The sequence below is a fragment of the Rhinoderma darwinii genome, chromosome 10 (assembly GCF_050947455.1).
Source record: "Rhinoderma darwinii isolate aRhiDar2 chromosome 10, aRhiDar2.hap1, whole genome shotgun sequence".
Lineage (NCBI taxonomy): Eukaryota > Metazoa > Chordata > Amphibia > Anura > Rhinodermatidae > Rhinoderma > Rhinoderma darwinii.
Genome location: NC_134696.1, coordinates 84,366,337 through 84,627,205, shown reverse-complemented (window position 1 = coordinate 84,627,205; position 260,869 = coordinate 84,366,337). Strand labels below are relative to the sequence as shown.

General features: G+C 44.2%; 3 protein-coding genes across 3 annotated transcripts; 1 reads left to right on the top strand and 2 right to left on the bottom strand.

Moving 5' to 3' along the window:
* The first annotated feature begins 49,195 nt into the window (after positions 1–49,195).
* Positions 49,196–98,023, top strand: TMPRSS4 (transmembrane serine protease 4). The gene is made up of 14 exons (XM_075838936.1): positions 49,196–49,355; positions 49,467–49,628; positions 76,598–76,646; positions 77,226–77,666; positions 78,487–78,639; positions 79,783–79,906; positions 84,647–84,745; positions 85,546–85,583; positions 93,971–94,133; positions 94,318–94,484; positions 95,578–95,676; positions 96,304–96,440; positions 96,602–96,757; positions 97,100–98,023. The coding sequence occupies exons 2-14, from the start codon at positions 49,626–49,628 to the stop codon at positions 97,109–97,111; spliced, it is 1,641 nt and encodes a 546-aa protein (XP_075695051.1). The 5' UTR covers positions 49,196–49,355; positions 49,467–49,625; the 3' UTR covers positions 97,112–98,023.
* Positions 98,024–106,706: 8,683 nt separating this feature from the next.
* SCN4B (sodium voltage-gated channel beta subunit 4) lies at positions 106,707–183,802 on the bottom strand. Its single transcript, XM_075838935.1, has 6 exons — positions 183,653–183,802; positions 183,204–183,338; positions 124,905–125,086; positions 119,727–119,970; positions 117,547–117,676; positions 106,707–107,560 (listed from the first exon to the last, which is right to left on the bottom strand). Exons 2-6 carry the CDS (start codon positions 183,274–183,276, stop codon positions 107,476–107,478), a joined length of 714 nt encoding a protein of 237 aa, XP_075695050.1. The 5' UTR covers positions 183,277–183,338; positions 183,653–183,802; the 3' UTR covers positions 106,707–107,475.
* A 20,577-nt stretch (positions 183,803–204,379) lies between these two features.
* On the bottom strand, positions 204,380–235,355 carry SCN2B (sodium voltage-gated channel beta subunit 2). Its single transcript, XM_075840147.1, has 5 exons — positions 235,146–235,355; positions 230,051–230,214; positions 211,349–211,559; positions 210,555–210,751; positions 204,380–206,309 (listed from the first exon to the last, which is right to left on the bottom strand). Exons 1-5 carry the CDS (start codon positions 235,210–235,212, stop codon positions 206,286–206,288), a joined length of 663 nt encoding a protein of 220 aa, XP_075696262.1. The 5' UTR covers positions 235,213–235,355; the 3' UTR covers positions 204,380–206,285.
* Positions 235,356–260,869: the final 25,514 nt, after the last annotated feature.

Sequence of the window (260,869 nt, the reverse complement as noted above, 5' to 3'; positions counted from 1 at the left end):
ACCCGCCGCCATCTTCTTTTTTCGTGCGCCGCCATCTTGTGTCCTGGCTGCACTGCGCCTGCCAGGACGTCCCGCCCCTGTTCCCCCCGCCGCCAATTCTGGCTGCGTAGAGAACAGCACGGGGAAAGATGGCGCCGACCCCGGCTGCACACAGGCCCCAGAAGCAAGTCCCAGCTCCTGTGAACATGCCGCATGGTAAGCGACCATGTCGGACCAGTCGCCTGAGTCCGCCATATTCACCCCACTGTCACGATAGTCGGCCGCTGCCTCCGCGCCCGCATCAGCAGCTCGAGGCGGGTTGTACCGTGCCCGTGCCGGTTTAACAGCCGCCCTCTTACCGCCATGGGGAAGGACGCCAGCGCGACGAGTGGACGGGGGGGAGGGGGGCACTATGTCGACCGACGAAGCACCCGTCGACATAGGCCTAGGGGACCTGCTGGGACCACCGCATGACTGTGCAGCAGTCACAGCACCCCTCATAGCAACAGGGCTAGGGCTTAGTCTAACCGGAGGGCGTGTAACGCGCTGCGGCCTACCTCGGGTAGCCGCTCCCGACTGTTCCATGCCCCGCTCAGCTCCTCGCCTCTCTCCTTCCTCCAACAGGGATTCCAGCCAGGCAGGCCCCTCTGCCGCTACCCGCTGTGCCACCTTCCGCAACAGTTCTTCTGCCATCTTCTTAACGACCACGCTCTGAATCTCCACAGCAGCAGCAAAGGTGTTTCTTCCACTGCAGCTTGAAGGTAAGAGGGCTTCCTGCTCCAAACCTCTGCCTTATATCTTCTTAACCACGCCCCTCTTACCCCTTGTTGACCAATCCTGATCCTGGGCATTATTTTAAACCGTTCCATCCTTTCTTAACCCCTTGCAGTCCCTGACACTCTCCCTAGGCGCTTCAGTGTCTACAAAACCTCCAAACAGCATCAAGTTCGGCATTGGTGGGGAAGTCAAGCTCAAGGTTCTCAGCCGCAATATGGAGTCTTCTGTATGTCATAAACATTTGTAATTATGACATCTGCACATTCATCATCATTACTGCAGGTGTTTATTACCACTGCCGCCTCATTCATTGTGAAATCACCCACAAAGTTCTGAAGTATTAACTCTTTGACGCACCATAGCGACACTGTACATCATAGTGATGGGGAAGAAGTATGGCGCCGGCTCGCAGTAATACAGCTGACACCTCGTACATCAGCGATAACTCTGATCCTGGCCGTTTAACCACTAAGTTGCCGCGGTCAATAGCAATCGCAGTATCTAGATAAGTGGGCGGAACGCTCTGTAAAAACTTACACCGCCCCATTAACTGGGAAATATAAAAGTTATGGTTCCTGGAATGCGGGGAGGGAAAAATATTAACAACGAAAAATGGCATGGTCTTTAAGGTTAAAGGGATATTCCCATCAGTGGGAATTAATGGCATATTCTCAGAAAATGCCATAAATGCCTGAGCTGGGCAGATTTCTCCTATAATTTACTCCAGTTTCTTGCATAAATTATAATAAATATTTTGGGCCGCTGATGGCCCCTTCCACTTTTGTATAGCTCCACTATTTCCTAAAGAGGTAGGTGTGAGTGACGTAAATGCTTCAAAAGTCACACTTTTTTTTATTTTGCGCAAATTGCGACTTGATACATTTGCTCGCTTATCTAAGCAAGAAAACGTACATAAAACATTTAGTAAATTTCCCCAAATATCTTTTTATTTAAAAAAAATTTGGTTTTACTAGGTTATACCTGCTGTATAAAGACGGCAGAGGTAACTGGGCATTAAGGCCGGGTTCCCACAAGTCGGATAAGCTGCATAAAGACTGCACAGCGTATCCGACCTGGAAGATGCAGCACATTCCATCCAAAAAACCACACCACATTGTGTCTACGTTGCTGTCCGCAGAAAAAAAAAAATAATATTCATACTCACTGCGGCCGTTGTCAAGCGACTCTGCCGCAAAAGTCGCAACACTTGGCTTTTCTGTTGCGGGTTTTGCATCCCCATTAAATTCAATGGGGAAAACCCGCAGCAGAAAAGCAACGAAAACGCAGCATAAATTGACATGCTGTGTAGTTAAATTCCGCACCGCAGGTAAATTTATTAATGTTTTCGCTGAGCTTTTTTCTGCAGCGTGGACCAAACAGTGGACCCACTAGGCCGTACCGCCGCAGCGGGGAGGCAGCTGGCCAAACAACAGGACACCCCAGAAATACAATGTCCCGCACAAGGGTACCTGAATAGTCCAGATGGTGGCCGCAGCTCTGGCACAGATGAGATGGGCACAGCAGATGGCGCCAAACGTGGCGGATGACACAGGAGCCGCAAGTTGCGCCAGACGTGGTGGATTCCTCCGGACGTGGCAGATAACATAGGACGTGGCGGATTCCTCCGGACGTGGCACATTCCTCTGGACGTGGCAGATGACACAGGACGTGGCGGATTCCTCCGGACGTGGCAGATAACACAGGACGTGGCGGATTCCTCCGGACATGGCAGATGACACAGGACGTGTCGGATTCCTCAAGACGTGGCAGAAGACACAGGACGTGGCACGACTTGATACAAGGGCAAAGCACGGGAAACAGGAACGGGAACAAGGTACGGGTAACAACAGGAACGGGAAACACTAAGGGACCATTTGCAAGACAGACTGGGAAAACTAACAACGCTCAGGCATCGAACTAGGGGGCTGGACCCCTCTTATAGCCCAGGGTACTCACGGGTCAAAGGTCGTTCAAGATGTCCGGTGCGCGCGCTGCCCCTTTAAGAGCTGCGGGCTCCGGCGAAGGTGAGTGGATGCAATCGCTGGCGTCTCATGAGGAGGAGGCTGGGGCCAGCGCTTGCCGACTCGTGGCTGCGGCTGTCAGCGGGAGGCTGGAGCTGACAGCCCGCAGCCACGGACATTACAGTGGGCATGAGGTTTTTAAAATCTCATCGACTTTGCTGCTACTGTAAATGCAGCAGATATGCCGCACAGAAGTCCATTGCGAAAATGGAAGGTGAGGTGGTGATGGAGGTGATGTTTTCATGTTGGGATCGCACACACATGTAAAATCCCAGATGAGGGAAACGCATTGTGAAACAATCTACCAATAATACATATATATCACAGCCATACAGATACACAGCTTAGTCTACATATTGTCAATGTTATCACAGAACCAGTCATGCAGCTACAACATACGTATTTGTGGTGATTTCTTAAAAAAAACTGACTTCACAACTGTAAGCCCAACGTAATGAAGGCGCAGACGTAATGCAGAGGCGTAGCTAGGTTCTCCTGCACCCAGGGCAAAGATTCAGATTGGCGCCCGACCCCAACTTATTTCCTGACATTGCCTCCCCCCTCGCCGTGTTTGCTTTCTCTACCAATCAATGAGGTGTAATTTTTTTTCACCATTTTTTTAATGTAACTCGAGCATAAAACCATCTCTACATTTTACAAGCGACATAGTTATATAAGGTAGTTAACATAAAAATAAATTAAAAGAAAATAAATTAAAGAGGCCACACACAGCCCCCTGTAGATAGTGCCACACACAGCCCCCCCTGGTAGTTAACGCCACACAGCCCCCCTTGTATATAAAGTAACACAGACCCCCTTGTAGATAGCGCCACACACAGCCTCCCTTGTAGATAGTGCCACACAAATCTCCCCTTGTAGATAGCGCCACACACAGCCACCCTTGTAAATAGCGCCACACAGCCCCCCTTTTAGATAGTGCCACACACAGCCCGCTTCCCCATTTGTAGATAGCGGCACACTCCACCCCTTGTAAATAGTGGCACACTCCCCCCTTGTAGATAGTGCCACACACAGCCCACTGCCTCTTTGTAAATAGCGCCACACTCCCCCCCCTTGTAAATAGTGGCACACTCCCCCCTTGTAAATAGCGCCACACTCCCCCCTTGTACTTAGCATCACACTGTAAACAGAGCGGCGAGGAGCCGAGGAGGTCATGCAGCACAGGCAGCAGCGGAGTTCCTTCTGACTAGGGTCGTGACAGCCAGGGCCGGCCTTAGGTTGGATGGCGCCCTGTGCGGGACTCTTTATTGCCGCCCCCTACACAAACCAAAAATGAACCACATATTTAGACTCGCACTGTTAGGGATCTGCCAGGTACTTCATCTAGGTATACTCCTGGGATTAATCAATCCACACCTGAGGCCAGACCTGTTCGACTGACACCATCTCCCACCAACCAGGGTGGCAGGCTCAGGAGTGGGAGAGCCTATCGCGGCCTGGTCTGTCGGAGTTAGCTCCGCCCCCTGTCCTTTATTACCTGCCCTGTTCTCTCCCTCAGTGCTTGTAATTCTTTTGGATTCCTGGCCCCACTGCTGCTTGCTCCAGCCTGCTTCTGCCTTGCTGCAGTTCTGCTTGACCTGCTTTGCTTTGCCCCTGGCTTGCTTCTGTCTCCTTGCCCGCTTGGGTGTACTCTCTTCGTCCTGGTCCTGACTGTCCGTTCGCCGCTCCGTTTCCTCGTGGCGTTCCGTGGCTACTGCCCCTTCCCTTGCATGTTCCCTGTTTGTTTTCCTGTGCACTTAGACAGCGTAGGGACCGCCGCCCAGTTGTACCTCGTCGCCTAGGGCGAGTCGTTGCAAGTAGGCAGGGACAGGGCGGTGGGTAGATTAGGGCTCACTTTCCCTTCACCTCCTTCCGGCCATTACATAATTACAAGCCCTTACCTAGTCTACCATTTCTCCTACGCTGACGCTATCATGGACCCCCTTGAGACCCTGGCCCAGCAGATGCAGGGTCTCTCCCTACAGGTCCAGGCCCTGGCCCAAAGGGTCAATCAGGGTGACGTTGCTTTAGTAGTACCCCTCACCTCACCTCTAGAACCCGACCTCAAGTTACCTGACCGGTTCTCAGGGGACCGTAAGACGTTTCTCTCCTTCCGGGAGAGTTGCAGACTGTATTTCCGCCTAAAGCCCCACTCCTCAGGTTCCGAGAACCAGCGGGTGGGTATCATCATATCCCGACTCCAGGAAGGGCCCCAAGAGTGGGCCTTCTCCTTGGCTCCTGACGCCCCTGAACTTTCCTCTGTTGATCGTTTTTTCTCTGCCCTCGGACTCATTTACGACGAGACTGACAGGACTGCCGTAGCCGAGAGTCAGCTGGTGACCTTACGTCAGGGTAGGAGACCGGTTGAGGAATACTGTTCTGATTTTAGGAAGTGGTGCGTAGCTTCTCAGTGGAACGATCCGGCCCTAAGGTGCCAGTTTAGGTTAGGATTATCTGACGCCCTGAAGGATCTGCTGGTTAGCTACCCCTCGTCTGACTCCCTTGACCAGGTTATGGCCCTAGCAGTACGACTTGACCGACGTCTCAGGGAACGTCAGTTAGAACGCTTCAGTTTGCTCCCCTCTGACTTTTCTGCGATCCCCCCCGAGGTCCCGTCTCCTCGCCCCTCCACGGAGGACTCGGAGGTACCTATGCAACTCGGGGCCTCCATGTCCCCTCGACAACGTAGGGAGTTTCGCAGAATGAATGGTCTCTGCTTCTACTGTGGGGACGACAAGCATCTACTGAACACCTGTCCCAGGCGCAAGAATAAGAAGCCGGAAAACTTCCGCGCCTAAGTGATCATCGGGGAGGTCACTTGGGCGCACAGGTATTTCCCGTTAATGTGAAACGCAATAAAATTTTGCTTCCCTTTCAGGTCTCGTTTGCTGGCCGGGCTGCCACGGGCAGTGCTTTCGTGGATTCAGGGTCATCTGCTAATATCATGTCTGCGGAATTTGCTATGTCTCTAAAGATGCCTTGTATTGATTTACCTTATCCTATCCCTGTAGTAGGAATCGACTCAACTCCCCTTGCTAATGGTTATTTTACTCAGCATACTCCTGTTTTTGAACTCCTTGTTGGCTCCATGCATTTGGAGCAGTGCTCTGTACTGGTGATGCAGGGATTATCGTCTGATCTGGTATTAGGTCTTCCCTGGTTACAGTTGCATAATCCCACGTTTGATTGGAATACTGGGGATCTCACCAAATGGGGTAATGAATGTCTTATGTCATGTCTTTCTGTTAACTCTATTTCTCCCCGGGAGGAGGTAAACACGCTTCCTGAGTTTGTTCAGGACTTCGCCGATGTGTTTTCTAAGGAGGCCTCCGAGGTGTTGCCCCCCCATAGAGATTACGATTGCGCTATCGATTTGGTGCCTGGTGCCAAGCTTCCTAAGGGGAGGATATTTAATCTTTCATGTCCTGAACGTAAAGCTATGAGGGAATATATCCAAGAATGCCTGGCCAAGGGTTTCATTCGCCCCTCGACTTCTCCTGTAGGTGCTGGCTTCTTCTTCGTGGGGAAGAAGGATGGTGGTCTTAGGCCGTGCATTGATTATCGTAACCTGAATAAGGTCACCGTAAGGAACCAGTACCCACTTCCTTTGATTCCGGATCTTTTTAATCAGGTTCAGGGAGCCCAATGGTTTTCTAAGTTCGATCTACGGGGGGCATATAACCTTATCCGCATCAAAGAGGGGGATGAGTGGAAAACTGCGTTCAACACACCCGAGGGTCATTTCGAATACCTGGTCATGCCCTTTGGGTTGTGTAATGCCCCTGCTGTCTTCCAGAATTTTATTAATGAAATCCTGAGAGAGTACCTGGGTAATTTTCTTGTTGTGTACCTTGATGACATACTGGTGTTTTCCAAGGACTGGTCCTCCCACGTGGAGCATGTCAGGAAGGTGCTCCAGGTCCTTCGGGAGAATAATCTGTTTGCTAAGACTGAAAAATGTGTCTTTGGGGTACAGGAGATACCATTTTTAGGGCAAATCCTCACTCCTCATGAATTCCGCATGGACCCTGCCAAGGTTCAGGCTGTGGCGGAATGGGTCCAACCTGCCTCCCTTAAGGCGTTACAGTGTTTTTTAGGGTTCGCCAACTATTACAGGAGATTTATTGCCAACTTCTCGGTCGTCGCTAAGCCTCTTACGGACCTTACCCGCAAGGGTGCTGATGTCCTCCATTGGCCCCCTGAGGCCGTCCAGGCCTTTGAGACCCTCAAGAAGTGCTTTATCTCGGCCCCCGTGCTTATTCAGCCCAACCAAGAGGAGCCATTTATTGTGGAGGTTGACGCTTCCGAGGTGGGAGTGGGGGCCGTCTTGTCCCAGGGTACCAGCTCCCTCACCCATCTCCGCCCCTGTGCTTACTTCTCTAGGAAGTTTTCGCCCACGGAGAGTAACTATGATATTGGCAACCGCGAACTTCTAGCCATTAAATGGGCTTTTGAGGAGTGGCGGCACTTCCTGGAGGGGGCCAGACACCAGGTAACGGTCCCTATGGATCACAAGAATCTGGTTTTCCTAGAATCGGCCCGGAGGCTTAATCCTAGACAAGCTCGGTGGGCACTATTCTTTACCAGATTTAATTTCTTGGTTACCTATAGGGCTGGGTCCAAGAATATTAAGGCTGATGCTCTGTCACGTAGTTTCATGGCCAATCCTCCTTCTGAGAAGGATCCTGCTTGTATTTTACCCCCTGGTATAATCGTCTCTGCCACGGATTCTGATTTAGCTTCTGATATCGCGGCTGATCAGGGTGCTGCTCCCGGGAACGTCCCTGGGGACAAACTGTTTGTTCCCCTGCAATACCGGCTGAGGGTACTCAGGGAAAACCATGACTCCGCTCTATCTGGCCATCCTGGCATCTTGGGCACCAAACACCTCATTACCAGAAACTATTGGTGGCCTGGGTTGCCTAAAGACGTTAGGGCTTACGTCGCCGCTTGTGAGGTTTGCGCTAGGTCCAAAACCCCTAGGTCCCGACCTGCGGGCCTACTACGTTCCTTGCCCATTCCCCAGAGACCTTGGACCCATATCTCCATGGATTTTATCACCGATTTGCCTCCATCTCAGGGCAAGTCGGTGGTGTGGGTGGTAGTCGACCGCTTCAGCAAGATGTGCCACTTTGTGCCCCTTAAGAAGCTACCTAACGCCAAGACGTTAGCTTCTTTGTTTGTGAAACACATCCTGCGTCTCCATGGGTCCCCAGTCAATATCGTTTCTGACAGAGGGGTACAATTTGTTTCCTTATTTTGGAGAGCTTTTTGTAAAAAGTTGGAGATTGATCTGTCCTTCTCCTCCGCCTTCCATCCCGAAACTAATGGCCAAACGGAAAGGACCAACCAATCCCTGGAACAATATTTAAGGTGTTTCATCTCTGACTGTCAATTCGATTGGGTCTCATTCCTTCCCCTTGCTGAATTTTCCTTGAATAACCGGGTCAGTAACTCGTCAGGGGTCTCCCCGTTTTTCTGTAATTTCGGGTTTAACCCAAGATTCTCCTCCGTCTCCCCTGGTTGTTCCAATAATCCTGAGGTAGAGGATGTTCATCGGGAACTGTGCACCGTCTGGGCCCAGGTTCAGAAGAACCTAGAGGCGTCCCAGAGCGCACAAAAGATTCAGGCGGATAGTAGACGTTCTGCTAACCCCCGGTTTGTCGTCGGGGATTTGGTCTGGTTGTCGTCCAGGAACTTGCGCCTTAAGGTCCCGTCCAGGAAGTTTGCTCCCCGATTTATTGGACCTTATAAGATCATTGAAGTCCTCAACCCTGTATCCTTCCGTCTGGAGCTCCCCCCATCATTTCGCATACATGACGTCTTCCATGCCTCCCTCCTTAAACGCTGCTCCCCGTCCTGGTCCCCCTCGAGGATACCTCCTGTTCCCGTTCTCACCCCTGAGGGGGTGGAATTCGAGGTGGCCAAGATTATGGACAGTAGGATGGTCCAGGGCTCCCTCCAGTACCTGGTCCATTGGAGAGGATACGGGCCGGAGGAGAGGACTTGGGTACCTGCCCGTGATGTTCACGCTGGGGTATTGATCAGGAGGTTCCACCTTCTCTTCCCCACTAAACCGGGTCCCCTTAGTAAGGGTCCGGTGGCCCCTCATAAAAGGGGGAGTACTGTTAGGGATCTGCCAGGTACTTCATCTAGGTATACTCCTGGGATTAATCAATCCACACCTGAGGCCAGACCTGTTCGACTGACACCATCTCCCACCAACCAGGGTGGCAGGCTCAGGAGTGGGAGAGCCTATCGCGGCCTGGTCTGTCGGAGTTAGCTCCGCCCCCTGTCCTTTATTACCTGCCCTGTTCTCTCCCTCAGTGCTTGTAATTCTTTTGGATTCCTGGCCCCACTGCTGCTTGCTCCAGCCTGCTTCTGCCGTGCTTCTGCCTTGCTGCAGTTCTGCTTGACCTGCTTTGCTTTGCCCCTGGCTTGCTTCTGTCTCCTTGCCCGCTTGGGTGTACTCTCTTCGTCCTGGTCCTGACTGTCCGTTCGCCGCTCCGTTTCCTCGTGGCGTTCCGTGGCTACTGCCCCTTCCCTTGCATGTTCCCTGTTTGTTTTCCTGTGCACTTAGACAGCGTAGGGACCGCCGCCCAGTTGTACCTCGTCGCCTAGGGCGAGTCGTTGCAAGTAGGCAGGGACAGGGCGGTGGGTAGATTAGGGCTCACTTTCCCTTCACCTCCTTCCGGCCATTACACGCACATACAGGAACATATATACTGTACATACATAGAGGCACATATTTAGACATACAGGCAAATATACATACACACATTCAGAAGAGGCTGCACTGCCGCCCTAAAAGAAGTAAGGGGAGGCCTCCATGACATGTATAGGAGGGAGTAGGTGATGAGGGGGTTAAACTTATGTGTTAGGGTAGGGGAGTGTATTAGAATAGAGGGAGGAGGTTAGGAGGGGTTTTGAGGGGAGGAGTGGGGTGTAGGCAGTTCTTCCTGCTTTTTCCTAATTGCACAGGAAGCAGCGGGAAGAGGAGCAGCTAAATCAAGTCCTGCCCACCCGCCCCCTTTTTTGTTCTGTTTATGGTGGTTGCATCGCGGTGTGAGTATGGTATGGTTGTTTTATGTTATGCGTATGTGGCTGTGTTGTTTTTCTGTTGTCACGGTAGCTGGCGGGGGGAGTCCTTGAGGTTGGTCAGTAAAAACTGATGGGGGGGGTCGCATCAGAGGTATGCGTCCCCCAAAATATATGTGGAAGGCTTCTTAGGGTGTTACCCCTTTGAAGTGCTTTACGGGCGAAGCCATCTGCAGAGGTGAGCGGTGCCTCCGAGCCGGGTTACGGCTGGAGGTAAAAACAAGTGGTGGTGGCAGATGGCTATTCTAATTTGGAGTAACTTCAAGGACTTCCCCTGTTTATGTTATTGGTCTTATATATTGACCCGGTTAGGGTCTGTTTTTGTGGATTTGGAAGAATTCCATTTTTTGGGAATTCTATGTATATATAATGTTTGTTATGGAATGTTTACTTTTTTGTAAATAAATTATAAATGGCTGCTGTGACCATTAACCCCTTCCCCCTGCTTGCATTCTGGGCCCTAACGTCCAAGCCATTTTTTACATTTTTCCATTGTCACATTCAAAGAGCTATAACTTTTTTATTTTTGCGTCGGCATGGCTGTATAAGGTCTTGCTTTTTGCGGGACGACTTGCAGTTTTTATTGGTACCATTTGAGAGTAGATGCGACTTTTTGATCACTTTTTATCACTTTTTTTAAAGTCAGGATTAACAGAAAACAGCAATTTTTCCATTGTTTTATTTTTTATTTTTTACGGCGTTCACAGTTCGGGTTAAATAATGTAACAGCTTTATAGTCGGGGTCGTTACGGACGCGGCGATACCAAATATGTGTAACTTTTTTGCTTTATTGTAGTTTTTTTTAATAGTAAAGCATTTTGTAAGGGGAAAAAGTGGGTTTTCCATTTTTTTTTTTCACTTTTTTTTTTTATTAGCTTTATTAAACTTTTTTTACTTTTATACTAGTCCCACTAGGGGACTTCACTATCCTCCGATCGCTATTATAATACACTGCAATACTTTTGTATTGCAGTGTATTACTGCCTGTCCGTTTAAAACGGACAGGCATCTGCTAGGTCATGCCTGCGGCATGATCTAGCAGGCATTCGCTCCAGGCAGACCTGGGGGCCTTTATTAGACCCCCGGCTGCCATAGAAGACACAGACACTCGCCGATTTTATCGCCGGGTGTCGGTGGGATGAGAGGGAGCGCCCTCCCTCTCTCCAAAACCACTCAGATGCGGTGCACGCTATTGTGCACCGCATCTGAAGGGTTAAACGGGTGAGATCGATACGAATATCGATCTCACCCGACAGAGCAGGGACGCTCCCAGCCCTCAGCTGCCTCTGGCAGCTGAGAGCAGGGAGATTTGACGGCTCCCTGCTCTGTTTACTTTATTCTACAGCAGCGGCGTGGAATAGCGGCGCTGTAGAATAAAGCCCATTAATGACCGCCGTGAAAAGGCTAATCGGCGGTCATTAAGGGGTTAAAATCCACACTCTGTTTCATGTGTTGTTCTTTCTTATGGAGGATTGGGGGGTTTAAGATAAGGTCTATATCACATGACTCTACTTAGCCAAGTCATGGAATATATACATACAGGTAAATATATAGACGTACAGACACATATACACACACACCGGCAGATAAATACACAGACGGGAACATATATAAATACATGTATTAGCAAATATCTACAAGCACAAAGACACATTCACAAACAGACCCATATATACCCAGTACAGATAATGTAGTAGATTTCACGTGCAGCCCTATGTAACACCACAGATAACACACAGTAATAACTCTCTGACTACAGATAATGTAGTAGATGTTAAGTGCAGCCCTATGTAACATCACAGATAATATACAGTGATAACTCTCTGAGTACATATAATGTAGTAGACGTTACCTGCAGTCCTATGTAACACCACAGATAACAGTGATAACTCTCTGAGTACAGATAATGTCGTAGATGACAACTATACGCACAGACACATATAAACACACACACAGAGGAATATATATAAGGGCAGCAGAGTATATAAGGGGCAGCAGGATATATAGGGGTCAGCAGGGTATATAGGGGTTAGCAGGGAATATAAGGGGCATCAGTGTATATAGGGCAGCAGGGAATATAGGGGGCAGCAAGGTATATAAGGGGCATCAGGGTATATAAAGGGCAGCAGGTTATATAGGGGCAGCAGGGTATATGAGGGGCAGCAAGGTATATAAGGGCCAGCAGGGTATATAAAGGGCAGCATGTTATATAAGAGGCAGCAGGGTATATAGGGAACAGAAGGGTATATAGTGGCAGTAGGGTATATAGGAGCAGCAGGGCATATGAGGCAGCAGTGTATATATGAGGCAGCACAGATATCTGCATTTTATCTGTTCTACTATAATATTGAACACACACACACACACACACACTGTAACATATACACATACAAACACAGAGACACATACTGTATACCCACTACACACACATATACACACATAGACACTCACCATGTCTCCTTGCTGACAGGATCACATGTTTCTTGCAGGACGGGCTGTGGGCGGAGATTCCTCCTCTGTTATTTACTCTGTGTGTGTAACAGCAGAGTAGAGGCAGAGCCCAGTGGCGCCCCCTATGGCTCCCCCCTGGGAGGGTGCAGCAGCGCCCTGTGCGCTTGCACACCTCTAAGGCCGGCCCTGGTGAGGTCAGGTGATAGGTCAGGTGACTGGACCGGTCCACTCCCTGGCCGTCGCAGACCCCAGTCAGAACGCCGCTGCATGATCTCCCAAAAAAAGTCTGAAAACAGGCAGAGGCGTTTTTTTCCCACAAGTGGTAAAACCGGCTCGCGGGATAAAGAAGCGACATGCCCTATCTTCGGGCGTTTACAGCTCTAACCTCCCATGGACATTAATAGGAGGCAGAGAAAGCGTTTTTTCTGCCTGCAAAAAACTCTCTGTAAACAGGGCCTAACAGGGGAATGTTTGCAGAATAGTGCAGTGATTTATAAAATGTTTTTATATTATGGTTATGTTATTGATTGCATTTGAATATTTTGTGTATTTAATAAATGGCTGCTGTCGCCTTTACAGAAATTTCAGGTTGTGGTCCCTCATTTGGGTTACTGGTGGGAGGTCATAGAGGGCAAAACATCAAACATACCTTAGTCATGCCGGAAGTGGTTAAATAAGATTTGCTTTCATCTCTGTTGTTTTGAGCTCTGTCATTTTCACCAGAAGCACTTTGTGACGTAGTCTGTGTAAAAATGCGCCCCCTACAAGTGCTGATCTTAGGAGCTTATTAATATAAAGAGTGGCATATGGAGCCAGTGCATGCATGCTATAGATCTGTATGTATGGGCAAAGTCTCTCCAACAGCCATATTTATATATTAGTTATAACCTACATACTAATATTAGTTATATATCCAAATACCCAACCCCCAACAAAATATACAGATAAGGCTTTGTTCACATCTGCATCGGGACTCACCCATGAACACAATCCAAACTGAAACAAATGGAAACCGTAGGTTTCCGTTTGCATCACCATTGATTTCAATGGTGACGAAATAGTTTCCATTTGTCACCGTTATTTAAGGGTTCCGTCGTTTTGACGGAATGAATAGCGCAGTTGACTACAGTATTGATTCCGTCAAAACGACGGAACCCTTAAACAACGGTGAGAAACGGAAACCATTTGCACCGGATCCGTCACGATTGAAATCAGTGGTGATGCAAACTGAAACCTTTGGTTTCCATTTGTTTCAGTTTGGATTCCGTTCATGGGTTCCCCTGACAGACAGCTCAGACGGGACCCATGACCGGAGTCCCGACGCAGATGTGAACGAAGTCTAAGGTGTTTAGATTGTGAGCCCCACTGGGGACAATGAGTAGAGACAATTTCTGCGCAGAGCTGCAAAATATGTTGGCGCTATACAAGAACAGAAATAAATTAATAATATTAATTATGGGGCTCTTTAGCTTTTATTGAACACGCCAATAATAAGAATATCTTGAGAGTGAGAACAGGTGGCAGGAAGAACACAAGACTCTAGGGTGCCATCATCTCGGATAATTTTTAAATGATATAATAAATGCCCTACAAGGGTAGCGAAGCCTAGTGTATGATTCATATATGAATATTTGGACATTGCTGGTGGTGAAAGGTGTGGCATTACCTCATTGCATACCAACCTCCAGAATAAAAATGAATCCCTCATAACATGTTTTTGTTGGTTGGGGACATCAATCATTTTTTGCTTGTGTAACCCGCGGTCATTGGGCATAAATAATCAGGGAACAATAGCCTCAGCTGAAGATGTCATTTGTGAAGAACTTACCTTCAATACAACTTTACCTCTGTGACTGCATCCAGATGATTTTTTTTTCATTTAATTTTATTTTGGGGCCTGTTAGTCAGATATCTTATAGCAGAGCAAATTTTGTAGCAACAAAGGTACCATAAAAAAGCACACAAAGCCATTTTATGGGGTGACGCTGGGGATCGGCTGCAGGAGGTATTTATGAATTACAGAACTTCTGGGATATTCTTGGATAATAATCAATAAATATTTAAAACAACTTAATTTACTTGTTAACGAAATGCCAAGGCCCCTCTAAGGCCTGGTTCACATCACGATATATTCCTTTCGTCGGAGGTATAAATCAGGAGGATTCCCGATGTATACCTCCGACGAAGTGTAGGGACATATCCCATTGTATAGGCATACAGTGGGATACGTTGCCGAAACTCTTCGCGCACCTCGCTACTTGAAGCACTGCGCCCAGGGACATTTCTGACGTCACTGTCCATATTTGGGATGATTGGTGGGAGTTGGTGATGGGTTGATGAGAGGATACCACAAGCACATGCTCATCGGGCCTCATAGCTTAGGTGGGGCGTGAAGGCGTCCGAAACCTGGATTATATGTGGAATGTTAGCGATTACCTCAAGGCTGCTGGAGAATGCTGTGAGAGAGCGTGCACGTAAACTGCAACCCCAAATCCGCCACCACTCTTTTCGACAACGTCTAAGGCTACTCTGAGGTGTTCGCTAGAGCCGACCGCAAGGTGGGATGGACTTTGCTGCTCAGAACCCAGGTTGTCTTGGCAGAGTGCAGTCAAGGACGAGAGGTGCAATGCAGGCTAACTTGAGCTGGAAACCAGACAGCTAGGGTGTAACTGAAAGTTCAAAACAGAAGTCAAGCGGATAACAGGAATAGCAAAAAGTCAAAACCGGCTGGGAGCGGATAATAAAATTAGGTAATCAGAGACTAAACGGGAGACAAGCCAAGGCCAGTATACACGAGGTCCAGAATCAGAAGTGCAGGTGATGTCAGAAGCTTGATCAGAAACCAAAGGAGGAAATTCACGAGCAAAGGACAGGTGGAAAAGACAGGCCTAAATACAACCCCACAGCTGATTGGCAGACGGACAGGGAAAAGGGATAGGCTCAAGGCAAAGGAAGAACCACCTATAAACTAGAGAATTCGTCATAGTGACCTTAATGGAGCAGGTGTTTTCCTAACAATATGTTATAGTGATAGCCAAACTCTGGTTAGAGTGTAGAGAATCGGTGTCTGATGCTCCATGAGCTGTTCCTTCATGTATGTCTAATGCTTGTTATAAAGTGTTTATTAATAAAATCCGCTTTGGCCTTTTGGTGCTGTGTTTAGATCTTGCGTGTGTATGGAGATACAGACTGGTATATGGTATGGTCAGGGTTAAAGTACTTGACATTAGTGGGGTTTTGCTGTTGTGATCTAGTGGATACGGTACATGTGTCAGCGCTTTTGCTTTACTTAGTTTTGATATCTGGTTTAAACCAAAATACCTTCCAGATAAATTGCATGTCATGGTTAACGCTCTGGCGTGCTATCAGTTTTCTCTTTTCAGGAAACTACACCCATCAGCCGAGCCGAAGTGATGGGAGACTCTTGCCCTGTCTTTTGTAGAAGGTGGTGGAAACCAATTTAGGAGCCTGGTACAGAAGTCAGCGGAGATGTCCACATGGACGGACAAGTTGTGGAGTGAGTGGTTGTCTGGTCGCTGTCAGGAAATTCCCTGACTCAATTTAGGGCCTTAAGGCCCTTTTACACCGGCCAACTATAGGGCAAGCAAGCGTTCACAGAACGCTCGTTCGCGATAATTGCCCAGTGTAAACAGTGGAAGGATCAGCTGATAAACGAGCAATGAGCTCGTTCATCAGCGGATTGTATAGTTTTAAATGCAGAAAATATTATCGTTGTCGTTATTGTTGTACACGGAGACGTGCTGCCGACATGATAGAAATGTATGGGGACGAGCAATCGTAGTAATGAGCGCTTGTCCCCATACATAGCTCCTTGTAAAAGGAGCAAACAAGCGCGATCAACGATTTGTCTCGTTGATCGGCACTCGTTTATAAGGCCCACGTTGGGCCGTGTAATACCACCTATAGTCTTTTTGCTAAAAGGGATTGGAGAGCATTTGCCCTTGAGACACACCAGGGGTTACTTGAGTAGCTTTGATGTAAAAATTATGAGGTTGAAGACATGGAAAAATGCAACTATTAATGCAATTATCATGATACATTGGGGATGGGAGAAGATGGGGTCAAATGCTTATGGATGGGAATACTAGAGCATTTTGTTACTGGCGCTGTCCCTTGTTTTGGATGGTTGCTTGTTCAGATCTTTTTCGATTTCTTCAGATGAATAAAATTCAAATAATCAAAAGAAAATTGAAAATAATGTTTTTCAAAACACTAAAATAAACTGATGGACTTTTATACCATGGTTTTCAAATTTCTTTTGATCATTTGAATTTAATTGATCTAAAAAAAATAAAAAAAAAATCTAAACAGATGTGAACAAGCAACCATCTAAAATGAGGGACAGCGCCAGTAACGAAATCCAGTTTTTTCTTCTCTCCTCCGCATTTCTATACATCAATGGTACCCCGGTGGCCCCTAAAAGGATTCCAGGCTGCAGGTCCCACTCCACAGATATACAGATCCTAGCACAACACCATCAGGTTAGCATAACCAAACCACCTCTGCAACTTTTCCATGATACCCATCGGATGATGCACTATGTGGATCTGACCTTGAAATGGGTTTAAGGCCTAAAGTGGCTCCAAGAATTATCAATATTAGTAAAGCACATAAAACAATTAGAAATGTACATAACTACAGTAACTAAAACATGCAATTGGTAAGAGCAAACAAATTCCAGACAAAACCACATAAATCCTAGACAAAACAATGACCTATGTCGTACATTCAGAAATAATTTATTGCATTGTATGGGAGGGTAGGGTCTGGAAAAAACGGTTGTCTGACTCTCCCTTTTGTCTAATTTTTATTTACTTCTGGTGCCGATCCAAGCACTTTCTCAACACCTGTGAAAAGCACTCTCTTGCCCAGCAGCGTCTCTCCTCCTTATCGTGTTCCACTTCCCCGCAGTCCTGGGTAATTTTACTGATCATTTCATTGCCACACAGACTGAATGGACACGACCAAAACAGCAGGCAATAGTTAATACCTAAGTTGGTTGATTTAAATATTTAAATTGTATTATTATTTAATTATTTAAAATTAGATTGTTTTTGTTTTTTACTAGGAGCATAAAGATGGCAGACCAGGGGACTTTACCAGGCTCCCAGGCTGCCATTACAACTTTTGGCACCCTAGCGATATGTGACATGTCGCCAAGCGGTGAAGGATTGTTTTACAGGGGCCGAATGGCTCCGCCTTTTCTTTGCACGGCAAAACCGCACGTGTTTTACTGCAAATTACCATACTTTTGTTATGCATTTTTTTGCAGCACGGCTTCTATAAGTATAACAAGTGGAAACAACTTGTTCCACTTATAGAAGCCATGCAACCATAAACCGCTTTGCAAAACTGCAGCAATTCGCGGTAAAACGCTTACGGTATTGCAGCGCTTTGATTGGCCACACGGCAAAAAGATAATGCCATTCGGCATGTGTGAAAGCAACCTTATGTCATCTATGATCTCTTGCCTATACCACAAGTGAATCTTATCAGAGGAAATAGTTTTCTTCGGTTTTACTCTTTTCCTATGCTAGAATCCACTTTTTTAGATCTACGCAGACCAAAAATATATATTTACACAAGTGTTTTTTCTTTTTTTTTTTTTTTGATCGGGGGGTTTCCACAGTTATTGCAGACTTGATGCAAAAAAATACATTGCAGTTACACAAAACTGGTTAAGGCTATGTTCACACGGGGTAGTTTGCCGAGTTTTTTGACGCGGAAACCGCGTCGCAAAACTCGGCAAAAACGGCCCGAGAACGCCTCCCATTGATTTCAATGGGAGGCGTCGGCGTCTTTTTCCCGCGAGCAGTAAAACTGCCTCGCGGGAAAAAGAAGCGACATGCCCTATCTTCGGGCGCTTCCGCCTCTGACCTCCCATTGACTTCAATGGGAGGCAGGAGAAAGCGTATTTCTCGCTGTTTTATGCCTGCGGCGCTCAATGGCCGCGGGCGAAAAACGGCACGATAATTGCCGCGAAAATCGGCGTGCAGGGAGAGGAATATCTGCCTCAAAGTTCCAAACGGAATTTTGAGGCAGATATTCCTCCCCCAAAATACTCCGTGTGAACATAGCCTAAAAAGTGTTTTTGATGCAGTTTTTTTGTAACCGCAACATTTTCTTTTTTGCTGCTCCTTTCGCAAATCGTGGTAAATAAACTCCACAAAACATGTAAATACACCGAAAATATGGCCGTGTCAATATTAGCAAATAAAGGTGTCGTGATTCATTGATTGGTTGATATGAAGAAGACTTTCATTCTAGTTTCATCCAGTTTTCTTCTCATAAGCATTTCACATAATCTCCTAAACTCTTTTGTATTGCCTCACCCTGTCTGGTATAAAAAGTGCCAGGGCATTGCCCTGACATGCCCAAGACTGATGTTGCCACTGTGTGACATACTAATATGTAATCATTTATGAGTTTGGATCATTTAGCTATTGCAGCAAAAAAAACACCTGCATTAATTACAATGTACTTGCACTTTATGTTGCTTTTATTTTTAATTGTTTTTGTAAGTTTTTTCTTTTCCTAAGGGCTAATGTATGCGGCCACATAACAGCTCCATATAGAGCCACAATATGGCACCCATGGAAAACTGTGGGGCTATACTGTACAATGATTTCGTACATAGAACCCTTTGGTGATCTAATTACAGTTCAGTTGACCTATGGGGGGTCGGTTATTGCAGCTGTAACAGTTGTAACGTATGGGGACTGAATCGCCAAGTATAATGGGGACAGTGTTTATGACCTGTTCATGCTCTAGTGACCACCTAGGGCCAATATATATCATGCTCTTATTTCATTAAGTACTGTGAATTGGATGAACCGACCAAGGTCTCACAATTTGTGGAAACAGACATGTTCCAGTGCTTAAAAATGTTGACTATCCGACAACGAAGATGGCGTGTACACCACGTGTACCCAAACAGCATTATATGACCACATATTGCCGTACTTGGGAGAAATTGCGTAAAAATTATGGGGTATTATTTCTCCAGCATTCCATGTAAAAATGAAGTAATTTTAGCTTAAAGTAAAACTTATTGGGAAAAAACTAAAATTTCTACAAAACACATGTCGGGTCAAAATGCTCACTATAACCCTAGATAAATTCCTTGAGGGTTGTAGTTTGCTAAATGGAGTCACTTCTGGGGCTTTTCACTGTACTGGTAGCTCAAGGGATCTTAAAGAGGACCTGTCATGGGTTCTTTTCTCTTTTCTTTTTTTTAAACATCCTACTTATCCTTATTTCCGGCATCCTCCTGATTCCAGCGCTGTACGTTTTTCTGCCCCCCCCCCCCCTGTTGTCCCGCTACAGCACTTACTGACTTATGCGCCTAATATGCTAATTGTATGTAAAGGAACAGAGAGGAGGAGACCTCATTTCTGCTCAGCAGGCGTTTCCTTGTGTATCGCTTTGACTCTGTCCAATCAGAACGAACCAAGCAGAGCAGGGGCTGTAGCGGGACATGGGGGGGGGCAATAAAAAAGTTTTTTACACCGTTTTAATCGGGAGGAGGCAGGGTATAAGGGGAAGAATGAGGTTTAAAAAAACAAAAAGCATTACAGGTCCTCTTTAACAAAAAGAAGTCCTGAGGCTTTCAAAACCCCACCCACAGGTAGCAGAAAAATTCAGTGCGGAATTGGGGGCATGCTGCAAATTTTTAAATCTGCAGCATGTCAATCCTTTGTAATGCATAAAGTAATCCACGACCTAATCCGCAAATCCACGACCTAATCCGCAACCAAACTCGCATGTAATACATTCAGATATTTCTATGGATCTGTGGCGGGTCTGCCGCAGATTTACAGCTAAAGCCACCGTCTGAACTGACCCCTACAAAGCAACCTCTTTTTACGTCCCCCACGTTCCTGCACAGAGAATATACTTGTACTCTACTGCAGTGTCTAGAAGAGTTATGCTGCCCTCTACAGCAATAAAGCTAGTAATATCTCATTGACATTACTAATTTTACTAAAGTAAAATCTAGAAATGACTGTCTGGATCCAGGACAGTTGGATATGCGAGAGCCTTGCCTGCTCTTCAGAAATTCCAGTGAGGCAGAATCCTTTATCGGGATATTGTAACAGTCCTGGACACGAGGAAGTATATGATACGCTAGAAAATTATATTAGAAGAATATTGTATAAACTGCTCACTTTAGATTTAGTGTTTCCCTAATGATCTTGTATGACAACAGTCATACAAGCCTGGACTGCCTGACACATACATAGTGTGCCCTCTAATGGTCAAATTTATGCCGTATACACCGTTCAGCCACAAAATTAAAACCACCTTCCTAATATTGTGTAGGTCGCCCTCATGCCGCTAAAGCGGCTCTGACCCATAGAGGTATGGACTGCACCAGACCTCTGAAGGTTCCTGTGGTATCTGGCACCAAGACCTTAGCATCAGATCCTTTATGTCCTGTAAGTTGTGAGGTGCGGCCTCCATGGATCGGAATTATTTCCCACCAGATCCCACAAATTCTCGATTGGATTGAGATCTGGGGAATTTGGAGGCTAAGTCAACACCTTGAACTATTTTTTATGTTCCTCCTACCATTCCTGAACAATTTATTCAGTGTGGCAAGTCACATTATCCTACTGAAAGAGGGCACTGCCATTAGGGTATACTGTTATCATGAAGGGGTGTACCTGGTCTGCAACAATGTTTAGATAGGTGGTACATGTCAAAGTAACATCCACACAGGGGCAGACAAACCATTGGTGCAACCTGTGCAGCTGAATGGGCCCAGTAGGTAGTTTGGCCCATTGCCACCTTAAAAGCAGCTTTGTACTGTCTATTGGATTGCATGTATGGACTAAGCTATTGACAATGGCTCAGAATTATTGAGAAAATTGTTAGAGAGACATGACCAGGGATAATAGCTTTCGGTTCTGCTTACCCATTTTCTAACCACTGTACCAATTCCACCCCAGCTCCTCTTTAACCCGTTAGTGACCGCCCATAGGTGTTTTTACGGCGGCCACTAATGGGCATTATTCTGCCGCAGTAGCCTTTTTATGGTGCTGCATCAGAATAAATAAACAGCGCCAGGAGCAGTTAAATCTCCCTGCTCTAAGCTACCCGAGGTAGCGGAGGGCTGGGTGCATACCTGCTAGAACGGGCGAGATCGATTTCAGTATCGATCTCACCCGTGTAACCCGTCAGATGTGGCGCTTAATAGCAAGCGCCGCATCTGAGTGGTTTTGGAGAGAAGAAGGGAGCTCCCTCTCTCAACCCACCGGCATCCTGCGATAGATCGTAGGGTACCGGTGGTTTCTATGGCAGCCGGGGTCCTAACAAAGGCCCCCAGGTCTAGTTAGTGCCTGCCAGGGGCATGGCCAAGCAGATGCCTGTTCGATTTACACAGACAGGCAGTAATACACTGCAATACAGAAGTATTGTAGTGTATTATAAAAATGATGAGGATGATCGCATAGTGAAGTCCCCTAGTGGGACTAGTAAAAAAGTAAAGAAAAAGGGAAAAAAAATGAAAAACCCACTTTTTCCCCTTACAAAATGCTTTATTATTATTTTAAAAAAAAAGTTACACATATTTGATATCGCCACGTCCGTAATAACCCCAAGTATAAAGTTCTCACATTATTTAACCCGCTCAGCGAACGGCGTAAAAAATTTAATAAAAACAATGCAAGAGTTGTTGTTTTCTGTGAATCCAGCCTTAAAAAATTTTTGGATAATGAGGGATCAAAAAGTCGCATGTACTCCAAAATGGTACCAATAAAAGCTACAAGTCGTCCCACAAAAAAAAAAAAAAACCCTCATAGAACTGCACCGGCAGAAATATAAAAATGACAACATGTAGAAAAGAAGACAGCACGGCACTCACCATTTGCAAAAGGTTTCTCTTTATTCCAAGATTGAGGCAGGCAACACGGGATTCAAAAGTCAACAGAGCCAACTGTTTCACATCCTTGATAAAGCGTCTGAAGGACGTGAAACAGTCGGCTCTGTTGACTTTTGAATCCCGTGTTGCCTGCCTCAATCTTGGAATAAAGAGAAACCTTTTGCAAATGATGAGTGCCGTGCTGTCTTCTTTTCCACATGTTGTCATTTGCTGAAACTAACTTCAACAAGCACTGAGCACCACCAGACAAAGGCTGTCGAACTACAGGTCCCAGCCAGCTGAAGCACAGAGTCTGTGACATTGCAAGCTAAGGCAGTGCCAACCATTTTTCATTTCTACATGTTGCACAGAAATATAAAAATGTTATGGCTCTTCATATATGGAGACACAAAAACAAATAATTTAGAAAAATAAGTGTTTTTACTGTGTAAAAGTAGTAAAACATACAAAATCAACATAAATTTGGTATTGTTGCAATTGTAACAACTGCCCGTTGAATAAAGTTATTTTGTTATTTATACCACACTGGTAAACGGCGTAAATTTAGGATGCAAAAAAGTGTGGGGAAATAGCTGGTTTTTTTCTATTCCCTCCCAAAAAAAAAAGTTTATAAAAGTTAATCAATAAATTATATATACCCTAAAATGGTGCTAATAAAAAATACAACTTGTCCCGCAAAAAACAAGAACTTATACAGCTATGTCGACGCAAAAAGAAAAAAAGTTATGGCTCTTCAAATATGGAGACACAAAAACAAATAATTTTGAAAACAAAGTATTTTTACTGTGTAAAACATACAAAATCTATATCAATTTGCTTGTATTTATATATGTAAATACATTTGCAATATTATTAAATTTTCTAAATTAGCCCCGTTTCCAGATGCTGCGGTGGGGTACTTGACGTGTGACATCACTCTCTCGCCGCTGTGTTGATCTTCAACTGTTTTCTGCATATACGACACGTCACTTGTGACGTGCCGTGTATGGGCTGTTCTGTTGTACAGCCTGTAACGCACATGCGCGGTCACTGCTGTTCTCGTGGTCCCTGCTGTTCTCGCGATAATAGCAGGGACCACGCATGCACGTTACGAGCTGTACAACACAACAGCACGTTACAAGTGACGTATCGTATACCCGGAAAATAATTGAAGATCAACACAGCGGCCCGAGAGTGATGTCACCCGTCAAGTATCCCACGGCACCATCTGGAAACGGGGCCAATTTGGAAAATCTAAGTATATTACAAATGTATTTACATTAATAAATTACGAGCATTAACACAGTCATTTTATCTTGAAAAACCCCTTTAAGCAATTAATTAGATGCACCCCAAAATGGTGCGAATAAAAAATACAACTTGTCCCGCTAAAAACAAGACCTTATACAGCTATGTCGACGCAAAAATAAAAAAGTTATAGCTCTTTAAATGCGACGATGGAAAAATGAAAAAATAGCTTGGTCATTAAGTTTTAAAGAGGCTGGTCACTAAAGGGTTAATCTTCCGCTTTTATGTCTCTGCTCCCATCAATAATGACACAGAGACTAAGGCGGGATTCACACGACAGGGTTTCCCGGCCGGGTGCCGGCCGTTCATAAATCGGCCGGCACCCGGCTGCATTAGGAATAATAGACCCCTAATGGGGCCATTCACACGACCGATTTTTTGACGGCCGGGAAAACCGGCCGTCAAAAAATGGGACATGCCCTATTTTCGGCCGGGTGCCCGGCCGCCCGGCTCCCGTAGAAGTCTATGGGGCCGGGTAATACACGGCCATCACCGGAATGTGTCCCGAGTGATGGCCGGGTCTACCGTCGCTCGCGCACTCTCTCTCCTCCTCCTCACAGTGCAGAGTGCATGTGAGGAGGAGGAGGAGGGTCTTTTTTTGCTCCCTGTAGGAGTCGGAATCCCCAATCCCCGGCCGGGGATTGGGGATTCCGCTACAGGGGAAGTGCGTGACTACACTGTCCATATATGGACACAGCGATGTCACTCACTTCTGCAGCGGAATCCCCGACTCTATGGCCGGGGATTCCGCTACAGGAGAAGTGCGTGACTACACTTTCCATATATGGACACAGCGAAGTCACTCACTTCTGCAGCGGAATCCCCGACTCTATGGGCTTGGTGGCATCACCTACAGGGGACTTGGTGGCATCACCTACAGGGGACTTGGTGGCATCACCTACAGGGGACTTGGTGGCATTACCTACAGGGGGCTGGGTGGCATTACCTACAGGGGGCTGGGTGGCATTTCCTACAGGGGACAGGGTGGTATTCCTACAGGGGGCTGGGTGGCATCACCTACAGGGGGCAGGGTGGCATCGCCTACAGGGGGCAGGGTGGAATCGCCTGCAGGGGGCTGTGTGGCATCACCTACAGGGGGCTGTGTGGCATCACCTACAGGGGGCTGTGTGGCATCACCTACAGGGGGCTGTGTGGCATCACCTACAGGGGGCTGTGTGGCATCACCAACAGGGGACTGGGTGGCATTACCTACCAGGGGGGCTGTGGCATTATCTACAAAGGGCTGTGTGTGGCAACAAATTTAAATGAAATTCATCCGTGTTTGAAACTGACAGGGAAAAAAACGGATGCAAATCGGGTCCAAATCGACCGGTAAAAACGGCAACACGGCCCGAAACGGAATCGGAACGGATGCAAACCGGCCGGGAAAATCGGCCAAAAACGGCCGATTTGCATCCGGTTTTTTCCCTGACCGTTTTTTAATCGGATTAATTTTTTGCACTTTACTTATTTTTTTATTATTATGGTCTGTCCCTCAAAGGTCAAAAAATACCTTTTTGGAACTTTTAATATTTTTTTTTCTTTCTTTTACACCATGTTTTTCCACTGTAACTGGAGCTGCACAGCAGCCCCAGTTACAGGGGAAATCAGCCCTCTCATATTGGTCTAGTTAGACCCAGCAGCAGTCTGTCACTAACGGCACCCGGCGATCATGTGACCAGTCACATGATCACCGGGAGGAATAGAGACAGCGCCGCTGCTGCTGTCTCTATTCCTATACACAGCGTTCATTGAGCGCTGTGTAAAAAGACATCGGAGAAGACAGAAGCAGGGAAAGCTGCTTCTATCCTCACCTCAGGGTCCCCGGCAGTCACTGACAGCCGGAGACCCGACATTCAGCTGCCCGATCGGGCAGCAAGTTAAAACCCGAGCCGTAAAAAGTCTATGGCTCGGGTTTTAAGGGCCCTGACGGCTGGCCGTAAAATCACAGCCAGCGGTCGGGAACCGTAACAAGCAGGGGAAGGGAGCCAGCGCAGCGCTCCCTTCCACCTGCTGTACACCCCGGCCCTGCCACACAGTATCACCAGCGTAGCCATTCGTCTGAATGGCATCAACTCTTCCAACTCACATGCACTCTGCGCTGTGAGGAGGAGAGAGTGCGCGAGTGACGGTAGACCCGACCATCACTCGGGACACATTCCGGTGATGGCCGTGTATTACCCGGCCCCATAGACTTCTATGGAAGCTGGGCGGCCGGGCACCCGGCCGAAAATAGGGCATGTCCCATTTTTTGACGCCCGGTTTTCCCGGCCCGTCAAAAAATCGGTCGTGTGAATAGCCCCATTAGGGGTCTATTATTCCTAATGCAGCCGGGTGCCGACTGATTTATGAACGGCCGGCACCCGGCCGGGAAACCCTGTCGTGTATATCCCGCCTTACAGTTGGAATGAATTGGCCACAGCAGCCATTTTATTAACAAATAACAGGTCAATAATAAATACCAATAAATACAAAATAAATAACAAAAAACTTAACTTTTTCACGCAAACGCACAATGACAATATTTCACATGAAAACCATGCACCCCTAAGGAAAAATGGGGAGGTCCTTGAAGCGAAGAAAAGGATCTTCCCCTCTGATCCGTCTTAGAGCTACTCTGCCAATATCTCTATTTTACCCCCAGCCGTCCTACCACAGGCTCAGCGTCAGATGGCTAAAATTCACATCTTTTGCTCCTCAGGACCCCACCCAGCAGGAGCCCAAATAAGCCAGATCCCCCATAATGTATCAATTTGGGAGGGACCATACCCAATATGAATCCCTCCCCCACCAATTTTAACCAACTCCAAAGACCCTCAAAACCCGCCACAACAAGCATACCTTGACCACCTCAAGTATGTAAGTTCAATTCCTTCCTGGATCTGCAATGCCCACAAATCAATCCTCACAGCATTCAAATGCACACCATCAGCCAACCAGAAATTGCTTAGAACATCCTCAAAATCGTAATGCCGGACGAACACACCACCATTCCTCACCACAAACGACGACACAGCCGACTTCACCTTCACACGAGCTGTATTAATCCCTACTCCTGACCAGACAGCCTTCCACGACCTACGATCCACAATTTCCGAACATACCACAATCACAAAAGAAAAAAGGGACCATCCTAAGCAAATCATAGTGGATGTCCCTGATCAACTCGCGGAAAGGCGTGACCCCTAAATCATGCCCCCCAACGTGTAACACAAGGACATCGGGTACCCTATCCAGCACCACATAGTGGTGAAAATCCGGAAGAACCCTCCCCCAAGCCATGCCCCGGAATCCGAGCCAGTGCAAGATAGCTGCTGATCTTGGAAAACCGAGTTGCCGCCCGTCCAGGTGAACATCTGCTCGCACCGCTCCCCAATGGACATAGAAGTGTCATAGAAGGCACGGGGAAGGATCTAAAAGAAATAAAACTGAAAATGATTAGCAAAAAACATTATTCCTTAGCCAAAAAACAAAATTACAAACCTTAACAGCACTGATATTCTGTATTTATACCAGGAGATGAGGGCGAACATATGATCTTAAACAAAACGATTCCTACCTCCCAATACGGCGCACAGCATCCAGCCATAGCCCCCACCCAGTCGCCTCCGTGGCGGATCCTATCCAGAAAGAATGTGGAGCAAAAGCCCTACCGTCGAGACCGACATTTTCGAAAAACCATCGTAAAGTGATGACGAGACAAAAACGCACCGCCAACATGCTGTAGTAAGGGACCAGGTCCGAGTTTGTTATCCATACAGTAAACCCAGAGAGAGCTAACAGGACACATGAGCACGCCATGAACCGCCCCTAACACCACCCGTTTCCCCCTACCCCTCTGATCCGTCTTCGAGCGCCGAATTCAGAACTCCACCCTCTCTTTCATCAACACTACATGCTCCCCCAACAGACCATCCGGCATTGATCCACTGGGGGACATTAACTCCCCTACTCGAAGCGCACCGAAAAAAGCCTATCAGGCACCACTCGCTCCCTCCTAAACCCCCTCAGGGCCTTGCCGACCAGAAACTCTATCGTGAAGTCTTGCTGGCCTTCCAACTTGCAACCGAAAGCCAGGGCCGCCACGAAGCAATTAACCTTCGCGACCGACCAACTCGTGGCTGACACACCCATTCACACCAGCAAAGCAACAATTCTATTGCAGTTCGTATCCACCCCATCCAAATCCCTCAACCAATCCTCCCATTCATGCTACGCCAACTCGTATGCGATCCACGTCCCCGGAGCCAAAGAATAATGGATCAGCCGATTGGCACTCAGCAGACCAGATCCCACAAGTAAGGCAGACAGACGAGAGCTGTCGCCTCCGCTTCCAGGGGCCAACAGCTGGAACCGATCCCACTGTAAGCGAGAATGAGAATCAGCAATTGAGTTGTTGAGCCCTAGGACTTGAACAGCGGTACCGCAAGCATTAAGCGACAGGCATAGCAGGACTAAATGCCGCAACAAACAGACAATGGGAGGAGATGACGACGATACATTAATTGCCATTGCCACCCCAATGTTGTCACAATGGAAACATACCTTCTTATTCCTAAAACGTTCCCCCCATATTGTCACCGCCACTTCAATAGGAAACAATTCTAACAAGGCAACGTTACGCACCAAACCCTCCGCAACCCAGGCCTGAGACCACTGACCTGCACACCACTGACCCCCACAATAGGCCCCAAAACCCACACTCCCAGACGCATCCATGAATAAATCCTAGTCAAAGTTTTCCACGACTGGCGACATGATAAGCATTGCCCTTGCCAAGCTTCTACAAAAAAAACATCCCATTGGCATAATACGACAAGCAAAATTAAGTTTCCCCAGAAGAGATTACAGATCGTGCAATGCAAACTTCCGCAAATGGTGCATCTTGCCTACCAATATTTTAAAATCTTCCAATTTCTCCGGGGGGCAGCATTCCATGGTGATTCCCAGGATTACCAAAATAGACCCAGGGCCCTCGGATTTCTCAGGTGGCAGCGGGACCCCGAAATGCCTAGCCACCAATTTCACCATAGATAAAAGGTTACCACAGACACGGACCCCGCTGGACCAACGCAAAGAAAGTCGTCCAAGTAATGAATGAGCGAAGCAACTCGACACCTCACAAATCACCTATTCCAGGAACTAACTGAAAGTTTCAAAGTAGGCACATGAAATTGAGCATCCCATCGGAAGGTACCAATAATGACCTCACAGCCGAATACTCTTGGGATGTACTGGAAGTAAACCAAACGCAGATTCCACATAATTTTTCGCAATAAGCGCATCCTTCCCATAACACCGCACCCAATCGACCACCACATCAAACGAGGTGTACACCACGGTATAGACTGTTGGATCAATCCCATCATTTACCGATGCCCCACTCGGATGTGACAGGTGATGAATGAGCCGAAATCTATTGGGCTCTTTTTTGGGAACTACCCCAAGGGGGGAAACTACCAAATCGGAAATGGGGGGGAGTGGTCCCGCTATTCTACCAAGTCCCACTTCCTTCTCCATCTTTTCAGTCACCACCAATGGGAAATCACGGGAGGACTTTAAGTTACGCAGCGAAAAAGGAACATCATGCAGTGGGGACGGAATACGAAAACCGCTACGGAAACCCGACTCTAATAACAGCACCCTCACGCTATCTCGGAACCTACTTAGATAGGGAAGCATCTCTTCCAGTCTCACCGGCGTCACCCCCATGGTCGCTTGAGTTGCCCCCTTTTCCCTTACCCTTTTAAAAAAATCGAAACGAGCCATGTGATGTACCTCCGCAGACAGAGCAGGAGTGCTTGAACTTGCATCCCACCCCAAACTTATACTGTCCTTCATTGAACTGCCAACACAGGCCTGATTTCCCACCCTCAGGTCCTCTCGACTGTCCTCCCGCTCCATGCTGTCCATACTGGCCGGAACCCCGTGACCCCCTGGAAAGGACTCCCTGCCAAAACGCACTGGGGCCATAACCTTTAACCATAACCCAATGTCTTTCTTATCCCACCGTATACTTGGGCGGTCCGCCTTACTTTGTATGAATTTCTCATCGTAGCTGAGCCAAGTCATACCGCCGTAAACCCTGTAAGCCTCCCCTATGGCGTCCATATAGCAAAAAAGGCCCTAACAATTGTCTGGCGCCTTCTCTCCGATAACGCTCACCAAGATGGAGAACTCCAGTAGTCAGGTAGGTAAAGTTTGAGGTATTAGTCTGTACCTACTCTCTACTCCTCCATCTCCTTTTTACTTTCCACCTGTTTCGCTTTATCCAGGTTAAATTTTCAAAGGGAAGAAGTGAAAAGATCTCGACGTATTCGTCCTACCAAATCTTTTCTTTTACCGTAGGTTTCAAATGAGCCCCCTATGGGGCCTTCGCAACACACATACACTTCCCCCTGTCACGGCCATGGTCACGAACCACCGCCGTTCCTTACCTGGTGACGCCCGCGACCACAGTCCGTTGTCTTCCTGCCGGCGTCTCCCTCCTAGGAGACACCAGCACTCGCGCGCACACGGTCCTGGCCTTAAAGGGCCAGCGCGCACATTTAAAGTTCCATAATCAACCCCTGCCCATCCTGGACTATAAGAAGGGCTCTGCCCTTCCACTCTCTGCCTAAACGTTGTTGTAGTTTTCCTATGTCTGTATTGCAAACGGTCCTTAGTGTTTTCCTGCTCCCAGTGTTCCCTTGTCCTGCCTCCTATATCCTGTATCCCATGCTGTGCCTTGTTCCTGGCCTGTATAGTACCTGAGCCGTGCCTTGTCTTGCCTGCTGAAATTCTCCACGTCAGCTGTCGCCTGTCCTTCTGGATACCATCAGCCAAGTCTGGTGCAACCCACCACCTCCAGCCCCATCTGTGCCACAGCTCTTGTCGCCATCCGGACTATCCCAGGTACCCATGTGCTACACTCCTACCATAGACTTTGTGCATAGACTGTGAGTTGGTCAGCTGCCTCTCCGCTATGGCAGAGCAACCTAGTGGGTCCACATACCCCTGGTTCGTGACACCCCCTTTGCCCTATCATCCAAACGGACCCAATTGACTTCCGAGTCTTTGTCTGTACAAACAGCGCCACCCCGGAATCCCGAATTCCAAACACACTCGCTAATGACCTATCCCACCCAGAGGGGAACAACGGTCCTGCAGCTCCTGCCCAAGCAGCAATCGGCGATGGTCCCCCCGCTAAGCCAGCGTGCTCGCACTACGACAGTAACTCCCGCACACTGCCAAACACTTTCACTATCATCACGACCTACACTACCGACTCCAAATGTTCTAACTACACCACCCTGAGACTCCCCGTCCCAACCCGGGGTCCTAAATATGGCAGGAATTGACTAAGGAAAGATAAGCACCTACCGAGCTGCGCAGGAGCTATGATCCCACCAGCTGGAAGAACAGGATCATCCAGTCATCCATCCCGAAGTTCCTCATGGTCCTTACAGTCAACCAGAGCTTGCTTCACGAAACCAGAAGTTGAACCCGAAGGGCAGCTCCTGCTACACTCTGCTCGAGCTGGAACCACAACCGATGCTGGAGCTTTTAACGACCATCGTCTCTCCACCGCTGAGCCAGTGGGGGGGGGTCCACCGCCTCAAAGGGACTGGTCCCCATGCACCCACTGGATCCGGCTGGGAAGTGGGATTCCTGCCAGACTGGAGCCTGTGGCCTGAAGGAGAGGGCTCAGAACCCCCGGCCTCCCGGGTGAGTCTCCCTACCCTGCACCGGACCCTGGGAGTGGCGTCCGGGCTCAATCTGGATGGTGGCCGCATCCTCTTGGACCACCGCGGATGCACTGGGAATCTCAGTTCTACGATCCCCCTGCTGTCTCCCCCTCCCTCGTCTTTCCCCATGCACACTCTCGGCCGACCATGTGCATTCACTTGGCCCCGCCGGGCTGCCTACCAGACCGGCGAGCTGGGCTCTAAGCCAACCCGAACCCCACTCGCTGGCCAGTGAACGGAGCTGCTCCAGCAGCTGTGTAATGTCCGCCATCCTGTGGGGGTGAAATAGAGATGCGTGAGAAGGCCGGGTGCAGGAGCCAGCAGTTGTACAACTGCTCCGTGTGCTCCTTCCGGTCAGACTGATGCTCAAACAAGAACGCCGTCTGTCTACACCTCAGGTTCCTCAACTCCTCCAGTTCCTATTTCCCCTGTCATGCGGCCTCCCCCTATGCCTGTGTCATGGGTACAGCCGTTGAAGGCGGGTTGTTCTTTAGTGAGCTAATGGAGAGTAAGGGGTCCACATACTGTCCTTGCACAGGGGCCCCTATGCTGTCCACATGAATGTCAGGACCCGAGGTTTCCCAGGATAACATTGCCCAGAGCAACACACTGCCTTTGCTGGCTTGTCTTCTTCTCATAGTGCACCCTGGTGCAATCTCTTCCCTAGGTAAGCGACACGCACAACCGACAGTCCACATGATGTATGAGAAAACGTGATTCATCAGACCAGGCTACCTTCTTCTATTGCTCCATGGTCCAATTCTAATGCTCATGTGCCCATTGTGGGCACTTTCGGCAGTGGACAGGGAACAACATGGACACTCTGACTGGTCTGCGGCCGCGCAGCCCCGAACGCAAGAAGCTGAGATGCTCTGCATGCACTGACACCTTTCTGGCATAGTCAGCAGTAACTATTTCAGCAATTTCTGCTCCAGTAACTCTTCTGGTGGGACTGAATTACATATGCATTTAATAAGCCTCTAAAATAGTAAATATCATCTAGGCAAAGATTACAATGAAAATACAACAAAGATATCCTAAAATGTATGATCATTTTAAGGCTAAGACTGAAGGGTCCTATTACACGGCTCGACGTGGGCGGTGTAAACGAGCGCTGATCACCGAGACAGCTCGTTGTTCAGCACTCGTTTGCTCCTTTCACAAGGGGCTATGTATTGGGACAAGCACTCGTTACTCCGATCACTCGTCCCCATACATTTTCATCATGTCGGCAGCGCATCTCCCTGTTTACAAAGGAAGATGTGCTGCCGACAAAAATAATTTTTAAATCTGAATCAAAATTTCAGCCGAGCATTTGCTTGTTCATTGGCTGATCGTTGCCCTGTCTACACAGGGCAATGATCGGGAACGAGCGTTCATATGAACGCTTGCTTGCCCGATCATTGTCTGTGTAATAGGTCCTTAAGGAGTAAGTAATCTGATGCTAATCATTTGTGCTAATAAACAGTGAATAATAATTAAAGCATATAACTGAAGTAAGTTTTAAGGGTGTTTTATGGGATTTTACAGGATAGGCAATCATTGTGTGATTGGTGGTGATCCCACCCACAGGGTCCCCATGATCAACAGAATGAAGCGGTAGAAGCTAGAACATGTGACCCCTTCACTTCAGTCCCTTTGGATATTACATCAATGTAAGATGGAAAATCCCTTTAAATATTTCAACAGCAAAACATTAAGTTAAAGTAGTTATTATTTACAGGAAGGAAATATATACTAAGGATATTTAACAAAAGTACTCAGCCACTTAACCAGTACAATTCTAAAGATGATATATGGATCCTTATCAAGGAGGCTTGTATGTTATTTTAATGCTTATTGTGGATTTAGGGTTATTACATCAGTTTTCTCTATCCTTCCATGGTAAGCCTTGTATGGTATGCAGAGAGCGCATTGCATGGTACGCTACTGTAATGCTTCAGCTATGCAGAATGCAGGAATTACGCGCACAGTAAATTGGCAGATCTGGCGTATAGGGATTGCTATTAGCATATAAATGATCATAATTGTTGTGGGTCTACCGTATCACTATTGACATTCGTCACCTCCCTAAATGTCATACACATCTGACCTATTTCCACACTGAGAATAATGAAGACACGTGAGGGGCCCGAAGTCTGTCAAAGAATCTCAGGTGATACATCACTCACCAAACTTGTCCTACGAGACCTACAGTTCAATCACTCATGATACATGTGACCTGCATTTCACACATCCTGACCTATAATCTATATATTCCACACACACACACACACGCATAGGAAAACACATAGACATTTACACACCGAAACACATATGATCCAAATGATCTTTCCACGCTAAGTGAATACTGTAATTTACAGGTTATATGAAGACAACAGAAATGTTGTATGGTGCAGAAATGACATGTCGCCATTATTATATATGACTAATGCAGGATTGTCACTATGAGAATATGAATAAATTATCAGCACGGGTTTCACTATTGCCACATTGTGTAAATAATTTAGCATGATGCTGAGTATCACTATTGCCACATTGTATAAACTATATCATCATGGCGCTGAGTATTATAATTCTCAGCCTATATACACTATGCACAAGTATATATATTCACTTTCCATCCAGGACCCGCTTTATGCAACAACATTGAATTACATTCGATTTGTCATTTTTCTATACTGTACTAAAGAAAGAGCCGACTTCATGTCAACGCTACAACAAATATCCAAAAAGTGATCCAAATTCATTACAGCTATTAAACACTAATAATCAAATGCATAACTAGTTATATCTTTCAACTCAGCATATAAAAGAACAATAAAAGTCCTAAATCTGACCATACATATCGGATAGCGTTCGATTGACAGATATTACTCCCAACTGCCATAAACATGCACACTCGGTAAAGCTTGCATGTCTATTTCAAAGGAGAGAGGAATAAGCCGCTATCAAATGCGTCAGCGGGTTATCTCCCGGGAGAAAAAAGGATTGAGCATGTTAAATCCAACATGCCTGATCAATCTTTTCATCGAAATCTGCCATTGAGAGGCCTCCATACACAAAAGTGGTCATAACCTTTAAGTGTAATTCAAAGGAGTTTCAGTAACTTGGACATTTTCTTGTATCCATTCCCTTTTGTCTCATAGTTGACCTGAGCGTTCTTTTGTGCTCACAGTGATGATCTTACCAGGAAACTGACTCATCAGCGAATGGGTCTTCCAAATACAGGTGCAGCTATACTACAAGCTTGAAAAACATTGGGAGGAATTTACTAAGGGCCCTATTATACAGCTCAATATGGCCCCGCGAATACGAGCGCCAATCAACAAGACAGCTCATTGATCAGCACTCGCTTGCTCCTTTCACAAGGATCAATGATCGTTATGTATGGGGACGAGCAATCGTTACTACGATCATTCATCCCTATACATTTCCACCATGTCGGAGGCACATCTTACTATTCACATAGGGCAATGATCGGGAATAAGGGTTCATATGAACGCTAGCTGGTACAAGTCCTGTAGAGGGACTAATGAAACGTGTAAAAAAAAAAAAAAAAGAACTAAAATTTTTAGTTGTAAAAAAATATTAAAAGTTAAAAAAAATAACTTTTCCCCTTTTTCCTCTAAAGTAATGTAAAAAATAAAAAAAGTAAAAAAACATTGGTATCGCTGCATCCGTAAAAGTCTGAACTATTAAAATATAGCATTATTTAAGGCTATGTAAACCTTTGCTGGGCATTTATTTTTATTTTTTTTAATAATCAGGTCAGTCAGTGTGTTTGGTGTAACTTTATTGTTTTTATTAAATATTAATTTTACTTTTTGAGATACAGCTGCTTTGTATTCGCTAAAGCTTGCTTTCATCAGGTCCGCGGGACCGACAGGTTCAGTGACAGGGGGTCCTGCATGTCTCTCACACACAGGACATGCTATTATCCATCACATCTAAGTTCATAACTTAGATGTGATCGATTACAGGTGGATCCTGTGTGCCAGGGACCCGCTGACACTGAACCCGTCGGGTTCGTTGGGCTGATGGATTGTGGTAATAGTGAACGATACAGCTGTTCTATAAAGAGAAAATAGAGCAGCTATATCTCAAAAAGTAAAATTTTTTTTAATAAAGACTAATTATAAAGTTATACCAAACACACTGCAAAGGTGCCCATAGTCTTTATGTATCAGCCAACTCCTATATTACTGCAAAAACTGATTTGACAAATGCCTCTCCCAAGACCCACAAGAGAACTCGCACCTTGAAAAACACGACAGAAAAATAGAGACTCACGTGCAAGTAAGGGTATGTTCACATGGCTTATTTTCAGGCGTTTTGAAAAAACGGCACTTAAATAAACGCCCCATAAAAAGAACTGCTCGTCACTTTTTGAGCCGTTTTTGGAGTCCTTTTTCATTGGGTCAATAGAAAAACAGCTCCAAAAACGGCTCAAAAAAACGCATCAAAAAACGTTTCATGTTCTAAAAACGGCTGAAAATCGGAGACTGTTTTCCCTTGGGAAAAAAAACCAGCCGTTTTAGTTTAGCGTGTGAACATACCCTAAAAACCCAAAATGTTCTATTGTGTTCTCTGCCGTCCAGGGGAGAATTGGTAATATAACCTACAGGGAAGATTCCAGATGGGTCAGTCAGTCAGTGGGCCGCTCCCATACCTTCAGCTGACGTCTCCCATGCACGCAGTACACTCTGTGCTACTTGGAATTGCCGATTGGATGAGAGCCTGTCAGTCTCCCTAGCTGTCAGGAATTCATCCAATCAGCAGGTCCTCTTGCAGATATGGGAGAACCAATGAAGTGATAGTGGGCAGAGCCATGATCAGGGGGCAGCCCTGCAAGTTAATGCAGGCAAGTTACAGGAGATAGTAAAAGAGCATAGGCTGCAACTTACTACTGAAACTAAGGCCTAGTTCACACAGTTTTTTGGCGCTATTTTTTACGCAGATTTTTTTTACGCAAATACCATGTCTGAAGCCGCACCAAAAACCGGCTAAAATCGCCTCCCATTGAATTAGGCCTTAGGATATGTTCACACGGCCAATTTTCGTCCGTTTTTCGAGCCGTAAACGCCCGAAAAACGTCCAAAAAAACGGAAGCAGAACGCCTCCAAACATCTGCCCATTGATTTAAATGGTAAAAACGGCATTCTGTTCCGATCGGCCGTTTTTTACGCGGTCGTTTTGAAAAATGGCCACGAACTTCTTGAGAGATTTTTGGAGCCGTTTTTCATAGACTCTATAGAAAACAGCTCCAAAAACGGCCGTAAAAAATTCAGCGAACATCGAGAGTTTCCCTTGAAAACAGCTCCGTATTTTCAGACGTTTTTAGTCTACTGTGTGAACAAACCCTTAGAGTAATGTTGGGGAGCAATGACTGATTACATTTAATGTGCTGGGGCAGGTGGGAAGAGAAATTAAACAATTTTTCCTCTTAGGGTACGTTCACACGATAACTGCATTTACGTCTGAAATTGCGGAGCTGTTTTCAGGAGAAAACAGCTCCTGAATTTCAGACGTATTTGCATGTACTCGCATTTTGCGGGACGTCTTTTACGGACGTAATTTGGAGCTGTTCTTCATTGGAGTCAATGAAAAACGGCTCCAATTACGTTCCAAGAAGTGTCCTGCACTTCTTTTGACGAGGCTGTAATTTTACGCGCCGTATTTTGACACCAAAATTTAGAGAACATTTGCAAAAATTATGATTTTTCTAATTTTAAATGTATCTGCTTGTAAGACGGACAGTAATACCACACATAATAGTTACTTTTTCACATCCCCCATATGTCTACTTTATATTTGCATCGTTTTTTGAACATTATTTTATTTTTCTAGGACGTTACAAGGCTTAGAACTTTAGCAGCAATTTCTCACATTTTCAAGAAAATTTCAAAAGGCGATTTTTACAGGGACCAGTTCAGTTCTAAAGCGGCTTTGAGGGCCTTATGTACTAGATAAACCCCATAAATCACCCCATAATAAAAACTGCACCCCTCAAAGTATTCAAAACACCATTCAGAAAGTTTCTTAACCCTTTCGGCGTTTCACAGGAATTAAAGCAATGTAGAGGGGAAATTGACAAATTGTATTTTTATTGCTGCAATTCATTTGTAATACATTTTTTTCTGTAACACAGAAGGTTTTACCAGAGAAACGCAACACAATATTTATTGCCCAGATTCTTCAGTTTTTAGAAATATCCCACATGTGGCCCTAGTGTGATAATGGACTGAAATACCGGCCTCAGAAGCAAAGGAGCACCCAGTGGATTTTGTGGCCTCCTTTTTTTAGAATATATTTTAGGCACCATGTCAGGTTTGAAGAGGTCTTGTAGTGCCAAAACAGTGTAAATCCCCCAAAAGTGACACTGTTTTGGAAACTGCACCCCTCAAGGAATTTATCTAGGGGTATAGTTAGCATCTTGACCCCACAGGTCTTCTGCTATATTTATTGGAGTTTAACTGTGAAAGTGAAAATCTACTTTTTTTCTGAAAAAATATAAAAAAAAATAATATTTGCAAGGAATAAAGAGTAAAAAGCACCCCAAAACTTGTAAAGCTACTTCTCCCGATTACAGCAATACCCCATATGTGGTACTAAACTGCTGTTTGGACGGCAGAGCTCAGAAGGGAGGGAGCGCCATTTGGATTTTGAAGCGAAGATTTTGCTGGATTGGTTTTCGGTGCCATGTCGCGTTTGCAACGCCCTGGAGGGAGCAAAACGGTGGAAACCCCCCAAAAGTGACCCCATTTTGTAGACTAGACCCCTCAAGGAATTTTTCTAAGGGTATAGTTAGCATTTTGAATTTTGTGGAATTAGGCCGTGAAAATGAAAAAACAAAGAAATGTTTCATTTTTACAATGAATAAAGGAGAAAAATCACCCCAAAATTTGTAAAGCAATTTATCCTGATTACAGCAATACCCCATATGTGGTAATAAACTGCTGTTTGGACCCACGGCAAGACTCAGAAGGGAAGGAACAATATTTAGCTTATGGAGCTCAAATTTAGCTGGAATGGTTTTCGGGTGTCATGTCGCATTTGCAAAGCCCCTGAGGCACCAAAACCGTGGAAACCTCCCAAAAGTCCCTTTAGGGGACTGGAACGAGCGATCATTAGGTCGCTGGTACAATACACTGCAATACTAATGTATTGCAGTATAATATCATTTTTACAGGCTCCTGTAACAGCGCGATCGCTGTTCCTGTCCATTAGTCCCGGGTGTCAGCTGTAATACACAGTGGACACCTGCAGAATATGGAGCGGGCGCAGCGCATGAGTCCGCTCCATATATAACCCCCCCCCCCGCACCACGACATGCTATTAAGTCGTGGTGCGCGAAGGCGTTAATGCGCAGCGGATGGTGCAAAGTGAAAATTAAAATTTTCCACTGATATGCCATTTTAATGCACAGTTTTGTTGTGCCCAGTTTGTGCCACTGAAGACAAATACCTCATACAATGTTGAGCGGGTTCTCCCGGATATAAAATATCATATATGTGGACGTAAGCTGGTGTTTGGGCACGCTGTGGGGCACAGAAGGGAGGGAGTGCCATTAGGCTTTTGGAGCGCAGAGTTTTCTTGGTAACTGTTCTGTTTGGGGTTTTGCTGGTATTTCAGTTTATGATGTGGGGGTATGTGTAAATTGGGCAGAGTACATCAGGGCATAATAAGAGGGTATAATAAATCGGTAAATAAATAATAATCCGCAGATATGTGGCCAATGTCGCACTGATAAATGGCGCCCAATCTTATCAGCTTTTGGACACTGCACAATTTCTGTCGCTATATTCTGAGAGCCAGAACTTTTTTTATTTTTTCTTCACCGGAGCCGTGCGAGGACTTATTTGTTGCGGGACAATCTGTAGTTTTCATTGGTACCATTTTAGGGTACATGTGATTTTTTTAGCACTTTTTATTAGATTTTTTTGGCAAGCAAAGTGACAAAAAAACAAATTCTGACAAAGTTTTTTGTCTTTTTTTTTTTACACTTTTCACTGTGCGCTATAAATGACATTTTACTTTATTCTGCGAGTCAATACGATTACGGCGATACCAGATGTATATAGTTTTTTTATGTCTTGTGGCATTTGCGCAATAAAATTATTTATTTTTTGTGTCACCATATTCTGAGAGCCATAACTTTTTTATTTTTCAGTCAAAAAAGCTGTGTAAGGGCTTGTTTTTTGTGGGACGGGTTGTAGTTTTTATTGGTACTATTTTAGGGTACATGCGACTTTTTGATCACTTTTTATTCTATATTTTTGGAGGGTTGATGACCAAAAAAATAGTGATTCTGACATTGTTTTTTAATTATTATTTTTTGCGCTGTTTACCTTGCGGGAAAAATTATATTATAGTTTTATAGTTTGGGTGGTTGTGAACGCAGTCATACCAAATATGTGTACTTTTTTTAACATTTTCATTTTTTTCCTATAATAAAAGACTTATTATAGCAAAAAAAAGCATTTTTTGTTTTTGTAACTTTTATAACTTGTTTTTACACTTTTATAAAACATTTTTATTACTTTATTTTTTACTTTTTACTTGTTTTACTTGAAGACTGGCAGCACTGATCGCTGCTATAATACATTACACTACCTAGGTAGTGTAACGTATTATAAACTGTCAGTGTGACGCTGAGTCACACTGACAGGAAGCTTATGAGGACCGGCCTCCGGCTGGTTCTCATAGGCTGCTGTGCATGGCAGACCCGGGGGCTGTTATATGGCCCCCGGTTCTGCCTTATAACCGACTGCAGCACCTGCAATCGGTCCCCGGGAAAGTTTGTTATAGCAACAAACTTTCCAGTTTGTTGTAGTAACAAACTTTCCAGTTCGTTGCTACAACAAACTTTCCCTGCGATCACATGACCGGGACCTGAACCAATTAGGTCCCGGTCATGTCTCCGGGACCAGAGGCAGGGGTTAACAGGGCGACCCGGGTGTCAGCGCTACTCTGAGACACCCGGTTCGCGCTTTTAACACCCACCGTGAATTCATGTCGGCGCTGCACAGAGCCCAGCAAATGCCGACGTGAATTTACTGTGGGCGGTCGGGAAGCGGTTAATCAGGAAGACGGATAGAATAATTTTTCGCCAAGCCCGCCTCAACCGAATGATTTGCAGTCTCTCTGGTGCCAGGGTTCGGTATGTGGTGGAACGGATTTATAATTTACTGCAAGGGGCTGGTGATGATCCAGCTGTCGTGGTCCATGTGGGAACCAAAGACAGAATAAATAGTAGGTGGAGGAGACTTGAGAATAATTTTAAAGAACTAGGCTACAAGCTGAAGGGAAGGACCTCCAAGCCATGTGTATCACAGGAAAGACAGCGGGAGCTCAGGGAGTTAAATGCATGGCTTAAGTTACATAGTTACATAGTTAGTACGGCTGAAAAAAGACACATGTCCATCAAGTTCAACCAAGGGAAGGGAAAAGGGAAGGACAAATTTCTACACATAGGAGCTAATATTTTTTTGTTCTAGGAAATTATCTAACCCTTTTTTAAAGCCATCTACTGTCCCTGCTGTGACCAGCTCCTGCGGTGACTATTCTATAGATTCACAGTTCTCACTGTAAAGTAGGCTTGTCGCCCCTGAAGCTTGAACCTTTTTTTCTCCAGACGGATGGAATGCCCCCTTGTTTTTTTAGGGAGTTTTACAAGGAACAGGATTTCACCATATTTTTTGTATGTGCCATTAATATATTTATATAAATTAATCCTGTCCCCCCCTTAGTCGTCTTTTTTCAAGGCTAAATAGGTTTAATTCTTTCAATCTTTCCTCATAACTTAAATTCTCCATGCCCCTAATTAGCTTCGTTGCTCTTCTTTGTATTTTTTCCAACTCCAGGGCATCCTTTCTATGAACTGGAGCCCAGAACTGAACTGCATATTCTAGATGAGGCCTCACTAATGCTTTGTAAAGTGGTAATATTACATCCCTGTCCCGCGAGTCCATGCCTCTTTTAATACACGACAATATCCTGCTGGCCTTTGAAGCAGCTGATTGACACTGCATGCTGTTATTGAGTTTATGATTTACAAGTACACCCAGATCCTTCTCAACAAGTGAATTCGCCAGTGTAGCTCCCCCTAGGACATATGATGCATGCAGGTTGTTGGTACCCAGATGCATAACTTTACATTTATCTACATTAAATTTCATCTGCCAAGTGGACGCCCAAACACTTAGTTTGTTTAAATCTGCCTGCAATTCATGAACATCTTCCATAGACTGAACTATATTACATAGCTTGGTGTCATCTGCAAAAAAATAAATAGTGCTATTAATCCCATCCTCTATATCATTAATAAATAAGTTGAATAATAGTGGTCCCAGCACTGAACCCTGGGGTACACCACTTATAACTGGGGACCATTCAGAGAAGGAATCATTGACCACAACCCTCTGGATACGGTCCTTGAGCCAATTCTCAATCCAATTACAAACTATATTTTCTAAACCTATAGTCCTTAATTTACCCATTAGGCGTCTATGGGGGACAGTGTCAAATGCCTTTGCAAAGTCCAAAAACACTAAATCCACAGCGGCCCCTCTGTCTAGACTTCTGCTCACCTCTTCAAAAAAACAGATCAGGTTAGTTTGACAACTTCTGTCCTTAGTAAAACCGTGCTGGCTGTCACTTATAATGCTATTTATTGTCACATAATCCTGTATATAGTCCCTCAATAGCCCCTCAAACATTTTCCCCACGATGGATGTTAAGTTTACTGGTCTATAATTACCCGGGGAAGACCTAGAGCCCTTTTTGAAAATAGGCACCACATTTGCGCTGCGCCAGTCCCTTGGCACTATACCAGTCACTAGAGATTCTCTGAATATTATGAAAAGGGGGACAGAAATAACTGAACTAAGCTCTTTAAGAATTCTAGGGTGTAACCCATCTGGTCCCTGGGCCTTGTGCACATTTATTTTATTTAATTTAGCTTGGACCATCTCTACATTCATCCAATTCAGTATATCAACTGATATATTAACAGCACTGGCACCGGCTACATCAGCTGCTCTTTCTTCTGTTGTATATACAGTGCTAAAGAACCCATTTAGTAACTCTGCCTTCTCTTGATCCCCTGTGATCAACTCCCCATTACCATTATCTAGGGGTCCTACATGTTCAGACCTTGGCTTTTTAGCATTTATATACTTGAAGAATTTTTTGGGATTTGTTTTACTATCCTTGGCCACCTGCCTTTCATTTTGTATTTTTGCTAATTTTATTACATTTTTACAGATTTTATTAAGCTCTTTATATTTTACAAAGGCTACAGCTGTACCCTCAGATTTGTATTTTTTAAATGCCCTTTTTTTGTCATGTATTGCCCCTTTCACAGAAGGTGTAAGCCATGTGGGGTTTAATTTGAGTCGTTTATACTTGTTACCTATAGGAATAAATTTTGCACTATAATAACTCAAAGTAGATTTGAAAATCTCCCATTTATCATTTGTTCCATTATTTGACATTAGTTCTTCCCAGTCTATATCCTGAATTGCAGCCCTCATCCTGGGGAAATTGGCTTTCTTAAAATTAAATGTTTTTGCCCTCCCAGCCTGCGTTTGTTTTTTACAGTATAGGTAAAATGTAACTATATTATGATCACTGTTACCGAGGTTTTCCTGCAACAGGTTGAGGAAATGTCTCCCCTTTGCAGTTGAAGCTGAACCATGACACCAATTAATATCCCGGAAATTAAAATCTCCCATTATCACTACAGTACCCGCCTGTGCAGCCCGCTCCATCTGTTTATATAGCTGAACATCCATCTCCTCAGTTATATTGGGGGGTCTATAGATTACACCAAAAGTAATTTTTTCAGTGTTTACCTCCCTTTCTAGTTCCACCCACAAGGTTTCAACCTCCTCACAGTATTCACCCACTATTCTCTCTTTCACACTCGCCTTCATATCGCTTCTCACATACAGACATACACCACCGCCTTTCCTATTTGTCCTGTCTTTCCGAAAAAGTGTAAAACCCTGTAGATTTACAGCCCAGTCATGTGAAGAGTCCAGCCATGTTTCAGCAACACCAACTATATCTATATTTTCTTCCAGTATCAAGGCCTCCAGCTCCCCCATTTTGCTTGCTAGACTTCTGGCATTTGTGAACATACACTTTAACTTGCCTGTCAGTTTTTCACTTTTATTATCAGAACCTACCCCTTTTTTTTCTACATTGACCTCCCATACCTCTGTGCCGCTTTTGCACCCATCCCTCTGTGTCCCACTTGTACCCATACCTCTGTGTCCCTCTTGCCTCCATAGCTCTATGTCCCTCTGGCACCAATACCTCTGTGTCCGTCTTGCACCAATACCTCTGTGCCCCTCTTGCACCCATAACTCTGTGCCCCTCTTACACCCATACTTCTATGTCCCCCTTGCACCCATACCTCTGTGCCCCTCTTGCACTCATACCTCTGTGCCCCCCTTACACCCATACCTCTATGTTCCTCTTGCACCCATACATCTGTGCCCCTCTTGCACTCATACCTCTGTGCCCCTCTTGCACCAATACCTCTGTGCCCCTCTTGCACCCATACCTCTGTCCCTCTCTTGCACCCATTCCTCTGTGTCCCTCTTGCACCCATACCTCTGTGCCGCTTTTGCACCCATCCCTCTGTGTCCCACTTGTACCCATACCTCTGTATCCCTCTTGCCTCCATACCTCTATGTCCCTCTGGCACCAATACTTCTGTGTCCCTCTTGCACCCATACCTCTGTTCCCCTCTTGCACCCATTCCTCTGTGTCCCACTTATACCCATTCCTCTGTGCCCCTCTTGCACCCATACCTCTGTGTCCCTCTTGCACCAATACCTCTGTGCCCCTCTTGCACCCATAACTCTGTGTCCCTCTTGCCTCCATACCTCTGTGTCTTTCTTGCACTCATACCTCTATGTCTCTCTTGCACCCATACCTCTGTGCCCGTCTTGTACCCATACCTCTGCGTACCTCTTGCCTCCATACCTCTGTGTCCCTCTTGCACACATACCTTTGTGCCCCTCTTGCACCCATACTTTTGTGCCCCTTTTGCACCCATACATCTGTGCACCTCTTGCACCCATACCTCTGTGTCCCTCTTGCACCCATACATCTGTGCCCCTCTTGCACCCATCCCTCTGTGTCCCACTTGTACCCATACCTCTGTGTCCCTCTTGCCTCCATACCTCTATGTCCCTCTGGCACCAATACCTCTGTGTCCCTCTTGCACCCATACCTCTGTGTCCCTCTTGCACCAATACCTCTGTGCCACTCTTGCACCCATACCTCTGTGTCTCTCTTTCACCCATACCTCTGTGCCCCTCTTGCACCCATACCTCTGTGTCCCTCTTGCACCAATACCTCTGTGCCCCTCTTGCACCCATACCTCTGTGCCCCTTTTGCACCCATACATTTGTGTCCCTCTTGCACCCATACCTCTGTGCTGCTCTTGCACCCATACCTCTGTGTCTCCCATGCACCCATACCTCTGTGCCCCTCTTGCACCCATACCTCTGTGCCCCCTTGCACCCATACCTCTGTGCCCCTCTTGCACCCATACATTTGTGTTCCTCTTGCACCCATACCTCTGTGCCCCTCTTGTACCCATACTTCTGTATCTCTCTTACACCTATACCTCTGTGTCTCTCTTGCACCCATACCTTGGTACCCCTTTTGCACCCATACCTCTGTGCCCCTCTTGTACCCATACCTCTGTCTCTCTTGCACACATACCTCTGTGCCCCTCTTGCACCCATACCTCTGTGCCCCTCTTGCACCCATACCTCTGTGTCCCTCTTGCACCCACACCTCTGTCTCTCTTGCACCCATACCTCTGTGCCCCTCTTGCACCCATACCTCTGTGCCCCTCTTGTACCCATACCTCTGTCTCTTGCACACATACCTCTGTGCCCCTCTTGCACCCATACCTCTGTGCCCCTCTTGCACCCATACCTCTGTGTCCCTCTTGCACCCACACCTCTTTGTCTCTCTTGCACCCATACCTCTGTGCCCCTCTTGCACCCATACATCGGTGCCCCTCTTGCACCCATACGTCTGTATCTCTCTTGCACCTCTTTGTCCCTCTGATCTTATACAAAGGCAAATAGAGCGATCTTTTTATTTTTCTCACAGATTCTAACGGAATCCATCAGAAAAACTTTGTATAAAATTATGGCAAGCTTCATCACATGTTATATCACAGAGGTATTCTCCACCTACAAGTTTATGATTTGAAATATAAATCTGCTTTCCCTTAGTCCCGTAGAATAATGTTTGAGAATTCTCCACCCTGCGGCCTGATAGGAGTTATATAACTTTTAGTGACAGAATACACCATTAAAAGGAACCCTAAACTCCACCCCATATAGTATGTATCTTATTAGCAGACTGTCTAAGGCCCCATATACACGACAGTATTTTTCATCAGTATTTACAGATAGTAATTACTGATAGTAATTACTGACTAGTAATTACTAGGGGGGGGGGCTGTATGGTGTTCCCTACAGGGGGGATTGTATGGCGTTCCCTACAGGGGGGGCGCTGTATAGCGTTCCCTACAGGGGGGCTCTGTATGGCGTTCTCTACAGGGGGGGGCTCTGTATGGTGTTCTCTACAGGGGGGGCTGTATGGCGTTACCTACAGGGGGGGGCTGTATGGCGTTCCCTACAGGGGGGGCTGTATGGCGTTCTCAGTAGATAACGCCATACAGCCCCCCTGTAGAGAACGCCATACAGCCCCCCTGTAGGGAACGCCATACAGCCCCCCCTGTAGGGAACGCCATACAGTCCCCCCCCTGTAGGGAACGCTATACAGACCCCCCCTGTAGGGAACGCCATACAGACCCCCCTGTAGAGAACGCCATACAGACCCCCCCCTGTAGATAACGCCATACAGACCCCCCCTGTAGATAACGCCATACAGCCCCCCTGTAGATAACGCCATACAGCCCCCCTGTAGATAACGCCATACAGTCCCCCCTGTAGATAACGCCATACAGCCCACTTTGTAGATAGCGCCATACAGCCCCCTGTAGATAGCGCCATACAGCCCCCTGTAGGTAACGCCATACAGCCCCCCCTGTAGATAACACCATACATCCCCCTCTGTAGATAGCGCCATACATCCCCCTCTGTAGATAGCGCCATACATCCCCCTGTAGATAGCGCCATACATCCCCCTGTAGATAACGGCATACATCCCCCTGTAGAGAACGCCATACAGCCCCCTTTGTAGATAGCGCCATACAGCCCCCTTTGTAGATAACGCCATAAAGACCCCCCTGTAGATAACGCCATACAGCCCCCTCTGTAGATATCTACAAAGGGGGCTGTATGGCGCTATCTACAAAGGGGGCTGTATGGCGTTATCTACAAAGGGGGCTGTATGGCGTTACCTACAGGGGGGTCTGTATGGCGTTATCTACAAAGGGGGCTGTATGGCGCTATCTACAGAGGAGGCTGTATGGCGTTCTCTACAGGGGGATGTATGGCGCTATCTACAGGGGGCTGTATGGCGTTACCTACAGAGGGGGCTGTATGGTGTTATCTACAGGAGGGGCTGTATGGCGTTATCTACAGGGGGGCTGTATGGCGTTATCTACAGGGGGCTGTATGGCGCTATCTACAGAGGGGGCTGTATGGCGTTCTCTGCAGGGGGATGTATGGCGCTATCTACAGAGGGGGATGTATGGCGTTATCTACAGGGGTGGCTGTATGGCATTATCTACAGAGGGGGCTGTATGGCGTTCTCTACAGGGGGATGTATGGCGCTATCTACAGAGGGGGATGTATGGCGTTATCTACAGGGGGGGCTGTATGGCATTATCTACAGAGGGGGCTGTATGGCGTTATCTACAGGGGGGGCTGTAAAAAAAGGCACTATCTACAAGGGGGGGTTGTGTGACACCCAGGGGAGGGGGGGCCCAGTCAAAAGTTTGCTATGGGGCCCAGTCTTTTCTAGTTACGCCCCTGACAGGGGCTGTGTGTGGTGTTATCTACAGGGAGCTGTGTTTATGTGAAGGTTTACTTTACAGTGTTTGACACAATTATATTCAGGGGCACAGTGTTTGGTACTATTTTTTTTATTCAGGGGTGCAGTGTTCGGAGCTATTACATTTAGGGGCACAGCATGTGGCACCATGATCATTTTATCTTCGTTTATAGGTGTGGAAATGTTGGAAAAGTGAGGAGCCAAAGACATCTGAGTGGCAAATTCTGCAGAAATGGGCCATGGCCGGGAGAATTCGTCATGAAGTCTGGACCGGATGGAGAAGAGAAGAGGAAAAAAAACTACTAGAATCTGAGAAGTCGTCACCTGTGAGTATCTGGATTTATAGAGAATCTGTCACCTCCCCTGACATGTTTATTATAGGAAATCTTTGTATTTCACAAAAAGTATTGTTGTCCAAGACTAATAGACAAATGGGTGTTACCATTCCCCTTGTCAGGAGGATGTGTCCCTGCAAAGTGTGATACTGTCAGTACGTAGGGACACAGCCCTTTGACAAGGGGAATCGTAACACCCATTTGTTAATGCACCATGCTCGTCGTGGCTGTCAAACTGCCTGTTAATGGCCGCGCAGCCCTTTACCTGCAAAATTGTGAGGCCATAAAGGGTGTATTCATTAATGGCCGCACAATTTTTCAGGTAAAGGGCTGTTTTACCCGCAACAAATCTGCCGCATATAAATATACCCAAGGTCATTCCTTTCTAAGTTTTCTCCCTTTATAGTCCACTCCTGGATTTGATCAAACTGTACTGTGTGAACAAGGACTAAATATGTAATTTTAGAACATTTTAAAGTATTTTATAGCCAGTAGAAAACATGGCTTGTCTAGAAATTTAAACTATTACTCGACTAAGATTTCTTGATTTTCCTCTCAAAATTACAAATTTAATTTGCGCGTATAGTCTGCTAAAATTAGATGCTTTAACCTATATGCCTGTTTCCATGTGCTGGTACACACATAATGTAAATGTCTTTAGACGCAGCAATATAACATTGCTTTAGGCCTTATTCACACAGTGCAGTTTTAATGCAGTTACTTGTTGCAGTTTGGAACCACAAGCAGGCGCAGATCATAAAGGGAGGGGAAGCATATAGGAAAGATTCTACTTCTCTTTTTTTTTTTATTCACTCCTTGTTGTGGTTTCAAGAACAGCACTGTGTGAATAAGGCCTTACTACAGGAGGTGAGACCCAAATAATTTGGCCTAGCACTCCACCCATTATGTATAGGTGCTTTTAATCATCGCCAGGTTTCTACCATTATTTGCAATACATAAGCCTAAAGCCAAGAGGTAGGTAGGTAGGTCTCCTGTTATTTAAATACCGTGCTAGTTAAGGGTGTGTTCACACGCTGAGTCAGAAACGGCTGTTTCAGAGAAAACAGCCTCTGATTTTCTGGTGTTTTCGAAGCTGAAAACGTTTTTTGAGGCGTTTTTCTAGACGTTTTTGGAGCTGCTTTTCCATTGACACAATGAAAAACAGCTCCAAAAACGGCTCAAGTAGTGACATGCTCCTTCTTTCTACGTGCCATTTTCTAAAACCGCAATGTAAAAAAAAAAGCGCCATCTGAACGCAGTTTTTCCCATTTAATTAAATGGGCAGATGTTTGTAGGCATTTAGCTACCGTTTTGTCAGGCATATATCGAGGCGTTTACGCCCCAAAATACACCTGAAAACTCAGCGTGTGAACATAACCTTATAGAAGCCACCCCAATGTGATCGTAGTAGAAATCCCCTTTACTGCTACATTCCCAAACATGACATTTGGCCTGGCCTATGTATACAGGAGTTTGATAGATCAAAGTGATTATAGCCATCAGTTTTTCTATGATTCGTTTTACCTGTGTGTCTGTGTGTATATATATTAAACATTTTTTTTTAATTCTGTCGATAAACACAGCAGAAATGTATTTCTTCCAGGTATGAGCAAGCCATTTGTCACTACAAGCAATAGTGAGCAAGAACATGGGTGAACATGAAAGTGATCTTATTCCTGATGTATTTACTTCCTTATTTCTAACAATGGAGGAAGATGTTTGCCGCCATTGTTGGTGCTTCCAGTAAGGAGCAGTGTCAGTCTCACATGTTCAGGTGAGTCAGGGCGGAAGGAGCTGTGTAGTCAAGGTGTGCGGGGCAGGGCTAAACCTGGGATTCCAGTTTGACAACTTTCAATGCTCTTCTGCTCTTCACTTTATAAAATAGATATGCCGATAAGGAAGGGAAACAAGGAAATTGACATGCTGAGGTAGATAAACGCAAGACGGGCTTTGAAGAAAACACAAGATACATTGTCCTATAAGTGTTGGAATCGGAGATCTGAGCAGTGGAACGGCTGATATTCTAGGACTTCTGAGTATCACCATGGTAAGAGTATGTGGTAGTTTCCCTAACCTAAGGATACGACTCGTGGAATTCTTCCAAGCAGACGCCAGTCTGGGGTTCATGTGTTCTGGGTTTTCGAGGCATACTGGAGGGTGTACATCAATATTGCTACTTATACGAAATGGTGCGTTGCCTAAAAGAGTCCCTGTCGTTGTTGAGGATTGCTATATAAGTGTATGGACACTATGGGGCTCATTTGTTACGGCACTAGATATGGAGCTGAAAATGGCACGGGAATGCCTTGTATTTATAAAGCATATGGTCGCAATCGTTCGCATGGTTTCGATTTGGGTCTGTGGTCTAATTTGTTGCAAAATTATAATGTGCATGCAATATGTCCTGCTCCAAGAATGTGTGGACCAACCGAATGGGGGCAATTTATTAAAACTAGCGTTTCATACGGAGTAAGAAGCGCACGCCTCTTAATAAATAAGGAGCATCTGTGGCCATCCGTACGCCAGAAAATCAAATCTATTCCAGCTATGAGCCTACTTTTTTGAAAGGTTGCGGAGGCGCTGTGCAAATATAGAAAAGGTGCAAAATGGCAAAAATCTATGGAGATCAAAAAACGTCAAAGCCAGCCTTGCTGTAATTTAGCAAAAATGCCACTGTGCCAAAATGTAAAACAAAACAGAGAAAAACGGCATCTAAAAAAACTCAATGTTTGTGGTGCGATCTGTGTCCCCATTGACTTCCAGCTAACGTCTGGCCTCAGAGTTTTTTGCAACAAAAAACGCCAGGAAAAATGCGGCAAAAAATTAGGAACTTTTCCTAAAACCGCTGCACGTGAAGCCGCCCTTAAAGGGGTTTTCACATAAACATCATTTATCACCTATACACAGGATTGGTTAAATATCTGATCATTGGGGGTCCGACAGCTGGGACCTCCAGCAAACACAAAAGTTCAAGTCTCCTGAGTAAATAGAGTGGTGGTGCACATTCACTGTCTAGAACTGACCGGTATAGCCAGCGGTCAGACCCCCAGCGATTTAGATATTTATAACCATCCAAATTTTAGCCTTTCTTATAAAAACTGTTGGCAGAGAGGTGTAGCGGTATTTGTGTGCAGTGCTTTTTGGCGTTTAATTTTAAAAAAAACTATAGTTACTTTTTTTCCTTAAATTTTTTTTAGAATGGTCCATGGGTGACTCTAAGGGTATGTGCACACACACTAATTACGTCCGTAATTGACGGACGTATTTCGGCCGCAAGTACCGGACCGAACACAGTGCAGGGAGCCGGGCTCCTAGCATCATAGTTATGTACGATGCTAGGAGTCCCTGCCTCGCTGCAGGACAACTGTCCCGTACTGAAAACATGATTACACTACGGGACAGTTGTCCTGCAGAGAGGCAGGGACTCCTAGCGTCGTACATAAGTATGATGCTAGGAGCCCGGCTCCCTGCACTGTGTTCGGTCCGGTACTTGCGGCCGAAATACGTCCGTCAATTACGGACGTAATTAGTGTGTGTGCACATACCCTAAAAGTGGCATAAATTAATATAAACAATACAAGTGCCAGCATTTAGGGCACACCTTCACCTTTTAAGATTACGTGTGACATATTGTCGTGTTGTATGCTTTAAATTATTGATGTTTTGCTGCTTTTGTGACACGGATGATGATAAATGTTTCCTCGCCTGTCACCAGGCTGTCCGTATTGCTGTGAGCTATTTTGGTGCTGATTTACAGAAAGCTACTACCAGACAAGACTTATCTCATTCTTTGCTGTTGTCATTTCAGCTGGTCAGTGGAAGTTATATACAATACAGCCAGGGTCGTAGCTAAAAGCTCATGGTCCCAGTGCAAAAGTTTTTCTTAGGGCTCCCCCTAACTTCATGGCCAACGGGTCTCTTAAGTGACCCATCGATGCAGCACTGGCAGCCAGGAGTGTTGCCAAGGTCTTAAAACATACGCCCGCCCCCCCTAAAAAAATTAAAAAAATTGTATTACATATAGCTTCACTACTGGATAGGATTAGATACAGTCAAGCAATAGTATCCCACATGACAGGTTTCTATACAACCAGATGGCTTCCTGTATCTAAGCCCATCATGTGCGATACTCTCTGCTGGGCCCTGTATCTAAGCCCATCATGTGCGATGCTGGCTGCTGAGGCACCTTTATCTCAGCCTGTCATAAGTGATACTATTGCTGGACCCTGTATCTAAGTCTATCATGCGTGATACCTTTATTGGGCGGTCCTTGTTTTGTGTATCTGTGATTTGCGGTCGTATATTTGGCTTGCAGGCTTACGGTGGATTCACATATCACAAACTTTTTGTGGAATCTGCACCGAAATTTTGCAACAATGTAACTGCATGGAGTTTAACAAACCCCATTCACTCACCGCGCAAAAAAAAAACGGCGCCGATTCTGATGTTCAAACCTGCAGCATGCCCTATCATTTTCGTCATTTTCAGGTATGTGTGAGCCCAGCCTATGTTCCTTGGGGATACACAGCGACTTTGTCATGTGCAAATGGTGGAGGCGCTGTAATTGTGATGCACCTTTAATTCTTCCCTATTCGGGCCATTTTTATTTATTTTTTTACCCCCTGTGACTTTTTTTCCCCCTAGAGATCAATTGAAGTATGGATGGCAAATTTTCTGCGGTTCACACGTGATTGAGAGTCACATCTTAAGCTTTTTTTACTGCGATTGTTGGAACTGTTTGTCTTACAACTGTGTCTACAGAAAAAATGCGTTGTGTACACACCGCAAAACTGTGATTGGCTGCCGCAGTCATGTGACGTGAACAACACTTGACCCAACATTGTAGACAAACTGGTGGCACAGGAGCAACAAGTCATGACAGGTTTTTTTTAAATGCTGAGTAAATGGGGAATATACTTGTCCTAATGCAGCCACAGTAAGGGTATGTTCACACGTAGTGTTTTCAGCTATTTTTCGGGCTGTAAACGTCCCGAAAAACCTTTCGAAAAAGCAGAGCGCCTACAAACATCTGCCCATTGATTTCAATGGGAAATACGGCGTTCTGTTCCGACGAGGTGTTTTTTTTACGCCTCGTTTTTAAAAAAACGGCGCGTAAAAAGACGCCCTGAAAAAGAAGTGCATGGCACTTCTTGAGCCGTTTTTGGAGCCGTATTTCACTGACCTTATAGAAAAACAGCCCCAAAAACGGCCGTAAAAAGGAGCTGGTTTCCCTTAAACTGTATTTTCAGACGTTGTTTAGTAAGTGTGTGAACATAGCCTGACTGTTCGGCCTGCAACAATTAAGAAAGATCTAACGCAAGTGTGAACTGAGCCTAAATGGTTCTAAACTCTTACTACTATATCTTGGGTATATCCGTATGCTACTTGGAAATAGCTATAGGGGGTGCCGAGGCAGCAATTCAATCTGGGCCCTGATACCTGAGGGGGCTAAAAGACCTCTCTGCCACCTATGTAGACACCAGTATTAAAAATGGCACATGGTAGGTAGGGGCCCTGTTACAGATTTTTGAATTGGGGCCCCAGAGATTCAAGTTACTCCTCTGCTACTTGGAAATAGTGTTATATGGGGTTGGAAGCGAGGCAGCTGCTGCCATATTGTCCTATTGAGTTAGAAAAGTAACATAGACCCGTATATGACAAAGGAAAAATTGAGAATTGGATTTGCTTTAAAGGGACAAATTATTTTCTGACCAATTCATTATTAATGTACTTTTATGTTTGTATCCAATGTTTTCTTATCTAATTGCCTCTAAAATAAACTCCTGTAATTTTGCGGATACTGCAGGTCTATATCACAAACTTGGTTCACGTGGGTGTTTCAGAGCACAATGATTACGGCTATTGTGGGAAAACACATTGAATACAATACTTTGTGGGTTTCTGGTTTCAGATCATTTGGCTACCAACTTGTTTAGCCAAGAAAAACAGAGACACCCTAGTAACATTTCCATGTCAATGAAAGGTAAACTGACTAGTCATTCCAGGATATGACCTATATGGAGATTATAGTATTGGGGGAATGTTTTAAAGGGTTTTTCTGGTTTTAAAAATGAATGTTATTTTTTTGTATGATTAATATTTTTTACAATTTTCCAATATACTTGCTGTATTAATTTTTTATGACTTTCAAGAACTCTGCTTGCTGTTCAGTATGAACAATCAGTGTTCACTTCTAGAAGATACAATTCTATCCATGGACATGTTGTGTACAAACAGGTGCACGGCTCGTTACAGGGTCATGTGATGGACACACAGCTGCACGGCTCGTTACAGGGTCATGTTGTCTGCACACAGGTGCTTGGATCGTCAGAAGACAGCTCTGTTAGGCTGGGTTCACACGACCATGTTACGTCCGTAATGTATGGAACGTATTTCGGCCGGAAGACCCGGACCGAACAAAGTGCAGGGAGTCGGGCTCCTAGCATCATAGTTATGTACGATGCTAGGAGTCCCTGCCTCTGCGTGGAACTACTGTCCCGTACTGTAATCATGATTACTGTACGGGACAGTTGTCCTGCAGCGAGGCAGGGACTCCTAGCATTGTACATCACTATGATGCTAGGAGCCCGGCTCCCTGCAGTGTGTTCGGTCCGGGTCTTCCGGCCGAAATACGTTCCGTACATTACGGACGTAACATGGTCGTGTGAACCCAGCCTTACACATACTGTAACGAGCCATGCACCGGTGCGTCCATCACATGACCATGTAACGAGCTGTGCACCTATGTGTCTATCACATGACTATGCACAGAATTTTATCCACTGGAAGTAAACAATGAATGTTCCAACTGAATAACAACAAGCAGAGATCTTGAAAACCATAAGAAATCAATGCACAAAGTATATTGGAAAATTGTATAACTTCTAATTATACAAAAAATAACATTAATTTGCTGAAGGTGGACAACCCCTTTAATGGAAGGCTGTAACTAAGGTATACGACTCCTTACAGACATACCTCCAATCATAGTGATTACTTTTGCCATGAAGCCAAGCTTTTTCAGATGGTGGGAACTAAAATTTCCCTGAGTACATGGATTCTCAAACAGGGGTGTAGATATATGGGGTGCAGAGGCGGCAGTCGCACTCAAGCCCTCTCACCTAAGGCGGCCCAAAGGCCCCTCTTCTACAAGAATATGCCAGTATAATAAATGACACGTGGTCGGTGGGGGCCCTGTTACAGATTTTGCATTCGGGCCCATGAAATTCAAGTTCTGTTTTTTAATCCTGTTCGTGTTCTCTCAACTTGTCGCATGATTATCCGTGTGTTTGTAGTTTAAAAATGAGTTTGACCAAATAACTGTCTGCCATTTAATGACCAAAATAAAAATGTTGCCACGTTCATCAGATCGAGGGGAATGCCTTGCTTGAGGTCACCATATACTGTTGGGCTTTTTGATCTGCACAATTGGGAATCTGGAAATCTATCAGAAGATAGGTTCTGAAGATTAAGGTTGGGTTCCCACAGGGAAGATTTATTGCAGATTTGCATGAGGTTTTTTTTAAGCCAAAACCAGGAACGAAACATAAACAGAAGAAATATAAAAAGTAAGGCTTAATAGGTCTGCCCCCCTAGATCCAATTCTGGTTTTGGCAAAAAAAAAAAACACACGCATGCAAAATCTGCAGAAAATCTGCACTGTGGGAACCCAGCTTAAGGGCAGATTCAGATGAACGTTGCGTTTTTGCGCGCGCAAACAACGCTGCATTTTGTGCGCGCAAAAACCATTTGACAGCTGCGTGTGTCATCCGTGTATGATGCGCGGCTGCGTGATTTTCGCGCAGCCGCCATCATAGAGATGAGGCTAGTCGACGCCCGTCACTGTCCAAGGTGCTGAAAGAGCTAACTGATCAGCAGTAACTCTTTCAGCACCCTCGACAGTGAATGGCGATCACAATATCGAGAAACCTGTTAAAAAAAAAGAAAAAGTTCGTACTTACCGAGAACTTCCCGGCCGTTGCCTTGGTGACGCGCCTCTCTTGACATTGGGCCCCACCTCCCTGGATGACGCGGCAGTCCATGTGACCGCTGCAGCCTGTGCTTGGCCTGTGATTGGCTGGATCGGTCACTTGGACTGAATTGTCATCCCGGGAGGTCAGACTGGAGGAAGAAGCCGGGAGTTATCGGTAAGTCAGAACTTCGTTTTTTTTTTACAGGTTCATGTTTATTGGGATCGGTAGTCACTGTCCATGGTGCTGAAACAGTTTAACTCTTTCAGCACCCTGGACAGTGACTATCTCCTGACGTCGCGTATGGGAAATTTTTTTGCCGGGTTCGGCCAAAATGAGTTCGGCCGAACCCGGCGAAGTTCGGTTCGATTGTCCGGGTTCGCTCATCTCAAAGACACTCCATTTGGATGTTTGGAAACAGAAAAGCACGTGGTGCTTTTCTGGTTACATTCATCCTTTTGACAGCTGGTGCGCTGTTTCAGTCGGTTCGCACGGAGTGTCTGTGGGAGTTTTTGCCCATTTATCCAGAAGATCATTTGTGAGGTCAGACACTGATATTGGAGGAGACGGCTGGGCTCACAATTTCCGTTTTAGTTTATCCCAAAGGTGTTGGATGGGGTTGAGTTCAGGGCTCTGTGCCAGTTCTTTCACACCAAACTCCCCCAACCATGTCTTTATGGACCTTTCTTTGTATACTGGGGCACAGTCATCCTGGAACAGGAAAGGTCCGAACCCCAAACTGTTCGAATAAAGTCGGAAGCTACAATTGTTCAAAATGTCTTGGTGTGCTGAAGTGTTAACGTTACCGTTCACGGAAACTAAGGAGCCCAGGCCAACCCCTGAAAAACATCCTCCTCCACCAAACTTTACAGTTGGCACAATGCAGTCAGGCAGGTAACGTTCTCCTGGCATTCACCAAACCCCGACCCGTCCATCAGACTGCCAGATAGAGAAGCGTGATTCATCACTCCAGGGAACACATTTCCACTGAGTCCAGTGGCGGTGGCTGTACACCACTCCATCCGACACTTGGCATTGGGCATGGGGATGTAAGGCTGGCATGCGGCTGCTCGGACCCAGTGCCATGAAACTCCCGGCATACAGTTTTTGTGCTGATAATACCAGTGGAGGTTTGGAGTTCTGCAGTTATTGAGTTATTAGGGCATTGCACATTGCGCCTCAACACTCGGTGACCTCACTCTGTAACTTTATGTGGTCTCCACTTTGTGGCTGTGATTGATAAACGTTTCCACTTTACAATAATATCACTCACAGTTGATCGTGGAATATCTAGCAGGGAAGAATTTTCACAAGCTGACTTGTTGCAGCGGTGGCGTCCTATTACAGGACCAGGCTGAAATTCAGTCACCTCTTTAGAAGGACCCATTCTATCACAAATGTTTATAAAGGCGACTGCATGGCTAGTGCTGGATTTTATACACCTCTGGCAATGGGACTGAATGAAACACCTGAATTCAATGATTAAGAGGTGTGTCCCATTACTTTTCTCCATATAGTGTATGTGCGGTCAGCCAAACAGTGTGCATATTTATGGGGAGGTTGGGGGGATAGCTGTGCACCAAATGGGGTTTAACTGACACCTATCTTATGTGTAGATAAAGTACAGTACTGTAAAGTATGTTACATTTTTTTTTCCGTGGAATCAAATAGTGTGGTCACCAACTCAATTCAGTACCTGAATAAAACGGTATGTAAACCTGCCGATAGAATACACTGTTGGCATACAACTGCCCATGTCGGGACGTTACTGTATGTCTGTATGTATTTTTATTTTTCATTTTTGTATACCGGCTTTTATATTGGATGTAGGGCAGAAACGTGATGTGAGCAGTTTTATCTGTATGAACAACATGGGTAACCTTTACAGATACTTCTTCTTAGATAAACTACGTATTTATTTTATGGTTTTATTTTCAGGCTTCTAACATTTTTACCCGCAGTAAACAGAGGGAAATGTGTTAATTACTTATTCACCCTCAGGAGACTTCCATAATTATTATAATTATTCTTAAATCCTAATGATGTCATCACATTCCAACTGCAAGGATTTATTGCCGTTCTTAAGCAATTAGCATTAATTAATTTGATTTGCATATTTATGACATTCTATTCTCATTTCTCACAAGTTTTGCTTTCTCTAAATTACTCTTGGATCTAGGATTTTTTTTAAAACATTCCCGACACGTAATAATCCCCTCCTTTCCAAAATTGAGGCTCACAGTAATATATCTGTACCCATGGCCGGCCTTAGATATGTTCGACCAGTGCGGTCGCACAGGGCGCCAGCCGCCACACTGCGAGAGGGGCGCCAACGTGTGTGTGTGTGTGTATCTCCGCGCCGTTGCAACTACCAGCGGGGATACACACACTAACTACAGTTGCCTTTCCACCCAGGCGCTTCTTCACTTAGTGGCCGTCGCTACCGGTGTAGCAGCCATAGCGGCTGCTAGCGGTGACACCGGGTATGATGGCAGTTGCGCCGCTAGCAGCTGATGCGTCTGCTATAGCGGTAGCGACGGTACTATAGCAGAGCAGGGAGGTATCTCCCTGCTCTGCTATCTACTAGCGCCACTGTAGCTCCCTGAAGGAGCGGAATCCCCATGTGGCTGGGGATTCCGCTCCTGGAGCGCTGCTTGATGTTTCTGTCCATATATGGACAGTGACATCAGGGGAAACTCCTGAAGCAGAATCCCTGGTCACAGCGTTGACCGGGGATTCCGCTCCAGGAGAAGCCAATGATGTCATGGACACAGACGACAGGAGCTTCTCCTGGAGTGGAATAGACGGTCATAGCGTCTGCAACGCTGTGACCGGGGATTCCGCTTCAGGAGTTTTCCCGGATGTCACTGTCCATATATGGACAGAGGCATCAAGCAGCGCTCCAGGAGCGGAATCCCCAACCACACAGGGATTCTGCTCCTTCTGGGAGCTACAGTGGCGCTATCTATGCTGGAAGGGGGGGTTGCTATCTACAGGGGGGCTGTGGGCTGTGTGGCACTACCTACAAAAAAGGACAACTGTGCAGGAGCACACACAATACCCAGTTTTCCCGGGTATCAAAAAAAAGTATGGAAATAAACTAAGATATAACTTTTATTTAATTTAGCTAAAAGGATTAATCCTTTACTCAGACTAAATAAAAGTTATATCTTAGTTTATTTCCACACATTTATTTGATAGCTCAGAAAGCTGGGTATTTTGTGTGCTCCTGCACAGTTGTCCTTTTTTGAATGTCTATTGCCCACCAGCTATCAGGGTCATTTTGTAGTCCTTGCACCACCTACAAGGGGGCCGTGGGCTGTGTGGCACTACCTACCAGGGGGCTGTGGGCTGTGTGGCACTACCAGCCCACAGCCCCCTGGTTGTGTGGCACTACCAATCACAAATGGACAGAGACGTCAGGGGCCTCTCCTGGAGTGGAATCCCCGGTCACAGCGTTGTTATTCCTGTGGATGGTGATTCCGCTTCAGGAGTTGTCCCTGATGTCATATATGGACAGAGACATCAAGCGGATCACTCCAGGAGCGGAATCCTCCGCCACAGAGGGATTCCGCTCCTTCAGGGAGCTACAGTTGCGGTATCTACAGGAAGGGAGGCGCTATGTACAAGGGGGCTGTGTGGCGCTACCTACAAGGGGGCTGTGTGGCGCTACCTACGAGGGGGCTGTGTGGCGCTGCCTACGAGGGGGCTGTGTGGTGCTGCCTACGAGGGGGCTGTGTGGCGCTGCCTACGAGGGGGCTGTGTGGCGCTGCCTACGAGGTGGCTGTGTGGCGCTGCCTACGAGGTGGCTGTGTGGCGCTACCTACGAGGTGGCTGTGTGGCGCTACCTACGATGGGGCTGTGTGGCGCTACCTACGAGGGGGCTGTGTGGCGCTACCTACAGGGGGAATCTGTGAGTGGTGTGCTGATGGGCATTTTAGTGAGAGTGGGGGGCTTCTGGTCATTTTACTGTGAGTGGGGGCTGATGTTCTTCAAGTGGTTTCGACCTCTGTGCTCCAATTGAAATTGTCTTTTGCATTAGCTTCAACGGCTTAAAAAAAACGCAAAAAAAAAAAAAAGGGCAAACAACGCTGTCAATTCAAAAATCTGCTTTTTTTTTTTCCTTACAAAAAAATGCTGTGTGTTTGGGGGCACGATCTACAAGGGGGAGGTGTGGGGGGGATGTATGGCGCTTTCTACAGGGAGGATGTATGGCACAATCAACAGGGGGGCATTATCTGCAAGGGGGGGTGTATGGCAACAAGGGGAGGGGGGCTTAATACTGTGTGGGGGCCACTAAGCGGACATTATACTGTGTAGGGGTAGTACAGGGGGCAATATACTGTGTGTGGCACTTAGGGGGCATAATACTGTGTGGGCACAATTAGAGGACAAAATACAGTGTCATTGAAGGGGTTATATTATATTATTAAATATTAATATTGTATGGGGGCACTAAAGGGGCATTATACTGTGTGGGGCACTATATAGGGCATTATACTGTGGGGGGTATTATATTTTTTTTTATGATGGGGTGGGGCGCCGAAAAGGTAATTTCGCAAAGTTAGCCATCTATCCTAAGGACGGCCCTGTATATGCTAAGACTAAGGCTCCTATAGCTACACCGCTGGATAGAATTGGATGCATTGTCTCAGCAGACCGTATCATATATGATAGGCTTAGATACATGGCCCCAGCAGACCGTATCATACATGATAGGCTTAGATACATGGCCCCAGCAGACAGTATCCCACATGATAGACTTAGATACAGGGCCCCAGCAGTAGGTATCCTTGTGCTAAGATATGTTCACCCCTCCCTAAAAAAGTGTGTGTATATGTGTAATATATAACAGCATGTATGATATAGATTTCCTATAACTTACATACATTTAAAGTGAGATTAGGTGATACGTATTTTATAACGTAACTACAGGGATGAGTGCTATAGCTTTCTTGCTGGTTAATATATGTTCACTCCTTAGTGAAGGCCTATAATCAAGTGGGATGGCGGCCCATGGTCTGGTTCTTGGATAAAAAGAACGAAACAAGAATACCTTCTATTTCCTAGATATAATAGGGGAAATTTATGAAGCCCTCTACACCTGTGTTATGGCATCAAAAAGTCACAATTTGTGCAAAAACATTTTTTGGGCACAAACCTGTAGCGGCTTTTCTATTTTTACACCTCTTTCAAAATGTTTAAAAATGGGTGAGCCATAGGAAAAGGGGCGGGGTCACGTAAGCCATTTATTTACTACAATTTACGCCAAAAAACTGACGAAAATAATGGCGCAAATCTATGCCACCTGCTAGCAGGCGTAAATATTATATTTTCTCTTAAATTAGACATATCTTGCTCCAACTTTCTTAGATTAGGTCTTAATAAATTGCCCCCCCCCCCACCCCACATATCTTTTTGGGGTTTAGTAGAATAAAGGTAAAACATTTAACTAATAAAACCTAAATGCATTCCCTCAGATCTATACGAGATTACAGGATAAATGTTACATATATAGGCCTGTTCACACCTGTATTTTCTGTCCACCACACAAGAGGTACCCCTCCTTGTTTGCTTCTCCAGGAATTGACATTGATGGACTTTCCTTATGATAGGCCATCAAAGAAGAGGCTGGACGCAGCCGCAGGGTTAAGGGAAGCCGACATGACCGTCCTGGTAGGGAAAGGGTTAATGAGGTGAGGGAAAGTTGAAGGAGCTGAAGGAGGGACGGGGAGGAGTTAAGGGGGACGGGGGGGCCGTTACTGCGCTTCCCGCTGTTTCTCGGCATTGAGCCGGAAGCAGCGGGAGGAGTAACATACAATAAGCAAGCTCCCCGTTGCCCGTGCTTTTAATGATGGCAGAAGCCCTGATGTTAGAGCGGCTGCGTGCCGCTGCTGTGCACCACGGTCCCGGATGGCTAGAGGAGACCGTGGCTGCCATAACGAGGATCCCGGACGCCGTTTCGCCACGTCGGGCACGGCGTTCGGGGTCTGTTGAAAAGGACAGGCTCCCCTCCCCCGGCCCCCTTACGAGCATGGCTATGGCGGCGGGGGGGGAGTCGGCAACAACCGCTCCTGCGCTGAGCAGGCAGAGAGCGGTGCCAGGGGTGACGGCGACGCAGGCTGGGTCGACCCGTCCCTCTCGGCGGTCCCGACCTCCAGAGCGCCTCAGTCCGGAGGTAGTCCCGCGGACACGGCGTCGCAGAGGGAGCCCGATCCCGGACGCTGCAGGCCAGGCAGCTGGGAGGACCGCCCCTTCCCAGGCCCTGCGTCCTGGCAGGAATCCCAGGCCGCGACGGGGTCCGGCGGTAAGCAGGGAGTCGCAGGCTGGGCTCCCTGTCACCCCTCCCCCATCAGATGGAAGATTTGGAGGACAAGGTACGGCCGCCCCGCATGGTGATGTTCCGGCCAGGGGGCAGGCTTCGTCAGGATCGTCTAGACGGACGCCTAGAGCTGCAGCGACGTCGAGGCAACAGGTCCGGTCGGAAGTCTGGGTCCCGGCGGTCGGGCGGCAGGTTGCCGGCCCATCGGTCAGCGCGTCCTCATCCCCGTTCCGAAGATGTCGTTGGGAGGGACAGTCGTCGGCGAGAGAAGAACTGGAGCAAGGTGAACTGGACGTGTATCGTCGAGGTCAGGATGGTCCGGCTGACGGGAACACAGCGCCTGTGCAGCCCGGTGAGTGTATAACTCCATCATTGTCTTATCCAGCGATTTTTATGTCGGGTGTCGGCGGGGGGGCTGCTAGCATTGCATCGGGGGCCGGTAGTGGCGCGGGCGGACGCGACGGAGCGGGTTTGGCAGATTTAGTGGGTTGCTTACGGGAGCTGGTGGGGCGCCTGGATAGGGCCGCGGCGCCGGTAGTAACGGAAGTGTCTCCTGCGATAGTTTGGGAAGGCCCCAGGGACGTGGGATCGTTACAGGCGCGTCCTGCGGCGGCGGTTAGAGAGGCGGTCGCGGTGTCGGTACAGACCGAGGCACAGAAGGACGGCGATCGAGTGCGTATGGACGATCGTGCTCGGGGGGAGGTGTATGTTTGTTTTGAGGGTCCGTTGGGGGCGCATTTAAAGCAGGAGGTGCGTGATCGGATCTGGAAAGACGAATACGTTGAAATTTTTTCTCTCTTGCCACTGGCTAAATTTAATTTGGATAAGAGCAAGCGGGATGAGAGTAAAAAGGACGAGGAGGAACGGCGGCGGTATAGGCTGATCCCGCAGACGTTCGTTAATTGGTCGCAGGCGTTCGCCATATTGGCTAGTGTGATAGGGGAAAAGGCGCCGGAAAATTGTTCGGCGCTGTTTTGTTATTTTGATGCCATTGGGGAGGCTCATAGGGCGTATGGGGGTCAGGCGTGGCTGCGATATGATGAGCAATTCCGTCAGCGGAAGGCGGTTCGGCCGGCGATTCGGTGGGACCAGAAGGATATTGCTCTCTGGTTACGGGTTACGGCTCCGGTTAGGCAGCCCTTTCCCGGGAGCGGTGGCCAGGGAGGCCAGTCTAGTCAGAGTGGACAAAGCGGCGGGGGAAAGGCGGGGTTTTGCTGGCAATTTAATGAAGGTCAGTGCAAGTTCGGGGCCACGTGCAAGTTCAAGCACGTGTGCTCCGAGTGTAATGGTGCATCACACGGGGCGGCAAAATGTCTGCGGAAAAAGAGGTCAGGGAACCAGCACGGGGCTGGTCAAGGGGGTGTCGCCGGTGAGGGTGGAAAGGATGGCCCCTTATCTAAATGAGTATCCGGATAGGGCGGCAGCTAAGTTGCTTTATGAAGGGTTTCGTGTTGGGTTTGTTATTCCTCCACCTCCTTATGAGGTTCCGGTTACGCGGAGGAATTTAAAATCGGCTTACTTGCATGCGGAAGTCGTGTCGGAAAAGTTGTTAAAAGAAGTTTCGTTGGGTCGCATGTCGGGGCCATTTGTTGAGTCGCCGGTAAAAGATTTAGTTGTGTCCCCTTTGGGTATTGTCCCAAAACGCGAGCCCGGAAAGTTTCGTTTGATTCAACATTTATCGTATCCCAAAGGTTCGTCGGTAAATGACGGGATTGATCACGAGTTGTGTTCCGTAGTTTATACCTCATTCGATAAGGCGGTGGGGTTAGTGCGGGCTGCGGGTCCTGGGGCGCTGCTAGCAAAAACTGACATCGAGGCGGCGTTCAGGTTGTTGCCGGTTCATCCAGAAAGCCAACGGCTGTTGGGTTGTTTTTGGAATGGGGCTTTTTACGTGGATCGGTGCCTTCCGATCGGGTGTTCCCTTTCTTGTGCATACTTCGAGGCGTTTAGTAGCTTCGTGGAGTGGGTAACGAGGGGAGCATCCGGGGTCGACTCGTTGATCCATTACTTAGATGATTTTTTGTGCGTTGGCCCGGGGGGTTCGCCGGTTTGCGGTAATTTGCTTCATGCTCTACAGAAGGTGGCGAGGGATTTTGGGATTCCTTTGGCGCCGGAAAAAACGGAGGGCCCGGTAGCGACGATTTGTTTTTTGGGAATCGAAATAGACTCGGTGGCAATGGAGTGTCGTCTCCCGGCGGATAAGTTGGGTGCTTTGAGGCTGGAGGTTCGACGGGCTTGTAGAAGGAAGAAAATGTCGCTGAGGGAGCTTCAGTCGCTGCTGGGGAAGTTGAATTTCGCCTGCCGGATTATGCCGATGGGAAGGGTGTTTGGTAGAAGGTTGGCGGCGGCAACGGCGGGAGTGCGTGCGCCGCATCATTTTGTGCGGCTCAAGGAGGAGCACCGAGCTGATCTTCAGGTTTGGGATGACTTCTTGGGCCAGTACAATGGTCGCTCGCTATGGATGGCCCCAGCGCAGGATACGAGTGATTTGAATATTTTCACGGATGCGGCTGGGGCGGGTGGCTTTGGAGCTTACGGGGGAGGTCCGTGGTGCGCAGGTCAATGGCCGGCTAGCTGGGTGTCCAGTGGACTCACGCGGAATCTGGCCCTGCTCGAGCTGTTTCCCATCGTGGTGGCGGCTACCATTTGGGGGGACAGGCTCAGGGATAAGAAGGTCCGTTTTTACTGCGACAACATGGGGGTGGTGCTTGCCATTAATAACATCACGGCGTCCTCTCCTCCGGTAGTTCAATTGTTGCGACATTTAGTGTTGGTGTGTTTGTCGTTGAACGCGTGGGTGGTGGCGGTGCATGTCCCGGGTGTACGGAATTGTATTGCTGATGCTCTTTCTCGCTCGCAGTGGGACCGGTTTCGGCAATTGGCCCCGGGAGCGGAACGTCTCGGTTTGGCTTGTCCAGAGCATCTTTGGGATCTGGTATCGGTCCCGTAGAGCAGCTGTTACAAAGGTCTTTGGCGCGCACGACGTGGAGTGCTTATGCTGCTTGTTGGAGGCAGTGGGAGGAGTGGGTAAGAGAGTTGGGTGACGTCAATACGGATAGAGACAGGTTGGTGGCACTTTTGTATTGGTTAGGGGATGCCTGGGAGGCGGGGTTTTCAGTAGCGAAGGTGAACCGGTTCATATCTGCGGTGGCGTTTGGGCTTAAGTTGCGGGATGTATCGAAGGAATTTCTGGTATCGCAGGCTTTGAAGGGGTTGCGCAGAGGTAGGGTGGAGGCGGATAGTAGAAGGCCGGTGTCGTTTGCTTTGCTTGGCTCGTTGGGCGGTTCATTAGCATCGGTATGTCGTTCTTCAGATGAAATGGATCTGTTTCGGTTGGCTTTTTCGTTAGCGTTCTTCGGAGCATTTAGAATAGGTGAGTTGGTGTCGCCAAGTACTAAACAGGCAGGGGGGCTGAGATCTGGGGAGGTGAGCCTTTTTGCAGATCGGCTGGAGGTATGGTTGCGTAGATCTAAAACTGACCAAGTAGGGAAGGGAAAACTGATAGTTTTGTTCGCTCTCCCGGGGTCGGTCATGTGCCCAGTGGAGTGCATGCGGGGTTTTACGAGAAACCGGGGGTCTCCAGATTTGCCTTTGTTACGTCATATGGACGGGTCGTTTTTGTCCAGGTTTCAGTTTGGAGCTGTATTTAAAAAGTGTTTGACGGCGGTTGGGGTTGCGGCAGGCTCATATTCATCTCATTCCTTCCGGATTGGCGCAGCAACGGAAGCGGGGCGCTGGGGGTTGGATGATGAGGGGGTGAGGCGTATTGGTCGTTGGGAGTCTAAAAGGTTTAAGTCCTATGTCCGCCCCCATATGTTGTAATTTTGTTGTTTATGCTTGAAAATGTTATATGGTGGTGCCTAACTGTGTTTTCCGTTTCAGATTCGCCTCCTTGTCTGGTGTGGTTGATGGGTCATTCGTACGTGCACTGTGGGGCTTTGAGGGCGGACGTCCGCCCGGATGGTCGCCAGTTGCGCATTCCGCGACAGGATGCGGTTGTGCATTGGCTGGGTTTTAGAGGTATGTCGTGGAACAGGGTGTTGGCGGAATTCCAGACATATGTGCGGCTTGATAGGGTTCCGGAGGTTTTAGTGTTGCACGTGGGTGGGAATGACTTAGGAGTCCGCCCTTTTCGTGAGTTGGTGCGGGATATCAAGCATGATATGTTGTGTTTGTGGGTATCTTATCCCAAGTTGGTGGTAGTGTGGTCGGACATAGTCCCAAGAAAGCATTGGCGGTTAGCTAGATCGGTGGAGAGAGTCAATAAGGCTCGCATAAAAGTTAACCGGGCGGTGTCCCGTTTTGTGGCAAAGAACGGGGGCATTTGCGTGAGGCATAGGGATTTGGAGTCAGGAGTGGGGAATTTCTGGAGAAGTGACGGGGTTCATCTGACCGAGGTTGGCATTGATCTTTGGAGCTTGGCGATAGCAGAACGCATAGAAAGGGCGGTGGTGGTGTGGAGGAACTCACAGGCTTAAGGTGGTCAAGGCCTGTTTCGCGGTGGCGGGGGGAGTCCTTGAGGCCAGTCAGTACAAAATGGTGGGGGGGTCGCATCGGGGGTATGCGTCCCCCAAAAAAGGTACATGGTTGAAGGCTTCATCGGGTGTTATCCCTTTGAAGTGGACTTCTAGTGGTCGGTATATCACTTGAGGGCTTCATCGGGTGTTATCCCCTTGAAGTGGACTTCTAGTGGTTGGAGCCATCTGCAGAGGTGAACGGTGCTTCCGAGCTGGTTTACGGCTGGAGGTAATTGGTGGTTTGCAGATGGCTAATTCGGTGTGTTCTTGAAAGGAACATCTGAAGGGGCTTCAAGGACTTCCTCTGCTCGGGTTAATGTTAACGTTTAATTGTTATTTATGATTCTGACCCATGTTGGGTCATGTGAATTATTAGGAGGAATTCTCTGGTGGATTCCTAACTAGTTATCCGAATGTTTCGGATTTAAATTGTTTTTATAAAACTGTGAAATTAATAAACGGCTGCTGTGGCCATTTCACATCCAACCTCGGTGTCATGTGTCGTTACTAAATGGGGGTGGGGGATAGTATGGTCTAAGGTTAACACACGACTCTACCTAGGCAGGTCATGTATAATCAGTTATTGTTCAAACTTCAGACCCTTACTTACATTACCAGACCCCAGACTTCTAAGCAGGACTAGGGGGCAGCACCACACAGCCCCTGCACTACAGTACTTGACATAGTGACATCCATATGTGGGTGTGGGGCATATTATGGGAGCAGGTCTGCTGCACTATTAGCCCAAACGACATGAAAAAACAACCATGCAATTGTAAAATCTAATATTTAAGTACAATAAAACCATAGCAATATACAGGTATCAACCGTGTGCATCTATATTTGCAGTGCGGAATATATGGCAATTGATCAGAAACACGTACCTGATATATTTTCTTGATGCAGATGCCCTCAATGTTTTTGGAAATGTGCTATTAGCAGGTACAACCTCATTGCAGGCACTTCTGTGTTGTCTTCTCCTCTTGGATCATTTCTAGATCACCTTACAATAAAAGAAGTCGAATCTGCTGAGAAATATGACTGTGCTATCCTGGGGGTTTTGGGATTTGTTTCCATGGTCTCTTAGTAACCTGAGTCTTGTGTCCCTGGTCCCCACTCAAGATGCTCCTGGCCTCTGGGACCTGCAGCGCTCATCAATGCTCTGTGGATTTTCTGTATAACGGGGGCTAGAACCTTCTACATTGAAGACATGATGATATATAATACTGTATAAGAGACATATTTATTCATATGGCCTGTATTTTTTGGGTTATAGTCATGTGCAAAGTTTCGGCATCCCTTGTGATCTGTTTCATTCTGTACATCAGCCTTCCATCTTTACAAATGTTTTCTATAGGAGGTTTTCCTACCTCTAGAGTCTGATAACCCAATTTTTTTAAATTAAAACCCGACAGCAGAAAAGAATAGAATGGAGGAAGGAGTACTTTTCCTTTTTTTTTTGTTTAGTATTTTTTGTTAAATTCTAAATGCAGAATAAAAACTGTAATGAGTTGGTGCCAGGGTTCTCAACCATCCAGAAATTCCTGGACAATCCATAAAAATCTACTTTATTTTTATTTTTTTCCAATGTTCGTAAAAAAAAAAAGTTGATGTGTTTTTGATATTTTTAAGGCCCCCTTCACGATGTTTATGAATATTAAACTTTTTATATTATGTGTCGGAAAAGCTCTTGACGTATACGGTAAACGTGTCCATAAGGCTGGATTCACATGAGCATGTTCGGTTCGTAAAGGACGGAACGTATTTTGGCCGCAAGTCCCGGACCGAACACACTGCAGGGAGCCGGGCTCCTAGCATCATAGTTATGTACGGCGCTAGGAGTCCCTGCCTCTCCGTGGAACTACTGTCCCATACTGAAAACATGATTACAGTACAGGACAGTTGTCCCGCAGCGAGGCTGGGACTCCTAGCGTCGTACATAACTATGATGCTAGGAGCCCGGCTCCCTGCAGTGTGTTCGGTCAGGGACTTGCGGCCGAAATACGTTCCATCCTTTACGGACCGAACATGCTCGTGTGCATCAAGCCTAAGGCTTCATTAGCCGAACTGAGGCCGAAAGAGTGTCCTTTTTGCCTCCGTTGGGCTATTAAACATCGGTACACCCTTTTTTTTTAAAGGATAGAATGGCATAGTACACTGCACTAGTTCACTCTGAGAGATACCGCCAAAAAAGTATACTTCGCAGTATATGATGATTTTAACATGGGAGCCTATGAGTGCTGTATGCCACTGCATAGCATCAATCACAGATATATGATGAATGCATATGGCGGTAAATTCTAATGACATAACTGTCCATATATAGACAGTGCTGTAAGGAGCTTCCTGCATAGCTGCTCTGCCCGGTGGCACCAGGACCGTAGTCCCCAGGCAGAGCAATTCTTGGTGCTTCCTCAGCCCAGGGACTCTTGCCCTGTTGAAGCTCTGGCATCACTGTTTATATATGGAGAGTGACGTCAGGAGCTTCCACAGCGCCCGAGTCTTTGGCCAGAGCGTTTCGTGATGCTCTTCCCGGAGACACCAGTCCTGCGGAAGCTCCTGACGTCAATGTCCAGAGTCCCTTGGCGTCATATACCACAGTTTGTCATAGAGTGGGATACGTTGCAGCCTTCCATTGGAGGTATACGTCGGGAGACAGCTCGACATAGACTTCGATGGAAAGTCAAATTGCGATGTGAAGAGGTCCTAAACTGGAGGAGTTCGTACAGATTATTTTGATTGTAATTCTCATCATTTTTCAGTTCTCAGTAAATGCTGCTATGTTAATATTAGTATTTGAGGTATATACATATTTAGTTTTCCAATTTGTCTATGAGTTTTGTATAAGTAGTCCAGAAAAAAAATCAGTTTGGCAACTCGGGTTGATACTAAGTATTGAAAGGCAAAGGAACGCTGTTTCCTCCATGACTTTGTTTGACTTGTACATATGTTTTAAGGCCAAATATTACACTTCTGGCAGGAAATTCTGAGGCATATGTGCTTCTTGCGAAACCAGATACGCTCTGAGCTATTTTCCTTTGTTACAGTGTCATCACAAATTATTTTTTTATATGTTAAAGATGTTAGTGCTTTATTAAAAACGTTTATATTCATTTGTGTGTTTGTGTTTTACTTTTTCTTATTTTTACACTTTTTCTTCCCTATGGGGGCTGCCATTTTTTGTTCCATTTCTGTGTGTGTCGATTAACGACACATACAGACATGGAATACGGCAGCCACAGTCCCATAGGGACTGCGAACGGCTCCCGTCCCATTGACTGCAGTGTACGGCGTCTGTGTGGGAACTGCGCATGCGCCGCTCCCACACAGTCCTATTCGAAATTGGCGCCGTCCGGCGCCATTTTCCTGTGGACCGGAAGTCGCGGCCGGACAGTAATATTACTACTTCCGGTCGCGGCTTCCGGATTTATGCACTTGCACAAGCGACAGCAAACGGAGCGGACGGGCCGGAGGGAGCCGCGGCGGCAGGAGCAGGTAAGCGATTTCAATGTATGTTCGTGTTTTTGTGTGTTTACTACTGTATGTAAACCTACTACACTGTGGGTTAGCTCAAAAAATGGCGACACACAGTGTAGGAGGTTCAAACCCCTCGTTTATCCCGGCACTAGCCAGGATAAAGGAGGGGGGGATGCCGAGAGCTCACTAGAGCGAGGGCTTTTAACCCAATGTTGCAATGCTGCAATTTTGGGAACAGCTCCATCTAGTGACCAAAAATGGGTAGTATTATAAATTAGAAATAATTTATAATATTTCCTGGCTCGTGCAAAAAAAAAAAAAAAATTTGAACAATGTTTAATCACCCACACACTAAATGTTTAATTTTTAAAAAAAAAACATGTTTTTCTGGCAACACATTCCCTTTAACGCTTCACTATTGTATTGGAAAATTCCTTATAAAACCCTTTGAGAAGAATACTGGATGATTTTATAAGGAGGCCATAGTCAGAAAATAGCTGTCCGCTAAAAAATCATGTGGACGAAAACTGAAATTGGCAGAATTCGCTAAAAAATATTTAAAGGGGTTGTCTCATGAAGAGGACATATGGACGTCGTACAGGGGGTTCCCATTTTTTGAGCTTTGAACAGAGAGTCGCTTCATTTCCCCTGCAGCGGCACTGTCTGGCCACATGCGTCTGCTGACAGATAATTGCCAGGGTTAGAGAAGCCATATTGCTGCTCCCGCTTCCATTTGAAAATGGGTTATCTTCATAAGACAACAACTTTAATGTCCATAGATATAAAGATTATTATTAATCGGAACAATTTTTCAATCATGCCTATGAATAACCAGTACTTGCATGTATGCATGTGTATGGTAAAATTTTTGGACATATACTATGAATAAGGACTTTGTCTGAAACCCGTAAGTAAACTGTATCTTCTGTCATGTGGTGTAGCTGTGGATTTTAACATGAACAAATAAAAGTCAATACAATAGCCGTCCACGGAACTCTTGGTCGTGATATCCTGATCTGCAATGGTGAGCGGTCTCTCTCTCTCCCATTTTTGTTGTCTTTTTGTTTCTGTTTGATTTGATCAGGATATCACCGTCTCTCTCTTTGTATTGACTAAACTTCAAATACGTGTGTGTGTGTGTGTGTGTGTGTGTGTGTGTGTGTGTATATATAACTATATAACAAAAAAAAATTAAAAATATTGTTTTTTTAATTTATTATTATTATTTTCTAAAGATTAGTCATTTTGAATTGTCCTGCACTATTTGATTTTTGGTGTGTTTTTTAGTTTGTTTTTTTTTTGTTTTAACTGATAATTTGGCAACAAAAACTAATAGGCGTTATCACTGCTTAAGGGGGTTGTCTACTTTTGATAATGCCGGTTTGTTAACAGGGTCCCCTGACAATAAGCTGCTTACAGTATGTCCCATTGCTGGAACACTCAGAGATGAGCTATAATCTGTTAGGGTATTGACCTGCAGCGACACCACAGGGGAAATAAAGCATTACACAGTTCCCATTGAAATCCATGTCCTGTCCATATAATGCATGAATGTGCCAGGTCCTCCAGAACAAAAGATTTTTTTTGTAGCTGCTCTCTTCTTTGGCTGATAGATGAGAGCCCTGAATGTGGACCCTCTCTGTTAACCCATTATTAAGGAATTCTTAGTTTTCTAAACCAGACAGTCCCTTTAATTCAGGTCAACAATAGTAAAGGACCAAAAAATCCTACCTTTTTCCCTGTCATGAAGGTGGCCATTTACAGATGTTTGTTAGCATATCCCACCAGAATTGACAGAATCTGTCTACAAATCGATTTCTATGGCCACCCTAAAGGGGTTATCCCACCACATCATCTAATCACCTATCCACAGGATAGGTGATAAGTGTTGGATTTGCTGGGGACCCCACCGATCAAGGGAACGGGTCCCCTGTACAAACAGAGTGGCGACAGCACATGTGCACTGCAGCTACATTCATTCTCTATGGGACTGCTGAAGATAGTCAAGCGCTGTACTCGGCTATCTCCAGCAGTCCCATAGAGAGTGGATGGCGTAGCTATAGGCTCATGGGCCCATGTGCAAGAATTCAGCTTGGGCCCCCTACCCCTCCCCAACACCATCATCATCAGACCCCTGCGTGTGCCTATGCCCAGACGCCTTGCCCAACAGCCCCCATAGTATAATGCCCCCACACAGTATAATGCTCCCATAGCTACCCCCACACAAAATAATGCCCCATAACGTATAATGCCCCCCATAACAGCCCCATACCGTATAATGCTCCCCATATCAGCCCCCACAGTATAATGCCATCCATATCAGCTCCCCATACAGTACAATGCCCCCCATATGAGCTCGCCATACAGTATAATGCCCCCCATATGAGCTCGCCATACAGTATAATGCCCCCCATATGAGCTCCCCATACAGTATAATGCCCCTCCATATCCGCTCCCCATACAGTATAATGCCTCCCATATCTGCTCCCCATACAGTATGCCTCCCATATCCGCTCCCCATACAGTAAAATGCCCCCATATGAGCTCCCCATACAGTATAATGCCCCCATATGAGCTCCCCATACAGTAAAATGCCCCCCATATGAGCTCCCCATACAGTTAAATGCTCCCCATACAGTATCATGTCCCCCATATGAGCTACCCATACAGTATAATGCCCCCCATATCAGCCCCCATGCAGTATAATGCCCCTCCACAATATCAGCCCCCCCATACAGTATAATGCCCCCATATGTGCATAATAGAAAAATTGCATAATTACTTACCTATCCCCGTTCCCACGTCGAGTGGAGGATCTTTCACCTCCTCCGGTGTGTGCTATGAGTGACTCGGCGCAGACAGGTGCAATGATGTTGCTACATCCCGCCAGCCGGCGTCGAGCCGCTCAGGGCACAGTGAATGCTGGATCAAGGAGACCTCAGCTCCTTGCTCCAGCATTGAATGGAATCGGGAACTCGGTGAGTGACTCGCGACCCCCCGTAGGTCTTCACATGAATTCCCACGGGGACGCGACCCACAGTGTGTAATGTATTGTGCAGTTTGCGGTGGAGAGAGGAGGGGGGCTGTCATTTAACGGGCCCGCCCTCTCCACCGCAAACAGCACAATACAACACAATACATTACAAGGCAACACAACACAATACATTACAATACAATACAGACTCTGCAGCTCCCCTGCCATGTGACCGTAACAGGAAGTACCGGCTTCACTGCACAGAAAATTAATTTAACAAGCATGCTGTATGGCAACGGGGGCCCGTGGGCCCCCCAGGCTTAGGTACCCGTTCGCAACTGCAACCGCTGCGACCCATATAGCTACGCCACTGATGGGGCCTCAGCTCACGTGTACAACCGCCACTCTGTTCGTTCAGGGGACTCAGGACCTCCAGCGACCTAACACTTATGACCTATCCTGTGGATAGGCTATAAGTTGATGTGGGATAACCCTTTTAAGCAATGGGTTATATGAGTGCATGGCAGCCTCTGTAATCTAATTATGTATTTCTTATGTTTTTGGGCAGCTTCAGTATCGGTTAAATACAAACAGTCTTAAGAGTCCTTATCAAGCACTTGTAAATCTTATTAATACAATTGGGGATATTTATCAAGACTATTGCAAAGTAAAAGTGGAGGAGCTGAGATTCTGTTGCTTGTTTTTCGAAATCTCTATGGGCATCTCTTTCACTTTTCCCTTGAACCACTTTTGGGGACCCTCGCCCATTGTCTTTACTTGGTGTCCTTTTTATAGCAGCAGACCTGATCACTAGTCACTTTCAACTATTTCCCCACTAATGATTTTCATAATTGACTACTATTCATCATATTCTGGCACAAGATGCGTTATATTGAAAAGTGTTTGTATTCCAATTGCACAATGGAACAAAAGTTTTTACAGCTAGTTATAAACTAAACATTGCACCACGGACATGGTTTCAGGCAAGATTAGTCAACCACAAAATCTCCTCATACCTGGCGGGTGTTCCAACTGGTGAATCACTTATGATTGTTTTGTAAATCTGCTTACCAGAAGAGACGTTAGAACATGTCAAAACCGTATTTACATCACCGGTTGTTGACTATTGTCTTCCCGTATTGGTCACATGTTCGCCTTTCAGATCACATAATGTAGTGTTATAAGTATTTTGATAGAAATTATTTTAAAATAACGGATATGAGCCCTAAAGGCTGCCAATGAACAGCGTCTCTAGAAAAAAAGATATTGTGGAAATGTGCCTATGAATATAAGGGTATGTGCACACGAGAAGTGGCCTTTACGTCTGAAAAGACAGACTGTTTTCAGGAGAAAACAGCTGCCTCGTTTCAGACGTAAAAGCTCCTCCTCGCATTTTGCGAGGCATCTTTGACGCCCGTAAATCTTGAGCTGCTCTTCATTGACTTCAATGAAGAACGCCTCAAATTACATTGCAAAGAAGTGTCCTGCACTTCTTTGCCGAGGCAGTAATTTTACGCGTCGTCGTTTGACAGCTGTCAAACGACGACGCGTAAATTACATGTCGTCGGCACAGTACGTCGGCAAACCCATTCAAATGAATGCGCAGATGTTTGCCGACGTATTGCAGCCCTATTTTCAGTCGTAAAACGAGGCTTTTTTTTTCTTCCATCGTTTTGCCACAATTCGAGAGAATCTGTCACTAGGTTTATGCTGCCCTATTTGAGGGCAGCATAAAGTGGTGTCCGAGACCCTGATTTCAATAATGTGTCACTTCTTTTTCATAAAATCGTTTTTTGTTTTGAGTGAGCCGAGCCCGGAGTTCTCTTAATGATTCTCTCATGCTGAAGAGCCCTCGGTATTCATGAGCTGTATCTAGGCCTGCCCATCCACCGATGACTGGCAGCTTCCTCCATATGCACAGTATGGGGAGAAAGTTGTCAATCAGCGGCCGGGGACCGGGCAGGCCGCAGCTCATGAATAATAACTGCGTAAGAAAAAAAGAATTTTCGTAAAACTACTTTACGCTAAAAAGGCAGTAATACAGCGTTTGATCGGGTTCTGTGGCACTACTTTATGCTGCCCTCAGATAGGGCAGCATAAACCTGGTGACAGATTCCCTTTAAAGACTATGGTTTCTATTAAATAATCAGATTTCTATGGAAATGCGGTACAGCAATAAAAAGGTGTGGCTGCTGGTTTCATTGGGGTTGCCATTTGCCATTGAGGTCAATAGGAAGAAACCGCCAAAATAAACGGATAAAATGCCACTTGCGGGGCATGTTTCGGTTTTGCCCGATTCACACAGAGTTTTTTGCAGGTTGAAAATTCTGCCTGGAAAAATCCGCTCCAGTTTTTTTAAGTGGTTTTGCGCCACAGGCGTTTTGTGCTGCGTTCTTGAACATCTTCAACAGGCAAGGGAAAAAAAACGCAAACAGTTTTTGCCATGAAACGTGTCAAACAAAGCAGCGGCTGTTCGCAGTGTTTTTTCCGTCTCCTATTGATTTCAATGGGGTTTTTGAGGCGGAAAATGGCTCCAGATAGGGCATGTCGCTCCTTTCTCCCACAGGCGGTTTTTTCCGATCGCAGGAAAAAAACACCACCTCCCACTGAAATCAATAGGAGGCAATTTCGGCCGTTTTTTCCGCGGTTTCCGCAGCAAAAAAAAAGTGTTAAACGTAAAAAAGCGATTTCACACTTTTTTGCAGGGAGATAAAAACTGTTTTAAAATTCCTTCAGGACATTTCAAGCAAATTTTGAAATGCCAGTGCTGTTTTTGATGCATTTTTTTTTTTTGGGCAAAAAATGCTCAAAACGAGAGTTGCAGACTTTTTCTGCCTCCCATTTGTTTTCAATGGGAGGTCAAAGGCGGAAAGCACTCAAAAAAAGAGCATGCCGCTTTTTTTTTTTACCGCAAGTGGTCTAAAGCTGCTTGGGAGAAGAAACTGCTTTGCCTCTCATTGAAATCAGCAGGGACCAGTTTGGGACTTTTTTTGGGCGCTGATCCCGACACGGTTGCTGTGTCAAAATCCGAGCCAAAAAACTCTTTGTTAAACTGACCCCAAGAACAAATGTGTAAATGGGATTTTAGAATCTGACTGTTGCAGTAATTTACATAAATAAAACGCTCAGTATACAAGTAAACTCCAAACAGGATTATAGCAAACGTGTCTATCAATAGGACCTTTGGCCCAGGCTTTTGAAGGCAGCACAAAGGAGAACACAATATACTGGTGTAACTTTACAAGAGGGATACAACTTAAACTAAAATAGCACACGTATATATGTGTGTGTATGAATGTATGTATATGTGTGTGTATATATATATATATATATAGTGTGATATTTATATATATATATATATATATATATTATTTTATTTTTTTACTATGGCTTTTGTGACTTTTTTGTGTTTTGTATTCACCTTTTCTTATATTTGTGATGTGATCACATATTTGTGTTGTTAATTGCCATGTTAAGCTATATTGCCCCTGACCCTGACATGTACAGTGCAGATCTTGACTCTCAAGACCAACGAATGCCCATTGTTTCAGCAGGCACCATGCGAGTCCTCCTTTTTGAAAATGATCAATAACACAGCAGCTCCCCCTCCCCCCCAAAAAAACAGCTGAGAGCTGTAAGAAATCGTATGAGACCCCCTTAATCGGCTGGTTTTATCCAGACCCACAGTAATAGAGATTTTCTGATGCTATATATATATATGGTGCAGTATGACCCTTAATCTTTTTGTTTTTACAGAGTAGAGGAGAGGAGGAAGTTGATATTGCGTCGCCTCTCAACAGAACAGGTAAGATCAACCCGTTGTGAATATCAATAGTAGAAGCCACAGAGTTTTCTTAGGGTGTGCGCTTGTTTATAGCTCTAATTATCTTCTAGTCAAACACAATAGGACTATTCAAGTCGAAAAACATAAACTAGAACTCATTGATGTATAACATTACTTATGAAAGAGCCTCATTGGAGAGCATGTACTAGTCCAGTCATACAAGTGCCCCTTTATTAAGCCTATTATCTCAGAAGGACACATTCGTACAAACGTCCTCAATTCTGTACATAAGTTCTTTTGCATATATCATATTGTTTTTTTTTTTATGGGACATCCAGTAGATGCAGCAACTTGGACTTTTAACTCTTCACCCCTTCCCTCTCTTTCACTGCTCATATAAAAGTGTACATGAATAATACATCATAAAAGATTGTGAATAAAAAATATTTAACTACCGGTTAGCTAAAGCGGTTGACGTTAGTCATTAAAGCCAACATGAATCTGGGTATCTTTACACATACGTATTAGATCGCATTAGTTGGCACACAAGACGTTTTTAGAGTTTACTATAACTTTGGTTTGGTCATTGTGCTATTACAGGTGCCAATGAAGGAGAAAGTAATTCAGTGCAGCCAACTGTATCATCACCGCCAGCTACCTCTACTGCTAGGACAGCGAACTCTCAACCATCAGGACCTAATAGTGCTCCCCCAGGACCAACTCGTGCCCCGGCAGTTGCCACTCGTGTTGCCGCAGGACCTACCCGTGTTGCTCCAGAGCCTACTCGTGTTCCCCCAGGAGCCACCCGCGCTCCAGTTCCTGCCAACAGACCACCAGGACCTGCACGACCTCCTGCCTCTAGGCCTGTAGGACCCACTAGAACACCAGGCCCTGTTCGAGGTACCCCAAGGCCTAATGCAAGACCTGGAGTTAATCCGCTAGTCTACAAGATCAGAAGAGTTTCAGCACTTAGAAGATACTGTGTCCCAGTCACAACTGCAATACTCATAATAGCTTCGCTTGCAGTCATAGGCATACTGAGTAAGTACAGAAGGAGATATTTTATTCATAGTGTATATAAAGAAAAGCAAAAGGATCTGGTTTGGTGCCAAATGGAATTATATTCTTTAAAAGAAGTAGGACTTTTGAAACCAAGCTATCCTTCCTTAGGTCATAGAGCTTTATACAAAATAGTACACATATACGGTGATGACATCGATAGATCAGACATCAAAATAATAAACATTATTGCCTTCCTGATATTCTGTATCTATTGTTTCTGCATTTGTGTAGATGGCTCCCTGATCGAAGGAAGGACTGCATGTATCTGAAGGCTCATATGTTGTGTGACTTATTCTGTTGTTATTATTAATGAATAATTCACACACTGCTCCAAATCTCCTGTTTCACTCCACACAGCCATATAGTTATATTCTAAATATTCTGTCTGCATGCAGCCACCACTAGGGGGAGCTCACTGAAGACAGATTTATACAGCTTCCAATGATCAAACCATTCTCCAAAAACTCCTAATCTTAGTGCACTTAGATTTAAAACCATCTGATTATGAATTGTTGTTTTTCTTTATAATCACTTTACTCTATACAGAGATCTATAAACCTTTATTGTATTTAAAGGGGTTGTACAAGATTAGAAAAACATGGCAGCTTTCTTCTAAAAACTGTGCACGGCTGTCCTCAGGCTGTCTTTGGTATTACAGCTTGGCCCTATTCACGTCAATGGAGCTGAACTGCAATACCAGACGCAAACCGTAGACAGGTGTGGCACTGTTTCTCGGAGAAAGCAGCAATGTTTTTGTAAACCTGTACAACTCCTTTAAGCGGGTTCCTTTTTTTTACAGTTAAGGTGGTCCTAGATAACTACTACTTCTTCTGCACCAAATCAGTCAAATTCATTCCACTGGACAAATGGTGTGATGGGACACAGGACTGTAGTAACAATGAAGATGAATTGCGTTGTGTACAGCGAGTAGATTTCAGCAACAGGTCCCTTGGTGAGTATTATTCAACGGATGGCATGCATTCAGGAGCGGATTATGCATTTCTGTGGCCCCAAGCAAAGTTATGTCTGGGGGTCCAAGCCAAAGACACCTGTAAACAGTGCCCCACACAGTCCCACTGGTAGACAGTGCCACGTACAGTGCCCCCAGTGGACAGTGGCACACACAGTGCCCCTGGTAGATAGTGCCCCATTCACTATTAGTGCTACCCAAATCAATACTAAATCACACGATAAACGGAGCTGCACAGCAGGCCTCCTCAGTCACGTTAGGCCTTTGAGACGCTGAGATGGGACCATTGCATAGGCTGGCACAATGCAGTGATGTCATCGTGTCAGCCTGCGCAGAGATCCTGTCACATTATCTTATATACTGCAGGCCTAACAAGGTCTGTAGCCTAGTGAATGGTATTCAATTGTATCTGCGTCCTGAGGATGCAGATACAATTAAATTTGGCAGTTGCCCAGTGATCCAGGGCTAATGCCCAAGGTGCCAGGTTGCTAGCAATGTCACTACAACTGTATCTGTCTCCTGAGGAAGTAGATACAGTTAAAAGTTGATTCACTGTTAGGGAGCCTGACTGGGGCCCCATGCAACTGGGTGGCTTGCATGGTAGTAAAGACAGTCACTGCAATCATTACACAGACAGCCCAATCATTTTGATACAATTTTTTTTTAAAGGACATTGCCAGCAGTTTAAGGCCTCAAAACTGCTGACAGGTAACCTTTAATGCTTCATGTGGCCTGCGGGGGTGCTGTAGGCGAATTGAAAACTTGATCCTGGTTATCACAGCAATTTATTGTCATGGGACACATGTTCTAACTGAAAAGGATTGTCCAAACCAAAAAGAAACACAAAGGAATTACAAACTCCAAGAATGCAGTTGCCCACAAACAGCACCCTTACACAGCCCCATTATTGTCCCACCCTGAAGCCATGAGCCTCCACCACCCAAGCTTCCACCTATCTCTACAACTTAAAGGAACAGAAACCCACCATGTATTTTCAGCCCCACTTGTGATGAACAGTTAGGCCTAACTTTTTTCTTTTAGAAAGCAAAGCTACATGATTATATACTAAAGCTCTCCCCAAACCAAGAGCAGACTGTTGATTTGTTATTTGTTCTTGTGTAAAAGTCAGGTTTACAGATTCGAGCTCCATTGTACAGGTCTACGCCTCTGGAAGGTGGAATTACGTTTGTTTCGATGGTTTTGATGCTGCAAGAGCAAAAGCTGTGTGTGCCCAACTAGGATATTCAAGGTAAATTATATATAAAATAGAGCTATCGTCTATAAAGAAATAGTTTTTATTTACTCCTAAAGTCAAACAATCACCAATAAATATAAATTCAGCCTCCTCTGTCAATTTGATAGAATAATCTATTTAACAATTTTTTAGATTTACCGGCATCCTATTTAGCAGTCATTATGGCTCCCATAAGAGATCTCACCCGCCTTTCAACGGGTCCTTGAATTTTAAATCTATTATTTCACAGGCAAAGACAGAAAAAAACTCTTGGTTATGCTAGATCTCTGCAGTGTTTGACACTGTAGACCACCAACTACTATTAAATATGCTCCACTCAATGGGCATTAGGGCTCATTCAGACGACGGCCGTTACACAAACTCATGTACTTCAATGGGGCCGTTCACACAACCGTTGTTTCAACGGAGCGTGTGAAGGGTCCGTGAAAAAATAGGACATGTCCTATTTTACTGCGTTTCACGCATCCCTCCATAGACTGTAGTCTATGGGGGATCCGTGGCAACGTGTCCCGCACGGGTGCACCTCGGATGTGAAAGACTTCCATTTTTCACATCCGAGGTTGCCAATGCTCGCCTGAATATAGCCTTAAGGACACTGCTCTCTTTTGTTATTTTTTTTTACCTCTCTGACTATTTGTTCAGTATGTCATTAATTGGCTCTAATTCTCCCCCTTGGTGTTGGGGTTCCTCAGGGATCGGTCCTAGGTCCTCTCTTCTTATCTCTATACACATCCCCCTACTGGAAAACCATCAGCAGATTTGGCTTCCGGTACCATCTCTACATTGATGACACCCAATTACATACCCCTTCTGTGGCATCAGCCCCGCTGTAACATAAAACATAAGTGATTGTCTGTCCGCTGTCTCTAATATAATGTCACTCATCTTAAACTGATACTTTCAAAAACTGAGCTCCTTGTGTTTCCACCATCAACTAACCTCCCTAAACCTGATGTCTCCATCTGCGTGTGTGGCAGCAGTGCCGGCCTTAGGATAGATGGCGCCCCATGCGAAATGATCTTTCGGCGCCCCACCCCATCATTAAAAAAAATGCTCCATAAAAAAAGTATAATGCCCCTTTAGTGCCCCCATACAGTATAATATATTACAACCCCTTCAAGGACACAGTATTTTGACCTCTAATTGTGCCCACCATATTATGCCCCCTGTAGTATCCCTACACAGTATAATGTCCACATAGTGGCCCCCACACAGTATAGCGCCTCCTGTAGAATTTGCCATACAGTCTGTAGACCGTGCCATAATCCCCCACCTCCTCCTTGTAGATTGTGCTATACAGCCCCCCCCCCACCTCCCCATGTAGACAGTGCCCCGAAACAAAAACAAAAATTGTACTCACCCAGGCCCTGTTCCCATGACGAACTGAGCTGCTCCACAACGGGATCCTTGCGTCATGATCCTGTAGCCTAGTACAGAGTGTCCCAACCTTTTCGGACTCAAGGCAGCACTGGAAAAATAAAATTACCTCAGGGCACCCCTACCAAAAATTGTTTCGAGACAGACCGAAAATGGCTAAAAACAAGCACTACACTCTTAGGGTTTGTTCACACAGCGTTTTTTGTAAGGAATTGACAGCGGGTTTTTTTTGCGTTTTTTTCTTAAGCCGTTGAAGCGAATGCAAAAGACGCAGGGAAAAAAAGTTCCAAACGAGCGCATCAGTTATTTTCTGGCTTCCATTAATTTCAATTGGAGGTCAGAGGTGGAAACCACTTGAAGACCATCAGCCCCCCCACTCACAGTAAAATGACCATCAGCCCCACCACTCACAGTAAAATGACCATCAGCCCCACCACTCACAGTAAAATGACCATCAGCCCCACCACTCACAGTAAAATGACCATCAGCCCCTCCACTCACAGTAAAATGACCATCAGCCCCCCACTCACAGTAAAATGACCATCAGTCCCCCACTCACAGTAAAATGAGCATCATCTCACCACTCAGAGATTCCCCCTGTAGATAGTGCCACACAGCTCCCCTGTAGATAGTGCCACACAGCCCCCTTGTGGGTAGTGCCACGCAGCCCCCTTGTGGGTAGTGCCACGCAGCCCCCTTGTGGGTAGTGCCACGCAGCCCCCTTGTGGGTAGCGCCACGCAGCCCCCTTGTGGGTAGCGCCACGCAGCCCCCTTGTGGGTAGCGCCACGCAGCCCCCTTGTGGACCGCGCCACACAGCCCACAGCCCCCTTGTAGGTAGTGCCACTGTAGATCCCTGAAGGAGCGGAATCCCCGTGTGGCCGGGGATTCCGCTCCTGGAGCGCTCCGCTTGATGTATCTGTCCATATATGGACAGTGACATTAGGGGCAACTCCTGAAGCGGAATCCCCGTCCACAGCATAGACACAGCGTGTGGCCGGGGATTCTGCTCCTTCGGGGAGCTACAGTGGCGCTAGTAGATAGGGAGATACCGTTGTAGCAGCCGCAGCTAGCGGCACCACTGCCCTAATGCCCGGTGTCGCCGGCATAGGGCTGCTACAGCGTTAGCGACGCTACTGAGTGAAGAAGCGCCCGGGCGGAAAGGCGACTGCTGAGTCGCCGGGCCAGGGGCGCTTCTGAAACAAGCAGGGGAAGGGAGCCAGCCCAGTGCCCCCTTCCACCTGCTGGATTGATGCGCCCTGTGCAAAGGCACAGTTCGCACACCCCTAAGGCCGGCCCTGTGTGGCACTACCATAATTCCTAGGCAGCACACCCGCTGTCTCAGGGATATGTTGGATCTTTCCTTAACCCTTTATATTCAATCATTTGCACGCTCCTGTCACCTGCACTTCAAAAACCTTTCCCAAATTAGTATTTTCTTTATTGTGGAAACATTAAAAAAAATTGTCGCTCTGATTCACTCTCGTCTTGATTACTGTAACTCATTACTAATCGGTCTTCCCCTCACTAAACTGTCCCCTCTCCAATCTACCCTGAATGCAGCAGCCAGGCTCATCTATCTGACCATCCACAAAAACCAATGCCTCTGCCCTGTGCCAGTCACTGCACTGGACCGCTATGCCATTGCCTCTACCCTGTGCCAGTCACTGCACTGGACCGCTACACCAATGCCTCTACCCTGTGCCAGTCACTGCACTGGATCGCTACACCAATGCCTCTACCCTGTGCTAGCCACTGCACCCGACCACTACGCCAATGCCTCTACCCTGTGCTGGTCACTGCACTGGACCGCAACACCAATGCCTCCACCCTGTGCCAGTCACTGCACTGGATGCCTGTTCTGTTTAGAATACAATTTAAACTTATTACTGTCATTTACAAAGCTCTCTACAGTGCTGCACCTCCTTACATCTCCTCCCTCGTTTTTGTCTAGCACCCTACTCGCGCTCTACCTTCTGCCAACGATCTAAGGTCCTGTTCACAACGTTTTTTCCGCAGCTTTTGCAACGGAAACCGCGGCAAATAACAGCCGAAATTGCCTCCCATTGACTTCGGTGTGGGAAAAGGAAGCAACATGCCCTATCTTTAGGCGTTTTCCACCTTAAAAACCCTATTGAAATCAAGGGGAGACGGGAAAAAATGCTGTGAACGGCCGCAGCGTTATTTGACGCGTTTTTTTGATGCGTTTTATGGCAAAAACTGCTTGCGCCAAAATTCGCCGCAAAAAAAGCTTGTGGTACAAAACCACTTAAAAAAACCGGAGCTGATTTTTCCAGGCAGAATTTTCTGCCTGCAGAAAACTCCATGTGAACAGGGCCTGAGACTAACATACTGAGAAACAATCCAAACCTCCCACTCCAATCTCCAAAACTTTTCTCGTGCTGCACCAGTTCTCTGGAATGCGCTACCCCAGACAAACCAATTAATTCCCAACATCCACAGTTTAAGCGTGCCCTAGTAATACATATTTTTTTCGTGATGCCCTTTTGCATTCACTAATTTGACCCCTTTTACTGATGCCCAACTATCTTTTTAATACCCTTTTCTAAAAAAAAAATCTCTGACTCTGACCTCTGCATTGAGCAGTATCCCCCCACACTCATTGACCCTATTGCACTTCAGATCTGTACATACAGATACTGGCTGGTGACCGGCTCATGCAGCTTTATTTGTGCTATCCAATTTTATAAAATTTGGCTGGACCGTTGTACCAAACAAGCACTTTTACGTCTTGTATCACTCCGTACATTATTATTATTATTTATTACCTGGCTTCTGTAATTATTGTGGAAGGTCAGACTACAGTAATAACCTAATTTGTGTAAAGTAAGAGTTGGTTTTGTATTATTTGAACAAGTAATTTTGACATTCTTCCTGCTCCTTTACTGGAGTGTCAACATTGCAACCTAAGTAGAGCAGTCTTGTTTCTGGTCACTTTATAGCACGCCTTGCAGAGACTTGCAGCTCCACAGAATCTGGATCAATGCCCTGAAAAATAAAGAAGAGTATTTGACTTGTTTTGGGTACTCTCAAACCAGACATGAATATTTTGGTACTCCGTCGACATTGAAGTACATAATGAAGATAAATGCTGCTCTCTAGTGGAAAAAAGTAGAATAGCAGCTTCTCACTTTATGGCATGGAATGTAGCAGAGAAAACTAAGAGGGTAATAATGTTGTAGAATATGAATAATCAGTATTTCTTCGTTATTTAACCGCTATTAATTATTTTTCTCGTAACACTCATGCCCTTTTGTCGTGCTGTATGCTTCACATAAACTGACGCGTTTTGTTTAGATAATACCGAAAATAAAAACCATTCTGTCCTTGTATTTCAGTAACCCTACATTCTCCTTTGCAAGTACAAGCGATCAAAACGGGGCATTCAGTACTATCCAGGTAGTTGACAGTGGCATTCAGGTGAATCCTATTACTGGGTGAGTAGAATTCCTAAAACTATAATATACACGTCTTTCTTACTACTGTTCACCAGCATAATAGCACCAATTCTACTACCTAATAGCATGATGTAGAGTAATGGAGTTACAGCTTTTACTTGGTACCGAAAATAAAATGGAAAGTGTATGATGTGTGGGGGCCTGGCTGGTTTATGGCCGCTGCAGGTGTATCACAGGCGATGGGTTGCAAACTCAAACTTTGCTATGTCTGGTTTCTCAGCACAACCGGCCACAGCATGGAAAATACAAAGTTTATCTCAATATGAGAGGCACAGTCTTCTACACGAGGCAGGCAGATGATGGCTGGCTGGCTTTGCTTGCTGTCACGGACAAGGCCATGGTCACCTCTCCATGATAGAGGGGTTGGTCTGGCAATACTAGACCTAGTAGGTCACAACTGGTTTACTGGTTGCTGTCCACGTGGGAGGTCTCCTGACTGTACCCCCTGCAGCTCACCCCTGCTTGTGACCCGCAACAGGACATCAGACACAGGCCGAACGATAAGTGTCGTAATTTTTCCAGCATCTCCACACACTTCTCCTACACCGCGCTCACAGCAGCTCTCTTTCCCACTCACCGCCCAGGTTCTCTCCAATCTTTTACCTAATGTCATGGACGTATTCCATTTTTTGCAGCAAAATTGTGTCAAATCACTGCAGTTTTAAGGTTTTGTGTAGAAAAAAAAAAACAATGTAACCCCAATGTGTGAATAGTTCCTCATTGAGAAGACGGTACTTTATTTATTCTTCTTATAACGGTTTGTGTCTGTTTTTCAACAGTTGTTCATCCGGGAACATTGTATCTCTGAGCTGTATAAGTAAGTTTGTCCAGATCTATTGACATGTCATATGCTTTATACAGTATGGGAAATGTATGGGGCATCTACTTACCATTTCAAGCCATAACCATGGGGCCCTGAACAGTTAAAGTATTAAGGGTGGCCCAGAGACTTGATTAGTATTGTTGCCTTGCAGCAGAGTTGAGCAACATTTGTATGGACTTTGTTTGCTTTAAACGGTTTAATGGGTACTCTGATTTTCTTCTGCACTCTCCAAGCAAACTAATAGGTTATCTGGTTTTGGTCGGTTCTAGGAAGCAGTCAAGTGCAAGTTAAAGGGGTTTTCCAGTCCCTTAAAATTGATGGCCTATACTCAAGATAGGCCATCAATAGCTGATCGCTTGGGGTCCGACTGCCAGGACCCACGCTGATCAGCTGTTTTGAAGAGGCCGCAGCACTCTTGCGAGAACTGCTTCCTCTTCGTTCCGGTCACTGCTCGTATTGTGAATCACCAACACAGCAGTAGCTGCTCTACACTGTATTACAGCCTTCTCATAGTTACATAGTTACATAGTTACATAGTTAGTACGGCTGAAAAAAGACACATGTCCATCAAGTTCAACCAAGGGACGGGAAAAGGGAAGGAAAAATTTCTACACATAGGAGCTAATATTTTTTTGTTCTAGGAAATTATCTAACCCTTTTTTAAAGCCATCTACTGTCCCTGCTGAGACGGCTCCTGCGGTGACTATTCCATAGATTCACAGTTCTCACGGTAAAGAAGCCTTGTCGCCTCTGCAGCTTGAACCTTTTTTTCTCCAGACGGAGGGAGTGCCCCCTTGTTTTTTGAGCGGGTTTTACATGGAACAGGATTTCACCATATTTTTTGTATGTGCCATTAATATATTTATATAAGTTAATCATGTCCCCCCTTAGTCGTCTTTTTTCAAGGCTAAATAGGTTTAATTCTTTCAATCTTTCCTCATAACTTAAATTCTCCATGCCCCTTATTAGCTTCGTTGCTCTTCTTTGTATTTTTTCCAACTCCAGGGCATCCTTTCTATGAACTGGAGCCCAGAACTGAACTGCATATTCTAGATGAGGCCTCACTAATGCTTTGTAAAGTGGCAATATTACATCCCTGTCCCGTGAGTCCATGCCTCTTTTAATACACGACAATATCCTGCTGGCCTTTGAAGCAGCTGATTGACATTGCATGCTGTTATTGAGTTTATGATTTACAAGTACACCCAGATCCTTCTCAACAAGTGAATCCGCCAGTGTAGCGCCCCCTAGGACATATGATGCATGCAGGTTGTTGGTACCCAGATGCATAACTTTACATTTATCTACATTAAACTTCATTTGCCAAGTGGACGCCCAAACACTTAGTTTGTTTAAATCTGCCTGCAATTCACAAACATCTTCCATAGTCTGAACTATATTACATAGCTTGGTGTCATCTGCAAAACTAGAAATAGTGCTATTAATCCCTTCCTCTATATCATTAATAAATAAGTTGAATAATAGTGGTCCCAGCACTGAACCCTGGGGTACACCACTTATAACCGGTGACCATTCAGAGAAGGAATCATTGACCACAACTCTCTGGATACGGTCCTTGAGCCAATTCTCAATCCAATTACAAACTATATTTTCTAAACCTATAGTCCTTAATTTACCCATTAGGCGTCTATGGGGGACAGTGTCAAATGCCTTTGCAAAGTCCAAAAACACTAAATCCACAGCGGCCCCTCTGTCTAGACTTCTGCTCACCTCTTCATAAAAACAGATTAGGTTAGTTTGACAACTTCTGTCCTTAGTAAAACCGTGCTGGCGGTCACTTATAATGCTATTTATTGTCACATAATCCTGTATATAGTCCCTCAATAGCCCCTCAAACATTTTCCCCACGATGGATGTTAACCCCTTAACGCTCCATGACCTACTATTAGGTCATGCTAACTGTAGCGTTCGCGCTCAGTGACCTAATAGTAGGTCATGGAGTAAACACGGCGCCGTTCGCGCGGGGCGCGTTCATGAGCTGTGATAGCTGCTGTTTCCGACAGCAGACTATCACTGCTCAATGTGCCGGGACCGATCGCGGAGCTCCCCCGCCGATTAACCCCTCAGAAGCCGCGTTCAATAGCGATCGCGGCTTCTTAGGGGTTAATCCGCCATCGCCGGCCTGCTACACGATAGCGGCCGGCGATGGTGACTATGGCAACCGGACACCAAACAATGGCGTCCGGCTATGCCATAGACGGAAGCCTAGTGGGTCCTGACAACGTCAGGACCCACTATGCTTGCTGTCAGTGAGTAGCTGACAGTTCTAATACACTGCACTACGCATGTAGTGCAGTGTATTAGAATAGCGATCAGGGCCTCCTGCCCTCAAGTCCCCTAGTGGGACAAAGTAATAAAGTAAAAAAAAAGTTAAAAAAAGATGTGTAAAAATAAGAAAATAAAAGTTTTAAAAGTAATAAAAGTAAAAGTCCCACTTTTTCCCTTATCACTCCTTTATTATTAATAAAAATATATAAACAAACAAATAAACTATACATAATTGGTATCGCCGCGTCCGTAACGGCCTGAACTACAAAATTATTTTGTTATTTATCCCGCACGGTGAATGCCGTAAAAAAAAATATTAATAAACCGTACCACAATCACAATTGTTTGGTCACTTCACCTCCCAAAAAATGGAATAAAAAGAGATCAAAAAGTCGCATGTACCGAAAAATGGTATTGATTGAAACTACAGTTCGTTACGCAAAAAATAAGTCCTCGCACGGCTTTATTGATTGAAAAATAAAAACGTTATGGCTCTTAGAATAAGGTAACACAAAAAGTGAATGATTGTTTACAAAACGTATTTTATTGTGCAAACGCCATAAGACATAAAAAAAAACTATAAACATCTGGTATCGACGTGATCGTATCGCAGAATAAAGTGAATATGTCATTTATAGCGCATGGTGCACGCTGTAAAAAAAAAAGTATACAAAAACAATAGTAGAATTGCTGTTTATTAGTCACCACGCCACCTAAAAATTGAATAAAAACTGATCAAAAAGCCGCATGCACCCCAAGAAAACTACAATGGATTCCTCAAGGGGTCTAGTTTCCAAATTGGGGTCACTTTTGGGGGGTTTCCAATGTTTTGGCACCACAAGACCTCTTCAAACCGGACATGGTGCCTAATAAAAAAGAGGGCTCAAAATCCGCTAGGTGCTCCTTTGCTTCGGAGGCCGGTGCTTCAGTCCATTACCGCCCGAGGGCCACATGTGGGATATTTATCAAAACTGCAGAATCTGGGCAATAAGTATTAATTTGTGTTTCTCTGATAAATCCTTTTGTGTTATAAAAAAAATGGTATAAAAAGAGTAAATTTCACCTCTACTTTGCTCTAAATTTCTGTGAAACACCTAAAGGGTTCATAAACTTTCTAAATGCTGTTGTGAATACTTTGAGGGGTCTAGTTTCTAAAATGGGGTGTTTGATAGGGGTTTCTAATATATGGGCCCCTCAAAGCAACTTCAGAAATGAACTGGAACCTAAAAAAATAAATAAATGAGGCAATACTTCGCTTCTTACATTATACTGATAATGAGCCGTGCCCACCCCGAGATTACCCCAGTTTTGACCGTTTGTATAAACGGAGACCCCTATTAGACCGTTTCAGTGCCCGGTTTTCCCAAGCATACACCCCCGAGAATTGTTTTTCTATTGATGAGTCCCTGGTACATTTTAAAGGGAGGGTTCAATTCCGCCAGTACCTGCCAAGTAAGAGGGCAAGGTATGGCGTGAAGATGTATAAGCTGTGCGAGAGTGCATCAGGGTATACCTATAAATTTAGGATATATGAAGGAAAGGCCACCCCCAAACCAGACTGCATCCTGGACTACAATAGGTACATGGGAGGGATGGACTTGTCAAATCAAGTCCTGAAGCCCTACAGCGCCATGCGGTGTGGTATAAGAAGCTGGCCGGGCACATCATACAGATGGCTTTGTACAATGCGTACGTGCTACGTCGATGTGCAGGCCAGAGGGGAACTTTCCTGGAATTTCAAGATCTAATCTTTAGGGACCAGGAAGGGGTGGCACCCAGTACTTCTGGAAGCGAGGCCACACGCATCGTACCAGGGCAACACTTTCCAGGAGAAGTTCCCCAAACCGGTGGAAAGGGAAAGAGTCAAAAGAGGTGCAGAGTCTGCTATAAGAGGGGGATAAGGAAGAACACAATATACCAATGTGACACGTGTCCCGAAAAACCAGGGCTCTGTATAAAAGATTGTTTTAAAATGTATCATACATCCCTTGATTTTTAATTTACCCTGATGCACTCCGCACAGCTTACCCCCCTCATCTTTCCCTTCTGAGCCCTGCCGTATGCCCAGGCAGCTGATAACAGCCACATGTAGGGTATTGCCGTACCCAGGAGAACCCACATTACAATTTAAGGGGTGTATATCTCCGGTGGCGCATGCTGGGCACAATATATTGGACACTGAAATGGCATATATATATATTAAATTGCAAATCTCACTCTGCACCATCTGCTGCGCATTATCTTTTACACAGTACCTGTGGGGTCAAAATGCTCACTACACCTCTAGATGAATGTCTTAAGGGGTGTAGTTTTTAAAATGGGGTCACTTCTCGGGGGTTTCAACTGTACTGGTACCTCAGGGGCTTCTGCATACATGACTTAGCACCAGAAAAGCTCCAGTAGGCCAAATGGTGGTCCTTTTCTTCTGAGCCCTCCCATGGGCCCAAACAGCAGTTTATCACCACAAATGGGGTATTGCCGCACTAAGGACAAATTGGGCAACAAAATGGGGTATGTTGTTCCTTGTGAAAATAAGAAATTTTGATCAAAAATGACATCTTATTGGAAAAAATATCATTTTTTTCATTTCACAGCCCAATTCAAATAGGTGCTGTGAAAAAACTGTGCGGTCAAAATGATAACAAAAACCATAAATGAATTCCTTGAGGGGTGTAGTTTCCAAAATGGGGTCACTTCTGGTGGGTTTCCATTGTTTTGATACCTCTGGGCCTCTGCAAATGCGACATGGCACCCGAAAACCAATCCAGCAAAATCTGGACTCCAACAAACACATAGCGCTCCTTTCCTTCTGAGCCCTCCCATGGGCCCAAACGGCAGTTTATCACCACAAATGGGGTATTGCCGCACTCAGGACAAATTGGGCAACAAAATGGGGTATGTTGTTCCCTGTGAAAATAAGAAATTTTGATCAAAAATGACATCTTATTGGAAAAAATATCATTTTTTTCATTTCACAGCCCAATTCAAATAGGTGCTGTGAAAAAACTGTGCGGTCAAAATGATAACAAAAAACATAAATGAATTCCTTGAGGGGTGTAATTTCCAAAATGGGGTCACTTCTGGTGGGTTTCCATTGTTTTGATACCTCAACACCTCTTCAAACCTGGCATGCTGCCTAAAATATATTCTAATAAAAAAGAGGCCTCAAAATGCACTAGGTGCTTCTTTGCTTCTAGGGCTTGTGTTTTAGTCCACGAGCGCAGTAGACACACATGTGGGACATTTCTAAAAACTGCAGAATCTGGACAATACATATTTTGTAGTATTTCTCTGGTAAAACCTTCTCTGTTACTAAAAAAAAATTGAATAAAATTGAAATTCAGCAGAAAAAATGAAATTTGCAAATTTCATTTCCACTTTGCTTTAATTCCTGTGAAATGCCTGAAGAGTTAAAAAACTTTCTATATGCTGTTTTGAATACTTTGAGGGGTCTAGTTTTTAAAATGGGGTGTTTTATGGGGGTTTCTAATACATAGGCCCCTCAAATCCACTTCAGAACTGAACTGGCACCTTCAAAAAAAGGCTTTTGAAATTTTCTAAAGAATATGCGAAATTGCTGTTTATGTTCTAAGCCTTGTAACGTCCAAGAAAAATAAAATAATGTTCAAAAAACGATGCCAATCTAAAGTAGACATATGGGAAATGTGAACTAGTAACTATTTTGGGTGGTATAACCGTCTGTTTTTCAAGCAGATGCATTTAAATTCTGAAAAATGCGATTTTTTGTAAATTTTCTCTAAATTTTGCAATTTTTCACAAATAAAGACCAAATTTTACCACGAACATGAAGCCCAAAGTGTCACGAGAAAACAATCTCAGAATCGCTTGGATAGGTTTAAGCATTCCGACGTTATTACCACATAAAGTGAAATATGTCAGATTTGAAAAATGGGCTCTGAGCCTTAAGGCCCAAACTAGGCTGCGTCCTTAAGGGGTTAAGCTTACTGGTCTATAATTACCCGGGGAAGACCTAGAGCCCTTTTTGAAAATAGGCACCACATTTGCCCTGCGCCAGTCCCTTGGCACTATACCAGTCACTAGAGATTCTCTGAATATTATGAAAAGGGGGACAGAAATAACTGAACTAAGCTCTTTAAGAATTCTAGGGTGTAACCCATCTGGTCCCGGGGCCTTGTGCACATTTATTTTATTTAATTTAGCTTGGACCATCTCTACATTCATCCAATTCAGTATATCAACTGATATATTAACAGCACTGGCACCGGCTACATCAGCTGCTCTTTCTTCAGTTGTATATACAGAGCTAAAGAACCCATTTAGTAACTCTGCCTTCTCTTGATCCCCTGTGATCAACTCCCCATTACCATTATCTAGGGGTCCTACATGTTCAGACCTTGGCTTTTTTGCATTTATATGCTTGAAGAATTTTTTAGGATTTGTTTTACTATCCTTGGCCACCTGCCTTTCATTTTGTATTTTTGCTAATTTTATTACATTTTTACAGATTTTATTAAGCTCTTTATATTTTACAAAGGCTACAGCTGTACCCTCAGATTTGTATTTTTTAAATGCCCTTTTTTTGTCATGTATTGCCCCTTTCACAGAAGGTGTAAGCCATGTGGGGTTTAATTTGAGTCGTTTATACTTGTTACCTATAGGAATACATTTTGCACTATAATAACTCAAAGTAGATTTGAAAATCTCCCATTTATAATTTGTTCCATTATTTGACATTAGTTCTTCCCAGTCTATATCCTGAATTGCCGCCCTCATCCTGGGGAAATTGGCTTTCTTAAAATTAAATGTTTTTGCCCTCCCAGCCTGCGTTTGTTTTTTATAGTATAGGTAAAATGTAACTATATTGTGATCACTGTTACCGAGGTTTTCACGAACATTGACATTCCCAACAAGATCTGCATTATTAGAAATGACCAGATCCAACAGAGCTTCACCTCTAGTCGGGTCTTCCACAAACTGGCCCATAAAATTTTCCTGCAACAGGTTGAGGAAATGTCTCCCCTTTGCAGTTGAAGCCGAACCATGAAACCAATTAATATCCCGGAAATTAAAATCTCCCATTATCACTACAGTACCCGCCTGTGCAGCCTGCTCCATCTGTTTATTTACTTAAGTCGTACGAGCGATGCGGTCTCTTTAAAACAGCTGAGCGGTGGAAGTCCCAGCAGTAGGACCATTTTTAGGGACTGAAAAACTCGATGTTGCTTTCATCTGTTCTATAAGGTATTTTCACATCCCAGTAAAAGATTCCCGACAATTATGTTAAACGTAGGCTTGGACAAATGCCTAACCGTAGCATCTGTTACCCATAGATCGTTATGGCATCCATTTTTAGCATATACGTCCTGAAAGGCTCATGGCCTATACCTTTTAATGAATGCCTGTAACATCTGCCATACAGTGACATATATCACCCATTGTTTCCCATGTTGAAAAAAGTATACTTCGGGATATACGTCTTTTTACGGGATCCTGTTGTATGGAATAGTGCAGTTTACTGCACTATTCCATCCCTCAAACGGTAGACCCGATGTATACCAGTCTGAAGGAGGACTAAGGAATACACTTTTCGCCTCCGGTGGGTTAACGGATCCCTATTGTTACGTCAGGAGCCGTCCTGTTGTACACCCTAAACAAGACCCAGGAAATCCAATGCAAACAAGCCAATCATAAAATTGCTAACATTTCCTTGAATCCAGTTTTGGCAGAGACAGAAGAACGAGTCATGGGATCTACGTAGTTATCTGTATCCTCCCATGCGGATATAGACATTCCAATATTTTTTGAAAGAGTATCAGTCACCTCTCCTGACATGTCTGGGTTAGCAAATACTTGTATTCCCCATTAAATAACAATTCTACAATATATTTTCTTGGAACTCTGCACTGTGCTGTTGCTCTATTATTCCTCCTGGAAATATGTGAATACATTAACAACTATGTGTTACCATTCCCGTTGTCAATGGTATTAGGAGAGCTGACTGGTCTTCTTTACATTATACATCTGTACAGTCTCACTGCTTTTCTATTATTAATGTATTGTATATTTACTTTGTAACTCTCATATTACTTTGTTTTTGTTTGTTTTTTTAGCCTGTGGTGTTAATCATAAAAAACAGCGAATTATTGGAGGAGTTGAAACCTCTATAGAGAATTCACCCTGGCAGGTCAGCTTGCAGTATATGGGACAACATTCGTGTGGAGGAAGCATTCTTACCCCCCGTATTATCTTAAGTGCGGCACATTGTTTCCAAAAGTAAGTCATGGCCTTATGTATAACTTTAGCTTTGATATCACTGGCGCGCTTGTTCCTTGGTGGACACCGTGGGCTGTTGGATGCCATGGCTTCGCTGGTTTTCTAATATTAATACAGGTCCTCAGTCGCAGTAAGTAACTTTATTCTATTGCATAAAGATAATTTAGTCTTGTCTCCCATCTAGGAATGAGCAGCAGGTGGATAGATGGCGTGTTCAGGCTGGCCGTGCCAGTCTTTCCTACATCTTTGCATCACAAGTGGATAAGATCTTCGTTCACACCCTTTACAACTTAAATCAAAAGCCCTATGACATTGCTATACTAAAACTGCAGAGTGACCTGACCTTATCAGGTAATAAGACTACGCTAAAAAATACTGTTATTTTCTGAAGTGAGATGATTCATACATGAAATTTAATCATGCCACTAAAAATGGTGTAAGAAACCAGCGCAATATTTATTGACCCATGGCACCATGTTGACAATTACTGGCAGATCTGACAGATTTTTATTTTAAAGGTTGTAGGATCAAATCTGGCTATAGTTGGCCAAACTCGCTGATTCGGCTGACAATTCTATGTGTATGGGGTCTACCGTTTTGTTTTGTTTTCCCCCCCATCCTTTGTTTCCTCTGGAGATAAGCTAATGCCACAGTGGTCTGGCAGCAATATAGTTCCCTCTTTTCATTGAAATAAAGATGCAGGCTTGGCCGAGTGTGCATTTTTATGATGGGGTCGGGAAAAAATTGTGACCTATGTGTTGTACCTGATCCTACAAGTAGAAGTTGAGAAATTTTTTATGTGAATCCACTGCCCAAAACTAAGGGTAAATTAGTAATAAGGGCTCTTACCACATCGATCATAGATTGGGGTTCTGTGTACTGTGCCTGGCATCCATTTGGACATTTGGGAGGAGTATCAGGAGGAGAGCACGGTCAGCAGCACGCATCCAAATATTATTGCTGACAACACTCTGATTACTGCTGACTGGCTGAGAACTGCTGACTGACAGCAGCTAACAATGCTCCACCCAAATGTATTTTAGCTGGATGCCAAGCGCAGTATACAACCCCAAACTCTGGTGTTGCAAGCTGTATAGAGCTCTTAGAACTCACTAGTTTAGTCCTTCATGGGCATCTTTTAGAAATGCCCTTGTCTAAGGACAAAGACACTTTAAAACTCGCCTAATCTGGCTTAAAACTGGTACTCAGGACAGACTTTGGTCCCTTGTTCCTGTATGCTCTGTATAGTTTTGATCACTATCTATTGTTAAGCTATAACTCCCAACATGCTTTCTGACAGCCTGGAGTCATCAGCGAATACTGGGAGTTATAATTTCACATCGGTAGGAGTTCTACAGGCGCAGGACCTATTTCTAACACTCGTTCTAGTTAGTATCACTCCTCATTTTCACTTACTAAACTCATTTCACTTTTGACATCTCAGCATCAATACAGCCGATCTGTCTTCCGGGGTTTGATGTCAGCTTGCCAGATAATGCACCGTTGTTAGTGACTGGCTGGGGTCACACTGTGGAAGGAGGTGGTAAGTTCGCATTGGATGTCGCTGCAAAGTTTAGCATTTTTCTTAAAAATATTATTATTATTTTTTCCATACATTGGCCATTCTGACAAATCTTGTTTTGTCCAACGTTCTCCATCAAAATAGTGTACCATCGCACACCCACCAGAGTTAGGCTGGGTTCACACAACGTATTTTCAGACGTAATGGAGGCGTTTTACGCCTGAAAAAAACGCCTCCAATACGTCGGCAAACATCTGCCCATTACTTTCAATGGGTCTTACAATGTTCTGTGCCGACGACCTGTCAGCTCGTAAAATTACAGCCTCGTCAAAAGAAGTGCAGGACACTTCTTGGGACGTTTTTGGAGCCGTTTTCCATAGACTCCAATAAAAACAGCTCCAAAAACGGCCGTAAAAAATGCTGCGAAAAACGCGAGTTGCTCAAAAAACGTCTGAAAATCAGGGGCTGTTTTCCCTTGAAAACAGCTCCGTATTTTGAGACGTTTTTGACTCTGCGTGTGCACATACCCTTATTCTACCCACCCCTTTACTGAAAACATGTCCTAATGTTCGGATATTTCTTTTACTTTTCTTGCTTTTTCCGCTTATATATCTATGCCTCGTTTCTCTAAATTTTGCCTTTCTACAGCAGCCTTGGCCTCCACACTGCAGGAAGTCTCTATCAACTTAATATCCAGCAATGTATGCAACCAAGAGTATTCTAACCAAGTCCGAGATACCATGATGTGTGCTGGCAGACTCTCCGGCGGGGTTGACACTTGCCAGGTATCTCTAGCAGATGCTCAATACAGTCCAAGAAAATGTTTTGCATGTAATTTATGTATTCAATTATAAACCTGTTACTAGTATTTTATATTAGACTATGATTTACTTCTCATACAAAAGGCTGAATGTCATTATTTTCTTATCTCTGTTGTCCCTTTTAGGGTGACAGTGGTGGTCCTTTGGTGTATTTGGGTGAAGAGTCGCACTGGGAACAAGTTGGTGTTGTAAGCTGGGGAGATGGCTGTGGACGGCCTGGCAAAGTTGGGGTGTACACAAGAGTCTCGTCGTTTCTGTCCTGGATATATGGAATAATGAAGGTAATGCCGTGCTGCCATTTTACATACCTTGAGTTTATAGGGAATTCGACTATAAGTCAATGGGATCAAACAGGATTCGTTGGGATCCATTACAAAACGAATACATCAAAGCTTTCATGGGTCCGTTATGAATGGGTCATGGCACTAATGTGAACAAAGCCTTATAAAAACTTCAAATATTTGAGGTCAAGCTATTTTGTGGGGCAGTTCATACAATAGGCTTCCTATCTAGTGATCATAATGTATAGGAAACCAGCCAAGGTCGTTTATCAAATATTTTTATAATTATTTGCTCTAATTATATAGATATCTAATGAATGCCACATCTTTGTTTCTTTTCAGTCAGAATTGTAGTCCTCGTAGCAGATCTACCGAACCTGTCCTATTTATTATTTTTACCTCCTTCGGACCTCGCGAAGATTATTGGTCGAGCACACGATATGACTACTCATCCCTACTCCAGCTCATCCCTATACTCTGCTGGTCCAGAGCATGCTGATTCTTCATTTAAAGGGACAAAAAGATGATCATTTTAAACAAAAAACACTGAACTGCTCATGGTCATTCTCCTTGTTGTTTTGCAGCAAACCTTTATTAGAACTCCATTAAATTTATATAAAAATTTCCACACTCTCACTCATAGCAGATTGGGCAGGTGGTGGCACTTCAGCCAAATCTTCAGGGATTCATTTTAATACTATCACAGACAATGTGACTGCTGAAATCATTGAGAGAAGTGCTGTTATATGCTGCATAATGACCCCACAGTATGGCTGCCAGGGCAATAGCCGCACCACCAGTGATGGTATATGTATCATACGGGTATGCCCTCTGGTCTCTAAGGGGACTGTGAAGCCTGGGCCTCAACTTAGATTGGCCCATTGCCTTTTCCTGAACCCACATGGGAACCTATTTTTGTATTTTTCTAAGGTTCTCCCTCTCCTTTTTGTATACCCATGTGTGAGATCCATGGGAGTGCATTAGAACTTAATACATTAAATCATATTACCCCACAGTGGGGTCACTGGAGGTTTATTATTTACAGCTGCTCTGGAGCACCCTACAAAGTACTCTCATTTTATGATGTGGGAAATGGACTGTATTCTGCCGGTGTTCTTTACTCACTGGAGAAACGGCAGAAATCACAATCACGCTTTCTACAAATCGAATGATTGTGAGTGTACATTGTTTATACTTCTTTTGTTCCTTTGATTTATGTATATAATGTATTTAGGAACTAGGTAAACTGTGTGTGTGTGTGTATGTGTGTATATATATATATATGTGTGTGTGTGTGTGTGTGTGTGTGTGTGTATATATATATATATATATATATGTGTGTGTGTGTGTGTATATATATATATATATATATATATATGTGTGTGTGTGTGTATCTCTTTTTAGTGCCAATTAAATGTTGTAATTAACTATTGTGTTTATTTAATAAAAGGTATGACGCCCAAACCATGCCCATAATTCAGAACTGCATTCCCTGAAGCAGAACACATCCGTTTTACTTTAATAGACTGGACATTAAATGTCAATGCTCTGCATATTTTGATATCACATTTTATATTAGCTTTGCTTTAATTTTAATGCATTTTTCGTGAAGGGCTTGTCCGGCTTCATTCATTTTTCTAATATACTTTCTATATTCATTCCTCACGATTTTTAATATCTCTACTTGTTGTTCAATAGGGAACATTCATTGTACACCTTCAAGAAAGAACTTTGGATTTTGTTTTGTTTTTTTGTTATCTCCTATAAACCTTTTAACCACACACAGCTCATTTATGAATTTAGAAATGTATGATTAAATTGACGACTGGGAGATGTCTCTACACAGTCTTGACAAGAGGAACCGTAACATCCTGTTGACCAGTTATTCATAAATTTCCAGAAGGAATAACAGAGAAACAGCATAATCCTACAAAAAGATTCTCCAGCATTTTGCGGGCTGCACTATATAGGTGGGGCACTCCCTTATTTCTGGGACAGGTTAGAAACAGGTTAACTGGCCGAAGGTTTGGCCCATGGGACAGGTTAGAAAGGGCTTTACTGTCCAGGGGTTGGGCCAACAGGTAATTTGGTGTAATGGGTTAAAGAGAACCTGTCATGGGTTTTTTTTTATTTTTGTTTTTAAACCACATACCTCCCATTATTTCTCGTGTCCTCTCTATTCCAGCGCTGTAATTTATTTATTATTTTTTTGGCCCTCCCGTTGTCCTGCTATGGCCCCGGCTCCGCTTGGTACCTAATATGCTAATTTTGAGTAAAGGGACAGAGAGGCGGAGACCATCTCTCCTCAGTTGGTGTTGTCTCCTGCATCCCTGTAAGGTCTTCTGCATCACTGTGAGGCTGTCCACTCTGATTGGCCCGTGTCCCAGTGATGCAGAGGCAACCCCTACAGGGGAGAGATGAGGTGTCCTCCTTGCTGTACCTTCACTTAAAATTAGCATGTTGGGTGCCAAGCGGAGCGGGGGCCGTAGTGGGACAATTGGAGGGCCAAAAAATTCAGTGCTGAAATCAATTAGACGCTAGGAATAAGAGGAGGTATGTTTTTTTAAAATAAATTAAAAAAACATGGCAGGTCATTTTTAAGGTGCTCCCCACACATAGGATATGTCCTGCAGGGGCGTTGTTTTTTTTTTCTTTGTTTTTTTTCTTGCACCCCTGAAAGAAGATTTTGCCTGTCCAGCCCTTCCGCCCCAGTTGTTGGCTGATTTTTGGTGGGGAATGTTGTCCTGCTATTTCCTGTTTCAGGCATGATGGTTTCAAAAATAAAAGTTAATTTCATCTTAAGCCCGGTAGAGCTATCAGGTCTTAGACCCCATGAACACAACCGTAAAAACTCTCCATAATTGCGGACCGTGATACGGTCCGCAATTACGGACCCATTTAGTTCTATTGGCTGCTGACACCTTTCCGTATCGCTACGGATGGGTGTTCGTGGCGTAGAAATATTCAGAAAATTATGGAACATGTCCGTTCTTTTGCATTTTACGGACCGTACTTTGTATGGGAGCACAGCCCGAAAATTCGGGTGGCTGCCCGTGCCCGCAATAGCGGGGCGTGAGTACGGGCACGGCCGTGTGCATGGGGCCTTACTGATTAAGTCGCAGCTGGCGGTTGTCATCATATTGTGGCTGTTGGACCATCGGAGGTCACATGCAACCGGCTGTAGGCTTAAGACTCTAAGTTATCTGGATTCTTCTCAATAAATACTGTGGCTGACCCCCACCCATTAAATATTACATTGGTGTATGAGTCTTTAATATGTTGGGAAGTGGGTCAGTTGTTATTTCGAAGGGGTTTGAGCAAATGCTGTGCCCTGCAGTCTTCTTTCTTGGGAAATCCAAGTATTTACTAAAAACAGACATGTCAGGAGAGGTGACCGGTCCTCTTTAAGTTGTAAATTAAAAGTCCCTGCACTCTGATTTTAGTATAGAGATCATCAGAAAATGCTATTTTGTTTTGATAATGGGGGGCATCCCCAATATTTTCAAAGTTAAGTCCTTTTCACCTTAGGTTAGCAGTGTTTTTAAAGGGGGGTTTCAAATTTGTTGATGCCCATAACAGAGACAGCAAAATTATATTCACTTTGCCAATCGCATGACTTTACATAGAGTGGTTTAGGGGTTAGTGATAGTATTCTTGGTAGTATCCTTTGTGTTTTAGGGGTTAATACCTAATATTTTTAATGGTCTAGGGGTGGTGAAGTAATATCAGAAGTGCTCTATGGTGGTTATGGGATAATAGCTAATATCCCTGGTGGTTTAGTGGTTAACAGTAACACCGACAGGGCAGGAAAAGAGTAGGACTATGCTCACAAGTTGAGGATTTAATAAGGACTTTTGGAGAAGATTCTGTGCCGAAATCCACATCCAATTCGCTCACAATCTTCAATGCAATTGAGTGGGGGTTTTGTAACACCATTCCCATGCTCTAGAAGTATATGAACCGCGGAAAAAAAAAAAAGTGGCATGCTCATTCTTTTTGCCGATTTAGCCCCTTTTAATGACAATAGGGCTAATCCATGCGCGGGTCCACTAGCAAATCCATGTCAGCCTTGGAATTTTTTTAAGAATCCACATTAAAAATAAACGTCGGCTTTGCCTATGGCATATTCTGTACGTGTGGACATAGCCGTAAAGTGTACCTATAATTACATTTTATTCATTCTACTACGTAATATATCTTTCTAGGGGTCAAAGCTTTTCTGAGACGAAGATCCAAATCCCCAGCTTCCCTTCATACAGCCACACAAAATATTGACTGTTTTCAGCCACCAGTAGGGGGAGCACACATAGGGATTATGTTTGACTTTCTGTATTACAAGTACTGCACAGCGGAGGAGCAGGGAGGTGGTGAGTATACTGTGGCAAGTTTTTCTAATGGGGGCACTGTGGATATTATGCTGTGGCTGTAATATATATATATATATATATATATATATATATGGCAATGTCCTTGGTATTAACACGGGGCCATATTTCTTGTATTCATGGGGGGCATTGTAACTGGCAATAGCATTATTGGTAGCGCTGTGATGAACTCAAACGGGGCACTGTAGCTGTAACTCAGTATTATGGAGGCACTGGCTGTCATTGATATGAGGCAAGTGTGGGCATCACTTTATATGGTGCACTGCAGCTGTTGGTTATGTGGGCACTATGGCATAGCACTGTGTGAGTTCTCTTACTGTCAATCTAATGAGGTCATTCACGAACTATTAGGGCATGCCCCCACGTGGCGGTTTTCCTCCGCAACTGTCCGCATCAATGACGCACCTAATCCGGGTTGCGGATTACGGCTGCGGATCTGCCCAAAATGTGCCGTAAATTGATGCGGACTAGCTGCTGCGGACTGCGGTAAAAGTACTTCCCTTCTCCCTATCAGTGCAGGATAGAGAGAAGGGCCAGCACTTTCCCTTGCGAAAGTAAAAGAATTTCATACTTACCGGCCGTTGTCTTGGTGACGCGTCCCTCTTTCGGCATACAGCCCGACCTCCCTGGATGACGCGGCAGTCCATGTGACCGCTGCAGCCTGTTATTGGCCTGTGATTGGCTGCAGCCTGTGATTGGCTGTAGCCGTCACTTAGACTGAAACGTCATCCTGGGAGGCCGGACTGGAGACAGAAGCAGGGAGTTCTCGGTAAGTATGAACTTCTATTTTTTTGACAGGTTGCTGTATATTGGGATCGGTAGTCACTGTCCAGGGGGCAGAAACAGTTACTGCCGATCGCTTAACTCTTTCAGCACCCTGGACAGTGACTATTTACTGACGTCTCCTAGCAACGCTCCCGTCATTACGGGAGCCCCATTGACTTCCTCAGTCTGGCTGTAGACCTAGAAATACATAGGTCCAGCCAGAATGAAGAAATGTCATGTCAAAAAAGCAAGACGCATCCGCAGCACACATAACATGTGCATGACAGCTGCGGACTTCATTGCGGAACTTAGAATCTCCATTGAAGTCAATGGAGAAATTCCGCCATGAGTCCGCAACCAGTCCGCCACTGCTCCGCAACAGACAGAGCATGCTGCGGACACCAAATTCCGCTCCGCAGCCTATACTCCGCAGCGGAATTTTACGCATCGTCTAAACGAACACTTCTAAAAAGAAGTGGAAGTCAATGCAGAAACGGCTCCGCTGCGGATTAACGCTGCGGAGTTTCCGCAGCGGAATTCAAGTGAAATTCCGCCACGTGTGAACCCAGCCTTATGGGGGCACTGTTGCTGGGACTCTTATGGCAGCATTGTGGCTGGCACTGTTACGGGCACTATGATTGTCATTCTTATGGTTGCATTGGTTTGCTATTGTTTTCTTGATTTTGGGAACGTGTATAAGGGTAATATGAGTGAAGGGCGTATTTTGGCATGTTGGTCCTTAAGTGCCACAAGAGAAATGCCTGGTAGACAACTACCCAATGCGTCATATGACTGTTTCACTCAACCCAGATTGTGCAGTTTTAGTAATTGCTCCAATTTTGAGTGTGAAGAAAAACAAACTCCCCCTAGGCCAAAATCACATTCACTTAGACAGATCCAGGTTAAACATCATCATGTACTGAGAAATTATAACCTGTTCTAGCAAAAAAAAAAAATCCCGTACTATACTCTGCAAGTATATCTATTTCACCTATATGTATCTCCTCCGTGCCTGATGAAGGTCTCGCGGCCGAAACGTTGTACTAAGCCACCGGCATCACAGAGAAAATCAAAATCAAAAGAATATTTCACCTTTCCAAGAGTGTGCTGAATAGTTTTTTACACATCTCAACTGGGTTGGGACCCTATCTCGAGCACCTAAGAGAGCTAGTACTATCTGAACACCTATATACTCAGCAAGCAAATTGTGAAAATTCCAACAAAATCCAACGAAAATGATACTAGATCATACTAGCACACAGCCGCTAAAACTGTTACAACACCAATAAATAACTTGAATTAATAAAACTAAAGACTGCTCAACTTGTTAGCGAAAGAATGCCATCTCTGCCAAGTAGATACATAATCTGTCCGGTTCGGACTCAAGCACACTTCAGTGAAATGTTTCAATGTGCTAACAGTTTCTTTAACGGATAGCACACTGACCCATTCATCGCTATGGGGCCATGCACACTTCTGTTTTTTTAACGGAACCGTGTGGCTGTTCCGCCAAAAATAGAACAGGTCCTATTCCTATCCATTATTTGCGGATCAGTCTCGGCCATTCTATTAATTCGGTCCGTTAAAACAACGTACTGCACACGGAAGCCATCCGTGTGCGGTCAGTGTTTCATGGATCCGTCATTTGCGGCCGTATATTTGCAACAGATGTGTGCTTGAGCCCTTAGAGGGGATAACTGGGCACTGCACATATTTCATAATTACGACCATATCGAGCCATAGATGTTTTGGACAATTCTCCAAGGTGCATCATCCCAAGGCACTAATTCTCAGAAGCTTGAAAAAAACTGGAATCATCGAAGACAGCCTTCAATTAAGTTCTCTAAGACCCCATTTACACGGCAATATGTTTGATCCGCAATTACGAACTGTAATTGTGGCTCAAAGTACGGACCCGTTAATTCCTATTGAACACGGACACATTTCCATATATATTTACGGAAATGTGCTATAGAAAGGCTCCACAGAAAATAGGACATGTCCTATTTTTTGATTTTACGGACCGTGCTTTATACTTTAAAATGAGAGAACGGCCCGCAAATGCATGTGACTGGTAGTTGCAATCAAGAACCGGGATTATGGCTACAGCCGTGTGCAGGGGGCCTTAGCCAGGTGTATTAAAATGCCTTCAATACAAAGTTTGAGACCAAATAAAATCATACTGTATAACAACATGACAACTAGAAGGTGTTTTCCAATACTTATGAAAACGTAAAGTATCTATGTGTCTAAATGGTCACCAGATTATTCCACCATAATTCAGAAGTAGTTATTTTATTATGTTGCCCAGTTCGGTGTAGCTCGGTTTACATTTTGCTAGGGCTTGGTGTGGACGGGATTAACATGTAAAGGAATACAGGTCCTGTGATTCCTCTCTCTCCTCACAAACATTGCCTATATTTACAGCTGCCTGCCCCTCTATTACAAGGTGCAAGGTAGTGCTGTAATTTCTCTGTGTCTGCAATTTAGACACAGATCTGCTGTTCTACTCCTATACTCTGCTCCTTCTACAGCCCTGCATGTGAAACATGATACCTCCAGAGCCAGGGAGGGAAGGAAGAAGTGGAGATGAGGGGTGTGAACCATGACTTACAGAGGCGTTGCAGCTACAGACCGCACATTAGTAAATGACTAATCTTACTGCAGTTAACCATCTACGCACAACTTTTTAAAGACCAGAAAGCCCATTTCAAATTCTAGGTACCATGGTGCACCTGTACATCTTTTTTGTAGTTCAGTCATTACCTTCCCAGGAGGAGCTGCAACGTAGAAGCAAAACAGGGGCACAGAGTATGAAAACACTTGTCAAGTTAAATCTCAAGGAGAAAAGAAACTACTTCCAAAGGTCATAAGCAAAAATTTTAAAAAAAAAAAGTTGATTCAGAAATCCTCTCCTCTAGCATTTTCTTTTTTATTTCTAGTTATTTTTTGCTTAGCAACATTGGAATGTTCATAAATAAAGCACATGTCAAACTATTTGTATCAAACCTGGTGAACTCAGGGCTACAGAAACCACTAATTAATAATCGTCATTTGACAATTTGGATAACTGTTGAAATGAGACCGCAACCTTCCTCTTGACATGTCCTTCTTTGCATTGCCCTGGAATATGTTATCCTTTGAAACAGCAAGACCTAAAAAGAAAAAGAAGCACTAATGCGCAGATGTAGGGGGAAATGAGCATTGGGCATTTTGAACTTTAACATGCCCCATCCTTTATTTCCCCAAGTAGATAAGTGTCAAAAGTGGCAGCCACTTGTCTTCTGATCCTATTGAATAAACATCCATACTCCGCTAAAGGCAAAATAGAATCAGGTATGTTAAAATAAAACCTGCTCGATTCTTCATTTCCCCAACAGCAGACATCCGTGGAGAGTTGGCAGCCAAAACTGTTAAAATACGTGGATTCCAATGACCATTATCAAATATTTAAGGCTAGTCTTATATTGCGAGGGTGCAGTCACATGTGACCGATTTTGTTGCAGAAATTTCTGTTCTATTGATCTGAGTGGGGTTGGTTCTAACACAGGTGGGTGGATTTCTATAAGTTCCATTCAGATAAATCCTGCCGCATGTGGCGTCCACCCTTGGTCGCAGAGTACTGACACCTGCCCCAAAATTTGCTTTGTATTTTAACCACAAGATTGTAAACCTTTTACTTTCATGTGGAATCTTCCCTTCCTCTTTTAGGCATGCCTTGGTCAATCCTCAAGCAGCACTCATTACCTATTCTCCACTATTAACTACGGCCATGTTTCTAGCCTTCCCTTTTCTTCAAAGCTTCTAGAACTTCTGGTGTGTACTCATCTGATCAGCTATTCTTCTGCTAACTCTCTAATGGACCCCTTCCAATCTTGTTTCCATGCTTTAGATGACTCCAAAACAGTACTAAGCAAAGTTTTTAAGGAGGATCCGTCACCAGATTTCACAATACAAACTGCATACAATATTAAACCGATCTCTTAGACCTGATGAGGTTGGTGTACTTACTTTGAAAATTCATGTCCTAATCGCTGTATAATGCTTTTTCAAAGTTTTCCTTTCAAAAATTTAAATGAGCATTTATAGAGAGAGACCAAGTATATGCATGATGTAATCTCAGTCTCATCCCACCTAGAGCTGAGAAGCTCCTATCAGTGTCCCTCCTCCACTGCACCAATCTAACATCTCTCACATGCTCAGTACAAGTTGCAGTTTCCCTGGCCCTGCTGTGGGGGAGCTGGTCTTCCAGCAGCTGTTTTAGTGTGGAATTAAAGCTTCTAACTCCATCTGCTGCTTTGTTTTACTGCAAAGTGAGGGATATTGCATTTGTACTGAGTATGTGTGAGATTTCAGCATCATGTGGGGGAGGGGGGACACTGATAGGAGCTTGTCAGTTTTAGATTGGAGGAGATAGGTGGTTTTATTTGAATAGCTGTCAGGAAAACGTTGCGAGAGGATTATATAGCCATACATGGATTTTCAAAGTAAGTACACCAGCTTCATCAGGTCTAAAATCTATGTAATATTTTATGCAGTTTCAATTGTGAAAACGGGTGACTGATCCTTTTTAAGTATCTTCTGTCAGTAAGCTCAGCCAATACTATTACTTGCTTTTCAAACCTTTGAGATACAGGACACTGATTTACTTCTGTCTCTGTATAAATAAACGTCTTGTATAGATAAAAAAAAAAAGTGCATCAGTGACAACAGCCATTCAGTAAATGGCCTTGTCCTAAATAGTACTAAAGTTTAAACATCTTTTCAATTTATGTGGAAATAACTCACATCACAACTACTTGTATTAAAGAATACATTTTATTACATTCATCCAGATAGCAGGAAAAATGCCCAGGCAGCAACTGAAGTGGAGAATGGCAGTTATTTAATGTGTTGGCAGCATTTAATATTATAAAGGCTGGGTAGGACCGGAAGATAACTTTTTATTATGTGGAGATTAGAATAAACTCAGGGGAGTCAGGATATATTGCAGCCAGGGTAAGCAGAGGAGCTGTGGCAGGGCACACTGTGCTGCAAGCAAGAATCCTCCACTGTAAATACGGTTTAAAAACATCAAGTAATTCTTTATTCATTAAATTTGTGCATTTGTATGTCTAATATAATTCTATAGAAATAAACTTAGATATGTACATTCATTGACACTCAATGTCAGTGATTCTTTGTTGTCAGACCCCTCCCCATGCATAGAAAAAAGTGTTATATATTTTCCTCCTCGCCACAAACACCTGCTGGACTTTTTGCTTAAGTAGGACAAATGGGATCATCTGAGGACCCTGTTCCTCTGAAAAGCAACACATTCATCTTGATGAATTACATGGTGTCATACATAGGCATTTATAGTACCTAAACTAGGACCTAAGAGGAGGCAACATAATTACTGTGCAGTGCAAGATAATAACATATGTAGTGGGATAAAGTGATCAACCTCATTCCATCGGGTGCTCTCCGCTTAAGAAATGTTCCTCCAATACCAGGGATCTGTGCTCTTAGCTTCACAGTCCTTCTATTGAAGTCATTTCTGTCCTTGTCTATGGATAGATGCAAACGTCATGCTTTTGGTTTAGCTTTGGCTTCTGGTTTTGAGGCATTATCTGTATTTTCATTGACGGAGGAACTAACAAGGCAGTCTTTCCTGAGAATAAAGAAGGGTTAAACATGAGACTCTAAATCTGTCAAATACCCACTGACTACTTACATCAAGTCCTACTGAAACCCCTTTACTTGCAGTCTATTCTAGCCTAGAACTTCTGATGCCCAATCAAAAAGAGCAGGTAAATAAACACATCCATATATAAATATATACATATATATCAGCTGCTTTGAGGCCCAGAAGCTGTTATTCGGACTGGCTGCTGAGATTTCCACCTTCACAATTAAAGGAGCCCAGGGAAAAGGCAATTTTTGAATAAATAATGATTTAGACTTTATCGAGGTTTATTGAAAACCTAATTAAAACCTAGTATTTAACTGATAGAGATTCCCTCTAAACTGATGCCACATTTTAGTGTCAATATCGCGGATGTTAACTCTAACACGTGTTAAAGGCTTTGTACGCCTTTGAAATAGTTTTGTTTTTTTATATAAAAATGTGCATTAGCGTGATTGGTGCAACTTCCTAAATACTTTTTATTAAAAATTATTTTTACTTTTTGAGATACAGCTGCTTTGTGTCCTGTATACAGAGCAGCTGTACCCATCGCTGAGACCTGTAACTGTCAGGTCCGCAGGACTGACGGGTTCAGTGTCAGCGGGTCCTGCCTGTCTCTGACACGCGGGATCCACTTGTAAATCGATCACATCTAAGTTTATGAATTACAGGTAGTGATTGATTACAGGTGGATCTTGCGCGTCATGACGGATTCAGGTCTCAGCGCTAGATACAGATGCATCTCAAAAAGTAAAAATATTTTTTAATAAAAAGTATTTTGAAATATTTATAGATACAGTATATATAGATAGACACAGACACACACACACACACACACACACACACACACACACACACACACTATTCCTTCTCAATGAATTAGAATATCATCAAAAAGTGAATTAATTTCAGTAATTCTATTTAAAAAGTGAAACTCATATATTATATAGATTCATTACACACAGAGTGATCTATTTCCAGCATATTTTTTCTTTTAATGTTGATGATTATGGTAACAGTTAATGAAAACCCAAAATGTAGTCTCTCAGAAAATTAGAATATTATATAAGCCCAATTTCACAAATTATTTTTAATGTCGAAATGTTGTTGTAAAGGATCTGCCAGACACAGCTTCTGTGTCTACGCCCGTGGGTAATTTGTCTGCACCTGCTCCTAAGTCTGAGAGAGTGACTCCATCTTCTACCACTCAGGCTGGCATACTACCCAGTCATTACATAATCACAGGCACATATACCTTTTCTACCCTGGTCCCTGACACAACTATGGACCCCCTTGAGACCCTGGCTCAGCAAATGCAGGGCCTCTCCCTACAGGTCCAAGCCCTGGCTCAGAGGGGCAACCAGCATGATGCTACCCTGGTAGTGCCCCCCCCTCACCTCTTGAACCCCACCTCAAGTTGCCTGACCGGTTCTCAGGGGACCGGAAGACCTTTTTCTCCTTTCGGGAGAGTTGTAGGCTCTATTTCCGTTTAAAGCCCCACTCCTCAGGTTCTGAGAGCCAGCGAGTGGGTATAATTATGTCCCGGCTCCAGGACGGGCCCCAAGAATGGGCCTTCTCCTTGGCTCCTGACGCCCCTGAACTTTCCTCTTTTGATCTTTTTTTTTCTGCTCTTGGGCTCATATATGACGAGACTGACAAGACTGCCTTTGCCGAGAGTCAGCTGGTGACCTTACGTCAGGGTAAGAGACCCGTTGAGGAGTACTGATCTGATTTTAGGAAGTGGTGTGTAGCTTCTCGGTGGAATGACCCTCCCTTGAGGTGCCAGTTTAGATTGGGTCTGTCGAACACCCTGAAAGACCTGTTAGTTAGCTATCCCTCTTCTGACTCCCTAGATCAGGTTATGGCTTTAGCGGTACGTCTTGACCGACGTCTCAGGGAACGACGACTTGAAAGTTTTTGTGCCTTCTCCTCTGACCCCCCAATGATGGCTCCCGAGGTTCCGTTGCTTCGTTCTTCCACGGAAAACTCGGATGAACCTATGCAACTCGGGGCCTCCGTGTCTCCCCAACAACGTAGAGAGTTCCGCAGGAAGAATGGTCTCTGCTTCTACTGTGGGGATGACAAGCATCAAGTGAACAACTGTCCTAGGCGTGAGAATAAGCAGCCGGAAAACTTCCGCGCCTAAGTGACCATCGGGGAGGTCACTTGGGCGCACAGGTATTTCCCGTATATATGAAACCTAATAAAATCTTGCTTCCCTTTCAGGTCTCTTTTGGTGGTAGGTCTGCTACCGGCATTGGATTCAGGGTCTTCTGCTAATATTATGTCTGTGGAATTTGCTATATCTGTAGCTATGCCATTCATTGACTTGCCTAAACCTGTCCCGGTAGTGGGTATCGACTCCACCCCTCTTGCTAATGGTTATTTTACGCAGCATACCCCTGTTTTTGAACTCCTTGTTGGCTCCATGCATTTGGAGCAGTGCTCTGTACTGGTGATGGAGGGATTATCGTCCGATTTGGTTTTAGGCCTTCCCTGGTTGCAGAGGCATAATCCCACGTTTAACTGGAATACTGGGGATCTTACCAAATGGGGTAATGAATGCATGACTTCCTGTTTTTCTATTAATTTGGTTTCTCTCGCTGAGGAGGTGAATACTCTACCTGAGTTTATTCAGCACTTCACTGATGTTTTTTCTAAAAAAGCCTCCGAAGAGTTACCTCCTCATAGAGAGTACGATTGCGCTATCGATTTGGTACCAGGAGCTAAACTCCCTAAAGGTAGGATATTTAATCTCTCTTGTCCTGAAAGTGAGAGAATATATCCAGGAAAGCCTGGCCAAGGGTTACATCCGCTCCTCTACTTCTCCGGTAGGTGCTTGCTTCTTCTTCGCAGGGAAGAAGGATGGTGGCCTTAGGCCATGCATCGATTACCGGAACTTGAATAAGGTCACTGTAAGGAACCAATATCCCCTTCCTTTGATTCCTGATCTCTTCAATCAGGTTCGGTGGGCCCAATGGTTCTATAAGTTTGATCTTCGGGGGGCTTATAACCTTATCCCAATCAGGGAAGGGGATGAATGGAAGACTGCGTTTAACATGCCCGAAGGTCATTTCAAATACCTCGTCATGCCCTTTGGGTTGTGTAATGCTCCCGCGGTCTTCCAGAATTTAATAAATGAGGTTTTAAGAGACTACCTCGGGGTATTTATTGTAGTGTACCTTGATGATATACTTGTGTTTTCCAAGGACTGGTCCTCCCACATTGAGCATGTCCGGAAGGTGCTCCAGGCCCTTAGGGAAAACATACTCTTTGCTAAAACTGAAAAATGTGTGTTTGGGGTGCAGTAGATAACATTTTTGGGTCAAATCCTCACTCCTAACGAATTCCGCATGGACCCTGCCAAGGTTCAGGCTGTGGCGGAATGGGTCCAACCTGCCTCACTGAAGGCTTTACAGTGCTTCCTGGGGTTCGCTAATTATTACAGGAGATTTATTGCTAACTTCTCGGTCAAGGCTAAGCCTCTTACGGACCTTACTCGCAAGGGTGCTGATCTCCTCCACTGGCCTCCAGAGGCGGTTCAGGCTTTTGAGGTCCTTAAGAGGTGCTTTGTCTCTGCCCCAGTGCTGTTTCAGCCCAACCAAATGGAGCCATTCATCGTGGAGGTTTACGCCTACGAGGTGGGAGCGGGTGCTGTCTTGTCCCAGGGTACCAGGGGTCTCACCCATCTCCGTCCCTGTGCCTACTTCTCCAGGAAGTTCTCCCCCACTGAGAGTAACTATGACGTTGGCAACCGCGAACTCTTAGCCATTAATTGGGCATTTGAAGAGTGGCGCCACTTCCTGGAGGGGGCTAGGCACCAGGTAACGGTTCTTACCGACCACAAGAATCTGGTTTTCCTAGAATCTGCCCGGAGGCTAAACCCGAGACAAGCTCGATGGGCGTTGTTTTTTACTAGATTCAACTTTGTGGTCACCTATAGGGCTGGGTCTAAAAATATTAAAGCTGATGCACTGTCGCGTAGCTTCATGGCCAGCCCTCCTCCTGAGGAGGATCCTGCTTGTGTTTTGCCCCCAGGTATAATCATATCCTCTGTTGTTTCTGACTTAGTCTCCGAAATTGCGGCTGATCAAGGTTCAGCTCCCGAGAACCTTCCTGAGAACAAGCTGTTTGTTCCCCTGCAATTCCGGCTAAGGGTACTCAGGGAAAATCATGACTCTGCACTATCTGGCCATCCAGGCATCCTGGGTACCAAACACCTCATTTCTAGAACCTATTGGTGGCCTGGGTTGCTTAAAGATGTTAAGGCCTACGTCGCCGATTGTGAAACTTGTGCTAGGTCTAAGACTCCCAGGTCCCGACCAGCGGGCTTACTATGTTCTTTGCCCATTCCCCAGAGACCTTGGACCCATATCTCCATGGATTTTATCACCGATCTGCCTCCATCCTAGAACAATATTTAAGGTGTTTTATCTCTGACTGTGAAGATGATTGGGTCTCCTTCATTCCCCTCGCCAAATTGTCCCTTAATAACCGGGTCAGTAACTCGTCGGGGGTCTCTCCCTTTTTCTGTAATTTTGGGTTTAATCCACGGTTCTCCTCCATTTCACCTGGAGGTTCCAACAATCCCGAGGTAGATGTCATTCATCGGGAACTGTGCACAGTCTGGGCCCAGGTTCAGAAGAACCTTGAGGCGTCCCAGAGCATCCAAAAGACTCAGGCAGATAAGAGACGTTCTACTAACCCCTTGTTTGTGGTCGGGGATCTGGTGTGGCTGTCCTCAAAAAATTTGCGCCTTAAAGTCCCGTCCAAAAAATTTGGTCCCGGTATATAGGGCAGTACAAGATCATTGAAGTCCTTAACCCTGTCTCCTTCCGGCTGGAGTTACCCCCGTCCTTTCAGATACACAACGTGTTCCATGCCTCCCTACTGAAAAGATGCTCCCCGTCCTTGGCAACCTCGAGGAAACCTCCGGTCCCTGTTCTCACTCCTGAAGGGGTAGAATTCGAGGTGACCAAGATTGTGGACAGCAGGATGGTCCAAGACTCCCTCCAGTACCTGGTCCATTGTAGAGGATACGGGCCTGAGGAGAGGATTTGGGTACCCGCCCGGGATGTTCACGCCGGGTTATTGCTCAGGAAGCTCCATCTTCAGTTCCCCAACAAGCCAGGTCCACCTAGGACGGGTCCGGTGGCCCCTCATAAAAGGGGGGGGGTACTGTAAAGGATTTACCTGACACAGCTTCTGAGTCGACGCCCGTGGTTAATCAGCCTGCATCTGTGCCTAGGTCTGTTAGAGTGACTCGATCTGCTACCACTCAGGCTGGCAGGCTCAGGAGTGGGAGAACCTATCACAGCCTGGCCAGACTGTTCTAGCTCCCGCACTTGGTCTATGTATACCTTCATTTGCTGCTTGTCCTTTTCCTGTGATTCTCTCTGGTTCCTGGCTCTGCTGTTCCTGCTACTTACATTTGACCTGCTCCATATTGACCCTGGCTTGATTGACTACTATTCTTCTGCTCTGCTTTTGTTACCACGTACTCTCCTGGTTTGACTCGGCTCGTTCACTACTCCTGTTGCTCACGGTGTTGTCGTGGGCAACTGCCCCACTTCCCTCTCTTCTGTGTACCCTGTCTTGTGTTGTCTGTCATGCACATTTGAGTGTAGGGACTGTCGCCCAGTTGTACGCCGTCGCCTAGGACGGGCCGTGCAAGTAGGCAGGGACTGGGTTGCGGGTAGATTAGGGCTCACTTGTCCGTCTCCCTACCCCGTCATTACAATAGGTCTCTGGGGTGATTGCGAAGCATTGGAGCAGGGCCTCCTTCAGTAGGGAATAATCACGGCAGTCCTCCACACTTAGCGCCTGATAAAATTCCAAGGCTTTGCCCATTAGGCTGGGGCCCGCATACTTTGCCCATTCCGAGGTCAGAATGGAATGCACCTCCATGATAGACTCAAATACATGGAGGTGTATGTCAATGTCTGTGGTGGCCTCTTTAGAGGTGGGCACGTCGCTGAACTGCAGGTGTGGCCCTCCGTGGCCGCTGGGTGCCTGGGGCGCTGGTGCACTTGTTGAGATGGGGATTCGCACAGGGATCCGGAACACCAACTCCATTACGCAGGCTCTCTCGTGTTCGGTACAATTAGGGCCCAGGGCGGCTAGCAGCTCACCTATGAGAGTGGCGGTGGCCGAGGAGGGGGTGCTGTGTAGGGACCCCCGACTGTCAGATCGGTCACTCAACTCGTGGTGCACTCAGTCCCACACAATGAGCTTGCTTGCCAGTACGGCCTTTACCTCGGTCGACTCTAACTGGATCCCTCGAACTTGGCAAAGCTCCTGCAATGTCCTCTTTCTGTTTTTGAGGTAGGGGCTGCTGCATGTGGTCCACCTAAACAACTTGGCTGTCGGAAGAAATTTCTGGGGTGAAAGCAGTTGTCGTATCCCGTGTGTACTCCCTCTGCTGTTTTTCACTATCTGGCTGCGAAGCGCTGTATGGTACCAGGAGTACCTGTCCCCTGCCACTTCCCCGTTGTATGGGCTGGATTATAATCCTACCGCTGCCACCAAATGTGGTGATACTGGGTGTTTGGTATCGCCGTTGTGGGTGAAATAATCCAGACGGATGCAGAAAATAGTTTAACAGTTAAAACAGCGTGTTTATTTGAGGGAGACACAGAGTGGCACAGTACACACACCACTCGCTGTGATAAAGTCTATTGGTTGATGGTAAATACTCTGCTTTCTTTCTTTACTCTGGACCCTGGATACCTCATCTGTAAAAAAATGGCTGACTCCAACCTCCAACTGCTTTTTCATACCAACTGTCATGCAACACCAGCCACGCCTCCTGTGCACGAAACAGTCCATAAGGGGAAATTCTATGAGGGGAGATAGAGGGGAATAATGGGAGTGTCCAGGAGGGGAAATAGAGGGAAATAAAGGGACGATACAGGGGCCGATCACCGGGCTTCATTTAAGAACAACTGTCTAAAGGCGGTACGGGTGGGAAAGACTGATATGATCTGACACTTGGTGCCAGAACGCAACTCCCGTTCCGCCGCATTTACCCTCCTTGTGGAGAATGTCAATGACTGTCTTTTGGACAACTGTCAAGTCAGCAGTCTTCCCCATGATTGTGTAGCCTACTGAACCAGACTGTTGGACCATATAAAGGCTTAAGAAACCTTTGCGGGTGTTTTGTGTTGATTAGCTGATTAGAGTGTCACACCATGAGTCTACAATCTTCAACTTTTACCATATATTCTAATATTCTGAGAAACTACATTTTGGGTTTTCTTTAACTGTTCGCCATAATCATCAACATTAAGTCCTGGTGCCGTTACTGCGTTCTATGTTTTTCTCTATCTAAAAAAAGGGTAATTGATTCATCCCCTGGTGACGAGTACATGGCCTGATCTTCTGGACCCGTGGAGTCCTGTGTTCATTTGCTCTTGGACTGTATATATACATTTTCAATGAAGATAACATTAAATTAATCAGAAATACACTCTATACATTGTTAATGTGCTAAATGACTATTCTAGCTGCAAACGTCTGGTTTTTAATGCAATATCTACATAGGCCCATTTCCAGCAACCATCACTCCAGTGTTCTAATGGTACATTGTGTTTGCTAACTGTGTTAGAAGGCTAATGGATGATTAGAAAACACTTGAAAACCCTTGTGCATTTATGTTAGCACCGCTGTAAACAGTTTTGCCATTTAGAGGAGCTATAAAACTGACCTTCCTTTGAGCTAGTTGAGAATCTGGAGCATTACATTTGTGGGTTCGATTAAACTCTCCAACTGGCTAGAAAAAGAGAGCTTTCATGTGAAACACGACAGTCTATTCTTGTTCTTAGAAATGAAGGCTATTCCATGCGAGAAATTTCCAAGAAACTGAAGATTTCCTACAACGGTGTGTACTACTCCCTTCAGAGGACAGCACAAACTGGCTCTAACCAGAGTAGAAAGAGAAGTGGGAGACCCCGCTGCACAACGGAGCAACAAGACAAGTACATTAGAGTCTCTAGTTTGAGAAATAGACGCCTCACAGGTCTTCAACTGGCAGCTTCATTAAATAGTACCTGCAAAACACCAGTGTCAATGTCTATAGTGAAGAGGAGACTCCGGTATGCTAGCCTTCAGGGCAGAGTGGCAAAGAAAAAGCCATATCTGAGACTGGCTAATGAAAGGAAAAGATTAAGGGTATGTGCACACACACTAATTACGTCCGTAATTGACGGACGTATTTCGGCCGCAAGTCCCGGAACGAACACAGTGCAGGGAGCCGGGCTCCTAGCATCATACTTATGTACGATGCTAGGAGTCTCTGCCTCGCTGCAGGACAACTGTCCCGTACTGTAATCATGTTTTCAGTACATGACAGTGGTCCTGCAGCGAGGCAGGGACTCTTAGCATCGTACATAACTATGATGCTAGGAGCCCGGCTCCCTGCACTGTGTTCGGTCCGGGACTTGCGGCCGAAATACGTCCGTCAATTACAGACGTAATTAGTGTGTGTGCACATACCCTAATAATGGGCAAAAGCACACAGACATTGGACAGAGGAAGATTGGAAAAAAGTGTTATGGACAGACGAATCGAAGTTTGAGGTGTTTGGATCACACAGAAGAACATTTGTGAGACGCAGAACAACTGAAGAGATGCTGGAAGAGTGCCTGACGCCATCTGTCAAGCATGGTGGAGGTAATGTGATGGTCTGGGATTGCTTTGGTGCTGGTAAAGTGGGAGATTTGTACAAGGTAAAAGGGATTTTGAATAAGGAAGGCTATCACTCCATTTTCCAACGCCATGCCATACCCTGTGGACAGCGCTTGATTGGAGCCAATTTCATCCTACAACAGGACAATGACCCAAAGCACACCTCCAAATTATGCAAGAACTATTTAGGGAAGAAGCAGGCAGCTGGTATTCTATCTGTAATGGAGTGGCCAGCGCAGTCACCAGATCTCAACCCCATAGAGCTGTTGTGGGAGCAGCTTGACCATATGGTACGCAAGAAGTGCCCATCAAGCCAATCCAACATGTGGGAGGGGCTTCTGGAAGCATGGGGTGAAATTTCTCCCGATTACCTCAGCAAATTAACAGCTAGAATGCCAAAGGTCTGCAATGCTGTAATTGCTGCAAATGGAGCATTCTTTGACGAAAGCAAAGTTTGAAGGAGAAAATTATTATTTCAAATAATAATCATTATTTCTAACCTTGTCAATGTCTTGACTATATTTTCTAGTCATTTTGCAACTCATTTGATAAATATAAGTGTGAGTTTTCATGGAAAACACAAAATTGTTTGGGTGACCTCCAACTTTTGAACGGTAGTGTGTGTGTATATATATATATGTGTATGTATATGTATATATATATATATATATATATATATATATATATTCAATCAAAATGTGTGCTAAGGTCCTCCCTATTGTAAGTAGATTTAGCAGTAATGCATATTTATTTATCTGTAGTGCTTAGGTGGCATTAGTGTTCGCAGTGTGCCGTCGTCATTTTTTGTGTGCTATATATATATATATGTCTATTTCAGAGGTGTACATAGCATTTAAGTATATGTTCACTTTTAAACACAAATTTACAATGTTACTCAACAGTAGTTAAGTAAAAGTGGGGAAAAAAAATTACATTACTAGTACCAGATCCTTAATTAGAGCCTGTATTATAGTCCAGAGGTATATAACGCACTGCATTCTGGGGAAATTATATTTTCCTACATGTGATTACTTTACAATTCACAGAATGGTGATAACCAGAGCCAGCTCTGTACAAAGACTTTCTAGGAATAGTCATCAGTCAGCAGAATTGAGAATGCAGCTCTGGATGAGTATAGACTTGTTGTCTCTCAGGATCACAACAAGACAAATCAAGTGATGTGTACTATGACATTGCTCTATGTAACCTGTAATATGTTTACAAACGTTTGTACATATCAAATGTGGACTATATTTTTCCAGAATTCACACGCCGCAAGAACTCACTTTTTGTCTTGATTTTTCTTTAAAATGAAGCTGATTGTCTTCTTTATGATAAGGATTAATATAAGAAGTCCAAAGACACCTCCAACAACAGCCACAATAATCAGAGTTAATGTGTTATCCACAACCTCAACTGTGGAGAAAACTGCTGTTAGTACAAGAAACAGAAGTTTGGAGATGAGAGTAAAGGACAAAATAATCTTCAAACAGAGTTGACACTGGCTGTGCCATCAAAGAAGTCCAGGGAAAGGAAGACCCTTTATGTTATCATCTTGTTAATGGCTAAATACATTCACTATAGACAATCTGTGTACATGTCGCTATCTCCTGGTTCTCAACATAAAAGGGAACTCAAAGTCCCCCTTTCCCCTTACTAAGGTCCAACTTCCTTAAAGCGAACCTGTTGTTTCTAAAAACTTTTCTGATTACCCTGTCATATGTGTGTATATAAGGAATAAAAAACTATTTCTAGCCATTGTATTCTGCATTTTTTTTAAATATATCTTTTTTTAATTTTCCCCTCTGGAATTTTTTCTGAGCATTTGGGTGAGGTCTAAATTTATCATGTCTGCCCGACATTGCACACACGAGAAGAAAACATCCTGCTCCCCAGTGTAGCTGTGAATCTGGCACTGGGGTGAGATATAACACTTACTAGGAAGCTGCTGCCGTGTCACTGTGTGTGTCTTTCTACCTCTCTCTCACACTACTCTTGCTCCCTCCCCCATCAGGGTGTTTGTTCTTCATGCTAGCTGAAATTAATGTGAGTTAATTGACAGAGAAATGTTGTTTGCTATTAAGGTCTCCAGGAAGTAATGGCATACAGCCCTTCACCCAGAGACTAGGGAGTGACATTGAGAGCGGCAGACAGAGCCGTATCTATGTGTATAGTGTTACTATCCTACCTCCTAGGCCACCAGCAATACAATAGAGCTGTTGCCCACCCTTTAAAATGATAATGAGATGAATCTCTTCATTCTTTCATAGGTTATATAAAGCTGACAAGGGAGCTACGTGAGACAGAAAGTGGCAGACTATTGTGACTGCTCTTGTGTCCAGTGTGAAAACTGGAATAGATTTTTTTTTTATGTGGAGAATCACATAAAAAAAAACACCAAAATAGCTATAAAAAATCCTTGATTTTAATAAAATATAATTTCCTAAAATTACATTCCTTTTGCGCTGATAAAGCTTTGATCGTGTACTATTTGTTAGCCTAGGTAGGTCAAGGTTGATGCAGACTATATATTTCATTTTAAACCATTATTATTTGGGTAGGGTATAGCTTTATTATATGTGTAAAGTATGGCACTAATATTTCGGCACAATGTACCAATTTTAATTTTTTGGGTCATAATGTAGCATTATTATTTGGGCATGGTACAGTATTATTTTGGGGAATGGTATGGCAATATTATTTTGGCACCTTGTAGAATCATTATTTGGGCATGATGTATTAATATTTGGGTGCATCAGTTTGTGCCCAGCAGTATTACATGGGTACTGCATGGCAGATGTGAAGTGTGTAACAAAAAATAATGTCTGCACAGGGTTCTAGTTAAAATATATATTTTCTTGTTTTTGTTTTTTCACAGGTGCACAGGTAATACAGCAGCGCTTCTGCATTACTGTTTTATGTCTTATGATGTGAAAGACACATCCAGTGAAGACCTTTTTTACTTGGGCCGCAACGTGATGAATGTATGCAACCATTTTAAAGGGTTACTAATCTTTCAGAAAACTTCTGACATGTTACAGTGACATGTCAGAAGTTTTGATCAGTGAGACCCCCAATGATCATTTAAACAAAGCGGCAGAAGCGGGTGAGCGCTGAGACGCTTGGTTTCTGATCGGCTTTTCTCGGAAAGGAGAGCAGTTAGTGTACGGACTCAATGGAAAGTCTATGGGCCCGTATACTGCTCGCTTGGCTTTCCGATCAGAAACTAAGCAGCACAGCGCTCACTGAGCACTTCTGCAGCTTCGTTTTAGCGATCAGCGGGGGTCTCAGTGCTTGGACCCCCACCGATCAAAACTTCTGACATGTCCCTACGACATGTCAGAAGTTTTCTGAAATTTTAGTTACCATTTAAATTCATTCTATTGTGTATTTTATCCGCATGGCCAAGCAAAAACAAAAAAATCATGGATGGATAACAAGACCTTCACATATCAGTGACACTCACACTTGTCCACCACTGTAAGGAAGACCGTAGCATTGCTTTTAGTGTCTTTTTCCTTTTTATTTGTCACAATACAGGTATATCGTCCCGCATCATCAAATTCCACATCCTTCAGAAGTAATGCCAGTTCGTAATCCTTGGTTTCATTGCTGGGAACAAGGGTAAGTCGATCATGCCGATAATTTTTATTTAGAATTTCCAAGGGTTTAGGTTTGGATTTCTTGTTCTTTAGTTTCCCATGGTAAAGCTAATAATGAAAAAGAGAATCAGAGACCATCAGAGTGAAGTAAGTACATAGAAAGCGATCTTGGTAAATGGTTGCAGTATAAAGACGGAATAGAAAAACATGCATGCAGTAATGTACCTTTATAAAAACTTCTCGGAATAGTCAAATAGATACTGAAGATGAATGAACAGAAAGATCCACAAGACAACATATGAAATAACAACTAGCAAAGATATTGTATCACTTATAGGAAAGCTGACACTATACGGTGTGATTCTTCAGTCTGTGGGTCTCCAGTGGATTGTTTTTAATGGTAGTGCTACATTACTTTTCTTATATTATAACTTTAGATTGATCAACTTTCTCGCACTTTGTCATAGTTCAGTGTTATACTTTTTTGGGAAGCGCTGGCTGGCCCACTGTGTTTCTCTTGACTCTATTCCATTCTGGCATGCAATTCTCTTGGCATCATATGGTAAAAAAAAGTTTTATTATTTATTCCAAAAAATTATCTCCAGGTATAAAATATGTTTTTGTCAGGCTATGGGTCATTTCCCAACCCCCAATATCACTTATCTTGGGTCATGAATGCTGAGGTATCAAGGGCCCTCTCTGCAAAGTGAAGACTCTTAAGCCCCTATTACATGCAGCGACGCCGATCAACGAGACATCACGGATCGCTCGTCCCCATACATTATTATCATGTTGGCAGCGCGATAATATTTAACTTTTTTTAAAACGATAAGATCAGCAGAAGAACGAACGTTTGATTGTTCATCTGCTGATCGCTGCCTTGTTTACACAGGGCAATTATCGGCAACGAGCGTTCTATGAACGCTCGTCTGCCCGATAATCGCCCAGTGAAAACCCCCTTTAATAACACAATCAGATCCTACACCAAGCAGTGCAATAAACCAGCCAAGAACTAAGTAGTCTCTCAGCTAGATATTAGCTCTTGGTGTAGGTGGTGTGCAAGCCAAGGTATCTCCAAATCACAGGACCAGAAGTGAGTAAAGCTTGCCATACACAGGAAATAATTGTCGAACAAACTAGCTATTCGACCAACAGCTTTTTCTCCCAACTCCACCATAAACATGAGAACTAGGCTCGGCCAAGCAAACATGTTTATTTGAATGGCTTATTTACTGTGAGAACACAGGATCGGACATGTTGAAATCCAACATATCTGATCCCTCTTTCTCCTGATATCGGGGGAGAGTTGGGTGGCTCCCATACACATAAGATTGTCAGCCGGTTCCACCAAAATCTGCAGTTTCGGCTAACTTTTCTTTTAAAAGGAATGTAGTACTATTTTTTTTTTCCTAATTCAAACCAGATAGTGAAACATAATCTTTATTTAAGAGGTTTTTATTCTTGTTCCTTACATGATTATGGGGGCAGCCAACTTGCTTTAGCTGCTGTTAACAGCATTTAGAAATATGCTTTACAGCAGCCACATGGCCCATAGGAACCTGTGGGAGAGTTTTCTAGGCATGCTCTGTGACCTGTGCAGAGGTCATTATGCAGGGAGGGGGAGGAGGGGAGCTGTGTTCATCACCTATTGTCAATGGTAAATCCTGTGTTATCTATATATTTCGGTGTTACCCATCATTGTATTCCTGTCTGTGATGATAATGAAATGACTGCTGAGAAGTGATCTTGGCAGATATAAATTTAACAGAAATAATGACATAGAATTTTTTTTAAAAAAAAGTTTAAATATGTAATTTCCTGTTGACACATTCCCTTTAAGTAAGGCCAGCTTAGTGTTTAGAAAGTTTTTATGGAAATTAATTTAAACGGTAAGTAAGATCAGAATCTGTTAGTAGCATCAGGGTATGTGCACACACACTAATTACGTCCGTAATTGACGGACGTATTTCGGCGGCAAGTACCGGACCGAACACAGTGCAGGGAGCCGGGCTCCTAGCATCATACTTATGTACGATGCTAGGAGTCCCTGCCTCGCTGCAGGACAACTGTCCCGTACTGTAATCATGTTTTCAGTACGGGACAGTTGTCCTGCAGCGAGGCAGGGACTCCTAGCATCGTACATAAGTATGATGCTAGGAGCCCGGCTCCCTGCACTGTGTTCGGTCCGGGACTTGCGGCCGAAATACGTCCGTCAATTACGGACGTAATTAGTGTGTGTGCACATACCCTAAGGGTTAAGGTTAAGAGTTACATTGCCATTTTAGGAATAATTACAAAGCATGAATGGTTGATTGTTATGGGTCAAAAGACAAGCACTGGAAGTACTTAATACATTCCTACAAGAACAGTAGCAGATTATCACTTCTTATCAGCTACTTTACTCAATCCTATATGGTCATCGTAGCCATCTACTGAAAATGCTGACATTAACTACAAAGTTATAAAAGGGAAAACATCATTTTTACAAAATGTACAGCACTTCTTTACATTTATCAACCCAATATTACATTAAAAAGAGTAAAATAAATGAACTGAATTCCACAACATTTTAGACAGGACTTATGTAAATCTATTAACCAAGTGTGTTTCAGGCCAGGCCTAAAATATAACAATAACACAAAACCTATTGGTTATAGGACTGCATAGGTTTGGTGGGTAATACTATTAAAAAGCTATCCCTGTCATGCCAAAAGAATTGCATGTATACATTTTGTTTAGCTTTCTAATGTAAACTGTTGACTTGAATAATTCATTTCTTAAACTGTGTTTAGTAAACCACTGGGGGTATTAATGAATTCCTTGTTCCTCTCCCCCTGGAAAAAAGTCTGTTGCTAAAGGAGAGATCAAATTCCTCCATCTGCTAAATCACCAGGTTTGCCAACCGTCCGTAAATTTACGGACAGTCCGCAAAAATGGGTGTTATTTTTCTGCCGTCTGTAGCGTCCGGCAGAAAAAAGCACCGTCCGGGATTTTCGGCAGTCTCCCGGAACTTTGCACTGCACATGCACCAAAATTCACATGCGCAGTGCAAAGGAATAGTAGGCCGCGGCCGGGCATATTTTCAGATTCTGTGCAGGCCGGCCGCTGCCAAGTGAGGTCGGCCCTGGGAGTGGACAAATCCAGTCACCTGACATGAGGTCAGGTGACTCGGGTCAGGTGACTGGTCTGGTCCAGTCCTGTGCCGTCGCTGTCGCCGACCCCATTCAAAGTGATCCTCCGCCGCTTCCCTTCGGCGCATAATTTCCTCCTCCTCCTGACGGTGAGTGGAGTCAGACAGAGCGGAGAGTGGTAGCATTAGGCTACCGCTCTCCGCTCTGTTTGCACTAAGTACAAGGGAAGGGGGGGCGCTGTGTGTGGCTATCTACAAGGGAGGGTGCTGTGTGTGGCTATCTACAAGGGGGGAGCTTTGTGGCTATCTACAAGGGGTGAGCTGTGTCTATCTACAAGGTGGAGCTGTGTGGTGCTATCTATAAATGGGGCTGTGTGTGGCGCTATATACAAGGGGGGGTGCTGTGTGGTGCTATATACAAGGGGGGCACTGTGTGGCGCTATCTACAAGGGCGGGCTGTGTGTGGTGCTATAGAAAGGGGGGGCTGTGTGTGGCACTGTATACAGGGGGTGCTGTGTGTGGCGCTGTATACAACGGGGGCTTTGTGGCGTTATTTACAAGGGGGAGCTGTGTGGCTATCTACAAGTGGGACTGTGTGTGGTGTTATCTGCAGGGGGCATGGTTACTGAGGGGGCACGTTTATTGTGTCGAGCACTGAGGGATCATTATTACTGTCTAAGGCACTGTGAATTACGAGTTTGTTTTGAGGATGGGGTATAGGTAGGAAGTGCTGGAAAAGCAAGAACCCCACATGTCTGTGTGTCACATTCTGCAGAGACGAGTCGTGGCTGGAATAAGTCGTCACAGTGGTCTGGGCCGGATGGAGAAAAAAAGGGAAAGTGAACGACTAATCAGAGAAAACATCACCTAAGTTAGCGGGGAATAGCTACAAGCAAGGCTGTGATTGGTGAGTCTTTCCTAGAACACTGCAAAGGCAACGATTCTGTAATGTGTCCATATAATTTTGGTCTGTCCGTGAATTTTAGCTCAGTTGTCCAGAAATTTCTGAAGTGGAGGTTGGCAACCCTGTACATCACCCATGAACTGCTGACAGTACCCTGCGTTCCTTGGGACATGCTCTTATGCAATGTGGGCACTATTGTGATCTATGGATTATATATCTACCTATGTTTTGTCTGTCACAGTAGACTCACAAAGGTCCTTGCACCTGTATACACGTTTTGTTTCATTTTGTTGGAATGTGCTCATCAAACTTTTGTGTGTTTTGCATACATGTGTGGATAGTGACTGCCTCCATTTTTTGATCTTGCACTACTCCCATTCTGCCCTGGGTGATTTTAATTAGTTAATGCTGGATCCTACCATCCCCAGATATATGTAAGCTTAGTCCCAGTTCTGGGTGTATGTGCAGCGTAGGTTCCCACCTCATAGAGGTCGCCTTGTTGTGGCAGGTGGGCTCACACAATTTGATCAAAATGTGCGCTAAGAACCTTCCTATTGTAAGTAGGTTCAGCAGCAATGCATATTTATTTATTTATAGTGTTTAGGTGGCATTAGTGTTCACAGAGTGATTTCACCATTTTTGGATATAGTAGACTCACAAAGGTTGTCACAAGATAGCCTATACCACAAGTTGGATGTCTTTTCCCTGATGCGATAAACAATTTCTATTTGGATTTCTTTTGACTACTGCGGCAATCGCGTTTTTAAACTGATCCTGGGACTGAAACGTTACAGTTTGATTACCTATACAATAAATATTGAAGCAAAATCATTATTGGAGTGCAGAGTTTTCTATTAGTATGTTATCGGATTGGGACCCTAATGCATCACTCAGAAATACAAACGGAGTGCCATTGACCCGACTACCATTCATATTTAACAATAATATATCCATAAATTATCATATTAGTGATAGTACAAATAGGTTATTTATTTATGAGGTACTCACTAATTCTGGCGTTGATGATAGATTGAATGTCCTGTATTCCCAAGAGAAAGTTACATCTTCAAAACCAATGCAGGTGGTAAATGTGCAAGGCAGGAAGATATCTGTTCCATTTCGAGCTTTGACGTGTGGGTTTTTCCCTACGGAAACTTCTAATGAGCAGCACGTATGGACAAGTAACGCCGCTGAAAATAGACAAGAGTGTTAATTATCATCTTTATATAATGCGGTTAATAAAATAAAATTAGTGCAAAGCAGTTACATACAAAAAAAGCAAATAGAAGCAGGTGATATCATTTTTATAATTACAGTAACATTAGGACATTGTTACCATCATGTCCCTCAGACTTTCTAGGGCAGTCAAATGAACAGAACATGTTGAAATAGTTTGCAAGAGCAGTTTACAATTTTTTGGACCTAAAGCATAAACCATATAACTCTTAAACCAAGTACGAATACCCATAAACTGCTGTTTTTATGAAACTTACATAGGCTATGGAAAGCCAGGATAAAAGGGTTAATTGCTAAAAATAAAACAGTCAGGTATCCCGCAGATATTTTGGGGATATCTAGTGTAATCTTGGAAGTACTGAGTAATCTTGGAATTGCTGAGTATTTTCCGTCCGGAATTGCAGTCGGAATATACGCAGCAGAATACCATAGCAGCAAAGTGGGTGAGATTTATCAAATTTCATCCACACACTTCGTAAAATTTCCGAGCAGAAATTCACCTGTGGTGCGTATTTTTCATACTGCAGCAGGTCAATTCCTGCTACGGAAACTGGACTGAATTGCGTTTTTCAGAGGAGATGTCACTATCTCCCACCATTGAAAAAAACGCAGCAAAATCCGCAACATTTTCTGCAGTAAAAACCACAGGATATGTTGCGGTTTTTCCGCAGCGGAATGTCTGCTAATTTTAACAGAAATGCTGCAGAAATTTTCTGCAGCAATTCCGTTATGTGTGGACAAGACCTAATACTAAGGACTTGTGATCATCAGGAGCACACAATCTTTTACTATGCATGAGCCACTCAGTCAAATCTAGTGAAAAGTGGCATTAATAACATTAGTCCCCAATTGCATTGCATTTGCACATATAAGACTGATGCAGAAAGAAAAAAAAACACAAAGAAAAAGGAATACACAAGTAACCGTCTGGGTTGTATGAAATTTGTGGCATCATGAGGATTTGCAAACGTTTTGGGGTCTGAATAACAATGTTAGAAATTGAGTTGATCATCACTGTCAACTTGAAATCATAGTATCAAGTATTTGCATTGTTGGGTGGGTACATAATATTATTTAACATTACAGAAAAATATTGAATTACTGATGGGTTCAATAAATGTTGTGACATGGCCGAGAAAGGGTGGTGTGTACACAGGGGGTGTTGCCAAAGGATTTGGTATTGGACTAAACCAGGGAAGAGAGTCTAAGGGATCCAAAGGGGTTGACCTTTTAACCGCCATACAGAGATGTGGACCTGGCTACTAAGGATCCCCAGGTCACTACCCCTAGAGTGGTCTCAGTTGGCAACGGCTAACATAAATAGATATAGTACGAAAACTTTAGACGATAAACAGGTCAATACAAGCAGAAGTGAGGGCAGGTACCAGACGGTAACTCATGGTAAGACGATTTGGGGTTCAAAGTTCGGTCATAACCAAAGGCAGACAAAAGGTCAGGACAGGCTGCATACAAGACGTGGTCAAAGTTCAGGCGGTAACGGCAATCAAGCAAGAAACAAACAAACAACTAACAGTGAAACTAATTGCTCAGGCACTGAGCAAATGAGGAGGCTGCCCAGGAATGCTTTGTGGTTTGGCGCATGCTGACCCTTTAAGACAGGAAGGGTCAGTGCGCGCGTACCCTAGTGGAGGACAGAGGAGCAGGAGGAAAGAGAGACGGCAAAGACTTCATGCAGCATGAACTTGAGCAAAGGTGTGGAGTAAGCCAGGAGCCAGAAGACACCAAGAACAAGTGAGTATACAGTGGGGCGAGTAGAAGACAGTAGTCAAGGACGCTCCCATGACAAGTACTATACTACAGCCTGGAGTTCCAGTGGGTGTTCTCCAATATACACCAAACCTCAAATTCTATTTCTGCTAGAAACATGACCACTGTGTTTATAGCAATATCTTCAACATTTCTTAATATCCCTTGTACAGAAATAGATCTCCTACGTCTTGTAACCACATAAACTCCCATTCTCTACCACTGAAACGTAGTGGTGAAAAAAAACTGCCCTGTTTTTACATGCCACATCTATACCAGGCTGGTGGCTTTGTGGGCAAATTGCTTCCATTCATTATAAAAAATAGATTGTCCTTTTTTTTGTAAGGAAGTATAATGTCAGCTATTTTTATCTCCCTTATGGTTAGCCTTCCTCCAAGCATCATTAGTCAATGTCTTCCAATGTCACTAAGGAAAGAAGGAGGCATAAAGGACATGAGAGAAAGTATAACAACCCATTATTAACATTATGCGATACACGGGGATCCATATCTGGCAGGTTAAAGAGTCAACACCATGGAGGTGGTAGGAAGGAGTTTGTATGGAGCGCTCTCCGCTGTTTCCGTAACACCCCATAACATTCTCCTCCTAACCAGAGGTGTAGCTTTAGGTGGTGCAGAGGTAGCAGTCGCAGACGGGCCCTGGAGCCTGAGGGGCCCAAAAGCACATCAGCCGGATAAGAAGACAACAGTATTAAAAAATTATTCATGGTAGGTGGGGGCCCTGTTATAGATTTTGCATTGGGGCCCAGAAGCTTCATGTTACGCCTCTGCTCCTCACCCAGACTGTGCTGGTGTGGAGCCACTGGGTACTCAGGACACCCGTGCTAGTGATCGGTGGGTTTCCCAGTGATCTAACATTTGTCACCTATCATGTGATAAAGTTTGATTCTGGTAAAACCTCTGTAATAAATATTATAAATGGTAATATTATCTCATATGGATCATATGTAAAGCTGCATGGGTATGCACAAAAAAAAGTAGGGTAAGCACTGCAACAGAATAATATTCCCAATCAGTATCAGAATGGTCTTTAAGGTTCCCAGCGGTTCTCTTATGCCAGGCTGTACTGGTGCTGCTGCAGATAATGAAGGAACTGATCTACCTTCCCGGGCCATAGTTCTCAAAGGGAATATCGACTAGTATGTAAGCATAGCTTCAATGGGACGTTCCTTCCATGCCCTCTTAGGGAATAAGGAAGCTGACTTCATACTGATCTATCATGGAGTTCAATGGAAGCTGTATACATCCCTATGCAGTGAGCTCACTCTCGTACCAGCTGCAGGAAGACAGAATTTTTATCATTTAATTGGATGGTTGTGTGAAGAGAAGCCGGGATGATGAGCTCTGTGTCAGAAAACAGAGCTCCGACCCCCATAAGAATTCTGGACTTTTAGATTCAATTAAATAAAACTAAATTATAGGTATATTTTCTTGCCCTAAGCAACCACCATTGACCCCTTCATCTTCCTAAACCGTATACAGTAATAATAAACTATATACAGCAATAACCAGCCCAACAAATAACTGATCATTTAAGCTTATAGGCAGACTAGCCAGCTCCGAGCAGAGAACGTGCTGCAGACGACTGAAAGATGTGTCCTTATTTCAGCTTGCATGCTCCCATAAGTGACATTTTAAGTGGAATCATTTCAAGAAGTCAGCATAAGGAATGACGAGGCCATATAACCTGTAGTCCCGAGGCTAGAAATAAACCTTCCATTATTAAAGCAATCTTCTCAGGCATACAAGTCTATGGTGTTTTTTTTGGAGAGGACATTTTTGGAAAGAAAATTAATTGACAAATACAAACAATTATATAAAGGGATTGCTTGAAACTGGATAAAGCTTTGAAGCAGATGCGCTATCACTACTACTCATTAATAATTTACCATTGGTCCTAAGTGCCTACATAACGTAATGATGTCATTTTTTGCTGACAACATTGAAATCCTCACATTAAAAATATCAACAGATGTATTGTTTTGGGGTCTTTTAGTGATACCCTAAAGCATTTGCTCCTACATTAAAAGTTGATCAAGTTTGCAGATGTATTATTTTGCACTGATTCTGAGTTACGGCCTCATGGCTGCATTCATAGTTCTTCAGCCTGTAGTTGAAATAGGTCAAAAAGATTGTTTTTAGACACAACCCTAAAGTCAGATCACTGCACAGTCCCTGTACTAAAGACGTCAAGGAATGCTGGGAGATTTCAGTTCTCAAATCTGTGAATGAACCTAGTCTGGACTATAATACAGGCTGTAACCCAAGATCATTACAGGATAAACAATGTAAAGTATCTACAAGGTTACTCAACTTTTTAGGATTTATTATTTTTGTAAACTGGATTTAGAAGGTGAACATATACTTTAAATGGACACCAACTTTTCAAACAACTTATGCTAATGTAATAATATACATGATCTATATATATTGAAATGTACTTACTGTTAAAATAGAGTTATTTTATCTATGCAAATTCTGTGTGAAGTTACAGCCACTAGGTGTCTCCCTTCCTGTAATCTACTGTCCACACCCCCTGTTGTCAAGCAAATTCAGTTTCTAGTTACAGTACAGAATGGAGAGAGGAGGAGGAGGGGGCAAAGAAGAATAGACACAGACACACTGCCCATACAATTCTATAATGATGGGAGGGGGATAAGGAGGAGGTCGCAGACAGAGAAAGAGACACAGACACACTACAAATACAAGTCTATGGAGAGAGGAGTGGAGCAGGAGGAGAGAGAGCAGAGAAAGAAACACACAGACTGTGATGGTAAGCTTTTTATGTCACCCCTGTAATGGCAGGAAGGAGGTGAAGGGAAAGTGAGCCCTAATCTACCCACCGTACGCTGTCTAAGTGCACGGGAGAACAAACAGGGAACACGCAAGGGAAGGGGCAGTAGCCCACGGAACGCCGCGAGGAAACGGAGCGGTGAATGAGTTGTCAGGACCAGGATGAAGTGGAGTATACCCAAGTGAGCACGGAGGAGGAAGCAAGCCGGAGGCAAAGCAAAGCGGGTTAAGCAGAACAGCAGCAAGGCAGAAGCAGGCTGGAGCAAGCAGCAGTGGGGCCAGGAATCCAAAAGAATTACAAGCACTGAGGAGGAGAACACAGCAGGTAATAAAGGACAGGGGGCGGAGCTAACTCCGACTGACAAGGCCGCGATAGGCTCTCCCACTCCTGAGCCTGCCACCCTGGTTGGTGGGAGATGGTGTCAGTCGAACAGGTCTGGCCTCAGGTGTGGATTGATTAATCCCCGGAGTATACCTAGACGTAGTACCTGGCAGATCCCTAACAACCCCATTGCTGGATTCTCAGCTACACTGCTCTTTACTGCTGTATAATCTCCTCCATGCTGCTTCAGTTTCTATATATATATATATATATTTGATAGAAAAAATAGGAGAGCAGGATTCTCCTCTTCTATGTGTGCAGTGTATAGAAGACATGATAGCCGTTTGGCTCCCCCCACTATCTCAGAGACAACTGAGAATTCGAGATAGAGCCAGCAGAGTGGAAAGCTACTAAATAATGCACATAATGGTCAGAAATATTGTTATTCCCCATGTACACTTATATGACAGCTTATTCTGAAAAGTCACTTGAAAAGTTAGGAACTCTTTATGGATAAAAGTTTTCGACCTCTTGAATCTAGAAACTGAGCAAATTTAATCCGCATCCAGGTTTGATTAAAGCTAGTTCAATTTCATTATACAATTTCCTTATACATGAAATAGGCAAAGGTTCTACAAGAATGTTATGTCAAAGAAAATACTAAAGTAGATGAGAAAAAATTTATGTGGATCTTCATAAATCCATTATATACAAGTGAAATAGACTTGGAACAGTTGTGCCTCTTACTAGCAACTGTAATGATGGGGGTAGGGAAACAGACAAGTGAGCCCTAATCTACCCGCCACTCAGTCCCTGCCTACTTGCAACGACCCGCCCTAGGCGACAGGGTACAACTGGGCGACGGTCCCTATGCTCAGTAAGTGCACGACAGACAAGGGTACAGAAAGCTAAGGGAAATGGGGCAGTTGCCCACGGCAACACCGTGAGCAACAAGAGTGGTGCACGAGCCGAGTCAAACCAGGAGTGTACGAGGTACCAAACGCAGAGCAGGAGAGTAGTGAACAAGCCGAGTCAAACCAGGAGTGTACGAGGTACCAAAAGCAGAGCAGGAGAGTAATCAGTAAGCCAGGGTCAGTATGAAGCAGGGTCAAAAAGTTCAGAAGCTGCAGCAGGGCAAGGAAACCAAACGAGAAGAATCACAAGCAAGGAGGAACAGGAAAGGCAGGTATAAATAGACAGAGGGCGGGAGCTAGCTCCGTCTGGCCAGGCTGTGATAGGCTCTCCCACTCCTAAGCCTGCCATCCTGAGTGGTGGAAGATGGAGTCAGTCTCACAGACATAGAAGCAGGTGCAGACTGATTACCTATGGGCGTTGACACTGAAGCTGTGCCTGGCAGATCCTTTACAGTACCCCCCCTTTTATGAGGGGCCACCGGACCCTTTCTAGGTGGACCTGGTTTATTGGGGAAACGAAGGTGGAACCTCCTGACCAATACCCCAGCGTGAACATCCCGGGCGGGTACCCAAGTCCTCTCCTCAGGCACGTATCCTCTCCAATGGACCAGGTACTGGAGGGAGCCTTGGACCATCTTGCTGTCCACAATCTTGGCCACCTCGAAGTCCACCCCCTCAGGGGTGAGAACGGGGACAGGAGGTTTCCTCGAGGGAGCCAAGGACGGGGAGCAGCGTTTAAGGAGGGAGGCATGAAACACATTGTGTACTCGAAAAGATGGGGGCAACTCCAGTCAGAAGGAGACAGGATTGAGGACTTCAATGACCTTGTACGGCCCTATAAACCGGGGAGCAAACTTCTTGGACGGGACCTTAAGGCGCAAGTTCTTAGACGATAGCCACACCAGATCCCCGACCATAAACAAGGGGTTAGCAGAACGTCTTCTATCTGCCTGAGTTTTTTGTATGCTCTGGGACGCCTCTAGGTTCTTCTGAACCTGGGCCCAGACTGTGCACAGTTCCCGATGAACGACCTCTACCTCGGGATTGTTGGAACTACCAGGTGAAACGGAGGAGAACCGTGGATTAAACCCAAAATTACAGAAAAAGGGGGAGACCCCTGACGAGTTACTGACCCGGTTATTAAGGGAAAATTCGGCGAGGGGAATGAATGAGACCCAATCATATTGACAGTCAGAGATAAAACACCTTAAATATTGTTCTAGAGACTGATTAGTCCTCTCAGTTTGGCCATTAGTTTCAGGATGGAAGGCAGAGGAGAAGGACAGATCAATCTCCAACTTTTTACAGAAGGCTCTCCAAAACAATGAAACAAATTGTACCCCTCTGTCCGAAACAATATTGACAGGGACCCCATGGAGATGCAGGATGTGTTTGACAAACAAGGTAGCTAACGTCTTAGCATTGGGTAGTTTCTTGAGGGGCACAAAGTGGTACATCTTACTGAAGCAGTCTACTACAACCCACACCACCGACTTGCCTTGAGATGAAGGCAAATCGGTGATAAAATCCATGGAGATATGGGTCCAAGGTTTCTGGGGAATGGGCAAAGAATGTAGTAAGCCCGCTGGTCGGGATCTGGGAGTCTTGGACCTAGCACAAACCTCACAAGCGGCGACGTAGGCCTTAACGTCTTTAGGCAACCCAGGCCATCAATAGTTTCTGGCAATGAGGTGCTTGGTACCCAGGATGCCTGGATGACCAGATAGTGCGGAGTCATGATTTTCCCTAAGTACCCTTAGCCGGAATTGCAGGGGAACAAACAGCTTGTTCTCAGGAAGGTTCCCGGGAGCTGAACCTTGATCAGCCGCAATTTCAGAGACTAAATCGGCATCAATAGAGGAAATGATACCTGGAGGCAAAATTCAAGCAGGATCTTCCTCCGAAGGAGGGCTGGCCATGAAGCTACGTGACAGTGCATCAGCCTTAATATTTTTAGACCCAGCCCTATAGGTAACCAAAAAGTTGAATCTGGTAAAAAATAACGCCCATCGAGCTTGTCTCGGGTTTAGCCTCCGGGCAGATTCTAGGAAAACCAGATTCTTGTGGTCGGTAAGGACCGTTACCTGGTGCCTAGCCCCCTCCAGGAAGTGGCGCCACTCTTCAAATGCCCATTTAATGGCTAAGAGTTTGCGGTTGCCAATATCATAGTTACTCTCAGTGGGCGACAACTTCCTGGAGAAGTAGGCACAGGGATGGAGATGGGTGAGGGACCTGGTACCCTGGGACAAGACAGCCCCCACTCCCACCTCGGATGCGTCAACCTCCACGATAAATGGCTCCATTTGGTTGGGCTGAACCAGCACCAGGGCCGAGATAGAGCACTTCTTAAGGACCTCAAAAGCCTGGACAGCCTCAGGAGGCCAGTGGAGGAGATCAGCACCTTTGCGAGTGAGGTCCGTAAGAGGCTTAGCGATGACCGAGAAGTTAGCAATAAATCTCCTGTAATAATTAGCGAACCCCAAGAAACACTGTAACGCCTTCAGGGAGGCAGGTTGGACCCATTCCGCCACAGCCTGGACCTTGGCGGGGTCCATGCGGTATTCATGAGGAATGAGGATTTGACCCAAAAATGTTATCTCCTGCACCCCAAACACACATTTTTCGGTCTTCGCAAACAGTTTGTTTTCCCGAAGGACCTGGAGCACCTTCCTGACATGCTCAATGTGGGAGGACCAGTCCTTGGAAAACACAAGTATGTCATCAAGGTAGACTACAAGAAATACCCCCAGGTAATCTCTTAAAATCTAATTTATGAAATTCTGGAAGACCGCGGGAGCATTACACAACCCAAAGGGCATGACGAGGTATTCGAAATGACCTTTGGGCGTGTTAAACGCAGTTTTCCACTCATCCCCCTCTTTGATGCGGATAAGGTTATACGCCCCCCGTAGATCAAACTTAGAGAACCATTGGGCCCCCTGAACCTGATTAAAGAGATCAGGAATCAAAGGAAGGGGATACTGGTTCCTTACAGTGACCTTATTCAAGTTACGGTAGTCAATGCATGGCCTAAGACCACCATCCTTCTTCCCTACGAAGAAGAAGCCAGCACCTACCGGAGAAGTAGAGGGGCGAATGTAACCCTTGGCCAGGCATTCCTGGATATACTCTCTCATGGCTTCACGTTCGAGACAAGAGAGATTAAATATCCTACCCTTAGGGAGCTTAGCTCCTGGTACCAAATCGATAGCGCAATCGTATTCTCTATGAGTAGGTAACATTTCGGAGGCCTCCTTAGAGAAAACATCAGCGAAGTCCTGAACAAACTCAAGTAGCGTGTTCACCTCCTCAGGGGGAGAAATAGAATTAACAGAAAAACATGACGTCAAGCATTCATTACCCCATTTGGTAAGCTCCCCAGTATTCCAGTCAAACGTGGGATTATGCAACTGCAACCAGGGAAGGCCTAAAACCAAATCGGACGATAATCCCTGCATCAACAGTACAGAGCACTGCTCCAAATGCATGGAGCCAACAAGGAGTTCAAAAACAGGGGTATGCTGTGTAAAATAACCATTAGCAAGAGGAGTGGAGTCGATACCCACTACCGGGACAGGTTTAGGCAAATCAATCCAAGGCATAGCAAGAGACATAGCAAATTCCACAGACATGATATTAGCAGAAGACCCTGAATCCACGAAGGCACTGCCGGTAGCAGACCTACCACCAAAAGAGACCTGAAAGGGAAGCAAGATTTTATTACATTTCATATTTACGGGAAATACCTGTGCGCCCAAGTGACCTCCCCGATGATCACTTAGGCGCGGAAGATTTCCGGCTGCTTATTCTTACGCCTAGGACAGGTGTTCACTTGATGCAACTTTACAGCAACAACTTATTAAATAAAATATGAAAACGGCACTAAATATTCAATAAGTACATTCAGGATCCTTGTTCATGACTCCATAATAAGGAGACCTTGTGAAGATATGTGAAAGGCTAAATCTGTTTATGGCCGTTCCAGTTAAAGGCCCTGAACACCAAGTGTGGAATATCAACTAAATATCTTTTAAAACCCCTAAACATTACCTTCATGAGACAAGCCCCTTTACAAACCATTCAGGAACTTTATTTAAAGCATAAGCACTCATAAATGTCTTTAGAGGTTTAAGATCAGCCGAATTCAAAAGGAGTATTCAACTTCCCAAAGGCGGACAGATACAATTTGGACATTCAATACAGAATAATGTTACATTATATGTGAGAATATTGTTACATGTACACGGATATTTGTTGTAGGATGAGGTTGACAAAAACCCACTGATTATAACATCAGATAGAATGTGACATAAGATAAGATGTTCCCCCGGCCAGTCTACAGAATATTTTCTTAAAACTGGGCAGGTTTCTAACCCACATCATAATTGGAACAGAGGGGTGCTAAGACCATGTCCACGTTTGAATTCAGAGCCTCTGTCGGGGGTCCCGTTTGACTATTTTTTGTCTAAACTACTGGAACCCCCAATGGACTATTAATGGGGTCTGTAGGGGTTAGCCAGTTTAAAATCTGTCATAGTTGTCATGTTACCATTATAAATGGAAGCGATGACAATAGTGTAAAATTGGGCTAGGTATTAATAATAATAAACTTTATTTATATGGTGCCAACATATTCCGCATCACTCTACAATTCAGAGGGAATATGTCAGACATTACAGAATGACAAAACTAATTTACAATTCAAACAAGAGGAGTGAGGACCCTGCTCGCAAGAGCTTACAATCTATGAGGAAATAAGGGAGACACAAAGTGTAAAAAGTGCTTGTTAAGTACAATGGTCCGGACATCTTTTATACATATGGGGTAGTACATACAGCTGAAGGAGCCGGTCACCAGCCAGTATCCATGTATGACAGACATGAAGTGCATTAGGGTGCAAGGAGTGTGGGGAATATTGCTGAATGAAGGGGTCTCATGACTAATGTAAAAGGGGAGGGCAGGGAAAGGAGTCAGATTAGGGAATGTGATAGGCCTGTTTAAAAAAATGTGTTTTCAGGGCACGTTTAAAACTGAGGATATTGGGAATTAATCTGATTGTCTGAGGTAGCGCATTACAGAGGACTGTGCAGCACGAGAAAAATCTTGGAGACGAGAGGGGGAGGTTTGGATTATGGAGGATTTTTAACGTCGTTTGCAGAACGTAGAGCGCGGGTAGGGTGGTAGACAGAGATGAGAGAGATGTAAGGAGGTGCAGCACTGTGGAGAGCTTTGTGGGTGAGAGTAATAAGTTTCAATTTAATTCTGAAGGGAATGGGCAACCAGTGCCGCGACTGGCACAGGGTAGAGGCATTGGTGTAGCGATCCAGTGCAGTGACTGGCACAGGGTAGATGCATTGGTGTAGAGGTTGGTCAGAAAGATGAGCCTGGCTGCTGCATTGAGGATAGATTGGAGAGGGGAGAGTTTAGTGAGGGGAAGACCGACTAGTAATGAGTTACAGTAATCAAGACGAGAGTGAATCAGAACGCCAATGAGAGTTTTGACTGTTTCCACAGTAAGAAACGGCGGATTCTGGAAATGTTTTTGAGGTTAAAGTGACAGGAGAGTGAAAGTGATTGAATGTGTGAAGTAAAGGAAAGATCTGAGTCAAAAATAACCCCAAGACAGCGGGTGTGTTGCCCAGGGGTTATGCTAGTGCCACACACTGAGATGGAGACATCAGGTTGGCTAAACTATAGAAATTGAAACCTAAAAACCCCATATACAATATAAAAATGACTTGCCTCTTCTCCACTGAATGATCTTCAAGCCAAAAGCTATTTTTTTTTAAATGATGTCCCCCCTAAAGAATCAAGAATTGGGAAGTTTCTTCTTTTCCTCTATGATGTTTTAACATAATTTAAAGCGGTCATATTTTAAAACCAACTTTCCTTATTAATTGTGGTTTCACAAATTCCTAGATGCAACCATATACCTAGCACAGCTTCTATTTTTAAAACTACCGCACCCCCCACCACATTATTTTGTTTAATGATACAGAATCCAGATCCCTAGTATGAGCAGCTGGTGACCTGATGTTATTACGGGGTGCACCAGTCATTACTCATAAATAGAAAACAATATTCTGCACATCTTAAAGGAACAGGCAAAACTGGTTCACTGTGTTATGCCTAGAGCAGGGCCAAAGGAGGGCTGTTCTTTGAATACCTGTGTCATGCACCGCCCCCTCAGGCTGTTTGCCATAATCTCTACTCAATACTTACCTTTCCTCGGCAGCTGGCGTTATTACTCCCAGGTGCTGCCTGCCTCCTACTGTGCCTTCTAGTATTTTAATGGCCAGCAGATAGACACTGACAGACAGTGCTAGTGTAATAAGTTCCATTTGGTTTTATTATAAGGGTGCATTTCCTGATTCAGGCCATTGAAAACCTAGTTTCTGGCTCAATTTTCTTGGAAAATGTCACCTTTCTTGACTTTTACCTCTGTATAGAAATCTGCACAAATCCCCTGGAGAACTCAGGGCGACCATGTATTACATATTGTCCTATTGACTTCATGTAATACTACAGTAAAATGTGAATTTGCTTATAGTTTTCTAGGAATCAAACTCGTTGGGTAAGCTGCCTCAGGAAAGGGAGTTCTCCTGGATGGATAACTCCTTTAAAGGTAAAGTGTCATCTAGATTATAATTTTTTTTACTAATTAGAACCAGAAAATGATACATATTCTTTTTTTATTTTCTGATTGGAGATTTTTTTATTCTATTTTCTGTATATGATTACGGAGGCAGCCATCTTGCCCGAGCAACTGAACTGCTCGGTTAACAGCCTTCAGAGGTATGCTTTACAGCAGTCACATGGACCATTGGAACGTGTAATCCGGAGTTGTTCATTGACTTCTATGGGAGAGTTTTCTAGGCATCATCTGTGCAGAGATCACTGATCAGGAAAGGGGAGGAGGAGAGCGGTGTCCATTTTCTATTGTTAATGGTGGATCCTGTTTTATCTGCCTGCAGTTTTATATTAGAGGTGTTACTTAGGACTGTGTGATAATGTTTTCTGGGGCCCTGTATCTAAGTCTACCATGTGGGATACTGTCTGCTGGGGCCCTGTATCTAAGCTTGTGATGTGTGATACTGTTTTCTGTGGCCCTGTATCTTATAAACCAAAAAAACAGCAAGGACCAATTTCCCAAATACAAATGCAAGAAAATATTGAACATCATCTATATGGGATAATCCTAGAGTTAAATCCTAAATACATCAATAAACATATGTTAAACCTACAAAAGATTCGATGCCACAACTACACAGAAATATAGAAAATTGAAAAATTCTTTATTGAGTACATCCAGTAAAAACTAAATACAAGAATCCATAAACCTACAGGAAAAGAGGGCTGTTCGCTATGTACCTCCCAAAAGAGATGATGCTAACATGGCAGACCCCTATTATTACATAGACCAAATATCATGAAATATATAACTATATAAATGCCAAGGTAGAAATAGGAGCAAATATTTTACTCAACAATGAGGATAAATAACAAGGGGCATAACATACCCATGGTGGAATACAGGAGTAATCACACAGCGAACGTAAACCCCAACACGTGTTTAACGCCTTCGTCTGGGTGCCCTGTATCTAAGCCTATGACCATACTTCCCAACTTACAAATATCGCAAAGGTAGACAGCCGATGCATATTGCGGCAATTTTTTCCCTTTTTAAGCCATGCTTCTAACCCCGCTCAATACCTACCCATACACACCTGGTTCAGCCCACGCAGTATCATGCTCCCATAGTGCCTCACCACAGTATAATGCCACCAGAGAACCCCTACACACAGTATAATGCCCCCATAGCTGCCCCCACACAGTATTATACCCCATAGTGCCTGCCAGACAGTATAATGTCAAATAGCTGCCCCCGCACAGTATAATGCCCCCATACAGTATAATGCCCCATAGATGCACCCATACAGTATAAAGTCAGCTTTGGCAACGCTCTGGCCGGGGATTCCTCTCCAGGAAGAGCCCCTGACGTCACTGTCGATATATGGACAGTGACGTCAAGGGCTTTGCCAAGACAGGAGATCCTGGCCAGACAGCTTGTGCTGCTCTGGCCTGGGACTCCATAGTTGAATGCTGAAGCAGGGAGCTCACGGTTTCCTGCTTAAGCATTAGGTTCAACTGTATCTGCGTCCCGAGGACACAGATACAGTTGAAACCAGGACATACCACCGGTCGCCCGGGACGCGGAATCCGGGACTGTCCCGCTCAATCCAAGACGTTTGGGAGCTATGCTTCTAACTGTGATACTGTCGGCCGGGGCCATCATGAGAGAGCAGCACGAATCACATGACATGACACATGATGTGATCACTGGGCCCGGCTGGCGCCTGAAGAAAATAGAGGAAGGACACAAATGATTCCATGAAAACAAGGTAAATTAAAAAAAAAAAACATGGGCCAGAGTGACACACAGATTTTCGTGAAGTGCAGGGGAGGCCCACCTTTAACCCTCAAAAAGGCTAAGTACGTGCCTAGTGTTACCTGTCATTGTAATCCTGCCACTGATGTTAATGAGACGACTGCTGAGAAGTGTCAGTCTATTGTAAAGAACAGTGAAAACTGTTATATTTCAGAATTATTTTAAAATCTATAAAATAATATGAAAAATTAGATAAAACACCACCAACATATAAAAATAAAAAAAAGATCATACATAGCCTTTGAGTCCTTGTTCACGAAGTGCAGATTTGCTGAAGATTTTATAGGAGACCTATAAGGCCTTTCTTTATATATTTCTTCTATTTAGGTTTCTTTCCTGGTTTTGCTTAAAATCTGTAGCAAATCTGCACTGTGTAAACAAGGCTTTAGCGTAAACATCAGCAAGTTACCATAGACTCCATATCCTAGTTGAGACAGGACCAATCAAATTTATTAATTCCATCCCTCCTCTACCATCCATGCCATTCTTATGCCATTTATTATGTCGAAAACCGCCCAACATGAAGTTGTATAAATGTCTCTTTTGGATGCCATTGCACTTGGGTATAACACTGCTTTTCTGCATTGTTGTATAATACTGTGTAGCAGAAGTTGCCATGTAGACCTCACCCATTGTTGTGTTCTCGCATACCACAAAGTACCAGAAACTTTGTGTAATATGCAGAGTATGGATAAATGATCTTTTATTCTCTCCGCTACAATCAATTCAAAACATTCCATGGTAACATTTTCTGTTATTCTGAAATGCATTCTTGTAAGTCATTCTATGTTTAGCAGGTTCAATATATTCCCTTTCAGCAATCACCTTCAACATTTCTAAAGACACTAGTAAACAGAATCTAAGCTTTCAAGGGTAATGAATACCATGTTTCTTCTCTGCATGAAAATGCAATCACATCTACCAGAAATAGTTACTGCAAAGCCAAGAAAATCCTCCGTGCTTTTCATAATGCATCTTCAAGAACTATTTCATATATGTTGCTTTGTAGTGAGAGAACACAATTTGCATTTGCCCATTTATTAATATGACAAGTAGCTGTCATGTTTCAAATAAATCATGTTTGCATAAGTCATTCCCCTCAAAAAACTATTTGGACTGTTCCAAAGATCATATTTTTGCAAGACTGTGGATGACGTTACAGTTATACACCCAGTGTGGGCTCCAGGTATATGTGGGCCATCTCTGCCCAACCGCAGATTGACAAGCATATAACATGTTTACCTAGATGACCATGGGGTTCTCCTAGTTAAAGGGACCTGGCATCCACCCAGGTTTGCAAGGTGCTTATGCCGATATGCAGCTTAATTTAAAGGGGTTGTCCGGGCAAGGACAACTGATGACCTATCCACAGGATAGGTCATCAGCATATGATCGGTGGGGGTCTGACACCTGGATCCTGCATCGATCAGCTGCTCCGCTGCCTCCGGGCATCGGATGTTCATGCCGGAAGCAAATGGCTCTGGTCCAGAATAGCGGAGCAGCTGATCAGTGCGGGGTATGGGTGTCGGACCCCCACCTATCGTATACTGATTACCTATTATGTGGATAGGTCATCAGTTGTCTATGCCCTGAAAACCTCAATAATCTGACAAACATTTTTAAGTATGTCAGATAAATTTTCTGACTGATGGAACAGATATCATCTTAAAGGGATACAACAGTAAAAACAGATTTGCCTTTTGTATACATTTTTGGGCTATTTTTGGAGACATGTTTTTGGAGCAGTGGCCTAAAAATTAAGACATTATTTTAACTTAAGACAATAGATTCTTCTGAGAGACAGAGATTAATCAAGGAACCATACAAACTCTTTTGCAACTTTTGTAATTCTTTATAGTGAACCCCACACTGAATAGCAGCCTAAAGACACATAAGCTCAAGGTACATTCGTCAATAGTTCAAAGAGTGGACCAGCACGGACAATATATTTGGAGCATATGCCTTCATGGGAAAGTGACCATGTGCTAAAGTAAGATACGACACCTATGGTCTATGTACAAAAAAAATAAAAAATCAGGCAGCTGTAGATGTAATAAAGCCAGAGATTTTGTGTAAAACCTGCATATTTTGAGTCTCCTATTTCTTCACATGGTTAGTGTAAAAACGTATGTTACTTTTTCTTGTATGCTTTCTGGGTACACTTTTTTTGTTGTGATGATGTGATGTTTGCCCTTACATTGGTTTCCTGTTTTCCATATATATTTAATAGTGCTGTGAATTCAGACATCTTTTCACTTCTTGTAACGACGCCAGCTGGCCAAAAGTCGGGGAAACTAGGCTTCACCTATAGCAATCCCCTTTTCCAGGGACTAACAGTGTCACCCGGAACTCAGTTATCCCCAGTACCTACAGTAGGAACGAATTGTAAGCCAACAAAACAGTCGAACAAAAGGAAAATATAAACCATGTATTTCAATACTAGTAGGCAACAAGAATACCACGAACTGGAACTCATCGATTGAAGACAGGGATGGTGACAAGATGATGTCAGAGAGATGATGGGAACAAACGGATGATGGGTAATAGATGATGGGTGATGGTAACAAGCTGACCCTAACTTTAGCTCACCCTATATCTATTCATGGATATATCTCTAAGCACTAACCCTAACGTCAGACACCACTATATCACACTGTCCCTAATGGAGTCCCTAATCTGAAGACACTGTACCTAACACAGCACCGGGAGAACACTAGTAACCAGAGGCAATGAAAATTGAACTAAACAGATCCAAAACCCAGTAACACCAGGCAAATCAAAACAGGGAATAGAGATAGGATAAACTGGACAACTAAACAAGACCAAACACTGAAGCAAACAAGGACTGAGGAAATACAAGACAGAACAGGAAAAACATAAGACTAGGTGGGTAACACACTATCTTCAAAGAGTACAGAGAAGCACAAAGAAAACACACATAGCATACTAGCAACGCCATACTGCTGGTTCCAGTGATTGTTAAGGAGAGACAGACCAATCAGGTCGCTTTCTCCAAATGAGTCTCAGTGGCTCATATCAGTCTGGTCAGCAACTGCCCCAGCTGCTGATTAATAGCTAGGAGATGACACGCGTGCAGGAATAGACTTGCTGCTCGTAACACTTCTGCTCCCTCTCCCCTCATCCAAGCTGCGCAGTGCGCTTTGAGGAAGGTGAAAAAGTTAGGCAGGTAGATTGAGTAACCTCCCCGCGACTTGTGCACAGTGAGAGGAACTGTGACTGAGATGGACAGTGACACCAAAATGTTAGTGACCCATATAAGGACCAACCAAGACCAAGTGTTCAAGTTAATTGTAATTACACCCTACTTGAAACCGCCAATAATTGAACCTCCATGTGAGTAAAGTTGATGTTTTCCAAATTTCCTCCTGGTCACCTGCTATTTCTGTCTTTGCCATTCTCTTGCGGGCCAATGCCCTTTTTGCCTAATACCCCTGACTCAGTCTATTACAAGAGAGAATCTGCTGCAACTCTTTCTCCCTGTCTACTAGCTGATGGAAGGAGGGAAAGATAGTGCTTTTACCTTATAAGATATAGGGCAAAGTTATATAAATTCACATGTACTACAGTAGGTACACCTTTAATCAGACCAATTAATTTGGTCACAGAACACCAAACTAATAATTCAAACCGTAATGGCTATGTACACCTTTGAAATCATTTTTCTTTTTTTTTAAATAAATAAAAATGTGTATCAGTGTATTTGGTGCAACTTTCAAAGTACTTTTTATTAAAAATAATTTTTACTCTTTGAGATACAGCTGCTTTGTATCCTGTATACAGAGCAGCTGTATCTTGCGCTGAATCCTGTATTTGTCAGGTACCTGGGACTGACGTGTTCAGTGTCAGCGGGTCCTGTGTGTCTGACACGCAGGATCGAGCTGTTATCAATCACATCTAAGTTCATAACTTAGATGTGATAGATTATAGGTGGATCCTGCGTGTCAGGACACGGAGGACACGCTTTCGATGAACCCATCAGTCCCGCGGACCTGTTTTTAGGTCTTAGAGCATGATACAGCCGCTCTGTATACAGAATACAAAGCAGCTGTATCTCAAAAAGTAAAAATAATCTTTAATATAAAGTATATTGAAAGTTGCACCAAACACACCGATAGACATTTTTATTAGAGAGAAAAAAAATTATTTCAAAAGTGTACATAGCCTTTAAACTGTCTTCTCTGAACTGTGTTATGGTCCTCTATCCACTATAGCTGCATGACCAACAGAAATGACAGACCTATTAGCCTTGCACAGAGACCCTGGATGCTGTATTGATTTCTGAGTACTAACCATACTGTTTTAAAGAATTTTAAGACATTATCTACTTAAATGTATTTTCATTTAGTATTACGCCTTAAAAAAAATACACTAAAGCTGGCCATAAATTCAGAAATTTGGAAAACAAAGAGATGCACCACTCATTCATAGTCGATCTGGTTGGCTTGTAATTATGGATAATAACAACACCATTCATCTCAGCTTAGGTTTGTAAATAGGTGGAACAAATAAATATAAAAATTGTGGCCGATCTGTCGATTGTTTTTGCAGAGTTCTTAAATATTTCAACAACTACACCAGTGACCGAAAATATTCAGCGTATTTGACAGTTATGTGCCTACGGTAGACATCTGACACGGACTTTCATGTCATGAATAATGACAACTGCCGGAAGCTGCTGACAGCAACAGTCTAAATTTGTCAATACAGTCGACTAAAACCAGTTTTGGAGGGATACAAGAAGTAATAAACATAATGTACACTCAGCAAAGTAAGTAAAATAAATAAACGATGTGTCCATTTACTGGAGCAGAGTAAAAGGGGTTATCAGGGACTTTTAAAAATTGGCAGCAGGGCAGGGGATGGTATAAAATAATAATCTATCATATACTCACACCCTGAAGTGCCCTCCGCTCCAGCGCTGAGGCCCCGTTCTCCACCACTCGAGTCCCAGAAGCTCCTGCAGCGGTTGTGTTAGACTCAACAGTCACGTGCTGTTGCAGCCAATCGCTGGCCTCAGCAGTCAAATGCCATTCTTGGCAACATCACCACTGAGGCCAGCGTTTGGCTGCAGCGGCACGTGACCGATGACCAACACATGACCGCTGCAGGAGCTTCCGAGACCGGTTTGGCGGAGAACAGGGCCTTTAGCATTGGAGCGGGGTGCACTTTAAAGGTGGTGAGTATATGAAAGATTATTACTTTCTACCTTCCTCTGCTCTGCTACCGATTTTTTAAAGTCCTGGATTACTCCTCTAAAGGGGTTGTCCCATCAAGACAACCCCTGTCTATATGCCTTATTAGGTATCTGGACCAGGGGCGTAACTAGGAAACATTGGGCCCCATAGCAAACTTTTGACTGGGCCCCCCTCCCCTGGGTGCCACACAGAGCCTGGGCTTGTAGATAGTGCCCCCCTGTAAATAGTGCCATACAGCCGCCTCCTTTAGACAGTGCCATACAGCCCCCCCAGTAGACTGCTATACAGCCCCCCCCTGTAGACAGCACTATACAGCCCCCCCTGTAGACAGCGCTATACAACCCCCCCTGTAGACAGTGCTATACAGCCCCCCCTGTAGACAGTGCTATACAGCCCCCCCCCGTAGACAGTGCTATACAGCCCCCCTGTAGACATTGCTATACAGCCTCCCCATACAGTGCTATACAGCCCTCCCTGTAGACTGTGATATACTTTCGAGTATCACAAAGAGGGACAATCGATGTGGCGCGCAGCGTAAATTTTTTTTCCTTTTAAGCCACGCCTCTAATCCCACCCAATCCCCGCTCATACACACCCGGTTCAGCCCACACAGTATAATGCTCCCATAGCTGCCACCTTACAGTATAATGCCCCCATACAGTAAAATGCCCACACAGATGCCCCATACAGTATAATGCTCACACAGATGCCCCATGCAGTAAAATGCCCCAACCAATTCCCCCATACAGCATAATGCCCCATAGCTGCCCCCACACAGTATGATGCATCCCATAGCTGCCCACACAGTATAATGCCCCCATGGCTCTCCCCAAAGTATAATGCCGCCCATAGCTGCCCCCACTATAATGCCTCCCATAGCTGACCCCACACAGTATAATGCCCCCATAGTTGCCTCCACAATATAATGCCCCGCATAGCTGCCCCCACAGTATAATGCCCCCATACAGTATAATGTCACCCATAGCTGTTACCATAATATAATGCCCCAATAGCTGTCCCCACAGTATAATGCCATCCATAGCTGACCCCACAATATAATGCCCCATACCGTATAATGCCCCCATAGCTGTCCCCACAGTATAATGCCCCCCATAGTTGTCCCCATAGTATAATGCCCCCACAGCTGTCCCCACAGTATAATGCCATCCATAGCTGTCCCCACAGTATAATGCCCTCCATAGCTGTCCCCACAGTATAATGCCCCCATAGCTGTCCCCATAGTATAATGCCGCCCATAGCTGTCCCCACAGTATATTGCCCCCCATAGCTGTCCCCACAGTATAATGCCCCATACAGTATAATGCCCCCATATAGTAAAGTGCTCCTATAGCTGCCACCATATCAGCCCACCTTCCCTACCCAGTATAATGCCCCATAGTGCCTAATAGAAAAATAATAACATAATAACTTGCCTATCCCCGTTCCCACGACAGGTGGAGGATCCTTTCCTCCAGTCTGTGCTGTGAGTGACTCGGCGCAGACAGGCGATGATGTCACTACATTGCGCCTGCGTGCGCCGAGCCGCTCACGGTAGAGTGAATGCTGGAGCACGGAGCTGTCAGCTCCTTGCTCCAGCATTCAGGAAACGGGACCAGCGTGGTGAGTGCTGTGTGACTATGGGGTCCCTGTGGGCCCCCAGGTTTAGGGGCCCAGTCGCAATTTCGACTGTTACGACCCCTAGAGCTACGCCACTGTATACGGTAGCCTATGGCAGAGCAGGGAGATACCACCCTGCTCTGTCATAGTGTCCAATAGTATCTGCATCCGAAGGACGCAGACACTATTGAATGTGGTGTCGCTAACGCTGTAGCAGCCATGCGGCTGCTAGCGGAGCCTCCGGGCCAGGGGTGGCCCGTACTGACTGACAGCACGGGTCCACTCATGCCGCGGGCCCTGTAGCAGCCGCTATGGCTGCTGCAGCGGTAGTTACGCCACTGGTATGGACGTCATAGAGGGGTTCCCGAACAGAGAGCACTTGTATGACATGGACGGTCATTCATTTGAATGGCCGGAATATAATGCTACATAGCCGGTATGTAATGCGGCTGCTGCAGAGAAAATAAGTAGCTGCCCGCTGCTTCCCCCAACGATAACAGTTGATCACTGGGGATGAGAGAAGCTAGCTTTATTTTTTATTTTAAAGGGGTACAACTCCGTTACAATGAATCCATGAGCATCCACACAGGTTATAAACGGAAAAAGCATAACAAATATAAAACAATTTCTTTATTTTATATTATATAATCAACTTATCACACCATTAATGTATTAGGTTATACTGAGAGAGGTTTCCGCATAGGTCATCTGTGATATTGATCGGCCCATGTAAGTACTAACTCAGCATAACACTGCACCAAGCACAGTACATTAAGCTCACTGCATCACACAGAGGACATACGACTGCAGGCTGCATCACATGGGAGATTTACAGGAAAAATACCCTGATTAATAAGAATTTATTCACACATAGGGGCAAATATTACAAGTTATCAAAAGCAAGTGGAAATTCTCCTTTAATAGTCACATTTGATCTTATAAGTATTTCTGCATGTGGCACAAATATAATGTTATTCAGATGATATCAAAGGTACATTTCCCTATTAAAAAATATCCCACGGGGTTAATCTATTGAATACATGTTATATCATGGAGTTATAAAATAAATATTTTACATTTAAGTAAAAAAAATTATCTGCATATAACTGAGATCAGGGATCGGTTCATATTTCCAATAGACGGTGTAACTATTAAATGCTTTCAAAAAATGGCTTTCATAATGTTTTTCTATGTTTATCTCATTGAAAACAATTGGAGCTGTGAATCCATATGCAATTTTCTCGCACTAATGACAACTGTAAGCGTCTACCAGGATGGAGAAAAGAATTCAGAGGTCATTATGAGGGAAACAGAGCGCTGACCCCAGAAAGGTGAGCTCTGTTGTGGATTTATATATGTGGAATGGGACGGAGAGAAGGGGAAGAGTCATTAAAACAGAAATTATATTGCATGTTATTTTCTGTGTGCCAAATGAAGTAGTATCAAGATTAGTGTCTCTTTAACTTTAAAGAAAGATTTTCGGATTAGAATCTGTTCTAACACAACGGAACCATAAGGCCCCATGCACACAAACGTAAAAATGCCCGTAATTACGGCACATTTTTACGGGCCCATGGACTTCTATTGGCCACGTGTACCTCCCCGTATGCTTACGGGAAGGTGCTCGTGCCGTTGAAAAATATAGAACATGTCCAGGCCGTAAGTACGGCACGGGCAGGCCCATAGAAGTCTATGGGGCTCCCGTAATTACGGGTGACTACGTGTGTGCACCCGTAATTACGGGAGCGTTGCTAGGCGACGTCAGTAAATAGTCACTGTCCAGGGCGCTGAAAGAGTTAAATGATCGGCAGTAACTCTTTCAGCACCCTGGATAGTGACTTCCGATCACAATATAGATCAACCTGTAAAAAAAAAAAGACGTTCATACTTACCCAGAACTCCCTGCTTCTTCCTCCAGTCCGGCCTCCTGGGATGACGTTTCAGCCCATGTGACTGCTGCAGCCAATCACAGGCCAATCACAGGCTGCAGCGGTCACATGGACTGCCGCGTCATCCAGGGAGGTCGGACTGGATGTCAAGAGAGGGACGTGTCACCAAGACAACGGCCGGGTAAGTATGAATTTCTTTTACTTTTTCTGCGGAAAGGGCTGTCCCTTCTCTCTATCCTGCACTGATAGAGAGAAGGGGCTGCCAATTACTGCAGTGCAATTTTGCAGCGAAAACGTGCCCGTAAATACGGGTGGAATACTGGTGACACCGGACCCGTATTTACGGGCACGGGTCCGTAAATACTGGTGCAATACGGGTCGAATACGTGTGACCAAGGACCCGTATTTACGCTAGTATTTACGGGAGGACAAAAATACGCTCGTGTGCATGAGGCCTAAGGAATTACAAATCTTCTTAACCAACTAGACCACCAAGGATTATAAACAATTCCGCAACTAGATCACCAAGAAACACAACCCCTACCCCACTGGACTTAAAACCTTCCCCTGCAATGTATGACCAGGTATTGCAAACTCCCACACCCCACTTGCCCACTGTTCTCCCTTATCACAACTAATGATAACAAGGACCATTTGGGACACCAGGGCTCAAAAGGTGAAAATGTGCTACCGACCATCCGTGAATAAAACTATTAGATTTTACCCAGTGACTTTTCTTCTGACCCCAGAAATTAGATGCTGAATGTTTCGTTGACCACCAGTTAAAACGTGTCTACGAGAGACTCAACATGGATAATGGGCAGTCCTGTATTCTAGACAACGGTACAACGCTGGACGGTTCTCCTGCAACCTTCCTATAGTTTTCGGGTGGCACATTTAACCTTTTGCCGCTCTCCGCAGTACTATGACATCAGGCTGAGCGCATCGTTCGTACTCAGCTCAGTAATAGTACGTTGGGGATTAATAAAGCGCCATTTTTCACTGGCGAGTATATGAGCTGTGATAACTGCTATTTCCCACAGCAGGCTATCACAGCTCAATACCCAGAGACCAATTGCGGTGGTCCCACGTCGACGATCGCCGCTATTGGTCAGTCAGTGACTACTGACCAACAGCAGTGATCGCTGACAATAGATCCTGCCGCTGACATCAGATCCGGCTGCACGGGGCTTCTCTGTTGGTGTTAGTGAGTCGTTCGGAGTGGGTGTTAGGAGCGTGTGTTAAAAAAAAAGTTACAAGTGCTGTGCTAAGAGCAATTTTTTTGCTTCATCCGTCCTCCATCCACTTCCCACTCCTGTCCTCCTTGTGTCCCCCTTGTCACTCCCACGTTTTTGGTCAGTGATCTCCTATCACTGACCACTTTGCAGTCTTCAGGGCCACATTTTTTGGTCTCTGGGTGCTTTTATATATATATATATATATATATATATATATATATACACTACCGTTCAAAAGTTTAGGGTCACTTAGAAATTTCCTTATTTTTGAAAGAAAAGCACAGTTTTTTTCAATGAAGAGAACATTAAATTAATCAGAAATGCACTCTATACATTGTTAATGTGCTAAATGACTATTCTAGCTGCAAACGTCTGGTTTTTAATGCAATATCTACATAGGTGTATAGAGGCCCATTTCCAGCAACCATCACTCCAGTGTTCTAATGGTACATTGTGTTTGCTAACTGTGTTAGAAGGCTAATGGATGATTAGAAAACACTTGAAAACCCTTGTGTGATTATGTTAGCACCGCTGTAAACAGTTTTGCCGTTTAGAGGAGCTATAAAACTGACCTTCCTTTGAGCTAGTTGAGAATCTGGAGCATTACATTTGTGGGTTCGATTAACCTCTCCAAATGGCTAGAAAAAGGGAGCTTTCATGTGAAACTCGACAGTCTATTCTTATTCTTAGAAATGAAGGCTATTCCATGCGAGAAATTGCCAAGAAACTGAAGATTTCCTACAACGGTGTGTACTACTCCCTTCAGAGGACAGCACACACAGGCTCTAACCAGAGTAGAAAGAGAAGTGGGAGGCCCCGCTGCACAACTGAGCAACAAGACAAGTACATTAGAGTCTCTAGTTTGAGAAATAGACGCCTCACAGGTCCTGAACTGGCAGCTTCATTAAATAGTACCTGCAAAACGCCAGTGTCAACGTCTACAGTGAAGAGGCGACTCCGGGATGCTGGCCTTCAGGGCAAAGATTAATAATGGGCAAAAGCACACAGACATTGGACAGAGGAAGATTGGAAAAAAGTGTTATGGACAGACGAATCGAAGTTTGAGGTGTTTGGATCACACAGAAGAACATTTGTGAGACGCAGAACAACTGAAAAGATGCTGGAAGAGTGCCTGACGCCATCTGTCAAGCATGGTGGAGGTAATGGGATGTCTGGGGTTGCTTTGGTGCTGGTAAAGTGGGAGATTTGTACAAGGTAAAAGGGATTTTGAATAAGGAAGGCTATCACTCCATTTTGCAACGCCATGCCATACCCCGTGGACAGCGCTTGATTGGAGCCAATTTCATCCTACAACAGAACACTGACCCAAAGCACACCTCCAAATTATGCAAGAACTATTTAGGGAAGAAGCAGGCAGCTGGTATTCTATCTGTAATGGAGTGGCCAGCGCAGTCACCAGATCTCAACCCCATAGAGCTGTTGTGGGAGCAGCTTGACCATATGGTATGCAAGAAGTGCCCATCAAGCCAATCCAACTTGTGGGAGGGGCTTCTGGATGCATGGGGTGAAATTTCTCCCGATTACCTCAGCAAATTAAAAGCTAGAATGCCAAAGGTCTGCAATGCTGTAATTGCTGCAAATGGAGCATTCTTTGACTAAGGCCTCATTTACACGAGCGTGTGCGTTTTGCGCGCGCAAAAAACGCTGCGTTTTGCGCGCGCAAAAGGCACTTGGCAGCTCCGTGTGTCATCCGTGTATGATGCGCAGCTGCGTGATTTTCACGCAGCCGCCATCATAGAGATGAGGCTAGTCGACGCCCGTCACTGTCCAAGGTGCTGAAAGAGCTAACTGATCGGCAGTAACTCTTTCAGCACCCTCGACAGTGAATGCCGAACACAATATACACCAACCTGTGAATAAAAAAAGACTTTCATACTTACCAAGAACTTCCTGCTTCTCCCAGTCCGGGCTCCCGGCCGTTGCCTTGGTGACGCGTCCCTCTCTTGTCATCCGGCCCCACCTCCCAGGATGACGCCGCAGTCCATGAGACCGCTGCAGCCTGTGATTGGCTGCAGCCTGTGCTTGGCATGTGATTGGCTGCAGCTGTCACTTGGACTGAACTGTCATCCCGGGAGGTCGGACCGGAGTTATCGGTAAGTCAGAACGTCTTTTTTTTTTTACAGGTTCATGGATTTTCGGAGCGGAAGTCACTGTCCATGGTGCTGAACCAGTTTAACGCTTTCAGCACCGTGGACAGTGACTGTCTCCTGACGTCGCGTACCCGAACATTTTTTACCGGTTTCGGTCAAAACGAGTTTGGCCGAACCCGGTGAAGTTCGGTGCGCTCATCTCGAATTTGACACTCCGTTTGGATGTTTGTAAACAGAAAAGCACGTGGTGCTTTTCTGTTTACATTCAGGAGTTTGACAGCTCTTGCGCGAATCACGCAGTTCGCACGGAAGTGCTTCCGTGCGGCATGCGTGGTTTTCACGCACCCATTGACTTCAATGGGTGCGTGAGTGCGCGAAAAACACACGATTATAGAACATGTCGTGAGTTTTTTTCTGCGCACACGCGCTGAGCGCAATTCACGCATCGTCTAAACTGCCCCATTGACTAATATAGGTGCGTACGACATGCGTGCAAAGCACGCGCGTCGCACGCGCGTATATTACGTTCGTGTAAATGAGGCCTAAAACAAAGTTTGAAGGAGAAAATTATTATTTCAAATAAAAATCATTATTTCTAACCTTGTCAATGTCTTGACTATATTTTCTAGTCATTTTGCAACTCATTTGATAAATATAAGTGTGAGTTTTCATGGAAAACACAACATTGTCTGGCTGACCCCAAACTTTTGAACGGTAGTATATATATATATATATATATATATTTATATATATAGAAAAGAGCAAAGCACAAGCAGCACCGTTCTTCCAGTATAGGGTGCCCAAGTGCCTGTTCAGACACACGACCAGTGTCCCAAATAAACAGCGAAATCCAATACTCAAAGCATTGCTTGAGAAAGGCCCCATTGAGTAGGGCTGAAACGTTGCAGCATGTGGTGATTAACCCCTTAATGACCGGGCCATTTTGCACGTTAATGACCAAGGATTATTTTTTGTTTTTTCACGGTCGCATTCCAAGAGTCGTAACTCTTTTTTTATTCCGTCGACATAGCCGTATAAGGGCTTGTTTTTTCCGGGACGAGTTGTATTTTGTAATTGTACCATTTTTAGATGCTTATAACATATTGATTAACTTTTATTAACTTTATTTTAGGAGAGAATTGAAAATAAGCAGCTATTCCAGCATTAATTTTCACGTTATAAATTTACGCCGTTTACTATGCAGCGTAAATAACATGTTCACTTTATTCTATGGGTCGGCACGATTACAGGGATACCAAATGTGTAAAGGTTTTATATGTTTTTTCTATGTTTGCACAATAAAAACCCTTTTAGAAAAAAATTACTTGTTTTTGCATCGCCGCGTTCCAAGAGGCGTAATTTTTTTATTTTTCCGTCGATGTGGCCGTACGTGGGCTTGATTTTTGCGGGACAATGTGTAGTTTTCATTAGTACTATTTTGGGGTACATAGGACTTATAGATGAACTTTTATTTTATTTTTTATGGGGGGAATGGGAGAAAAGAGAGAATTTTGCCGTTGTTTTTTGCGTTTTCTTTGGACGCCGTTCATCCGGCGGTTTAATTAATGTGTTCATTTTATTGGTCAAGTTGTTACGATCGCGGGGATACCATATATGTGTATGTGTGATTTTGTTTTGACCGTTTTATTAAATAAAACCACTTTTTGGGGCAAAAAAGTAGTTTTATTTGACTTTGACTGTAATTTTTTTTATTTTTTTTTTCACAAACTTTATTTAACGGTTTTACTTTTTTTTTTTTAGTCCCACCAGGGGACTTCACTATGCCATATGCCGATCGCATATATAATGCTTTGGTATACTTCGTATACCAAAGCATTATTGCCTGTCAGTGTAAAACTGACAGGCAACCTATTAGGTCATGCCTCTGGCATCGCCTAACAGGCAGATGCTGAAGACAGACCTGGGGGTCTTTGTTAGACCCCCGGCTGTCATGGAAACCCGACGGCGACCCGCGATTTGTTTGCGGGGGCGCCGATCGGGAGACAGAGGGAGTTCCCCCCTCTGTCAAACACATTAAATGCCGCTGTCACTATTGACAGCGGCATTTAATGGGTTAAACTGCCGGAATCGGCGCGTGCTTCGATTCCGGCAGTTGCAGCAGGAGCCAGGCTGTGTATAACAGCCGTGCTCCTGCCGCTGATCGCATGGGTAAACTGTCAGTACCCGCGCGATCACAGGACGGATATATCCGTCCTCCTGCGCGAACTAGCAGCTGCTGAGGACGGATATATCCGTCCTTCGGCGTTAAGGGGTTAAAGAGATCCGATTTTTTCACTGAACTTGGAGTGCTGTCCTGTGTATTGGATTTTGCTATATATATATATATATATATATATATATATATATATATATATATATACAGGGTGGGCCATTTATATGGATACACCTAAATAAAATGGGAATGGTTGGTGATATTAACTTCCTGTTTGTGGCACATTAGTATATGGGAGGGAGGAAACTTTTCAAGCTGGGTGTTGACCATGGCGGCCATTTTGAAGTCGGCCATTTTGTATCCAACTTTAGTTTTTTCAATGGGAAGAGGGTCATGTGACACATCAAACTTATCGAGAATTTCACAAGAAAAACAATGGTGTGCTTGGTTTTAATGTTACTTTATTCTTTCATGAATTATTTACAAGTTTCTGACCACTTATAAAATGTGTTCAAAGTGCTGCCCATTGTGTTGGATTGTCAATGCAACCCTCTTCTCCCACTCTTCACACACTGATAGCAACACCGCAGAAGAAATGCTAGCACAGGCTTCCAGTATCCGTAGTTTCAGTTGCTGCACATCTCGTATCTTCACAGCATGGACAATTGCCTTCAGATGACCCCAAAGATAAAAGTCTAAGGGGGTCAGATCGGGAGGCATTTCTTCTGCGGTGTTGCTATCAGTGTGTGAAGAGCGGGAGAAGAGGGTTGCATTGACAATCCAACACAATGGCCAGCACTTTGAACACATTTTATAAGTGGTCAGAAACTTGTAAATAACTCATGAAATAATAAAGTAACGTTAAAACCAAGCACACCATTGTTTTTCTTGTGAAATTCTCGATACGTTTGATGTGTCAGATGACCTTCTTCCCATTGAAAAAACTAAAGTTGGATACAAAATGGCCGACTTCAAAATGGCCGCCATGGTCAACACCCAGCTTGAAAAGTTTCCCCCCTCCCATATACTAATGTGCCACAAACAGGAAGTTAATATCACCAACCATTCCCATTTTATTTAGGTGTATCCATATAAATGGCCCACCCTGTATATATATATATATATAGTGAAGGAAATAAGTATTTGATCCCCTGCTGATTTTGTAAGTTTGCCCACTGTCAAAGACATGAGCAGTCTAGAATATTTAGGCTAGGTTAATTTTACCAGTGAGAGATAGATTATATTTAAAAAAAAACAGAAAATCACATAGTCAAAATTATATATATTTATTTGCATTGTGCACAGAGAAATAAGTATTTGATCCCTTTGGAAAACAAGACTTAATACTTGGTGGCAAAACCCTTGTTGTCAAGCACAGCAGTCAGACGTTTTTTGTAGTTGATGATGAGGTTTGCACACATGTTAGATGGAATTTTGTCCCACTCCTCTTTGCAGATCATCTGTAAATCATTAAGATTTCGAGGCTGTTGCTTGGCAACTCGGATCTTCAGCTCCCTCCATAAGTTTTCGATGGGATTAAGGTCTGGAGACTGGCTAGGCCACTCCATGACCTTAATGTGCTTCTTTTTGAGCCACTCCTTTGTTGCCTTGGCTGTATGTTTCGGGTCATTGTCGTGCTGGAAGACCCAGCCACGAGCCATTTTTAATGTCCTGGTGGAGGGAAGGAGGTTGTCACTCAGGATTTGACGGTACATGGCTCCATCCATTCTCCCATTGATGCGGTGAAGTAGTCCTGTGCCCTTAGCAGAGAAACACCCCCAAAACATAATGTTTCCACCTCCATGCTTGACAGTGGGGACGGTGTTCTTTGGGTCATAGGCAGCATTTCTCTTCCTCCAAACACGGCGAGTTGAGTTAATGCCAAAGAGCTCAATTTTAGTCTCATCTGACCACAGCACCTTCTCCCAATCACTCTCAGAATCATCCAGATGTTCATTTGCAAACTTCAGACGGGCCTGTACATGTGCCTTCTTGAGCGGGGGGACATTGCGGGCACTGCAGGATTTTAATCCATTACGGCGTAATGTGTTACCAATGGTTTTCTTGTTGACTGTGGTCCCAGCTGCCTTGAGATCATTAACAAGTTCCCCCCGTGTAGTTTTCGGCTGAGCGCTCACCTTCCTCAGGATCAAGGATACCCCACGAGGTGAGATTTTGCATGGAGCACCAGATCGATGTCGATTGACAGTCATTTTGTATGTCTTCCATTTTCTTACTATTGCACCAACAGTTGTCTCCTTTTCACCCAGCGTCTTACTTATGGTTTTGTAGCCCATTCCAGCCTTGTGCAAGTCTATGATCTTGTCCCTGACATCCTTAGAAAGCTCTTTGGTCTTGCCCATGTTGTAGAGGTTAGAGTCTGACTGATTAATTGAGTCTGTGGACAGGAGTCTTTTATAGAGGTGACTAGAGATGAGAGAACTTATGAAAAGTTCGGTTCGGCTAGTTCGCCGAATTTCACGAGCATGGTACTGAAAGAGTTAATGGACTGCACTAACTCTTTCAGCAACCTTGACAGTACCATGCTCGGCGCACGGAAAATACAATTTTAATGTAATAAAAAAAAATAAAAAATACGTTCATACTTACATTCCTCCTGTCCGGCCTCCAGCGATGACATTTCATCCATGTCGCCGCTGCAGCCAATCACAGGCTGTAGTGGCGGTCACGCACGTCAGAAGGCCGGCCTCCAGGGATGACGCTTCATCCCACGTGACCGCCTCTGCAGCCAATCATAGGCTGCAGCGGCCTCTGCAGCCAATCACAGGCTGCACCGGCCTCTGCAGCCAATCACAGGCTGCACCGGCCTCTGCAGCCAATCACACGCTCCTCTCCTGAAATACTCTGTGCTGCGCTGCCTTAAACTCTGTGGACAGGTCAGGATCCTGTTTCTTTTAAATGCTGCTGGGGAACCCGCTCGATCCACTATATAAGGCTGCGCTACAGTGCAGCATTTAAAAGAAACAGGATCCTGACCTGTCCACAGAGTTTAAGGCAGCACAGAGTATTTCAGGAGATGAGCGTGCAGATTCAGTGCTGCTGTGAACTCTGCTCTTACCATTACGTAGCTCTCAGTCTGTTACCTCTCCTCCACTCCTGTCCTCAATAACACCTTCACATGATTGGCAAGTCACCACGTAATGGTAAGAGCAGAGTTCACAGCAGCACAGTATTTCAGGAGATGAGCGTGCGGATCTTGTGCGGGGTGGTGACTTGCCAATCATGTGAAGGTGTTATTGAGGACAGGAGTGGAGGAGAGGTAACAGACTGAGCTACGTAATGGTAAGAGCAGAGTTCACAGCAGCACTGAATCTGCACGCTCCTCTCCTGAAATACTCTGTGCTGCTGACGTTCATACTTACCGAGAACTTTCTGCTTCCTCCAGTCCGGTCTCCTGGCCGTTGCCTTGGTGACACGTCCTTCTCGACATCCGGCCCGACATTCCTGGATGACGTTACAGCCCATGTGACCGCTGCAGCCAATCACAGGCTGCAGAGGCCTCTGCAGCCAATCACAGGCTGCAGAGGCCTCTGCAGCCAATCACAGGCTGCCGCGTCAGAAAAGAAGGTCGGACTGGAAGAAGAAGAGGGACTCGTCACCAAGACAACGACCGGGTACGTATGAAATGCTTTTTATTTTATTTTTAATCAGCAGCCTCTTTTCTCAATCAGTGATTGATAGAGACAAGTGGCTGCCGATTTGTATAATATTTTTGACCGGGTTCGGTCAAAATGGGTTCGGCTGAACCCGGTGAAGTTCGGATTCGCTGCGAACCGAACTTTTCCTGATGTTCGGACCGAAACCGCGTTCGGTTGTCCCGGTTCGCTCATCTCTAGAGGTGACCATTTAAGACAGCTGTCTTTAATGCAGGCACCAAGTTGATTTGGAGCATGTAACTGGTCTGGAAGAGGCTGAACCAGTGGCGTAACTACCGCCGTAGCAGCAGTAGTGGCTGCTACGGGGCCCGCGGCATGAGGGGGCCCGTGTCGCCCGACGGCACGGGCCCCCACCATGGCCGGAGGCTCTGCTAGCAGCCGCTATGGCTGCTACAGCGGGACGCCACTGAACAGTACGGCAGAGGAGGGAGGTATCTCCCCGCTCTGCCATTAAATAAAAGACATGTATCCCCTATCCACAGGACAGGGGATACATGTGTGATCGCTGGCAGCGATAGGGAGAACGGGGGACTGAAAGTCCCCTGAAGTTCTCCATCACAAACCTCGGACTTCCGGGGTCTGTGTCGGCAGCTCCGTAGAAATGAATGGAGCGCCGGTCGCGCTTGTGCGCATGTGTGACCAGCGCTCCTTTCATTTTTAGTGAGCTGCGCAGACGCCGGAAGTCAGAGGTTAGTTATGGAGAACTTCAGGGGGACTTTCGGTCCCCCGTTCTCCTTATCGCTGCTAGCGATCACACATGTATCCCCTATCCGGTGGATAGGGGATACATGTCTTTTGTGGGACACACTGTAGGTCGCATTTTTTTGGGAGGGGGGGACGCTGTATGGCGTTCCCTACAGGGGGGGGCTGTATGGCGCTCCCTACAGGGGGGGCTGTATGGCGTTCCCTATAGGGGGGCTGTATGGCGTACCCTACAGGGGGGGGCTGTATTGCGTTCCCTACAGGGGGGCTGTATGGCGTTCCCTACAGGGGGGGCTGTATGGCGTTCCCTACAGGGGGGGCTGTATGGCGTTCCCTACAGACCCCCCTGTAGGGAACGCCATACAGACTCCCTGTAGGTAACGCCATACAGTCCCCCCTGTAGATAACGCCAGACAGCCCCCTCTGTAGGGAACGCCAGACAGCCCCCCCTCATAGATAACGCCATACAGCCCCCCCTCGTAGATAACGCCATACAGTCCCCTCTGTAGATAGCGCCATACAGTCCCCACTGTAGATAACGCCATACAGCCCCCCTGTAGATAGCGCCATACAGCCCCCCCCCTGTAGATAGTGCCATAAAGCCCCCCCTGTAGGGAACGCCATATAGTCCCCCCCTGTAGGGAACGCCATACAGTCCTCCCCCGTAGATAACGCCATACAGTCCTCCCCCGTAGATAACGCCATACAGTCCTCCCTAGTAGTTAACGCCATACAGTCCCCCCGTAGATAACGCCATACAGCCCCCCGTAGATAACGCCATACAGCCCCCTCTGTAGATATCTACAAAGGGGGCTTTATGGCGTTATCTACAGGGGGGCTGTATGGCGTTATCAAAAGGGGGGTTTGTAAAAAAGGCACTATCTACAAGGGGGGGGTTGTGTGACACCCGGGGGAGGGGGGCCCCAGTCAAAAGTTTGCTATGGGGCCCAGTCTTTCCTAGTTACGCCCCTGGGCTGAACTCTTAATGGTTGGTAGGGGATCAAATACTTATTTCTCTGTGCACAATGCAAATAAATATATATAATTTTGACTGTGTGATTTTCTGTTTCTTTTTTTATATAATCTATCTCTCACTGGTAAAATTAACCTAGCCTAAAAATTCTAGACTGTTCATGACATTGACAGAGGGCAAACGTACAAAATCGGCAAGGGATCAAATACTTATTTCCTTCACTGTATGTATGTATGTATATATATATATATATATATATATATATATATATATATAAAACTATAAAGAATAGAGAAAAAAAAAAGTTTGTTTAGATTATTGCCGGTTAGTTAGTTTAGTATTATGGTTAGTTAGTGTCAGGGAACCGTCAAAAAGCATTGTTAGGTTTAGTGTCAGGGAATTTAGCGTCAGGAATCCGTCACCGTAGTTAGGTTTAGTGTCAGAAAAGCTCGGAATAATCTAGTTAGGTTTAGTGTAAGGCACCTGTCACCATAGTTAGACTTAGTGTCAGGGAAGCTCGGAATAATCTAGTTAGGTTTAGTGTAAAGATGCGGGATTTGGACCCACTGGGCAGTACCGCGTAGTGGGATGGCAGCTGGCAAAACAGGTATAGTACAGAGTCTATAGTCCACAAAGGGTAACTGTGGCAACTCGGACAGTAGCAAGGCAGGCTCAGCTGGGACCAGGCAGCAGGTAGACGTCAGGCGTGGAGTAGCAGAACTCGGCAACAGCTTCAGCACGGCACTTGACAAGGACAGCAGGGTTCCAAAGGATACAGGATACACTTGGGAACTGGAAGACCATAGGAGACCATTTGCAAGACAAACTTTGGGTAACGAACAACGCTCAGGCAAAGAACAAGAGGGCAGAACCCTATTTATAGTCCAGTGGCATTCTGGGCTTGATTTCAGACCAGACCTTAGTACTTGAAAGAAACTGAGGAGGATCCCGTCTTCTAGTATCTGCCTTTCTCTTCATGAGGTCCATCGACAGCAGGATAGAAGATCGGGTCTGTTGCCATATCTGCAGAAAGTCCCTGAAGGTAAAGTCAGCTGCAGGTATCTGGGACATAGTAGAGACAGGAAGAGGTATTTGAGGATGTTGGCCGTAGACGATGAAGAACGGACTGGAGGTGGTGGACTCATTAGTGTGGTTATTATAGGAGAACTCAGCTGCACCCCGTCATCATGCCGTCTGGAAACAAAGTGACGCAGATAGTTCTCCATAATCTGGTTAACCCTCCCGACTTGCCCATTGGATTGGGGATGATAGGCTGAAGAGAAGTCCAACTTTACACCGAGGAGACCGCAGAGTGCTCTCCAAAATTTCGAGGTGAACTTGACCCCTCGATCCGAGACAATATGCAGAGGCAAGCCGTGCATACGGAAGATGTGTTGAATGAAGAGGTCGGCCAATCTCGCAGCAGAAGGCAGACCAGTCAAGAGAACAAAATGAGCCATTTTAGAAAATCGATTCACCACCACCCAGATCACACTGCAACCCGCAGAGAGAGGAAGATCCATGACAAAGTCCATTGTGACACGCTGCCAGGGAGCAACGGGTACAGGCAGCGGCTGGAGCAGACCACCCGGTCTGGAGCGGGCAACTTTATTTGATGCGCATACCGTATATGAGGAGACAAAGTCCATGACGTCTTTGGGCAGCGTGGGCCACCAGATCTGACGGACAATTAGATCTTGGGTCTTACGAGCAGCCATGTGACCTGTCAGCTTGGATTCTTCCTCTGTCTGCCAGACGTACAAAAGTCCTTCCCGGAGGAATGTCTCTAACTTGCAGAGGGTTCACAGAGAAGATGCAGGAAGGATCAATAATATTCTGTGGGGACTCCACAGTGTCCTCTGTTTCAAATTACCTTCGCAAGGCATCAGCCCTCACTTTCTTGTCAGCAGGACGGTAGTGGAGTTCGAACCGGCACCGAGCAAAGAACAACGACCACCTGGCTTGACGAGGATTTAACCGCTGAGCTGTCTGTAGATAGGTCAGGTTCTTGTGATCCGTGAAGACCAGGATAGGATGGACTGTGCCTTCGAGTAGGTGTCTCCACTCCTGCAGAGCCAGCTTGATGGCCAGTAACTCCCGATCCCCAATCGAGTAGTTGCGCTCTGCGGAAGAAAACAGCTTGGAATAGTAGCCACATACCACAGTCTTGCCTTTTGAACTTTTCTGGAACAACAGTGCACCAGCGCCAACAGAGGAAGCGTCCACCTCTAAAGAAAACTGTAGGGACACATCAGGGTGGTGAAGAATAGAGGCTGATGAGAAGGTTTTTTTTAAGAATTCAAATGCGGCTTTTGCCTCCGGAGTCCAAACTTGGCATTCATACCCTTCTTAGTGAGGGTAGAGATGGGAGCAGTCAAAGACGAGAAGTTGGGAATGAACAGCCGGTAGAAGTTGGCGAATCCAAGGAAGCGTTGGGGACGTGGCCATTCCAGGACAGCCTTTACCTTCTCAGGGTCCATCTTGAGACCCTGATTGGAGATGATATAGCCCAGGAAGGGAAGAGACTTTTTTTCAAACACATACTTCTCCAGCTTGGCATAAAGATGATTCTCCCTTAGACGAAGCAACACCTGGCGGACATGTTTCTGATGAGTTACTGGATCTGGGGAAAAAATCAAAATGTCATCGAGATACACCACAACACAGACATAGAGCAGATCACGAAAAATGTCATTGACAAATTCCTGAAACACTGCAGGCCGAAGAGCATAACTAGGTATTCAAAGTGCCCATCACATGTATTAAATGCAGTCTTCCACTCGTCACCTTGATGAATCCGGATCAGATCTTAGGCCCCCCGCAGGTCCAGTTTAGAAAAATGTTTTGCCCCCCGTATGTGATCAAACAGTTCCGAAATCAAAGGCAATGGGTACCTGTTCTTCACCGTGATCTGGTTGAGGCCTCGGTAGTCAATGCAGGTGCGGATGGATACATCTTTCTTCTTGACAAAGAAAAACCCAGCTCCGGCCAGGGATGAGGATTTACGAATGAAGCCCCTCTCCAGATTTTTCTTAATGTAGGCAGACATGGACTGGGTCTCAGGCAAGGAGAGAGGGTACACTTTACCACGAGGAGGGGACGAATCAGGAAGCAAGTCGATCGGGCAATCATATGCTCGATGTGACGGCAAGGTCTCTGCTTCCTTCTTATTGAAGACATCAGAGAACATAGAGTAACAAGAAGGCAACCCTGCCAATGACTGATGCGGAATAGACTGTGATGGATGGATATGACCCAGACAGCGGTCGAGATACTTGGGACCCCACTGGAGAACCTCTCCGGAGTTCCAATCCAGGACTGGGGCGTGCAAACGAAGCCAAGGCAAACCCAGCAGCACAGGGTTGACGGCCTTGGGCAGGACAAACAGGGAGATGAGCTCAGAGTGAAGAGATCCCACTTGAAGTCTCAATGGCTTGGTCACAGACAAAACTCGGTCAGGCAAAGGCAGTCCATCTACCGAGGCAACGATCAACGGCCTTTCCAGCAGGACAGTGGGCAACTGAAGAAGATCCACAAGGTCTTGGCAGATGAAATTGGCTGCAGAGCCAGAGTCCAGATAAGCAGAGACCGGATGGGGCCTCTCGCCAGCAATGATGGTCACGGGAATGAACAGTTTGGAGAGTTCTCAATTAAATGCAGTAGCGCCCAGGGGTGTCTCTCCAATCAAACCTAGGAGTTGGTTTTTTTTTGCTTCTGAGGACACAGACGCACACCATGGCCAGCGAGGCCGCAATATAAACAGAGTCCAGAGGTGCGCCTGCGCTTTTTCTCTTCAACGGACAATTTTAGCTGATCCACCTTCATCTGAACCTCAGGCAAAGCAGTAGGAGATGGCAAGAGGGGTTGCTGGAAGTTGGGCACCAGTCTAGGAAGCCGTCTCTCTTGTCGAACCTCTTGAGATCTTTCTTTGAGCCTTATGTCCACTCGAGTGGCAAGTAGAATCAGGTCGTCCAAGGCAGGTGGTAGATCTCGAGCAGCAAGTTCGTCCTTGATCTCGGGCGATAGGCCATGCCAGAAGGACGCTACCAAGGCCTCATTGTTCCAGGACAGCTCTCCTGCCACGGTCCGGAACTGGATGGTGTATTCGCCCACGGAGGTGTCCCCCTGGCGAAGGTTAAAGATAGCAGTGACTGCCGACGAGACTCGTCCTGGCTCCTCGAAAACAGTACGGAACAACCGCACGAACCCCTGAAAGTCTTGGGTCTCGGGTTCTTGACGTTCCCAGATTGGGTTCGCCCATGCCAGTGGCTTGCCGGACAGTAGAGACACGATGAAGGCGATCTTGGCTCCGTCCGACGGAAATGCTTGGGCGTGCAGGGTAAAATGGATATGGCATTGGTTCAGAAACCCTCTGCAGGTACTTGCGTCTCCATGGAACCGAGAAGGTAATGGTGGCGAGAACCGACGATCCGAACCGGAGCTGCCAGGAGGTGTAGCAGGAAGGTCCCTAGCTGCTGTGCAATAGAGTCCACTGCCACAAGAAGTTGATCCTGTCTTGCTCAGAGTTCCTGCAGGTCCGCCTGCATGGCTTGGGAGGGTGACATGCCCTTGAATTGATCAGCGGGGTCCATGGCCTGAGCGTACTGTCACGATGCGGGATGTGGACCCACTGGGTCGTACCGCGTAGCGGGATGGCAGCTGGCCAAACAGGTATAGTACAGAGTCTATAGTCCAGAATGGGTTACTTGTGGCAACTCAGACAGTAGCAAGGCAGGCTCGACTGGGACCAGGCAGCAGATAGACGTCAGGCGTAGAGTAGCAGAACTCGGCAACAGCTTCAGCACGGCACTTGACCAGGACAGCACGGGATACAGGATACAGGATACACTTGGGAAGTGGAAGACACTAGGAGACCATTTGCAAGACAACTTTGGGTAACGAAGAACGCTCAGGCAAAGACCAAGAGGGCAGAGCCCTTTTTATAGTTCAGTGGCATTCTAGGCTTGATTTCAGACTTCCTGCAATTATGCGCGCACTGGCCCTTTAAGACCGTGCACGCGCGGGCGCCCACGCTCTCTGGAGACAGTCTCGATACTAGGAAGTGAGTGCCGGCACCTCACAGGAGGACGACGCTGCAGGGAACTCACATGTCCATGGCCGCAGCCGTCGGCGGGTAAGTCAGAACGACGGGCTGTGGCCATAGACGTTACAACCTGTCACCGTAGTTAGGTTTAGTGTCAGGAAAGCTTGGAATAATCTGGTTAAATTAAGTGCCAGGGAATCGTTGCCGTAGTTGGGTTTAGCGTCAGGGAAGTTAACATAAAATCTAGTTAGGTTTAGTTTTAGGAACCCTCGCAGTAGTTAGATTTAGTGTAGGGAAGTCCATTCATTCTATAAAAACCCAAAAAAATTTTGGGGTAGTTTAGGTAACAGCCTATTGCTTATAGTTAGGGCAGTAAATATTTATTTTGTTTTTCTAAAGTTTTCTAAAGTTTTTTTTTTTTTTCTGTATACCCAATACACGTGTCTAAGCACATAAATAATAAACATGTCCCAAAGGTCATTTTCTGCCGAAGAGGCCTATGCATTTCTTGCCTCCGACACAGACTCGTCGGATGGTGAGACTTTTTTTTCATTTGTCAACCTCCTCATCTAGTGATGAAGAGGAGGGACTCCCTAGGAGATGCTCCAGGACCACCACCACAGTTGAAGCTATTGAGATAAGTGACCCCACCGTAGTTGAAACGGCCGAGCGAAGTGACCCCATTTGGACCCCCACACCAGACAATTATGAGCCAGAAATCCACTAGTACACGGGCAGCCTGGGGATAAAAATGTATACGGCAGGGCTCAGTGAGATGGACTTTTTCAAGTTCTTTTTCTCTGATGACTTTATAGAGTTTATGGTGTCGCAGACAAATTTCTATGCTTAACAGTATATAACCAAGAACCCCACATAATTTTATGCCCAATCCTACAGGTGAACCCCTGTAGACACAGCAGAGTTGGGCAACTTCTGAGGACTGCACTTGAACATGGGGCTTCGGAAAAAGCCATCCATTAGGACCTACTGGTGCATGGTCACCTTATACCACACCCCGATGTACCGCATTGCCATGTCCAGGATGCGTTATGAGGCAATACTTCGCTTCTTACATTATGCTGATAATGAGCAGTGCCCACCCCAAGATGACCCCAGTTTTGACCGTTTGTATAAACTGAGACCCCTATTAGACCATTTCAGTGCACAGTTTGCTCAAGCCCCCCCCCCCCCCCCCCCCCTCTCCTGAGAAGAGTATTCCTATTGATGAGCCCCTGGTGCATTTTAAAGGGAGGCTTCAATTCCGCCAGTACCTGCCGAGTAAGAGGGCAAGGTATGGCGTGAAGATGTATAAGCTGTGCGAGAGTGCATCAGGGTATATTTACAAATTTAGGATACATGAAGGGAAGGACACCAGTATTCCGCCCCCAGAATGCCCCCGCACTTATTACTGGAAATGAATGCAAAAATTGTGTGGCATTTGGTGCACCCACTGCTGGACCAGGGTTACCACATCTACCTGGATAATCTTTATACCAGCGTCCCACTCTTCAAGTGCCTGGCTTCCAGAAGTCCTGCAGCATGTGGCACTGCTAGAAGAAATCTGAGAGGCCTCCCTAAGACTCTGCTTGGGTAAACACTCAGAAGGGGTGAGAGCAGGGCACAATCTAGCAGCAACATATTGTGTGTCAAGTACAAGACAAGAGAGATGCCACACCAGTACCCATGTACTTGTACGAGGTACCAGTACATGGACCCCCAAACCAGACTGCATCCTGGAATACAATAGGTACATGGGAGGGGTGGACTTGTCAGATCAAGTCCTGAAGCGCTACAGCGCCATGCGGTGTGGTATGAGAAGCTGGCCGTGCACATCATACAGATGGCATTGTACAATGCGTACGTGCTACGTCGATGTGCAGGCCAGATGGGAACTTTCCTGGAATCTCAAGAGGTGGTTATCAAGAACCTAATTTTTAGGGACCAGGAATGGGGGGCACCCAGTACTTCTGGAAGCGAGGCCACTCGCATCGTACCAGGGCAACACTTTCCAGGAGAAGATCCCCAAACTGGCAAGAAGGGAAAGAGCCAAAAGAGGTGCAGAGTCTGCTAAAAGAGGGGGATAAGGACGGACACAATATATCAATGTGACACGTGTCCCGAAAAACCAGGGCTCTGTATGAAAGAGTTTTTTAAAATGTATCATACATCCCTTGATTTTTAATTTACCCTGATGCACTCTGCACAAATTATCCCCCTCATCTTTCCACTGAAATGGCACATATATATATAAAATTTTAAATCTCACTCTGCACCATCTGCTGCGCATTACCTTTCACACAATACATGTGGGGTCAAAATGCTCACTACACCTCTAGATGAATGCCTTAAGGGATGCAGATTTTAAAATTGTTTCACTTCTCGGGGGTTTCGAAAGTACTGATACCTCTGGGGCTCTGTAAATGCGACATGGCACCCAAAAACCAATCCGGCAAAATCTGGACTCCAAAGAACACATAGCGCTCCTTCCCTTCTGAGCCCTCCCATGGGCCCCAATGGCAGTTTATCCCCACAAATGGGGTATTGCCACAGTCAGGAGAAATTGCGCAACAATTTTTATTTCATGTGAAAATAAGAAAATTTGAGCAAAAACTACATATTGGAAAATATATATATATTTTTATTTCGCAGCCCAATTCAAATAAGTTTTGTGAAAAAACTGCGTGGTCAAAATGATCACAACACCCATAAATGAATTCCTTGAGTGGTGTAGTTTCTAAAATGGGGTCAGTTCTGGTGAGTTTCCATTGCTTTGATACCTCAGGTGCTCTGAAAATGTGACATGGCACCCGAAAACCAATCCAGCAAAATCTGGACTCCAAAGAACACATAGCGCTAGTTCCCTGATAACCCCCCCCCCCCCCCCCCCATGGGCCAAAACGGCAGTTTATCACCAAAAAATGGGGTATTGCTGCACTCAGGAGAAATTGCGAAACAAAATGAGATATTTTATTCCTTGTAAAAATAAGACATTTTTAGTGAAAACAGAATATTATTGGATAAAATGCCATTTGTTTTTTTATTTCACAGCCCAATTCAAATAAGTTCTGTGAAAAATCTGTTGGGTCAAAATGATCACAACACCTATAAATTAATTCCTTGAGGGGTGTAGTTTCCAAAATTGGTTGTTTTTTATGTTTTGGCACCGCAAGACCTCTTCAAACTGGACATGGTGCCTTAAATATATTCTAATAAAAAAAGAGGCCCCAAAATCCACTATGTCCACCTTAGCTGCGGTGGCATGTTTTTAAGTCCACATAAATGTTGAGTTGCATTTCTCTGGTAAAACCTTCCGTGTTACAGGAAAAAAGATTAATTTTGAATTTCTGCAAAAAAAATTACATTTGCAAATTTAACCTTCACTTTGCTTTAATTCCTGTGAAGCGCCTAAATGGTCAAGAAACTTTCTAAATGCTGTTGTGAATACTTTGAGGGGTCCAGTTTTTAAAATGGGGTGTTTTATAAGGGTTTCTAATATATAGGCCCCTCAAAGCCACTTCAGCGCTGAACTGGTCCATAAAAAAAAGGCTTTTGAAATTTGTGAAAATATGAGAAATTGCTGCTTATGTTCTAAGCCTTGTAACGTCCTAGAGAAATAAAAAAATAATAATAATAATAATGCCAATCTAAAGTAGACATATGGGAAATATTATCTAGTAACTATTTTGTGTGGTATAACTATCTGCCTTACAAGCAGATACATTTAAATTCAGGAAAATTATAAATTTTGCTATTTTTCACAAATAAACACAGAACGTATCGAACAAATTTTAACACTAACATAAAGTACAATATGTCAAACTAGGCTGTATCATTAAGGTGTTAAACTTCGTATGGGAGCGCTATACATGTTATAAACGGAGGTACCATTTAAATCAATCTGCCACTTTTTTTAGTTACAATTTTCTATACAAATGATAATATCATACAAGGCTCACACAATAGTGCCATACAACACAAACGTGCATTCACGCACACATACGCATAACCACTAGACACTTACATGCTCACATACATACATACATACATACATACATACATACATACAGTGAAGGAAATAAGTATTTGATCCCTTGCTGATTTTGTAAGTTTGCCCACTGTCAAAGACATGAACAGTCTAGAATTTTTAGGCTAGGTTACTTTTACCAGTAGAGAAATAAGTATTTGATCCCCTACCAACCATTAAGAGTTCAGCCTCCTCCAGACCAGTTACACGCTCCAAATCAACTTGGTGCCTGCATTAAAGACAGCTGTCTTAAATGGTCATCTGTATAAAAGACTCCTGTCCACAGACTCAATTAATCAGTCTGACTCTAACCTCTACAACATGGGCAAGACCAAAGAGCTTTCTAAGGATGTCAGGGACAAGATCATAGACCTGCACAAGGCTGGAATGGGCTACAAAACCATAAGTAAGACGCTGGGTGAGAAGGAGACAACTGTTGGTGCAATAGTAAGAAAATGGAAGACATACAAAATGACTGTCAATCGACATCGATTTGGGGCTCCATGCAAAATCTCACCTCGTGGGGTATCCTTGATCCTGAGTAAGGTGAGAGCTCAGCCGAAAACTACACGGGGGGAACTTGTTAATGATCTCAAGGCAGCTGGGACCACAGTCACCAAGAAAACCATTGGTAACACATTACGCCGTAATGGATTAAAATCCTGCAGTGCCCGCAAGGTCCCCCTGCTCAAGAAGGCACATGTACGGGCCCGTCTGAAGTTTGCAAATGAACATCTGGATGATTCTGAGAGTGATTGGGAGAAGGTGCTGTGGTCAGATGAGACTAAAATTGAGCTCTTTGGCATTATCTCAACTCGCCGTGTTTGGAGGAAGAGAAATGCTGCCTATGACCCAAAGAACACCATCCCCACTGTCAAGCATGGAGGTGGAAACATTATGTTTTGGGGGTGTTTCTCTGCTAAGGGCACAGGACTACTTCACCGCATCAATGGGAGAATTGGTGGAGCCATGTACCGTCAAATCCTGAGTGACAACCTCCTTCCCTCCACCAGGACATTAAAAATGGCTCGTGGCTGGGTCTTCCAGCACGACAATGACCTGAAACATACAGCCAAGGCAACAAAGGAGTGGCTCAAAAAGAAGCACATTAAGGTCATGGAGTGGCCTAGCCAATCTCCAGACCTTAATCCCATCGAAAACTTATGGAGGGAGCTGAAGATCCGAGTTGCCAAGCGACAGCCTCGAAATCTTAATGATTTACAGATGATCTGCAAAGAGGAGTGGGCCAAAATTCCATCTAACATGTGTGCAAACCTCATCATCAACTACAAAAAACGTCTGACTGCTGTGCTTGCCAACAAGGGTTTTGCCACCAAGTATTAAGTCTTGTTTGCCAAAGGGATCAAATACTTATTTCTCTGTGTACATGCATGCATACATAATGCCACTACATGCACCCATATGTAATCTTACTACATACATACATACATACTCCACTACATGCACACACATATGTATTCTAACTACATATATGTACATTTGCAAACTCTACATACACGCACACATGCACTTGCCACATACATACACACCATGGCATAATTGTCCTATTGTCTCTAAAGTGAAAACACGTTATGTCTCTTGCAGTCTCCCTTTACCCCTTCCTGCATTAACATTTCTGGAAGTTATAGTGTGTGGCAGATGCCAAACTTAGACCCCCCACATTAATTTAGCCCCCAGACTCAGTCATATCATTACAAATTGCTGTCTCATGGTATGGACTCTATCTGAGGAAATATTAGAACCAATGAATCAGAGCTTCAGGAACTGCATACAGTGCTAGTGCAATTTGCAGCCTTCCATTTATTCACTAGCACAAGTCCCCACTGACTGCAGGTATTAGATGCAGGTTCAGAGAAGAAGCAGTATGCCATAAGCACGTTCACAGCACAGCCCATAACTCCTTATCCTAGACGCTAATTCTCAATATACTGAGTTTTCCAATAAGGGGGGTTCTGTGAGAGTAAGGAACCCACACACTGTTCCCGCACAGGAACTCACTGTATACACCCCTGATCTTTTATTAGATTTGCAGTCAAGTAAAATGGCAATGACCTTAAGAATTATTCTTTTGATTTTGTGAATTAATTTGATAAAAGTGGTTATGGAACAATGAATATCTAGTCTCCACTTTTATAAATGGCCCTTCCGTTCTAGTCTATTCTTGTATATTTTCATTCAGCATTTCAGAAATTAAACACCAATCTAGTCCCCTCTCTCTCCTTTGTTCTTGCGCTGACCCTACGCACACATCTCTGTTATGTGGAACATTTCTCTGTGCTATCTAAAATTACAAAAAGAACATCCCATCTCCAACAGCCCTTGAGCAAAGAAATCCTAGCGTTACCCGTCAATCATAGCTCTCCTTGGGCACAGTACAGAAGGACTGACCCCCAATTAAAATTCTTCCTCAATGTTATTCAAGGACTGGCGTCCAGTATCCAAATCTCTTTGATATTCCTTTTAGCAAGCCCAAGTTTACAGTTTGTCATTTTCTTTGATATTACCACCAGGCATTGTGTCCCCTTGTATACAAGATTCAGTCCATATCAAGGACATTGCTTCTTTTAGTCCTTGAAAGTCCCCACCATATAATATAGTGTACGCTCTCCTATCCTTTCCACCACAGGAAGCTCTACAAAGATTATTGCTATATAAAGGGGGGGGGGGGGGGTGCATAAGTAGGTATACAGTTTAAATAATAGGTACATTTCATAATAATAGGTATACAGTTAAAATTGTATTTTATAGGATAACAAAACAATTAAGTACAATCTCTTATATGCTCTATATTGGCGGCCCTCACTATTTACACGTTGCTGTAAGCTCGTTTTTACACTCAAGCACACATTGGCACAAAGTTATTTATTGGCATTCATTTCTTGACATGCTTCTTTGGCATGGGTCGACTGCGCTATTCATTTCGTCAAAACGACGGAACCCTTGCACATCGGTGATAAACGAAAACAATTTGTAGTGGATCTGTCACCATTACAATCAATGGTGATGCAAACGGAAACCTATGGTTTCCATTTGTTTCCGTTTGGATTCCGTTCATAGGTTCCCCAGACGGAAAGCTCCGATGGAACCCATGAACTATTATGCTTATTAACAGAACCTGAAAGTTTGAAGTTGGCTTCATCGTTTATTAAGTCTCCGTGTATAATGCCGTCTCCGTGTGTTTCTTCATTCAAAATTGCCTCACAAAATTGCAATTAGGCAATTTGAAAAATCTCCCCCTCTATACCTACTTATGAACTCCCTGTATATACATATATATATATATGATGAGTAATCTCATCTAAACGTTGTGGAATTTTTCCGCACATAACGTGACCCTGCAGTGCATATTTTAAAATCCGCAGCATGTCAATTTATCCTGCGTTTCCACTTGCAAATTGTATCTGACAAGTTTATTTAAAAACACACCAAAATCCACAACATAAAACCACATCTATTTCTGCATCAAAATGTAAAAACCGCACCTAAAAACACATCACAAAACGCACTATTAGGGCATGTTCAGACGTGGTGGAATTGCTGTAGAAATCCACTGCTGACAGTCCGCAGTGGAAATCTGCAGCAGCCGTTTTTTCATTGGTTTCTATACCTTTTTAGGAAACTTAGTTCAGACGTTGCGAAAAATAACAGTGCAGAATTTAGGCTGTGGTGCAGAATTTTCCCTCCGCAGCATGCACATTATGTCCACGTCTTACATTTATGTCCTTTCTATACCACAGGAAGTCCACGTCTTACATTTGTGTCCTTTATCTGCCACAGGACTCCCAAGTTTTACATTTATGCCCTTTCTATACCACGTGAAGCCCATGTCTTACATTTATATTGTTTTTATGCCACGAGAAGCCCATGTCTTACATTTGTGTCCTTTATCTGCCACAGGACGCCCATGTCTTACATTTCTTCCGACTTCAAATAGGCTGTGTTGGGTGACTTTAGATAGTATTCTGATTATAGCATTTATTTATTGTAAGTGTAATGAACTCTGTGGAGATCGGACAGTACTGAGAAATATAACATAGTAGTGACCAGGGGTTATTGCATACAATATACATATAAAAGTCATATGTGTTGGTAAGAAAATAATATATCGTATAGATAAAGGCCCTAAATTGTGTTGTGTACACAATCCCATTAAAGATGAAGCCTGATAATAACGGCATTCAGTTTTCTAATGATATAATAAGGTTATACATTTCATTTTATGTTCGGCTTGATTCACAGTGGGCATTTTCACTGCATTTTTGGTAGTGTGTTATTTTACCTCAGCAACCAAATATTCAATGTTAATAGATGGGAATCCATACTTTGCTAGCCATACTTCGTTTTATTTTCTCTGCAGTTTTGCTACAGTTATACAACATGATAATATTTCCTAGGTGTGGCATTTTGTGGTTTTTTTTTTTACCATTAACTACAAAGTTGTACATTAATATAATCACTTAGCAGTGTTGAACTAGGGTTCCTTGGGCGTTCCAGAGGACATTTTTTTGAACTCCCTCCATCTATACAGATCATGTTCATGCATTGCAATCCTTGTTGTTATCATAGAATATACAAGACATATCATCAATAAGATATAATAGGTTATTTGTGAATAAACCCAGAGGAAATATACCCAAATGTCTTTTGCTTGACCTTGAGGACCCATTATTGTGTCAGAGCTTGGATACTCCGGAGGATCCTCGGGTTACTATGGTGGGCTAGTTAACGAGCCGGCTTCAATAGAACTCAATGGGACTAGGCTTGTACGTGCGGCAGCTCACAAGGAGAGACTTGTGGCCACTCTGACAGCTCCCTCTCCCCTGAAGATGTTAGCTGCCTGCAGAGGCAGAAGTTTTTTTTATTACAATGTGTTAGCACTTGATGTACTGACACTTTGTAACATATATTTACATCAGTTTGGGACCTCTTTATTGCTATGACTTTAACATTACTCCTTCCTGACCCACTTCAAATTTTTTCCCTTTTTGCATGATAAATTAAAGAGATAACCTTTTTATTTTTACATACCCACTTGCATCCGACCGCCTTCTTGCTTTGTCAAATTGCCTTCAGGTTCACTGGTCAAAATCTGGGGTGGAGTATCATGGTGCAGAAATTATCCCACTTTAAGAATGGACTTTGATGACCATATGGCCAATGCCATTGGTCCATCAATTCATTGAATAGGGATATCAAGCAGTTCCCAGACTAAATGGCTGGCAATAGCATAATACACAGTGCCAGATCAGCCATTGTCACCCAAGGCACATTTAAATGGTCTTTACCATGGCCCAGCATATTCCAGCTGATATTTTACAAAAGAGAGGGAGCAGGGAAACTCCTGTAATGACGGGGTAAGGAGACAGACAAGTGAGCCCTAATCTACCCACCACTCAGTCCCTGCCTACTTGCACAACCCGTCCTAGGCGACGGCGTACAACTGGGCGACGGTCCCTACGCTCAATACGTGCACGAGAGACAAACAGACAAGGGTACACAGAAGCTAAGGGAAATGGGGCAGTTGCCCACGGCAACACCGTGAGCAACAAGAGTAGTGAACGAGCCGAGTCAAACCAGGAGCGTACGTGGTACCAAACGCAGAGCAGGAGCATAGTCAGTAAAGCCAGGGTCAAAATGAAGCTGATGTCAATAGTAATAGTTGGAACAGCAGAGCCAGGAAACAGAGGGAATGACAGGCAAAGACAAGAAGCAAATGAAGGTATACATATACCGAGGGCGGGAGCTAGAACCGTCTGGCCTGGCTGTGATAGGTTCTCCCACTTCTCAGCCTGCCAGCCTTAGTGGTAGCAGATCGAGTCACTCTAACAGACCTAGAAGCAGCGTGAACATCCCGGGCAGGTACCCAAGTCCTCTCCTCAGGCCCGTATCCTCTCCAATGGACCAGGTACTGGAGGGAACCTTGGACCATCCTGCTGTCCACAATCTTGGCCACCTCGGATTCTACCCCTTCAGGGGTGAGAACAGGTTTCCTCGAGGTAACCAAGGACCGGGAGCAGCGTTTCAGGAGGGAGGCATGAAACACGTTGTGTATTTGAAAAGACGGGGGTAACTCCAGCCGGAAGGAGACAGGGTTAAGGACCTCAATGACCTTGTACGGCCCTATAAACCGGGGAGCAAATTTTTTTGGACGGAACCTTAAGGCGCAAATTTTTTGAAGACAGCCACACCAGATCCCCGACCACAAACAAGGGGTTAGCAGAACGTCTTCTATCTGCCTGAGTCTTTTGTATGCTCTGGGATGCCTCTAGGTTCTTCTGAACCTGGGCCCAGCCTATTCACAGTTCTCGATGAACGACATCTACCTCGGGATTGTTGAAACCACCAGGTGAAATGGAGGAGAACCATGGATTAAACCCAAAATTACAGGAAAAGGGGGAGACCCCTGACGAGTTACTGACCTGGTTATTAAGGGAAAATTCGGCGAGGGGAATGAAGGAGACCCAATCATATTGACAGTCAGAGATAAAAGTTTCAGGATGGAAGGCCGAGAAGAAGGACAGATCAATCTCCAACTTTTTACAGAAAGCTCTCCAAAACAATGAAACAAATTGTACCCCTCTGTCAGAAACAATATTGTCAGGAACCCCATGGAGACGCAGGATGTGTTTGACAAACAAGGTAGCTAACGTCTTGGCATTGAGTAGTTTCTTGAGGGGCACAAAGTGGCACATCTTACTAAAGCGGTCTACTACAACCCACACCACCGACTTGCCTTGAGATGGAGGCAGATCGGTGATAAAATCCATGGAGATATGGGTCCAAGGTCTCTGGGGAATGGGCAAAGAACATAGTAAGCCCGCTGGTCGGGACTTGGGAGTTTTGGACCTAGCACAAATTTTACAATTGGCGACGTAAGCCTTAACGTCTTTAGGCAACCCAGGCCACCAATAGTTTCTAGCAATGAGGTGCTTGGTACCCAGGATGCCAGGATGGGCAGACAGTGCAGAGTCATGATTCTCCCTGAGTACCCTTAGCCGGAATTGCAGGGGAACAAACAGCTTGTTCTCATGAAGGTTCCCAGGAGCTGAACCTTGATCAGCCGCAATTTTGGAGACTAAGTCAGAATTAACAGAGGATATTATTATACCTGGGGGCAAAACACAAGCAGGATCTTCCTCCGAAGGAGGGCTGGCCAAGAAGCTACGCGACAGTGCATCAGCTTTAATATTTTTAGACCCAGCCCTATAGCTGACCACAAAGTTGAATCTAGTAAAAAACAAGGCCCATCGAGCTTGTCTCGGGTTAAGCCTCCGGGCAGATTCTAGGAAGACCAGATTCTTGTGGTCGGTTTGGACCGTTACCTGGTGCCTAGCCCCCTCCAAGAAGTGGCGCCACTCTTTAAATGCCCATTTAATGGCTAAACGTTCGCGGTTGCCCACGTCATAGTTACTCTTAGTGGGCGAGAACATCCTGAAGAAGTAGGCACAGGGACGGAGATGGGTGAGGGACCTGGTACAAGACCGCACCCACTCCCACCTCGGAGGCGTCAACCTCCACGATGAATGGCTCCATTTGGTTAGGCTGAATCAGCACTGGGGCAGAGATAAAGCACTTCTTAAGGATCTCAAAAGCCTGGACCGCCTCCGGAGGCCAGTGGAGGAGATCAGCACCTTTGCGAGTAAGATCCGTAAGAGGCTTAGCGATGACCGGGAAGTTAGCAATGAATCTCCTGTAATAATTAGCAAACCCCAGGAAGCACTGTAACGCCTTCAGGGAGGCAGGTTGGACCCATTCAGCCACAGCCTGAACCTTGGCCGGGTCCATGCGGAATTTATTAGGAGTGAGCATTTGACCCAAAAATGGTATCTCCTGCACTCCAAACACACATTTTTCGGATTTAGCAAAGAGTTTGTTTTCCCGAAGGGCCTGGAGCACCTTCCTGACATGCTCAATGTGGGAGGACCAGTCCTTGGAAAACACATGTCATCAAGGTACACTACAAGAAATACTCCCAGGTAGCCTCTTAAAATCTCATTTATGAAATTCTGGAAGACCGCGGGAGCATTACACAACCAAAAGGGCATGACGAGGTATTCAAAATGACCTTCGGGCGTGTTAAACGCAGTCTTCCACTCATCCCCTTCTCTGACTCGGATAAGGTTATAAGCCCCCCGAAGATCAAACTTAGAGAACCATTGGGCCCCCTGAACCTGATTGAAGAGATTAGGAATCAAAGGAAGGGGATACTGGTTCCTTACAGTGACCTTATTCAAGTTTCGGTAATCGATGCACGGCCTAAGACCACCATTCTTCTTCCCTACGAAGAAGAAGCCAGCACCTACCGGAGAAGTAGAGGGGCGAATGTAACCCTTGGCCAGGCTTTCCTGGATATATTCTCTCATGGCCCCACGTTCGGGACAAGAGAGCTTAAATATCCTACCCTTAGGGAGTTTAGCTCCTGGTACCAAATCGATTGCGCAATTGTATTCTCTATGAGGAGGTAACACTTCGGAGGCCTTTTTAGAAAAAACATCAGCGAAGTCCTGAATAAACTCAGGTAGATTGTTCACCTCCTCAAGGAGAGAAATAAAATTAACAGAAAAACAGGACGTCATGCATTCATTACCCCATTTAGTAAGATCCCCAGTACTCCAGTTAAACGTGGGATTATGCATCTGCAACCAGGGAAGGTCTAAAACCAAATCTGACGATAATCACTGCATCACCAGTACAGAACACTGCTCCAAATGAATGGAGCCAACCATGAGTTCAAAAACAGGGGTATGCTGCGTAAAATAACCAATAGCAAGTGGAGTGGAGTCGATACCCACTACCGGGACAGGTTTAGGCAAATCAATCAATGGCATAGCTAGAGACATAGCAAATTCCACAGACATAATATTAGCAGAAGACTCTGAATCCACGAAGGCACTGCCGGTGGCAGACCTACCCTCAAAAGAGACCTGAAAGGGAAGAAAGATCTTATTAGGTTTCATATTTACGGGAAATACCTGTGCGCCGAAGCGACCTCCCTGATTCTCACTTAGGCGCGGAAGTTTTCCGGCTGCTTACTCTTACGCCTAGGACAGTTGTTCACTTGATGCTTGTCATCCCCACAGTAGAAGCAGAGACCATTCTTCCTGCGGAGCTCTCTACGTTGTTGGGGAGACACGGAGGCCCCGAGTTGCATTGGTTCATCCAAGTTTTCCGTGGAAGAACGAAGCAACGGAACCTCGGGAGCCATCATGGGGGAGCCAGAGGAGAAGGCACAAAAACGTTCAAGTCGTCGTTCCTTGAGACGTCAGTCAAGACGTACTGCTAAAGCCATAACCTGATCTAGAGAATCAGAAGAGGGATAGCTAACTAACAGGTCTTTCAGGGCGTTCGACAGACCCAATCTAAACTGGCACCTCAAGGCAGGGTCATTCCACCGAGAAGCTACACACCACTTCCTAAAATCAGAACAGTACTCCTCAACGGGTCTCTTACCCTGACGTAAGGTCACCAGCTGACTCTCGGCAAAGGCAGTCTTGTCAGTCTCGTCATAGATGAACCCGAGAGCGGAAAAAAAAAGGTCAACAGAGGAAAGTTCAGGGGCGTCAGGAGCCAAGGAGAAGGCCCATTCTTTGGGGCCGTCCTGGAGCCGGGAGACAATTATACCCACTCGCTGGCTCTCAGAACCTGAGAAGTGGGGTCTTAGACGGAAATAGAGTCTACAACTCTCCCGAAAGGAGAAAAAAGTCTTCCGGTGCCCTGAGAACCGGTCAGGCAACTTGAGATGGGGTTCAAGAGGTGAGGTGAAGGGCACTAGCTGGTTAGCATCACGCTGGTCGCACCTCTGAGCCAGGGCTTGGACCTGTAGGGAGAGACCCTGCATTTGCTGAGCCAGGGTCTCAAGGGGGTCCATTGTAGTAGGAACCAGGGTAGAAAAGGTATATGGGCCTGTGATTATGTAATGACAGGGTAAGGAGACAGACAGTTGAGCCCTAATCTACCCGCCACTCAGTCCCTGCTTACTTGCACAACCCGTCCTAGGCGACGGCGTACAACTGGGCGACGGTCCCTACGCTCAATATGTGAACGAGAGACAAACAGACAAGGGTACACAGAAGCTAAGGGAAATGGGACAGTTGCCCACGGCAACACCGTGAGCAACAAGAGTAGTGAACGAGCCGAGTCAAACCAGGAGTGTACGAGGTACCAAACGCAGAGCACGAGCGTAGTCAGTAAAGCCAGGGTCAAAATGAAGCTGAGGTCAATAGTAATAGCCGGAACAGCAGAGCCAGGAAACAGAGAGAATCACAGGCAAAGACAAGAAGCAAATGAAGGTATACATACACCAAGGGCGGGAGCTAGAACCGTCTGGCCAGGCTGTGATAGGTTCTCCCACACCTCAGCCTACCAGCCTGAGTGCTAGCAGATCGAGTCACTCTTAAAGGAACAGTGTCATCACAATTATTTTTTTAATATGTTAAAGATGTTAGTGCTTTATTAAAAACGTTTATATTTATTTGTGTGTTTGTGTTTTACTTTCTTATTTTTACACTTTTTCTTCCCTTCGGGGGCTGCCATTTTTTTTTCCATTTCTGTATGTGTCGATTAACGACACATACAGACATGGAATACGGCAGCCACAGTCCCATAGGGACTGCGAACGGGGCCCGTTCCATCCACTAACATGTACGCCGTCTGTGTGGGAATTGCGCATGCGCCGCTCCCACACAGTCCAATTTGAAATGCGCGCCGTCCAGCGCCATTTTCCTGTGGACCGGAATTCGCGGCCGGACAGTAAGATTACTACTTCCGGTCGCGGCTTCCGGACTTGTGCACTTGGACCAGCGGCAGCAGACGGAGCGGACGGGCCGGAGGGAGCCGCGGCGGCAGGAGCAGGTAAGAGATTTCTATGTATGTTCGTGTTTGTGTACGTTTACTACTGTATGTAAACCTACTACACTGTGTGTTAGCTCAAAAAATGGCGACACACAGTGTAGGAGGTTAGACCGTTCAAACCCCTCGTTTATCCCGGCACTAGCCAGGATAAAGGAGGGGGGGATGCTGAGAGCTCACTAGAGCGAGGGCTTTTTACCCAATTTTGCAATGCTGCAATTTTGGGAATAGCTCCATCTAGTGACCAGCAATGGGAAATACTATAAATTAGAATTAATTTATAATATTTCCTGACTCGTGAAAAAAATAAAAAAAATTTGAACAATGTTTAATCACCTACACACTAAATGTTTAATTAAAAAAAAAAAAAACATGTTTTTCTGGCAACACATTCCCTTTAAGGTATGTTCACACGCTTAACAAAAAAAGTCTGAAAATACGGAGCTGTTTTCAAGGGAAAACAGCCCCTGATTTTCAGTCGTTTTTTGAGCAACTCGCGTTTTTCGCTGCGTTTTCTACGGCCGTTTTTGGAGCTGTTTTCATTGGAGTCTATGAGAAAACGGCTCCAAAAACGTCTGAAGAAGTGTTCTGCACTTCTTTGAACGAGGCTGTAATTTTACGAGCCGTCTTTTGACAGCCTCCATTACGTCTGAAAATAGGTCATGTGAACCCAGCCTAACAGACCTAGGAGCAGATGCAGACTGATTAACCACGGGCGTCGACACAGAAGCTGTGTCTGGCAGATCCTTTACAACTCCACTGCCAAACACCAACAACTGATTAGGTAAGAGGGTATTCCTTTTTTTATGACTTATTAACGATAGAGGTATTTCAAATTAGACACTTCAATTCAGTAAATCATTTTTAAGGGTTAATAGTTTCATGTTTTTATTTCCTAGCAAACAAAAGTTAGGATTTCATGGAAATCATTTTGCCCTCATTGACTCCCAAATAAAGCATAAAGTGTAAAAGTACAAGAACGCCCTTTACTCCAGACGCAGGATGCAGCCGCAAAGTAAAGATGACGTAGAAGAGCAGTTATTTCTTGTCTTTAGAGCATAACTCAGGGACGTATATATACCATAGAGGAAGCCCTTGAGAGAGATGGACTAGCCCAGGTTGGCTACATCTCTTACTTTAATGGGTGGTGAGAACCTGTCATTGTATCTTCTCTACATAGGATCTATAATATTATTAAACAAGGGTGTGGGGAATTAACACAAGGTTCATGAAACGGTGATGGGGGGAAACGAGAACAAAGTCCTCCTGTCTCCGATGGTTAGAGAATTGATGGTGTTAGCCAGCACAAGAAAGGGGCCCATTTTAATCTTTGGTTCTGTCACCTCTATATACGCCTCTGGCCTAATGCCACTGACAACCTTAAAACTCCTGCATAAATCAATATTTCACTCGCTGCATGTTACATTGAGGAAGCTAAGATATGATGACTTGTTTGTTGGAGTGGAGACTTCCCACTATATCTCTGCAATACATTAAAATTCAGTTCTTAAGTGGTGACCTTCAAGACTGTGGCTGGAGGAGGAGGGTTGTTTGTTGACTTATGTCTCGTCCATAAGTGGGTGCGATATGTGCATTATTTCCTATGTATATATCCATGTCCAGAGTGTATACTGGGAAGTGTGAGCTAGCGGTGAACATATCGCCGGTGCAGTTGATTCAGCTGCATAGGGGCCCAGAGGGGGTCGGTGTCCGCTCAGCTGCCCTAAACGCTGTGCGCATAGAACGGCACGGCCGTGTGGCAGACGGAGGGGGGCCCCCTTCCACCCTGTGAACTTTCGGCTACTCACAGATCGGGCCCCCTTCCTTCACATATGTTATTGATGGCATCAATAACATATGTGAAGGAAGGGGGCCCGATCTGTGAGTTGCCGAAAGTGCACGGGGTGGGAGAGGGCCTCCTCCTTCTGCCGCACGTCTGCGCCGATCTATTACTTAGAAAACGTATTAGGAGGGGAGGGGCCTCGCGAGGCTTGCTCTGTCTGGTGGTCTTCATCACCTAGTAACCAGTGTCACTGTCAGATGCAGTGTAAAATCTGACAGTGACGCTCACTAGGTGACCAAGACCACCAGATAGAGCGTGCCACACCTAGAAAGCAGCATCACTATCTTCGAACCAGTTATTGATCCGGGATAGAGGCGCTACTGAAATTAAGCCTAATACTGGTTGGCTGAGCCTCTCAGCCAATCAGTGTTAGGGTTCTTCTTGCACCTGCCCCTGATCCTGCCGATGCTTTTACTGTGTGGTGTGTGTGCTGAGCGTCGTGAAGGGGACTGACTGAAAATAAAAATAACTAGGAGGTAGTGGTTGCTGCCCTGTCTGTAGAAAATGTTGGAGTGGAGCGGAGCTCAGTGGAGAGTTAAAGGGGTTTGCCCTTCTTTAACATTTATGGCATATCCAAAGGATATGCCATAAATGTCTGATAGATGTAGGTCCCACCTCTGCTACCTGAGCCTATCACTGAAGCCCCCTAAACTCCGTTCTGTTTCCTGGTGACTTCCTGATTACATTGTCGGGAGTTTCGAAAACAGCAAAGCTCACTGAGCTACGCTGTTTCCGTAACTCCCATAGAAGTGAATGGCAGTTACGGAAGCGGTCTTGGTCAGCTAGTGAGTGTCACTGTCAGATGTTGCACTGCATCTGACAGTGACGCTGGTTACTAGGTGAACCTGTTCAGGGTTTAACTTTTCTGTCATCACTTCATCGGTTCAGCACTATTGCATTCCTATAGGTGAAGTATCGCAAGTTAGTCCTGCTTGATAAATGACAGTGCAATGATAAAGTCATTATAAGTTAGTTACATGAGTGCTTTGTGTTATACTCAGTTATTAAATATGGAAATTATTCACATGATTTATGTTTGTTACTTGAGTTCTAAACTAGTAATAAAATGTGCAATATGGATTTGTATAGTTTTATATGCGCGCGGGCATGGTTAGGTTATGGGGGGCCCAGGCACATTCTCTGCACAGGGGCCCTCTGCAGTCTGTGTCCGCCTCTGGTGTAAGCACATCTAGTGGTGTTATTTATACACCACAGCAAACCTCTACAACGTATTTTATAAAAGACATACAATTTGCTATATGCTAGAGTAAAACTTGTAAGGTAATACAACTATAAGGCTATGTTCACACGCTTAACCAAAAACAGCTCCTGATTTTCAGCCATTTTTTATTCAAACTCACGCTTTTCGCTGCATTTTTTCCAGCCGTTTTTGGAGCGGTTTTTCTATGGAGTCAATGAAAAACGGCTCCAAAAACAGCTCAAGAAGTGACATGCACTTCTTTTTCGCGGGCGTTTTTTTACGCTGACATTTTTAAATGCAGCCGTGTAAATATAAGCCTCGTCAGAACAGAACGCCGTTTTTCTCATTGAAATCAATGGGCAGATGTTTAAAGGCGTTCTGCCTCCGATTTTTCGACCGTTCCGAAAAACGTCCGAAAATAACCCGTGTGCACATACCCTCAGTGTTAGAGAGTCAGGCATAATATAGATTTTACACCATTTTTTTTAAATGTAATGTTATATGTTCTCACTACATTAAGTGTGGTTTTAGGGTGTAATATATGTCTGGTTTAATGGACGACCATGTAACAGCTAATACAAGGAATCTGCTGATAAGTAACAGATTTTTACCTTTAAGTCTAGAACAATATGTTGCGTGGATCTTATAATCCTCAATACACAAGGATTTAAGTCTCCTGGGACGATGGAGACAGTCAGCAGGTAGCGGACTACTATGACAAGTGACAGGATTGGTATGTTGCTGACTCAGCATGCAGTTTTTTGAGCTTAGTGCTGAGTCATTGACAGAAGATACAAATAATCTGTTCACTTTGTATTTTTTTTTTTTCTCCTCTAAAATGCCCTAGATATGTGCAGAATTTTGCAAGCTAGGCAAAAAATATCAGACCTGTATTATATCAACACAACCTAAGTAATGACATACACCACACCCTCCTGTAGTATCTAATTCCTGCAGTACCCCTGCAGTCCCTGTCTGGCATTTAGTGTGTATAGTGTGTGCTCAGGTGAGGATCACATTTGGATACACTTTAAATACTTGCGCTAATACGGAGAGAGTATATAGACACACACACTCTGCCCCGGCACATTATCTAGGCAGTGATGGAAATCTGCATACAATGTAACTTTCCTATTATCCTATGGCAGGTCCTAGTCAGAGACAATGTTGCTAAGCAGTATAATAAGTTAGCAGACTATACACCTTATTAAACGAATGATGCCACTTACCCAGGGTCGCAATGAGGCATGACTGACGTATATAGGGGAATAATTCTCGCTCCCACGGGGGTCCCATGGGCATTTTCTATCAGGGGAGTATGGAAGTTGAGAAACAAAATACCAGGAAAGAGCCGTGATGATGAGCTTAAAGAAAAAAGAAGAGCATGTGATAAAATTAATACCCTTCGTCTTGTCAGTATCTGGCAACCCTCTTTGTGTCACTACATGCCCTCATATAATGGAGAGAATCAGCAGCACCAATCCAGAGTGGTGAAGGGTAGAGTCTACATATACTATATACCCATGACAGGTGATGTCTCTTAGGACCTTATTAAGCCATACAAATAGGTACAAAGTACAATAAATATATAAATCTCACAAAAAGTGAGTATAATAAATGTACAAACTGCATGCCCCCTGGTGACCCTCACTCTATGAATAGCCCAGTGCCCACTTACCTGCCTGTGTTAGTTCAGTGTAGGGTATCTGTGACTCCCCCCACCTTCTCCCCTTTTCTCTCCTGTCACCTCTCCTCCTCTCTCTATCCCTGGACTGCTTCCCATGTGCAGACACACTACTGCTGACTTCTCATCTCTGCAGTTTTAATGGGGGAGGAGAGAGTACTAAGCCCTGCCTCTGCCCCTGTCTGCAGATTCTTCTGTATCAGAGTAGAAGATACTCTCCATCACTATACAATGCAGTGACTTCAATGCAGGCAACACACAGTATATGTATGCACAAGTGCTGCACTATGTATTCTACACAGTATATGCTGCACTATATATGCTGCACAGTATATGCTGCGCTATCCGATCACACATTTCACTAGAACAGTACATCTGAATGTCATATTAACAATGTAACAACACAGCAGTTTCTCCTTATACAACATTCTATTTACAAATATTTACTATATTTACAATCATATTTACAAACAATTCCCCAAGAGATACACTTTCTTATTAACTTATACCCTTAGGTCTATTAGACAATGAATACAGATGTAGCAGAGCTGACTTTGTCATATAGCACAACTCATCCTGGTTTTTTCCAATAGGCCAGCTGTGGATTTATATAGAACTGCAGACAAATCTTATGTAGAGAGATATGTCTGAGAACAAATAATGCATTCCCCAAGAGTTAAATGACAAATTCAGCTCTAGCGGTCCAATGCAGGATGGACAAACTGCAGACAGATTGCTGCAAGACTATTATAAATACTCCAAATCATTATGTAGGCTCTAAATAATAAGCGCTCTTTTTATTTTTTTATAATTTTATGGTGTGTCGCTATTTTAGCTATAGAGCATATAATAAAGAATATATAGGTAAAGATGCATGGAATGTCATAGACTAGGCAATGCCTATAGATGTAAAGGACAGAGAAAGGAGGGGGGAGGTTAGTAGCACATGGGACAGGGAGAGGAGGGGGAGGAGAGACAGGGAGAAAAGTCCTGTAATCAGATTTTGAAAGAAATGACAAGGAGCGAAGAAGCAAGGGACAATTATAGGGACATTAATAAGGGATCAGAGCGGACATGGAGGGAGGTCAGGACAGGCTGAAGGAATATATGAGGAGATGGCTTGTGACTAGTAGGTGCACTGAAGACAGAAGTCCATAGAGAGAACAGAAGAACAAGACAGGACAAGCTGCAAGATCCCAGTCTGGTGGGTAAGAACTATTACTTCATAACTGCATAAGAGTTATTCTAAAAAGTAATTATTATATATATTATATATTATATAACTGTGTGACTTCCCATGTGCATGTTAAGGTTGTATGGTGCTATTTATGTCACTACTTTCTATGTTTAGAAATACAGTCTATTATTCTCTGTATGCAGCCACTTCAGGCTGGGGAGAGGCTGACTGTAGTGTTCTTCAATGGGATTATTGGCAGGAATTACAGAAAAATGTCTGCACCATGATCCCTACTTCTACCTAACAGTAACATGTATATACAGATGTAGGACTGATATAAGCAGCGCTTTTTTTTATAAACTGTGGACTACAAGCAGGTGTGGAAGCAGGATTTTAAATGAGGGATCCTAAATATGTTGGTGCCCATGACAGAGAAAGCTGATTTCTCCAATTATACTTACTTTGTCAACTTCTACATGCATTACATCACTCATTTTTACTTAGAATGCTTTAAGGCTAAGTGATGGTATTCTACTAATACACCTGGTGGTCAATCAATTAACACCTAGTAACTCTGGTGGTCTAGGGCAATGAATGGGTTAATGCTGTTATCCATTATCCATGGTGGTCTAGTGTGAATATAGGTTAATATTAAATTATAATATAATTGCATTTTATTTCATATAAACAGGTCCAGGATAATGCAGAGAGATCATTTTTCGTGGTGACAAAAATAAATAATTGTTTTCATTTAATGTAACCTTTTCTCCTAAACTGTTAGGAAACCCACCCTAAGCTTGCCCATGCAATTCACACAACTATCTCGTTAAATAATTAATTATCAAATTATGTCTGCCTGCAGCTTCATTGAATTCAATAATAAATCGGCATGCAGTAAGCTCTCCTAGGGGTGGAAAAAAAGGATTTTTTTTAAGTTAACGCTACACTTTCTCTTGAACCGCTTAGACGGGCGTTATAGGCACTAGGAACCCCTACCTATGCTTGCCCATGCTGTTCACACAACCTTCCAGTTAAATTATAAAAGTTTGTATACCTGCAGCCACCACTAGAGGGAGCTCACTACATTAGGATTTATACATTAAACCCATTGAACTCAATAATAAATCAGTATACAGTGAGGTCCCCAAGCGGCAGCAGAAAGAATTGTTATATTTTAATTTATTTTCTCCTGAATGATTCAGTATGTGCTGAGTTACATCAAGGTTAAATGACAAAATGAAAAGGATATAGTGATCATTTCTATAAGAGGATCGCTGGAAGCAGAGGTTTTTTGCTTATCATTTTCCTTCTATGCATTTCTCTTGCTATTTGTGTATTGTAAGCACCTTTGGCTTTCTACAGTGGTATTACTATATTATACAGATGCAGCCTGAAAGTCTATCAACTGAATGATATGAGTTTTAATCCTTCCAGGTTGTGTCACTGTATATTACATGTACTAGACATTGTATCATGGAGAATAAAATATTACCTGGACACAGCAAGTTTAAGATTTGACTGCTCATTCTCTCTAAGGTCCTGTTCACATAGTTTTTTGGCGCTGATTTTGATGCGCAAACCGTGTCGGAAGCAGGGCCAAAAAACTTCAGAAATTGCCCCCTCCCCTCTTGATTTCAATGAGAGGCAGAGGTGTTTCTTTTCCTGGGTGGCTTTTAGCTGCCTTTCTTGCCGCAGATTTTTTCTGACTGCAAAAACTCAGTGTGAACTAGGCCTTAGAAGGAATATTTTGATGCCATTCTGATGTTTCCATTAGAACTTTTTTACGAGTATATTTATCTGGGTTTTTGGTCCTGACCCTAGTAGGCTTACACCCATCCATTTTTGGTGACTGTGCACAGGTTTTTTTGTGATAGATAGATAGATAGATAGATAGATAGATAGATAGATAGATAGATAGATAGATAGATAGATAGATAGATAGATAGATAGATAGATAGATAGATAGATATGAGATAGATAGATATGAGATAGATAGATAGATAGATAGATAGATAGATAGATAGATAGATAGATAGATAGATAGATAGATAGATAGATATGAGATAGATAGATATGAGATAGATAGATAGATAGATAGATAGATAGATAGATAGATAGATAGATAGATAGATAGATAGATAGATATGGGGAAAGTCATCCTACCTGGAGGCAGGTAAAGGTGGGAAAAGTGCTCCCCTCGTGAATACCATGGATACGGTATTAACTAAATGGAACAATGTTTTGTGGCGTTTGGTCTTATAGCTCAGCAGTTCTACAATATGTTGCTATTAAATAGGTCAGCATAGATGGTGACAGATTCGCTTATAACAGTAGGTCATTTTCTGGTCATAAATTATCTCAAAACAATCACATATTAAAATCCAATAAGAACATTAGATTAGTTCAGGAATATGATATGATGACATGCATAACATATATATATTTATGATATAATCTGCATTGTACTAGGTAAATAACCAGTGGACACCAATGTTAAAATTCAGAAAAAGAATAATCAGTATCACAAAGGGAAGCTTTGCTTGTATATTAGGAAATTGCATATATTGTAATTCCATAATATTCTACTTTTTATTACCAGCTGTTATGAGTCAGTAAAACGCAGATGGCCACATGTATCTCCAACAGTGGCAGCTCAAGGGAAATGACATGGCACCCATTAAAATGAATGGGCAACCATGTAACACATGGTCATAATATGTCATCCAAAGCTGGAATCGCTCTTTGCAGCAGTTTTCCATTCCGGCTAATAGAGAAGGCTCCTGAGCTGGGGACCCCCCTTTATGATGTCTATAGGACCACCCCTTTAAGAGAATTGGCAAGTCAGTAGGATTCTATAGGTTGTCATATGGCCATTGAACTAGTAAACGCAATGGGGTTCACTGATTTCCAACCTTGTAGGGCCATTCAGGGGACCAGAAGAAAACTCGCACCCCCTGAACCCTTACGAAAGGCGTCTTTTTGTAACAATAATATTGGGGGGGGGGGATTCCTTCTTGACTGCCAGTCTACAAAGAGTGATAGTGTTTTAGTATTCTTTTTTTTTTTATTAGTGGTTTCAGTGATATCTGTTTGACCCAACTCGTAATTTCGTAATTTTTTTTTTTCTTTTTATGTATTTATTTTCTTCTTATATAAGTGTATACACCAGGCGATATCTACTTCCGATATTCACTGTTTAGTATATACAGAATCAGCCATCTGTTCAGTTTTCACGCTGTGGAAGTTGCGTCTGTTATGGTGATATCCCGTCTGAGTTATATTAAGGTTTCTTAGCTTCCTGTGTGCAATGCGTATACTGGTGTCAGGGAGAGACTATATCCTGTGGAGGTGACAATCTGGGATTTCTGCCCAGACACATGCTAGTTCTCTAGCAAAGCCTTATCAGGGCACCTGGGGTGGTGGGAGCAGAGCCAACCTGTCACTGAGAGGGTCACCCATGTAATATCTCTTAGAGGTCACTTTTATTCAGATAGTAAACAACGTAACCCCTGTTTTCCAAGACGGAAACACATCAGAAACGTATTGAAACATTTACTTTATGAACAATCGTATGCACTAAATAATCTATAGAAAACGCAACCATGAGTAAAATTTGAAAAAAAATAACACTCCATATTTTGATACAAAAGGTCAAACGTTGTCCTTATAAATTAGTTCAATTATTTGTTTTATATTTAAAATGATAAATCTGTAAATCTGAACGGAAATGTTCGATTAGGACAATCTCTTTTTGTTATAAGGATACCTCTACAATAAAGTGCTGGGACTAGAGCGATCAGCTCTAATCTGTGAGACAGAAAGTGTTCAATTCTCCTGCAGCGCCACCATAGGGGAAATTAAGCATTACATAGTTCTCATTAAAATCAATATTTTGTTCGTTCAATGCATGAACATGCCAGTTTCTACAGAGTGAGAGACGCTCTATTGTCTATTAACTCAGGATTACTTGATTGGGTTTTTAAAATTGGTTTTCTAAACCAGACAACACATTTAACCAAACCTTAGGCCCTGTTTACACAGAATTTTTTGCCGCAGAAACTACGACATAAACCGCGGCAAAAAAACTTCCGAAATTGCCTCACATTGTTTTCCTGTGAGCGGAAAAAACGCTTGCGGGAAAAAGAAGTGACATGCCCTATCTTGAGGCATTTCCCGCCTCAAAAACCCCGTTGAAATCAATGGGAGACAAAAAAAAACCCGCCGCGAATGGCCGCAGCGTTTTTTGTTTTTTTTAAATCAAATTCGTTTTTATTGAAATATAGGCATTCAAACAAGCAATAATGAACAATAGGCCAGTAATATCTCAAGTAATACAGGAATATTAAGACAAAAAATTACAATACAATCAAAACTGAGTGTCTGAACATAGTGGAACATCTACAGACTATAATGCATAGATGGTATCATCAGGCAATGAAGTAGTATAAAAGTGTAAAATTTAGGCGAATATCTAAGTCCAATATGTGAGACCCCACAACTAGGAGATTTAAGCTGGCACAGCGTTTTATACCATCTCGTCATGGTTTTATATGAATTCTCTTGAATTCTAATGCATCTCGAAAATCCATACGAGTTGGCTAAGACTCTGGAGGTCTCAGCTGGTGTAAACCGGGTGTCCAGTTCTCTCTCCCACGCTGCTATAAAAGATGGTGTAAACGCATTATCTTTTGAGAGTAATAGACCATAAATTCAGGATATCAGGCCCTTGGGGAGCTGAGGGGCTAACAATAAGGTCTCCAACCAATTGACGTCTCTTAAGGGGGACAAGGTAATTTCCTTGAATCGTTTACATATACGATGGAAGGACAATGTATGTAAAAATGATACCCTATGTGTCTCGGTCGTAGGTAATAAGGAACCTAATGTAGGTATTTACGTGGGGTTCCTAAGGTGTGGCGATAAAGCAAAGTTCATGAGTTTGGACCGGGGAAGTAATAAATATGCAGGATGTTGTTTAACATAGGCCGGGAGTAGACTAAGTGGCATCATTGGGGTCGGGCATTCATAAGCCTGCGATGATGCCATAAAGTCCTGGACCACTGCAACATTTCCCCTAGTAGTCAGGCTACAGAGAGGTTGGGGAGACTTAACCTCCGACCAAAGATGAATAAGACTGTAAAGGATCTGCCAGGCACAACTTCTGTGTATACGCCCATGGGTAATCAGTCTGCACCTGGTTCTATGTCTCTGAGACTGACTCCATCTCCCACCACTCAGGATGGCAGGCTTAGGAGTGGGAGAGCCTATCGCAGCCTGGCCAGACGGAGCTAGCTCCCGCCCTCTGTCTATTTATACCTGCCTTTCTTGTTCCTCCTTTGCTTGTGATTCTTCTCGTGTGGTTTCCTGGCCTTGCTGCAGCTCCTAGCTATTTGACCTTGCTTCATACTGACACCGGCTTACTGACTACTCTCCTGCTCTGTGTTTGGTACCTCGTACACTCCTGGTTTGACTCGGCTCGTTCACCTCTCTTGTTTCTCACGGTGTTGCCGTGGGCAACTGCCCCATTTCCCTTTGCTTGTGTCCCCTTGTCTGTTTGTCTGTCGTGCACCTACTGAGCGTAGGGACCGTCGCCCAGTTGTACCCCGTCGCCTAGGGCGGGTCGTTGCAAATAGGCAGGGACTGAGTGGTGGGTAGATTAGGGCTCACTGTCTGTTTCCCTACCACCCTGTCGTTACAAAGACCCTCTTCACCTAATAAATACCTCTCCAATTGTAGGTGGGGGGAGTCATCTACCCGATGCACCAATGCGAGCCACATAGACAGATGACTTGCTCTATAGTAGGTCAAAACATCCGGCATACCACATCCACCTAAAACCCTGTGACGTCTAAGTTGTTGAAAGGCTATTCTAGGACGTTTACCATTACAAACGAAATTGGAGAACATGGAATTAAGGTGGGTAAAGAAGCATCTAGGTAATTTTATGGGAACTGCTAACAGTGTATAAAGAATCTGAGGTAAAATGCGTCAAAAAATGCGTGAAAAAAACGAGTCAAAAAACACCTGTGGTGCAAATCCACTTAAAAAAAACGGAGTTGATTTTGTCAGGCAGAATATTCTACCTGCAAAAAAACTCTGTGTGAACAGGGCCTTAGTCTTACTCTTAACTGTAAAACTAAAGGGGTATTCCTTTTAAAACATTTATGCCTTATCCACAGAATAAACCACATATCCCTGATAGGTACCGGTCCCACCTCTGCAACTCTCATATATTGGAGACTTGCACCTATCAGGCACTTATGGCATACCGTGTGGATATGCCATAAATGATTTATATTGGAATACCCTGTTAGGCCTGGTTTACACGAGCGTGTGCGTTTTGCGCACGCAAAAAACGTTGTGTTTTGCATGCGCAAAAGGCACTTAACAGCTCCGTGTGTCATCAGCGTATGATGCGCGGCTGCGAGATTTTCGTGCAGCCGCCATCATTATGACACTCCGTTTGGATGTTTGTAAAGAGAAAAGCACGTGGTGCTTTTCTGTTTACATTCAGAGTTTGACAGCTGTTGCGCGAATCACGCTGTTTGACGGAAGTGCTTCCATGTGACCTGCGTGATTTTCACGCACCCATTGACTTCAATGGGCGCGTGATGTGCGAACAGCGCACAAATATAGGACATGTCGTGAGTTTTTTTCAGCGGACTCACGCTGAGCAAAACTCATGGACTGTCTGCATGCCTCCATAGACTAATATAGGTGCATACGACACGCGTGAAAAGCACGCGCGTCACACGGACGTATATCACGCTCGTGTAAACGAGGCCTAATTCACATTAAAATTGGAAAAACCATTCCGAAAGTGTCAGTTTTTTTATTTTAGAAATGTATTTTATGTCTGTTGTAAATATAGTTCCTGCATAATTTGGGTCTCTTCTGTGCTCAGTAACCTCTTGGGGATTGGTCATGATTTTGGCCTTACAAACCAGTAACATTGTTTGCACCTCTACATTTAGCCGGACATAACTTTTTTTTTTTCAACAATGTAGCCATATGAGAACTTGTTTTTATGGAACGAATTTTAGATTTTTTTGGGAACCATTTTCAGGGAAAAATTCGATAGCATTCGAAGTATTTTATAAACACAATGCATAAAATCGCAACATAAACTTAGCGAATTGAGGCAAACGGAATTCGACTGAAACAAAAGAATTAGGGTATGTTCACAAATTTCTCCTAATTTCAGCCGTTACGGATGCTGCCGTGTGAGCATACCCTAAGGCTGGGTTCACACGACCTATTTTCAGACGTAAACGAGGCGTATTATGCCTCGTTTTACGTCTGAAAATAGGGCTGCAATACGTCGGCAAACATCTGCCCATTCATTTGAATGGGTTTGCCGACGTATTGTGCAGACGACCTGTAATTTACGCGTCGTCGTTTGACAGCTGTCAAACGACGACGCCTAAATGGACTGCTTCGGCAAAGAAGTGCAGGGCACTTCTTTGCCACGTAATTTGAGCTGTTCTTCATTGAACTCAATGAAGCACAGCTCAAGATTTACGAGCGTCTCAGACGGCTCGCAAAATACGAGGAGCATTTACGTGTGAAACGAGGCAGCTGTTAACAGTCTTGTCTTTTCACACGTAAATGCCTCTCATCGTGTGAGCATACCCTAACTGTAAAGAACACCTTCCTATATTTATGTCTGAATCTCCTTTCTTCCAAATGCAAAGGATATCCCCTGGTCCTTTGTACAGTTCTTTCAATGCATAAATCATGTGTTAGTTATTTTTATTGACCACACATACACTTATACATGTCAATAAAATCACTGCTAAGGCATCTTTTTTGCAAGCTGAACAACCCCAGTTTTTCTAGCCTTTCATTGTAAGTGAGACCTCCCATCCTATTTAATAACCTAGTCCTTTGAACCCTCTCCAGCTCTCGTATATCCTTTTTACAAGGTGGCGCCCAAAACTGAATCCCATATTCAAGATATAAATTATAGAGGGGTAATATTACATTTGAATGACAGGTTTTTATCTCTCTTTTTATACACCCTAAAATCTTTCTTGCTTTTGCAGCTGATGCCTGACATTGAGTACTGCTGTTTAGCTTACCTTTCCTTCTTGTGTTCTGTTATCCCCAGTTTTATTCCATTTAATGTAACGTTAAGATTCATCTGCCATGTTTTTGCCAATCCTGCCAGTTTATCTAGGGCTTTCTGTAATATTTTACAATAAATCTGAGTTTAAATATCCTACAATGTTTTGTATAATCAGCAAAAAGTTATGTCTTACTATCAATCCCATCCACAAGGTCATTAATAAAGAGATTAAAAAGAATTGGGCCTAACACAGATCCTTGTGGTGCCCCCGCTGCTGACTTCAGCCCATTTTGAGTAAGTACCATTTATAACGACTCTTTGTTTTCTGTCCCTTAACCAATTATTTACCCACTTGCATATATGGTCCCTGCCTCTATAGCTTTAGTACAAAGCTGTTGTGTGGTATAGTCTCAAATTCTTTTGCAAAATCCAGATATATTCCATCAGCCGCATGAACAACATCTAGATTTCCACTTACCTTCTTATAGAAAACGAGCATGTTGGTTAGGCACGACCTGTTTTTTATGAATCCATGCTGGTTATCAGTTATGTGGTTTACTTATTTAGTTTATTTATTTTTACACCATGTAACATTTTATTCTTTACTTTAATTGGAGTGGAATAGCAGGGGTTTGAACTCATGAATAATAGAAATCAAGGCAGAAAACAAGGAGCCATGGACAGGAAAGTTATGTGAAGACTGGGGGGACAGAACTATAAAGAGGGATTAACAGGAGAGCACAGGGCACATTAATATCCTTTTTTTTTTACAGCGTCTTTTGTCACAATTTTATTTTATTTTTTTGCAAAATGATTTATAAAAAAAAAGTAAACAAGTGGCAAAAACTGAAAAACTGAAAAATTTCTGTGAATTGAGGATCATAGCTTGTTCACACAGCGGATTTTGAGTGGCGGGTCCAGCCGCAAAATCAGACGCAGAACTATTCCTGCCGACAGCAGGAAGATTCCTCCCTCCCATTAACATCAGATCGAGCAGGACGCTTCTTTTTCCCACTAGCTGAAATAATCAGATAGCGGGAAAAAGAAGCGTCCGACTACCTTTGAAATGAATGGGAGGTAGAATTTTGCAGCAGAATCCGTGACGGATTCTGCCTGCAAAGTTCCTCCGTGGGAGCATACCCTTACAAGCAGCTCTCTCTCCACTTGCACTGGAGAGCTGTAAGACAAGAACACAACAACATACAATGCATTCGGAAAGTCTTCAGCCCCTTTCCCTTTTTTCACCTTTTGTTATGTTGAGGCCTTGTGCTAAAATAAAAAATAATTTAGGTTTTTCCCCATCATTCTGCACTCAATAACCCATAATACCAAAGTGAAAACAGAATGTTAGCAATCCTTGCTAATTTATTCAAAAGTAAAATATTGCATTGACATAAGTATTCAGACCCTTTACTCAGCACTTAGGTGAAGCAGCTTTGACAGTGATAACAGTCTCCAGTCTTCTTGGTTATGATGCCACAAGGTTTGGACACCTGAATTTGGGGATTTTATGCCATTCTTTTCTGCAGATCCTCTCAAGCTCTGTCAGGATGGATGGGGACCGCCGGGGGACAGCCATTTTTAAGTCCCTTCAGATATGTTTGATTGGGCTCTGGCTGGGCCACTCAAGGATATTCACAGAGTTTTCCCTAAGCCACTCCTGTGTTGTCTTGGCTGTGTGCTTAGGGTCGTTGTCTTGTTGGAAGGTGAACCTTCAGCCCAGTCTGAGGTCCAGGACACTCCGAATCAGGTTTTCATTAAGAATATCTCTGTACTTTGCTCCATTCATCTTTCCCTCAACCCTGACCAGTCTCCCCGTTCCAGGCGCTGAAAAACACCCCCACGGCATGAGGTTTACACCTGGCATTTAGACTATTTGTTAAAGTGCCAGGTAAACTATTTACAAACGGATACTTTCTGTACAATCCATAGGCTGCAATAGGGGGCACTTAGTTCACCCCACTTACAGTTCCCCTGGGTTAACCTAGTGCAATCCTCGGCACTTCGTCTCCACAGAAGACAACTGGAACACTTGAACTTTAACTGGAACCAATGAACAGAACAACTGGAACTTGTGCCAATTATTTGTATCACTCGGGAGATGGTTGGTACCACCCCTTCACTCCACCTACTCATCCTCCATGTTAACGCCTTCATCCGCCTGTAACTAAAGCAATAAACGTCGCATCCCCCTAGGTCGAGCGTCAATATCTATCTATCATAGTCCACCTTTACCAAGAATTCTGGATCAGCCTCTAATATCGTTACCAGCATCTCCTGCAGGCGCTCCCTTGACCCCCCCCCCCCCCCCCCAGCAGTCGAGCTATTTTTCTCTGCTCCTTCTTGCCAATAGGTCTCCATCCTCTTTCTCCTCCATGACTCAACCAAAATCTTCTGGAGTGGTTTTCCACCATCAAGTAGGGGTGGTCAACCCTTGCATCGGGCTCTGTCAGGTCTCGTGACACAGGAACCCCAGAGACATTCCACACCATCATGGGTGGCATCTCCTCTGAGTCTGGCACATCATGCCTACTCCACCAGGTGTAACGTAGAGTTTACTGGAGTACTTTCCTGTCTACTTGTGACTTCTGCCCCACTGTGCTTTACACAATAGTAGTCCCTGCCTTCGTTCCCTAAAGGCTTAGGTAATTCTCCGGCATCCACCTCTATCTGCAGCCTTCAGTCCTCAACTGCCCTTCAGCAAGACAACCGCCCTCGTTCACCAGATCTTCCAGCGCAGCTCTCTCTAACTGCTTCTCACTGAGCTCCTGCTCTCCCTTTCCATTTGCGCAGCAAACCTCGATTTTATGCGCTCCCTACAGTCTTTCCTCCTACTAGCTTGGTGGTGCAGCATATCTGGGTCACCATACTTTTCTTTCCCAGTACAAGGCTCTTCCAGAGCTTGTCAGCTCCTCCCTCCACCCGTTTGATATTCATTCCCCTCCCACCTGATGACAGCATTTCCAACTGCATTGCCGCAGAGCATCACGGTCTGCGCCCCCAGGAATCTTCAAGAGCACAATGACGTATAACTACATCAGACCAGGCAATCGGACTGTCTCTTAGGGTGAGTTCACACTAAGCTTTTTGGCGATGATTTTTACGTGAAACCGCGTCAAAATCCGCGCCAAAACGTCTGAAATCAACTCCTATTGATTTCAATAGGAGGCAGAGGCATTTTCTTCCCTGGCTGCTTTTGGCCGCTCGCGGAAAAAAAAGGGGCATGACCTTTTGTGCCGCGGTTTCCGCCTCTGACCTCCCGTTGAATGAAAAATACGTGCAGACAGTTCAAGATCTACCTCAAAATTCCTGATGGAATTCTGAGGCAAATTTTTTATGCCAGCAAAAAACTCTGTGTGAACAGAGCCTTACAGTGGCAGCAGTGGTGTAGCTATAGGGGTCGCAGTGGTCGCAGTTGTGACCGGGCCCCTAAGCCTGGGGGGCCCACAGGGCCCCCTTTGCCGTACAGCATGCTGATCATATAAATTTTCTGTGCAGTGAAGCCGGCACTTCCTGGTTACGGTCACATGGTACACTTAGTGTACCCTGTGACCATGACATCACATGAGTGGCATTGCAGCCAGCGTGGAAGAGCCGGTGCGGAGGACTCCAGGTGAGCTGCAGTCTGTATTGTAATGTAATGTATTGTGTTGTGTTGTATTGTTGTTGTCTTGTAATGTATTGTATTGTGCTGTCTGTGTTTGCGGTGGAGAGGGGGGCCCCGTTAAATTACAGTCCTCCCTCCTCTCTCCACCACAAACTGCACAATACAACACAATACATTACAAACTGTGGGTCGCGTCCCCCTGGGGTGTCGTGTGAAGATGCCTGTCTGCGCCGAGTAACATCGGAGGAGGCGAAGGATCCTCCACCCGGCGTGGGAACAGGGATAGGTAAGTAATTATGTTATTTTTCTTTTATGCACATATGGGGGCATTATACTGTGTCAGGGGCTGATTTGGTAGGGGGTATTATACTGAATGGGGGTCTGATATGGCGGGTGCATTATACTGAATGGGGGCTGATATGGCAGTGGGTATTATACTGTATGGGGGGCTGATATGGCGGGGGGTTTTGTACTGTATTGGGGCTGATATGGCATGGGGGCTGATAAGATGGGGGGCATTATACTGCATGGAGGGCTGATATGGGGGAATTATACTGTATGAGGGCTGATATGGGGGAATTATACTGTACGGGGGCTGATATCGGGGGGCATTATACTGTATGGGGAGCTTATATGGGGGCATCATACTGTATGGGGAGCTGATATGGGGGCATTATACTGTATGGGGAGCTGATATGGGGGCATTATACTGTATGGGGAGCTCATATGTGGGCATTATACTGTATGGGGAGCTGATATGGAGGGGCATTATACTGTTTGTGGAGCATTATACTGTATGGGTAGCTGATATGGAGGGGCATTATACAGTATGGGGAGCTGATATGGGGGCATTATACTGTATGGGGACTGAAATAGGGCATTATACTGTATGGGGAGCTGATATGGAGGGGCATTATACTGTTTGTGGAGCATTATACTGTATGGGTAGCTGATATGGGGGCATTATACTGTATGGGGGGCTGATATGGGGGGCATTCTACTGTATGGGGGCTGATATGGGGGGCATTATACTGTATGGGGAGCTGATATGGAGGGGCATTATACTGTATGGGGAGCTCATATGGGGGCATTATACTGTATGGGGGCAGCTATGGGAGCATTATACTGTGTTGGGGCATTATACTATGGGGCTGTTGGGCAAGGCGGCAGGGGTCTGATGATGGTGGGGGAGGGGTAGGGGGGCCCAAGCTGAATTCTTGCACCCGGGCCCATGAGCCTTTAGCTACGCCCCTGAGTGGCAGGTAATTTATTTACAAAAGTATGCTTTGTGTACAGTCCATAGGCTGCAAATGGGGGCAATTACGTCACGATTTTTACAATAACATTATGTCACCAATGTTTGAATGCCTACCTACTATGTGGACACTTTAATTCTGGTAAATCAGGGAATAGAATCAGATGCAAATGAATGCTATCTCATAGAATAACATGCAAGTCAATGCTACCATCCTGGGCTATAGCTATGTTACTAATTCATCAGGGAGGGAAGTGAACAATCCCATGGGGACACCACGGGCATAACTCAAAGTGCATAATCCATTTTAGAAGCGTTGACAGGAAAAATATTGTGCAGCATCAGTGCACAATGCAGTTGTATAACTTTGTTGGGAGCGACAAGGATGGTGACTTTACTTCAATTTTAAAAATGTTGGAAGGTTTGTACCCAACTTGGGAGGACACATGAAATATCTAGTTGATACGCTGTAAAAGTTTCAAGAGAAAATCCCCATAAAATAAATGTGAGAACTTCTCAAAAATCAGCTCTATGATCGGCGCTGTTCCCTTTTGAAGAGGTGTGATATTGGTTTCTTAGGCTATGTTCACACACTTAACAAAAAACAAGGGAAAACAGCCTCTGATTTTCAGCCGCTTTTGAAGCAACTTGCCGTTTTTGGAGCTGTTTTTCTATTGAGTCTATAAAAAACGACTCCAAAAACATCTCAAGAAGTGACATGCACTTCTTTTTATAAAGCGTTTTTTACGTGGCTGTTTTTAAAAACGCTCCATGGGAACTGAACACCGTTTTTCCCATTGAAATCAATAGGCAGATGTTTGTAGGTGTTCAACCCCCGCATTTTTAGCAGTTTTTCGGAGCGTTTACGGCTAAAAATAGGTCGTGTGAATATACCCTCAGCGTTGCATGACAAGGAGGCAAACACTATGTAGATGAAAGTTCTTTAATGAAATTGATAGATACAAGCGACACCATCATTTCTGGAAATTGGACAAAGAATTTTGCATCCGGCACAATCCGTGACCTGCAGTTCCCTGGGAAATCCTAGCACGACATCACCAGGTGAGCAAATTATCAGAATATCACCCACTCCACATCCTACGTGGGTAATGCCCTATGTTTGCGCCATTTTTTACCTTTCAACTTCAGTATAAAGTAAATGTGGAGCTATTGATATAGCCAGAAGTTACTCTTATGTTCTGTGCACACAGGTTTAAAATAGGAGCCATATATTTAATACCAAGGAAGGGATCAGATCCTGTCCAGGGAAATTAGGAAAACCTTTCCCAAAGCACAATCACATCCTTGGCAGTAAATATACGGCTCCTGCATGCAGTATTTTTTACTTCTGAGATTCGTCCAAAACCCACCCTATGAAAATGATTTTATTTTGATGGCCACAAGGATCTATCCTTTATTCCCTGTTCGCAACATCCATCGGTTATTTAAATAAATTGGATATTGCAATATGCTTGCTTTTTATAAGAGAGACTTTAATAAAACATAAAGCCACTAGCACTATAGTAGAGGATGCAGGCAATAATGGAAGATTTAGGCCCAAGTAAGAAACTTTTCCTAATGCTAATGTACTGTAGGTGCACATTGCAGGAAAACATATAGTTACCTATAAAGCATACTGACAGCCCTATAAGAAATCCTGATGACTTACAATGCTATGGATAATATGCTACAGTGCAAATAGTGAATATAGCGACCTACTGCCCATGGACTAATAGTAGTAGTTGGTGCTCTATGGGAGATTAGGTTTCAGGAGGTCATGGAAAATAGTGCTAGAAGGAATAAATCAATATAACGTGATAGTAAAACTGACATGATCAGGTGTCATGATAACCTGGACAAGGCAGAATTCTATTTATGGTAAATGTGTCAAATATGTATATCCGAATACCCATCCCATATGGGAGAGCTATAAGCGCAAGTGAAATGTTAACAGATCTTTCCATATTTTCTAATATTTTACTGAAAAATTTTGAAATTGTCAAAGAACTACAACAGTTTTGTACATTTTACGCTCCGCCGTAGTGGAGAAGCAGCTGGCTAAACAACAGTCTATAACAGTTTCTAGGGCTACCTGAGAAGATGATCTGGCAGATACTCGGAGTAGCAGACACGTGACGTAGCAGACAGTTGGCACAGATAATGCTGGACGTGGCAGATGAGACACACACGACCAGGGGCATCGCTAGCATCGGACCTCCAGGGCCCAAGCCCCGGATCTTTGGCCCGATGCCCGGATCCCCGGGTGACTGCCGCTATAGGGGTCGCAGCAGCCGCGTTTGCGACCGGGCTGCGGCCCCCGCATTTTGTTGTGTGCTGTATCAATTTGCACCTGTATACACATTTTGTTTCATTTTGATGGAATGTGCTGTTCAAGCTTTTGTGTTGTTTATGTGATTCATATATGTGGGGTTAGTACCTGCCTCAATTTTTTGATCTTGCACTCCTCCCATTCTGCCCTGGGTGATTTTAATTAGTTTAGTGCTGGTTCCTAGCATCCCCAGATATATGTAGGCTTAGTCCCAGTTCTAGGTGTATGTGCAGCATAGGTTCCCACCTCATAGAGATCGCCTTGTCGTGGCAGGTGGGTTCACACAATTTAATCAAAATGTGCGCTAAGAACCGCCCAATTGTAAGTAGATTTAGCAGCAATGCATATTTATTTATATTTAGTTGTCACCATTTTCTTGTGTGGTGTATATATATATATATATATATATATATACACATAAATACACACACACACTTTTTTTGGGGGGGTGAACATATGTTAGTACAAGGATACTTACTGCTGGGCCATGTATCTAAGCCTATCATGTGTGATACTGTCTGCTGGGGCCATGTATCTAAGCCTATTATGTGTGATACTGTCTGCCGAGACAAGGTGGGTATGTGGGACTACCTACAGGGGACTGCATGGCACTGTCTACAAGGGGGACGTATGGCAGGGGGACTGTGTGTTGAACCATACAGGGGGTTGTGACACTAAATACAGGGGGCATTGTGTGGGGAACGCTCTAAAGGTGTCTTTGATTAGAGCCCCGAGACATAACTTTTCTTGGGCCCCCAGAAATGCCAAATTTGCCCCTGAGGTTTAGTACAAGGATACTTACTGTTGGGGCTCTGTATCTAAGGCTACATTCACACGAGCGTGACAGATTTACATGCGTAAAAAACTGGCATAAAGCTGTCTGTGTGCGTTGCGTTTTTGCATCAGTGTGCTTTGTGTGTGGCATGTGTTTTTCAACGCACAGCACACGGACGAGAATCACGCTCGTCTGAATGAGCCCTAAGTCTATAATGTGTGATACTGTCTGCTGGGGTCATGTATCTAAGCCTATCATGTGTGATACTGTCTGCTGGGGCCCTGTATCTAAGCCTATCATGTATGATACTGTCTGCTAAGACAATGCATCCAATTCTATCCAGCGGTGTAGCTATCGGAGCCTTAGGCCTCATGCACACGACCGTATTTTTTCCCACCCGTAAATACTGGCGTATATACGGGTCCGGTGTCACACGTATTCCACCCGTTTTGCACCAGTATTTACGAACCCGTGCCCGTAAATATGGGTCCAGTGTCACCCGTATTCCACCCGTATTTACGGGCACGTTTTTGGCGGCAAAATAGCACTGCACTAATCGGCAGCCCCTTCTCTCTATCAGTGCAGGATAGAGAGAAGGGACAGCCTTTTCTGTAATAAAAGTTAAAGAAATTCATACTTACCCGGCCGTTGTCTTGGTGACGCGTCCCTCTCTTCACATCCAGCCCGACATCCCTGGATGACGCGGCAGTCCATGTGACCGCTGCAGCCTGTGATTGACCTGTGATTGGCTGCAGCGGTCACATGGCCTGAAACGTCATCCAGGACGTCGGGCCGGATGTCGAGAGGGACGTGTCACCAAGGCAACGGGCAGGAGACCGGACTGGAGGAAGCAGGAAGTTGTCGGTAAGTATGAAAGTCTTTTATTTTTATTTTTTACAGGTTTATACTGATCGGTAGTCACTGCCCAGGGTGCTGAAAGAGTTACTGCCGATCAGTTAACTCTTTCAGCTCCCTGGACAGTGACTATTTACTGACGTCGCTTAGCAACGCTGCCGTAATGACGGGTGCACACATGTAGCCACCCGTCATTACGAGAGCTCCATAGACTTCTATGGACTGTCCGTGCCGTTATTACGGCCTGAAATAGGACATGTTCTATCTTTTTCAACGGCACGGGCACCTTCCCGTGAGAAAACGGGAAGGCACCCGTCGCCAATAGAAGTCTATGAGCCCGTTATTACGGGTCGTAATTACGACCCGTAATAACGGGAGTTTTTACGGTCGTGTGCATGAGGCCTTAGTCTTATAGATATGCTATCTGAGATATATATGTAAAAATGTATCTCAGCGACCGCGGGCACGACATCTATCAATCATTTATCTATCAATTATCTATCTATCGATCTATCATGTCTCTATTAAATTAATTATAATTAAGGGTATGGATAATAGTGCCATATATCAGAGAACCCATATAGTAGTTCTAGATAGAGGAAAGTCACCAACTTGTTACTCCCCTAATAAGGAACTGCTAGTTCAAAGGACGCCTGTGTTGATGGCAGTATAGCATTTCAAAGGAATGAGATGAAAACATTCTGGCCCGAACCCCTAGAAATCAAGGGTAGTATAGCAGGTGGATTCATTTTCATGTGAATTTATTCTTATAAAGTCACACATGTAATGCGTTTCAGGGATACATCTCCTTCTTCAGACAAAATATGATCCCTGTTGTCTGAAGACGGAATGGTACCCAAAACTCGTAAGTTTTTATAAGAACAAATACACTCATATGAAAATCAATAAAACTGCTATACCATCCTTGATTTCTTGGAGTGTGGGCTAGAATATTTTTATATTTTTTCTTCTGGAGGACCCATCTACTCCCTACTCAGACAGCTCATTGATTTCAATAGGCACCATGTAATACTTTATTTCCCCTGCGGTGGTGCTGCAGGAGTACTGAACAGTTGCTACTGGGTACTCCCACAGATTGCAGTAAGATCAGTAAGGATTGTATAATAATGAATTACAAAGACCTTTTGATAAAACTTAAAGGGATTGTCCAGTCATAGGAAATTGATGGCCTATTCTCAGGAATGGCCATTAATCTTTTATAACTGGACAACCCCTTTAAGCTCAAAAAGCTACATGCTTCATTTGAAATATAAAAATGCTGGTGTTATATAAAGATTAAAATCTGTGAAATGGAACGTTTTAAGATTATACTGTAAATAGCCCATATGGATTATGTTCAATAAACAGCAATAATATGACCCCAGCTATAATACAGCCATTCTGTCCACCCTGCACCATAAAATATGTTAATCTGTTGTGCACATCGCTAGCGTTAAACTACATAATTGCTGTTATGATTATTCATGGAGAAAATAGCGATTAATCATTGCCCCCTCGCTTTCCTCTGTCCAAAAGCAGAAAACATGAGTTCCTGATAAGAGGTAGGATAAGGGAGAGGGAAGAGATCATTAAATAATCATTTGATACCATTAGTAGGAGCAAGTGTGTTAATGCTGATTGTGTTCACTTAGAAACCAGGTTTGTCTTGTACCAGCCTTAGGGGGTGTTCACACAGAGTATTTTGGCGCTGTTTTTGATGTGGAAACAGCGTCGGAAACAGTGCCGAAAAATGCCCGAAATCAGTTCCCATTGATTTCAATGGGAGGCAGAGGCGTTTTTTTTTCCATGAGCGGTAAAAACCGCTCACGGGAAAAAGAAGCGACATGCCCTATCTTCAGATGTTTCCGTCTCTGACCTCCCATTGACATCAATGGGAGGCAGAGAAAGCGGTTTTCGCTGTGTTTTTTTGGCCGGGCGCTCAATAGCTGTGGGCGAAAAGCACAGTGAAAAACGTGGCAAACAGCGCGCAGGCAGGTCAAAATCCTTTGAGGCAGATTTTTCCGCATGCAAAAAACTCTGTGTGGACATGGCCTTAGTGTATAATGCAGTACGCTTCTATTTTTCACATTTTGAAAGAAGCCGTTTGAAGGAACACTTAATATAAAAAATACACAAAAAGAATAGAAAAAAACTATTCCTCTCATCTTGGGATGGTATGGCATATTTCTAGGATATGCCATAACATTCTGATCGGTGGAGGTCTGACCTCTGGGATCCCCTTTTATCTAGAGAAGGAAGGGACAGAGCTGCGTGAGCCATTTGACCTGCAGAGCTGTGTATGTAGCTGCATAGTGAGCGCCACTGTGCAGGAGAAATCAGTAAAGGAGCCGCAGCCCTTAGCTTGTGCTATGGCCCCTTTATTCTAAGGATCATGGGGGTCCTGACAGTCAGACTCCAACTAATCAGTAAGTGATGGCATATCCTTGCTCTCGTGGAAAACTCTCTTTACTTTCATCCTCTTCTTAGATCCTATCATGTGTCATAAAGAAATGAAAACACAGCTAATTAAATAAAGAATTCTACTACAAGGCAACTGGCTGCAGCACTATCCCTACCCCACTGCTCTATCTGCAATAGAAGACCAGGAATGGAGGATGCTGAGATTTCTGAAGACATACCACACAATAGGACACATTCAGATTTCATAATTTTTATTATCCCTGAAATAATGAAGGACAAGGTGAATAGCTGTGTATTGTATCAAACAGTGCATCGTTTGACCAACTTGGAATATAAAGCTAATGCTTTAAATCAGTTAACTTTTCATTGTCCTGTATTATAGCAGCCATTAACAGAACATCCCTGTGGCTTTATAATGAATACATAGTGCATGTTTGATTTTACTACTTATCTAGGCATGCAGGACCCATATACACAGAAATGCATTAAGCCCCAGGGGGACCCTTCTGCTGTGTATAATGGCGTAAACGTAAGCATTGTGTGTAGTTACTGGGTTTTAGCTTTCATATGTGTTAACTTGAGTGTAGTATCTTGCAGAACAGGGTCTTTTTGTGTGCTGGTGTTGTACATGCAGTACAGAAGCTATGATATTAGTGTTACAACACGTGTGCAAGGATACAGTGTTACATTACGTCCAGTCATTATTATCACACTGAATGAATTGGGGGCTGTTAATCTGTATATGCACAGAAACTCAGTATTTCTTGCTTAGTGTCATCAGTTAGCACTTAGGAAAGACATTTCTTCACAAACTTGGCACGACACCTGCAAAGAAATTAAATAAGTCCCAAAAAATGTTGCTACAATAATAGGAGTTAAAATACCTATATTGATGCAATTGGCAGTGTATTGGCAGTGCTGAGTAGGTCATCCTGTTTGTCAATATATTCTTTTATAAAATTGATATGCCCCTACCAAATTTATGCTTTTGAATGTTCCCTATAATAGAAAGTATATAAAGGAATATTTATAACAATTTATAAATTTACAAAATATTCTGCAGTGATGGCCAATACATTTGGTTCTTTTTAGATACTGGCAGTGTTTTTGTTTGTAGTTTTTAACTGGACCCATTGTGTCATTGTTTCTTTGTCTTGTATAGCGAGGAAAAGCAGAAACCAAGTTGCATGGGGCCCTGATCCACAGGCTGTATTTTTTTAGTCTAGACTGTACTATATTAGGCGTCGTTCACATCTGCGTCATGGCTCCGTTCCGACGTTCTGTCGGAGCTTTCCGTTGGAACGGAGCCCTGACTGAGGAGACAAACTGAAACCATTGGCACCGGATCCGTCACCATTGAAATCAATGGTGATGGAAACGGAAACCTTTGGTTTCAGTTTGTTTCAGTCAGGACTCTGTTCCGACGGAAAACTCAAATGGAACGTCGGAACGGAGCCATGGCGCAGATGTGAACATAGCCCTATTAGTATCACATTGGCATATTTACACAACATGGCATCTTGTACCATTGTAAATACAATTGTGTCCTAAATAACTATAGCCATCTTGGCCTTATCCATGTAACAGATCACACCAAGAAATGTTAAAGTTCTGTTGACATGGATAGACAGTGAGGGTGGACACTTTGGCATTGCACAATAAAGACATATTGTGTGCTGAACTGAGGTCATGGGACTCTGCTATGAGAAACAAAAATATGTATGCAACATTAATAAAACATTCCTTCGTTCTGTGAGTGATCTATACATAAAAGGAGATCTTTGTTCATTCTGCAGGACCCAATCACAGGTTTACAAAAACAGTCTACGGGATCACCCGAGCGATTGAGCCGGCATAATCGACAATCACACAAGTCTATCAGGATCACAAACAGGAGAAGGCTCAACGTGTCTCCGGACTAAAGATGCCCAGATGTTTCCATCGGTATGTCCAGATCATACGCAGGAGAAGGGTTCTCACAGTCTGTTGGGATTATAAACAGTGTGTGTCACATAATCTTCATGCCCGGGAGCTGGTTAATGCTCAAAATGAATATCAGAGTATTGTTAATATATTCTAAGGACAATGTTGTCTTCTTCTCCCTGGAAACCCACTTCAAACTGTATCTGCAAGAGGCAGGTCATAGAACCTCAGGAATCGCTGCCTGTCAGAAACGTTGGAAAAAGAAAAATGTAGAAAACATCAGTAACAATTATAAATATTGTACAATACCAGGGAGAATTCTAAAGGTGCACCCCATAATTTAGAAATGTGCCCATTTAAACTCTGGATCACTGCGTTATCTCCAAGATCCTATACACTACCCAACCCAATACATATATAGATTATATTTAGAGTTGCAATATTTAACATGAAGAAATATGGTCAAAATTGCTAAATATTACAGGGTTATTCCCAATTTATACGTCAATCCCTAATGGTTCCCTTTCTTAAATATATTGATCTTTGTAAATACCTTTCATTTTCTGTAGTGCAGCGTTTTATAGCTATCCGATTGAGTCCAGCCCATGTGATTTATTTAAGTGGTCGTTGCTATGGATCCGACCACTACTGCCGCTTAGCAGTGGCTGCCGCGTCTGCACATTTCCCCCCCACTGCCAGTCACAGTGAACCTGGCCGAAGTGTCGGGAGCACACTGTGTTTGCACATGTGCACAAATTTCTGGCCTGACCATCTCTGTTAGTTGCTTATCTTTTCAATGGGGCAGCTCCCGGGCATGCGCAGTAGGTGCAAGTTGTTCCCCTTTGCCCAGCACAGTGCTTCATAGCACTTATCAGTTCAGACACGCAGCACTTGGGGACAGAGATGAGGAAGAAAGGGGGCTGAGACAGTAAGGATGCATTGGGGGATGAAATTGTGGAATACTATATGCAAATTGAACACGCAAACACTTGAGGGCTAGGTGGGTTGCCACAATGGATCGCTGCTTGTTACATGTTGTGTTGAATCCCGATGCTGCTATTAGAATTTTTACATAGCAGCATCGGGAGCACGCACGTTCAGGGAAGCGGCTGATAATCACAGCGCCACTTGCTGGTGGAGAGAAAGGAGGGGAAATTACATGTCCACATTCGTTTGGATACAAAGAAAAGACACAGGCGGAAAAGAGCAGGGATCCATGTGAAATGTTGGTAGGAAAATTACTGCATGGGGTGCAAAATACTTTTTATAGTTAAAAGATTTAGCATTAAAAAAATTAACATGGGAGTTGGGAATAACCCTTTAAGCAGTGTTTTTTTATACTAGACTCAATAACCAATGGTGTTTTTTTGGGCAGCACCTACCCAGCTCCCCTTCCAGGGCTTGTACAATAAATGGTATGGGTATGTATGTACCTGGCAAATGTCTTATTTTTTTTAAAGACAGTCCCAAGCTCACGCATTTAGGATGCATATACATCATAATGTGGTAAAGGATATATGTTGTGCAGAAATAGGGTATTTGAAGGAATACACGTTTAATATATATATGTGTAATGGCCCAAGTCGATCCAGGCAGCACTGCTCATGATATGTTTAGTTCAGTTTAGTCCCTGGGAATGTTATCCATATCTTGGCAACTATGCAGAGCAGTCCCATGGTAGACACCTAGGCAGCTATGACTATAATTACTATGGATATGGTGACAACATTACCAGTTTGTAGCCCTTTGTCTGAGGGATTTGATATATTTGTTTTCCATCACCAGTCCCTTTTCCTTCGATTTATCTTTATTATATTTCTCTTTCTTTCTTATAGCCAGATTAGAAAATCCTGACCACATTGCAATTACAGCCCCCAACTAATAAATGGTATGTTCACTATACTGCTAGCCCACATTTAACTTATTATATATGCAAATAATATTTTCATTTTTTTGTGGCTTTTTAAGTATCCTAGAAATAATGATGCAATTCCAAGATTGAGGATAGACCTGGATTTAGGTTAAACTGTTTTATAAGATGTGAAATGAGAACATTCTTTGCCACAGATTTGGACATGTATTATACATCCAAGGTTGTATTTACTATTAGTGCTGCCCTGGCGCTGTCAGCTTGGTCCACCCCTTGCACATCAGGTTGGTAGATCTACTTTCTCCCTTTTAATGGTCAAAAGGAAAATTGGATGTTGGCACAAGGGAAAGAGTGAATATTCCATAAGAATATGTTAGGGAATGTTTCGCCTCTTCCTTGTGCCATGATCCAAACCTCATAAGGCGGGCAAATCTCTGAACATGATGTGCAAAGTGCTTAAGCCTTGTACTCACAATGCAGAGTTGATGCCGTTTTTTTTCAGGCATTTTCTTTTTAAGCCAAGAACATAAAAGAGCAAACGTGTCTTGCCTTTATTCTATTCCTCATTTTAGGATCCCTAGATCTGGGAACAGGTATAGTTCTCTCTCCACAATGCAAATTTGAAGTGATACCTCCAGTCCATTCTCTAAGTTACCTGTCCGGCTGAAGCTTTACGTATCGCAGTACTCTATTTTACACTTGGGATAGTCAATCAATTTCTTGACACACTGCCTGTCCTGCAAATCACCCGCACACATCTGCATAATCCATGCTGATAAACCATTGTCTTCTTCACCTTCCTTGCTTCCTTTGTCACCTTACTAACCTACACAAGAAGGTGTTGACTTCATCTCATCTTCTCCCGTCTTTCCTGTTTCAGGCTTCACTGACTTTGATTAACCATCTTCTTTTCTTCACTATCATATGTCCCCTGGCTTCAAACCCAAAAAATTTTGAATGCAGAGGCTTATATAACATTGACATGTAATATTTAACTAATACCGTAAAGCTTGCACTCTCTCAAATTATTTTTTTTTTTCTTTGGTCTAACCTTGGCCCCAGAGAACTATAACCAAATGCTGAAATGTGCTCTTCTTGCTTTCTGGTGCAGATGTCATCTTTGTCATGTAGTCAAGCCTTTTATTCACAAAGATACTCAAGGTCTTCTCAATGCCATAAACGTCCATATCTATTCTAGACCAAAAGTTTCTGATCTCCATGCCCATGACATTGCCTCCTACTTCAAATAAAAGGTTGACATCTGTGAAGACATTCGCCCATTAACAGTGGTCCTCCGATCTTGTATCCATCTTTCTGCCTTCTCTGTATTCTGGTTTATAAAAGAGTCTTTACTCTTTTCTCCTGCCATCTTGATCCCATTCCATCACAAACATTGGTTCATACCTCTCACCAACAGTGATTCCTGGTTAGCCCAATACTCAAGAAGCCTACTTTTGCCCCTCCTGCCCTGGTATTGCCATTTTGCTAGCCCTCACCTTGTTTCCTTCTAGAATGAAGGGAGTGACAATTTTTATTTCTGTGCCTAACTTCGTTTTTTTTATAGGGCTCCTGCTCCTTGTTTTATGCCCAATGGATAACAGTTGGCTATTTGCTGTCCTAGCAGATAAAACACAATCGATGTAATTTGGATTGGATATTTAAAAATATCTGAATTGTGCATTCATAGTTCTAACTTTTCGGCAACTCTCTTATTTTCCCTCTGGTTTAGTAAACTGGAAACCTCATTTCCTCCGGAGAAACATTGTACTCTTGGAGGAGAGCAATATGAACCAGAGCTATACATGTTCTGAAGGTCACACTTCTAATGAATTTCTTGCATAGGGGTAGACACATGCCTAGTGTTACATGTCTTACATTCATTTTTAGAGTGTACATTTCCCAGAATTTTTCCTGTTTATAATTTTTTTTACATTTCTTGTACAATATTGTTCTGTATATCAATATACTGAATATGAAGCATCCAGATTCGATCTAACATTTATTATACAATTGTATTACGATGCGACAGAAGGAATTAAGGGACAATGTACATCTACACTATATACATTTTGTTGCCTATTATGGGACAGTGGGCAAACTATTATGGATGTAAAGCATCTTAGAATATGAAATTTTACAATGGGACCTTCTCTAATCCCCTTCTCCAAATCCGAAACACCGTGGCGATCAGCTGATATATGGTGTTTAGTGCATATATAAACAGTACTGGACTTATGTGGCGTTAATTCACATTTCGGCAGCTAACAGAAAAAGTTTCAGAATATTAAAACTCACGTGCACTTGAAGGGTACAAAACTGTGAATATTTTGTCTTTAGAGATTTACTATTTCCATGTTGTCTTCCATGTCATAGATTTTAGCTTGACGTTCCTTTACAAGCGGTAAGAATTCATTTTCCTGCCCTAGTCGTGTGTTCGAATACCCTGACTAAGTCTTGTTAACACCCCTCCTGGCACCCAGCATCCGGGGTACATGCTTTGAAAGTCCCCTTCCCCCAGCTATGCCCCTGCTTCTTTAACTGAATGACTATGGGAAAGCCCTCTACACCTTTCTCACCCTCTCCCATCTCTCCCCAAGCTCCTCATTGTTCACATACTTTCACTTCTCCTTCAGGGTTCCCCTCTCCATCAGTTTTCACTTCTTCCTCAGTTTTCTGATCCTCTGAGTTAAGGTTTTGCATTTTTTTTCTTCTGACACATTTCAGGATTACAAGGCAAAGAATGACAACAGCCAAAAAGCCTCCAACCGATGCTCCCACCAAAACAGCAACTGTGGAATCCCTTTCCGGAGGAACTAAGAGAACAACAGACATGGTATAGTCGTACCGTACACAAAACAAATAAACATATACTGTACATTCATAATATATATAATAATTGTTTGACACCTAATAGATCATGTGTACGGTAGCTTCGCATATTGATTCATTGCGTGTGGAAGAAAGGCATTTCAGACATCAATATAGGAAAGGGTTCTTTACAGTTAGAGTGGTCAAACCATAGAATTCCCTACTCCAAGAGGTAGTGATGGCAGATACTATGTCAGCATTTACAAAAAAAAGCTAGATGATAATTTACTGACAAATGGCATTGAGGGTTATAATTAATCTACCAATGAATGATGTGAAATTTATTGAGAAAGGTTGGACTTGACGGACCTACGTCTTTTTTTGACCTATGTGAATATGTACCTATGTAAAACATGTCTACCTGTACTAACTAACAATAGGAGAACTACACTATATGTTTCTATTTTTTTACGCTCCAAACCTTTTTATTAATTTCTTCCTTTTGTATATAATTAGGCTCAAACACTTATAATACTGCAGATAACGGGTAATAGAATAATCCTGGCTAAGTCATTGCGTTTACGTTGATGCCCATTTTATACCTTCCGTAAGGACCTCTAAACGAATTTTCCCAGTGCCCTTATGACGGTCTGGAGGGTTCAGCACATAACAATGGTATTCTCCTTCATCTTGCAACTGAACCTCATGGATTGTCACTGCCAAATCATTTTTACTGGGGTTTCCTGTAAATTCCACACGGTTTTGAAAACGCTCAAGACGCTGGTTGATGATCTTCTTCTCATACTGGATAAACTGTATGTTTAAAAATATAGGATAGTCAAATTCTAAGTTTGAAAATAGCAAAATAGTAATAATGTCTACGGACAAACATTATAATAGACAGGTAACAAATGTTGCACATTCAAAGATGAATAAAACGAAGATGGCGACATCTAAAAAAAGTACAAGTTATAAGACAACCCTAAAGCCTCATGCACACGACCGTGTGCGCCGGCCGAGTCCCGTTAGTAATCCATGGAAAGATAGGACATGTCCAAACTTTCCTTGGATCAGAGAATCGGGTCAGTTTTCACAGACCTGATTCACCCGCTAAAGTGAAACCTATCGGGTGCCACTCGGATGCCGTTAAAAACGGCCCGAGTGGCACATCGGTCGTGTGCAACTGCACTAAGTTGACTCAAAATACTCTTTACAGGCCAAGGCCAGATGATAACATCACCAAAAAGGGAAAATGACCAATTTACCCCACTATTTAAAGCCCCCCTCCCTTAAGAGTCCTCCCTGTTGGCTCATTGAATTTTCACCTCATGTTGCCGGATGTGGTATTATTCAGGCACAGTATCATGGCATCATTTGGTTACACTATGGCTATGTTATCACTGTGTGGCATTATTATGTAGATACTGTATGGCAGTTTTCCATGGGCTCTGTATGGTATTATTTCATACTGTATAGAGGAACTGTTTAGGCACAGTATAGCAATATTTAACTAGTATTAAAGCAGTTTTACTCTACATTTATCTTTTTTTCCAAAAAATGAGACGGGGAGCCCTACACCTTTTGCCAATGGGCCTCGATAGTCTTTGATCTAGCCCTATGACTAGTTACCTAGAAATATGTTACTTACAAAGATATGCAGACACAAATATTAAGTTTTTCCGAGGGCTACATGTATAACAGTCATATATTTCATAAAGCATCATGATCTAAGTCCTATTTCAGGGTTTGTGGGGCTAAAAGTAAAGTAGGAGTAAGGCAGCAGCATACGGCACCATTGCCCCCTTGCCTTGTGTGACTTTAAGGGTATGTTCACACAGGGCAGATCCACCCCGGACGCCGAAGGTAATTCTGGCCGAAAAACAGCACCAAATTGTGTGCAGTTTTTCGGCCAGAATGTCAGCTGTGGGAAACAGCAAATAAAAAGAAAAAAAAGGTCCATACTCACCCGTAGTCACGTCCTTCTGACATCCTGCCGCCCAGCCTCCTGAGATGATGTTTCATCCAATGTGACCGATGCAGCCTGTGATTGGCTACAGCAGTCACATGGGATGAAACGTTATCCCTGGAGGCCGGGCTGGACGCAGAAGCAGAGAGTTCTGGGTAAGTATAGGTTTTACCTCTGCATTGAATTCAATGGGGAAAACCCATAACAGAAAAACAGCGATTCCGCAACATAAATTTACATGCTGCAGATTTAAAAAAATGCACCGCATGTCAATTTATGAACGACTGTTTGGCGTTTTTTTTACGCTGCATGTGGATGAGATGTGTTCAAATCTCCTCCACTTTGCTGCTACTGTATTATGCTGCAGATTTTCTGCAATGAAATTAGTTGCGGAATATCCGCTGTATTTACGCTACGTGTGAACCCGGCCTAATGCTCACACTTCTGCCATGGAACAGAGAAGGACGTAGCTGTCAGGCACTAAATACTTAATGGTTGGCTGAAATCCAAATACATATATAGTACAGAAATACTGATCTCATGAATCTTCTTATCGGGAAAGACGTAATATTGTTGTCTGCCACAAGGCTGATAACCGCTTTATTACAGCACAGAGGCAACTGCCCACTGGACACAAGGGACTGAGCATAAATCAATGAATACCAGGGAGAGGACAATAATCCACTAAAGAGCTGGAATAGAAAAAAACACTGGGCACTAAACACAAGGGACTGCATATTAAAGAGTTAACATTGAACTAAAAGCTATAAAGCAAATGGGACAGGGACTAGATATTATAGAGGTTTACCCTCCATTACAGAGGTGGAAATATAGTATGTGCAGCCGTTATAGCTGCACAGGTGCCCAAAGAGACGAAGGGGCCCATTCTGGCCAGAGGGGATTTTAAAACAAGTGATCTTGTGATCTCTCGCCTCCATCCCCTGGATTACACTTTCCACAGGTCTTTCATATATTACGCCGACACTGCATTACCCTAGTCAGCCAATCACAGAGAATCTCTGATTGTCAGAGCTGTGCTGTGATTTGCTGATAGCTGATGACGAAGTATCTGTGTGTCTGAGCAATCTACTGCCACAGATTGAGGAGCAAGAGGAAGGAGTTCTGCATCATCAGCACAGGTATTTACTCCCCTCACTGACCTTATACCTCCCAAGCTGTTAAGCTGTTATTATTAACCCTTTCTTTGAATTAGCCCACCAGGGATGTTATTCTTAACCCCTTCACTGCCCTAGATCACAAAAGATTCAACCATTAACGTGTTCATTTCCCTAGACCACCAGGCATGCTACCCATCGCTACAGGGGTAATTAAGAGGTATTCTGGCAGAAGGGGGTGCCACACGCTGTTTTTGAACAGGGGCCCTCAGTTGTTTGTATACGCCCGCTCTATTAGGATATATACCCTCACTTCCTGATCGGTGGGGGTCCAACTGCCTGGACTTTCACTGATCCTGAGAATAAAGGAACCGCAAAACTAGTTAATTACTGTGGCTCCTTCACAGGTTCTCCCGGCACAGCAGCGTTACCTTCCCTCCGCTGTGCAGGGAACTGCGACACAGACCTATTCACTTGGTTCTGTTATTCTTAGGATGGATTGGGGCCCCAGAAGTTGGCCCCCCACCGATCATAATGTTATGGCGATATGTCATAAAATTCAAGATGTGAATGTTCCTTCATATTATCAGATGAGAATCACTGGACACCAGGAGGTGGATGTTATCTCAAGAGAGGAGAGTATTCCACCGTCTTTTTATTGCTTTTTCCATTGGACACCAAAATGGCTTGTCTATCCCTGATTTTAGACCATGAATTATTATAAAGTGATTGTTTCCTTTTTTTCTGCACACACAAAGATGATATTCGGCACACATACATTTTACTCATCCAAAGAAGTATTTTTTTTACTGTTTGTAAGTTTGTGAGTCTATGAAATGAAGTAGTTGTGACCTAGAATAATCTGCAGTGTTTATAAATCCATTAAGAAAATGCAAACCACAAAATAAAAACCAAGAGAGAACGCTGACAGGGGTTAAAATACCAATTGATCCATTAAGACTTGTAAACATTTCTACAACCTCCATAATTCTACATACAGAAGCCGGCACTGGGAAGCACAGTATACTGTCTTATTAAAGACGATTAAAGATTATAGTTTTTTTAAGCCGTTTTTACGCTGCTCCTCTTTTCCACATTTTATGGTGATTTTAATGAGCACTACAATATCAGTCATACCCTGTTCTCTTCCCCATTGTCACCATAAGCAGGGCAAGGAAAGGGGAGCGCTAAGGCTGTTTTCACACTAACCTTGCACTTTCTGGCGAGTACAGTCAAACTGCCGAAAAAAGTATTTCTGCATTAGACATTTCACTATGTTGTTCTGTAAGACATGATGACAGAGTATTTTAAGTGTGAACAGAGGTCAGGCCAATGACTGTTGCAGCTTACTGGGAAACAATAGAGTGCTTGCTGATGGTATCCACTAGATTGCCAAGTTTTCTTTGCAGTTTGGTTTAATACCGTAGTCAACTGCGGCACTGTACTAGTCATTCCGTCAAAACGATGGAAACCTTAAACAACGGTGACAAACAGAAACCATTTGCACCGGATCCGTCACCATTAAAATCAATGGTGATGCAAACGGAAAAAAATATGGTTTCCGTTTGGATTCCGTTCATGGGTTCCCCTGATGGAAAGCTCAGACAAAACCCATGACTGGAGTCCCAACGCAGATGTGAACGAAGCCTTAGGCTGCCTTCACATAAACAGGGTTTGATACAATATTATTGCGTTCAATGTATAAACAGTATGCAGTGGGCTTCTAAGCTTCCCCTAGTGGTGACTGCAGGCAGCCTGAATATTATTATTTAACTTTGTGGCTATACTGGGGATTTTGAGCTCCGACAAACAGAGCACAAATCATTATAAAAACAGATCATGAAATGAATTAGCATAGAATGTTGGACCTAAAATTAACATGATGTTGAAAGCGTACCTAGCCTTTCAGATGACTTTTTAGAATAACCTGTCATATGTGTGTACACGAGGACTAACAATATTTCTGGTCATTAAATGACTTGTATTCTGCATTATTGAGCAGTTTTCCCCTCTGCAGGCCCTATCTCTAATTCCCAGTTGTTTTAGAGATAGTGAGTGGAGCCTAACTGCTATCACGTCCTCTATACACTGCACACATAGGAGAGGAGAATCCTGCTCTCCTATATTTATCACACACACACACATATATTTATTTATCACACACACACACACACACACACACACACACACACACACACATATATATATATATGTATGTATGTATGTATGTATGTGTATATATATATATATATATAGTAGGTAGAAAAAAAGCAGCACTTCAGAGAGTTCAAGTATTATGGTGCTATGCGTCCTTGACCGTGATCCACACGGTCCTGAATTGGATACACAAACGAGGAAATAGACGCAGCACTCCAAAAGTAGTTGCAAAGATAGTGGTTTATTCACCCATGTACGGAAATAGCTACGTTTCAGTCCTCTCAGCAGGACCTTTGTCAAGCAATTGCTTGACAATGGTCCTGCTGAGAGGACTGAAACGTAGCTATTTCTGTACATGGGTGAATAAACCACTATCTTTGCAACTACTTTTGGAGTGCTGCGTCTGTTTCCTCATTTTTATATATATATATATATATATACATACACATATATATATACACACACACACACACTGTGTGTATATATAAGCTGCAGCAGCATGGCGGAGATTATACAGCAGTTAGAAACAGTGTAGCTGTGAATCCAGCATTGGGGTAACATATATCACTTACTAGAAGCTGCTGCAGTGTCTTTTTCTCTCTGCTTCTCTCTCTCTCACTCTGCTCCTGCTCCCATAGATTTTTTTTTTATTTCTCTCCCCTCCCCATGCAATATTTTCTAGGCTTTTAGGGGGTGATTGTTGATTTTCCAGCATTGACTTTTGGGATAGTGTCTGTATTACATAATATTTTTGTTTAATATAATGTTAACCCAGAACATTTTCTTCGTTTTTATTGTTATGTAGTATGGAATATTTTGTTGTATTATTCAACAACAATAAAAAATTATATGATAAAAAAAAAAAAAAGATATAGTCTGATGATAGAAAAGTAGCACGGTGAGAATGGAAATGGCTTAGAGGCCAGTACCTTGTAACAAAGTGTGAAGACCATTCTCTGGTGACCTCATCTTCTCTTCCTTCTTGCATATGCCATTTTTCCTACATATTCTACTTTATATTGTGCAGTTCTATTCTTAACTCTATTATCACCTGTTTTCTTTTTTTCTTTTATTTTCCTGAACTCTCCTATTTAATCTTCAGTTTACCTGTTGTGCTTATTGTCTGAGGAGATTTCACCCACATGCTCCATATATACATGCAGTCTACATATTTATTCCCTGGTGTTCAGGCCTATACACTTATATACAATGCTTGTTAACTGACTAATCCAATACACGTTGCTTCTTTTCTGTTTTAGGCTTCATGCTATGTTCTTATTCCACAGCTTCCCACACTTTTATACGCTCTCAGCAGGACCTTGAAGCCCACTTTCAATAGCAAGGTGGGTTGTAGTTACTGAGAAATTGTTATACTTCCATTAGTATTTTCTTTCCTACCGCAATAAACCATTTTAGTTTTTTCAAGTTTTGCTTCCTAATAAAGCTTTTCATACATTTCCTTATAATACTTATTTTTTTTAGCTGGGCGAGTCTGAAGTTTTAATGGTGCTTTTTTGGAACGTGTCCTTCCCAGACCCCATGGCCCAAAAATAATGGGTGATCTGCATTGAGTTTTAATTGATGATACCTATTGCAAAGAACCAGTCGAAGTGAGTCTCATAATAAAGCCTAATGCACACATGAGTCCCAACGTTATTGTATTATAAAGGCATTATCTCTAGATCCATGCTATATCCGACATCTAATAGAACATGGCACTTTTAATTATTACAAACTCAAGAAAAAAAAAACCTCTGCATGCCTCTGTATGAAAAATGAGGTATAACAAATTTCAGTAGGACTCCATAGACTTCTATGGCTGCCATATTCTTGCTCCATAATACTTGTACAGAGTCTGGCTGGTTGTTGTGTTCTATAGCAAGTAAATTCAGACTGACATCAATGAAGTCAGGGGCATAAATACCAGAGACAGACCATACGACAGCTATGGGGCCCTTGGAAAAAGGGGCCCAGTTCTGGTTGGTCCCATACCATGTGTTACCGGGGGAAAGAAAGTGTGTAGGAGTCCTCCCTACAGAGGGGGTAGGAAATTTATCTAAGGGTCATGAAAAGGGCTTTTAGGCCCTTCTGTCCTGGATGGGAAAAATTTGTACCTAAATGGCAGGAGCATTTAAATATTTGCTATGGTCCCCCCTCTTTTCTATGTACGCCACTCAATGATGTTGTCCAATTTTTGTTACATTGACAAATATACTTCTTTTAATAAATCCAAGAAAATGTGTCCAATATATTGTATGAAATGCACAACAGCATAAATAATCATGACTATGATTGGTTGGTATCTGTGTAACACGTATAGTTTCGTGGAAAACCTCAACTTTCTCAAGAGGTATTAATTATTTTTGGGAGTTTTATATACTTTATTTCTCAAGATAACATTGTGTCCTACAAAGACCTTTTCCTGTAAAGTACTTTGTTTTTTAATTCTGTCAATACGCCATTCATTCCTAATCTATTACAAATTACATACCAGCCATTTAATGTAATGAAATACGTGGACGGGTCTATTCTTACTTAGAGACTTCCTGCTCAGGCTCCTAGGGGGCGGTCCATATTTTTTCATATGCCCTAATAGGGTTGTCTCGATGAAAACCCCTTTTTAATGAACAAGCTTATGCAATACTCATATCTCCCATGTAAGAAAAAATTAACCGCCCCTCTTAGTTACTCAGCCAACCAATTGATCAAATTTAATTTATAATTATATTCAATTTGAACATAGCCAGCCTGGATTTCTATGCTGAATCGAAACTTTACTAATACTAACCTTACACTGAAAACAAAGAAATAACCACAAAGACTAGGCCATTTCTAGAACATCTAAGAAAAAAAGTTGTTAAAATATCTCTAAAGTTATCTCTAAAGACGAACATTAGATTAATGTCAGCTGAACCACAAGAGGAATTTAAATGTCTAAGGTTGCAGGAAGTCCCATGTTCTGGTGCTGATTATATTGGTGATTTACAGTCTACTGATACTGACAGCTAAAAACCTGTTGGGCCAAAATGCTCACTTTACACCTAGTTACATTTTTCATGGGGTGTATTTTCGCAATTGGAGTCACTTTTGTGGAGTTTAAACTGTACTGGTACTTCAGCGGCTCCGCAAATGCGACATGGTGGCCAAAAACCAATCCAGCAAAATCTGCCCTCCAAAAACCAAATGGCGCTCCTTACTTTTTGAGCCCTACCGTGTGCCCAAACAGCAGTTTACGACCACATATGTGGTATTGTCGTGCTCTAGAAAAATTGCTTTACAAATGACGGGGGGTGGAAGGCTTTTTCTCCATTTTTCCTTGTGGAAATTAAACATTTTGGGCTAAAACTACATCTAATTGGAAAAAAACTATTTTTAATTTTCATAGCCCAATTGTAATAAAATGCATGAAACTCCTGTGCAGTCAAAATGCTCACTGCACCCGTAAATTGATTCCTTGTGGGTTAATTCTCCAACATGGGGTCTTTTTGGGAATGTTTCTTATGTTTTAGCATCTCAAGGACTCTTCAAATATGAAATGGTGCCTGGTAAACTTCCTAATAAAATTGAGGCCCCAAAATCCACAAGGTGCTTCTTCATTTCTGAGGCCTGTGTTTCAGTCAAGTAGCACAGATCATACCCAAATCGGTTCAGAGGCTTCCACATGGATGAGTGGCCCAGAGAATGCCATGAAAAAATTCCCCAGACCATAACGCTGCCGCCACCAGCTTGTGTTCTTCCAGCAATGGTTGCAGGGTGTTTATTCTCTGATGTTTCTCGCCTGACACGCCAAAGTCCACCAGAAAACGTGACTCATCAGAGGAGGCAACCCTTTGCCAATCATCAGTGGTCCAATTCCGATAATGCCGTACAAATTTAAGCATTTTTTTCAGATGCACCTTTTGTTAGCTTAGGAGCAGTGACCATCAGTCTGCTTCAGAGCCCCATACGCAGTAGGGTTCGCTGAACTGTTGTTTTAGACACACGTCTGGTAGCCCCCTGGTTTATTTTCACGGTGAGCTGCTCCACTGTAGCATGTCGTTCGACCCTCGCACACCTTCGTAGCCGATGTTCAGCTTTCACATCAATGGCTTATTATGCTCCGCAAGCTGGTTATTCCCAATGATGCAATTTGTCCACTCACAATAAACTTTCACCACAGCACCATGCAAACAGTTCACAAACTGAGCTGTTTGAGAAATACCGCCACCCTTGGCCCAAAGGCCAATAGTCATCCCTTTTTGCAACTCTGATAAATCGCCCCTTTTACCCATGGCAACAATGAGTGATATGTGATCAGACAGCCTATCGCACACCTTATATACCCACCAAGCCACGACACATCACTTCCTTCATGGGCTACGCGCTGCCGACGTCAAAAGTAGGAGGCGGGCATAATAATAAGACTCGACTGTATATGATATATAATATTAGGCTTCTAGTAATGTCTTTAGTAAGAATGATTTTACATGGAAAAGATAGATTGCTAAAACAAGTTCTGTTCCCCAATATTAGCAAGTCGTAACATTTGAATTTATATGTTACAATTATTGGGTGTCCTTTTTGTAACTGCAATCGTTCGTGCGATCGCTAGTCTTTCCTCATCTCATGCTATTTCCATTACAAACGACAAACGCCGGTTTACACAAATGAATGTACTGTCATTTGTAAGTTAGAATAAAAGATGTGATCAATGACAAACATGCGAATTATCGCTGATTATTGGCTCACTGCACATGTTTACACTGGAAAAAGATTGGAACCCCATGTAAAAGGCCCTTAAAGGGGTTCCCTTGGGCAGGGGGCTGTTTCTCATACTGATGACTTATCCACAGGATAGGTTATCAGTATATGATCGGTGGGGGTCTGACACCTGGACCCCGTACCGATCAGCTGTACCGGCTGCCTCCGGCCATCGGAAGCTAAGCAATGGTCAGTGCCGGAAGTGTCAGGGATCATTACTATGTATATTGTCTGAAAAATATTATCCTCACACATATGTATATACATTTCAGTTCTTTGTGTAATATACTGATATATATAACAAGTTCTTTGTTCATGTCGGACACACCTATGGAAGACACCGCCCCCTGGAATGCAAAGAGGAGTGTGCAGAAGAATGTATAGGAAAAGTTACAGCTGGGGAACGAATAGAATTTAAGCAAGTCACACATCTATAGGGAGGGGCATGTGTCTTCTCTGTGTGTGTTTCTTTGTTCAGAATAAAGTTCAGTTCCTCCTGGCTGACATTGAAGCTGTACCTCAGACAATTGTGTGGTGTACTTCTCTCCAGGCATGCCTTCAGCTTTCAATTTACAGAGGTGGTTATTCGGTGTGAAATACGGACCTGACAGAAGCAGATGGCTCCGTACAATGTATAGCGGCCATGCTGGGTTACTGTAGTTCTGCTCCTACTCACTTAAATAGGAGCAGAGCTGCAGTAACCTAGCAAGGCCGCTATACTGTGACCAGAGCCATCTGCTTCCGGCACCAACCTTGCATAGGTGCCCGGAGGCAGCCGGTACAGCTGATCAGTGCGGGGTCCGTGTAACGGTTACCCACGATCATATACTGATAACCTAACCTGTGGATGTCATGAGAAACAGCCCCTGCCCGGGGGGAACCCCTTTTAAGGTATTACTCTTAGCATCTCTATATATAACCTGTTTGCCATTTCACACCATTATCCCTGGTTACACGACAGCATGGACGGAGCTTGACTGTTGTGTCCTGAAACTAATAATCCTGGATAACTGTGCAAATATTTATTTATAACCTTCCATATCACACAAGGATATTAATGAGCACAAACTAGAGATGTAAGCAGGAAAACCTTGTGATGGTTTACGTATATGAACGCAAATGTAAGCAAGATTATTTAACCCCTTGTCGCCGCAGCCATTTTTTGTTATTTTATTTTAGTTTTTTTTTCTCCCCGCAATTCCAAAAGCCATAACTTTTTTTTTTTTTTTCTGTCGATATAGTTGAATGAGGGCTTGAAGTTTTGCGGGAGGAGTTGTCGTTTTTTCCCGGCACCATTTATCATACCATATAATGTACTGGGAAACTGAAAGAAAATTCTTTGTGGGGTGGAATGGAAAAAACAGTGATTCCTCCGTAGGTGTTTTGCTTTCATTTTGACAACGTCCACTGTGCTGTAAAAACGACATGTTAACTTTATTCTGCAGGTCAATATGAGGCGATACCAAATTTATAAAGTTTTTTTTATATTTTACTACTTTTACAAAGTTGAAACAACATTTGCTTTGTGTGGCCGCATTCTGAGACCCATAACCTTTTTTTCTGTCGACTGAGCGATGTGAGGTCTTTTTTGTTTGTGGGATGAGCTGTAGTTTCTATTGGCACTATTTTGGGGAACATGCAACCTTTTATTCCTTTTTGTATGGCATACGAGGTGACCCAAAAACAGCAATTCTGGTATTTGGTTTTTTGGCGTTCACCGTGCGGGATAAATGTTATATTGTAACAGTTACTTTAGGGGGGAAATGGTAAACTGGGGATTTTTTAACCTTTGTTTTTTTGCATGTAAAAAAAACTTTATTTAACTGTCGTCTACTTTTTAACTAGTCCCACTAAGGAACTTGAACAGGCAACACAAGTTGGATCGCTTGCACAATGCACTCCAATAACTATGTATAGAAGTATGTAATGTTGTTTTTTCGACCAGCTCCTATTAAGCCCTGCCTCTACCAGAGCTTAATGGGTGCACAAAAAAGGCATTAGGCCCCAAGCTGCCATGACAGCCATTGGCACCTCGCGAGTGCATCGCGGGTAGGGGGCAATGGGCTGTCGGAGGGGGCCACCCTCTCTTTCTAACGGTTTAGATGTTGAACGGCCGACCCCTGCTAAGTATGGCCCGTGAACCCGCTCCATACTTGCGTTTCCCAGCTATGGTGTAAGTGTACGTCACATGTCAAGAAGGGGTTAATGAATTCTTAAGACATACACTACCGTTCAAAAGTTTGGGGTCACCCAGACAATTTTGTGTTTTCCATGAAAACTCACACTTATATTTATCAAATGAGTTCCAAAATGAGTAGAAAATATAGTCAAGACATTGACAAGGTTAGAAATAATGATTTTTATTTCAAATAATAATTTTCTCCTTCAAACTTTGCTTTCGTCAAAGAATGCTCCATTTGCAGCAATTACAGCATTGCAGACCTTTGGCATTCTAGCTGTTAATTTGCTGAGGTAATCGGGAGAAATTTCACCCCATGCTTCCAGAAGCCCCTCCCACAAGTTGGATTGGCTTGATGGGCACTTCTTGCGTACCATACGGTCAAGCTGCTCCCACAACAGCTCTATGGGGTTGAGATCTGGTGACTGCGCTGGGTACTCCATTACAGATAGAATACCAGCTGCCTGCTTCTTCCCTAAATAGTTCTTGCATAATTTGGAGGTGTGCTTTGGGTCATTGTCCTGTTGTAGGATGAAATTGGCTCCAATCAAGCGCAGTCCACAGGGTATGGAATAGCGTTGCAAAATGGAGTGATAGCCTTCCTTATTCAAAATCCCTTTTACTTTGTACAAATCTCCCACTTTACCAGCACCAAAGCAACCCCAGACCATCACATTACCTCCACCATGCTTGACAGATGGCGTCAGGTACTCTTCCAGCATCTTTTCAGTTGTTCTGTGTCTCACAAATGTTCTTCTGTGTGATCCAAACACCTCAAACTTCGATTCGTCTGTCCAATGTCTGTGTGCTTTTGCCCATATTAATCTTTTCCTTTTATTAGCCAGTCTCAGATATGGCTTTTTCTTTGCCACTCTGCCCTGAAGGCCAGCATCCGGAGTCGCCTCTTCACTGTAGACGTTGACACTGGTGTTTTGCGGGTTCTATTTAATGAAGCTGCCAGTTGAGGACCTGTGAGGCGTCTATTTCTCAAACTAGAGACTCTAATGTACTTGTCTTGTTGCTCAGTTGTGCAGCGGGGCCTCCCACTTCTCTTTCTACTCTGGTAAGAGCCTGTGTGTGCTGTCCTCTGAAGGGAGTAGTACACACCGTTGTAGGAAATCTTCAGTTTCTTGGCAATTTCTCGCATGGAATAGCCATAATTTCTAAGAACAAGAATAGACTGTCGAGTTTCACATGAAAGCTCTCTTTTTCTAGCCATTTTGAGAGTTTAATCGAACCCACAAATGTAATGCTCCAGATTCTCAACTAGCTCAAAGGAAGGTCAGTTTTATAGCTCCTCTAAACAGCAAAACTGTTTACAGCGGTGCTAACACAATTGCACAAGGGTTTTCAGGTGTTTTCTAATCATCCATTAGCCTTCTAACACAGTTAGCAAACACAATGTACCATTAGAACACTGGAGTGATGGTTGCTGGAAATGGGCCTCTATACACCTATGTAGATATTGCATTAAAAACCAGACGTTTGCAGCTAGAATAGTCATTTAGTACATTAGCAATGTATAGAGTGTATTTCAGATTAATTTAATGTTATCTTCATTGAAAAAAACTGTGCTTTTCTTGCAAAAATAAGGAAATTTCTGAGTGACCCTAAACTTTTGAACGGTAGTGTATATTGATAGATATTAAAGTAACTTTCCCATCATCCGAATGCTATGCTGTTTCCGTAACGCCCATTTACTTCTATAGGAGTTACGGAAATAGCATAGCTCAGCAAGCTCAGCTGTTTCCGTAATCCCATCCACCTCTTTACTGAGTCTCCATTTCAATGTGACAGCCAGTGGTTTTCTCACCAGGCAGGAACATGGTTGGGGTATCTATGTTCTTGAGAACCTGCAGCTCTTGTAATTGCTCAGTATAATGTCCCCATAGCTGCCCCCACAGTATTACGCCACCCATAGCTGCCCCATACAGTATAATACCCCCCATACAATATAATTCCCAACATAGCTGCCCCATACACTATAATGCCCCATAGAGTATAATGCCCCCCATAGCTGCCCCATACTGTATAATGCTCTCCATAGCTGCCCCATACTGTATAATGCTCTCTATAGCTGCCCCATACAGTATAATGCCCCCATAGCTGACACACAGTATAATGCCCTCCATAGCTGCCCCATACAGTATAATGTTCCCATTAGCTGTCCTATACAGTATAAAGCCCCCATATGTATGTACCTAATAGAAAAATTATAACATAATTACTTACCTATTCCCGTTCCCACGATGGGTGATGGATGCTTCTCCTCCTCTGCACTGTCCTGTGAGTGACTCGCTGCAGACAGGCGCGATGACGTCACTACATCGCGCCTGCCTGCGCCGAGCCGCTCACGGCAGAGTGAATGCTGGAGCGAGGCTCCAGCATTCAACCGAACTGAATCTGCATCCTGCAGACGCAGGTTCAGTTGGAAGCGGGACCAGTGCGGCCAGCGATGTGTGGCAACGGCCCACAGGCTTAGGGGTCCGGTCGCAACCATGACCGTTGCGACCCCTATAGCTACACCACTCTCCACAGCGGCAGTTAGCAGCGTTAGAGGGCTGCATCGTTTTTTAAGATTATGTGCGGTTCGGGCAGTCATGGGCCCCCTGGGAGCCTCGGGCCGCCCGAACCGCCCATATTATGATCTACCATTGGATACGGTCCTTGAGACAATTTTAAATCCAATTATAAACTATACTTTCTAAACCTATGATCCTTAATTTACAGATTAGACGTCTATGAGGGACAGTGTCAAATGCCTGTGCAAAGTCCAAAAACACTATATCCACAGCGGCCCCTCTGTCTAGGCTTCTGCTCACCTCTTCATAAAAACAAATCAGGTTGGTTTGACAACTTCTGTCCTTAGTAAAGCCGTGCTGGCTGTCACTTATAATACTATTTTTTGTCACATAATCCTGTATATAGTCCCTCAATAGTCTATCAAACATTTTCCCCCCGATGGATGTTAAGCTTACTGGTCTATAATTACCTGGGGAAAACCTAGAGCCCTTTTTGAAAATAGGCACCACATTTGCCCTGCGCCAGTCCCTTGGCACTATACCAGTCACTAGAGAATCTCTAAATATTATGAAGAGGGGGACAGAAATAACTGAACTAAGCTCTTTAAGAACTCTAGGGTGTAACACATCTGGTCCCAGGGCCTTGTGTACATTTATTTTATTTAGCTTGGACCATCTCTACATTCATCCAATTCAGTATATCAACTGATATATTAACAGCACTGGCAGCGGCTACATCAGCTGCTCTGTCTTCTGTTGTATATAAAGAGCTAGAGAAACCCATTTAGTAACTCTGCCTTCTCTTGATCCCCTATGACGAACTCCCCATTATCACTATCTAGGGGTCCTACATGTTCAGACCTTGGCTTTTTAGCATTTATATATTTGAAGAATTTTTGGGGATTTGTTTTACTATCCTTGGCCACCTGCCTTTCATTTTGTCTTTTTGCTGATTTTATTACCTTTTTACAGTTTTTATTAAGCTCTTTATAATTTAAAAAAGCTACAGCTGTACCCTCAGATTTGTATTTTTCAAATGCCCTTTTTTTTTATCATGTATTGCCCTTTTTACAAAAGGTGTAAGCCATGTGGGGTTTAATTTTAGTCGTTTATACTTGTTACCTATAGGAATAAATTTTGCACTATAATTACTCAAAGTAGATTTGAAAATCTCCCATTTATCATTTGCAACATTGTTTGACATTAGTTCTTCCCAGTCTATATCCTGAATTGCAGCCCTCATGCTGGGGAAATTGGCCTTCTTAAAATTAAGTGTTTTTGCCCTCCCAGCCTGTACTTGTTTTTCACAGTATAGGTAAAATGTAACTATATTATGATTACTGTTACAGAGATTTTCACGAACATTGACATTCCCAACAAGCTCTGCATTATTAGAAATGACCAGATCCAACAGAGCTTCACCTCTAGTCAGGTCTTCCACAAACTGGCCCATAAAATTTTCCTGCAACAGGTTGAGGAAATTTCTCCCCTTTGCAGTTGAAGCCGAACCATCACACCAATTAATATCCCCTTAAGGACACGGCCAATTTTGGCCTTGAGGACAGAACAATTTTTTTAGATTTCCCTCTTTGCATCCCGACGCTCATAACTCTTTTTTATTTTTTGTACGACGTAGTTGTATGAGACTTTGTTTTTTGCGGGACAAGTTGTACTTTATGTAGGTACCATTTTTTGGTACAAATACATTATCGTTTAATTTCTATAAATTTTTATTTTGGCGAAAATGCAGAAAAAAAGCAGTTCCGCAGCAGTTTTAATTTTTTTTCTTTTACACCAGACACCGATCATCATAAATAATGTTATACATTTGTTGTACAGGTTGTTACGGTCGTGGCGATACCAAATATGTCTATATTATTTCATGTTTTGAGACTTATATTTTAAAAAGTTTATTTATTATTAAAAAAAATTGTGTTTCTGTGTATTTTTTATACTTTTTATTTATTTAGTTATCATTATTTTTTTTTACATTCATTTAACTTTTTTTTTTAATCCCATAAAGGGATTTATCATTTAGATTTTTATTTTGTAACTGCAATGTACTGGCATAGATCTATATGCCAGTACATTAGCCTGTGTACTGATTGTACACAGGCAGTTGTTAGGGCATACCTCAGTATGCCCTAACAACAGGAAATATGTTCAGACAACCCTGGGGTCCTTCACTGGACCCTGGGCTGTCTGGCCATACGAGTTGTGGGCTTTGATCATGTCACAGTTATTTTCTGTGACGCGATCAAAGTGCAGTCCACTCTCCTTGAACGCCGCGATCAGCTTTCATCGCGACGTTCAAAGGGTTAACGCCGGAGAGAAGATGTTTCTCTCCTCTCCGCTGTCAGAGCGGGGCCGTGGCTGTGCATTACAGCCGTTGCCCCGCTCTCGATTGCGCGCATAGACGGCTGTCACACAGGACGAGAATGCTCGCCCTAATGCGGGAAGTACTCGCCGCTCAGGACGAGCATTCTCGTCCAGTGTCGGTAACCAGTTAAAGTCTCCCATTATCCCTACAGTACCCACCTGTGCAGCCCGCTCCATTTGTTTATATATTTGACCTTTTATCTCCTCAGTTATATTGGGGGGTCTATAGATTACACCAAAAGTAATTTTTCAGTGTTTACCTCCCTTTGTAATTCCACCCACAAGGTTTCAATCTCTTCACAATCTTCACTCACTATTGTCTCTTTCACACTCACCTTCATATCACATCTCACATGCAGACATACACCACCGCCTTCATATCACTTCTCACATACAGACATACACCACCGCCTTTCCTATTTGTCCTGTCTTTCCGAAACAGTGTAAAACCCTGTAGATTTACAGCCCAGTCATGTGAAGAGTCCAGCCATGTTTCAGCAACACCAACTATATCTATATGTTCCTTCAGTACCAAGGCCTCCAGCTCCCTCATTTTGCTTGCTAGACTTCTGGCATTTGTGAACATACACTTTAACTTGCCTTTCAATTTTTCACTTTCGATTTTAGAAATGTGATTATTTGACATTATTTGGGTATCTTTATTTTCATTGCTGTTTTGTAACAAAAGGATTTCCTTATCCTGTTGTATAGTCCTCCCCACAGTCTGTTTCTCCCCCCACCAATATAGTCTGACCCCTCTCTAACCTGACTACCCCTTTATTTTCTACATTGACCTCCCCCTCAGCCCTAGTTTAAGTACTCCGCCACCCCAGCTAGTATTCTCTCCCCCAGCACAGCGGACCCCCTTCCATTTAGATGCAAATCATCTGCAGAATACAGTTTGTACCCCAATGAAAAGTCAGCCCAGTGCTCTAGGAACCCAAAGCTTTCTCTTCTACACCAAGGCTTAAGCCATGCATTTAACTCCCTGAGCTCCCGCTGTCTTTCCTGTGATGCGCATGGCATAGGCAGGATTCCTGAGAATACAACCTTGGAGGTCCTCCCTTCAGCTTGTAGCCTAGTTCTTTAAAATTATTCTTAAGGCTCCTCCACCTACCATATATTCTATCGTTGGTACCTACATGATCCACGACAGCTGGATCATCACCAGACCCTCCCAGCAATTTGTCCACCCGTTCCACCACATGCCGAACCCTGGCACCTGGGAGACAGCAAACCAGTCAGCTGAGGCGGTCTTGGTGACAAATTATTCTATCCGTCTTCCTCATTATAGAATCCCCTACAACTACCAATTGTCTTGCCTTACCTGCATTACCATCCCGCCGACTACTAGCTGGGCTGTTCTCCCAGCTGTTAGGGAGATCGTTATTCACTAGGGCTGCCATTTCTGAGACCGACAGCCTCGCATCATCACCCAACTTGGCAATTTAGTTTGGAATATCAGAAACAGGATTGTCCTTCCTTTTCTTGGAACATTTTCTACTGCCCCTAACTACATTAACCCAGCTACTTGTCTGGTCCTGCTGACCCATGTCTTCACACTCCAGGTCTACGACACTAACTGCTTGCTCAGTGAGCAGCATGCTCCGCTCAAGATTGTCTATCGCCCTCAGTGTTGCATTTTGCTCCTCCAGATCTCTAATGCGAGCTTCCAGGTGAACAACATGCTCACATCTGCCACCTTGGTATTCACACTGGAACCCCGGCTCCAGTCGTGCATGCATATGGCAGACTGTGCACTGAAGAAAACCTCAAATCTTGCTGTCCATTATCAAAGTTACAAAAAAACAGTGAACAATTGTTAAAGTAAAAGAAAAGATGAGTACTTACAGGGGCTTTAACTCCTCTTTTCAACTCCAGTTTTATAACTCCACTTATATCACAAGCCACTTAATTTCATCTAGCCCAGAAGAGAGCAAGCCCATATAATTAGCCCATGTATGTTTGACACAGGGAATTTAGAAATATTTATAGAAATAAAGTATAAATGTTGCAATTATGGAATCAATCAGACACAAACGAAATACCAGCATGGATGAGGCACATATGTTTATGGTTCTCACAGATGGTTTGTACACTTCAAAAACACATATGTGAATCCTGGTGTATACTGGTGGCACACTGGAATGACACACTGATGGCATACTGGAGGATAATAGTTTTGGTACAGATGCATTATACACAGATGGCCCAGTAAATTCACAGTGATCCACACCATCTCTCACCGTCTCTTCGGTACAGTTGTCACAGGCCCGATACGTCCAGTTCATGGAGAACTGTTTGATGTCCATCTTGTAACATGAGTTGAAGTTGCAGGGCAGTCGTATGTCAGATCCGTTAAGGGCATAAATAACAGCAGGCACAGTGATCTCCATCCCGGATGCACAAACTGAGCACATACAACCATTAGTGGCACAAAGATATGACTAGAACTCTTTACATGCAGAACAGTATGTGTCAGTGACATATACTCCGCTAGGTCCTACAAAAGTTTGAGACTTGTAAGGATAATTCTTTAGCCACACTGTATGTACGAGTCCAGAAATTCCAGCATTAAGGCAAATTTAGACCGTTATGATATAGCCACATGTTTAGGCCTGAATTATGTCTGCAACTTCCAAGCCCATGTGGTTCTACTGGAGTGAAGGTGTATCTCCATAGTGTCCTCTGGTGATACCAGTTTGGTTCACAGGGGGTTCAAAATAGGACACTTACATACAGTTTAAACATGCCCATCTGTAGGAGCTTGTACATAGATTTTAGGATAAGGCCCTCTTCACATCACGTTTATGAACTACATTTATTATGTACGTCGGGAAAGCTCATGACGTACACGCTAAACGTGTCCATAGGTCTCAATGGGATAGCATAGTAGAAAAGCTATTGCATGCTGAGGTATCCCGCAGAATAATTTTATTTTTTTTAACATGGGCGCCTATGGATGACGGATGCCACTGTTAGGCATTTTTCACAAATATACGTTAAAAGTATACATTGAAAACTCCAGTGAAATAATGGTCTATATAGCTGGAGCGTCCTGCACAGCCACTCTGCCTTGGGACTCCAACCCTGGGGAAGCTCCTGGCGTTTCTGTTCATATATAGATAGTGACATCAGGAGCTTCCCCACGGCCAAAGTCGCCGAACAACCTATCTCACTGAATACCCTACAGTGGGATACGATGCAGCCTTCCATTGGAGGTATACGTTATGACTCCTTTCGACCGACATATACCTCTGACCGAAGGCCGAAAAGTGATGTGAAGAGGGCCTAACAGGACTTTTCAACAAGATCCACATAATGCTATATGTACAACAGGATGTGTTTCTGGAGTGGTAAAGAAAGCTTGATGAATGATTGAGAATTAATTGGTCAACGTTCAAATGTTCTTACAGAAGTAAATCATACATTGTGGAATTCTCAAGCGATTTTAGTGGTGCATTTGGAGAAATCTCTGTAATGTTTAATCAAGCTTTACATTATGTTCTATGGCTGAACCTAAATTGTAGGGAACTTGTCAGCAGGTACCCCACAAAAGAACATATTAAAAATGTACCAAAAATGCACTGTGTGAATGAGACGATCAACCTTAAATGGGTTGTCTCATCACAGACAACCCTTTCTTATGGGGGCCAACGCGGTGATCAACTGATCGCCGCAGGCCCAGCTCCCGTCACAGCTGATTTTGCAGATATTGTCCTTGCAGCGCCCACTGCAAGAGAAGTGTAGTATTACATGGCGACCATTCAAATAAATGGGCGTTCATGTAATACATGGACGGCTCGTGGCCACCAGAGCGGAGACCATATGGACAGGGATTGTCTTCATGAGACAACCCCTTTATACCAAGAAGCCAAGGGGAAGCAGTTTCCTGCCTGGGAGAGAGCAATGTGCTGGCTTGTACCTGGAGAATTGTTTCTTTTATACAAGGCAAGAGAGAGAGTTCCTCTAAGTTTTTGGAAAAAAAAAAGCTATTGCACTACTACTAACTAACCATTAATTCTTATTGATTAGGCTTTATTATAATTTATAACCTGGAGGAACTTCAATAGGGGTTGGCATTCATTATGTCAAGGGCATGCGGTCACCCATGGTAACTAAATTAAATTGTAGTACATTATATGATTTTGTAGCTTTGGACTATAATACAAGCAACTACTCAAGGTCAGCACAAGATAAGTAATATATAAACCTATATTGAAGCGGTATAGATATTGATATCAATGGGGCTATTCAGACATGCGCGAGTTTTCACGCAGCGAGTGTCCGTTGCGTGAAACTCACTGCATGTCCTATAGTGGTGCGTTTTCACGCACCTAGTCGTCCATTGAAGTCTATAGGTGCGTGAAAACCACAGAGAGCACATGGACGACAGCCATGTGATGTCCGTGTTTGACGCATCAAATACATAGAAAAGCAGAGAAATAAATGTAAAAAAAAAAATGAACGGACGTGAAAAATGCTTGCCACACGCAAAGCACACTGATGCCAATACGCAACGCACGCGCACAGGAAATGTAAGAAAATCGGACACGCTCGTCTGAATGTTGCCTAATTGTTGAATAATAAAAATTGATACTATTTCATTACATTTTGTATGATCCTATATCTGCTTCAATATAGGTTTATATAATATTGTAAATGCTAGTTATCCCATGCAAACATCATGTGCTTGATAAGAACGGTGGGAGTTGCTGTTGTTGGTTTTGGTTCACAAGATAAGTAATGTAATATATTTACAAAGTTACCCCACACACATTAATGGAGTTTGTTTAATTAGAGGGTAAAGCTCCATTTAATGTAGGGGTAAAACCTAAAAGGAGAAGTATGAGGCCTAATTCACATGAGCGTGTTTGGTCCGTATGTCGGCCGTATTTCCCGGACCGAACACACTGCAGGGAGCCGGGCTCCTAGCATCATAGTTATGTACGACGCTAGGAGTCCCTGCCTCGCTTCGGGACAACTATCCTGTACTGTAATCATGTTTTCAGTACAGGACAGTAGTCTCACGGAGAGGCAGGGACACCCGGCGTCATAGATAACTATGATGCTAGGAGCCCGGCTCCCTGCAGTGTGTTCGGTCCGGGAAATGCGGCCGACATACGGACCGTATATCACGGACTGAATACGCTCGTGTGAATTAGGCCTAAGAGTAAGTTCACACTTGGCAGATTTTGTTGCAAAAATTTCTGCTACTGAAAATCACTTCCAATCATCTGAATTGAACTTGCAGAAATCCATGTGTTTGCTGCAGAAACATTCAGATGAATAGAACTGATTTTCAGACGCAGAAAATTCTGCAAAAAAATCTGCCACGTGTGAATCCATCCATTCTTGATACCTTACTGTCCTTTTGCATCCACTTTTGGCTTTGGCTAAAAAAAATTTTTTACCAAAAACTGTATCAAAACTGTGTGTGTGATCCTGGTCTTAAGGAAAATTGTGGGTGTTTTTTTGTGTCCTTTTTTTTTTGGGCCAGTTCTGGTTGCAGTTAAATACAATAGAACGCCTGAGGTGTGTGAACCATGCATACTGCATTTTTCCTTTATATATTACCACTGACTGCAAGTTATATTTACAAGCGGCAGATTTATTGCAGCAATTTCTGCAACTAAAATTGAGTTCCATTCATGTGAATGGTGTTTTTTTCTGTAAGTTCCATTCAAATGAATAGGACAGTGGCAGAAATTTCTGCCACAAATCTGCCGTGTGTGAATTTAGCCCTTACTGTTGCCATCCATAGCAAAATCCCATGTGAGTACAGTCAGTCAAAACTGCAATATTCCAGGATAATAAAGAAATAATCCATAATGCATATATGCAAGAACCCTCTGGTTGTCACCCTGGCATCTGCAAGGAACTTCAACTTTTCTGAAGATAACACTGGGAGATATTTTATGTCTAATGTTGATGCCGTCTCCTAATAATAAGAAAATCTCGAGAATTTATTCATTTACAATGCAATTTATGTTTTTATTATTGCACAGTTGTCATAATCTTATTTTATTAACTCATATTAATCTTTTAATTGCATCAAATTACTAATTTATAGGTTCCCAAAAATGATTACACAAACTTTTCTCCAGCCTTGCCTTCTAATGCATGTATTTCTAATAACTCTCTTTTACTCTCCCTTGCAGATCTCCCCCCTCCCTCTCATGTCTCCTCTATGGTTGCTGCACTGCGGGTATATCCTGGACCAGCATCTGGTGCACTATACAGGTCACATTGCAGAGTAAATAGTTAAGGGGTTAAGATGCCCCTAGTGGAGAAGTATGGTAGTGCAGTCACTCCTGTACACCGGAATGGAAAGGGTAACTACACAGCACTCCATTATTACATGATCAATATCTACTCTGCTGAGTCAAGTTAACAGGAGGTGGTGGGGTAGAATAGTTTTATAGCATGCAGCATGCCGTCTATTTCGGATGCTGATGTAATGGGACAATAATCCTATTTCTCTACACTGGAAGGATATCCTACAAAGCTAGTCTTTTTTTCCCCCTAGTGATTTTGTAGGCAAATATGCCATTGCAGCAGTTCATTTGCCGAGAAGTGATCACCGAATTGGGGACACCATCGTGGTCTTATACTTAGATGTATTGGGATATTGTCACTTCTGGTCCAGTTACAGTATATTTTCTATTTTTTATGTATATACAGTTCATTTTGCATGCTATAAATAACATTATCTTGTGATTTACACAAAAACGTCATCGATAAAAATACTCATTCACATCGGGCCAATAATCTTTTCATATAAATGGGCCTCGATCCTCTGTCCCTTATCTGTAAAATCCTTCCATTCATCCACTTGCTACTTGTATTAGGAAATTGTATCATACCGGATCCCCCGAAGCGTTGACTATTCTAACTAAGCAGAATTATCCTATATTTTAATCATCAGCCTCCATTTATTGTCAGCCTGTATTAATCCTCCCTGGAATCCCTTCTGCTTCTCCCTCGTTCTCCTATTCTAAGCAGAAATTATTTTGTTGACATCATTATTGTGACAATGATGTCACTTGTGGCGTATCCGTCCAACAATACCAGGTAAATATTCCAGGTTCATGATACGTATTAATATGAGGATCTTCCTATACCCGCACTCTGATGGTATACAGTATCCAATTCTGTTCCAATTTAATTTGTATCATGTTGAATCATTCTATTGGCTTTTTTTTCTTTATATGTAGTATGTATGGGTATCGTTTGCCCCGATTGGCGGTGAAAGGGTTACTGCGGAGTGTGTAGAGGGTGGAAGTGCATTGCGGCAGATGTATACCCAGCTGTGCATGCAGAACTGGCCATACAACTTACCCAGGAGGCTGAGTGCCAGTGTTACCAAGCTTAGCCCAGGGGGTGTTGGGCGCTCTCTCCTGCCCATGGCCTGGGAGGGGTGAGGGGGGTCTCCGGCTGCTGTCCTTGAATATATCTATTTATATAATGTAATTTTCCCTCGATGGTGCAGCTCTGACAGAACTGTAAACTCAATATGGCCGGATCTCTGGCTGCAGCAGAGATGCAGGAGGGTTGGGGGTGGTGGGTGGTGGGAACACTTGGTTTTATGGTTAGTGGATTTCCTGGAATGATGCAGGAGGGTGAAAGAAAAAAAAAATCTATTTCTTATATATTTCAGTTTGTTATTACGCAGTGATAATTTTTTTTTTTACAATGAATGTATGTGAGAAATATTGTCAGGTTTTCTTTCTTCCTGCATACATTTTACGGGCGTTCTGTAAAACCTCGAGTCTGTATCGTCTCTCCAAGACCTTTCCTTCTTCTAACTCTATATGCTCCCTCTATATTACTAATACATAATGCATACAGATCTAGTAAAGAAAAAGTCACACAGCTTTCCTGGAGTCCTGATCAGCAAGTCTACCCAATTATGTAGCAATATAGGAAGGGGTAATATATATTATTTATAAATAACCTTTACATATATCCAAGATCAATTCTTAAATAAAATGTTCCTAAAAAGTAAAGTTTTATACAAAATTGAAATCTTTAGGCTCAAAAAATAAAATTAGACTTCTGTGCTATTGGCATGGATGGGTCGGCAGCTTTGTATTATTACTTGGTCTGGTTTTATGTGTGACAAGTACACAGGATACCTGGAAAGGTTGACAGACGAGGGATCAATTATCTGTTTCAGGCTTATGAAATATTAATTCTTTTGAGCTGAACTGCAGGCAGAGAATTTTTACAAATGTAATGCAATGAGGAAAGAGTCCGGTCATCATTCTTTCCAAACAAGCATGTTCCTTATTCCCCGTTTATAGAGCGTGCACCCCAAAAGAAAAAAAAAATCAGATAATATAAGTCCTTGTGGCGTCCTCTTCTGTCGCTTTGTTAAAAACGTTATTCAAACCTTGATAACAAGCAATATGGCTGCCTACAGATCCCACAGGGGTCGGACGCCTAGTTTATCCAGAATTCTCTATGCAAACTTATCTAAGGCTACATCATCCTGTCCATATTAGGCCTCATGCACATGACTGTAGTTTTCATCCGTAATTACGGATCAGGATTACATGGATGAAATTTCGCACCCATTCATTTCTACAGGCCACGGACACCTTTCCGTATATTTACGGATGTGTGTCCGGGCCGTAGAAATGATCCGCAAAATATAGAACATGTCCTATTCTTGTCTGCAATTGCAGCGCGCACTGTCCAAAAAATTGCCACCATGTTTGAAATGTTGCCATAGTTGCAGAGTTGCTTGTGACATTAAAGTTGCCTAAAAGACAACAGAAAAAAAGAATTTTTAAATGCACATTTCCATCTGAAATTTAAAAAAAAAGGTCTACCTAAGGCCCCATGCACACGACCGTAGGTTTTATTCGTAATTACGGACCCATTCATTTCTATGGCCGACGGACTCCTTTCTGTATATTTACGGGAAGGTGTCCGGGCCGTAGACAGCTTCAGTAAAAAATAGGACATGTCCATTTATTTAATGGACCGTGCTCCCATACTTTATAACGGACCGTGATTACGGGTATGGTCGTGTGCATGGGGCCTTAGGCACCATGCACACGGCTGTAATTTTGGTCCGCCATTATGGACTGTAATTGCAGATCAAAGTACGGACCCATTCATTTCTATTGCCCACAGACACCTTCCCATATACAGTAGAAATAACCCGCAAAAAACAGGACATGTCCTATTCTTTTGATTTTACAGACCGTGCTCCCATACTTTATAATGGGAGCACGGGCCGCAAATGTGGGTGAATGTCTGCGGCCGTCCGTGCCCATAATCACTGGCCATGATTACAGGCACGGCCATGTGCAGGGGGCCTAGAATTTTTAGGCCCCATGTACACAAATGTATTTTTGCAGCCGCAATTCACCCGCAAATCTGCGGGTGAATTGCGTCCCCATTCATTTCAATGGGCCCATGCACATGACCGTGGTTTCCACGGTCCGTGCATTGCCCAGGAGCCTGGACCGCAAAAAGATAGGACATGTCTTATTACGGCCGCATTTTGCGGTCCAGGCTCATAGAAATGAATGCACGAGGCCATGTGCACGGCCCACGATTTGCGAATTACGGTCGTGTGAATGAGGCCTTACTGTCTGAAAATACGGATCCGCAAATATGGACGGACATCTGTAGGTGTCTGCAATTGCGGACGCCTACGGATATGCATCCGTATTTGCAGATCCATATTTGCGGACAGTAAAAACTCTACTGTAAATGTGCGTTTAAAAATTCATTTTTTTCTGTTGTCTCTTAGGCTGATCTTTGAAGACGCGATGCAACTTTAACGTCACAGGCAACTTTGCAACTATGGCAAAATTTCCAACATGGTCGGAATTTTTTTGGACAGTGGCGAGGTAATTCCAACTTTTATCCCCATAAGGGACAATAGAAGTTGCGTTATGACTGTGATTTAATAATGTTGCCGCATAGCCCTCGCCTTAGAATCCAAGTCTTTTGGACCCAAGGATAATAGCTCACGGATACATTATAGCAAACTATCAAGACAGGATGCACGTTTTTATGCAAATTGCGACTTTTGTGTCTTTTCTGGACCCAAAAACTGGCGAAGAACAATTGATAAATTCCCCCCAGAAGTATGTTTTAAATATATTATGACTGGACAATCCCGTTAAAGTGTTTAATGTTTATTTTTTATTTTTTTTTAATCTAAATAGGTCCAAAATGTTATGCCGTAAGTGATTAATAGGGGATCGGCGCTCTAGTTATCTTATCTAGAGCGCCAAATCCCCTGCTTTCCTTCACACAGCAAATTTTAAAATTTTACTGTATGGCTGAATAAAGTCGCAACCTGCCATATATAAGTCATCTCTGTCTAAGTGTCATATTGGCCAAGTATCGCTGCAGTTATACATGGCAGTTAGACAGGGAAAGTGACAGGTAAGCTATATGGACTAAACATACAAACTTATTAACATTATAGATTATACTTTGGCCATTTTTACTGTTCCGAAAACCATCACAACATCACAACACGTTCACTGCCTCACTTATCATTGTAGCTGTTTGTTTACAATCCTACCGCCCATTTCTGCCTTTGCTTAACTCTCTCCACATCAGTCCCTCTCTCCTTCCCTCGCCCATGTACAGATCCCATTCACTATTCACTTTCCTCAATCACCTAAACCATCTCATCCCACAGCTCAACACAAAAGTCACTCTTCAAGCTCTTCCTCCGAGTGGCAGTTGTCTACTACCCCCCATCTGACTCCCAGTTTCTATCTTTAACCTCGTCCCTAGGTCTGTCACAACTTACTAACTCTCCTACACATGAGAACGGGCATGACTCAAATAAGTCGAGTCGCTTCTCCCCTTATGTAAATCTACCCTCTCAAAGCAGACACTGAAACAGAGTTGGATTTTAATGGCCACAGCAGCCGTTTATTATTTAAATAACAATAACTTTAAATACCATAATTTTTTGAATCCCCAAAAAAGGGGATACATCATAACAACAAATAACCCACTGCGACCCTATCAGGGTCATAACATTATAAACCAACCAGAATGACAGGGGCAAGTCCTTGAAGCCACCGATACTTAATTTTGGCCATCTGCCCACAAATACCTTACCCCCAGCCGTAACCCGGCCCAGGAGCACCAAATTACCTTTTTGCAGATGACCACCATATATATATAAATATATATAACCCAGCTTTCAAAAGGGGTAACACCCTAAGAAGCCGACAAATTGGGGGTGCATCCCGTGATGCATTCCCCCCCACCACTTTTTACGACCTACTTCAAGGACTCCCCCCCGCAGCTGCAATGACAAAATTTAACCTCCCCCAACGACAAATGTCAATAAGCAAATAAACTTTGACGAGAAGAACCACCATCCGCAGCAACCTTTTGCCGCGGTCAACCGATCCACATCAGGGCGGGCGGGCGGGAACATGTTCCTGCTTCTGTGTCCTGGCGAAGAGAGGGAGAGCACAAACAGGAAACAGGTACATCCCCTTCAATCCCCACCCCTTCTCACTCAAGCCCTCCTGCTGTCCCCCCCCCCTTTTCCTCTCATAGGCCAGCCAACTCTGTGTCCCTCCCATCTATTTTAGTCATGGAGGCCTTCCCTTATTCCTTTTTTCTTCTTTCAGTACGGCCTCTTCTTGACTCAAATAAGTCGAGTCGCTTCTCCCCTTATGTAAATCTACCCTCTCAAAGCAGACACTGAAACAGAGTTGGATTTTAATGGCCACAGCAGCCGTTTATTATTTAAATAACAATAACTTTAAATACCATAATTTTTTGAATCCCCAAAAAAGGGGATACATCATAACAACAAATAACCCACTGCGACCCTATCAGGGTCATAACATTATAAACCAACCAGAATGACAGGGGCAAGTCCTTGAAGCCACCGATACTTAATTTTGGCCATCTGCCCACAAATACCTTACCCCCAGCCGTAACCCGGCCCAGGAGCACCAAATTACCTTTTTGCAGATGACCACCATATATATATAAATATATATAACCCAGCTTTCAAAAGGGGTAACACCCTAAGAAGCCGACAAATTGGGGGTGCATCCCGTGATGCATTCCCCCCCACCACTTTTTACGACCTACTTCAAGGACTCCCCCCCGCCAAAGCGAAACAGGCCTTGACCACCTCACGCCTGCGAGCTCCTCCACACTCCCACCGCTCGCTCAATTCCATCGGTCAAAGCCAGACTCCACATATCCATCCCCACCTCATTGAGGTGCACACCGTCCTCTCTCCAGTACCTGCCTGTCCCAGCCTCCAGATCCCAGTGGCGCACCGCAACCCCACCATTACGCGTCACGAAGCTCGATATGGCCCTATTAGCCTTAATGCGAGCCTTGTTAATTTTTCCCACAGAACGGGCCATCCGCCAGTTCTTCCTAGGGACCATCTCAGACCACACCGTCACCAATTTAGGATAAGTTGCCCATAAGCAGAGCAAATCATGCTTGACGTCCCGTACCAACTCCCGGAAAGGGCGTATACCCAAATCGTTGCCTCCCACATGCAACACCAGTACCTCCGGCGCCCTGTCAAGCAGTACAAAATTGTGAAACTCGGGCAATATCCTGTTCCATGTCATTCCCCGTATACCCATCCACCTCACAACCGCCGCGTCCCGCGGAATCCTGAGCTGTCGACCGTCCGGCCGTACATCCGCGCGAAGGGCACCCCAGTACACAAAAGAATGTCCCATAATCCACACCATGCATGAGTCACGGCCTGCAAAACAAATGAAGAACATACACGCACCACCTCTTGCTGCCGCGTACCATCAATACTCAGGCGGAAACGCACGCACCCGGAACATGCTATACATCAATATATCACAACATGTTCAAGCGCACATAAGAACGGAAACGCGCCGACTCCCAACGCCCTATCCGCTGCACGCCTGCATCATCTAAACCCCATCTCACCGCCTCCGTCGCTGCCCCTATACGGAAAGAATGAGACGAGTATTGCTCTGCCTGCACCCCGCTAGCCACCAGACACTTTCTGAAAACCGAAATAAACTGATACCGCGACAGAAACGAGCCATCCTCGTGCCGCAGCAACGGCCCGTCTGAGAGATCTAAACCCGCCAAGTACTCCTTGACACACAACACTGGACAAACCGGATTCTTTGGGACCGCCAGCAAAACCACTCGACGTCCTGCCCCTCCTTGGTCCGTTTTGGACCTTCGCAACACTATCTCCACCCTGTCTTCATACAAATCGACATTATCCTGCAACAAGCCCCCCGCTTTTACCGAACTGGGGGAAACCAATTCCCTTACCCGAAAAGCTCCAAAAAAGGCTAACGCAAAAGCCAACCGGAAAAGCTTGCTCTCATACTCTGAATGACACACCTGCCGCACCACCACCTCCAGGGAACACAACAATTGAAATGACACGGGACGCCTCTTATCCCTCACCACTACACCCCGTCTCAGCCCCTTCAATGCCTGGCCCACCAAGAACCGCTTCGTGATATCTGCCAACCCCCGTAACTTACAACCGAAAGCAATGGCCGCCACGAAGCGATTAACCTTAGCGACCGTGCAACCCCGGGCGAACGCATCCCCCAACCAAAACAGCAAGGCCACCATCCTATCATCATCCGAGCACACATCACCCAAAGATCTCACCCACTCCTCCCATTGCCTCCATCCAGCCGCATACGACGACCACGTCGCACTGGCCAGTGAACGTTTAATCAATGCACCTGCCGCCTGGATACCAGCTCCCACAGATGACTGGGACAGTCCACCCCTGTTAACTCCGCGTCCGGGACCAGCTGCCGGAAACGATCCCACTGCGAGCGAGAAAGCGCGTCAGCAATACAATTCTCTACCCCGGGAACATGCACCGCCACCACCCATGCATTTAAACTCAAACAGGAAAGCACCAACTGACGCAACAAGCGAACCACCGGAGGGGACGACGCCGAAGTATTATTTATAGCCATCACCACCCCCAAATTGTCGCAATGAAAACGCACTTTTTTGTCCCGGAACCTGTCTCCCCAAATGGTGACCGCCACCACGATGGGAAACAGTTCGAGTAGGGCCAAGTTACGCGTCAGTCCCGCCTCCACCCATGCAACCGGCCATTTTCCCGCGCACCATTGACCTTTAAAGAACGCCCCGAACCCCACCGCCCCAGACGCGTCAGTGAACAATTCCAAATCGAAGCTATCTAACGCCCGGGACATCCAAAGAGAGCGCCCATTATACTGTGCCAGAAAATGGAGCCAGACCTGTAAATCTTCCCTGTGCTCTGCAGCCAGACGAATGAAATGATGGGGTTCCCGAACCCCCGCCGTCGCCGCTGCCAACCGCCGACAAAAAACCCTGCCCATCGGCATGATGCGGCAAGCAAAATTCAACTTCCCCAATAAGGACTGCAATTCACGTAGCGTAATTTTCCTAATCCGACACGCTCGCTCCACTACCAACCGCAAATCCCCCAACTTATCCTCCGGCAATCTGCACTCCATTGCTACGGAGTCGATAGTAATTCCCAAAAAACAAATGGTCGTCACCGGACCCTCAGTTTTTTCCACAGCCAAGGGTACACCGAACTCCCTTGACACCCAATTGACCGTCTCCAACAAATTTGCGCAAACCCCCGAACACGACGGGCCAACGCACAAGAAATCGTCGAGATAGTGAATAACTGATTCCACCCCCGCGACCTCCCTGACTACCCATTCCAAAAAAGAACTAAACACCTCAAAGTACGCGCACGACAACGAACAACCCATGGGAAGGCATCGATCAATGTAATAATCCCCTTCCCAATAACATCCCAACAACCTCTGGCTGTCCGGATGAACCGGCAACAAACGAAACGCCGCTTGAATATCAGTTTTAGCCATCAGCGCCCCTCTTCCGTAACCACGTACCAACGCTATCGCCGCATCAAACGACGTGTAGACCACAGAACAGAGATCCTGGTCAATGCCATCGTTAACCGACGCCCCCTTCGGGAAGGACAAATGCTGAATAAGCCGGAATTTGTTACCTTCTCGTTTTGGAACCACCCCTAACGGTGACACCACCAAACCTGGAACTGGGATCGTGCTAAAAGGGCCCGCCATTCTGCCCAGATCAATCTCCTTCCGGATTTTTTCCGAGACTACCCCCGCATGCTGATATGCCGACTTAAGGTTGCGCTGCGTGAAAGGGACCTCATGCAAAGGGGGCGGAATAACGAAACCGTAACCAAAACCTAAACTAATCAACCGCGCCCCCTCCTTATTGGGGTACCTACTTAGAAAGGGGGCCATCTTTATGAGTTTCACCGGAGTCTCCCCCATAACCAGACGCACCGCTGGCTCCCCCTTGTCGTTTACCCTTCTTAAAACATTTAGACGCTCCATGTGACTGCCCGCTGCAATGTGAACACGCATGCTTGAATTTACACGTCGCTCCAAATTTGCACTGCCCCTCATTGAACTGCCAACACGTCCCAAATTTTGAACCTGAGGCCTGACTACCCCCGCCGGAAGTTCCTGCTGCATTCCCGCTCCCGGGAAAGGACTGCCCCTGCTTATAAAGTGCCGTCACTTTCAACCATAAGGCTATGTCCTTATGGTCCCACCGTATATTCGGCCGCACCGCTTTTCTCTGCCGAAACTGCTCATCGTAACGAAGCCAGGCCTGGCCCCCATAAACCCGATGCGCCTCCCCCACCGCATCCAAATAACAAAACAAGCCGGAACAATTATCTGGCGCCTTTTCCCCAATAACACTCGCCAAAATTGCAAAAGCCTGCATCCAATTGACAAACGTTTTTGGAATCAACCTGTACCGTCTCTTTTCTTCCTCATCCTTTTTTGTTTCATCCCGCTTCACCTTATCTAAAAAAAACTTCTCCAGCGGAAGCAAGGAAAAAATCTCCACATACTCGTCTTTCCAAATCCTTTCCTTTACCTCCTGCTTTAAATGCGCCCCTAACGGGCCCTCATAACAAACATAAACCTCCCCGCGCGCACGATCATCAAGACGCACCCTATCAACCTCCTTTGGCGAGTCTGTTTGAACCGCCGCCGCCACTGCCACCGCTGCCCCGGCATTCAACCCCCCACCGTTTTGACGAACCGGAGCGCTTCCAACACTGCCCCCCCACACCGCGGCCGGCGCCACACCTGAAGGTTCTTGGGAAGGGGAACCACCTAGCCGCCCCACTAACACTTTTAAACATCCCACTAACTCCGCCAAACTATCCCCCGCACCCGCCTGTAGCGACGAGACCCCCGACTCCGCCGCGACGCCCACCGCCGCGACACCCTCTACACCGATACCCGACATCAATAAAGCTGGAAATGGTAACGTAGGTGTCAACTCACCAGGCTGCCCAGGGGCTGTGAACCCGTCAGCCGGACCCCCATGTCCACGTGGAGAGGCCCGCCGCTCACCGTCCTCCAATGCTCCGGACTCCCTCTGGCGCTGTCCGCATTGGCAATGTGTGCACGGGGAATTCCGATTTTCGTCTGAGAAAAGGGGGGGTGACATCGCATCATCCAATTGGCCGAGCTCCAGTTCATGCCTCATCCGTCCCGCTGAACCAGCTCCAAGCTGTTCCGTCCCTGGCACTCCAACCACCGACCTCATCCTGCGACTTCTGGTCGTTTCCACCTCGACGCCACCATGAGCCGACCCTCTGGCTGGCACATCACCATGCAGGGTCGCCGTTGCCCTTCCGCCACGTGCTGAAGAAGGAGAGGATGTGACCGGAAGTGAAGGCCGCGTCCTCCTCGCCGCTGCCGCCGGGCGCTGCCGCGTTTTGGGATTCCTCCAAGGACCAGACGAAAGAGCAGCGGCAGGCCGCCCTGGGGTCTGGCCTGCAGGGTCCACTGATGGGCTCCTCTTGCGCCGCCGCGCCCGCGGGATGTCTTCAGGACTCAGCCTTGCGGGCGGGCGCGAGCGCCTCGTGCTGCGCGTCACGCCGGGAGTGCCAGCCCTGGCCTGAGTCATGGGGGAAACGGGCTCTCCTCTTCTCCTGCCCGACCCCCTGGTACGCCGGTCCTGTACCTCGGCCTGCTCCAGCAGCCCCGCGACCACCGGCATGACAGAGCGCTCCCCGCTTGCTCCAGCCGACTCTGCTCGCTCCTGGACCGGAGCGCCCGATTGTCCCTGCAGCAGCGTCGCTACTCGTGCTCCGAGCCATCCAGGACCCTGAGAGGCTGCCGCGGCCCGCAACAGCTCCATAGCCTCCTCATCAGACGCAGCAGGGGTAACAAACATGTTCCTGCTTCTGTGTCCTGGCGAAGAGAGGGAGAGCACAAACAGGAAACAGGTACATCCCCTTCAATCCCCACCCCTTCTCACTCAAGCCCTCCTGCTGTCCCCCCCCCTTTTCCTCTCATAGGCCAGCCAACTCTGTGTCCCTCCCATCTATTTTAGTCATGGAGGCCTTCCCTTATTCCTTTTTTCTTCTTTCAGTACGGCCTCTTCTTTCACTTGACCTGGTCTTCTTCCATCTCTGCTCGGTTTCTGACTTTATTAACTCTCCTCTCCCGCTCTCTGATCACAGCCTTCTCTCATTTACTATCAAATATTCTCTGCCTCCTCAGGTCATCCCTACGTATCAGACATACAGAAATCTACATGCCATTAATACTCAGCAACTCATAGACAGTCTACAGTCCTCATTGTCCCCTATCTCTTCCCTCTTCTGTCCCAATCTGGCCACCAAACATTACAATAACACTCTCAAAAATGCTTTGGATGAAGCAGCCCCCCCTACACTCCGAACCACCCGACAAAGACGACGACAACCCTGGCACACGCCTCAATCCCGCTTTCTTCAGGGGTGCATGAGATGTGCCGAACGACTGTGGAGAAAATCGCACTTGTCAGCAGATTTCTTCCATTACAAGTTTATGCTGAGAACTTACAACTCCGCCCTTCACCGCGCCAAACAAGTCTATTTCACCTCTATCATCTCCACACTATCTAATAATCCAAAACGCCTCTTTGATACTTTTCACTCCCTCCTTAGTCCTAAAGTGCAGACGCCAATCACAGATCTCAGTGCTGAAGACCTGGCCACTTATTTTAAAGTTAAAATTGACAACATCCGGCATGATATTATCTCGCAGTCCCCTAGTAACATCGATCCCCTTTCCTCCCGCACTCCCTCTTCTTCACTTTCAGCATTTGACCCAATAACAGAAGAAGAAGTCTCTAGGCTCCTTTCTTCTACTCGTCCTACTACCTGCCCCAGTGACCCTATCCCCTCACACCTCCTCCAGTCTCTCTCCCCGACTCTCACTAGTCACCTGACTAAAATTTTGAACCTCTCTCTTTCTTCTGGTATCTTTCTCGCCTCTTTTAAACATGCCGTACCCATTATTGAAAAAAACAACTCTTGACCCATCCAGCGCTGCTAACTACCGACCAGTCTCTAATCTCCCCTTCATCTCCAAACTCCTGGAACGCTTGGTCTACTCTCGCATTATTCGCTATCTCTCTGCCAACTCCATTCTAGACCCCTTACAATCTGGTTTCCGCACTCTACACTCCACAGAAACTGCCCTTACTAAAGTCTCAAATGATCTCTTGGTGACTAAATCTAACGGGAAATATTCTCTCCTGATTCTTCTGGATCTCTCTGCAGCCTTTGACACTGTAGACAGCGAACTCCTACTTCACATGCTCCACTCTATTGGCCTTAAAAACACGGCTTTCTCTTCGTTTTTTTTCCTATCTCTCTGACCGCTCGCTCAGTGTGTCATTTTCTGGTTCCACTTCTTGTCCTCTTCCCCTTGCTATCGGGGTTCCTCAGGGATCAGTCGTAGGTCCACTCCTCTTTTCTCTCTACACAGCTCCTATTGGACAAACCATCAGCAGATTTGGCTTCCAGTACCATCTCTACGCTGATGATACCCAATTATATGTCTCTTCCCATGACATCACCCCTGCTCTAATACAGAACACCAGTGATTGTCTGTCCACTGTCTCTAACATCATGTCCTCTCTCTATCTGAAACTGAATCTTTCTAAAACTGAGCTCCTTGTGTTCCCACCATCTACTAACCGACCCAAACCTAATGTCTCCATCTCAGTGTGTGGCACTACCATAACTCCTAGGCAGCACGCCCGCTGTCTCTGGGTTATTTTCGACTTAAATCTTTCCTTTACTTCACACATTCAATCACTTTCACGCTCCTGTTACTTTCACCTCAAAAACATCTCCAGAATCCGCCCTTTTCTTACTGAGGAAACAGACAAATCTCTCATTGTCTCTCTGATTCACTCTCGTCTTGATTACTGTATCTCATTACTAGTCGGTCTTCCCCTCACTAAACTCTCACCTCTCCAATCTATCCTCAATGCAGCAGCTAGGCTCATCTTTCTGACCAACTTCTACACCAATGCATCTACCCTGTGCCAGTCACTTCACTGGTTGCCCATACCCTTCAGAATTAAATTCAAACTTATTACTCTCACGCACAAAGCTCTCCACAGTTCTGCACCTCCTTACATCTCCTCCCTCCTCTCAGTCTACCACCCTACTCGGGCTCTACGTTCTGCCAACGACTTCAGATTAACATCCGCCATAATCCGAACCTCCCACTTCCGTCTCCAATATTTCTCTCGTGCTGCACCATTCTCTGGAATGCGCTACCCCAGACAATCAGATTGATTCCCAACTTCCATAGTTTTAGGCGTGCCCTGAAAACACATCTTTTTAGACAGGCCTATAACATTCCCTAATCTGACTCCTTTTCCTGGCCCTCCTTTACATTAGTAATGCGGCCCCTTCACTCAGCAGTATCCCCCACACTCCTTGCACACCTCATGTCTGTCATACATTGACACTGGCTGGTGACCGGCTCATGCAGCTTTATGTTACTACCCCATATGTATAAAAGATGGCCGGACCATAGTACTTAAGCATTTTTTACACTTTGTGTCTCCTTTATTTCCTCATAGATTGTAAGCTCTTGCGAGCAGGGTCCTCACTCCTCTTGTTTGAATTGTAAATTAGTTTTGTCAATATGTAATGTCTGATTTTGTCGTTACAATGTACCCCCTGAACTGTAAAGTGCTGCGGAATATGTTGGCGCTATATAAATAAAAAATATTATTATTATTATATATAAGCCATACATTTATGAATAGCTGCCCATGTAAATTATGGACGGGCAGGATGCCCCAGAGTGGGAGCCACTGATACTCATAGAGAGAGGTACGCATGAGATCACTCCATTGAAAAAAGAAGCCTAAATCTCCAACATGCAGAAACTTTCTCCCTCAATGATGTCATCACTGGACTACATTACCCAGAATGCCCAGCTGTTCGGTAGTTCATTGGTCTGCCATCAGTCATTGATAAAACGCTCTTCTACAGAAGTAGGTTTATCTAGTAACTTACTGGATTTCCAAAGAATTACTTCTGCAGCATCTAACTAGACTCCCATTCTGCCACTAAGGATTTTGGAAAGGCTGACGTTTCTTACAGGTCTATATTTAAGTGCGCTTCTATTCACCTATTCAGTGACTTATATAAAGTGCTCAGGATACTTTTTCTCTGAACTGCTTACTCTAGGACTAGCTTTCTGCCTTTTCTTTTGCAGCTTGCATTCTTTTACCAGTACCCTAGGTATCCACAAACAAACCGGATATGTTGCAGATTTTCCCATAGTGAATCCGCAGCAAAGTTTGCAGGTGTTGCATGTGGATTCTGCGGCAGATTTCACCCCTTCTAGATTGAAAATAGTGAAATCTGCAGTGAACATCCAGAAAAGAATGAGATTGCTTTGGTTTTGAAAATCTGGCAGCATGCTCTTATTTACGTGCGGAAAATATTCAGCATGTGAATGAGATTTGTTAAATCTAAGGCTTCTTTCACACTACTGTTAAGCTCTCTTCTGTCAGAGGAAGAGATGAACGAGAGTCCAAACGGAAAGCATCGCTTCCGTTAAAATACAGCACCAGAACCAAGCTCAGTACATATATACGGCACCAGAACCAAACTCAATACATATAAAAAGTATCAGAGAACTGAACGTTAACATGTCCACCGACTTCTGAATGGATATACATGTGTGAATAAACAAGCTTAATTCTGTTGTAGTCCTCAAGATCTCAGCTTAGGAATTGCAATGGATCGTAATGTACAGTGAGTTATAAGCTGTATACAGTGCATCAATGTTAGAGAAAGTACAAAAGCCCTTTAAGTCCTTTTTATAGTAAAACAGTATGAATGTGGATATTTTAATCTCTTTTATTTGCTTAGCTATCATTTTAAGATTATTGGTTATGGGTCCGGTTCTAACAATGCCAAGACAAGGAAAAGCAATGAATAGAAGACAGTATGAAAACTAATGTCCTCCCTGAAGACACCACGATGTTGGTTTCCAGACCCTCAGGAGACCAATAAGTGGAAGCTGTAATAGTTCTCATGAAAACTGTTCTGCATTGTGCTGAATTAGCAAAAATTTAACTCATGAATTGACTGTAAAAAGACTGCAGTCCCTACTTACATGATCTTAACCATGAATGTTCCTGAACATAGATATTTAATTTGCAAAATACAATTAAACAATGTGACATGGCACTTGTTACACTCATGGTGAGTCACTCCTGTATTGGTTGTCCTATCGTTAAAAAAGTCTGTCTTCAAAATGATGTTTTTATTTGTTTTTACAAAATTAATTTTATAATATGAGGGTCATTTTCATCACATTGTGAATTTGATCTTTGTTTGCTAATAAAAATGGCTGCTCATGAATATTTATTAGCTTCCTGTAAATACTGACAACTGACAAGTCCATCATGTGACCACCTCCAGTTTAGTCGTATGGCACTGGTATCATGGTTTCTATTATCCCTAATGGGCAGTATATTGTAGTCTGCTGTGCTTGTGTATTGAGTAAAAGACCAAAAACAGCAACCCAAGAGGTCCCATTATAAGTTAATAGGATCCGTTACAATCCATTATGTTCCATTATTTAAAAAAAATAATTTCGATTTGTCATAGATCCTTTAAAAATGGAAACCATGACGGCAGTGTGAACGGTGCCATAATATAGAAGTTGGTGATTAGCACTGATAATTTGTATCAATAAGGTCCTGGGTTCCAGTGTGAACAGAACAAACATCTGCATGAAGTGTACGCAAACAAACGCAAAGATGCAGCAGCACCCTACATGGCGCTAAGATTTATGCAAATATTTGAACAATATTAAATTGCATTATTGCGTTATTTATCACTTTAAGCTAACATGTCTGTTTTAATAAATATTAAAATTTCCAATATAACAATTTTAAAGCAACTTTTCTTAGAACTCTGCATTGTGCTGTTAGGCCTCATTCACACGACAGGGTCCGAGTGTAAAATTTTCCCGGCCGATTTTCCAGGCCGGTTTGCATCCGTTCCAATTCCGTTCCGGGCCGTGTTGCCGTTTTTACCGGCCGATTTGGACCCGATTTTCATTAGTTTTTTTCTCTGACCGTTTTTTAATCGGATGAATTTCATTTGTCAATTGTTTTTTTGAGTCAACCCACTATAAACACACCCAGTAAGGTCACATGATTGCCAGTCAACCTTATTATTACTTATTATTATAATGTTCATTCTTTTACTTCATTAGTTTTCAACATTCTTTTGTATGTCCCCCTGGACAGAGCGCTTGATGTCTCTGTCCATATCTGGATAGAGACATCAGGGGCAACTCCTGAAGGGGAATCCCCATGTGGCCGGTGATTCCACTTCAGGAAAAGCCCCTGTCGTCTGTGTCCATTTATGGACACTGAACGTTACTGGCTTCTCCTGGTGTGGAATCCCCGGTCACAGAGTGTTCGGGGATTCCACTTCAGGAGTTTCCCCTGATGTCACTGCCCAGATATGGACAGAGATATCAAGCGCTCTGTCCAGGAGCGGAATCCCCGAACACACGGGGATTCCGCTCCTTCAGGGAGCTAAAGTTGGGCTAGCACATAGAGCAGGGACGAAGCTACAGCAGTAGCAGCCGCAGCAGCTGCTAGCGACGCCATCGGCCATGGTAGGTGTCGCCGCTAGCAGCCGCTATGGCTGCTATAGCTGTAGCGACGCCTGAAGAAGCACCAGGGCGGAAAGGAGGCTGATTCGCCGGGCCAGGGAGATTTGGGAAGGGAGCCATCACAGCGCCCCCTTCCACCTGCTGTACAACCCAGCCCTGCCACACAGTACCCCTGCACATAGCAGAGCAGGGACCTCGCTACAGCAGTACCCCTCCAGCATACCGTGCTTCTTCTGAATGGGATACACTCTTCCTCCTCACAGGCACTCTGCGCTGTGAGGAGGAGGAGAGAGTGTGCGAGCGACGGTAGACCCGGCCATCACTCGGGACACATTCCGGTGATGGCCGTGTATTACCCGGCCCCATAGACTTCTATGGGAGCGGGCGGGCGGGTACCCGGCCGAAAATAGGGCATGTCCCATTTTTTGACGGCCGGTTTTCCCGGCCCGTCAAAAAATCGGTCGTGTGAATAGCCCCATTAGGGGTCTATTGTTCCTAATGCAGCCGGGTAACGGCCGATTTATGAACGGCCGTCACCCGCCGGGAAATCCTGTCGTGTGAATTCCGCCTTATTCCTCTTTGAAACGTATTAATAAATTGATAACTGGGCGTTACCATTCGCCTTGTCATGATGTTGTGTCCCTTTAGGGTATGTGCACACGTAGTGACCAAAAACGTCTGAAAATCCAGAGCTGTTTTCAAGGGAAAACAGACCCTGCTTTTCAGACGTTTTTTGACCAACTCACATTTTTCGCGGCGTTTTTCGCGCCGTTTTCGCGGCGTTTTTTACGTCCGTTTCTGGAGCTGTTTTCATTGGAGTCTATGAGAAAACAGCTCCAAAAACGTCCAAAGAAGTGTCCTGCACTTCTTTTGACGAGGCTGTATTTTTACGCGTCGTCGTTTGACCGCTGTCAAACGACGACGCGTAAATAACAGGTCGTCTGCACAGTACGTCGGCAAACCCATTCAAATGAATGGGCAGATGTTTGCCGACGTATTGTAGCCCTATTTTCAGACGTAAAACGAGGCATAATACGCCTCGTTTACGTCTGAAAATAGGTCGTGTGAACCCAGCCTGAGGGTATGTTCACACGTAGTCAACCAAAACGTCTGAAAATCCAGAGCTGTTTTCAAGGGAAAACAGACCCTGCTTTTCAGACGTTTTTTGACCAACTCGCATTTTTTGCGGCGTTTTTCGCTGCGTTTTTTACGTCCGTTTTTGGAGCTGTTTTCATTGGAGTCTATGAGAAAACAGCTCCAAAAACGTCTGAAAGAAGTGTCCTGCACTTCTTTTGACGAGGCTGTATTTTTACGAGTCGTCGTTTGACAGCTGTCAAACGACGACTCGTAAATAACAGGTCGTCTGCACAGTACGTCGGCAAACCCATTCAAATCAATGGGCAGATGTTTGCCGACGTATTGGAGCTGTATTTTCAGACGTAAAACGAGGCATAATACGCCTCGTATACGTCTGAAATTTGGCCGTGTGAACATACCCTTACAGTCTGACACTGTAAATTCAGTGCTTACAGTGTCAGTGTGTAGAGACACAGAGATGTGTCAGGAACATGAGGTTCTTAGCACACATTTTGATCGAATTGTGTAAGCCCACTTGCCATGACAAGGAAATGCTCTCAACATGGGTATGAACCAATACGGAGAGTATTTGTTCTACAGGTGCTTGTTTAGATTTCCTGCACTTTCCTGCACTTTCTGCAAACTTTTGATATGTCATAGAGACATATCAAAAGTTTGGGTCGACAAGGGTCCGGCTGCTGAGACCCCGACCGTCGCTGAAACGAAGGTGGAGAAGCAGTCAGCTGAGCGCATGCATCTTCCTCTGTAAACGTCGCTGTTCATTAGGCTATAGGTGGGTCCAGAGCAGTTTCCATGTGAGCCGACTTCAGCCTAACAAGGAGCGCTAAACAGGTGAAGATACAGGGTTCTCAGCTGAGGGCTTCTGCTCCATTGTTTCAGCGATGGTAGGGGTCTCAGCAGTCGGACCCCCACTGATCCAAACTTTTGATATGTCTCTATGACATATCAAAAGTTTGTTGAAAGTGCAGTTACTCTTTAAGGGCACGGCCAGACGTGGCGGATTTGCTGTGGAATTCTCCAGAGGGCGTTTTTTACAGTTGTTTCAATACATTTTTAGGTAAGTTAGTTCAGACGTTGCGGAAAACTCCGCTGCGGACCATAGGCTGCGGTGCGGAATTTTCCCTCCGCAGCATGCACTGTCTGTTGCGGAGAAGAAGCGGAATTTCACTGAGGATTTCAGCCTTTGCAATGCAAAAACTGAAATCAGTGGCAAGTCCGCTGTGTTTTCTGCAACGTCTGAATTACCTGTCAAATATGCAAATGTTGGTGCAGATTCGTTGCGTAATTGCACCAAATCTGAGCCGTACTCTTCTACATTGATTTCCGGAAAAAGCTGAACAGACACGAAGCGGCTGAGTGCTCACACGAGTGCTTCTGTCGCTTCGTTTTAGCGATTGGTGGGGGTCTCAGTGCTCTGCCCCCACCAATCAAAACTTCTGACATGTCAGAAGTTTGTGAAACGTTTAGTCACCCTTTAAGTAGCTCTGTACGTTATAAATGCCACACAGAGAGACGTATCAGGATTTAATTAAAATAATAAATTTCTCCTGTGTACTTATATTATTCAGACATAGGATGGTTGATGAATGAGCCCTTGCATACTTTAGGTTTGTACTTCCGCAAGTAGTACTAACCAGACATAACTAGATAATGGTGCTTATTTTAATTTGTGCTTCCAGAGTTAATTAAGCATTTCATAATGCTTCATTCTTAGGGCTTGTTCAGACAAGTGGTTCATTTATTTCTTTCCAAATGGAACATAATGTAAGTAAACCAAAGCAACGCCTGTGTGAAGTCCACAAGGACAGTGCAGGAGAAAAAAAATGACAAAAAAATGTAATAAAATTCTATTAAAGTATCTCTAATGTGTTCGTAATCATAGAAGTTCCTACCAGGTATTAGACTCCCTTATCCCTGGTAACAGCCCCACCACTGTTCTTCACCAATAGGTAATCTAAATTCCATATTAGGGTCAGTTCACACAGTTTTTTGACAGTTTTTTTTAGGCGGAAAACGCGCAAAAAAAAGCTGCCGAAAATGCCTCCGATTGATTTCAATGGGAGGCGGAGGCGTTTTTTTCCCATGAGCAGAAAAACCGTCTTGCAGGAAAAAGAGGCGAAATGCCCTATCTTCAGGCGTTTACGTCTCTGACCTCCCATTGACATCAATGGGAGGCAGAGAAAGCGTATTTCGCCGCGAAAAACTCAGTGCAGGCAGAGCTAAATCTGCCTCAAAATTACAAACGAAATTTTGAGGCAGATTTTCTGCCTGCAAAAAACTCTGTGTGAACCCAGCCGTAGGCTATGTTCACACGGGGTATTTTGCCGAGTTTTTTGACGCAGAAACCGCGTCGCAAAACTCGGCAAAAACGGCCCGAGAACGCCTCCCATTGATTTCAATGGGAGGCGTCGGCGTCTTTTTCCCACGAGCAGTAAAACTGCCTCGCGGGAAAAAGAAGCGACATGCCCTATCTTCGGGCGCTTCCGCCTCTGACCTCCCATTGACTTCAATGGGAGGCAGGAGAAAGCGTATTTCTCGCTGTTTTATGCCCGCGGCGCTCAATGGCCGCGGGCAAAAAACGGCGCGATAATTGCCGCGAAAATCGGTGTGCAGGGAGAGGAATATCTGCCTCAAAGTTCCAAACGGAATTTTGAGGCAGATATTCCTCCCCCAAAATACTCAGTGTGAACATAGCCTTAATATGTTTTTTGAGGTTGGTCAGTTAAAATATTGTTTGTGTATATAGAATAATAATAATATGAAATACTCCTATATAGAATGACAAAAATAAAATATATTCATATTTTATATTTAACCTATCATTATTATATTTCTCATTCTTATAAAACCCCCATATTTGTTGTTATGTGGTTATTATATTATATATTTTATTTATGTTTCTTACAACATTCCCATTATCCAAGTCTTTGCATTGTGAATGAATAGTCTTTAATATGATTGCTTTATGTTTCTCTATTACTCAATATATTCTTTTAAAAAAAATGGTTTTATTTCAGCTGTACACTGTGTGCACAATTATTAGACAAGTTGTATTTTTGAAGATTCATTTTATTATTGAACATCTGCAGTGCTGTCAGTCAATCCAAAATGTTAATAAACCTCAAACCTGAATATTTAAGAAAGTAAAAGTGAGGTTTTGGCGTTCTTAGGAGAATATCTATGTGTGCATAATTATTGGGCAACTATTAGGGTATGTTCACAGGCAAACTCAAAAACGTCTCAAAATACGGAGCTGTTTTCAAGGGAAAACAGCTCCTGATTTTCAGACGTTTTTTAAGCCACTCGCGATTTTCGCAGTGCTTTTTTACGGCTGTTTTTTTTTACGGCTCCGTCGTCTGCTTCCGATTTTTCGGCCGTTTTTTGGGTGTTTACGGCCCGAAAAACGGCCGAAAATAGGCCGTGTGAACGTACCCTTAGTGTGCAGAATTATTATGTTACTAAATGAAAAAGGAAAATTGTCCCATCTCACTTGTTTCTTTTCATCTGTTAACCCATTCCCGCTCAATCATGTACTGTTATGTCGTAAGCGCTAGTGTATTAGCGCTTTTTCACTTAACCATACTTGATGGTGATGGAGCGGGCTCAGAAGCTGAGCCTGTGCCATCAGCCGCGGGTGTCATCTGTTTGTCACAGCTGACACCCTGCTGTAATGGCCAGGACCAGAGCTAGCCTCCTATTCGGCCGACTAACCCCTCAGATCACGCTGTGTTGTAGTTCACAGTGTGATCTCGCGAGATCACGCTGTGCAGTGTGATCTCGCGAGATCACGCTGTGCAGTGTGAGTAAGTCCTACAGAAACTTTACCGAATTGTCGGGAGTGTGAATAAACATTGCGTCCCGGCTGGAGGTGATGTCTATTCACTCTCAAGACACTTCAGTAAAGTTAATGTGGGTGTATGTGACTACACAGCGTGATCTTGCGAGATCACGCTGTGCTGAGTACAAATGGACACGAATGGAGAGTGTATGACGCTGATTGGTCAACGTCATACACTTCTCTTTACAACGCCCACTTGGTCAAAATTTAAAAATGCCCAGTCGGGCATTAAGAAACTAATTAGCATAAATCTAAAATTGTTCATAACTTGCTAAAAAAAATGATCGTTTTTCAAAATAAAAGCCACTGCTGTTCTCTACATTACAGTGCCGTTCAGAATATGTAGGAGATAGGGCACTTATAATCTGTTGACAGAGTCTCTTTAAGACCAAAACAGGGTGCGTCATTAACCCCTTCCCGACATCCGCCGTATATATACAGCGCTGCCGGGAAGGTGTTCCCGCAAAGCGCAGTACAGTTACGTCGCGGTGATGGTGCGGGCTCAGAAGCAGAGCCGGCACCATCACCGCGGGGTGACAGTTGTATTATACAGCTGGCACCCTCCTGTAACTGCCAGGACCGGAGCTATTCTCCGATCCGCAGATTAACTCCTCGGATGCTGCGCTCAATATTGCGCAGCATCTGATAGGTTTTAACCCGACCGGCAACCCAGTGACGTAATCGCTGGGTTGCTGTGGCAATCGGACGCCAGAAAATGGCGTCCGAGTCTGCCTTGTACTCGGCTGCGGCGAGTCCTCATAGGCTTGCTGTCAGTGAATAACTGTCAGCGCTAATACACTGCACTACGTATGTAGTGCAGTGTATTAGAGTAGCGATCGGGGCATCAGGCCCTCAAGTCCCCTAGTGGGACAAGTAAAAAAAGTAAAAAAAAGTTAATAAAAATGTGGTAAAACAATAAAAACACACACATTTCAAATAAAAATAAAGGTAAACTGACTTTTTTCCCATAGTAAGTCTTTTATTATGGGAAAAAAACGTAAAAATTAAAAAAAACTATACATAATTGGTATCGCCATGTCCGTAACGACCCAAACGACAAAACTATTATGTCATTTATCCCGCACGGTGAACGCCGTAAAAAAAAAACATGAAAAACAACGCCAGAATCTTTGTTTTTAGGTCACATCTCCTTCCAAAAAATGCTATAAAAAATGATCAAAAAGTCACATTTACTCCAAAATAGTACTAATAAAAACGGCAATCTGTCCCGCAAAAAAAATAATCCCTGACACCGCTTTGTCCACGCAAAAATAAAAAAGTTATGGGTCTTAGAATATGGCAACACAGAAAACAAATGATTTTATAAAAAAAAGTGATTTTATTGTGCAAAAGCTGCAATACATAAAAAAAACTATATAAATTTGGTATCGCCGTAATCGTATCGACCCGCAGAATAAAGCTAACATGTAATTTAGGGCGCACTGTGGATGCCGAAAAAAAAAACAATAAAAAACTATTCCAGAATTGCTTGTTTTTGGTAATTTCCTTTACCAAAAAATGAAATAAAAAGTGATCAAAAAGTCGTATGTGTTCTAAAATGGTACCAATAAAATCTACAGCCCGTCTCGCAAAAAACAAGCCCGCACACCGCTCAATCAACTGAAAAACAAAAAAGTTACGGCACTAGTAATGCGGTGATGAAAAACATCTCAATTCGCAGGCCGGAGGGGAACATTCCTTCAGTTTCAGGGCCCTAGTATTTAGGAACTATGAAGGGAAGTGACATAGCACATCCGCTGGAAGCGAGGGCGCCCGTATTATACCAGCGCAAAACTTTCCCATCAATATTTCCCAAACTACGAAGGAGAAAAAGTCCCCAAAAGGTGCAGAGCGTTACAAAAGGGGGATAAGAAAGAAAACCGTTTATCAGTGTGACGCCGGCCTGTGCATAACTGATCGCTTCACAGCGTAACACACATCTATGGATAATTGTATTATTTACCCCATTATACCCTCTTATTATGCCCTGATGTTCTCCGCACAGATTACATATACCCTGATATACTCCGCACAGATTACATATACCCCTGATGTACTCCCCACAGATTACATATACCCCTGATATACTCCGCACAGATTACATATACCCCTGATATACTCCGCACAGATTACATATACCCCTGATATACTCCGCACAGATTACATATGCCACCACATTATAAACGGAAATACCAGCAAAACCTCAAACAGAACTATTACCAAGCAAAATCCATGCTCAAAATGGCGGTCTTTCCCTTCTTAGCCCTACAGCGTGCCCAAACAGCAATTTATGGCCACAAGTAAGGCATTACTATACCCGGGAGAACCCGCTTAACAATTTATGGGGTAAGATTCTCCAGGGGCACAACATATTGTGCGGTGAATGGGCATATCAGTGGAAAAATTGCAATTTTCACTTTGCACCATCCACAGCGTATTCATTTCTGAAAAACACCTGTGGAGTCTAAATTCTCACTACACCCCTTGATAAATGCCTTTAGGGGTGTAGTTTCTAAAACGGGGTCACTTTTGTTTGGTACATCAGTGGTTTTGCAAATGCAACATGGCGTCCGCAAACCATTCCAGCAAAATCTACGCTCCAAAAGATAAATACCGCTCCTTTTCTTCTGAATGCTCCCATATACGTAAACAGCTGATTATAACCACATATGGGGTGTTACTGTACTCGGGAGAAATTACTTTACAAATGTTGGGGTGCTTTTTCTTCTCTATTCCTTGTAAAAATGAAAAATGTTGATCTAAAACTACATCTTGTTGGAAAAAAAAAATATTTTTAATTTTCATGGCTTAATTCTAATTAATTCAGCAAAAAACCTTTGGGATCAAAATTTTCACTATACCCCTAGATGATTCCTCAGGGGGTGCAGTTTCCCAAATGGAGTCACTTTTGGGGTGTTTCCACTGTACTAGTACTACAGTGGCTCAGCAAATGTGACATGGCGCCCAGAAACCATTCCAAAATCCAAATGGTGCTCCTTCCATTCTGAGCCCTACCGTGTGTCCAAACTGATGTTTATGACCACATATGGGGTAGTGTTTTACTCGGGAGAAATTGCTTTACAAATGTTGCGGTGCTTTTTCTCCTTCAGTCCTTGCGGAAATGAAAAAATAAATACCTAAACCTACATTTTCTTTGAAAAAATGTAGATTTTCATTTTTACGGCCTACTTCCAATAAGTTCTGTAAAACACCTGTTGGGTCAAACTGCTCACTGTACCCCTAGATAATTTCCTCAAGGGGTATAGTTTCCAAAATGTGGTCACTTGTTGGGGGTTTCCCCTGTTTTGTCCCCTCAGGGGCTTTGCAAATGTGACATGGCCACCGCAAACCATTACTGCTAAATTTGAGTTCCAAAAGCCAAATGGCGCTCTTTCCCTTGTAAGCCCTGCCGTGTCTCCAAACAACCGGTTATTACCACATGTGGGGTATTGTTTTACTCGGTATAAATTGCTCTACAAATGTTGTGGTGCTTTTTCTACTTTATTTCTTTTGGAAATGAAAAAAAATTAGCTGAACCTACATTTTATTTGAAAAAAATGTAGATTTTCATTTTCATGGCCTAGTTCCAAAACTTTTTGCAAAAAAACTGGCGGGTCAAAATGCTTGCTACACCCCCAAATAAATTCCTCGAGGGGTGTAGTTCCCCAAATGGGGTCACTTTTGGGGGGTTTCCACTGTTTTAGTTCCACAAGACCTGTTCAAAGCTGACATGGTGCCTAAAATATATTCTAATAAAAAGGAGGCCCAAAATCCACTAGGTGCTACTTTTACTTCTGAGGCCAGTGCTTCAGTACAGTAGCACACTAGAGCCACATGTGGGGTATTTCCTAAAACTGCAGAACCTGGGCAATAAATATTAAGTTGCATTTCTCTGGTAAAACCTTCTGTGGTACAACAAAAATGGATTCAAAATGAATTTCTGGAAAAAAAGAATGAACTTTGTAAATTTCACCTCTACTTTGCCTTAATTCCTGCGCAATGTCTAAAGGGTTAAGAAACTTTCTAAATGCTGTTTTGAATACTTTGAGGGGTACAGTTTTTAAAATGGGGTGACTTATTGGGAGTTTCTAATATCTAAGGACCTCAAAGCCATTTCACAACTGAACTGGCCCCTGTAAAAATAGCATTTTGACATTTTCTTGAAAATGTGAGAAATTGCTGCTAAAGTTCTAAGCATTGTAACGTCCTAGAAAAATAAAATGATGTTCAAAAACGATGCCAATCTAAAGTAGACATATGGGGGACGTTAATTAGCAACAACTTTGTGTGGTATTACTGCCTGTCTTACATGCAGATACATTTAAATTGAGAAAAATGCACATTTTTGCAATTTTTCTCAAAATGTTGGTGTTTTTCACAATTAAATACTGAATGTATCGGGCAAATTTTGCCAGTAACATAAAGTCCAATGTGTCACGAGAAAAAAATCTCAGAATCGCTTGGATAGGTACAAGCATTCCGGAGTTATTACCACATAAAGTGAAACATGTCAGATTTGAAAAATGAGGCTCTGTCAGGAAGGTCAAAAGTGGCCAAAGAGGGAAGGGGTTAAGGGGTTAAGGTGAGAATAATAAACAAAGAGCTCAAAATGTACAAATAAACAGTTCTAACATTTAAAAAAATAAAATAAAAAAATAAATAAATCAGTGACCAATATAGCCACCCTTCTCTTCAATAACAGTCATAAGCCTTCCATCCATGGGGTCTGTCAGTTTCTTAATTTCTTGACGATCAACTTTTTGTGCAGCAGCAACCACAGCCTCCCAGACACTGTGCGGAGAGGTGTACTGTTTTCCTTCACCGGAAAGCTGCCCTTTAAGAAGGGCCTACAAGTTCTCAATAGGGTTTAGGTTAGGTGAGGAAGGGGGCCATATCTTTATTCTTTCATCTGGCTAGCCATGCAGTGGAGTACTTCGATGCATGTGATTGAGCATTGTCCAGCATAAAAATCATGGTTTTCTTGAAAGATGCAACTTTTTCCTGTACCACTGCTTGATGAAAGTGTCTTCTAAAAACTGGCAGTAGGTTTGGGAGTTGATTTTTAGTCCATCTTCAACACGAAAAGCTCCAACTAGCTCATCTTTAATAAT

Excerpts from the sequence above, each read along its gene's own strand:
- SCN4B (XM_075838935.1), bottom strand. The coding sequence starts at position 183,276 with ATGCCCATGGGACCCCCGTGGGAGCGAGAATTATTCCCCTATATACGT. Across the intron at positions 119,971-124,904 it reads TATCATCAACGCCAGAATTA|CTTTACCATGGGAAACTAAA; the intron begins GTGAGTACCTCA and ends TTTCATTATTAG. Across the intron at positions 117,677-119,726 it reads CCTTACAGTGGTGGACAAGT|TTGAGGTTGTGGATAACACA; the intron begins GTGAGTGTCACT and ends TTTTCTCCACAG.
- SCN2B (XM_075840147.1), bottom strand. The coding sequence starts at position 235,212 with ATGGGCAGGAGAGAGCGCCCAACACCCCCTGGGCTAAGCTTGGTAACA. Across the intron at positions 230,215-235,145 it reads ACTGGCACTCAGCCTCCTGG|TTTGTGCATCCGGGATGGAG; the intron begins GTAAGTTGTATG and ends GTATGTGCTCAG. Across the intron at positions 210,752-211,348 it reads TTTAGAGGTCCTTACGGAAG|TTCCTCCGGAAAGGGATTCC; the intron begins GTATAAAATGGG and ends TTGTTCTCTTAG.
- TMPRSS4 (XM_075838936.1), top strand. Across the intron at positions 84,746-85,545 it reads CAGGTGAATCCTATTACTGG|TTGTTCATCCGGGAACATTG; the intron begins GTGAGTAGAATT and ends GTTTTTCAACAG. Across the intron at positions 85,584-93,970 it reads TGTATCTCTGAGCTGTATAA|CCTGTGGTGTTAATCATAAA; the intron begins GTAAGTTTGTCC and ends TTGTTTTTTTAG.